General features: G+C 61.7%; 8 protein-coding genes and 1 non-coding gene across 28 annotated transcripts in view; 4 read left to right on the forward strand and 5 right to left on the reverse strand.

Moving 5' to 3' along the window:
- Positions 1-619: 619 nt before the first annotated feature.
- Positions 620-15,220, forward strand: NELFA (negative elongation factor complex member A). Of its 4 annotated transcripts, none has more exons than XM_062212747.1 (11): positions 620-907; positions 11,534-11,705; positions 11,953-12,114; positions 12,626-12,715; positions 12,991-13,121; positions 13,232-13,301; positions 13,388-13,479; positions 13,647-13,758; positions 13,837-14,117; positions 14,229-14,328; positions 14,414-15,220. In XM_062212747.1, exons 1-11 carry the CDS (start codon positions 698-700, stop codon positions 14,596-14,598), a joined length of 1,605 nt encoding a protein of 534 aa, XP_062068731.1. In that variant the 5' UTR covers positions 620-697; the 3' UTR covers positions 14,599-15,220. The 4 variants fall into 4 exon arrangements, with proteins under 4 accessions (XP_062068731.1, XP_062068732.1, XP_062068729.1 ...); XM_062212748.1 differs by having other exon boundaries at positions 13,391-13,479; XM_062212745.1 differs by having other exon boundaries at positions 13,647-14,117.
- A 278-nt stretch (positions 15,221-15,498) lies between these two features.
- Positions 15,499-114,636, reverse strand: NSD2 (nuclear receptor binding SET domain protein 2). 3 transcript variants are annotated; one of them, XM_062212723.1, is made up of 22 exons: positions 114,531-114,636; positions 85,871-86,496; positions 78,497-78,659; positions 66,750-66,916; positions 65,806-66,273; positions 57,855-57,999; positions 54,466-54,584; positions 51,890-51,971; positions 50,248-50,372; positions 40,685-40,816; positions 39,826-39,949; positions 37,597-37,797; positions 36,185-36,364; positions 35,463-35,619; positions 35,135-35,340; positions 33,868-33,971; positions 31,667-31,936; positions 30,530-30,646; positions 18,965-19,106; positions 18,680-18,786; positions 17,984-18,188; positions 15,499-17,522 (listed from the first exon to the last, which is right to left on the reverse strand). In XM_062212723.1, exons 2-22 carry the CDS (start codon positions 86,465-86,467, stop codon positions 17,269-17,271), a joined length of 4,065 nt encoding a protein of 1,354 aa, XP_062068707.1. In that variant the 5' UTR covers positions 86,468-86,496; positions 114,531-114,636; the 3' UTR covers positions 15,499-17,268. The 3 variants fall into 3 exon arrangements, with proteins under 3 accessions (XP_062068707.1, XP_062068709.1, XP_062068710.1); XM_062212725.1 differs by lacking the exons at positions 15,499-17,522; positions 17,984-18,188; positions 18,680-18,786; ... (1 more) ...; positions 30,530-30,646; positions 31,667-31,936 and having other exon boundaries at positions 33,869-33,971; positions 35,135-35,236; XM_062212726.1 differs by lacking the exons at positions 15,499-17,522; positions 17,984-18,188; positions 18,680-18,786; ... (8 more) ...; positions 39,826-39,949; positions 40,685-40,816 and adding an exon at positions 47,331-47,902.
- LOC133775513 (small Cajal body-specific RNA 23) lies at positions 19,581-19,700 on the reverse strand. Its single transcript, XR_009868256.1, has one exon. It is a non-coding gene; the product is annotated as a small Cajal body-specific RNA 23 (non-coding RNA).
- A 10,886-nt stretch (positions 114,637-125,522) lies between the features above and the next one.
- LETM1 (leucine zipper and EF-hand containing transmembrane protein 1) lies at positions 125,523-158,178 on the forward strand. Its single transcript, XM_062212743.1, is given in 16 exon segments — positions 125,523-125,640; positions 128,987-129,047; positions 136,362-136,812; positions 138,922-139,065; positions 140,129-140,216; positions 140,219-140,265; positions 143,419-143,622; positions 146,322-146,441; positions 148,088-148,151; positions 148,154-148,218; positions 148,493-148,645; positions 149,209-149,340; positions 152,569-152,700; positions 154,965-155,152; positions 155,741-155,879; positions 156,576-158,178. Coding segments are annotated over 16 exon segments (2,217 nt in total). The 5' UTR covers positions 125,523-125,561; the 3' UTR covers positions 156,726-158,178.
- A 1,497-nt stretch (positions 158,179-159,675) lies between these two features.
- FGFR3 (fibroblast growth factor receptor 3) lies at positions 159,676-172,790 on the reverse strand. 10 transcript variants are annotated; one of them, XM_062212735.1, is made up of 19 exons: positions 172,733-172,790; positions 172,197-172,403; positions 170,582-170,623; positions 168,505-168,774; positions 168,285-168,338; positions 166,984-167,153; positions 166,783-166,906; positions 166,555-166,706; positions 164,582-164,726; positions 164,105-164,295; positions 163,865-164,013; positions 163,656-163,777; positions 163,457-163,567; positions 163,156-163,346; positions 161,490-161,612; positions 161,333-161,403; positions 161,092-161,229; positions 160,902-161,007; positions 159,676-160,825 (listed from the first exon to the last, which is right to left on the reverse strand). In XM_062212735.1, the coding sequence occupies exons 2-19, from the start codon at positions 172,303-172,305 to the stop codon at positions 160,679-160,681; spliced, it is 2,415 nt and encodes an 804-aa protein (XP_062068719.1). In that variant the 5' UTR covers positions 172,306-172,403; positions 172,733-172,790; the 3' UTR covers positions 159,676-160,678. The 10 variants fall into 10 exon arrangements, with proteins under 10 accessions (XP_062068719.1, XP_062068716.1, XP_062068715.1 ...); XM_062212732.1 differs by lacking the exon at positions 164,582-164,726 and adding an exon at positions 165,357-165,507; XM_062212731.1 differs by having other exon boundaries at positions 163,865-164,010; positions 166,516-166,706.
- A 32,494-nt stretch (positions 172,791-205,284) lies between these two features.
- TACC3 (transforming acidic coiled-coil containing protein 3) lies at positions 205,285-219,883 on the reverse strand. Of its 5 annotated transcripts, none has more exons than XM_062212742.1 (16): positions 219,785-219,883; positions 214,876-215,038; positions 213,765-213,904; positions 211,938-212,729; positions 211,727-211,802; positions 211,501-211,603; positions 209,269-209,321; positions 208,835-208,944; positions 208,631-208,745; positions 208,442-208,546; positions 207,912-207,988; positions 207,776-207,819; positions 207,230-207,390; positions 205,891-205,997; positions 205,681-205,801; positions 205,285-205,433 (listed from the first exon to the last, which is right to left on the reverse strand). In XM_062212742.1, the coding sequence occupies exons 2-16, from the start codon at positions 215,035-215,037 to the stop codon at positions 205,368-205,370; spliced, it is 2,232 nt and encodes a 743-aa protein (XP_062068726.1). In that variant the 5' UTR covers position 215,038; positions 219,785-219,883; the 3' UTR covers positions 205,285-205,367. The 5 variants fall into 5 exon arrangements, with proteins under 5 accessions (XP_062068726.1, XP_062068722.1, XP_062068723.1 ...); XM_062212738.1 differs by having other exon boundaries at positions 211,501-211,606; XM_062212739.1 differs by lacking the exon at positions 219,785-219,883 and adding an exon at positions 218,873-218,957 and having other exon boundaries at positions 211,501-211,606.
- On the forward strand, positions 219,315-221,883 carry TMEM129 (transmembrane protein 129, E3 ubiquitin ligase). Its single transcript, XM_062212749.1, has 4 exons — positions 219,315-219,953; positions 220,605-221,079; positions 221,171-221,330; positions 221,415-221,883. The coding sequence occupies exons 1-4, from the start codon at positions 219,749-219,751 to the stop codon at positions 221,661-221,663; spliced, it is 1,089 nt and encodes a 362-aa protein (XP_062068733.1). The 5' UTR covers positions 219,315-219,748; the 3' UTR covers positions 221,664-221,883.
- Positions 221,884-222,747: 864 nt separating this feature from the next.
- Positions 222,748-233,037, forward strand: SLBP (stem-loop histone mRNA binding protein). Of its 2 annotated transcripts, none has more exons than XM_062212751.1 (8): positions 222,748-222,814; positions 222,917-223,033; positions 227,089-227,193; positions 228,519-228,578; positions 228,743-228,880; positions 229,232-229,381; positions 230,542-230,623; positions 232,295-233,035. In XM_062212751.1, exons 1-8 carry the CDS (start codon positions 222,786-222,788, stop codon positions 232,409-232,411), a joined length of 798 nt encoding a protein of 265 aa, XP_062068735.1. In that variant the 5' UTR covers positions 222,748-222,785; the 3' UTR covers positions 232,412-233,035. The 2 variants fall into 2 exon arrangements, with proteins under 2 accessions (XP_062068735.1, XP_062068734.1); XM_062212750.1 differs by having other exon boundaries at positions 222,751-222,844; positions 232,295-233,037.
- A 3,713-nt stretch (positions 233,038-236,750) lies between these two features.
- The window catches only part of LOC133775124 (basic proline-rich protein-like), a 41,552-nt gene continuing 4,567 nt past the window's right edge, over positions 236,751-273,735 (reverse strand). Inside the window, exons 3-8 of the mRNA XM_062213192.1 lie at positions 269,034-269,373; positions 268,802-268,965; positions 268,601-268,721; positions 242,771-242,839; positions 239,446-241,629; positions 236,751-236,804 (exon numbers count right to left, since the gene is read on the reverse strand). Coding sequence (XP_062069176.1) covers positions 236,751-236,804; positions 239,446-241,629; positions 242,771-242,839; positions 268,601-268,721; positions 268,802-268,965; positions 269,034-269,373 — 2,932 coding nt within the window. The remainder of the gene's footprint in view (positions 236,805-239,445; positions 241,630-242,770; positions 242,840-268,600; positions 268,722-268,801; positions 268,966-269,033; positions 269,374-273,735) is intronic.

Here is a 273,735-nt window from a genome sequence, read left to right on the forward strand (position 1 = left end):
CGGGCCTCTCCACGCTTAGGGGGGACACGCGCGGGCTTCTCCACGCTCTAGGGAGGACACGCGCGGGCCTCTCTCCGCTCGGCAGGAGGCTGCGGGCCACGGCGGCGGCGGTCAGCTCCGGCTGGGGCCGCGAGGACCACACGGGCATTCTGGGAGGAGAAAGCGAAGGGCCGGCTGCAGACAAGAGCAGCTGTCGCCTCCGACCAGCCACCGTGCGTGTAGCACCGCTCTCGGCAATGAGCGTTCCACGGCGGCTCCACGGCGCAGGCTGCTACGTCATCTCACGCCGCCGTGCCGAGGCCGGCGCCATGCTGCGGTACGGAAGCCGGCAGGTCTCCGCCCCTGCCTCCCGCCACCGGCTCGCTCGAGGCCCCGCCCTCCGGGACATCACAGCGCGAGCCCACGGGCGCCGCCATGCTGCGGTACGGAAACGTCAGGTCTCCGCCCCTGCTTGCCGCCTCTGCCTCGCTCGAGGCCCCGCCCTCCGGGACATCAAAAGCGCGAACCGACGGGCGCCGCCATACTGCGGTACGGAAGCCGGCAGGTCTCCGCCCCCGCCTCCCGCCACCGGCTCGCTCGAGGCCCCGCCCCCGACGTCATCGCGCGAGCCCACGGGCGCCGCCATGTTGGGGGTCCTCGCCAGGGGCGCGCAGGTGTCTGCGTAAGATGCCGGCGCGGCGGCGCGGGCTCCCCCAAGATGGCGTCCATGCGGGAGAGCGACACGGGCCTGTGGCTGCACAACAAGCTGGGGGCCACGGATGAGCTGTGGGCGCCGCCCAGCATCGCGTCCCTGCTCACGGCCGCCGTCATCGACAACATCCGCCTGTGCTTCCACGGGCTCTCGTCGGCCGTGAAGCTCAAGCTGCTGCTCGGGACGCTGCACCTCCCGCGCCGCACCGTGGACGAGGTGAGTGGGCGCGAGCCCGGCGCGGCCGCCCCCCGACGCCCTCCGTCTCCCCGACAGACCGCGCCTCGCGCCGCCCCCGCCCGCGGGCTCGTCCCCAACCCGCGGCGCTCCCGACAAACGCGCCCCAGCCGCCCCCACAGCCCCCCGCCCCAGCCCCCCCCACAGCCCCCCGCCCCAGCCCCCCGCCCCAGTCCCCCCCACAGCCCCCCGCCCCAGTCCCCCCACAGCCCCCTCACAGCCCCCCGCCCCAGCCCCCCCCACAGCCCCCCTCACAACCCCCCGCCCCAGTCCCCCTCACAGTCCCCCCCACAGCCCCCCTCACAGCCCCCCGCCCCAGTCCCCCCCACAGCCCCCCTCACAGCCCCCCGCCCCAGTCCCCCCCACAACCCCCTCACAGCCCCCCGCCCCAGTCCCCCCCACAGCCCCCGCCCCAGCCCCCCCCACAGCCCCCTCACAGCCCCCCGCCCCAGCCCCCCCCACAGCCCCCCTCACAGCCCCCCGCCCCAGCCCCCCCCACAGCCCCCCGCCCCAGCCCCCCCCACAGCCCCCTCACAGCCCCCCGCCCCAGTCCCCCCCACAGCCCCCCTCACAGCCCCCCGCCCCAGCCCCCCCCACAGCCCCCTCACAGCCCCCTCACAGCCCCCCGCCCCAGTCCCCCCCACAACCCCCTCACAGCCCCCCCACAACCCCCCGCCCCAGTCCCCCCCACAGCCCCCCGCCCCAGCCCCCCCCACAGCCCCCTCACAGCCCCCCGCCCCAGTCCCCCCCACAGCCCCCCGCCCCAGTCCCCCCACAGCCCCCTCACAGCCCCCCGCCCCAGTCCCCCCCACAGCCCCCCTCACAGCCCCCCGCCCCAGCCCCCCCCACAGCCCCCTCACAGCGCCCCGCCCCAGTCCCCCCCACAGCCCCCTCACAGCCCCCCGCCCCAGTCCCCCCACAGCCCCCCTCACAGCCCCCCGCCCCAGCCCCCCCCACAGCCCCCTCACAGCCCCCCTCACAGCCCCCCGCCCCAGTCCCCCCCACAACCCCCTCACAGCCCCCCCACAACCCCCGCCCCAGTCCCCCCCACAGCCCCCCGCCCCAGTCCCCCCCACAGCCCCCCTCACAGCTCCCCCCACAGCCCCCCTCACAGCTCCCCCTCACAGCCCCCCTCACAGCCCCCGCCCCAGTCCCCCCCACAACCCCCCTCACAGCGCCCCGCCCCAGTCCCCCCCACAACCCCCTCACAGCCCCCCGCCCCAGTCCCCCCCACAACCCCCTCACAGCCCCCCCGCCCCACGTCCCCCCTCACAGCCCCCCGCCACAGTCCTCCCTCACAGCCCCCCGCCCCACGTCCCCCCACAGCCCCCCCACCTACAGCCCCCGCCCCACAACCCCCCTCACAGCCCCCCGCCCCACAACCCCCCACAACCCCCCTCACAGCCCCCCACCTCAGCCCCCCGCCTACAGCCCCCCCACGTCCCCCCCACAGCCCCCCCACGTCCCCCCCACAGCCCCCCCGCCTCAGCCCCCCCGCCCCACGTCCCCCCTCACAGCCCCCTCACAGCCCCACAGCCCCCCTCACAGCCCCCCGCCCCACATCCCCCCCTCACAGCCCCCCCGCCCCACATCCCCCCTCACTGCCCCCCGCTGTGAAGACACACCCCCCCCTTCATGTCTCCTCCCCAACCAAGGCGAGCGGGCAGGGGTCTTCAAGGGAGTCTTCACCTGGGTCCGCTGGGCTCTGGGCCTGCGGGCGGGGTCTTCATAGGGGGCGGGGTGGGCTCTGGGCCTGCCCTCGGGCTGCGGGCGGGGTCTTCACAGGGGGCGGGGTGGGCTCTGGGCCTGCCCTCGGGCTGCGGGCTGTGGGCCTGCTCTGGGCCTGCCCGCGGGCTCTGGGCCTGCCCTCGGGCTGCGGGCTGTGGGCTCTGGGTCTGCCCTCGGGCTGCGGGGCGGCCCTGTTTCCCCCGGGACCTCGGCAGCACCTGCCTGTGCGTGTGGACAGATGGGGGCCTGCGGCCAGGATGTGGGCGGCGCCCTGCTGTCCCTGTGTCCGGCTGCTCCCGCAGTGTGGTGCGTGTGGCCGTGGTGGGTGCTGGGGTGCGCTGGGCCATGTCCGGGAGTGTGGAGGTGCCCACCAGGCCACGTGGAGTGGCCGTGACACTCAGGAGCGGCTGTGATGTGGGGTGGCCGTGTCACTCAGGAGTGGCTGTGACGTGGGTGGCCATGTCACTCAGGAGTGGCTATGACGTGGGGTGGCCGTGTCACATAGTGGCTGTGACATGGGGTGGCCGTGTCACTCAGGAGTGGCTGTGACGTGGGGTGGCCGTGTCACATAGTGGCTGTGACGTGGGGTGGCCGTGTCACACAGTGGCTGTGACGTGGGGTGGCTGTGTCACACAGTGGCTGTGACGTGGGTGGCCGTGTCACACAGTGGCTGTGACGTGGGGTGGCTGTGTCACACAGTGGCTGTGACGTGGGTGGTTGTGTCACATAGTGGCTGTGACGTGGGGTGGCCGTGTCACATAGTGGCTGTGACGTGGGGTGGTTGTGTCACATAGTGGCTGTGACGTGGGTGGCCGTGACACTCAGGAGCGGCTGTGATGTGGGGTGGCCGTGTCACTCAGTGGCTTCACGAACAGTGGCATGTCAGGAGTGGCTGTGACATGGGGTGGTCATGTCACATAGTGGCTGTGACGTGTGGTGGCCATGTCACTCAGGAGTGGCTGTGACGTGGGGTGGCCTTGTCACTCAGGAGTGGTTGTGACGTGGGGTGGCCGTGTCACTCAGTAACTGTGACATGGGGTGGCCGTGTCACTCAGGAGTGGCTGTGACGTGGGGTGGCCGTGTCACTCAGGAGTGGCTGTGACGTGGGGTGGCCGTGTCACACAGTGGCTGTGACGTGGGGTGGCCGTGTCACATAGTGGCTGTGACGTGGGGTGGCCGTGTCACTCAGGAGTGGCTGTGACGTGGGGTGGCCGTGTCAGGAGTGGCTGTGACGTGGGGTGGCCGTGTCACACAGTGGCTGTGACGTGGGTGGCCGTGTCACACAGTGGCTGTGACGTGGGGTGGCCGTGTCACATAGTGGCTGTGACGTGGGGTGGCCGTGTCACTCAGGAGTGGCTGTGACGTGGGGTGGCCGTGTCACACAGTGGCTGTGACGTGGGGTGGCCGTGTCACACAGTGGCTGTGACGTGGGTGGCCGTGTCACACAGTGGCTGTGACGTGGGGTGGCCGTGTCACATAGTGGCTGTGACGTGGGGTGGCCGTGTCACTCAGGAGTGGCTGTGACGTGGGGTGGCCGTGTCACACAGTGGCTGTGACGTGGGGTGGCCGTGTCACACAGTGGCTGTGACGTGGGTGGCCGTGTCACACAGTGGCTGTGACGTGGGGTGGCCGTGTCACATAGTGGCTGTGACGTGGGGTGGCCGTGTCAGGAGTGGCTGTGACGTGGGGTGGCCGTGTCACATAGTGGCTGTGACGTGGGGTGGCCGTGTCACATAGTGGCTGTGACGTGGGGTGGCCGTGTCACATAGTGGCTGTGACATGGGTGGCCGTGTCACATAGTGGCTGTGACGGTGGCGTGTTAGAGCGGCTGTGATGTGCAGTGGCCACGTCACTCAGGAGTGAGCATCTTTTTGCTTGCTGTTTGGTCCTTTTTTTTTTTTTTTTAAGATTTATTTTACATATTTGAAAGAGTACAGAGAGAGAGAGAGTGGTCCTCCATCCGCTGGTTCACTCCCCAGGTGGCTGCAACGGCTGGCGCTGTGCCGATCCGAAACCAGGAGCCAGGTGCTTCTGGTCTCCTATGCGGGTGCAGGGCCCAAGGACTTAGGCCACCTTCCCCTGCACTCCTGGGCCACAGCAGAGAGCTGGCCTGGAAGAGGGGCAGCCGGGACAGAATCCGGTGCCCACATGGGATGCTGGCGCTGCAGGCGGCGGCTGTAGCCTGCTGTGCCACAGCGTTAGCCGCTGGTTTTTTTGTGAGTTGGCTTTTCCGGTCTGTTTTTTTCCTCGTTTTTCGGGTCTTTGCTTGTTGTGAGTGTGATGGAAACAGTCCTTTTTAAGTGGTGTGTGTGACAAGCAGACCTGGGTGACCCTGGAATCCTGGTCGCCAGGTGTGTGCCGGGGTGGCGGCGGGCTTGACCGCCCCCAAGCTCGCAGCGCAAGGCCTTGTGTGCCAGCCTGCGCCCTGGCCTGTGCGCCCTGAGCCGGTCCTGGCCTCCGGCCGCTGTGCTCCCGAGGAGTCTGGGAGGTCGGCGCCCTGGCTCCCCTTGTCCGTGCACCGGCCGCGAAGTTGGTTCTGGGGTGGAGTGGCGCTGGCCGAGTCTGCCGGTGTTGTGGGTGGGGGCGAATCTGAGGGATTCAGCAGCTCAAGAAAAGCCCACGCGGGAGAAAAACTGGGGCGTCAGAGTTTCGGGTACTGAAGTGAGCTGGCGCTGACCTGCTGTCGCGTGGGCAGGCGGGCCCTCGGGACAAGGCTCCAGGCTCACCGTGGAGGACCGGGGAGCTCCTTGGTGCTCTGCGGTAAGCCCCCAGGAGCCCCGTTCACGAGTGGTGATTCAGGACACAGGCACGAAGAGCCGGTTCTGGGCTGAATGCAGGGGTCAGGGCCTCGACTCAGGCCTCCCCGGTGGGCGACAGGGACCCCTCAGGCCGTCACCGCCGCCCCCAGGCTCTGTGCGGGCAGGAGGCTGGATGAGGGCGGCCAGGAGTCGCGGGCATGTGACGGCTTGCCGTCTCCAGAACACGGAGTGGCAGCGGCAGACTGTCCACGCCCCGCGGTCCCCAGGGCGGCGCTCTCGGCTTGCCCACACTGCCCCCGCCCTCAGCTCAGCTCGCACAGCCGTGCTGGAAACAGGCGGAGCAGGGCCCTGCCGTGGTTCAGTCGCTGGCGCCCGGGCTGACGGCGCGGGAGCAGAGCTGTCAGTGGGGTTTTCCCCAGGGGGCTTGAGATCCTGGAGCGTGAACAGGAGATGAGACACTGCGGTACCGGTGGACGCCATGGCTGCTGTGAGCGCCAGGGCCCGGCGGAGCAGAAGTGACTGAGGCACTGGTGTCGTGCGGTGCCATGCGGTGCCGCGGGCATCCTCAGGTTGACCCTGCAGGGGCAGGGAGTGGTGACGTCTGCTGTTAGGCGAGCGCCCTGCTCGCTGCTGTCAGCACACTGGGGGCAGCCTTGTGGGCGGCTCCCACGTGAGGGGCAGGTGTAGTGGGCTCACCCCCACTTGCTACGCCCTCGTCCTGTATCGTCGCCAGCTCTGCCCCCACCCCCAGCCCCGCTCCCTGCTGGGAGAGCAGTGGAAAGTGGCCCAGGTGCTTGAGCCCCCACGCCCACATGGGAGACCCTGTGGGGCGTGAACTAGCGGATAGAGGATCTCTCTCTGCCTCTCCATCTCTTCTCTATCACTCTGCCTTTCACATAAATCTCTTTTTAAAAAAGTATTTATTTGGAAGGCAGAGTGCCAGAGAGAAACAGCCTCTTGCATCGCTGGTTCACGCCGCGGCCGGCTGCAGTGGCTGCCAGGGGCTTTCCCGGGCAGCAGCAGGGAGCGGGGTGGGAAGTGGGGCAGCCGGGACCCAGCCGGAAGTCAGCCGGTGCCTGCCGTGTGGGGCGGGCTTTACCTGCCAGCCCCAGCGCCAGCCCCAGCACGGCACCTTTAGAAACATCCTCACAGGGCGCCGTTCTCTGCTGCTGACGCAAAGACTGTGGGCTGCAGCCTTGAGGGGCCGGTGATCCGGAGGTCGGCGGGAGCCGTGAGGGCAGCCTGGGCTCCACGCCTGACTCCAGCCCCTGGGAGGCAGCCGCGATGGCGTGGGTGGCTGAGCTGCAGGCTGTGGCTGTTGTGGGCATTTGGGGAGGCGAACCAGCAGATACAGTCGCCTCCGTCTCTCCTGCTCTCAAATAAATAATGTTTCAGAAAGTATCTTGAACTTGATGGGGCTTATGTTGAGAAAGAAAGTTAAAACATTCTTTGAGTTCACTTTGAAAAAAAGTTAAAGTCATTGAGTTACACAGAGGAGAGGCAGAGAGAGGTCCTCCATCCGTTCACTCCCCAGGTGGCTGCAGCGGCTGGAGCTGTGAGGATCCGAAGCCAGGAGCATCCTCTAGGTCTCCCACGCGGGTGCAGGGGCCCAAGGACTTGGGCCATCTTCTACTGCTTTTCCAGGCCAGAGCAGAGAGCTGGATGGGAAGAGGAGCAGCCAGGACTCAAACCGGCACCCACATGGGATGCCGGCAGTGCAGGCCGCAGCTTTACCTGCTACACCACAGCACTGGCCCAAATGATTTATTTATTTGAAAGTCAGAGTTAACACAGAGAGGAGAGAGGTCTTCCATCCGCTGGTTCACTCCCCAACTGGCCATAATGGAGCCAGGAGCTTCTTCCAGGTCTCCCACACGGATGCAGGGCCCAAGGACTTGGGCCATCTTCTACTGCTTTCCCAGGCCATAGCAGAGAGCTGGATCGGAAGTGGAGCAGCCAGGACTCGAACCGGTGCCCACATGGGGTCCCAGCACTGCAGGCAGCGGCTTTAACTGCTATGCAGCGCTAGCCCCAGTACCTTTATCTAGTTAAGGAAATTCTCTGTCGGCCGGCCCGTGCCGTGCGCCTCGCTCGGGGCGCCCTGTGTGCCCGCCCTCCTTGTCCTGACAGGCTGGCAGGTTCCAAGGTCCGGTGCTGCGCCTTTCTGTCGCTGAGTGATTTTTCTGTCCTGTGGGTCTGTGCACTTGACTCATCAGTTGATGGTTGATGGACATTCGCGGTATTTGTTACAAGTGGTGTTGCCATGAAGGTTCACGGTGTTTCTGTGTGTGTGTGTGTGTGTCCCTGGCTGTGGGATTGTGGGTCACGCGGTGCTGGCTGTGGGATTGTGGGTTGTGTGGTGCTGGGCGTGGAATTGTGGGTCGTGCGGCGCTGGCTGTGGAATTGTGGGTCACACGGTGCTGGGCGTGGAATTGTGGGTCACGTGGTGCTGGGCATGGATTTGCCGGGCCCGTGGTGACTGCTCACGCTGGGCAGCACTGTTCTGCGTTTGCATGTTGAATTTTATCGAGGGCTAGCAGTGTGCTGGCTGCAAGCCCTCGCGCTGGCAGGACGGCGTCGGCCCCGCTGGTGTGGTCAGCAGTTAGGGCGCCGCTCCCACGCCAGGGTGCGGGCCTGAGCCCAGTCCTGCTCAGCTTCTGATCAGCTCCCCGCCAGTGTGCCTGGGAAGCAGCCAATAAATAACAAGTTGAAAAAATTAAACAACATGACCAGTCAGGTGTACCTCGGAATTCTCTCCAGAAGTGGACTTTTTTGAAAAGCAGGTGTCGGAGCGAGGCGGACGGAGCGTCCATCTGTTGGCTGCAGGGTCAGGCTGAGCCAGGAGCCCCGTGCCGGTGTGCACGTGGGTGTCCGAGCCATCGCCTGCTGCTCCCCGTGTGCACCCAGCAGGAGCGGGGTTGGGAGCAGAGCCGGGCCTCTGACACTGGGTGCGGGCGCCCCCCCGGGGTCACCTGGGGGCCCTCGCGCCCTGTGCGTCGGGCGAGTGTCTTGTTGTGCGCCACGCTGCCTTGGTCAGACGTGGGCAGGAGGCGATGCTGCGCTGTCTGGGAGGAGTTGTGCCTCCTGTGCGCACTTCGCGGGCGGTGGTTTCTTCCTAAACGTTGGACGGAGCTTGGGGCTGGAACCTCTTGGGCCTGGATTTTCTTTGTGGGAGAATTTTTTTTTTTTTTTTGACAGGCAGAGTGGACAGTGAGAGAGAGAGAGACAGAGATAAAGGTCTTCCTTTGCCGTTGGTTCACCCTCTAATGGCCGCCGCGGTAGCGCGCTGCGGCCGGCGCACCTCACTGTTCCGATGGCAGGAGCCAGGTGCTTCTCCTGGTCTCCCATGGGGTGCAGGGCCCAAGGACTTGGGCCATCCTCCACTGCACTCCCTGGCCACAGCAGAGAGCTGGCCTGGAAGAGGGGCAACCGGGACAGGATCAGTGCCCCGACCGGGACTAGAACCCGGTGTGCCGGCGCCACAAGGCGGAGGATTAGCCTGTTGAGCCATGGCGCCGGCTGTGGGAGAATTTTTGACTGTTGATGTTCGGCTTCATGTTTTTTAAAGAAACGCTTATTTTTATTTGAGAGACAGGGGCAGGCAGTCACGGACAGAGCAAGATCTTTGCTGGTGCAGCCGCAGCCAGGAGCTCCAGGCCGGTCTCCTTGGGGCTGCGGCCCTGGGCGCCAGCGGCACTGCCGGCCCCACATCGGCCGCTTGCCAAGTGTTGGCGTGCGTCTTGCGGGGACTGGAGCCGTGTCTGCTCGGCTCACGGGCGCCTGGGGGTGAAGTGGTTAGCAGCGCCCTCTGACCTTCTGGGGACAGCAGCCTCGGTCCCGCGGTGCCGAGCCGGAGCTGTGCGCTCGGCGTGTCCTCCACCCCCTTCTGGCGCGGTCTCGGGTTCGCAGGACGCCGCGCGGCTTCGGCCTTGTGCCCGCTGTCTCCCGAGGGGGCGTGGAGTTTCTTCTGATCACACCTCCGCTGCGCCCTCCAGTTTGATGCGCGCCGTCGGCTTTACTGAGGCACGGTATTGTCCGTGATAAGATCTTCACTCGTCCCTGTGTGCCTTACAAATGCTCCGAGCCGGCGCTGTGGCCGGGTGGGTCACCGCCCGCGACCCCCGTGGCCCTGGGTGACAGCAGCCAGACAACCACGCCACTGTCTACTCCTCTCGTCTCGAGGTGCACACTTGGGGCTGGCGTCCTGGCGCAGCAGGGGAAGCCAGCGTCCGCAGCAGAGGGTGGCCCGAGTGCGTGGGCCCTTGCCACTCGCGTGGGAGACCTGGAGGAAGCTTCTGGCTCCTGGCTTCGGCTGGCTCCGCTCAGCATTGAGACCATCGGGGGAGTGAGCCAGCGCATGGAGGAGCTGTCTGTTTTTCCCTCTCTGTAATTTTGCCTTTCAAGTAAATAAAACACATTTTGCTTAAGAAAGGTGGTTCTTGATTTGCACCATGGAAGGGGGAGGGGTAGGGTACGTTCCTATCAGTGACGTGCAGCGTGTGAGGCTCTCAGAGCACGCGGCCCCCAGGGTCTGCATGAGCGGGGGCTGGAGCTGGGCAGGCACCGAACCCCGGCACTCTTAGGCACTAGGCTAACACCCACTCCCTCGAGGTGAGAGCGAGCACGCGCGCTTCTATCCACTGGTTCACTCCTCAGATGGCCAATGAGGAGCCAGGCGCTCCTTCCGGGTCGCCCGCACGGGTGCAGGGCCCGGAGTTCAGCGCCCTCTGCTGCCTTCCCAGCTACAGTAGCAGGGAGCTGGCTCGGAAGAGGACGGCGGGCTGCAGTGGGAGCGGCCGGCTGCTTTCCTTGTCCGTGTGTGTGGAAGGCCCAGTGCCCCTGTGGGAGTCGCTGCGTGGGTGGGGCCGGGCCTCGTGCTGGTGGGGAGCCTGCCACTCCAGCTCTGCACTGGGCCATCGGCAGTGCCGCGGCTCCGGTCCGCCGGCCTTGTCAGCCTTGCTCACTTGGCTCACTTTGCATTGCTGTAGCCACTAAGAGGTTGAGCATCCTTTGTGTGTGTGTGATTTGCTGTCATAATTTTTTTTTTGTAATTATTTCTTTTTTAAAAGATTTATTTATTTGTTGGAAAGGCAGAGCTACAGGGAGAGACAGGAAGGTCTTCTATCCGCTGGTTCCCTCCCCAAATGGCTGCAACGGCCAGAGCTGGGCCGATCCGGAGCCAGGAGCCAGGGACCGCCCGGGTCTCCCAGGCACTCGGGTGGCCGAGCAGTGCCCCTCTGCCTTAGCGCTGGGCTGCTGTCCCTGGTCGCTCTGTTGGGGGTGTCAGACGCTCCCACTGTCACCTGCCCCTGCCCCTTGGGAACTGCTGGCTCGGCTGTACCTGGGAGGTTTTAGAAGTCGGGCGGGGCGGGGCCCGGTCAAGACGTGCCAGGTGCCCTCCAGGCGAGAGCTGCGGGCTCCTGGGGAGGCAGAGGCAGGGGTGTGGAGGCTTCGCTGCCCAGGGAGCTCTCCCTGGCTTGCATGGGGGGGTGGCACAGCAGGGCTCCGCCCTCAGGCCCCCAGCAAGGGGAGGAGGGTGTGTTGCCGCCCCTACCCCTGGGCTGGGCCAGCACCCCTGAGACCAGAGAGCCGAGGGGACGCCCCTGCCCGGGGTTTGCCTCCTCTCACCCCTGGCGTCCTCTTTCTCTCACCATGTTTATAAAACGGGCCAGTTGTCTTTGTAGTGGTGGGGACCGAGGGTCTGGGTTCAGGGATTTGGCTTGGGTGGTGCCTGGGCGGAGTTCCCATTTGCTGGCCTTTTTGGGCAGTCTGGGCCTGATGGGAGGGGGAGTGTCAGGCTGCTAGCTTTATGCTGATGACACTGGGTCACCCCGGGACACCTGCTAGCGGTCTCACAGGGGAAGGGGCTCCTCTGGGGGGCAGCTCTCTCCTGGTGACTGGGGGTGCCTGCGGCGTGGTTGGGGCAGCACGTGCAAGCTGACTGGCCCCAGCCAGGCCCTCGCTGGCACCTGAAGAGCAGAAGGGGCTGTCGGGCAGGTGGGGGCAGCCCCAGGGTGGCGGGCCCTCCCAGAAGTGCCGTCCGGGGTCTCCGCAGTGTGGGGAGGAGGAAGGGCACTGTTGCTGCCCGGTGCCCCCGGCGGCAGCGTCTCTTGTCCCGCAGATGAAGGGCGTGCTGATGGAGATCATCCAGCTGGCCGCCCTGGACTCGGACCCCTGGGTGCTCATGGTCGCCGACATCCTCAAGTCCTTCCCGGACACCGGCGCGCTCAACCTGGACCTGGAGGAGCAGAACCCCAACGTGCAGGACATCTTGGGGGAGCTCAGGGAGAAAGGTGCGCCGGGCCCTGGGGGGGGGGGGGCAGAAACACCTGCTAGAAACGGAGAGCCTGGAGGAGGGGCCGCACGCTCCCAGGTGACCTCCTGTTCTCTGGGCGTCTGCTGGGCTCTGACCTGAGCCAGGTGGGCTGGGGGCCGGCGCTTGGCAGGTCCCGGGGAGGCCACCAGCCAGGGGGCGGGCACAGCTCCCTGTCCTTCCATCCCGCGTGGGGCCGCCCAGGCCTGACGCCTGCTTCCTGGCAGTGGGCGAGTGCGAGGCGTCGGCCATGCTGCCGCTGGAGTGCCAGTACCTGAACAAAAACGCGCTGACCACGCTGGCCGGGCCCCTCACGCCGCCCGTGAAGCACTTCCAGCTGAAGCGCAAGCCCAAGAGCGCCACGCTGCGGGCCGAGCTGCTGCAGAAGTGTGAGTGCGGGCCGGGCCCCAGCGGCCCCAGCGTGGGTACCCCTGCACCGCAACGGGCCCGTTTGGGTTTTAATTTTTATTCATTTGAAAGGCAGAGAGACAGCGGCCGGGAACTCAGATCAGTCTCCCAGGGGCGGGGTGGGCGGAGTGGGCCGAGGAGGTTCTGACATCCGGAGTGCCCGCGCCCGCCCTGGGGTCCCCGCACTGCCCTGGGGTGCCCGTGCCCGCCCTGGGGTCCCCGCACTGCCCTGGGGTGCCCGCGCCCGCCCCGTGCCGCCCTGGGGTCCCCGCACTGCCCTGGGGTGCCCGTGCCCGCCCTGGGGTCCCCGCACTGCCCTGGGGTGCCCGCGCTGCCCTGGGGTCCCCGCGCTGCTCTGGGGTGCCCGCGCCCGCCCTGGAGTGCCCGTGCCCGCCCTGGGGTCCCCACACCGCTCTGGGGTCCCTGCGCCCGCCCTGGGGCCCCCGCGCCGGCGTCCAGCGGCCGAGTGCTGAAGCGGACGCCTTCCCACAGCCACGGAGACGGCGCAGCAGCTGAAGCGCAGCGCGGGGGTGCCGTTCCACACCAAAGGCCGCGGCCTGCTGCGCAAGATGGACACCACAAGTAAGCCCCCCATGCCCGCCGGGGCGCGCGGCGGCCTCGAGCTCCCCTCCTGGCCGCGGGGGCTGCTCTGTCCCTGCTTGCGCGGCCGCTGACCGGAAGCCCCCGCAGGCCCTGGGCCCTGAGCACGCCCACCTTAGCCAAGGCTCCGCCCACCCCCACCCCACCCGCTCTACTGAGCTGTTCGGGGTGGGCGCCGCGTGCTGGTGTGGGCGGGGCCGCAGGGTCAGGAACCCGGAAGGGAGGACGCGGCTGATGGCTGACGGCGACCCCCCCAGCCCCCCTCAAAGGCATCCCGAAGCAGGCGCCCTTCCGGAGCCCCACGGCGCCCAGCGTCTTCAGCCCCACCGGGAACCGGACCCCGATCCCGCCGTCTCGGACGCCGCTGAGGAAAGAGAGGGGCGTGAAGGTGGGCCCGCCCCGCCCCCACTCCCCGCCCCTGCCCCCAGCCCCCACTCCCCGCCCCCACTCCCCGCCCCCGCCGGCGTGTGACTGAGACGCGGGCTCTCTCTCCGGCAGCTGCTGGATATCTCCGAGCTGGACATGGTCGGCGCCGGCCGCGAGGCCAAGCGGCGGAGGAAGACCCTGGGTGGGTGGCGGCGCCCTGGGCGCGGGCCGGGGCGGGCGCGGGCGGGGGGCTCCGCTCCCGGCCGCTGACCGGGTCTGGACCGGCAGCAGATGCGGAAGCGGTGGACAAGCCCGCCAAGGAGGAGACGGTCGTTGAAAACGCCACCCCGGACTACGCGGCCGGCCTGGTGTCCACGCAGGTAGCAGCGCCTGTGCCCCTGCTGGTCGGAGCGCGAGCGTGCGTCTGTACACGCGTGCGTGTGTGTGTGCGCGCGTGCAGGCCCTGCCCGGGCGCCGGGAGCAGTGCCCGAGGGGGGGAGGGGCGGCAAGGGAAGCCCCCGCGGGCACCATGGCCTCTGTCTTCCAGAAACTTGGGTCTCTGAGCAACGAGCCGGCGCTGCCCTCCACGAGCTACCTGCCCTCCACGCCCAGCGTGGTCCCCGCGCCGTCCTACGCGCCCAGCGCCGAGACCCCCCCAGGTGCGCTTTGCAAAGTCAGAGCTGGGCCGGCTGAGCCCGGGCAGGGGAGCGGCCCCTCACCAGGCCCCTCTGCCGCAGCCCCGCCGTCCCGGGAGGCCAGCCTGCAGGCCGGCCAGCCGCCCGAGGAGCCCGGCGCCCCGAGCCCCACGCTGCCCGCGCAGTTCAAGCAGAGGGCGCCCCTGTACAGCAGCAGCCTGAGCCCCGCCACGCCGGCGCCCGCCGCGCCCTCCTCGCCCCTGACGCCCACCACGCCCCCGGCCACCACGCCCGCCACTCCGATGGCCCCCGTGGCCATGGTCCTGCAGGCACAGCCCCCCACCCAGCAGCAGCAGCAGCCTAAGAAGAAACTGTCGCTCACGGTAGGTGTGCCGGGCGGGACAGCCCCCTGTGCCTGGGGGTGCGGGACACCCACGCCGCCTCCCCCTGTGCCTGGGGGGTGCGGGACACCCACGCCGCCTCCCCCCTTGTAGAACGAGCAGATGCTGGCTGCCCAGGAGATGTTCAAGACCGCCAACAAGGTCACACGGCCCGAGAAGGCGCTCATCCTGGGCTTCATGGCCGGTTCCCGAGGTGCGTCCCCGGGTGGGCCGTGCCGGGGGGTGGGGGTGGGGGGCTCCTTGGCCAGTGGCTTACCCAGCAGCCCGTGCTCCCACAGAGAACCCGTGCCAGGAGCAGGGGGACGTGATCCAGATCAAGCTGAGCGAGCACACGGAGGACCTGCCCAAGGCGGACGGCCAGGGCAGCACCACCATGCTGGTGGACACAGTGTTCGAGATGAACTATGCCACGGGCCAGTGGACACGCTTCAAGAAGTACAAGCCCATGACCAACGCGTCCTAGGGCCGGCCGCCGTGGCCACGAGCCCTGAGAGACCCACGGCGGCCCCGGCCCGGGCCTGTTTGTTCTTAGAGCTATTTTTCTGGGGTGTGGGCTGTAACGTGGGGTACTTTTGTGTGATCTGACACTTTTTTTGGATTCAGTATACATTTCTGGATGTTGACATTAACCAGAAAGTTGTGATTTGTAACGTTAGTGACAGCTGTGCCTGTGGGAGTTTTACCTTTTTTCCTTAAAACCCACTGACGGCAGCGCGGGTCTTTCTTGGGTAGCTGAGCCCCGCTCCTCCCCCCCCGGGGCCCAGAGGGTCCACAGAGCCTCGTCTGGTAGCCGTGGGGGCCCCCCTTCACTGTAAAACCTCTGCGTAATTAAAGGCAGCTTTTCCAACAGAAGCCCCGGAGCCGTGCTTGGGGCCAGCGCTGCCCCGCCCCAGCTGCCGGCCCAGGGGGGCAGTGCTGCTGCTCGCCCGGCCGCGCCACCTTTCCTGGGGTGGAGAGCAGAGCTGTCCTGAAAGACCGGGGCCTGCTGGGAAGCTCCGTCACCCAGCGCAAACGCAGAACACGAGCCACATAAAATAAATAAGAAAAAAGCCTTTAAAAATGTTTTAATACAAAAATACTCATACACAATTTTCCAAACACAACTTTCCACTTTAAATGCTATTTCCCCCAACTGGCAATTCTCACTCAAATCTCTATTTCAATATATTTGCCCCAGAAGTGAACTTCAAGTTTTTAAGTCTAACTATGAAAACTGGTGGTAGCACCCAGGATTCCTAGGCGGAGCCTGACCGTGGTCGTGTGTAGGCACGGGGAGCTGTGAGGGGCGGGGCGCGTGCACACGGCAGTTTCTCCCCCGCTGCCCCAGCCAGGGCTGCACGACTTCCATCAAACCCGCCCACCGGCCGGAGACCGAGCAGACGCCGCAGGGGCAGAGCCCGGCCTCTCCACTGCCAGGCCTGTGGGCGTGGAGCTGCTGCCTGACCCTGTGTGGGCCTGCGTCCCGGTGCGGCTCCTGCTGGCTCCTGAGGCCAGGGGTCCCAACACACACGGGCAGCTTCCGGTCCAGGTCCCCGTTCGTGGCCAGGGATTGAAGCTGGTGTTCAGAACATACTGAATCCTCAGAACAGAACTGGGCAGGGTCAGGGCCCTGCCGTGTGCACGGCCAGCTGCGTGCCCAGATCTGTAAACCGGTTTTCTAAAGTTAGTGTTACGTGCTGGTTGGTTTAACAGTCTTTGGAGACGGGAGCCCTGTTTAAGTACATCTTTCAGGAAGATAAAATTTGAAAGTTCCAAAGTGACTGCACGGTCCTAGAATTTCACCACCATCGAACACAAGAATAAGTTAACTGTGCTCCCAGAGTGCACTGCAGGCCCGCTCCCGGTGTTCTTAGATGGGAGCCCTCGGCCGGCAGGAAGGGGTCTCAGACAAGTGACGGCACTGGCTCACCCTGCCCAGCACTGAACAACCTGGGAGCTTAGTGGGAGCACGAGTTTGGAGACAGAGGAGGCAGGCCCCAAGGGGGCGCCACCCGCCGGCGCCCAGGAGGCCGACTGCGTCCGCACTTCAGTTACTTGCTGTGGACCACAGGGACAGCCTCTGGCTGGCAAAACCGCCTCCCGCTCCCGGGGGCCAGGGCGGTGCTCGGCCCTGCCAGAACCAGAGTCCAGGGGACCCTGGTGGTTTCCAAGTTGTGTAAACTTTCCTCTGGAATGCGTGGGAGACAGGCCCGGCCTCCCCGCTTCCTCCGGGTGCTCGGCCCTGGCCAGCTCCTAGAGGAGCCTCGGGAAGTTCCGTGTGGGGTGCAGCCTTACTACAGTCTGGGGACCGCAGGGGAAGGTGCCGTAGCCGGCAATTCTAAACCCCGACCTGGCCTGGGTCCCCGGGCAGCCGTCAGGCCCTGCAGAGCCCGTCCCGGCCGGGGACCCTGGGCCGCATCAGTAAATACACATTTCAGTCGGTGGCGACTTGTGAAAAGTTTAGCAAAAATATATTGAGAACAAAGGCCAGAAATGGGTAAAGAAAAGCCAAATGAAAGAAACAGACCAAGGTCCCCGGCGGTGGTGAGAGCATGAACGCGCCCAGGAGCCAGGCCGGTGGGGAGCCCCCGCGGAGGCACAGGGAGGAACTCTGGCGCCGCCACACCGAGGGGCCAGCGTCTCACCAGCACGGGAAAGCACGCTGAGGAGAAATTCACATTAGTACACAAAACCAGACACACCTGGTCCAGAAGAGCAGACACCGGTCACAAGCGTGGCTTCCAGGAGCCCAGGTGAGCTGGCGTCCCCCGAGTGGTGACCGTGAGCGGGACCGGGCGGCGTTAGCGAGTTAACAGTGACCCTTCGGGAGGAAAGACTACTCTATACACTTCAGGTGAGATAAGAACATTTCATATGCCAATTAACTCAATCACAACTTTAACCTAAAAGACAGCGGAGGGACCCTGGCGCTGGCGGAGATTCAAGTGTCGCTGTGGCGCCGAGGGCCGGCGGCTCGGACGGTCGTCAGTGCGGACGCAGCAGCGCTGCGCGGGATGGCTCAGTGGAGGGAGGCCGATGTCTGTCCCTGCGGCTCCGGGCATGGGCCTCGGGGCCAGCGCCACAGGCCCCCTCTCCTCGCAGGCAGGGCCGGCGGCCCCGCGCTGCCTGGATTTGGCCAAGCGGCCGCCTGGCGCTACTTGCCTTCCGTGACCCTGCGCCAGCACCGCCGCCGCCGCCTCTTCCCCTTGCACTTGGCTGGCTCCGGGAAGGACGCCGGCGCCTCAGCCCCCAGGTCGTGCTCGCAGCAGTAGGCCTGCCCGTCCTGGGTGGAGCTGAACACGGCCCCGTCCTGGTGTTCCTTACAGAAGGAGTTGGGGCACAGGTGGCAGAACGACGTGGAAGGCTTGCCGCACACGTCACAGTGATGCCAGGGGCACTCCCACTTCCCTGCAACGAGACGGACGCCACTGAGTGGGCACGGCCGGCCAGGGCAGGCCGCCCGGTGTGCGGTAGCCTGGGAGCTGCGGCCGCTGGCTCCTCTGGGGCCTGATGTGCCGCCCATCACCTGTGAGGACACCTGTGTCTCCAGCCTTGCTCTGTCACCTTCTGCCACACAGAATGCTCTCCTTCGTACAAACGTCTGACTGTCCTCTTTATGGCTTTCTGGTTTCTCGGGCTCCCTGGAGACTGGGGCCCCTCCTCTCTGATGCAGGCAGTGCACGCCTTGGGCCCCCCACTTCCAGGTGTGGGGCAGCCGGCTGGTGAGCACTGACGGGGATGTTGGGGACCAAGCCTGAGCACCCCCCCCCCCGCAAGGGCTCCTGCAGGCGCCAGCATCGCCACAGAGCCAAGGGAAGAGCCCGGCCCGGGGACCTGGCCGTCGGGCAGCCCTGCGCCCGTGCACCTACCGAAGGGCCGCTTGCCCAGGCCCAGGCAGGACAGGTGGTAGGCTTTCGTGCACAGCTTGCGGTCACACAGCACCAGCTGGCCGCCGTCGCCGCAGCGGAAGCACTCGTCCTCTGACTGCCGCCGGCCGTCCCCCCTGGCTCGGCGCCTCCGGCTTTTCTTCTTGGCCTTTTTGCCCTTCTCGTCCGCAGACAGGGGCACTGACGTCTAGAAGCAGACACGGCAGTTACTGGGAGGTGAGAGCGGGGGCCGCCGACAGGAAGGTCGGCAGGCAGGCAGGCAGGCAGGCTGGCAGCCCCAGCAGGGGCGGCCACACACAGGCACGGCTCTGCCCCAAGGCCAAGCCGCTGGTGCAGTGTGGCACCCGTGAGAGCGCCAGTTTGAACCCCGGCTGCTCCACTTCCAACCCAGCTCCCGCTGATGTGCCTGGTGAGGCAGTGCTCGGCCCACACGGCTGGGGCTCCGGGCCCCTGCTTTGGCCTGGCCCAGACCTGGTGGTAGCAGTGAGTTGGGGAGTGAACCAGTAGATGGAGACTCTCTCCCTCTCTCTGCTCTTCAAATAAGTAACTACATCTTTATAAGTAACTACATCTTAAGAAAAAAAAAAGAACTTCCCTGAGTGTACTGAGCGAAGGTGGCACGGCCTCGCCTGACCACTGCCCCACCCCGGAGCCCCGAGGAGAGGGGAGGCGCGGTACCTTCGGTCTGTCCCCCAGGAAGCCACTGCAGTTGGAGGCCCCGCACCGACAGACGGTCTTCTCGTTGCCCAGGCAGTCGAGGTTGTAGTTGAAGGTGAGCTCCGTCCCTGGGGGAGGGGAGGGGAGGGGCACCACACTGGAGATGGCGCCCTCTCCTGGCTGCGCCCAGGCCTGGCACTGTGCCTACCCTCCTACCTGCACTGGCAGAATCCACAGCTGTCCACTCTGCTTCTGACTCCCACGCCACCACCCACCTCCCTCCGACCAGGTCCCCGCGTGCGGTACCTGCAGGAATGTCGCACACAGCAAACAGGCCTACGCGAGTGTCGCCATTCACCGTCCACTTGAGGGTCTCACAGTTGGGCTGGCAGCTGTGGTTCATAAAGCGCGAGTAGTTCCCCTTGGGGCCAGCGTCGATGATGCGATCCTGTAGGGAGAGGTGGTGGTGGGGCCCCCGGCTGTGACCTGGCACCCCCGTGGAGCGTGGGGTCGTGAGCCAGCCAGAGTCCTGCGAATGTGCCTGGGAGGGCAGCTCAAGATGGCCCAAGTCACCCCCTGGGAAACCCCGATGGAGCTCCTGGCTGCAGCCTGGCCCAGCCCCGGCTGTTGTGGCCATCTGGGGACCGAACCAGCAGATGGAAGACCTCTGTGCGTCACTCTGCCTTTCAAATAAATAGTAGAGAAAAGCCAAGTTATATACATCTTTACTTCAAAAAGCTCACGGACAACAGAATTAAAAGTAAGTTTATTTTGGTGCCAAAAGTTTTTGAAAACCATGCATAGGATTCCCATTACTCTCATGTGTATGATTTCAAAGACATTTCCACCGAGAGACGCCTTGGAGCCACTTCCCAGACAGGCGTGCCGCACAGTGGCACCAGGACTCGCACAGCCTACCACCACTTGTACTGAAAACCGTGGTGCCCGTGTCCACTCAGACAGGGCACCCCCAAACCAGTCCTGTCTCTTGCTCACGGACAGGTCAGGACCACAAGGAGATGACCGGAGCCCTGGTGAACACAGGACCCTGAGATGGCCCTAAAATGACAGATGACAAAGGCCACAAAGAAATGGCAGTGTGTCACGCCGAGGCCCACGTCAGCCTGTCCCAGTCAGACACCAGCACCGTGAGACCCTGCCCGAGACGCCCGTGTCCTGTGCCACACACCTGGCTCCAGCTCTGCTCCTGATCCCAGCTCCCTGGCAGTGCACCCGGGAGACAGCAAGGGTAGCTCAAGTAGCCGGGTCCCTGCTGCCCGCGTGGGAGATCTGGACGGAGCGCGATTCCTTGCTCTGGCCAGGCCCAGCCCCAGCTGCTCTGGGCATTTGGAGGTGAGTCAGCAGATGGGAGATCTGTCTGCCAGGCTCTCTCTGCTTTTCAAATTAAACAAAGTTTTTTAAAATGAGCAACAGATATAAACAAACAAGTCCGCAAAAACCAATCTAGGCCGGCGCCGCGGCTCACTAGGCTAATCCTCTACCTTGCGGCGCCGGCACACCGGGTTCTAGTCCCGGTTGGGGCACCGATCCTGTCCCGGTTGCCCCTCTTCCAGGCCAGCTCTCTGCTGTGGCCCGGGAGTGCAGTGGAGGATGGCCCAAGTCCTTGGGCCCTGCACCCCATGGGAGACCAGGAGAAGCACCTGGCTCCTGCCATCGGAACAGCGCGGTGCGCCGGCCGCAGCGCGCTACCGCGGCGGCCATTGGAGGGTGAACCAACGGCAAAAGGAAGACCTTTCTCTCTCTCTCTCTCACTGTCCACTCTGCCTGTCAAAAATTTAAAAAAAAAAAAAAAAAACCAATCTAGACAGACAGCCGTGAGGGAAGCAGTGGAAGAAAGGCCCATGAGAAGGAGCCCAACGGGCAGGTGCTGTGTGGGACCCCTGCAGGAGACCCCGGGAGGCAGCGGGGTTCCTGGAAACCCCACGGAGTTCTGACCCTGGCCTCAGCCGACCCAGCCCCAGATACTGCAGACTGAAGATCTCGCTGCCTCTACTCTCAAAGAAAATGAAAATAAGCGAAACTTTTTTTTTTTTTAAAGTATTTATTTATCTGAAAGAGTTACAGGGAGAGACAGAGAGGTCTTCCATCTGCTGATTCAGCCTCCAAATGGCTGCAAAGCTGGGGCTGGGCCAGGCCGAAGCCAGGAGCCGGGAGCCTCTTAGGTCTCCCACAGGATGGCAGGGACCCAGGCACGTGGGCCATCGTCCACCGCTTTTCCAGGGGACCGGTGCTGTGGCAAGGTAAAGTCGTGACCTGCAGTGCCAGCATCCCATTTAGGTGCCAGTTCAAGTCCCGGATGCTCCACTTCCAGGCCAGCTCTCTGCTGTGGCCCGGGAAGGCAGCAGAAGATGGCCCAAGTGCTTGGGCCCTGCACCCCATGGGAGACCAGGAGAAGCACCTGGCTCCTGGCTTCGGATCGGCACAAGCGCACAGGCCGCAGCAGCCATTTGGGGGGGTGAACCAACGGAAAAGGAAGACCTTTCTGTCTCTCTCTTCACTAACTGCCTGTCAAAAAATCAATCAATCAATCAACAAACCTTTCTTTTAAATGGGAGCTGGATTAGAAGTGGAGCAGCCAGGACACAAAGTGGCGCCAGCATCTCAGGCGTGGCTACACCAGCTGTGCCCCAGCGGCAGCCCCAGGTGAGTAAAACTTTAGAACAAGATGAGCTCGGGGGCCACACGCTGCCTGGGGCGGAGGCAGGAACGGGCTGGAGCACTGTGGCCACGGGCACGGCACCTGCAAGCGGGGCACGAGGGACGTTCCTGGCTTCTGGCAAAAACTAAGCCACGCCGCTGTCCAGCAACGAGCAAGCAGAGCCGAGCGCAGCCTGTGTGAGGGGAAGCAGCACAGACACAGCAGGCGGAGATGAGCCACACAACGCCACAGACGTGCCTAAGTCCTTGTGCCCCGCGACCCGCGTGGGAGAGCCGAGCTCCTGGGAGTGAACCAGTCGACAGAAGATCCCCTCTCTCCATTGAGCAAGTACATTTTAAAATTCTTTAAAAAGCACACAGAAAATGTCTATTATGAAAAAAGTATGTATTTCAAAACTTTGCTCCAAAACAAACGTCTTTCCATTCCATTTTCCATGCACTTTCTGAAGCCCCCACACCTGACAAAGGCCAAGGGGACGGCACTCGGCTCCGTGGCACTCCGCGGCATGGCCAGAACCCGACGCCCACTCTTCTGAGCCCCTCTGCCTGCGCGTCCACGGTCCCCTCCTGGCCTCGCCCAGTCACTCCACGGGGGGCCGGCTGCCACGCCTCCGCCCGGGCTGGGGTCCATCTCTGGCAGCCTGCAGTTCCTGGGTCTTACAGTGCGTCCACACACAGAAATGCTCACTGAGCCTGATCCAGAGCAGGTGTGGGCGGCAGGACGCCGCCGCTCTTCCTCCCAGAACACCTCCGAGCCCTTCTGTCCTTGCTCCGCGCCCCGGCACCCCGCCGTTTCCACCCTTTATCTGTGCAGGGATCCCTTCTGTGACACCACCTTCCACGTCGGCCACTTCCTCTGCGGCTGTCTTAACTCTCCTCAACCCGTCGTCGGCTAAGTTCAGCGACTATTTTCCCTGTTTTAAAACTGCTGTAAAATGTGCCTAGCATAAAATTTATAATCTTCACTTTAGATTGCAAAATGACAGCATATCACTTAGTGCACTGTCAGATGCTGCCTGCCTGCAGAACTCGGCACCTTTCATGCAAACCGAAACCCCGCCCCCAGGGCCGTGCGCCTGACCACCCCCCGGCTTCTGTCACGTAACATGACGCACCACACTGCAGAAGTGCTCGAAAAATTTCTCTTTTTTTATCTGAAAGGCAGAGTTAGAGCGAGAGAAAGAGAGCGAGCTTCCGTCCGCTGGTTCACTCCCCAGATGGCGGCAACAGCCAGAGCTGGGCCAATCAGGAGTCAGGAGCTTCCTCCGGGTCTCCCATGCAGGTGCAGGGCCCAAGGACCTGGGCCGTCCTCCACTGCTTTCCCAGGCCACAGCAGAGCTGGATGGCACGTGGAGCAGCCGGGTCTCGAAGCAGCGCCCACACGGGATGCCGGCACTGCTGGCGGCGGCCCCAGAAGCCCCTTCTCCTCAAGGCTGAGTACTATGCAACTGCAGACAGACCAAAGCTTGCTCTTCCATCCACGGCTGGTGGACACCCGCATCCCTTCCGCGTTTGGGCTGGGGTGATTGAAACTGCTGTGGCCGTGCCTTTCTCCGCGCCTCTGCCTTCCAGCCTTCAGTGGTAACCAGGGGCGGATCTGCCCGAGCCTGTGACGACGCCCCTTTGCACTCCTGTCCACTGCCCGACTCACATCACACCGACAGCCATGGCCCAGGGCTCCGGCTCCACATCCTGGCCAGCCAGCTATCTCCCAGCCAGGCTCATGGCGGGAGGGGTCTCTTGCTTCAGTCTCGATTGTGATTTCTCTATCAGCGGTGCATGCTGGTCATCTGCATACTTCTTTGAAGAGGTATCTACTCAAGTCATCAAAAAAATTTTATTTTTGTTTTATTTGAAAGGCAGACAGATGGAAAGAGATTTTCTACCCAGTGGTTCTCTCCCCCAAATGCCTGTAAGCAGCGGGGGCTGAGCCAGGCCGAAACCAGGAGACGACTCCACCCGGGTCTCCCACGGGGTGGCAGGGGTCCGTGTAGCTGGGCCGTGGCCGCGGCCTCTCAGGGTGCGTGGCACCAAGCAGCTGCATCTGAAGAGTGACTGGGCCGGGGTCCTGCGCCGTGACCCCTCTGCTCATTCTTGTATTTGGCTGTCGGCTTCCTGCGGTTGAGTCTTCGGGATTTCCTGCATCCTGGGTATTAATCCTGTACCAGCTACGTCTTTGGCACAGAATTTAACCAGGTCCATGAGGTCTGGTCTGTCTACTTTGTCTTTCGTCCCCTGCACCTTTGTGTCAAGTCTAAGAAATCACTGCCAAGCCCGGCACTGAGAAGTTTCTGTTCCGGGTTTTACTGTCTCAGGCCTGACTTGGGCCCTGATCATCTTGAACTTCGCATGTGATGTTGGGTCAGGACCCAAACGCCTGCTCCTGCACGCGGAGACCCAGCCTCTCGGCTCTCGTCCAGATCCGCGGGACCACAGGGCTCGGGGCTGGCGGCTGGGCTCGGCTGGCTCAGACCTGCGTTACAACACTCCCACGCTCCCAGCTGCAGCTCTGTGCTGTCAGACCGCTGGGGCTGCACGGTGTGGAGCCTCCCCCTTCACAGCCCTGGCCTGTGGCGTCTCAGGAGGGTTTGTGGATTTTGCTGGGTAACTGCGTCCTAAGCACTCCATTCTTCCCGAGGCTGGATCACCATTGCAGCTGTCTGCTGACCTCCCTCCCGACAGGCACAGAAACAGCTGGGTCTGTGTGTCCACCCTGCAGTCCACGGTCATCTCTTACTGCCTCTCACGGCTTCTCACGCAGTCAGCAGAGAACACTGTGCTTTTCCTCTCCAGTTTCCATGACTTTATTTCGTTTCCTGGCCTAACTGTTCTGACTAAACTTTCAGTGTTGAGTGAGTGCAAAAGCAGGCATGCTTGCCTCACCTCTCCGCAGAGGCACAGCTCAGTCCACGCCAGCTGCGAGTCGCACGGAGCTTTCTCCACACGGAGGTGGTCTCCTCCTGCCCACAGCGGCCACCTTTGCTCTCCAGCAGCTCAGAGGATCACGTGGTCCCACTGCACCAGAGAATCCCGCTGCCTGGTGTTCATTTACAGAGGCACCCCTCCATGCTGCTATGCGGCCAGACCTCTGCCTGATGGCCACGAGGGACGCGGTCTGCAGCCTTCTCTCCCGTGTCGTTGCTGGGCTTTGGTGTCAGGACACTACTGGAGAACAGAATGCATTAGGGGCCGGCACTGTGGTGCAGTGGATTAAGCCAACGCCTACAACACTGGCAATCCCATAGGAGCACCAGTTCAAGTCCTGGCTACTCCACTTTCTAAAAAAAATTTAAGGACCTATTTATTTGAAAGTTAGAGTTACAGAGAGAGGAAGAGACAGAGAAGAGAAGGATCTTCCATCCGCTGGTTCACTCCCCAGATGGCTGCAGCTGCCAGGGCTGTGCCAGGCTGAAGCCAGGAGCCAGGAGCTTCTTCCAGATCTCCCACGCGGGTGCAGGGGCCCGAGCACTTGGGCCATCTTTTGTTGCTTTCTCAGGCACGTTAGCAGAGAGCTGGATTGGAAGGGGAGCAGCCGGGACTCGAACCAGCACCCATGTAGGATGCTGGTGTCACAGGCAGGGGCTCCACCAGCTGTGCCGCGGTGCCAGCCCCCATCATTTATCTTTAAGTTTGATTGTAAGGCGTCTCTGTAGATCTCTGGGTTCCTGTTACTTGGAGCTCATTCAGCTTCTTTGGAGTTTACATTCCTGCATTTCACGAACCCTCTTCCGATGTTCTCTCTGCCCCCTCTGCTCTTCCCAGGACGCCCACAGGCACGTGCTTGTGCCGGCCCTCAGCTGCCCGCTCCTTCCATCCTCTGTCCTCGACGCCGCGATCCCCAGGCCTTTCTCAAGCTCATCCTTCCTCTGTGTTTCCGGTTTCATTCCAGGTTTGTACTTTTTGTTCAGTTTTCTGTCCACCTTCCCTCCTCATGGGAATCGTGTTCACACATGGACCCGACCGTCTGCGTTGTCTGCCTCTGGTTTCTGGCGCGTCTCGGAAGCAGCTGCTCTGAAGTCTGTCTCTAGGAGACCCCACCCCGTCTTCAGGGACAGCTCTTGTCCACTGCTGCTTTCCTTTCAACGGGCATGGGCCTCACTTTCCTGCTTCTCCACAGGTTTTGTGATTTTTTTTGTTGAAAAGTGGACTTTTTACTCTAATTAATGTGGTAGCCCCTGAAGGCCGTTTTCCCCAGGGTTTGCAGTTTTGTTACTGTTTTTATTACTTGTAGGTTTTGGGATTGATGTACACAGCGTCTGTGCCAAGGACCAGAGTGGGTGAAAGAAAGAAAAAAAGATGTGAAAGGCAGACAGAGAGAGACACTGGCTGTCCACCTGCTGTCCACTCCCCAGAACTTGCTCCTGGGCCTCCCACAGTGTTCAGGAACCTGAGCCCTCACTCTGCCTCTCGGGCACAGGGCTGGCTCAGAGCCGGAAGTCACACCCAGCAGGGACATGGGCACAAAACGCAGGCAACCCAAGCAGTGCCTCGACCACTGCCACACCTGCCCTGGGCTCGGGCCTCCGCAGGTCCTTTCTGGCCAGGTGCGGTCATTCTCGGTCTCCCCACAGGCACGCTGCTCGCAACCTCCCCAGTCTTTCATGAGTGACTCTCACAGGGGAAGAGACGAATGAAACCTGCTAAGGCAGTGGCAAGGCTCGCAACAACCGAGGGAAGGGCACCACCGCCCCCGCCTCCATGACCAGACCCTCACTCTCGGGAGGACACAGTCCTCTCTGCCCACCTTGGCTCACTCCAGACAGGGGCACGGCTGGCTGCCAAGGTGGATGGGTGGCAGCCACTGTGCCAAGAGCTGGACCTGGCAGAATGAACGCGGGGTTCCAGCCAAGCCTTCCTGTGAAGTCTGCTGTCCCTGCACAGAACCCAAGTCCCACGCAGCTCCCATAGGCAGACTGCGCCATGTGACTGCCGCCTGCCACCTTCCCAGAACCCTCTCCATGACAATCTCAACTCCCAGTCTCACTCGTTGAAGTCTGTCTGCTTTACCTCCTCATGTCTCATTTTTCCTCTGTTCTCTAAATGTCTATATGGCTTTAACCATTTCTAATTCACTTATTTTATATTCTTCTTCAGACTTAGCCCCAACACTTCAGGCTTTCACAACAGCTAGGCCCATGTGTGTGTGGGGGCAGGTGGGGGGTCTGGGGTGCACCCTGACTCAGATGCCCACTCTGCAAGCCTGGGATGGTGCAAGTGCACAGGTCCCTGGCAGCCACAGGGCAGGCCTAGACTGAGCTCCCAGAGCCTGGCTCCGGCCCTGCTCAGCCCTGGACATTCTACGTATCTGGGGAGCGAACCAGAGGCTGGAGGATCTCCCCTGGAGCTCACGCTGCACTGTGCTTTGTCAACGTTTACGTGGGACTGGTCTTTGTTTTGCAGGAATACATGTGTAGAGACTGCTTCGATGTTTCCCACAAATCACAGGTCTGTCTTTGCTCCAGCCAGACACCCGGCCTCTGTCAGACGCTGCACTGGCATTCCTTAGAACACACAAGCAGTTTAAATTTAGACTCCAAGACCTAGTGAGGCACAGGCCTAGGGCCCCTTTGCCTCTCACCCCTGACAAACGGGAGTTGAGTCACTGCCTCCTGGGGCCACCACTGCCATCCACGGGGGTCAGTACAGGAGCCGCAGCTCTGCTGACCACCAGACTCTGAGCAGGCCTTGCTGCTGGTCCCACAGGAAGGCGAGAACACAAGCCCCATCTGTTTTACGCCCATGCCTCCAGGGAGCTGGTGCTCTTGCGGCTCCCAGCTTGCCTGCTCCAACATTTGAGAGCTTTTCTGGGGGCCCGGCACTGTGGCGTAGTTGGTAAAGCCACTGCCTGCAGTGCCGGCATCCCATATGGGCATCAGTTCGTGTCCCGGCTGCTCCACTTCCCATCCAGCTCTCTGCTGTGGCCTGGGAAAGCAGTAGAGGATGGCCAAGTCCTTAGGCCTCTGCACCCACATGGGAGACCTGGAAGAAACTCCTGGCTCCTGGCTTCAGATCAGCGCAGCTCTGGCCATTGCGGGAGTGAACCAGCTGGATAGAAGGTCGGTCTCTCTCTCTCTCTGCCTGTATGTAATTCTGCCTTTCAGACGAGATCGGACGCGTTCAGGGTGGTATGGCTGTAGACGATTCTGCCTTTCAAATAAACAAATATCTTTAAAAAAAACCCAGAGAGCTTTTCTGGGAGTCCCCACTGCAGCGTGGTTAGGTCAGAACCCCTGTTCCCCTGCAAGCTGGGCACCTCTATGGCTGTGCAGGCCAGGTCCTGAGGGCTGTAGGCAGCCTTCTGCGGTGTGCCCTCAGACGCGGGACGGGAGGCTGTCCACTGCTCAGCTGCACTGACCACACCTTCTACGTAATTTCTTTATTTTATTTCTTTATTTATTTTGACAGGCAGAGTGGGCAGTGAGAGAGAGACAGGGAGAAAGGTCTTCCTTCTGCCGCTGGTTCACCCTCCAATGGCCACTGTGGCCGGCGCATCGCGCTGATCCGATGGCAGGAGCCAGGCGCTTCTCCTGGTCTCCCATGGGGTGCAGGGCCCAAGCACTTGGGCCATCCTCCACTGCACTCCCTGGCCATAGCAGAGAGCTGGCCTGGAAGAGGAGCGACCGGGACAGAATCTGGTGCCCCGACCAGGACTAGAACCTGGTGTGCTGGCGCCGCAAGGCGGAGGATTAGCCTAGTGAGCTGTGGCGCCGGCCATAATTTCTTTATTTAAAAAAATCTATTATTTTTAAATGTACTTGAAAGGCAGAGGGACAGAGATGGATCAAGATCTCCCCTCCACCGATTCCCCTTGTGCTCACACAGCAGGGACTGTGCCAGGACCCCAGCACCAGGGTGCACACAGCAGGAAGCTGGAACTGGAGGGGAACTGAGGCTCAAACCCAAGCACTGATCTGGAACGCGCATGTCTTAGGTGGCACCTTCCTCCCTGTGCCAAATGCTCACCCCTAAACACACACACACAGACGCACATGCACGCCTATACACACACTTTGTCCTTGGTTCTGAGTCTTCAGTATCAGCACAGGACCCTGCACACATCACAGGCACATGCTCCTGCACAGCTGAGAGATCGAACTTTAGCGTCCAGTCCCAATTAGCACGCCCACTGTCCCACAGCCCCGCGCCCCTCACAGCCACGTCCCTCACAGCCACGTCACGTCCCTCAAAGCCACGTCCCTCACAGCCCACGTCACGTCCCTCACAGCCATGTCCCTCACAGCCCACGTCACGTCCCTCACAGCCACGTCACGTCCCTCACAGCCACGTCACGTCCCTCACAGCCCACGTCACGTCCCTCACAGCCACGTCACGTCCCTCACAGCCACGTCACGTCCCTCACAGCCATGTCCCTCACAGCCACATCACGTCCCTCACAGCCCACGTCACGTCCCTCACAGCCCACGTCACGTCCCTCACAGCCATGTCCCTCACAGACAACGTCACGTCCCTCACAGCCACGTCACGTCCCTCACAGCCATGTCCCTCACAGCCACATCACGTCCCTCACAGCCCACGTCACGTCCCTCACAGCCCACGTCACGTCCCTCACAGCCATGTCCCTCACAGCCATGTCACGTCCCTCACAGCCATGTCACGTCCCTCACAGCCCACGTCACGTCCCTCACAGCCACGTCACGTCCCTCACAGCCACGTCACGTCCCTCACAGCCATGTCCCTCACAGCCACATCACGTCCCTCACAGCCCACGTCACGTCCCTCACAGCCCACGTCACGTCCCTCACAGCCATGTCCCTCACAGCCACGTCACGTCCCTCACAGCCACGTCACGTCCCTCACAGCCACGTCACGTCCCTCACAGCCATGTCACGTCCCTCACAGCCATGTCCCTCACAGCCACATCACGTCCCTCACAGCCCACGTCACGTCCCTCACAGCCACGTCACGTCCCTCACAGCCATGTCACGTCCCTCACAGCCATGTCCCTCACAGCCACATCACGTCCCTCACAGCCACGTCACGTCCCTCACAGCCACGTCACGTCCCTCACAGCCACGTCACGTCCCTCACAGCCACGTCACGTCCCTCACAGCCACGTCACGTCCCTCACAGCCATGTCCCTCACAGCCAATGTCACGTCCCTCACAGCCACGTCACGTCCCTCACAGCCACGTCACGTCCCTCACAGCCACGTCACGTCCCTCACAGCCAACGTCACGTCCCTCACAGCCAACGTCACGTTTCTCACAGCCATGTCCCTCACAGACAACGTCACGTCCCTCACAGCCCACATCACGTCCCTCACAGCCACGTCACGTCCCTCACAGCCACGTCACGTCCCTCACAGCCATGTCCCTCACAGCCACATCACGTCCCTCACAGCCCACGTCACGTCCCTCACAGCCCACGTCACGTCCCTCACAGCCATGTCCCTCACAGCCACGTCACGTCCCTCACAGCCACGTCACGTCCCTCACAGCCACGTCACGTCCCTCACAGCCATGTCACGTCCCTCACAGCCATGTCCCTCACAGCCACATCACGTCCCTCACAGCCCACGTCACGTCCCTCACAGCCCACGTCACGTCCCTCACAGCCACGTCACGTCCCTCACAGCCACGTCACGTCCCTCACAGCCATGTCCCTCACAGCCACGTCACGTCCCTCACAGCCACGTCACGTCCCTCACAGCCAACGTCACGTCCCTCACAGCCCACGTCACGTCCCTCACAGCCACGTCACGTCCCTCACAGCCACGTCACGTCCCTCACAGCCCACGTCCCTCACAGCCCCACATCCAATTCAGGTTCTGACCAAGCAGAACACATTACCTCTGGTCCTTTATGACCCTGTCCTCACTGAAGGGTCTGGACCCCAACCTTACAGCAACAACACCTAGCCAACAGTCACCTCTGGTGGGCTCCACTGGCCACAGGTCCCCCACCCCCAAAGGAGGGAGCACAGCTTTCTCAGGGTTCAACCGGCACGGCCCATGGACATTCCTATTTCCACACAGCTCTCTCTGGATCTCGTCAGCTTCCTGTGTTCTGTGAAAGACTGAACCCTGCAATCTTTTCACGCACTACTGTGAACCGACTACTCTCTCCACTCCGGCCTCCAGGGGGCTGCTGACAGAGGGAAAGGTGGACACGGGACATAATGTCCCCACAGGGCAGAGTTCCGGCGACATGGTGAAGATGCACCCGGCGTTACCTTGTCTATAGTGAGCATGTAGAAGTGAGTGATGTCGTTCTCGTGCGCGTGTTTGATCCTTGCCATACACTCCTCTTCGTCAATCAGCTCACCAACGTACTCGTTAACAAACTCTCCCTGGAAAGCAGAGAAGCGTGGTGAGCGCGGGCCTTCCTGTCCACGGCTCGGCATGGAGCTGCAGACGGCACGCCAGCCAGCCAGAACAGGGACTTCCGACTCACAAGACCAGGGCGGGCAGGGCCTGCACAGTTCTCATTGTGCGGCCCCTCTCCTCAGGGCTCATGACTGGAAGTCTCTGTGGAAAACCTACCCAAGCATTCGGAAAGTGGCAACATTCTCCTCTCCTAAGAGCGCTGCCTGACCTGGAGCATCCACACAGCTCCATCACCAAGAGCCTGACAGCCACCCAGCCAGAGTCCCCATGGCAGGCAGAGGAGCAAGGCTGCCTTGGGTATTTCTAAGCCGCCTTTTCCATCTGGGCTGGGACTGGCACCAGGGCTCATTCCCTGTGCTCTATCAACCCGTGGGTCTGAGACCACCCAACCTGAGGCACAGCCAAACCACAGCAGGGCCGAGCTGCGGCAAGCCGAGCGGCTCCACCTGTCTGCTTGCGTAGCGATGCCCCTCATGCGTCTGAGGCCGGAGATGGAGCTTCCTAACGAGACTGCCCTAGCCTGTGCCGAGACTGCCTCACACCTGCTGGGCAGGTGGTCTGCCCTAGCCTGTGCCGAGACTGCCTCACACCTGCTGGGCAGGTGGTCTGCCCTAGCCTGTGCCGAGACTGCCTCACACCTGCTGGGCAGGTGCAGTCTGCCCTAGCCTGTGCCGAGACTGCCTCACACCTGCTGGGCAGGTGGTTCTGCTCTGAGGAAAGCAGTCGCCATTTCACAAAACCTTTTACTTCAGAAAAGCAACCATGGAAATGGAAACCCTGACTTACTGAACGCTTTAAGGGAATTTGTATATTTTGACTTTGATAATTTTTCCTGTGACATCTTAAGATTTCATTGTAGTGAATTCAATTCAAAAATATGGTTAAAAACACCCTTCTCACATGAATGCAAAACCACAAGTAAATCGAAGTCCAGGCCACCAGAGCTATAATTTCCTGGAATGGGGGGGGGGGGGGCCACACACCTTTCTGATGTCCCTCTTGGCCACCAGGCCCCAGCCTTTGCCATCTGTCTTGATGATTTTGGTCTCTGGGTACTGGCGTTTGGTGAAGCACTGGTTCTGGCAGTGCTCGCCCGCGGGGCACACCTGCGGGTGGCACTCGAACATCAACATCCTGTTCAGGCACTCGGAATCCAGGCCACAGGGGTTCTCATCCGTAGGCTTACAGTTGCACTTGGGGATTTCAGAAATATCAGCCGTATAGATCTGCACTTTCCCATAAGGCTTATTCACCTGCAAGGGGAAAGGAAGCGTCTTGGCCCACACAGGGACAGCCTCGTGGACCCCTGTACGCCTGAGGCGCTCTGGGACACACACAGCGATCCCAGCACAGGAGGCTGACGGTCAACCCCTGACCTGGTAGCTTTAGAACAGGGCAGGGGCCAGCGCCGCAGCTCAATAGGCTCATCCTCCGCCTGTGGGGCCGGCACACCAGGTTCTAGTCCCGATTGGGGCACCGGATTCTGTCCCGGTTGCCCCTCTTCCAGTCCAGCTCTCTGCTGTGGCCCAGGAAGGCAGTGGAGGATGGCCCAAGTGCTTGGGCCCTGTACCCACATGGGAGACCAGGAGAAGCACCTGGCTCCTGGCTTCGGATCAGCGCGACGCGCCGGCCGCAGCACACCGGCCTGGCAGCCATTGGAGGGTGAACCAACGGCAAAGGAAGACCTTTCTCTCTGTCTCTCTCACACTGTCCACTCTGCCTGTCAAAAAAATAAATTAAAAAAAAAAAAAAAAACCAGGGCAGGAGGCAGCACTGCATTACGCCACTGCCTGCAACACCACCGTCCCACATTGCAGCTCAAGTCCCCGCCGCTCCACTTCCAGTCCAGCTCCCTGCTAATACACCTTAGGAAGGCAGCAGAGGATGGCCCAAGTCCTTGGGCCCCAGTCACTCATGTGGGAGGCCCGGATGGAGCTCCTCTTGGCTCCTGGTTTTGACCTGGCCCAGCCCTGGCCATTGCAGTCATTTGGGAGTGAATCAGAAGATGGAAGATCTCCCTGCCTCTCTGTCTCTCCTTCTGTCACTCTGCTTTTCAAATGAATAAATCTTTAAAGAGAGAGAGAACACGAATGTGGGACTGCTGTGTGAGGTACTCATCCCAGGACCCACTCTGTTACCTGCTTGTGCTCCTGACCTCCGAGAGCGAGCTCACCCTGACCTGGGCACGCTGCAGGGGAGAGTAAGAGAAAGCCTGTGCCCACTGCACCGTGCAGGGCAGGGGTCGCACAGAGGCCGGCGCCGGGTGCTCAGCAGCCTCACACCTCTGACCCTCCCCCACCCACAGTGGGCCACACAGGAGGCCCAAGCAACTGGGCCATCATCTGCCGCCTTCCTAGGCACATCAGCAGGAAGTGGAGCAGCCAGGACTCAACCCAGTGCTCCAACTTGGGATTCGAGTGTCCCAAGCCGTGGCTTAACCTGCTGAGCCACACACCTACTCCAGGATTCCCTTCTCACTGCTGTGAAACAGATACACCTGAGAGAACAATCTGGAAATGCTCCCCAAGATCTAAAAGTTTCACACTGTGTGACTGTTTGGGGAATCAGTTCCTAAGAAAATATTAAATACAGAGGAATAGAAATTATTTTCCTTACATACAAACACACCAAGTACAGCCAGATTTCAGAAGCAATATGGAGCACACGTGTGTGGAAAGGCGGCCAACACAGGCCACTCTGAGGAAGAGGCACAAGGTGCCCAGAGCATGTGCCTGGCCACACCTCCTCCCACCTCTGGAGATGTGTGGACACCGGCTCTGCCAGGGCCCTGGACTCCACAGTCCGCCCAGGACACACAAGAGCGCCCTGGACCGTACCCTCCCTGTGCTCTGAGGAAGGAGGGTCCTCGTGTCTCACTGGCTCCAGCCGAGGGAGCCAGGCTGGTTTCCTCCTCCCTGAGCTTGTCTGGTGTGGGTGACAGCAGGGCCCGCCCCAGCCCTGCTCGGGCTACTAGCCTGAGCGTCACACTCTAAGGCAAACAATGAGCCTGCACTGTCACCCTCGCGTGAGGGGGACACCTCGGCAGCAACCGCTTCCACTGCCGGTGGACCGACGGGCGCGGCTCTGGCTCACGCCAGTCCTCTCGGACTGTCCATGGACTTGAGGACCGTGCATTCGCGCACACACACACACACGCATGCACACATGAGCTCCTGCGTGTCACCTTGATGTGCTTGTAGGGTGGGGGCTTGCGCTCGCTCTCTTGTGTTTCTCGGGCCTCCCTCTGAAGTTTGACTTCCCGGAAACGAGCCTCAGCTTCCTGCAGAGCTACAACAGTCGGTGAAAGGCAATTCAGAGACTCTGGTCAACACATACATGCACATTTTGAGCTCTATATTTAATGGATTATTACAAACTTTCACTGGCACATGTGATCTCTAAATCCAGAGGTTATGGCAAACTATGAAAGGGCAGGTGTTTTAAAAGCTGCAGAATGTCCCAAGCAGACAATGCTTCACAGAGCTACAGATCTCGTGGCTGCCCGGGGCTGGCTCAGCAGAGAGAGCTCCAAGCTTTGCTTCTGTCTGCAGCCGAGAGCAAGCGCAGGCGCGAGGCCCAGGACTCACCGTCCGAAGACAGAAACAAACGAGAGGCTCCAGGAACAGCAGGAGCAGCACAGATCATGAAGCCAGCCAGAAGCCAACGCTCGGGTCTGCCTGAGCTGGGCCACTGGCGGTCACTGACAGGCGCGGCTGCTCAAGACCACACGTGACCATGGCGCGCCCACAGCCGCCGCACTGAGTGCGTGAGGCCACCTCCATCCTTCCTGAGACCTCCGAGGACATCGTGTGCCAAGGAGCCCAAGGACAGGGACGGCTCAGGCAGCTCAGTGCAGCCTGTGAGGTCCCTGGCAGCATTCCAAGTGTGGACCCCTGCCCACCACAGCACGGCAACACTGGCTGATGTCCAGCCTCCTCCCTCCCTGCTACCTCAAGTAAACTCCGGCTCTGCCAGCAAGGCAGCCGGGTCCCCACCTCTCTTCCCTGTGGCTGGGGCCCACACTGACTGCGCAGTGCTATGTCCACCTGCCCATCCCCGATACCATGGGGCATCCAGTGCCCAGCTGCAGGCAGACGTGAGCTGCCTGGAGAGCAGTGCACAGACCTAAGCGGAAAACGTCCCTCCCCACGTGCACGTTCACAAAGGCAAGCACACAGAGTGTGAGTTAGCACTGAAAACAATCTCCTAAAAACGGCCTGCTACCTGCTAATGGAATGCTCTAGAAAGTTATTAACTACCGCGTCTTTTCCTGTGCCTCACACACGAGTCAGTCAGAAAACTGGTTTTCTAGTGGAGAACGACAGACAGAGTGGTTAGTTCACAGTTCCACAGAGGTCAACTCCAAGCAGCAGAAATGAGTCACAGCAGACGCACAGAGAACACAAGAACACACGTGCACGAGTGCCCACCGCGCCCCCAAATCTCCGTACCGTTTTTGAAGACTCTTCCAATCCCTCTGACCCCCTGGTAGCGGCTGCCCCGGTCCCCCTCCATGTACGGGAATACTCGCGCCTGATGCGTCCAGTAATAATCTTTAGACCCAAAGAAAAACACAGGGAATTCTCCAATCTCGTGCTTCATTTTCTGAATATTTGGGGGAACATTTTTGGGATGGCAAACTTCTGCCGGCCACCATCTATTATAAATATTAAAAACAGGGTTCATAGATTCCTCAGACAGCGACAGAAACTGCAACACTGCAAGTAAAGTGAAACGCGCACGTGGGAACACAGACAGACGCGGGCTCTGTTCGCACACCTGTAGTTCCCCAGCTTAACCCAGATGATGTCCTGGAAGTGCAGCCTCTTCCCCGCCCTGCAGTCATTGCAGAACCAGCTGCCATCGGGCATGTCGATGTTCAGGCAGTCGGGGTGGAAGGCGGCCGGGCAGGACTCACAGCACAGGAGGCTGCCGCCTGCAACGGGAGGGTGGGCGGGCTCAGCTGGCGGCGGCTGCACACAGACCACCTCGACCTTCGTTTTAAAACAGCAATCCGTTCCTTATCACAGAGGTAATACGACACGTAGTGAAATGCTACGGTTCATTTATAGACACGGGGACTGGCCTTATGAGTTACAGCTAACTCAGACACACGGCTAAGCCACTGCCTGCGATGCTGGCATCCCATATCAAAGTGCCGGTTCCACTCCCAGCTGCTCTGCCTCTGACGCAGCTTCCTGCTCATGTGCTTAGCAAGCAGCAGATGAGGTCCCAGTGCTTGGGCCCTGCCAGCCGTCTGGAGATCCGGATGGAGCTCCCAGCTATCAGCCCTGACTACTGTGGCCATCTGGGGAGTGAACCAGCAGGTAGATGGAAGACCTCTCTCTTTGATGCTTTGCCTTTCAAATAAATAGATACATCTTTAAACACAAACAAACAGATATACTATGTGAAACCGTGGACCACCAAGTGTGGAAACATGGAAAACTGGTCAGTAAAGCGAGCTGGTCACCGGCCCAGGCGCCAGCCCAGGCCCTCACCTTTGGAGCACACGAAGCACCAGCTCACGTTGACGTGGGCGTGGTGCCTCTTCCCCTTCCGAGCAGTGAAGTGGCCCGTGCAGATGATGCTGTGGGAGGCGATCACCGCGCAGCCTGCTGCCAGGCAGGCGTCCCCTCCGTGATAGGCGACGGGGCAGCGCACACATCGCATCATTTTACCTGCAGACACAGACGTCCACCTGAGCACCTCAGACACTGCCGGCTCCCAGCACCAGCAACGGCTAAGCTGCACATGGCTGGGGACTCGGGGAGGAAACAAATCTGAAACGTTTTATGAAAACAGTCTTCCTCAAGGCAGAGGTGCTTCCAAACGTCTGAGAAAACGGATGAGCCCCCGACCAGTGTTGGAGCTGGGCACTCCAGGAGCAACTTCCCCAAACCTCCCAGAACTGCCCAACGCCTGGTGGAGAGCCGTCAGCGTCAGAAAGCGTCGGCCATCCTCCACCCCACACACCAGAGAGGAAGCAAGGTAGATGTAACGCCATCTTACAACGTCTTTCTCATGTGAACAGCCATTAAAACCAGAACGAATATAACCTATCAAAATGGTTCAAGGGCCAGCGCCGCGGCTCACTAGGCTAATCCTCCACCTGCGGTGCCGGCACCCCGGGTTCTAGTCCCAGTCAGGGCACCGGATTCTGTCCCGGTTGCTCCTCTTCCAGCCCAGCTCTCTGCTGTGGCCCGGGAAGGCAGTGGAAGATGGCCCAAGTGCTTGGGCCCTGCACCCGATTGGGAGACCAGGAGGAAGCACCCGGCTCCTGGCTTCGGATAGGCGCAGCGCACCGGCCGAGGCAGCCATTAGGGAGGTGAACCAATGAAAGGAAGATTTTTCTGTCTCTCTCTCTAATTCTGCCTGTCCAAAAAAAAAGGTTCAAAGGCTGTCCTTCTCTTAACACTAAGATTCTTTTTTTTTTTTTGACAGGCAGAGTGGACAGTGAGAGAGAGACAGAGAGAAAGGTCTTCCTTTTGCCGTTGGTTCACCCTCCAATGGCCGCCACGGTAGGCGCGCTGCGGCCGGCGCACCGCGCTGATCCGATGGCAGGAGCCAGGTGCTTATCCTGGTCTCCCATGGGGTGCAGAGCCCAAGCACTTGGGCCATCCTCCACTGCACTCCCTGGCCACAGCAGAGAGCTGGCCTGGAAGAGGGGCAACCAGGACAGGATCGGTGCCCCGACCAGGACTAGAACCCGGTGTGCCGGCGCCGCAAGGCGGAGGATTAGCCTAACACTAAGAATCTTTAAGGTTACATTGAGGATAGGAAAGAAGGGAGAATGAGGACAGCTCTCGCATCCAAGAAAAATCCAAACTCAACCCCATGCCAAGTCAGTGAAGGAGCGGCTGAGCGTCAGGTGACCCTGGCGGGGAGCCGGCGAGGCCGGGGCGTCCGTTACCTTTCGAGGGCCTTGGACCGGACGGGTGGGAAGCGTGGCAGCTCACACAGCTGTGTAGAGGGCAGCGAAAGCCCCGGCTCTCAAACACCGTGAGAGGGTACTTTCTCACGCAAGCTTCATGGTAGAACTTCCCACACTGGGTCACGACGCAGCGCTTGACATCCATCTGGCTCTCCTTGCACACGAAGCACGAGTGAACCCCTAACGAGCAGGCGGAGAGAGGGTGGGAGACAACTTCAAACAACAAGAACTGAACTTCCACTCCAGGCCACCAGGCTCACGCGGCCAGCTCCGCTCTGGAGGCAGCCTGTGCTCTCTTCCCAGCCTGACGCGGGCAGCGTTCTTCAGGAAGTCCAGCCAGGGGAGGCCGCCCTCACCGGTACCACCCCTCCCTCCTGAATGCAGCTTATGGTCCCAGGCAGACACACACCCAGAGCGGCGGCTGCGCCCAGCTGCTTCTGCCCCCGGGGCCCATTCTGAGAAGCCAGGAGACTGCTCAGGCCCAGAAGGTGGACGAGGGGCCGTGGCTGTGGCTATCTAGGCTCAGGGCATGTGTGAGAACAGCCAGACCTGGCAGGTGGACGTGTGTGTGCGCACGTGCGTGTGTGTGCGTGTGTGTGCGTGTGTGTGGCTGTGCAGCCCATCCGCTTATCTTGGCTCAGGGCGTGTGTGAGAACAGCCAGACCCAACAGGTGGACAAGTGTGGGGTGTGTGTGTGCACGCGTGTGTGTGGTGTGTGTGTGTGCATGTGGTGTGTGCCTGTGTGTGGCTGTGCAGCCCGTCAGCCTGTCTTGGCATCATTTTACCTGCAGACACAGACGTCCACCTGAGACACCTCAGACACTGCCGGCTCCCAGCACCAGCAACGGCTAAGCCTGCACATGACTGGGGACTGTGTGTGAGGACAGCCAGACCCAGCAGGTGGACATGTGTGTATGTGCGGCTGTGCTGCCCGTCCGCCTGTCTTGGCTCAGGGCATGTGTGAAGACAGCCAGACCCGGCTGCTGGACATGTGTGTGTTTGTGGTGTGTGTGGCTGTGCTGCCCGTCCGCCTGTCTTGGCTCAGGGCATGTGTGAGCACAGCCAGACCCGGCAGGTGGACGTGTGTGTGTGGTATGTGTGTGCGTGTGTGTGGCTGTGCTGCCCGTCCGCCTGTCTTGGCTCAGGGCATGTGTGAAGACAGCCAGACCCGGCTGCTGGACATGTGTGTGTTTGTGGTGTGTGCGTGTGTGTGTGTGTGGCTGTGCTGCCCGTCCACCTGTCTTGGCTCAGGGCATGTGAGGCCAGACCCGGCAGGTGGACGTGTGTGTGGGGTGTGTGTGTGTGACTGTGCTGCCCATCCGCCTGTCTTGGCTCAGGGCATGTGAGGCCAGACCCGTCAGGTGGACATGTGTGTGTTTGTGGTGTGTGTGGCTGTGCTGCCCGTCCGCCTGTCTTGGCTCAGGGCGTGTATGAGGACAGCCAGACCCGGCAGGTGGACGTGTGTTTGGGGTGTGTGTGTGTGTGTGTGTGGCTGTGCTGCCCGTCTGCCTGTCTTGGCTCAGGGCATGTGTGAGCACAGCCAGACCCGGCAGGTGGACGTGTGTGTGGGGTGTGTGTGTGTGGCTGTGCTGCCCGTCCGCCTGTCTTGGCTCAGGGCATGTGTGAGGCCAGACCCGGCAGGTGGACATGTGTGTGGGATGTGTGTGTGTGGCTGTGCTGCCCGTCCGCCTGTCTTGGCTCAGGGTGTGTGTGAGGACAGCCAGACCCGGCAGGTGGACGTGTGTGTGTGTGTGTGGCTGTGCTGCCCGTCCGCCTGTCTTGGCTCAGGGCGTGTGTGAGGACAGCCAGACCCGGCAGGTGGACGTGTGTGTGTGTGTGTGGCTGTGCTGCCCGTCCGCCTGTCTTGGCTCAGGGCGTGTGTGAGGACAGCCAGACCCGGCAGGTGGACGTGTGTGTGGGGTGTGTGTGTGTGTGGCTGTGCTGCCCATCCGCCTGTCTTGGCTCAGGGCGTGTGTGAGGACAGCCAGGCCCCTCGGGTCAGCTCACAGCTGTTCTTTCTGCTGGAGTGGAAGCTCACACTGACGCTGTGTCTTCTTCCTGTGAACTCCCGTGTTCAGCGGGAAGGAGCGGCAGAACTCCAGCCTGGGACGGGTCGCGGCACACTGGGTGAGCTGCGGGTGCTGGGAGGAGGGGGAGCCTGCCCTGACCCGCCCACCCCGGACCACCTGCCTCAGACGCAGCACTTGCCTGAGGCACACTCGCTGCAGGTGAACCTCCCTTCTGGTCTCCTGGAGAGCCCGAGGCAGGCCAGGTGGAATGCGCCACAGCAGGGGCCTTCGCACAGCAGCAGGCTGCCCGTCTTCTCGCACAGCTGCGACAGGGACAGAAAGGGCGGCGTCAGGAGTGCCCTGCACCTTTCCTGGGTGCAGTAACACTGACTGCTCCCAGCCGCAGAAAACCCCACTCTGTCACTCAAAGAAACAACCGTCTGTGGATAATGAACAGTGTCAGGCGGAAACCGGAGGGCAGCACAAGCTCACAGACGCCGTGAACTAGCTGTGCCGTGCACAGGCGTGCACTTCCTACAGCAAGCAAGGATTACAACCAGGGCGGGAAGGGCCGACACAGCGCCGCGGGGACAGGCGGGGCACCGGCCTGACGGGCACACCGAGGCAGAGATCAGTTGTGCCTGGCTGGTGATGGCGAGCGCTCCGCACACACCAACAGTCCCACCCAGAAGCTCCAACTTGATTGGAGTCTTGTGGGTGGGACCGGGGCTGAGCAAGGTCACTGTGCCAGTACACAGCACAGGCAGGACAGCAGCCCAGGCCCTGGCTCCCAAGTCATCACAGCTCCCACACCAGCATGGCCGCCCAGGGCCAGGCCGACGAGGTGTGCGTTCTAGCAGGGAGACGGAGACCTCAGCTCAGCTCCCGCCCTCTTCCCACACAGGCCGCACTGATCACGCGAGACGCACCCTACATGTGAGCTGGCGACGCTGCAGGCAACCTAACTCCCCCGGAGCAGGAACCATGAGTGGTGATGGGCGCGGGGAGGGGTCTGGAGGAAGGAAGGGGCGGGCAGGGCCCACGCTACCTTGCCTCACCTGACACACGTACTCCTTCTTGGCGGCCACTCCGCGTTCAGACTTTTTAGATGAGACGGACGCCTCTGTCTGTGTTTCGTCCGCACTTTCATACGGGGACTCTGAGGGCTCGTCTCCCGGACTGTCCGACACCTGGAGATGAAGGAGGTGGGCCACAGTTCACTAGTCACAGAAGACAGTGGGCAGACACGGCTGTCACACACGGGCCCCGCCCCGCCTCCTCGCCCATGGGGTGCGCTGGCTGCACATCCTCCACCCGTTGTGGCGATGAAACTTGTTGGCTGAGCGGTGCGGGGAGCTCAGAGTGGACTCTGCCCCACCTAGCACTGCATGTACATGTGCGCACGCCTATGCCTTACAGATGAGATCAGCTCGCCCTGTGGCTCGGGGCCCAAGCATCTCAGCCTTTCTTACCAATGCTCAGTCCAACTAGTCTAAGACATACACGCTCACACCGCAAGACTTTAAAGGAACCAAGGCGAGGCATTGAAGCGAAGGCTCCGTGAGGTGGCTGTGCCGTCACCATGCTGCAGGTAACAGTGGGCTCTTCCGGAAGGTGTTCCTTCACTGAGCGACTCGCACCTGCACACTGCCTGTTCTCTTCCCCCTCCTGTCGCCCGTCCCCCCATCCCTCCACCCCCAAGTACTTCACAGTTCCTCTCTCCCCCCCACCAGGAGAGCAAGGCGGGGGAGGCAAAATCCGCATGCCGTTGCTAACATTCACATCTACGTAGGAGGCCCAGGAGCAGCTGTGGAAGTCGTGTACACGCGTGACCTGCAGGTGACCACAAAGGCCACGCTAAAACCTCACCTCACACCCAGTGTTTCACCCACACCTGACAAGCATTTTTAGCAAATGTTCACATGAAAAAAAAAAAAAAAAAAGCGGGCGCCTTCTTTGTCTAGCTGCCACCTTGGGTGTCGTAAGGCGTTCGGTCTCTTCACTGTTGGGCAGGCCAGTGTTGGAAGTGGAACAGAGCCACAGCAGGAGCCACACCCCCGATCACGGGCCTGCGTGCTCCAAGTTGGCTGGCTGCCAGTGAACAAAAGCTGAAAGCTGGAACTGGGCCATATCAGAAAAGCAAAACCAAACCCCACCAGCAAATCTGACCAGTCCTGTGGCCTCATCAATGAGCCTTTTCCAGGTTTAGCTCATTGAATTAGAGGGGACAATGGAAGAAAAACATGGACAAAAAGTAAACACAGGAGTCTCTGCAGACTTAAAATCAGCGCTCGGGTGGGCAGACGTCCCCAGGGCTTTCGCCGGTGCTGGCTGCGGACTCGGCAGGGACAGGCGCACGGGCCCTGTTCCTACTCACTAGACACAGCCGGCGAAAACACGAAGTCACAGAGAAGCAGCCAGCGAGACGGTCTTCTCAGCTTTCCAGGAGGATGAACGCACATTAGAGCAGGGTCACGTTTACGGTCACTGGGACTCACACCCCTCACTCGCCAGCAGCCAGAAAGAGGCTCTGAGTGCAAACTCCAAGCACAAGCACTGATCAAACAGGGCAACAGACTGGGGGGGAGGGGCGACGCTGAGCACTTCTGAGGGGAGACTGCAGTGGGCGCTGGAGGAGCTGCTGGTCACTTGGCCTGGCCAGGGCCCTGCTTACCGAGCAGCCCCTGTGGCCAGCAGAGGCTGACCTCTAACTGACGGAGGAGCCGAGGCCCACGGAAAGGGGCCTTCATCAGCGGCTCAGCAGAGCAGAGCCCAGGGCTGTATTCAGCACAGCTCCGCTCTTCCCTTCACCTGGCTGGGACATTTAAAAGTTAACAAAAAAAAAAAAAAAAAAAAGAGTTCATGGAGAGGAAGACAGAAAACACAAACCAGTCCTGGATTAGAGGAAGGAACAGCACCTTTTATTTAAGATTTACAGAAAAAGTTAGCACGTTTCCACTTGGAGATATTCCTAAATTAACAAAGTCTGTTTGAGGAAATAAACACTGAGTACATATTTTGAAGGGAAATATAAATGTTAACGACACACAGGAGTTCCGTTTCCTGGTTGGGGTCTGAGATCCACATACAGAACACAGACCTTACAATGTCACAGTCCATGGCACAGGTTGCACAAGATTCAGACCTTGATCCCACCACAGCCCTTCCCCACGCCCGGACGGACCACTAGCCACAGTCGGGAAGGATCCGACGGCGCTCCACTCAGCAAACCACCCGCAAGAAGAGCCAGGCGCGCAGCGGCACAGCGCGCCTACTCCAGCGGGAGCTCCACCTCCACGTGCACAGGCGACACCTTTTGTGGGAGGGACACATTCACCTGTGCGGTCCCAACACAGTCCCAGAGCTCAGTCTAGGGCATCTACGAACTATTCCATATCCAATAGGATGCATTTGGAAAAAGAAAAGTGCAGTGACTCAAAGGACACAGACTGTCAAGAACTTCCCGGTGCTTCCCGCATCACCAAGGCCACGCTGGCGGCACTGATTCCCGAGTAGCTTAGTTCCTGACTTTGCAAGTTTTCTTGGGTTTGAAAACACTGCCTCCTCTCTACTCAGTGTGTGAGATACCAAGGTGCCTATTTGCCTTAGGAAGTACATTCCTTCAGGGGCAGTGGACGCAGTCTCCTTGACACACCCCAGGGACTTTTCCGGAAGATATTACCGAACATGAAATAACCTAGTGAATGCATCCCAGCCAACTGCTAGAGACAACACAGCCGTCAGGGTGACTTACGTGACCTGCACAGGGCCCACCTGCTGTGACCACAGAGCAGCCCCTACTCTGCAGGGTGGTGCCACATACAATGACAAAACAAACCCCCTCACAGGTTGAATACTACATCAGTTTTGAAATACAATTACAGACCTTGAACAGTAAATATTTCTATAAAGCAACATTATTTCATGTTTAGGTTATGCTTCTGCAAAGGAAGGAGTGGTAACTAGAAGTACTTTCACACAGTGTTTGGATTTACAATTGACCAGAATCCTGTGCTCGGCAGATTTGACAAGCTGAAAATCCAACAACTCATCTCAGGTCTTCCATGTTGACATCACAGTGAAATACCAGAGTAATGAAAATAACTTTCAAATAAGTCATTCATCTAAAGTATAATTCATAATGTAATTCTTATTAAAATGACCCTTCTAGGTAGCACAGACTAGACCCTTCCTACTGCCCCTGCACTCTAGGGTTAGGCTGGGTGTGAGTCATCACAAACACAAGCGATCTCCCTTCTCAGGACAGGCCTGTGCTTCACGTCATTTTCTAATCTGTGTGGCCAGGCAGCCCGCAAGCCAAGGGCGGCGAGAACAGAGCGACAGGCCGTGCCCTTGCCAAAGGTAAAAGGAGCTCCAAAAGGCCCTGCCGACCCAACCCCGTCCCGGCGTGTCCTCAGCAGCGGCTACCCCGGAGGGAGTGGCTGGGGCCAGGCTGGGCACGGCTGGCTGGCTGCATCTGCAGGGGACTTGGAAAGGACGACACCGCTGCCTGCTTCCGCCAGCACACTGACCGGCACACACCCTCTGGCCAGGCCAGAATCCCTGCCTCCCTTGAAAACACAGTGTGCCTGGCTGATGAGCATACCCCAAACACGTCGCCAGAGTTCACGCAGACAGCCCAGCACCACAGGGAAAACCACAAACGTGGGTCTAGCACGCGGCCTGCAGCGACAGGGTGCGGCCTGGCGGAAGCCCCTTCACCCCTGCAGTGTAAGGGAGAGGAGCACCACACCCGCAATCTCCCACCTCCTAAGGAACTCAACGTTCCGTCACTGGCAGCTAAGTCGGTGGTAATTTCTAACATTCCAGTGAAACAATACAAGCAGGGCCTAAGTGGGGGGTCAAAATAAATTTCACTGACCAAGTCTTAAAAATATAAAGAAGTTAGTGTACTTCCTTGCACAAACTTTAGAAGCTAGCGAGAAGCCAGCGACTGCTTAGCGCGCTTTCAGAGGCGCTTTCTCTCACGAGACAGTGGTATCTGTTCCTCCAGCACAAACGGAATTCAGATTTACAACCTAAAACACCAACAGCAGCCATCGCGATTGCTCCTCCTGGTCACCGGGTTCAGAACTGAGAAGACGAGGGTTTTTAAAAAGCATCAGGTGCTGACAGTCAAAGGGTGCTCACCTGGTCAAAAGTTCACTTGGACAGAATAATCTTTTAAGTAAATTAACAATGTTAAGAGGGCTGCACATGTTTGAGAAGTGTAGAACATTACAAATCAAGTGAAAAAATGAGGCCATCTTGCTCTGAGTCCCACGGCTCTCATTTTCCATCTGCGCTGCCTGGTGGAGGGAGGCCTGTGGGTGGGGGCGTCACAGAACACACCCCCTAGGAGCTGCTCTTCCCCCTCAGGAAGGTCCAGGGGACCCACGGGCGCTCCACTCACACCGGGACCAGCACCAGCCCACAGCCTGGCCCCCGCTCACAGACTCCGGGCGACAGCCTTCACAAGGGCATTTGTGAATCTCTAACGTCAGACACATACATGGGCACATTTTCTGTTTTTAGAACTAGATGCTAAATTTACCATCTGAGTTCAGAACATTTCATGACAGACTCGTGGCAGGCCCTGGACTCACATACCACCAGGCAAGCCCCTGGTCCAGCCACTCCCACACACTTCTGGGCACACATCTTGGCCAAGAGGCAGTGGGAGTAAGAACCTTGCTCCTGAGTTTAGATCTCACGCTCGGTTTTCTACTCCTCTCCTCTGATATACTCAGGGGTAACATCCCCAACCCTGGGACCGGCTGAAGTCTCCCTCAGCTTCTACATAGAGCAGCTCAACAGAAACCCGGGCCTCACACACACCTGCGGCGAGGGTCTCATGGACACCGAGGCCCCGCATCCCGGGGCAGAAGAGACGAGTCTCCAGGCTCCATGCATCCCACACAGCTACCCTCTGCCTATGGCTTCCTGCTCGTCAGAGTCTGCTTAGGTTTCTTGCTGGTTTTCAGGAACATGCTCTTAAAAGAATGAGCCATTTCAGGCTGAGAGGCACGGTATAGCGTGACACACAAAGGTGAGAACGGAGTCCTCGTGACTGAGAACACTTCACCCCTGCAGGCGAGGCAGAAACCCACCATCTGAGAGGCCGTCTCAGGGGCCCGCAAACACTGCGGCCTCACTGCTGACGTGTGCGCTCACCTGGGACGCTCTCTATTACACTGCACAACCACTACAATCTCAGCTGTCACAGATGCAGACAAGTTTCGCCTCTGAACACCTCAAGGCTTTTTTGTTTCATTTTGTTTTACTAGACAGCCACAAGCAGGGTACAGGAAAGACGGCTGGAAGCCAGTCAAACGAGATCATTAAAATGATTCGATGTATGACAAAGCAAAACTCATCTCAACAACGGAGTCCCAAAGTCTCAAGGCTAAACAGGCATAATTGCTACTTTAACATTTATAGAAATGAAAGAATTCCATGTTCAATCAGTAGCATAATGAATTTTCATGTATTGACAGACAACACCACTGCTCCCTGCTGAGTCCCCCGGGAGAGCCCTGCCCACTGCCTGCTCAGCAGAGCCTGCATGGAGCTGGGCACCCGGAGCACACCGCCTGCCTCTGCCCACCGGCCACCTTCCCCATGCTCCCAGGGAAACGAGGCCCTTGCCACAGTCTCATCTGTTCTCCTCCACGCCCTGTGTATACTGTGCAGCCGTGGTTCCTCCACAGACGGCGAGCACCCACCCCCTGGCTGATGCACCATACACTGGTTAGCAGCTAGCCACCCACAAATCATGCTGCGATTTCAAATGAAACCCCTTACTTCTCACAAAAAGCCTTCCAGGCTCGTCTCTGCTTGGAGTGATCCCTTCTTGAACCACAGCCATTTTTTTACCACTTTTGTTCATACTTCCAGAAGTAGTGATTTTTTTTTTTTTTTTGAGAATTTAGGATTTATTCAAGCTTTTCATGTCCTTTGGGAACAGTACAGTGTGGACTGCTCTTGGGCCACCCTGGAGCCACATACCCTTACATCTGAGCAGACCCAGGAGAGCAACCCTCCCCCCGCCCTCAGCCACACAGTCTAGCGCCCTCTGGTGTCACTCCAACAAAGCGTGCTCCACCATGTCTGCGATTATTGTACCCTACATGCACAATGCAGTTCATAGGGTCACTTTTCATGCCAAAGCAAAACTTACACTTTTGGATAAAACTGAGTGGCAGGGTTGTATTGTTTTACTGTATGGCTGTCACCGTCATGACAGCGAGCCACTGAGCTCCTGCAAGGCTCCAGGCACCTGGGTGCTACATGCGCAGTACTTCACGTCTAGCACAAAGCACCTCGGGGACATTCCTTACAGGGCAAATGCATCCGGGGTGTCTGCTGAGAAGAAACCGAGTGCTATCCCCGTGCTGCTGCGGGAGGCTGAAGGGCACACACATGGGGCTTTTTCCTCACCATGCAAACATGCGGGCACCCTGGGTACAGCCCCCGGCCAGTCACCCAAGATTAAGACATTCAAACGTGATGGTCGATGTTCTACAAAAGCAACTGAAGAAGTGACTGGCGTCAATAACCCCATTATGGTGCCCCCTAGGGATCAGTCAAGAGTTATGGTTCACAATGATACTGCAAATGATACTTTTTCCTAAAAATTTACTCTATCTAGTGTCATAGGAAAAATGCTTAGTAAAAAAGGACAGAATCAAAACTCTTCCTGCCTTTCATGTTGGAAATTAGTTTAATATCTACAGTATTGAATACATTTCATTGGCAATGAGAATAATTGACAAGAACTCCTTAATGTGTGCTGTCTTGTTTCTGAAGGTACAGATGCTGACATTTTTTCAATAAAAATTCCGTACATTATGAACTAGAGGAGAAAAACGACCTGGAGCAGGACCACCCTTCAATGCGGAGTCACCGTCGCGGCTCTGGGACTGGGACGGCCCCTGATTGAAGGGCCTCCTTTTCAACTGCAAATCTGCATTGATCATTGGCATATGAATGTGTTTCTACCATGAAATGAATGTGATTGATTAAATGGCCTTGATTAAGTATCTTACCTTGGTCTTAAAATTTGTTATCTGTTTTCTTCATTGTATGTGTTTATTAATACCAGTAAAAACAGATTATCACACATCTTCCATAAAATGATTGTGATAGAAATGTCACTTAGTGTGTACGATGATACACCACCTGCAGCAGACATCTTGGAATATTACATCATTTTAAGTGCAGTACAGGGCAGCTGAGTTCAAATCCAACTTGACTGATGTGGGCTCCCATAAAAGCTGTTACCAGTGAAGGCGAAAAAAATAAGAATTTGCTCTACTAAGGGAATAAGAAATGAAGTTACAAAACACTTAAATCACATTAATTCCTTCACAGGCCTTCATCATGCAAGTGTGGAATTTTAATCTAGTCTCTGCATTGGAGTGATGTAGTAGCATGTATTATAATTATTTCATATATAAATTTTATCACATACACATTTTTCAAAAAGAATTTAAACCACAACATGACCTAAAGTGTCTTGAGTAAAAACTCTAGGAAAATCCCTTATCTCAATCAAGTGCAATGAAAGGAAGGAAATAAAAACATGCAGTGCGTGTGGCCCCAGTGAGGAACCAGTCTGGCCCCTAACCGCCACCCCCAGGGCCACCTGACTCACTCCAGAGCCAGGCCTGGTGGTCTGCAGGTCTGAGTAACACTACACCTTGCTGTACACACTGCAACATCACAGAACAACCTATGAATTCACCTGAAGTGTATTTAAATTCTGTCAAAGTGAACTCTAATGAAGATTTACATAAACCACAAAGTGGCCTAATGGAGGGGGCCTAGGAATATAAATGTTTTTATAAAGGGAACATGAACATATACTACCGGATCTAGGCATCACCTTCAAAATGCAGAAACGTCTATGCATTTCATGTATTTAAGATATAATATAAATGGCTTTAATAATTGGTCAACTCTTAAGCGCTGAAGAATTAAAAATCAATTAAGTCTAGTAATTATAAAATGCTCATCCAAGCCTCCCAGGCTCAGAGCACTGTTTAACCCAGACACTGAGCTCTCCTGACCATCAGCTCGTCTAGCTCGTCCTGGTGGCCTCCCCTGGTCATGCAAGCCCTGGTCTTTCATACACAAGTCACAGTCAGAAACAGACAAGACTTCAGTAGCCTCAGAGTTTTACTTTCTTTTGTAACTGACAATAGTGTCAATGTATCAAGTGGATAAATGAACCAAAACACCATGCAAGAAACTCATCAAAAATCTAAGTAAAACTGCCGGCTTAAGCATAAGGGTCTACAGAACCAAAACTTCTTTGTTTCTAATATTATTTGGAATTGCAGACCACCTCCCAGTACTTTTCTAGGATACTAACCTGAATTTAAACAAAGAAGAAAGGGAAAAGGAGAAGGAACTTGTGTAAAACCTGCCTTTCCACGTTTCGTGTTCTGGTGGGCTCCCAGAAGCTCCCTGAGTGCTGCGTTTCCTTGAGTGTGTCCAGAGGTGAATGCTCCCTTACTACGGGTATCAAACTGGAGGCCCAGGCCCAGTGTGGGAGCAGCTCCTGACCACGGCTGAGCTGGGTCACTACAGAAACCTGCTCAGGAGAGGCCCAGACTGACGCCACCACTAGGAAGCACAACAGCGAGCCACACCTTCTAGCCCAGGAACGTCCACCCTTCCTCACACAGGAGGACACAGGAAGCCACCCCGGCCCTCCTAGAGCCCAGGGTAGAGAGCAGCACTCCGGCCCAGAAGGAGGAAGGGGCCTAACCAGCCCTGTCTCACTTCCCTGCTCCAAAAAACCCAAGGTTATCACCACCTCATGAAAAATAGAATCACTGGGAACTTAAATAATAAGAAATTAACACTTGGATGGAAAAGCTTCATGCAGGCAGTCACTAAAATCAGGAAGCCAAAACTACCTCTGGACAAAAAAGTGTCCTGTCTGTATTTTGTGGCAGTGTTCTGTTTTGTTTTTGGCAGTGGCAAAGACTTGATCTGCTGATGGCGCCTGCTTGTCATGCAGTGATGGCAGGTGATGGCCACACACAGCTCTCACGTTGCTACCACATACTGCGCAAGCCCAGAAACATGAGCTGTAGTACAATGGTGGTTCTAATTCACCTCAACAGAGAATGCCAGAATGTAAAGGGCCAAAAACATGGATCCAAAGCCATGGGATGCCTGGTCTGGAAGCAGCAGGAATCAGGTGTGGCCTGTGAGCCACCCTCCATCCCACCCAGCGCTGAGTGCAACAGGACCAGCATGTGACTAACTCAAGCTGGCCCTCGTGTGGGAAAGACAGTGTGAGGGCTATGCAGGGCACATTTTTAAGACAGATCTCAAGAACAAGCAAACTGCATCGACTGAAGTATATACATACATTTACACATACACTGTGTATCTGTATATTTGAAATGCTCAAATAAACTAAAATAGCGCACTGGTTTTTTTCCACTTCATGAATTTTATAGGTCAGAGGACCTCAAAGTCTCCTACATCTATGGAGAATACCAAGGGTATGCTTATCAGATCTGACCTTTACTCACACCACAACGTGGTTTACTCCATGGCCTCCATGGGAATGCCATGATTATCATCATTAGTATTGTTTTACCTCATTCTCAGTTAAGGATGCAGAAGGAGATGAACTTTTGCTAAACCCAAGAGCTGAAGACGCTGCCGCAGAGGCTCGATTTCGCTTCTTCAGTGGTTTGCATGCATCAGACAGATTTTTCGTTGCTGTAAATAACAAAAAAAAATGGTTATAAAGTTTGAAGTCTTACACCCTTGGTTTCTTTACTGATTTAAAAATACTCCTCAAATAAGTGAAGCTACAACACGAACCTTCCAGGCCCCTTTGCTGTACACTAAGGAGGGCTTCACACTTTTAATCATGGAAAAACCTGAATGTAGACAGAGCAGACAAACTGTACAGTGATTTCTATGTCCTCACTGTTTGGCCCCCAGATCCATCATCTGGGGCCAGTGTTGTTCCACGCACATTTGGTTCCACACTGTTCTGCCAGACTGATTATTCTGAAGCAAATCCCAGATCAATAATTTCATAAACAAGAAACCTGGTCCATCTGAGGGGCCTTCAGAAGGTACACACCATGAAAACATTATGTATTGATTTCAATGTTTTGCCCCAAAATGCATTTATCTTGCAACCCAATTTTTCTCAAAATTTTTGAAGTATACCCATATTTCTTTTTGTTTGTTATTTATTTATTTATTTATTTATTTATTTAAATTTTTGACAGGCAGAGTGGACAGTGAGAGAGAGAGAGACAGAGAGAAAGGTCTTCCTTTTGCTGTTGGTTCCCCCTCCAATGGCCGCTGCAGCCGGCGCATCTCGCTGATCTGAAGGCAGGAGCCGGGTGCTTCCCCCTGGTCTCCCATGGGGTGCAGGACCCAAGCACGTGGGCCATCCTCCACTGCACTCCTGGGCCACAGCAGAGAGCTGGCCTAGAAGAGGGGCAACCCGGACAGAATCCGGCACCCTGACTGGGACTAGAACCTGGTGTGCTGGCGCCGCAATATTGAGCCGCAGCACCGGCCAGTACACCCGTATTTCTAAAACAAAGTTTTGAATATGACCACAATTCCTCTTCCATGCTTGCACATAACAATCCCTTTACATCATCAAACATTCAGTCAGCACTGAAATGTTCTGTTGCTCACAGCTGGTTCTTTAAGACCAGTGCAGCACCTCACACGGCAGGAAAACAGCTCCTGCGGCCTTCGCGACCTCTCCTGCCCAGGGCTTCACTCCCTTTCTAGGAAGGGCTGACGCAGCAGATTCTTCAACAAACCACGAGACAGGTATTTCGCAGAGATAATGCAGGACGAGGTGCATGGAGCCCTCACCCCTCTCACTGCTCTGGCAGCGATTTTCCATGGACATTTCAAGCTAATTCAGAACCACAGAGGAGGCACATGGGGTCCACATATTGAGGACCAAGGGATTTAAGGGGCAAACTGGCCCACCGTGTAAAATGAAACAATAAAGCCAAGTGAAAAACCAGTAGGAGAGTCACTTGAATAAAATTCAACTAAATTCTTAAAACACCTTACACATTAATTTCCTTCTTCAACTGCATGAAACCCCTCCTCCTTTTTCTCGAGATTCAACTTTAACTGTCCACTGCTCCTGAGTGCTTCCACATGGACGCGCCCATCCTCACGCTGCATCAGCCCCTGGGAGCTCCCGGGGGGGCCGTCCACCCTGCCCAGCACAACCCGCGCCACATTACCTGCCTGGCTCTTGAGCGAGGAGGTCGTCTCTGTGGCCTTGTACGAGCCTGTTCTGGTTGTTTTGTCAGTGAGCACGTCCCTCTGTTAAGGAGAGAGAAGGAGAGAAAGCCACCTCCTAATATCAATGAACACAGGTTGCTGCCGACTCACTCGACACAAGCTTCTCCCTTGGTCACCTGACAGCTGCGCACCTCAGACCGTGTGCACCTGTGTGCCTCTACTCCAGTGTCTGTCAGCTCATACAGTGTGTTCTACATAATCCCTCTGCTTTCTGCTGAATCCAAAGCTGAGGATAAAGTAAATAAATTGCTTCTCTAATGCTTGCTGCTCGAGAGGCTGCCTAATCAAACGTGAAGGTCAGTGAAGCGACAGCGGAAACGCCCGTCTCCACGCACTGGGGTGGTGCTGCCTGCTGGTCAGTCCTGTCGTTCAAGGAGGCAGGGTCCCTCCTCACCCACCTACCTGACACCAGGGAAGGTCAGGGGTGCTCACAAAGACTGGGCAAGAGAACGGATGCAGAGTGGGCACTGTAGCACAGTGGGTTAAGACATCACTCGCAACGACAACAGCCCATACTGGAGTGCTGGCTACTCCACTTCCAATCCAGTTCCATACTAACACATCTGGGGAGCAGCAGATGGTGGCTCCAGTACACGAACCCCTGCCACTCCTATGAGAGACCTGGCTGGAATTCCTGGCTCTTGGTATTGGCCTGGCCCAGCACTGACTGTGGTAGCTATTTGGGGAATAAATCAGTGGATGAGAAATCTTTCTCTCTCTCCCCCTCTCCCTCCCCATCACTGTTTTAAATCGGGAAAAAGAAAAAGAAAAACAGATAATGGCCCTTGGAAAGTCAGCCACATCTCGGCCATACTCAGAACACACAGGAGTTACATGCAGTGTGGCCTGGCTGATAAAAATCAGACTAGAGGAAACACCAGAGCTTTTTATAGATGCTATTTCCAGAGCTATTAGTTAATAAAACATTTCTACTTAGCTACTTAATGTAAATTTTGGTATTTTGGATGTCCAGGGTCACACATGTTTTCGGTAGATCATTTACACAAATATTTCAAAGCAACTAATTTCAGTATGACTGCCAGTAAAGAGCTGTTTAATAACTGGTGGCCAGAGAATATAGTACGTGTGTGCTTCCTGGTAACCACAAACTCACAGCTCAAGGTGAACTCCACCGAGCCGGAGTGTAAACAACTCCACCAGACAGCAGGTGCCCAGAAGAATGTTGACAGGAAAAATGGGGCAAGGCCTGCCTGCTCCCCTAACCTGTGAGTGACTTCTACAGTGACAGATAGATGACACAGTGCCCACAAACCTACACTTCAGTAACACAGGATTCATTTTCCATTCTCCAAGACAAGATAGGACCAACACTTAATTGAGGTAAGTTAGTATCGAGCTTTATCAGTCATAAATACATAACTACTGTGTGCAATTACTGCACACATATAAATTCAAACAAAGTACAAAGCCTACTTCACCCCTCCGTTCTCAAGACCACTGGAGTGACTGCTGCCAGGAAGGGCTCAAGTCCGCACTTGCACGGCCACGGTGTGCTGGACACAACCGTCCACTCTTTCTCTGGATTTATGGACCTTGGTCAGTACACTCCCCTCCCGACACCAGCCAAACCCTGTCCCTTGACAGAAGCTGGCATCCAAGGCCCTGGAGAGCCACTATGGAGAGTGGGGCTTGTGTGTCCATCCTGCCCCTTGCCCGTTGCTCCACACAGGCCTACACTCCCACTGCTTAAAGAGTAACAAGAAATACCAGCAAAATGGTAATTTTTTTATCTGAAAGGCAGTAAAGGGGGAGGAGGAAGGATGGAGGGAGAGAGGGAGAAAGGGAAAGAGAGAGAGAGAGGTCTTTCATCCGCTGGTTCATTCCCCAAATGGCTGTTAACAGCTGAACCAGGACAAAGCCAGGAGCTTCCTCCAGGTCTCCCACGTGGGTGCAGGGACCAAGCACTTGGGCCATCCTCCACTGCCTTCCCAGGCCATTAGCAGGGAGCTGGATGGGAAGTGGAGCAGCCGGGACTCGGAACACTGTCCGTACAGGATGCAGGCACCGCAGGTGGAGGCTTAAGCCTCTACGACATAGCTCTGGCCCCCAGTTCATAACTTTATTATTGAAATATAACATACATGGACCTCTAATAGATTTTTATTTTCATGTCAATTCATTATTCACACATCAACTAATAAGCTCCACAGAAAAAGTCATTTTTGACAGTTTGTCCAATCCAAAACTCGTGCATCACTCAAGGTGTGCGGATGTTTGTTTTCTGGAACCATCAGGCACAGCAGTTCTGCTGCACGAGTGCTTATACTCTTCAGCAACCTCGCAACAGGCCTGTGAGAAAAACAGGCTTCCTGCTGCGCACTGCTGCCCACACCCTGCCTGCACCTCACCGGCTCGGCCAGCGCAAAGTGGGATTACCTCTGCTGCCCACACCCTGCCTGCACCTCACCGGCTCGGCCAGCGCAAAGTGGGATTACCTCTGCTGCCCACACCCTGCCTGCACCTCACCGGCTCGGCCAGCGCAAAGTGGGATTACCTTCCGCAGACCGGGCTTGTCCGTCCTGAGTCTCTTCCTGGGTGCATCCTCCACGTCCACTTCTTCTGGAGGGTCCGGGGTCCTCTTTGTGTGGGTTCGTTTTTTCCCATTTAAGGTACCTAGGAATGGGGGATGGGGAAACGTCCATGAAACACACACCACAAGCTGCCCAGGACGTCCAGTGTACAGACAACCTAGGTCAAATCTCTTCACAGTGAGAAACTGGGGACTGAAAGTATTAATCCTAACCTAGGAATTATGATATCCATATTTGCTACCATTTTAATGTCCTGTAGCCTTATATTTGAATATAACCCTGTATTTTAAATAATCTTTTTAGCATTAACAGCCCAGTGGAACCTAAGTTGAATTTTTAAAAATACACAGCATATTACTTTTTTATACATTTCCTTAAAGAATCATTTTACAATAACACTACATTCGTATCTTCAGATTAAGGGTTTTTCTACTGCTCAGTGCCTGTGCCAGGCACAGATGTTCCCACCAACATCAACTAACCCAAGACCAAAGGTGCCCAAACAGTATTGACCTGCAGTGATACGATGTAGGAGTGCAGCTTCTAGAGAGAGTCCATTTGAACACATCAGTGTTTATTTTACATACAAATCCAGCATTTTCATTTGCACAGTTGTTCCCCAGAGGCTCAGTGTACTGACAGACTATTCATCACACCTTGAGGGACAGCTGTCATCACCAAACCTGCTGCCTGCTGGGACGGAGCAGTGCTCAGCTCCACAGTGCCAGTGAGGCCTGAGGGAGGAGGTGCAGACACAGGCACAGGGCGCCCCCTCAGCTCTAGGCCTCGGGTTTCCACTTGAGGCCCTCACAAGCTCTGCCCCAGCCACACCTGTGGCTGGCCATCAATGTAGCATCAGGAAGGGGCCAGCAAAGTGGCGGACAGCAGGCTCTGCTCAGTCACTGGACAAACACGAGCCCCAGTGGCACAGCCTGAACCTCAGAGCTGCCAGGCTCTCCTCCATCAGTCTCCCTCCATGCTAGCAGTGCCTGTCAGCAGCATGTCCCCCTGGTGCCCGGACTTCCCACAGTGTCTTTTACACAAGTGCATCCTAAGGACTCCTTCTACAGAGTGACGCAGCAGTCATTTCTAGGATATCTGTCTGAATTTCCAGTGCTGAGACAAGGGGATATGACACATCTTTGTTATCAACATCAGGTCACCTCAAAGTCAGAGCTCAAGAGTACCCAGGAGCCGGCACGCACCTGACACACACCGGCAGAGTACCCAGGAGCCGGCACGCACCTGACACACACCGGCAGAGTACCCAGGAGCCGGCACGCACCTGACACACACCGGCAGAGTACCCAGGAGCCGGCATGCACCTGACACACACTGGGAGAAAAACTTGTCCACGAGTCCTCCTATCAAGTATTTAGGAACAGCCAGACAGCTAATGTGAGACACACAACCAGGCTCACACCTTCCAGCTTCAGGAAAACCCAGCTCATCTTTAAATAAGCCATCATCTCTACAGTAAGTGTATGATGAAGGATAAATTCTTGACTTTAAAAGAAAACATATATAAACAAGAGACAAATATACAATTCCTAAATATCCTTGCCATTCTATAGTACTTGCAATGAATACAAAGAAAAATTCAAGATTAATAACAATGAGATAGCTGATATGGAAAACTAGAAAGCCCTAAATCACGACAAGAACATCTGTGAAGAAAACAGAAAGGTGACAGGGTGCACGTGTGGTGACAGCCTTCCCCACATGGTGCCGTGCCAGGGTGTGAGCTGGCTCACGTGGGAGGCCCAGCTGCTTCTGGGCTTGGCCTCCACTTAGGTGTGTCTTCAAGCACTGCGCGTCTGGCCTCTCCAAACTCAATGCACTGACGCGGTACCCAGTCCATCACTCACCGGTACATCAAGAATATCAGCGTTCTGGGGTAGGCACTGGGCACAGCAGTCAGACACTGCTTGGGATGCCTGGATCCCATGTCAGGGTGCCTGGTTCCAGTTCCAGCTCTGCCTCACATCCAGCTTCCTGCACACTGGTACTTGTGTCCCTGCCACTCACGTGGGAGACCCAGCCTGAGTTCTAGGTACCTGGCTTTGGTTGGCCCAGCCCTGGCTGTGTGGACATTTGCAGAGTAAGCCAGAGGACAGATCTATCCCTGTCTCTGCCTTTCCAATACAATGAAAATATTCTTAAAAAAAAAAAAAGTTCTCCACGGAAAGTTTACATCCCAAGCATGCAGATCACAAATCCGACCAGTCACACCTCTTCTCAAATTTCACAGCATGAAGTCTCCCTCATCTTACTACAGCCCAAAGCAAAGTCATACTTTTTGTTTTTTTAAAGTAAACATCTAGGAAGAAGCAAAGAATACCCAAAGTCAAGGTGACTCCAGTCACCCGCCTCACCCTGCAAGTTCTCAAGCAGACACTACCACCTGCAGAGAGGGGCAGGTCCTCCATGAGGCCAGGCGGGCTGCTCCTGCTCCCCACTGGGGCACAGACTCCACACCTCTAAGACTCAGACCACAGACTGCCTCACTCCGTCCTTCTTCCTCACTCACACAACCCCGCGGGGGCAGAAGACAAAGTCCCAGGGCAGCCTCACGAGCAGTGGGAAGTGCAGGCAGCACAGGCTGTTTACCATGACCACACGCATTCTAGAAGCTGACCCAGAGGCACCGGCACACGTGTACCCCGTCCCACGGTCCACACCGCGCGCGCGTACCCCGTCCCACGGTCCACACCGCGCGCGTGCCCCGTCCCACGGTCCACACCGCGCGCGCGTGCCCCGTCCCACGGTCCACACCGCGCGCGCATGCCCCGTCCCACGGTCCACACCGCGCGCGCGTGCCCCGTCCCACAGCCCACACCGCGCGCGTGTACATTGTCCCACGGTCCACACCGCACACGTGTACATTGTCCCACGGCCCACACAGCGCACGTGTGCCCCGTCCCACGGCCCACACAGCACACGTGTGCCCCGTCCCACGGCCCACACCGCGCGCGTGTACATTGTCCCACGGCCCACACCGCGCACGTGTACATTGTCCCACGGTCCACACCGCGCGCGTGTACATTGTCCCACGGTCCACACCGCGCGCGTGTACCCCCGTCCCACGGCCCACACCGCACGCGTGCCCCGTCCCACGGTCCACACAGCGCACGTGTGCCCCGTCCCACGGTCCACACCGCGCACGTGTACATTGTCCCACGGCCCACACCGCGCGCGCGTGCCCCGTCCCACGGCCCACACCGCACGCGTGTACCCCGTCCCACGGCCCACACCGCGCGCGCGTGCCCCGTCCCACGGCCCACACCGCGCGCGTGCCCCGTCCCACGGCCCACACAGCGCACGGCCACTGCACACACAGCTTCAGACTCACCCGAGTCGTCTTCACACTGTGCAGAAGTCACAAGGGCAAACTTGGTATTGTAGCGCGCCTTCTGCTTCTCATTGAGCATGTTCCACTGGGAGCCAAGCAGCTCTTCGATCTCCTCTCCTGAGGCGTCAGGGTGCTCAGCGACAACCTGGGAACAACCAGAGGGCTGTGCTCAGAGCCTCAACACAGAAAACTCATCTGGGTTTTCATTTACACAGAATCAAACTGGCCCTTTAGAACTGAGCGCATGGTGTTTTTGTGTGTCCATAACGGCTTACTGTGATTCACCGAAAAGCCGTAAACGAACACAGTGGCAGTGACAATGATTCTATTACATTTATGTAAACACAGGAAATGATAAACAATAAGAAAAAAACATACTTTCCAAAATCACTAACTCACTTATCTACGAGTCACAGTTTTCTAGGCATCCTTGAATACTCAGGGGTAGGACAAGTTCTACAGAAATGCTACCTGGGCCCTGGCTGTGGTGCAGCTTAATCCTCTGCTTGCAGTGCCGGCATCCCATATGGGCGCCAGTTTAAGTCCTGGCTGCTCCACTTCCCATCCAACTCTCTGCTGTGGCCTGGGAAAGCAGTGGCAGATGGCCCAAGTGCTTGGGGCCCTGCACCCACGTGGGAGACCCAGAAGAAGCTCCTGGCTTCGAATCAGCTCAGCTCCAGCGGTTCTTGCCCACTTAGGGAGTAAACCAGCGGATAAAGACCTTTCTCTCTGTCTCTCCTTCTCTGTGTCTGTAACTCTACCTCTCAGTTAAATAAAAAAAATCTTAAAAAAATAAAAAATAAAAAAGGAAGAAAGAACTGCTACCTGAGAGGTGAACATCTGATGCAGTCGTTTAGGACACCACCTGGGACACCTGCATCCCATATTTGAGTTCCTGTGTTCAAGTCCCAGCTCTGCAACCAACCCAGCTTCCTACTAATGAGCACCCAGCAGCAGCAGATGGCTGAAGAGGTCCCCACCGCACACATGGGGGACCTGCTGTGAGTTCCAGGCTTCTGGCTTTGGCCTTCCCCAGCCCTGGTTGTGTGGGCATTTGGGAGTGAATCAGCAGACAGAAGATTCTCTCCATCTCTGCTCTTCAAGGTCCCTGGCCTTTCAAGTGAATAAACCTTTTTTATTTATTTATTGGAAAGGCAGTTACAGGAGGCAGAGGCAGAGAGAGAGGCCTTCCATCTGCCGTTGCACTCCCCAGAGGATCCCAACAGCAGGAGCTGCGCCGATCCGAAGCCAGGAACCAGGAGCCTTCTCCCCATCTCCCACACTGGTGCAGGGGCCCAAGGACTTGGGCCATCTTCTTCTGCTTTCTCAGGCCACAGCAGAGAGCTGGATGAGAAGTGAGGCAGCCAGGACACAAACCGGTACCCACGTGGGATGACAGCACTGAGGCGGCGGCTTTACCACTACACCATGGCGCCAGCCCCGCAGGTGAATGAATCTTTACTTTTTCTTAATTAGAAAAATAAAAAAGAAATGCTACCTGAGCACGAAGTTGCAACCTTAGCTTAAGTTTGCTCACTGCCACAGTGCCAACCCCCACCTCCCTACCTCTGGATGGGTGCCAAAGGCGCCAAGGAATACATCCTGACTTTCGCCACGGCTCAGGCCAACACCCAAGGCACGCTGCACAGCCAAGACACAGAGCTTCCCTGGCCACTGGTGCGCTGCTGTCATCAGCACCACAGACATGCTAGAAAGCTCAACTGGAGCCCTATGAACCAGGAACCTGCATTTCCACGTGATCTCCAGGAGCTAACACGCACACTCCAGGCCGGCGCTGTGGCACAGCAGGTTAAAGCCCTGGCCTGAGGCGATGGCTTCCCATATGGGTGCCAGTTCTAGTCCCGGCTGCTCCTCTTCTGATACAGCTCTCCACTATGGCCTGGGGTAGCCGAGGAAGATGGTCCAAGTCCCTGGGCCCCTGCACCCCCGTGGGAGACCTGGCTGAAGCTCCTGCCTTCATTCTGGCCCAGTATGCATTTCCCTGATGATTAGTAACACTGGGCATTTTTTTTTTTTATTTACAGATTTGTTGCCCATCTGTTTGTCTTCTTTTAAGAAATGTCAATTTAGAGGCCAGCGTTGTGACACAGGGGTTAAGCTGCTGCCTGCAGTGCGGCATCCCATGTGAGCACAAGCTCAAGTCCCAGCTGCTCCACTTCCGATCCAGCTCCCTGGTAATGTGCCTAGGAAGGCAGTGGAAGATGGCCCAGCTCCAGCCATGGTGGCCATTTGGGGAGTGAGCAGTGGATGGAAGATCTCTCTCTGTGCCTCTCAAATCAATAAAATATTTTTTAAATAAAATAATGTCAGTTTAGATTATTTGTCTATTTTTATCCGGATTCCTTGGTTTTTGCTATTGAACAGAATTCTCTATATATCCTGGATATCTGTCCCTTTGTCAGCTGAACAATTTATGAATATTGTCTTGCACTCTGTTGTCTCTTCACACACTGTTTCTTTTTCTGTATGGAAGTTTCTTTGATATAACACCAGCTGTATATTTTGCTGTTGCTGCCTGTGTTTTTGGGGTCTTATCCAAAAACCAGGTGCTTGGAGTGCTTCCTCTTTGTTTTCATCTAATAGTCTCACAGTTTCAGGTCTTAAATTTGGGTTTTTGATTCAATTTTTTAATTTATTTTTTTATTTGAAAGGCAGAGTTGCAGCGAGAGAGACAGAGATTCCCATGCACAGGTTCACTCCCCAGATGTCCACAATAGCCAGGCTAGAACTCCACAAGGTATCCCATGTGGGTGACAGAGGCCCTGGGCCATCCTTTGCTGCTTTTCCAGGTGCATTAGCAGGGACCTGGACTGAAAGTGGAGCAGCCGGGACGCGAATCAGCACCTATATGGGATGCTGGCACTGCAGGCGTTGCACCACAAAGCTGGTCCCTTTTCATCCTTTTTGAGTTGACTTTTGTATACAGTGAAGAAGGGGTCCAGATTCATTTTTCTACATACATACACCCAGTATTCCTGGCACGATTTATTGAAGAAAGCATCTTCTCTCCAGTGTATGTTATTGGTGCCTTCATAAAAAATCAGGTGGGGAACCACTGCTGCGGCATAATGGGCAGAACCACCACCTGCAATGCCAGCACCACACATGGGCACCAATTCAAGACCCAGCTGCTCCACTTCCAAACCAGCCCCTTGGTAATGGCTTGGGAAAAGCAGCAGAACATGCCCCTGAACATGTGTTCAGAACAAGTCCTTGGGCCCTGAACCCATGTGGAAGACCTGGGAGAAGCTCCTGGCTACAGTCTGGCCCAGTCCTGGCCATTACAGCCATTTGGGGAGTGAACCATTGGATGGAAGACCTCTCTCCCTCCCCGTAACCCCTATCACCCACATGGAAGACCTAGATGGAGTTCCAGGCTCCTGGCTTCAGCCTGGACCAATCCCACTGTTACGGCCTTTTGGGAGAACAACTAGCATACGGAAGAGCTCTCTCCATCCCTCTTCCTTATCACTCTGCCTTTCAAATAAATTAGGAACTTTATTTAAAAAATTAAGAGACTTGATTTGAGGCTTATTATATAGTTTATCCTGGAGAATGTTCCATGTACTGATAAGAATGTTTATTCTGCAGCTGCTGGGTGAAATTCTCTAACTGTAGCGTTCACTTCCTGTACAGCAGAGTCAGCTGCACGGTGTCTGTTCATTTTCAGTCTGGATGACCTGTCCACTGATGGAAGTGAGATTGAAGTCCCCAACTATTCTTGTATTAGCATCTCTCCCTTCAGAGCTAATAGTATTGGCTTTCCATGTTTCAGTGGATACCTGACAAATGCACTGAAGGGCTTTGGTTTATGGCACATTTCTTAGAATCTAGGAGTCCTCTGAGATCAACCTGGGTCCCAAAAAGGAAAAAAGGTGGTTTGAATTCTAAGCTGCCCACTTTCCTTTCATAGTTTCAGATGGACCATGCAGGAATAGCTCGGGAACACACCAGATGATGGCACAGAGCCTTGGTCTGCTTCCAGAGCTCAAGAGCACACAGCTCCTCACCAGCCAAGCCTAGGACTGGCTGCAAATGCTGTCAGTGCCCATTCAGAGCTGACCTCCACAGGCTCCACACAGCCCATCCAGTGCAGTGGCTGTCCACACGCTGACTGTTCTACACCTCCACCAGGTGCTAACAGCTCCAGGAATACACCTCTTGGCTCCGGAGAAGAGGCATACACCTTCACAGCTATCCACTTACTCTTTCTGGACTGGACGGACACAGGTAAAACTGAACAGGGCACTTCTCAAATTTTATACAAGTGACAGGACTTGCATATCCTTCAGCAACTGCCCTCTTCACACCCCGAGTCCTTAGAGAGACACTGCAGGAGCACACTGGTCTGTCCTTTATTTGATAACTTCTTAGTCTGAGCGGTACAGCATCTCCTTGGGTACAAAGGCAGAAACACTCTCGAGCAGATACCCAGGAACAAAACTCCGAGGCAGGTCCAGTCAACACTCCTCCCCCGGCACTGTGGGAGGACTCCCGTCTGCGCGTCTGCCCATGCCCCGCTGTTGTGAGGGTAGTGCTGGCTCACCTGGTGACTGGAGTATCCTCTCTGACTTTCACTTGCAGTTTCCTGGTTATCAGTGAAGCTGAACAGCACCTCTTCCTGTACTTATGGGCCATCCAGGCTCCTCTGTAAGTTGATATTCTCGTACTCACCCTCTCCCCAAATTTTAAAATATTTATTAATTTATTCAAAAGGCAGAGTGAGGCATAGCAGGTTAAGCCACTACCTGCAATGTCAGCATCCCATATTGGCCCTTGTTCAAGTCCCAGCTGCTCCACCCTCAATCAACTCTCTGCTATGACCTGGGAAAGCAGTGCTGGACGGCCTGAGAGCGTGGGCCCTGCACCCACAGGGGAGACCCAGATGAAGCTCCTGGCTGTGGCCTGGCCCAGCCTCAGCTGTTGCAGCCATTTGGAGAGTGAATCAGCAGATGGAAAACCTCTGTCTCTCCCTCTCTCTGTCACTCTGCCTTTCAAAAAATAAATCTTTAAAAAAGAAGAAGAAGAGAGAAAAGATAGATCCTCTAACCACTGATTCACCTCCCAAATGCCCACAAGAGCAATGCAGGGCCAGGCCGAAACCAGCAGCCTGGAACTCCACCCAGGTCTCCCATGCGGGTGGCAGGAGCCCCAGTACTTGGGCCACCATCTGCTGCCTCCCTGGATTGGAAGCCGAGCATCCAGGACTCAAACTGGTGCTCCAATATGGGACACCAGTGTCACAAGCAATAGGCTAACCCAATGCACCATAATGCTGGCACCCACCCCTTTGTTTTTTCCTTCAGGATTGTTTGGGTTCTATACATATGGCTTGTCCTTTCATTTTGCTCATGGTGTCTTTGGCACAAAATTTCCACCTTAGCATATTTCCTTTATATTCTGTGATCAGACTGGCTTATTTAAGAAATGTCCCCCAAGGGCTGGCACTGTGGCACAGGGATTAATCGCTGCCTGCAATGCCAGCATACCACGGTTCAGGTCCCAGCTGCTCCAATTCCAATCCAGCTCCCTACTAATGCACCTGGGAAAGCAGCAGAGGATGGCCCAGGTGCTTGGGCTCCTGACACCCATGTGGGAGACCCAGATGGAGTTCCAGGCTCCTGGCTTTATCCTGGCCCAGTCCCTGCGCCAGCTGTTGGGGCCATTTAGAAAGTGAGCCAGCAGATGGAAGAACTCCCCACCCCCCATTCACCCACACACACCTCTGTAGCTCTCCCTTTCAAATAAATAAAATCTTAAAGATGAAGAAGAGGAAAAGAAAAAAATAAATCCTCCCCTCTTCCAAGCTGATAAAGCTCCTATCCCACGCCAGCCAAGCTCCAGAGTCACCTGTGGCCCCAGCACCACAGGCAGTCTCCTTCCCATCCAAATGGCCTGCAGCCTTTCCCCAGCCATTGCCACATCCTCTACAGTCTGCTTCTGGTCCCTGCTCTGGGCATGGCCACCGCCCTGCATGTCCTCAGCATAAGTGTCACAGTCTTAAATATCACAACTTTTTCTAAATATATAAATTGCCTTTTTTCATATTTATTTTATTTCTTTGAAAGGTGGATTGGGGAGGGCGGGGGGGAATCTTCCATCTGCTGTTCACTCCCCAAATGGCCCCAGCAGCTCAGGCTGAGCCAAGCTGAAGCCAGGAGCCAAGAGCTTTTTTTGGGGTCTCCCACATGCGTAAGGGCCCAAACACTTGGGCCATCTTCTACTTTCCCAGTCCATTAACAAGGAGCTGGATCGGAAGTGGAGCACCAGGACATGAACTGCCACCACCCAGGATGCCAGCACGGCTTCACCAGACACACCACAACACTGGCCCCAGTGGACTCTTTGCTGCTGCACTTGAATGCTGATCACATAGCCACCAACCCTGGCGAACCCTTGAATTCTGAGGTTTTTTTCTGTATATTCTCTTCCATTTTCTACACAGTTCTCTGCAAACAACGACAGCTGTGTCTCTTCCTTTACAAGTATGTCTTTTTCTTTCCTTTTGTTATAGTATTGGTTAGTATTTGCAGTGCAATATTTATAAGCAGACAAGAGAGTGCCTTTAAAATTTCAGCAGCAGAGGTGCGCATCTGCTCTAGTGGTGAAGGCGCCTGTGTTCCATATCTGCTCTGGCTCCTGGCTCTGGCTCCAGGCTCTGGCTCCAGGCTCTGGCTCCAGGCTCTGGCTCCTGGCTCTGGCTCCAGCTAACGCAAAGCTGGGAGACAGCGGTGAAGGCTCGAGTAACTGGGTTCCTGCCACCCATGAGAGATCTGAGTGGGGCATCTGAATTGCATTCTGGCTCCCAGCTTCAGCACCCAGACGGGCCTGGGGTCACTGAGGGCATCTGGGGAGCTCTGTCTCTGTCTCAAACAAGTAAGATTCTCATTAAAAAGGAAAAAAAAAGCTTTTTAAGTTTATAAAAGTTCATCAGTAAGTAAGATCCTTGCTCAAAGTTTTTTTAAATAGATATCTTTCAAGAATGAGAGATGTTACCTTCTACTCTCGGCTCAGTAACTTTCTATAGAAAAAGGAATGAATTTTACCCAAATGCCCTTTCTCTAGCAATTGAGATGATCAGGAATCTGCTACACTTCGATTCACAACATAGCTTTTCTAACATTTAACCACCCTTGCATTCCTAAGAGCCCTGCAGTCACTCTTGAAGGCACCACTCACAAAGCTTGCCCCAGAATACTCCCCAGCTCCTTTAAGGGACAAACAAAACATCATGTCTCATGGATTTCTTAAAGACCCCACACTGTGCAATGCTACCTGCCACAAAAACAGCGGCTGCTTACGCACTCATGGAAAATTTTTATAAAATTAGTAGTAGTACTTTTAATCACTATATGGATTTAGACTGAACAGAAAATTCTGAAGATTAAAATTAAAATGGACACTATAACAAAACGGCCTATAAGCCCTAGATATAACTCATAGCTCTAAGCTGTAGTTACTAAGATTCCCTTATTTCTCTACACTGGAACCGAGCCTTCATTACACACTATCGGATCGTGCACTTTATGAAGGTGATGAAGACAATTATATAACTACTTGCATCACTGACCTACTACCATCCTTTCAAATATCACGGAGAGAAATCCTCCACCTAACTCGGTGCTGATGGGCGAGTGGTGCTGGGGCCTGCACTCAGACCCGTCTGCTGCAGACACTGCCCCAGAGCTACAGGTGGGGCCACAGCTGTGCTTCTCAGAGGGCAGTCCCGTGGGCCACGCTGCTCCTGGCATCTTCTCCCCCACACTGGGAGAACACGCGGCAGGAACCCCAAGTCAGGATCTCTGCACCCTAACAAAACTCACTCACTAGATCTAACACATGGACTCGGCCCACCACAGACCCCTGGAAACGCTGAGAAACAGGATCCGGGCTGAAGGGAGGGTCCTCAAGCAGCCAGCACAGTACTGACCTCATCCCTGTGCTTCTGACAGAAGACCAGGAACTGGGACGCTGCATCGCCCTTCCTGCCGCGTGGGGCGGAGGCCGAGGCCTTCTTCCTCCCAGCAGGAGACCCCACTCCTCTTTTGGGGTCGGCCTCCACGGTCTTCACTGAGCCAGGGTCACTCTCCCGGTTCTCAGCAGAGACACAGAGTTTGGCTCTCCGCCTCCTCTTCGTGGGAACGCCCTCCTCTCTCTCACACAGCGGGCTCTCAGCAGCCTCCTCCCTGACTCCCGAGGACGCCGCCGCTTCTCCCGGACACACCACAGCAACGCCAGCCTCCTCAGCCACTCGGGGGTTGAGATGAAGCTGGTCCCCCACATAGACGAAGGTGAACTTGGCTTTCCGCTCCTCGACCGACATGCCTGCTGCCTCTTCTGCTTGAACAATGCCCATCTGCCACTGGGCCCTCAGTTTCCCTGAAATGGGCTTCAAGAGCTGAGAAGAAAAACGTGCGACACTGTAAGCTCAAAACACAAACACAAACGAAAAGCTCTCCTTTTAAAAGGACACTTACAACATCAGATAAATTCAAAGATCAAAAACTAACTAACTTAGGTTTTGGAGAAAATTCAGTCCCACACAGAAACTCTACTGTTTCTTTAAGCTAGAAGTCAATTCCAATGGCATAACTAATTAACAATGGCATTGACTACAAATATAAAGGAAAATAAAAATAAAAATTTCAAAACAAATTATCCCTGGGAATCACCAAGAGTAAGAGAGAAGTAGGCTGTAGCACTAAAGAAACTTGTCCTACGTTATCAGAAAGCATACTTGGACAAACTAAACAATGGCAGACATACGCAGCCAGGTAATACTTCAATGAACTGCACTTTCAGAACAAGACAAATAGCAATTTATATAACAATTAAAACTTTGGTCTAAAAGTACACTGAAGGAATATGTATCACCTTAATTTTCTCAGCTTTTGTAGGTGCCTGCTTGGCACTTTCCTGGCATAATTTCTCAAACTGTTCTTCTCCTTGAAAAGCCACCAGGCTCTTCTCAAATATCCACGCCCTTTCCGGGGCGTCACCAAAGAACTGCACATGGTACTGGCGTGCACTCTTCTTCTGACCTGGTTTTTAAAATAAAATGTTAGGACAGGAAGTTAGAATTTGGGATGAACTTTGGCAAGTCTTTTACTCCTTTGAAGTTGTTTGGTGCTTTTGAACCTGTTAACCTTAAAACAAACTCTACCTTCTTACCTCCACCATGCTCCATGCCTAGGAGAGAAACACGGACAAGAGACAGTGAGGCTCAAAGCTGACCAAGCTGTGCAGTCCTTCAACTCTTCCCTGCAATCAGACAAGGAGGACGGAGGAGGGCTGCAGCAAAGGGGACATTTCAGCAGAGAGGGGAGAGGGGAAGGGGTGGGAAACTGATACACTGCCTGCCAGCTGAAAGAGCACTACCAGCCTCCAAGAGCAGCTGAGACCAGAGTGGGCCCTTGGACGTCCACTGCTGCACATGCTCAGTTACAAGGAAGAAACCACGGCCCACAGCGCAGCCAGAGGGAACCTGGAGGAGGAAAGACATGGGGACCCCATAAGCCAAGAGGATGTGCCAGATTCCGCTGAGGGCAAACAAGAGGCTGGACACAAGCACGCTGGTGGGCAGGGGAGGAGCAGACCTCCGTGGGGATCACTAGTCCACGTTCCTCACGCTAAACCACGGACCAGGGAGTCAAAGGAGACTCCGTAGAAAACTGAAGCACCCAGAAGGAAAACCTACCCACTGAGTCTTCAGGGATTCCTCCAACTAGCCGCTCATGGCCATCCAGACCCTCTAAAGTGCAGGTGGCCAGGGAACAAAGCCCTCTGCATATGGCTGTAGGCAGCCCTGAGTGTTGCCCTCTCAAACACAGCCCAGCACCAAGGAGCCCCAGGACTCAGGGAAGATCCAGCATGCATGAGCACAAAACACACAGAAAGGAACAGCGCCTGCAGGGCCACGACAGAGGAAAAGACGACAGCAACACAGAAAACCCTAGTTTGCTATGAACAGAGAAAGAGCTATTAGACATGTAAAAACATGGGGCCAGCACTGTGGCACAGCAGGTTAAGCCGCCGTCTGCAGCAACAGCATCCCATATTGGTGCTGGTTCGAGTCCCAGCTGCTCCACTTCTGATCCAGATCCCTTCTAATGCTAATGCATCTAGAAAAGCAGGAGCCTGGGAAAGCTTGGGCCCCTCCAACCACGTGGAAGACCCAGATTAAGCTCCTGGCTCCAGCCTCGCTCAGTCCTGATCATTGTAGCCTTTTGGGGAGCGAGCCAGCAAATGGAAAAATCTTTCTTCTCTGTCTCTGTCTCTCCCTCTCCCTCTCTTGCTGCAACTCTTTCAAATAAATAAATACATCTCTTTAAAAAAAAAAAAAAAAAGGAAATTTAGGGGCTGGCGTCGTGGGGTAGCAGGTTAAGCCGCCGTCTGCAGTGCCAGCATGCCATATGAGCACCAGTTTGAGTCCCGGTTGTTCTACTTCTGACCCAGCTCCCTGCCTGGAAAAGCAGAGGAAGGTGGCTCGAGTAGTTGGGCCCCTGCACCTAACGTGGGAGACTCAGAAGAAGCTCCTGGCTTCGGATCAACCCAGCTCTGGCCGTTGTGGCCATTTGAGGAGTGAACCAGCAGATGGAAGACCTCTCTTTCTGTCTCTCCCTCTCTGTAACTCTTTCAAATAAATGAATAAATCTTTTTTAAAAGGAAATTGAAAAACATAATTTTGAAAACAAAATTTTAAAAAATACCTGAAAAAAACTCCCAGAAAGACAAAGATTATGGAAAAAAGACTTATTCCCATAAGATAGCCACGTAGCAGGCCTCTCAGAGCACTGCAGCTCCCCTGGTGCTTCACCACTCCCACGGCAGGACCTACTGCAGGTGCAAAGAAGACAGCATCGGCGCAAACAGAACAAGACACATCCCGAACGGCCAAAGGACGCTCAAAGGAAAGGGAATGATATCTGCAAAATTATGAGTGGAATTATGCTCAATGTAAAATTCTAATCCAGCAAAAGCATTCATCAGTTGTGAGAAGAGAGATCGGAGTCGTGGCACGGAAGGTTAAACTGCTGCTTGTAACACCAGCATCCCACATGAGGCTGGCAGTTCAAGTCCTGCCTGCTCTGCTTCTGATTCCTGATCCAGCTCCCCACTAGTGCATCTGGGAGGCAGTGGAAACGGCCCAGCTACTTTAGGTCTCTTCTACCCACATGAGAGACCTAGTTGGAGTTCCCAGCTCCTGGCTTCAGCCTGGTCCAGACCAGGTTGTTGCAGCCATTCTGGAGTAAACCAGTGGGTGGAAGATCAGAGAGAGAGAAAGTGTGTGTGTGTGTGTGTGTGTCCCTCTCTGTTGCTCTTTCAAATAAAATCTTTAAGTACGAGGAGAGAAAAGTAGCATCCTCTGACCCCGAGGGACTCCAGTTCTGCTATATGCACACTTTCCCAGTGCGCACCAGAAGGTGGACTCCAGCAAAAAAGGAAAACTAGCCATGAAAGAGCAGAGCATGAAACTACAGAAAATAATGCAAGTAACTCAGGAAAGCGTCTTAAAGAAGTCTAAGATGACGGTGAAGAGCATCAGCAATCCGGACGGAAGAGGCATAAACAAAGATTGTAGGAGAGCCCTCGAGGAGACGAAGAATGAGAGAGTGGCCAGCACTGTGGGGCAGTGGGTAAAGCCTCCGCCTGCAGTGCCAGCATCCCATATGGGTGCCAGTTCGGGTTCTGGCTGCTCCACTTCTGATCCAGCTCCCTGCTGGTGTACCTGGGAAAGCGGCAGAGGATAGCCCAAGTATTTGGTCCCCTGCACTCATGTGGGAGACCTGGAAGAGACTCCTGGCTTCAGATCGGCCCAGCTGCAGCCATTGCAGCCATTTGGGGAATGAACCAGCAGATGGAAGATCTCTGTCTCTCCCTTTCTCTCTGTAACTCTGCCTTTCAAATAAGTCAATTAACCTTTAAAAGAAAGAATGGGGGGGCACTGTGGCGCAGGTTACTCCTCCACCTGTGGCACTGGCATCCCAAATGGGCACCGGTTCTAGTCCCGGCTGCTCCTCTTCCAATCTAGCTCTCTGCTGTGGCCTGGGAAAGCAGGAGGACATGGCCCAAGTCCGTGGGCCCCTGCACCCACATGGGAGACCGGGAAGAAGTGCCGGGCTCCTCGCTTTGGATCGGCGCAGCTCCAACTGTTGCAGCCATTTGGGCAGTGAACTAACGGACGGAAGACCTCTCTCTCTGTTTCTCCCTCTCACCACCTGTGACTCTACAGGAGGGAGGGAGGGAGGGAGGGAGGGAAAGAAAGGATGAGAGAAGGGAACTCTGACACAGGAAGAACAATCCAGGCAGCAAGGGAAGAGGAATAAAACCGGAGCTTCATCCTGCTTCCTGCTTGTGTGGCTCCTGGGAGGCAGCGTAACGGCCTGGCCCAGCCCTGGCAGTTGTGGACATTTTGGAAGTAAACCAGTAGATGGGAGGTCTCTGTCTGCCTCCCAAATAAATAAACTTTAAAGATAAGTTCCAGGGGCTGATATTATATTATATTATATATTATATTATATTATATTATATATATAATATTATTATATTATATTATTATATTATACATATATTATATTATATATAATATATAATATTATTATATTATATTATACATATATTATATTATATATATTATATTATATATATTATATAGCAGTTAAGGTGCCAGTTAGGATACTGAAATCCATACTGAGGTGCCTGGGTTCGAGTCCCAGCTCTGCTCCCAAGTCCGCTTTCCTGCTGCTGTGCACCCTGGGAGGCAGCACGTAGTGACTCAGTTAACTGGGTCCCTGCCACCACCAAGAAGCCTGGATTCAGTTCCTGGCAGCCAAGCATCTTGGGGAATTAAGCAGAAAATGGGCTTTTTCTCCCATGTGAGTGCAGGGGTGCAAGCACTTGGGCCATCTGCTGCTTCCCCAGCACATGAGCAGGGAGCTGGCTGGGAAGCAGAGCAGCTGGGACTGCAGTAGGAGATGCTAGCATCGCAGGCACCAGCTTAACCCACTACACCACAACACCAGCCAGCCCCTTTACGGGCACCTTGAATCCATACGAATTTTATTTTGGTCCAAGAGGTAAATCTCTGACAGTGTAAGTAATGTAATGAACCAGTTGTCCCAGGGCCATTTCTGAGTCTGTATGGACATGCCTGTTAGCGCCTCCTCCACCCATCGACCCTTCTGAGAGCCTGGCCTCTGCTAACAGTCCTGGTGCCTAATTCTGTGCCATGTTCCTTTCCTCCCATCACTGCTCATTAGACTACATGTGGCCCTTGACACTCTGCGCTAACTGAACTGAAATATTTCTCCAGATTCTGTGGAGTCCATTAAATTGCCAGTGGCCATTCATGCAGGCAGAATGGATCCCCCAAGAGACACAGCTGCTTCAGAGCTGCAGCTCCGGGAAGAAAGAGAAGTCATAAAGACGCAGACATGGCCAGGTGGCTACAGAAGCAAGGAGGGAGCACAGAGGCAAGGTCCCAAGGACAAGAGGCCACTCGGAGCTCCATGGGAAACCAGGAGTAGGCAGCAGCATGCTTAGATTTCTCATTGCAGTACCAGGGAGGGTGGGGATGGTGGAGGGGACCAGAGCCCAGAAACAGGCAAAGCAGACTGACAACCCCAAGTAGAGAAGGGCACACGTGCTGTTCCGTGGGAGACTTCAACACATTTCTCAGCACCCAATACAAGGAGTAATTCTGTAAACAAGGATTTGCTATCAGATAATACGAGAGAACGGCAGATGACCATAATGTTTTCAGAAAATACTGGAGGGGCCGGAGCCGTGGCATACCAGGTAAAGCCACAGCCTGCAGTGCTGGCATCCCATGTGAGCACCAGTTCAAGTCAACTGTGCTGAGTGCCTGTCACCAAGGTGGTTTTTTTTTTTTTTTTCTGAAGATTTATGTACTGGGGCCAGCGCTGTGGCACAGCGGGTTAAAGCCCTGGCCTGAAGCACCAGCATCCCATATGGGTGCCAGTTCAAGTCCCAGCCACTCCACTTCCAATCCAGCTCTCTGCTATGGCCTGGGAAAGCAGTAGAAGATGGCCCAAGTGCTTGGGCCCCTGCACCCACATGGGAGACCCGGAAGAAGCTCCTGGCTCCTGGCTTTGGATAGGTGCATTTCCAGCTACTGCAGCCCACTGGGGAGCGAACCAGCAGATGAAAGACCTCTCTCTCTGTCTCTGTCTCTGCCTCTCTAACTCTGCCTTTCAAATAAATAAATAAACCTTAAAAAAAAAAAAAAAGAAGAAGAAGAAGCCGGCGCCGCAGCTCACTAGGCTAATCCTCCACCTTGCGGCGCCGGCACACCGGGTTCTAGTCCTGGTTGCCCCTCTTCCAGGCCAGCTCTCTGCTGTGGCCAGGGAGTGCAGTGGAGGATGGCCCAAGTGCTTGGGCCCTGCACCCCATGGGAGACCAGGAGAAGCACCTGGCTCCTGCCATCGGATCAGCGCGGTGCGCCGGCTGCAGCGCGCCAACCGCAACGGTCATTGGAGGGTGAACCAACGGCAAAAGGAAGACCTTTCTCTTTGTCTCTCTCTCTCTCTCACTGTCCACTCTGCCTGTCAAAAAAAATAAAAAATAAAATAAAAATAAAAAAAGAAAAGAAAATATTGGAAATAAAGCAATGAAGGCTAACTTTTGTTTTGTTTTGTTTTGTTTTGGACAGGCAGAGTTAGACAGTGAGAGAGAGGGAGACAGAGAAAAAGGTCTTCCTTCCGTTGGTTCACCCCCAATGGCTGCTACGGCGGGCACGCTGTGCCAATCCGAAGCCAGGAGCCAGGTGCTTCCTCCTGGTCTTCCGTGCAGGTTAGGGTCCAAGCACTTGGGCCATCCTCCACTGCCCTCCCGGGCCACAGCAGAGAGCTGGACTGGAAGAGGGGCAACAGGGACAGAACTGGCACCCCAACCAGGACTAGAACCCGAAGTGCCGGCGCCGCAGGCAGAGGATTAGCCTACTGAGCCGCGGCGCCGGCCTGAGGCTCTTTTTTTAAAAAAATTATTTGAGGGGCTGGTGCCATGGCTCACTTGGCTAATCCTCCACCTGCGGCGCCGGCATCCCATATGGGCACCAGGTTCTAGTCCCGGTTGCTCTTCTTCCAGTCCAGCTCTCTGCTGTGGCCCGGGAGGGCAGTGGAGGATAGAGGATGGCCCAAGTGCTTAGGCGCCTGCACCTGTGTGGGAGACCAGGAAGAAGCACCTGGCTCCGGGCTTCAGATCAGCACAGCGCTAACCATGGTGGCCATTTGGCGGGTGAACCAATGGAAGGAAGACCTTTCTCTCTGTCTCTCTCTGTCTATCTCTGTCAAAAAAAATAAAATAAAATAAATTTATTTAAAAGGCAGAGTTACCGAGAGGGAAGCAGAGAGGGAGAGAGAAAGAGAGAGATCTTCCATCTACTGGTTCACTTCCCAAATGGCCCTGACAGTCTGGTCAGGGCCGGGTTAGGCCAAACCCAGGGAGCCAGGGACCCTATCCATGGCTACCACATGGGTAGCAGTGGCCCAAGTACTTGGGTTGTCTTCCGTTGCTTTCCCAAGCGTATCAGCAGGGAACTAGATTTAAAGCAGAGCAGCCAAGGCTCTAACCTGCTCTCATATGGGATGCTGGCATTCAGGCAGTGGCTTAATCCACCGTACTACAATGCTGCCAGCTCACCAAAGGTTAACTCTTAAGGTTCCCTTCCAGAACACTGAAAAAGTGACAACAAAAATCTTCACAACAGAACAGTACTTGACTGCAGGCCACAATCATCTACAAAAAGACAGGCGAGTCCCAGCTGCTCCACTTCTGCTCCAGCTCCCTGCTAAAGCCCCTGGGAAAGCAGCAGAGGACAGCCCAGGTCCTTGCCATCCACACGGGAGACCCAGCTGAAGCTCCTGCCTCCTGGCTTCAGCCTGGCCATTGCAGCCATTTGGGGAATGAACCAGCAAGATAGGAGATCTTTGTCTCTCCCACTCTCTAACTCTGCCTTTCAAATAAATAAGTAAATATTAAAAAAAAAAAAAAAAAAACAAAAGAGGGAGAGGCTGTCCGGGAATCCAGTACCCCAGCACGGCACACACGACTCACGGAGAGTGATGATGCTGAGCACCACGCACTCCGATGGGGTCGACTTCATCCACGGCCCTTGCCTCGCTGCCTACCTTCCCACGGCTCCTGCGGCCACACTTCTCCCTACAGGCTTTCTGGATCTTTCTGGATCTTTCTGGGTCTCCACCTTGCTGGGTCCTCTCCATCCGACCTGCTGGGCAGATGTGCACTCTCTGGCTCCTGACGCTGGTTTGCTTGTGCCCACCAACGCCCCTCCCCTGCACCACAGAGCCACCCCAAGAGCAGCAGACCGAGGGCTGCACCACTGCACCGTGGAGGGCGAGGCCGGCCGCACCCTGCCAGAGGCTGGCAGGTGACATTCGTCTGCTGCAGCCCAGCCACTCTGACCTGGGTCTAACTACAGATCACAAGCAGGTGGTGGAGGGGCTGCCTTAATCAGAAGATGCTACAGAGAAAAACAGCCAGATGCCAAGTAAGTACCCAATTCAACCCCCGAGCGCAGGGGAACCAGGCAGTTTGGGAATACTGGAGACAGTGGGGCTATCTCAGTTTCCGGAATCATGGCTGGGGCTGCTGGTTCTCACCCGTCTGCAGGCAGACAGGTCAAGTGCACGACATCCACAGCTAATGGGGCTGGCAAGGGGACCAGTGTTCACACAGAGAGGACACGTAGAACAGGTGTTCTCACCTACATGAGGGGGAGGAGTGTCCACTGTGCAGCCCTGCTTTAACCAACAGGCTTGAAAACATTTAAAAAAACAGCAACAATAAAGAATTCATTTCACACACAAACACAGCTAGAATTCACGCATAAACACTTGACATCACTGTGAAAACAGGGAAAAGCTGGTAACATAAAGACATGAGAAATGGGTAAGGAATAGCAGTGAAGACGTCTGTGTAGGGGCCGGTGCTGTGGTGCAGCAGGGTAAGCCACCATCTGCCGTGCCAGCATCCTCTATGGGCAATGCCCACAGTCCCAGCTGCGCCACTTCCGATCCAGCTCCCTAATACGCCTGGGAAAGCAGCAGAGGATGGTCCAAGTGCTTGGGTCCCTACATCCTCATGAAAGACCTGGAAGAAGCTCTAGGCTCCTGTCTTGGGCCTGGCCCAGCCCCAGCAGTTTCAACAATTTAGAGAGTGAATCAGAGGATGGAAGATCTTTCTCTCTGTCTCTAACTCTGCCTTTCAAATACATTAAAAAAAAAAAACCACATCTGTGTGCCACATCCAAGTGCCTGGGTTTGACTCCAGGCTCTGGTTCTAGCCTCAAGATTCCTGCTCACACAGTTCCTAGGCACAACAGGTGGTGGGTCAAACACCTAGGTCCTCTTACATGGGAGACTTAGACTGAGTTCCCAGCTCTTGGTTTCAGCTTGGTGGAGATATGATTGTTGTAGGCATTTGGGGAGTGAACTAACAAAAGTAGAACTGATCGACTGATCTCTCTCTCTACCTTTCAAATAAATATTTTTTAAAATAAAAATAGGACAGTAACAATCACAACATGCGTGTGGCTGAGCTTTGTCACCGTGTGCTCAGCAATCACTGTGTCATCATCGTCCTCAATTTTCACACACAGGAAAACAGAAACTTAGCAAGAGTAACAAATGCATCACCAAGACCAGCCAGCTGCTCTGGCCCCAGAAGGCTGACTCCAGCACCCACACCGGAAGGCCACAGCAGAGAGCACCAGCCCTTAGCCAGATGTCAAGGACCCAAGAGCCAAGCAAAGAATGATGATGGTGGTGATGATTAAAGAATAATGGGTGATCATTTCTAATTTTTTCTCCTCAATATCTACAAATCATGCGAAAATAAGCAATCACTTTATCATAAAATCTCAAAGTAACAGAAGGTCAAGACCACTTCTCCTCTAACACAATTCAATCAAATAAAGCATACGTCTGAGTTGGATATAAAAAGACATGGCACCATGCCACCTCCAAGTCAATGGACTGACTTTAGGTAAAGTACCAAAACTGAACTACAGTCAAAGTACTTGAGGAAGAGTTAAAAGCCATTTAAGGATTCATGTGATATTGCTATTGTCAGCAAGCGATCTAGGACTTGCTCCCTCATTTCTCTATTCTAAGCCCAACTTGTTCTTTCATTTCTCTATTCTCTTCAAGGTAGGAATCTAATTCTATTATGAAGGAATCTGTAGGACGCACAATTTAATCTTTAGACCTTATAAAAGAGATGGCTAACATCTTTCTGTAATAGCATAGCCAAAATAAGAGCTTAAATTATCATCTCATAGCTAGATTCACTTCGCCATCAGCGAAGTAAACAGTAAGTAGAAAAAACCTCCCTTTCAGACCAAAGGGAAAGAAAGTTTTTAAGTGAGAATATAATTTTCCTCATGGGCATTGTCTACCTTAGAAAAACTACTACAGAACATGCCTGTGACTATAGACTTGTAGTTCAGGCCACCGAAGATTAGAGATGGGACACGGGCACTCCCTTGACTTGCATCTTCTGGTCTGCTTTAACACAAACCAGGAGGAAAAGAAAGCTAGGCATCAGAAGCAATGGGTGGCAGGCCTATGAATGGCTGATCTGTACAGTGACCTGCCCTCAAGGAGACCCAACAGGCCAGTCCACTGCAGTGGCTTTCAATGTGGTAAGCCTGGGCTTCAGCAGAAGTCAGCTTGTGAAGAGCCCTGGCAGCTCTGCCAAGAGTTGGATCACTGGAAATGGACCTGCCCTGGAGTCGAAGGATGCCCAGGTCAGAGCCACAGATCTTATTGGCTCCAAGCTGAAAAGCCCTTCACTCAGCCCAACTTCCAAAGTGACCACTGCAGCTGAGGGGACGACCAAGTAGGGTCAGCAACATTGCAGGCAGAACTGTAAATTTCTTGTTAGAGATGCCCCCTGCCTTTACCTGGCCAGCTCTCCTCCCAGGCCAGCTAAGTAATGAAAGTCAACAGGGTGCCTTCCCCCAGGAGGTTCACACCTCCCTTAGGATGTACCCCATGTGAAGAGATAGATAGGTCTGGGCCTCTTAACTTACAAGGGCTAAAGCCCAACAGATTATTATCAAGCCCCTTCTGTCAGGTTCTATTTGCCTCTCAATCAGAAAACTTAATTGTAGCTTAGACAGCACCTTTCTTAGCTCCTCTAATAATGACTCTGTCCTTTGTTCTAGACCCTGTCTAGCGCACTTGGGCCTCATTCCTTTGTAATCATAACCTCTACTCTACCACCAGTGGCTCTACTCCCAACCTGTGTGTACTGATGGTCCTCTTCCCCACTTAATGCTGTATAATTGTTCAGACCTGGTCAATGCCACTCTTAGGATCGTTGGTTACTATCCTCACCCTGTCTTTTTTTTTTTTTTTTTTTTTTAATTTTTGACAGGCAGAGTGGACAGTGAGAGAGAGAGACAGAGAGAAAGGTCTTCCTTTTGCCGTTGGTTCACCCTCCAATGGCCGCCGCGGTAGCGCGCTGCGGCCGGTGCACCACGCTGTTCCGATGGCAGGAGCCAGGTGCTTCTCCTGGTCTCCCATGGGGTGCAGAGCCCAAGCACTTGGGCCATCCTCCACTGCACTCCCTGGCCACAGCAGAGAGCTGGCCTGGAAGAGGGGCAACCGGGACAGGATCGGTGCCCCGACCGGGACTAGAACCCGGTGTGCCGGCGCCGCAAGGCGGAGGATTAGCCTGTTGAGCCACGGCGCCGGCCTCTCACCCTGTCTTTTATGACCTTGTCTAAACATGATCAGAGTGGGCAAACTTGGAAGGCTTCCATAGCCTTGGCAACTCATGACGAGAGCCTAGGGTGGTTACTGGCGCCATAAACTAGAGTGTCAATTTGTTGGGTCAACAACAGGAGTCACTGTGCACTTGCTCCTCATGCGGGATCTCTGTCCTTAACTTGCTGTACATTGTGATTTAATGCTATAACTAGTACTCAAACAGTATGTTTCACTTTGTGTTTCTATGTGGGTGCAAACTGTTGAAATCTTTACTTAATATATACTAAATTGATCTTCTGTATATAAAGAGAATTGAAAATGAATCTTGATGTGAATGGAAGGGGAGAGGGAGCAGGAGAGGGGAGGGTTGTGGGTGAGAGGGAAGTTATGGGAGGGGGAAGCCATTGTAATCCATAAGCTGTACATTGGAAATTTATATTCATTAAATAAAAGTTAAAAAAAAAGCGCCATTTAAGGGACCAACACTGTGGCGCAGCAGGTTAACGCCCTGGCCTGCAGTGCTGACATCCCATAGGGGCGCCGGTTCAAGCCCAGGCTGCTCCACTTCCGATCCAGCTCTCTGCTAGGCCTGGGACAGCAGAAGACGGCCCAAGTCCTTGGACCCCTGCACCCACGTGGGAGACCCGAAGAAGCTCCTGGCTCTTGGCTTCAGATCAGCGCAGCTCTGGCTGTGCAGCCAATTGGGGAGTGAACCATCAGCTAGAAGACCTCTCTCTCTCTGCGCCTCTCTTCTGAGTAACTTTCAAATAAATAAATCAATCTTTTTCTAAAAAAAGCCATTTAAGCCTGGAGATCGAGATTAAGTGCAGAAGAGAAATCTGGATAAACAGCTTTAGAACACAATACCTTTAAGTTTGGTATAGTTGTGAAGCAGTGGGTCAGCAGAAACCATGCATGGCCACCAAGGGTAACCAGACACCTTGGACCACACCAAATCACCAACATTATACTTCAACAGGTGATCTTTGTCTCTGTCAGTGCTGCTACAGGGCTCTTTCTTAACTGGAACCTGAAAACGAATCACAAAAGACAAACATATATTAACACATCCAATAACCACTCCTAAATCCAGCCCTCACGGTCAAGGACTAAACACAGACCCCAAAAGGAAGAGCATGTTCTCACCTGCTGTGATTCACACCATACACTCAACACAACCTCATCAAACCTGACAGGGTCTCTCAACTTCGGCTAAAAGGTCGGCATACAGTGCCTGACACACAGCAGTCACTCCACGTCAGGGAGACCCCGACACACAGCGGTCACTCTACGTCAGGGAGACCCCGACACAGCGGTCACTCCACGTCAGGGAGACCCCGACACAGCGGTCACTCCACGTCAGGGAGACCCCGACACACAGCGGTCACTCCACATCAGGGAGACCCTGACACAGCGGTCACTCCACGTCAGGGAGACCCCGACACACAGCGGTCACTCCACGTCAGGGAGACCCCGACACACAGCGGTCACTCCACGTCAGGGAGACCCTGACACACAGCGGTCACTCCACATCAGGGAGACCCCGACACAGCGGTCACTCCATGTCAGGGAGACCCCGACACACAGCGGTCACTCCACGTCAGGGAGACCCCGACACACAGCGGTCACTCCACATCAGGGAGACCCCGATACAGCGGTCACTCCACATCAGGGAGACCCCGACACAGCGGTCACTCCACGTCAGGGAGACCCCGACACAGCGGTCACTCCACGTCAGGGAGACCCCGACACACAGCGGTCACTCCACGTCAGGGAGACCCCGACACACAGCGGTCACTCCACGTCAGGGAGACCCCGACACACAGCGGTCACTCCACGTCAGGGAGACCCCGACACACAGCGGTCACTCCACATCAGGGAGACCCCGATACAGCGGTCACTCCACATCAGGGAGACCCCGACACAGCGGTCACTCCACGTCAGGGAGACCCCGACACAACGGTCAACCACGTCAGGGAGACACAGGGCAGTCACTCCACGTCAGGGAGACCCCGACACACAGCGGTCACTCCACATCAGGGAGACCCCGACACACAGCGGTCACTCCACGTCAGGGAGACCCCGACACACAGCGGTCACTCCACGTCAGGGAGACCCCGACATACAGCGGTCACTCCACTTCAGGGAGACCCCGACATAACGGTCAACCACGTCAGGGAGACACAGGGCAGTCACTCCACGTCAGGGAGACCCTGACACACAGTGGTCACTCCACGTCAGGGAGACCCCGACACACAGCGGTCACTCCACGTCAGGGAGACCCCGACACAGCGGTCACTCCACATCAGGGAGACCCCGACACACAGCGGTCACTCCATGTCAGGGAGACCCCGACACACAGCGGTCACTCCACGTCAGGGAGACCCTGACACACAGCGGTCACTCCACGTCAGGGAGACCCCGACACACAGCGGTCATCCACATCAGGGAGACCCCGACACACAGCGGTCACTCCACGTCAGGGAGACACAGGGCAGTCACTCCACATCAGGGAGACCCCGACACAACGGTCAACCACGTCAGGGAGACACAGGGCAGTCACTCCACGTCAGGGAGACCCCGACACACAGCGGTCACTCCACATCAGGGAGACCCCGACACACAGCGGTCACTCCACGTCAGGGAGACCCCGACACACAGCGGTCACTCCACGTCAGGGAGACCCCGACATACAGCGGTCACTCCACTTCAGGGAGACCCCGACATAACGGTCAACCACGTCAGGGAGACACAGGGCAGTCACTCCACGTCAGGGAGACCCCGACACACAGCGGTCACTCCACGTCAGGGAGACCCCGACACACAGCGGTCACTCCACGTCAGGGAGACCCCGACACACAGCGGTCACTCCACGTCAGGGAGACCCCGACACACAGCGGTCACTCCACATCAGGGAGACCCCGATACAGCGGTCACTCCACATCAGGGAGACCCCGACACAGCGGTCACTCCACGTCAGGGAGACCCCGACACAACGGTCAACCACGTCAGGGAGACACAGGGCAGTCACTCCACGTCAGGGAGACCCCGACACACAGCGGTCACTCCACATCAGGGAGACCCCGACACACAGCGGTCACTCCACGTCAGGGAGACCCCGACACACAGCGGTCACTCCACGTCAGGGAGACCCCGACATACAGCGGTCACTCCACTTCAGGGAGACCCCGACATAACGGTCAACCACGTCAGGGAGACACAGGGCAGTCACTCCACGTCAGGGAGACCCTGACACACAGTGGTCACTCCACGTCAGGGAGACCCCGACACACAGCGGTCACTCCACGTCAGGGAGACCCCGACACAGCGGTCACTCCACATCAGGGAGACCCCGACACACAGCGGTCACTCCATGTCAGGGAGACCCCGACACACAGCGGTCACTCCACGTCAGGGAGACCCTGACACACAGCGGTCACTCCACGTCAGGGAGACCCCGACACACAGCGGTCATCCACATCAGGGAGACCCCGACACACAGCGGTCACTCCACGTCAGGGAGACACAGGGCAGTCACTCCACATCAGGGAGACCCCGACACAACGGTCAACCACGTCAGGGAGACACAGGGCAGTCACTCCACGTCAGGGAGACCCCGACACACAGCGGTCACTCCACATCAGGGAGACCCCGACACACAGCGGTCACTCCACGTCAGGGAGACCCCGACACACAGCGGTCACTCCACGTCAGGGAGACCCCGACATACAGCGGTCACTCCACTTCAGGGAGACCCCGACATAACGGTCAACCACGTCAGGGAGACACAGGGCAGTCACTCCACGTCAGGGAGACCCTGACACACAGTGGTCACTCCACGTCAGGGAGACCCCGACACACAGCGGTCACTCCACGTCAGGGAGACCCCGATACAGCGGTCACTCCACATCAGGGAGACCCCGACACACAGCGGTCACTCCATGTCAGGGAGACCCCGACACACAGCGGTCACTCCACGTCAGGGAGACCCTGACACAACGGTCAACCACGTCAGGGAGACACAGGGCAGTCACTCCACGTCAGGGAGACCCCGACACACAGCGGTCACTCCACATCAGGGAGACCCCGACACACAGCGGTCACTCCACGTCAGGGAGACCCCGACACACAGCGGTCACTCCACGTCAGGGAGACCCCGACATACAGCGGTCACTCCACTTCAGGGAGACCCCGACATAACGGTCAACCACGTCAGGGAGACACAGGGCAGTCACTCCATGTCAGGGAGACCCTGACACACAGTGGTCACTCCACGTCAGGGAGACCCCGACACACAGCGGTCACTCCACGTCAGGGAGACCCCGACACAGCGGTCACTCCACATCAGGGAGACCCCGACACACAGCGGTCACTCCATGTCAGGGAGACCCCGACACACAGCGGTCACTCCACGTCAGGGAGACCCTGACACACAGCGGTCACTCCACGTCAGGGAGACCCCGACACACAGCGGTCATCCACATCAGGGAGACCCCGACACACAGCGGTCACTCCACGTCAGGGAGACACAGGGCAGTCACTCCACATCAGGGAGACCCTGACACAAGCAGACAATAACATCAGTAAGATCTCCACACAAATCCATTTCCAGGGGTGCACATCTGATGCAGCCCTTAGAACACCACTTGAGATGCCTAAATCCACAACAGATGTCTGGGTTCGAATCCCAGCTCCACATCTAATTTCAGCTTCCTGCTGGTGCACATCCTGAGCAGCAGGAGGTAAGGTCAAGTAAGGGCTCCATACTTGGGTCCCCGCCACCCACAAGAGACCCAGACTGTGTTCCAGGATCGTGGCATGGCCCTGGCACAGCCCGGCTGTTGCAGGTATCTGAGGAGTCCACCACTGGATGGGAGACCACTGTCTCACGTTTCTGTCCATCTCTCTCTCTTGCCTTTTAAATAAATGAAAAAAATATTATTCTATTTCCTTAGCCTGGTGGATGGCTTTTACAGTGCTTTATCACAGAACCCAGAATCCACACTGACCCTTGTCCCCGCTGGGTGTGGGAAGGCCATTTCTCTGTAGCGGGGGCAGGACCGCAGCAGGGCTGAACATCAAGGGCAAACTCCCTTCCCAGCCGCTCTCAGTTCTCCTGTCCACGAGGGAAGCACAGCCAGTGTGGCCCCAACCTCTCAAAGGGAAGTCCCTGTTCCTCCTCCTAGGAGCCACACACTCTGGCCAGCTGTTGGATGACTCTGGACCTCAGTTCCCTCATCTGGGAACCCCACACAGCTGCACAGATCTGTGAGCATGCTGGTGGAAGCTGGCACACAGTGGTGCCTTAGATGCTCACAAAGTGCTCCCTCTCAGGGAACTGCACAGAATCCAAGTTTTATTTCATTTTTTAAGATGTATTTTATTTATCTGAAGGGCAAAGTGGCAAAAGAAACAGCTCCTCCATCTGCTGGTTCATGCCCCAAATGGCGCTCCATCCAGGTCACCCACAGAGGGGACAGGGCCCAGGCCCTCGGCCATCCTCTGCTGCTTTCCCAGGCACATTAGCAAAAGCTGGATCAGAAACCGAGTAGATGCCAGCGCTGTACACGGCACCTCTCAGCTCACTACCCCACAACTTTACATTTACTGTGTCCCCACTGCAGATGAAGTGTCAAAATCACATCATTTTCCAAAGCTTTAACAAAACCAGTGGGGGCCAGCGCTGTGGCATAGCAGGTAAAGCCAACCATCTGCAGTGCTGGCACCCCATATGGGCGCCGGTTCAAGTTCCAGCTGCTCCACTTCCAATCCAGCTCTCTGCTATGGCCTGGGAAAGCAGTGGAAGATGGCCCAAGTCCTTGGGCTCCTGCACCCCCATGGGAGACCCAGGAGAAGCTCCTGGCTTCAGATAGGTCAGCTCCAGCCATTGCAGCCAACTGAGGAGTGAACCAGCAGATGGAAGACCTCTCTCTGTCTGCCTTTCAAAAAAAAAAAAAACAACAGTGGCAGAAATGGAAATACAAGCCAGGTCTAACAACCTGCATAGACTTGTTTCCCCATGAGAACATGCACTTCAGAACATCATTCCAGGCAGGCCTGACACAGCAGGGTGAGCCAGAGGACCCATCTCCGCTGCTGATCCAGCCTCCTGCTACTGCACCACAGGCAGCAGATTACGGTTCAAGTGGTTGTGTCCCTGCCACCCACACGGGAGATGAGGAGGGAGCTCCCTGCTCCTGGCCCAGCCTGGCCCCGCTCCAGATGTTGCAGGCACTCCAAGAGTGAACTAGCAGACTGAAGATCTCAATCACTCTCTCTTTGCCTTTCCAATAAATAAATAAATCTGCTTCTAAAAAATCATTCTATCGTCCAGATTACTAAACTAGTCCTTAAAAAACTGTCACTGAGGCCGGCGCCGTGGCTTAACAGGCTAATCCTCCGCCTTGCGGCACCGGCACACAGGGTTCTAGTCCCGGTTGGGGCGCCGGATTCTATCCCGGTTGCCCCTCTGCCAGGCCAGCTCTCTGCGGTGGCCCGGGAAGGCAGTGGAGGATGGCCCAAGTGCTTGGGCCCTGCACCCGCATGGGAGACCAGGAGAAGCGCCTGGCTCCTGCCTTCGGATCAGCGAGATGTGCCGGCCGCAGCAGCCATTGGAGGGTGAACCAACGGCAAAAGGAAGACCTTTCTCTCTGTCTCTCTCTCTCTCACTATCCACTCTGCCTGTCAAAAAAAAAAGAAAAAAAAAAAAAAAAGAAAAAGAAAGAAAGAAAGAAGAAACTGTCACTGAAAATCATGTCTGCAAGAGCTAATAAATAGCCCCTGAGCGGGGCCAGCACTGTGGCGTAGCATGTAAGGTGCTGCCCGCGGTGCTGGCATCCCATATGGGCACTGGTTCGAGTCCCAGATGCTCCACTTCTGATCCAGCCTTCTGCTTTGGCCTGGGAAAACAGTAGAAGATGGCCCAAGCTCTTGGGCCCCTGCACCTATATGGGAGACTCAGAAGAAGTTCCTGGCTCCTGGCTTCAGATCAGCTCAGCTCCAGCCATTTGGCGTGTGAACCAGCAAATGGAAGACTGACTCTCTCTCTCTCTCTCTCTCTCAGTGTCTAACACTGCCTGTCAAAAAAATAAAAATAAAAATAAAAATATATAGCTCCTAAGCACGCAAGAAAACATTTCTTAAACCCTCAAGCTTCTGTAATTTTAACAGTCTCAAGGAAATTCTAGCTATTTCCTCTCCTACCTGTGGAAATCCTAAATAAAATCTCTTAATCATAATTTTAAAGTAAGTATCCCAACCTTGGTGACAACATCAACTTTGAGTAGCTCCCACATTCCTCCCAGGGGACCTGGGGCTGCAAACAGAGACCAACAAGCACCAGGTGCCATTCCGACCACCAGCCCCACAGGAACAGAGAAGGCTGCCATGCTGCCCCGGCTGCCTTCTACCAAGGCCAAGGTCTCTGGGCTGCTTTGAGTAGCTCATACTCATTTAACTGTTAGGGCCATCCTATATGACACTGTAAGACATGATGGTACAAACCATCTGGCAGGATAAAACAGAACCACTAAGTTCTTCCACCTTAAATAAAAGTTCTCCTTCCCAGCCTTGGGTGAGCTGCCAGCACTAGATGGGTCCCCACCACCTCCACTCCCCACGGCACAGTCAGCTGTGTTCAAAGTGCTGCATCCGCGTTGAGAACCACAAACATGGAAGCCTAGGCCACAGCCCCAGTCCTGGAGAAGGCAGGCCACCTCCGGGACCACCTGGTTGAGGAAATGGGTAAAGAGCAGTAGACAGTGTGGGAAGGAAGACAGGAGCCCGTGCACAGCACAGATCTGTCCAACTTACCAGATGACCAGACTCAAGCCACGTGCTAATGCCATGTGTCCACTGACCACAGCAGGACAAAGAACCTATTAGAGATGAGACCCATCAAACAGCACAGCATCAAGTTGTCCAGCAGGGCTCTGGAAGCAGCAGACCTGGGTACAGAAACTGGTTTTGCCTCTTTTTAGCCACTTTAATCTTAAACACTTAGTACACCCTAAGATCTCTCCACGAGCCCCTCAGGCAGCTACAAGGCCTACAGGAGGCAAAATCAGAGCATCCTGGAGTCTGACTCCCAGCCAAGGCTCAACGGCTATCAGCTGCACACAGCTGGGGCAAGAACAGACAAGCAGGTGGCACCAGCACGGCTGGCCCCTGCTGCCACCACCATCGTGGCACACAGAGGCACGCAGAGGTTCTACAATCCCAGACACAACTCCTCACAGATACCTTTTTATCTGAAGGGCTGGAGCTCTTGGACACCAGAGCAGCTTCAACAAGGCCCTGCTCCAGTAAGGAGTCGTATTTTATGCTCCTCTTCCTGCTCCTTCTTGCCGTGTTTTCTGACTTTTGTCCATTTTCTTCTGGCTGGGACACATCAGCAGCGCCGTCACCACAAATGGAAGATTCAAAGAGAGGCTTTCCATTCATGTATGTTTTGGTGATTTTCAGCTTAATTTCTGGAGAGCCATTTTTGATAGGGGTAGTATTAGGAGGTGTCCCAATTCCTTTCATTTCCTGGGATTCGAAACGCAACTTGGCATCATGGGCACCAGGCTCTCCATTGAACACACGGGAAGTAAGATCTTTCAGCTTCTCCGCTGGGATAAAAGGGAGCGCGTCGCGGCCGTTGAACTTCTGCATGACCCCCTCCTGGATGCCGCCGGAAAGCTGGGCTCTGCCGAGGAACACGGAGCAGTCGCGATTCACCTCACAGTTCTGGGTCTTCCCGTTCGCACCACCGAGGATTTCTGGTGCCTGCTTCATCTTTACGCACTTCACAACCTTCTGAACAGAAAGAGGACTTTTTTTGATGCTAAATTCCATCCAGCCCAGACGCTTCCGTTCTTAGAACACTACAGTATTAAAAAAGAAAACGCAACATATTACATTTAAACCCTAGGATAAATGCCAACAGTTCTACATTTCTGTGGGGTTTGGTGTCTTTTAAGACAATGTATGATGCTTTATAAAATGATTTAGATCACAAAGTACAGTTTTAATATCACAAAAATGACCCATCAACACAAAATAACAAAGTCGAAAGCAAAAACAAGGAGCTATTTTTTTTAAGTTACTTATTTATTTGACAGTCAGGGCAACAGACAGATCTTCCATCTGGTTCACTCCCCAAAAGGCTGCAACCGCCATCCAGAAGCCAGGAACTCCGTCCTGGTCTCCCACACGGACGGCAGGACTCTAAGCACTCGGGCCATCTTCTGCCTTCCCAGGCACATCAGCAGGAAGCTGGATCCGAAGTAGAACAGCTGAACCAACACACCAATATGTGATGCCGGTGTTGAGTCAGTGCTTAACCTGCTCGCCACAACCACAACACTGGCCCCAACAGGAAACCATTTAAAGGAAGAAAATCAAGGACAGACCACCACCAGCAACACTCAGTGGCCCTAAACATGTAACGATCTACGTAGCCATCCCTGAAAGGCACATTACCACCTGCCTCAGGATGGCACCCACTTAAAGGAGCCCATGTGCAAGGTACCTGCTGTGCAGGCCTGGGCGAAGGACAGCAGGGAAGGGCTTGGAGTAAAATAAACCCTCCCACCACAGCTGAGACGGACTTTGAGGCAAAGACTCAGCAGCATGCCCAAAATTACTTGGTCACAGAAACCTGAAACCAGACCTTCCAACTCCCAGCTCACTATTAGCTCCAGGCTGATGAAAGAATGAAGAAGAGAGTAAACGGGAAGAGGTAGCACACTGAATCAGCTCTGGTTTGTGCTCCATCAGGTGTTCAGCCCCATCTGCTCCCTGGCCAGGTCCACAGGAAGCGCTGCAGCACATTCGAGTGTGTGCAGCCATCCCCTGAGGATCGACCAGTCCACGGCAACGCTGTGAAGCCATGAAAACACACTGTGCCCAAGTGCAGAGGGTGCACACTGGCCCCAGTGTGGTGATGCAGGGTCTACACCGTGCAGCTGCAGCCCCCAGAGATAGCTGGTGAAGGGATCAAAGCCACAAAAGAACCAGGAATAAAGAAAAGGCAGGGGCCGGTGCTGTGGTGCAGCAGGTAAAGTCGCCACCTGCAGTGCTGGCATCCCATATGGGTGCCAGTGTGAGTTCTGGCTGTCCACTTCTGATCCAGCTCTCTGCTGTGGCCTGGGAAAGCAGTGGAAGATGGCCCAAGTGCTTGGGCCCCTGCACCCACGTGGGAGACCCGGAAGAAGCTCCAGGCTTCAGCCTGGCCCAGCTCTGGCCACTGAGGCCCTTTGGGGAGTGAACCAGCAGATTGAAGACCTCTCTCTCTCTGCCTGTCTATAACTCTGCCTTTCAAATAAATAAATAAATCTTAAAAAAAAAAAAAAAAAAAAAAAAAAAAAAAAAAAAAACAATGGGGAGGGGGAATAGGGAAAACAACTGGCAGGAAGACCTGGCTGGGAAGACATCTACCAAGGACACACCACCACAGACCCACCAAGGCCCTCTCAGAAAGCAGCAACCAGCAGCATCAGACACCAGGGGAACGAGGCGAACAGAAAGGACCACAGACGCTCAGCGAGGCAAAGCAGTCTCGGTCCTCACCTGGGAACAACGTTATTCTGCAGGGACACTGAGTCCCGCCTGGAAACATCCTCACTGTCATCACCGGGAGGCTGCCACTGACATCTGCTGGGCAGAGGTCCTAACACCCTGTGAAGGAGGGCCCACAACCACAAAGGTCTGGTTCAAATGCCCACGGTGCCAACATGGAGACAGTCTGCTGCGGTGTCTGCAGCAGCGGCCGAAGGGGAAGAAAACAGAAATGTACAACAAGCTCAAGGGCAGACACTGTGGCCACGTGAGTTAGACTGCTGCTGGGGACGCCCATACCCCATACCAGAGTGCTGGTTCAGGCCCTGGCTTCTCCACTTCTAGCCCACCTTTCTGCTAATGCATCCTGTAAGACAGCAGGTGACGGCCCAAGTATTGGGGTCCCTGCCACTCACAAGAGACCCAGATGGGCCAGCACTGCGGCTCAGTGGGTAAAGCACCACCTGCAGTGCTGACATCCCATATGGGCGCTGGTTCGAGTCCCGGCTACTCCACGTCCCATCCAGCTCTCTGCTGTGGCCTGAGAAAGCAGTAGAAGATGGCCCAAGTCCTTGGGCCCCTGCACCCACATGGAAGACCCAGGGGAAGCTCCAGGCTCCTGGCTTCGGATTGGCTCAGCTCTGGCCGTTGTGGCCATTTGAGGAGTGAACCAGAGGAATGGAAGACCTCTCTCTGTGTCTCTGGCTCTACCTCTCTCTGTAACTCTTTCCAATAAATAAAATAATTAAAAAAAAAAAAAAAAAAAAAAAAAAACAAGAGAGACCCCAGATGGAGTTCCTGGCTCCTGACTTCAGCCTGGCACAGCCCTGGATGTTGTGGGCTTGTAGGGAGTGAACCAACAGATGGAAGATGTCTCTCTCTGCCTCTCCCTTTCTGTCACATCTTCAAATAAATAAATAAATAAATCCTTAAAAAAAAAAAAAGACCCAAGTTCCAGTTTACCTGCACAGGCACCAGACAGCCTTTTTGTTTTTTCAAAGGCGTAACAGAGTATCTCCTCTTCCAGCTCCTACCAGACCAACTGTCCCACAAATAAAAACTATAATCTTGTAACAAAATACAAAAAACGACTGGAAAGCAAGGAGAGCACAAATGCAAGTCCGCTTCTCAAAGGCAGAACTGTACTGACTCAAGGCTCTGTCTCGCACCAGAGGAGCTGGGAGGCAAAGCAGCAATGAAGCAGAGGGGCGTCTCAGAAGGGGACCCCAAGCTTTCCAGACCAACTCCAGCTCTGTTCCTACTGATTGGTAAGCCCTTTCTTGGGGGCGGGGAGGGGGACTGTTGGTTTCTTTGTGAGTTTTGTCATTTTTTCCTCCCGACTGTTAAGTTGCACCTCCAGGTCTAGAATGGGTGTGCCCCTGGGGAGCACTCAGGGGACCCCACCGAACGACTTCCCTACAGGGGAAGCTAGAAACAGCACACAGCTCCTCACCAGCAGTGAGACATTCCCAAGGAGCCAGGCACAGGTGGTGCGGAAGGTCTTCTGGAGAACAAGGACAGGAAATTACTGTTTTCGTAACTTGCAGACTTGGGAAAGAAAAGCAGCTGCTGACTTGAGTACAGCAACTAGACACAGCTAAAAACAGAGTCAAAGACAAAGCTGAACACATCATCGAGAAAAAAGTTGATAGAGACGAAAAACATTCCAGAGATTAAGAGACATTACATTCGTATTTCATTCTTCCAAATATTTTTGGAGCGCCCGCTACATGCCAGACACCAAGTTTCAGGTGCTGGGTTACAGCACGGAACCCACAGGGTGACAGCACTGCCCACTCAGAACTGAGTGCAGGCTCGCTCTCGGCGCCTCCTGGCTAAGACCAAGTGTAGAACTGAGAGCAGGGACCACAGCTCCAGTTGCTGCTTGGGATCCCCAAACATCACACAGAAGTGCCTGCTGGAGCACCATTCACTCTGCCTGTGGTCCAGCTTACTGCTTATCCCTCCGGTAGACAGCAGATGATGGCTCAAGTGCTTGGGCCCCTGACACCCATGTGGGGGCCCAGATGGAACTCTGGGCTCCTGGCTTCAGCCTGGCCCTGTCCTGGACGTCGCAGACACTTGGAGAGTGAACCAGCAGATGGAAGATCTGTCTGTATCTCTCAGTATCTGTCTCTCTGTTGCTCCGCCTTTCTAGTAGGTGAAAGTGGCAATAAATACTTAAAATATACAGGCAATTTTTTTAAAAAAGAACTGCCTGAGTTCCAAGCAAGGTAACCAAAAACAAATCGATACCTGGATACACCATGCGGAAACAACAGAATACCAAGCATGAAAGACAACCTACAAATCTAAGAAACTATCAGTAACAGGTGCGCTGAGAGACATCGGCAGAACAAACAACAGCCATAGGCCTTTGTTTAGGCAACAGACAGAAGCAGATGTGTCTTTAGTGATAAGGGAAAGATAACCACCCACCAGGAAGGAGGCATCCAGCCACTTCACTGCCCACGGTGAGCAAACTACCCCCCTGAAGGGTGCTTGGTGTACAGCCCTTTCACGAAGAAATGCCAGGGTCGCTGAACAGATTAACCCAGAAAGAAAGAACAAAACACAATGGGGCAGGGGGACAGTAATTCTAAAATAATTTTCTTATTTAGAAAGAATGAAAGGCTTCTTTTTTCATGTTTATCTGCAGCACTTTCAGAAACCCAACTTAACTAACAGTAAAGAAATTATAGAAAAAATATGAACTCACCAGGACAGGGATAAAGAAGGGATGAGGGTCAAAGATGAGTCAGATTCAAATCAGAGTTACTCTGCTACCAGAGAGAGACTCATAACTTCAGAAATCACAAACGTAACAAATGATCATCACAAAATATTAAGAAAACACTGGGGGCTGGTGCTGCAGCGCAGCAGGTAAAACCAATGCCTGCAACTCCGGCATCCAGTATGGGCACTGGTTTTCGTCCTGGCTGCTCCACTTCCAATCCAGCTCCCTGATAGCCTGGGAAAAGCAGATGATGATGGGGCGAGTCTTTTGACTCATGCCACCCACATGGGAGATCTGGATGAAGCTCCAGGCTCCTGGCTTCAGCCTGGCCCAGTGCTGGCCACTGCGGCTATCTGGGGAGTGAACCAGCAGATGAAGATCTCTCTGTGTCTCCCTCTTTCTCTGCAGCTCTGATTTTCAGAAGGGAGGGAAGGAGGGAGGAAGGAAATATTGAAGCACTCCAAGTGAAACATGTAAACATGAAGGTTAATAGAAATGAACAGTTAAGAGTTATCAGTGGCAGGCTGGCGCTGTGGTGGAGCGGGTAAAGCTGCCGCCTGCAGCAACAGCATCCCATATGGGCGCCGGTTCAAGTCCCAGCTGCTCCACATCCCATCCAGCTCTCTGCTATAGCCTGGGAAAGCAGAAGATAGCCCAAGACCTTGGGCCCCTGCACCCGCATGGGAGACCAGGAGGAAACTCCTGACTCCTGGCTTTGGATCGGCACAGTTCTGGCTATTGTGGCCATTTGGAGAGTGAACCAGCGGGTGGAAGACCTCCCTCCCTCCCTCCCTTCCTCTCTCTCTGTAACTCTTTCAAATAAATAAATAAATCTTAGGGGGAAAAAAAAAATATCGTGCCATTTAAAAAAAAAAGAGTCATCAGTGGTTTTCTAAGGAGAGCAGTAATGGAAGTGGGAAGAGTTACACCTCATATCACAGTTGTTTTTTTTTTTTTTTTAAGATTTATTTTATTTATTTATTTGAAAGATAGAGTTACAGAGAGAGGTAGAGACAGGAAGAGGTCTTCCATCCTCTGGTTCACTCCCCTGATGGCTGCAACGGCCAGAGCTGTGCTGATCCGAAGCCAGAGTCAGGAGCTTCTTCGGGGTCTCCCACATGGGTGCAGGGCCCAAGGACTTGGGCCATCTTCTACTGCTGTCCCAGGCCATAGCAGAGAGCTGGATCAGAAGAGGAGCAGCCGAGACTAGAACTGGCGCCCACATGGGATGCCAGCACTGCAGGCCAGGGCTGTAACCCGCTTGTCATGTTATATTCAGTTACTGCCATCTTTTATTCAGCCATCACTGGTTTCTAAGGTAAGCGCTAGGACAGGCATTTGGAGCAGCAGTTAAAGACACTCCCTGAGACACCCACCTGTCATATCAGAGTGCATGTGTTTGAGTCTTGGCTTCACTTCCAATTCTGACTTCCTGCTAACGCACACTCTGGGAGGCATCAGGTGATGGCCCTTCTGGCCACACCCACGTGAGACCCAAATTGAGTTCTTAGTACCTAGTTTCTTTCTGTCCAATCCCTGGTGTTGCAGACATGAAGATCTCTCTGCCTCTCTGCCTTTCAAATAAATCAATTAAATAAAATTTCCAAAAATAAGTTCATTAAGTACTTAGGAATTATATAACTATTTACATTTCACAAAATACATGTAGTATGACCTGACAAAGTCTAGCTGGGGAGGACAAGCAGTTCCCACGGGACAACATGGAACAGAAGAGAAAGGGGACTGAAGGGTCAACGCAATCACTGAGTGGCAGGCTCCATTCCAGCATTCAGAAATCCAGCAGTCAGGGCCGGCGCTGTGGCGTTAGAAGGCAAAGCCACCGTCTTGCGAGCCAGCATCCGGTATGGGCAGTGGTTCAAGTCCCGGCTGATCCACTTCCCATCCAGCTCTCTGCTGTGGCCTGGGAAAGCAGTGGAAGATGGCCCAAGTGCTTGGGCCCCTGCACCCGCATGGGAGACCCAGAAGCAGCTCCTGGCTTCGGAATGGCTCAGGCTCCGGCCATTGTGGCCATTTGGGGACTGATCCAGAGGATGGAAGACCTCTCTCCTCTCTCTCTCTACCTCTCTGTAACTCTGCCTTTCAAATAAATAAATCTTTTAATAAAGAAAGAAATGCAGCAATCAACAAAATGCTCTTATTTTATGTAGCTTATATTCTAGAAGGGAGATAGAAATTAAGAAACACAGATTATGTCAGGAATAGAGAAAAATGAGGTGGAGGGTTGGAGGGAGAAGGGAGGAGGAAGACAGAGAAGTGGTCCCTTCCTGGACTGAGGCTGGAGGGTCCCAAAGCACATTTCCACTGGCTTTACCGTGTGGGCCTCACTGCCCAGCTCTCCTCACTGGCTTGGGCGTCAGCTACCGCCCGCTCCCAGTGCTCTGTGGAGCTCACCAAGCACAGTTATGGTGAGGAGCTCTCAGCGCTGGGACAGCAGGAAGGCCTGCAGGACAGTGACCACAGCCAGGCCACGAGGGGACCAAGCTCCACACCATTCCTCCATGGAAGAGACTTCAGTGGAAAACCCATGTTTGCAAATATGATTTACAACACTTAAAAATTTTGTCATTTTCTCGCATTTCACACTAATCTACCAGAAATGTGTTTTGGTCTGGCCATCACTGAATGACGGCAGAACCTTTGTTCTTGTAAAAAATAATTCTAGGGGCTGGCGCTGTGGTGTAGCAGGGAAAGCCACCCTCTGAGGACCTGGCATCCCATGTGGGCACAGGTTCAAGTCCCAGCAGCTCCACTTCCTGATTCAGCTCCCTACTAATGTGCCTGGGAAAGCAGTGGAAAATGACCCAAGTGCTTGGGTCCCAGCACCCATGTGGGAAACCTGGAAGAAGCTCCTGGCTCTGGCCTGGCAGAGCCCTGGCCACTGAGGCCACTTGGGGAGTGAACCAGCAGATGGAAGACCTGACTTTCACATAAATAAATCTTTTTTTAAAAAAGGACTCTAGGTAAGGAATAACAGAATGAGCATCGACTGCTACAGAACAGGTTCCAAGGGCTTTGACCACTGTGTTACCCAAAAATTCTCCAATAGGGTTCATCTATAAATTTAGGATTTACTCACAGTCACAGTCCTACAGCTTCTTTCTGAAGAAACCAGGTACAGATCAGGCTCAGCGCTGTGCCACTTCTCCCACCCTTGGCTCCAACCATAAACCGAAAATGACAAGTCAACTGACATATTCTGTGATCCCAATCACTTTTTTCTATTTTACCCTACATAGTAATATATCCCTGGACTCCTTGTACACTGCTGGATGGAATGTAAAGATGACGCAGCTAGGGCCAGCACCGTGACACAGCAGGTTAAGCGGCCTCCTGCAGCGCTGGCATCCCATCGGGTGCTGGTTCGTGTCCCGGCTGCTCCACTCCCGATCCAGCTCTCTGCTATGGCCTGGGAAAGCAGTAGAAGATGGCCCAAGTGTTTGGGCCCCTGCATCCTCATGGGAGATCTGAAAGAAGTTCCTGGCTTCAGCCTGGCCCAGCCCTGACCGTTATGGTCATCTGGGGAATAAATTAGAGGCTGGAAGATCTCTCTCTCTCTCTCTTTCAATAAAAAAAAAAAGAGAATAAAAAAAAGCAAAAGATAGGCCAGCGCTGCAGCTCACTTGGCTAATCCTCAGCCTGTGACGCCAGCACCCCGGGTTCTAGCCCCAGTCAGGGCACCGGATTCTGTCCCTGTTGCTCCTCTTCCAGTCCAGCTCTCTGCTGTGGCCCGGGAAGGCAGTGGAGGATGGCCCAAGTGCTTGGGCCCTGCACCCGCATGGGAGACCAGGAGGAAGCACCTGGCTCCTGGCTTTGGATCGGCGCAGCGCGCTGGCCGTAGCAACCATTGAGGGGTGAACCAACGGAAGGAAGACCTTTCTCTCTGTGTGTGTCTCTCTCTGTCTAACTCTGCCTGTCAAAAAAAAAAAAAAAAAATTTTTTTTAAAAAGGAAAAGATCTCAAGAAGTGTTGCGTCCCACACGTTAACGTAACTACCAGAAGATACATCCTCCAAATGAAGGAAACCGAAGCCACGGATCTGAGAAACAGATGAACCAGCTCACAAAGCAAGCAGCGGTCATGCTGCCGGCTGCGGAAGAGTGCAGCCCAGAGCAAGCCGACAGCGCTCAGGAAAGAGGTCCTCACAGAGAAAAACACAACTAACAGAGCTCATGCAGACGACCATTCCCAAAGGTCTTTTACACAACTGGAAATCCTTGGGCTGCACTGGAAATGGAGAACTAAACAAGCAAAAAATCATTACCACTAGGAAAACAAAAAATCATGCAAGAAAGTATTACCCATCACAGTGTATGGTTTTAGCCTAACAATATAACAATTTGTAAACATTCATTTAAACCAATATCACCATAAAGTATAGTAGATTAAAGACGCCCAAATGACCGTCACTCACCTCACTAAGAAATGAAGTCTGTTTCTCCCCTCCCTTGAGTATCCTATAACTCCACGGCTTTCACCAACAGAATATGGCAAACTGACATGGTGTTACCTCCTTCCTTACGGACCCCGCCACCCTGCTGCAAGGAAGCCCAAGTAATCTCACAGAGACCCGTGTTGGAGGTCATAAGGCCCATGGCCAACAGACCCTGCCAAGATCCTACCTACAGCCAGCACCAACAAGTCAGCTATGTGTACAACACAAGCTGACCCCAGAGAGAGCAAAAGGAGAAGCTACAACTGGCTAACAAAGTCCAAACTGCCAAAGTGGGGACTGGCACTGTGGCACAGGTTAAGCCTCCACCTGTAGTGTTGGCATCCCACATGGGCACCAGTGGAGTCCTGGCTACTCCATTTACAATCCAGCTCCCTGCTAATGTGCCTGGGAAAACAACAGAAGACGGCCCAAGTCCTTGGGCCCCTGTACCCACATGAGAGACCTGGAAGAAGCCCCTGGGCTCCACTTGGGCCAGCCCCAGTGGCTGTGGCCATTTGGGGAGTTAACCAGCAAATAGAAGATCTACCCACACCCCACCTCTGGCTCTCCTCTGTAACTCTTGACTTTCAAATAAATACATAAATATTTTTTAAAAAGCTTGTCAAAGTGGAAACAAATAAATGTAGTGTTTTCAGCCACAAAGTTATGAAATAGATAAGCAAAACTCCATCCCTAATATTCAGACTATTGGGAAGAAATAGGAAAGTGTGAGGCAAAGGGTTAAGAAAACTAACCCTCTGGGGCTGGCTCTGTGGCACAGCAGATTAAGCCACCACCTGCAGTGCCAGCATCCCATATGGGATAAATAAATAAATCTTAAAAAAAAAAAAAAAAATGGGGCCGGCCCTCTGGTGCAGTGGATTAAAGTCCCAGCCTGCAGCGCCAGCTTCCAATATGGGCGCCAGTTCAAGTCCTGGCTGCTCCTCTTCCAATTGAGCTCTCTGCTATGGCCTGGGAAAGCAGAAGAAGATGACCCAAGTCCTTGGGCCCCTGCACCCACATGAGAGACCCTGAAGAAGCTCCTGACTCCTGGCTTTGGATCAGCTCAGCTCTGGCAGTTGCAGTCATTGGGGGAGTGAACCAGCGGAATGGAAGACCTCTCTCTCTCTGGATCTACCTCTCTAACATTTTTTCTTTTTTTTTAAGATTGATTTTATTTATTTGAAAGACAGAGTTACAGAGAGAGGTAGAGACAGAGAGGTCTTCCACCCATTGGTTCACTCCCCAAATGGCCGCAACAGCCGGAGCTGCACCAATCCACAGCCAGGAGCCAGGAGCTTCCTCCGTGTCTCCCTAGTGGGTACAGGGACCCAAAAACTTGGGCCATCTTCCACTGCATTCCCAGGCCACAGCATAGAGTTAGATCAGAAACGGAGCAGCCGAGACCAGAACCGGCGCCCATATGCGATGCCGGCGCTTCAGGCCAGGGCGTTAACCCACTGCGCCACAGTGCCAGCCCGGTAACTCTGTCTTTCAAATAAATAAAGAGGGAAGGAGGGAAGGAAGGAAGGAAACTACCCCTCATTATCTTCCACTGATAACATTTAATACGTAAGTCTGGGTGCCAGCAGTGTGATCCAGCAGCTTACGCCGCCACCTGCAATGCTGGTATCCCATGCTGGAGCACCAGTTCATGTCCCAGCTGCTCAGCTTCCAGTCCAGCTCCCTCACGTGCCTGGGAAAGCAGTGAGGATGACCCAATGCTTAGGACCCTGCCCCACGCTGGAGACCTGAATAAGCTACTGGTTCCTGGCTCCTGGCTTCAGGTCAGCCCAGCCCCAGCTGTTGCCGCCATTTGGGAAGTGAACCACTATCTCTTTCTCTGTCTTATTTATGTATTTGAAAGGCAGAGCTGCAGAAGGAGGGAGACAGAGATCTCCCATCAGCGGGTTCATTCCCCAAGTGGCCTCAATGGTGAGGGTTCTGCTAGGCTGAACCCAGGAGACAGCAGTTTCTTCCAGATCTCCCATGTGGGTGCAGGGGCCCAAGGACTTGGTCCATCCTCTGTTGTTTTCCCAGGCGCATTAGCAGGGAGCTGGATCAGAAGTGGAGCAGTCAGGACTCAATTTGGAGCCCATATAGGGTACCGGGGCAATTTTACCTGCTACCCCAATAAATAAATTTAAAAAAAAAAAAAAAAAGGAAGGAAGGAAACGCACATCCTTGAGAATAAAATTTACATAAACTCTAAGGCTGGAACTCACAACCCAGTTTCTGCTACATCATTTCCTGCCATCACTCCTGTACTGGAAACTCCCAGCTAGAGAGGAGAGCGGCTAGGAAATGCCAGGGTCACCACAGGCCTCAGGAACCAGCTCAGAAATGGTTGGGCAACAGCAGAGACTAGACACAGACTGCCCGGTAGCACAGCACAGCCAAGAACAGGGCCAGGCTAGGGGCCAGAGGCCCTGCTCAGATCTCCACGTGCACCTCCATGTTCCAGCTCACACTCCGTCCCAAGGGGCCACCTGGGACTCCACCAGAGGCAGGTGGGGTGAACCAGCAATGCGGCTCTTTCCATGTTTCTCTCAAATTAAAGAATAATATTTTTTTAAACTTTCTTTTTTTTTTGACAGGCAGAGTGGACAGTGAGAGTGAGAGTGAGAGTGAGAGAGAGAGAGAGAGAGAGAGAGGAAGGTCTTCCCTTGCCGTTGGTTCACCCTCCAATGGCCGCCGCGGCCGGCGCGCTGCAGCCGGCGCACCGCGCTGATCCGATGGCAGGAGCCAGGTGCTTATCCTGGTCTCCCATGGGGTGCAGGGCCCAAGCACTTGGGCCATCCTCCACTGCACTCCCGGCCACAGCAGAGAGCTGGCCTGGAAGAGGGGCAACCGGGACAGAATCCGGCACCCCAACCGGGACTAGAACCTGGTGTGCCGGCGCCGCTAGGCGGAGGATCAGCCTAGTGAGCCGCGGTGCCAGCCATAAAGAATAATTTTTAAAGTAACTGATTAAAACCTTACACACACACACACACACACACACAGTTTCACTTGTGATAAGCAAAATTTCCTTTACCTCAAGTTTATTGTCTTACAAAAATAAGGAGTCCCCACTCCAAGGGAAACAGAGAAGGTAATGATTCGTAATTGGTTGTTACTATTTCTTCTGAACCAGCAGACAGCCCTAAACTACACTCCACCGATCCACAGGGCTCACGTGAGCTACTGGACCAACCTGACTTCTGCCGTTTACTGATCCAGCCACTACTGAGATTCCTAGTGCAGCCAAGAGCGTCCTGGTATCTGGGAAATGCAGACCAGTCCCGTCTCCCAAGGCAGACCCTTGACAAACAAGAATCACAATTAGGGCCAGGGCTGCGGCACAGCAGGTAAAACCACCGTCTGCAGCACCAGCGTCCCATATGGGCGCCAGCGCAAGTCCCAGCTGCTCCATTTCCGATCTAGCTCCCTGCTAGTGCATCTGGGAAAACTGTGGAGGATGACCCAAGTGCTTAGGCCTCTGCACCCACGTGGGAGGCCCCGAAGAAGCTCCTGGCTCCTGCCTCCTGGCTTCAGCTCAGCTCCGGCCCTTGCAGCCATTTGGGGAGCGAACCAGCTGATGAAAGACCTATCTCTGTGTGTCTCTACCTCTCTCTGTAACTTTCAAATAAAATAACTTTTTAGGGGCTGGTGCTGTGGCGCAGAGGGTTAACGCCCTGGCCTGAGGCACCGGCATCCCTTATGGGCGCTGATGCAAGTCCCGGCTGCTCCACTTCCAATCCAGCTCTCTGCTATGGCCTAGGAAAGCAGTAGAAGATGGCCCAAGTCCTTGGGCCCCTACACCCACGTGGGAGACCCAGAAGAAGCTCCTGGCTCCGGATCGGCTCAGCTCCGGCCGTTGCAGCCATTTGGGGAGTGAACCATCGGATGGAAGACCTCTCTCTCTCTCTCTCTCTCTGTGTATCTCTTTCAAATAAATAAATATATCTTTAAAAAAAATAACTTTTTACAAAGTTTATTTTACAGATTTTAGAACTCAAAAGAATCCAATAAACTGTACACAATTTATTTTAGGCAAAGAACAAATGAGAAAAACCTAACTTTTCCACATGCAACTTTCTCCGTGACCTCCATTTGTAGGCTTTCATTTTGGGTAGTGCTGCTTCTATTAAAATGTCATTTTGGGGGCCGGCGCCGTGGCTCAACAGGCTAATCCTCCGCCTTGCGGCGCTGACACACCAGGTTCTAGTCCCGGTTGGGGCGCCGGATTCTATCCTGGTTGCCCCTCTTCCAGGCCAGCTCTCTGCTATGGCCCAGGAAGGCAGTGGAGGATGGCCCAAGTCCTTGGGCCCTGCACCCACAAGGGAGACCAGGAGAAGCACCTGGCTCCTGGCTTTGGATCAGCACGATGCGCCGGCCGCAGTGGCCATTGGAGGGTGAACCAACGGCAAAAAGGAAGACCTTTCTCTCTGTCTCTCTCTCTCTCACTATCCACTCTGCCTGTCCAAAAAAAAAAAAAAAAAAAAAGTCATTTTGGGGTCGACGCTGTGGCGTAGCAGGTAAAGCCACCATCTGCAGCAACAGCATCCCATATGGGCGCCGGTTCAAGTCCCAGCTGCTCCACTTCCCATCCAGCTTTCTGCTATGGCCTGGGAAAGTGGTAGAAGATGGCCCAAGACCTTGGGCCCCTGCACCCACGTGGGAGACCAAGAAGAAACTCCTGACTCCTGGCTTCGGATCGGCACAGCTCTGGCTATTGTGGCCATTTGGGGAGTGAACCAGCGGCTGGAAGACCTCCCTCCCTCCCTCCTTCTCTCTCTGTAACTCTTTCAAATAAATAAATAAATCTTGTTTTTAAAAAATGTCATTTTTTCTCTCCCACCAAGGAAGAGCAAGTTGCCTGAAGTCAGACAAGCTTCTCTACACTCTCATGCCAAGGCAAGCCTGCATCCATCCTAGGCTGCTACACGAATAATCTGAACATCAGAGGAGCAAGGGACATCAGGAAGAAGAGCTGCAGGAGCCTCATCCCAGCACTGGGCCGTACCCAGACTAGCCCTGGGGGTTCTGAGTTCCCACCACCTGTTCTCAGTGTGCTCTCTCACCTGGGCCCCAGTGCTCAGGCCAGGAGGCAGAGCTGCGGATCCCACGTGAGGATCCTTGCTGTGGAAACAATAAGGAGCAAAGGAATCAGGAGAGCAGGTACAGGGTTCAGTGAAGGCTTCACTAAGAAACTGACTTGAGAGCAAAGCTGGCGGGTGACATTTTTCTGTTTCTTAAAGGGCTTTCTCTTTGTTCTGAACTCCAAAGCTGAAGCAAACATAAATGCTTACAGAAAGACCATCAGCACAGGGAGGCCGGTTCCATTAGACAAAAGCTTAGGTCTCAGCACTAATGTGACTTACCAATTTACAAAGAATCCTTGCTAGCTAAGCCGGTCCACTTCTCACATCCCCAAGCCCAATGCCAGCCAATCACCACGACTTGACCAGGACTCACCAGTCTCCTAACCGGCTTATGCATCAGGAGACTGGAACGTGTCAGAGTCACAGTCAGTCTGGGGGACCTGGGAATCTGCATTTCTAACAATTTCCAGTGACTGAGGACCAGGCTTCCAAACCACTGGACTAGGTTATGGTGCAGTAACAAGCCCCAAACCAGGTGCTACTTGGCTCAACCCAGAAGTTTCTTTCTGGCACACTTCCATTTGTTTCCAACAATGAGAAACAAGCAAAAGCAGAGCACATGGCTCTTCGAGTTTCCACCAAACTGGACCAACGCCATCCACACCAGACCCTGAGGAACAGGCTTTCCCGAGTAAACTCCGCGTCCTGGCCCTACCCTCACTTAACCCCTCAAGGGCCTCCCACTGCCCCTAGGTTAAGGATACTTAACAGGCCCAAGCATTTGGCCTAATGGCTGACACTGCTTGGGATGATGACTGCAGTCCGTTTCAGAGCAGCCAGCTCGAGTTCTGGCTCCACTCCCAACTCCAGCTTCCTGCTACTGCACACCTTGGGAGGAAGCAGGTGCTGGCTCAAACAGCTGGGTCCCTGCCACCCACATGGGAGACCAGGACTCAGTCCCTGGCTCTCAGCTTCAGCCTGGCCTGCCCCTAGCTATTGTAGCCATGTGGGGAGTGAACCAGTGCATGGGAGATCTCTGTCTCTCTCAATAAACAAATAATTGTTTTAAAAACTTGACAGAGCCTGAAAGAACTTGCCTGGCTCCCCTCCCCCAAGTTTCCTTCTGCTCCATCACAGGGCCTTTGCGCAGGCCCTTCCCCCACAGAGCCAAGCCTCCTCCTGCTACCCTGCATCAGCAACCATCCTGCCCAAAGGCTTTCCCGACACCTGTCAGAACACCCTCCCTGCTGAAGACACCTAGGTGTTTCCTTCAAAGTCTGCTTTTTGTTATGGGGAATTCTAAAAACACAGAAATATGACAGAACAGTGGAAACCCTCCCCCACCAACACAGGCCAGTCCTGTTCTAGCCACATGCTCACCCTCTCCCTCCCTCCTCCCTTCCACAGCGCAGCTCACCACCTCATCAGATGTCTGTGCGCAGCTCTAAAAGGCAGGGACACTTCTCTACCATTTATTCAATTTCTAATTTATTTTAAAGGCAGAACAGCAGCAGGAGAAAGAGATCTTCCATCCACTGATTCACTACCCAAATGCCTGCCACAGCCCAAAACTCCATCCCGGTCTCCGAGGGCTTGAGCCATTCCCTGCCCCTCCCAGGCTGAGCAGACAGGGCTGGGACTCTGGCACCCCCACACGAGCTGAGGGCGTCCCAGCACCTCTACCACTGTGCAAAATGCTTCCTCCTGTTTTCTCATCCATGGAACAAATGATTCAGTAACAGATCTATACCACTGATGAGCCAAAACCCACGTTCTTAGTCCCATGGAATTACAGACCTGCGAGGAGACCAAAGATCATCTCTGAAAAACCCACAAAATAGCCTTGCCAAAGTCAGTGAGCCTGAACCTGATCAAACTTCCATTTTAGCCATCAATCTGCAGGAAATACAGAGGCAAGAACACGCTAACCTCCACCACAGGGCTGCCATGAACGAAACCAGAATGTGAACCACCACATGAACAACAAGGAAAGACAGGGCAGTGGGTGACAAGAGCCTGGAGGCACAGGAGCTGAACTCAGTGCACAGGGCTCACCTGCAGCTGTCAGCCAACCGCCAGACACCACCAGCACTGCTTCTGATATCTGGGACAATCAGAATCTGGAACACTGATTGGTTATTAGGGTTTTTTGTTGTTTGTGGTTTTTGCTGTGATAGTGGGTTTTTTTACATTTAAAAAAAGTACTCCCTGGGCAAGTGTTGTGCAGCAGGTTAAGCCGCCACTTGCAACATCCACATCCCTTCCACCAGAGTGCCTGGGAGGGTGTCTCACCGCTGCCTCTGCTTCCTATCCAGCTGCCTACGACAGCACGTGGGAGGCTCAAATGCGCACGTGCCTCCACGCTGCCGGCATCTGGGCAGTGAACCAAGACCCTCCTCTGCCTCTGGTTCTGTCTTTGCAAATAAAAATAATGTTTTAAAAAATAGTGAGACGGCTCGGTGGCGTAGTAGGGTTAATCCTCTGCCTGAGGCGCTAGCATCCCATATGGGCACCAGTTCTAGTCCCGGCTGCTCCTCTTCTGATCCAGCTCTCTGCTGTGGCCTGGGAAAGCAGTGGAAGATGGCCCGAGTGCTTGGGCCCCTGTACCCGCATGGGAGACCCCAAAGAAGCTCCTGGCTCTTGGCTTCAGATCAGTGCAGCTCTGGCCGTTGCAGCCATCTGGGGAGTGAACCAATGGAAGGAAGACTTTCTCACTGTCTCTCCCTCTCATTTTCTGTAACTCTACCTCTCAAATAAATAAAAATCTTAAAAAAAAAAAAAAAAACCAGAGTCGGCACTGTGGCGCAGTAGGTTAAGCCTCTGCCTGCAGCACCGGCATCCCATATGGGCACCGGTGCAAGTCTTGACTGCTCCACTTCCGATCGATCCAGCTCCCTGCTAGTGGCCTGGGAAAGCAGCAGAAAACAGCCCAAACACTGACCTGGAAGAAGCTCCTGGCTCCTGGCTTCAGACTGGCCTAGCTCCAGCTGTTGTGGCCATCTGGGTAATGAACCAGCAGATAGAAGACCTCTCTCACTGTCTCTCCCTCTGTCTATAACTCAGCCTCTCAAATAAATATTTATTTAAAAAAAGACACAAGTACACTGCCCTGACAAAATGTAACATCCTACTTTTCTCCATGTGTACACAGCTGTATGTTAAAATGGTCTCTGACAGGCAGAATGGTAGGGCAGTACTGGGCTCCCTCTGCTCTGCTCTCCTGCTCCCCTCTCATGCTGTAACCCTGCCCCATCACTGCCACTCTCCCTCTCCTGCAGCCAACCACTCTTCCCTGTCCCCACTTCCTGTGCTTTGGAAAGGCTATGGTTTCCTAGCCCTGATAGTGGTCCTCGAGCCTCCTCTCTGACCTCTGCCTCTACACACGGCCCCCCATCCTTGCAGGGTCACTCAGGACACACATGTCCATTCATAGCACCCTTGAGGCAAATTACGCCCTCCCATATCATACAGAGGATCTGTTCATTCAAATAGTCACTAAAACCCTGACACTCGGGAACCACCCTAGGCACCAGGGATATGACAGTGTTTGAAGCCAAGAAGTCCCCACCCTCAAATACACAGAAGTAAAAATGCAAAGATTGGGCCAGTAATGTGGCGTAGCGGGTCAAGCCGCCGCCTGCAGTGTCGGCATCCCATATGGGATCCCATATGGGCTGCTCCACTTCCGATCCAGCTCTCTGCTGTGGCCTGGGAAAGCAGTGGAGGATGGCCAGGTCTGTGGGAGACCTGGAGGAGGATCCTGGCTCCTGGCTTCGGATGGGCGTGGCTCTGGCCGTTTCAGCCAATTGGGGAGTGAGCAGATGGAAGACCCCTCTCTCCCTCTCTCTCTCTGCCTCTCCTTCTCTGTGTAATTCTGGCTTTCAAATAAATAAATCTTTTTAAAAAAAATGAACAAATGCAAAAGGCCAGAAAGATGAGTGCTGAGGTGGAGAAGCTGAGGCGAATCCGACAGCAGCAAGGTGTTCAAATCAGTGATGTGGGGAGGTCTGAGCCAAGGCCTCAAGAAGAGCAAGGAGGGGCTGGCATTGTGGCACAGCAGGTTAGGCCACTGCCAGCATCCCACATGGGCACCAGTCCAAGTCTCAGCTGCTCACGTGCCCTGGAAAGCAGTGGAAGATGGCCCAAGAATCTGCCCTCCACCACCCAGATGGGAGACCCAAATAGAGCTCCAGGCTTTAGCCTGGCCCAGCCCCAGCTGTTGCAGCCATTTGGGGAATGAACCAGAGGATGGATGACCTCTCTCTCTCTCTCCTTTTCTCTCTGAAACTCTTACTTTTCAAATAAATAAATCTTAAAAAAAAAAAGTATAAGGGTGGGCATTGTGGTGCAGCAGCTGAAGCCAGCTCTTGGGACTCCTGCATTCCAGTGTGTCTGGTTCAAGTCCCGGCTACGCCACTTCTGATCCAGCTTCCTGCCTATGTGTGAGGGAGGCAGCAGGTGACAGCTTAGCACAGGAGAGCTGGAGCCTGACTTGGCCCAGCCCCGTTGTCACAGGGATCTAGGAAGAGACCCAACAGATGGAAGCTCTCTCTCATCAGTCGCTCTGCCTTTCAAACAAACAAACAAATCTTTAAAAAGAGCAAAGATCAAGTCTTGCAGTCATCTGAAAGAGGGCACCCCAGGCTGGAAATGGCTGGGAGACATCGAGCATGGAAAGTCAGCAAGGAGAGGGGAAGCATCAAGTGCGAAAGACCTACCTCTAAGGGCTTCCACAACCAGGCAGGAATCAGGACGGCGCCCCAGCACTAGGGGCCAAGATGAGACCTGAGAGAATTAATAGGAAGAGCAAGCCTAGCCCACATACACATCACATCCCTGGGGGTGGGGGGAGCAAGAGAAAGTAACAACTGACCAGGTAAAGGCCCAGGTGAAACATGGCAGACACAGAGGGATGAAAAGATGTGGCAAGGCCAAAATAAGAAACAGGTGAGAGGCCGGCACCGTGGCTCACTAGGCTAATCCTCTGCCTGCGGCGCCGGCACCCCAGGTTCTAGTCCCAGTCGGGGCGACGGATTCTGTCCCGGTTGCCCCTCTTCCAGGCCAGCTCTCTGCTGTGGCCCGGGAGTACAGTGGAGGATGGCCTAAGTGCTTGGGCCCTGCACCCGCATGGGAGACCAGGAGAAGCACCTGGCTCCTGTCTTCGGATCAGCGTGGTGCACCCGCCACAGCACGCCGGCCGCAGCGGCCATTGGAGGGTGAACCAACGGCGAAGAAAGACCTTTCTCTCTCTCTCTTTCTCACTGTCCACTCTGTCAAAAAAAGAAAAAAGAAAAGAAAGAAAGGAAGGAAGGAAGGAAGGAAGGAAGGAAGGAAGGAAGGAAGGAAGGAAGGAAGGAACAGGTGAGAGCCAGAAAATCCAGAGAGAGACTGGTCTTGAACCCCAAACGGCAATGAGACACTTGAAGGCTGGGGACTCACAGGACCACTCCAGCGTTTCAGAAAGACCAGGCAAAGTGTACACAGCTGACAGAAGGCAGTGAAACTAGTCAGAGGTGTGATTCTAAGCCGCTTGCCTGCACACAAAAGCAGCAAACACACACATGAGGGGCCAGTGCTGTGGCGCAGTGGGTTAAGCCAGGGCCTGCAATGCCAGCATGACATATGGGCGTGGTTCAAATCCCAGTTGTTCCACTTCCAACCCAGCTCCCTTGAAACACAGCTGAAGATGGCCCAAGTGTTTGGGCCCCTGCCACCCACATGGCTCCTGGCTTCAGCGTGGCCCAGCCCCAGCTGTTGAGGCCATCTGGGAGGTGAACCAGCAGATGGAAGATCTTTCTCTCTCTCCCTATCACTCTGTAACTCTGCCTTTCAAATAATCTTAAAAAAAAAAGTGCATGTGAAAATAATCGACACACAAAAACATCATTAATATACATAAACCCTCTAACAGTATAACAAATATTTTATTTATTTGACAGATAGAGTTAGACAGTGAGAGAGAGAGACAGAGAGAAAGGTCTTCCTTCAGTTGGTTCATCCCCCAAATGGCCACCACGGCTGGAGCTATGCCAATCCTGGTTCCTGGTCTCCCATGCAGGTGCAGGGGCCCAAGCACTTGGGCCATCCTCCACTGCCTTCCCGGGCCACAGCAGAGAGCTGGACTGGAAGAGGAGCAACCAGGACTAGAACTCAGTGCCCATATGGGATACCGGCACCACAGGTGGAGGATTAACCAAGTGAGCCACGGCGCCAGCCCCACAGTATAACAAATTTTTAAAAATTAATTTATTTATTTGAAAGTCAGAGTTACACAGAGAGAGAAGGAGAAGCAGAGAGAGGTCGGTCTTCCATCTGCTGGTACACTCCCCAATTGGCTGCAACGGCCAGAGCTGGGCTGATCCAAAGCCAGGAGCCAGGAGCTTCTTCCGGGTCTTCTCACATGGGTGCAGGGCCCAAGGACTTGGGCCATCTTCTACTGCTTTCCCAGGCCATAGCAGAAAGCTGGATCGGAAGTGGAGCAGCCGGGACTCAAAGTGGCGCCCATATGGGATGCCAGCAATGCAGGCAGCAGCTTTACCCGCTACGCCACAGCGCTGGCCCCAAGTATAACAAATATTATTAGCTCTTACAATGGCAACCCAGTCAACTTACAAGTTGAGGTCCTGGGGCAAGTGTCATGGTACAGCAGGTTATGCCACTGCTTGGGCACCAACATTCCTTATCAGAGGTTCTGGTTCGAATCCCAGCTGTTCCAGGCTTCGGATCCAGCTTCCTGCTAGTGCACCTGAGGATGCACCAGATGATGGCCCAGGTGTTTGGGTTTCTGCCACCCACAGGGAAGACCCAGATGGGGCCCCACCCTATTACAGGCATGTTGGGGGTGAACCAGTCTCTTTGTGTCAGTTTCAAATAAACAAATCTTCAAAAACAATTGAGGTTCCGACTCCTAGACAGAAAAATCACGGTCTCCATATCCACTAGGATTGTCTCACTCTTGGGAGTTCTTTATTTTTAAACACAGGGAGACAGAGACAGATCTTGCATCCAGTGGTTCACTCCCCAAACGCGCTCAACAGCCAGGACTCGACCAGGTTGAAGCCACGAGCCCAGAACTCTGTCCAGGTCTCCCATGTGAATGGCATGGACCCAAGTACTTGAGCCATCACCTCCTGCCTCCCAAAGCACATATAGTCAAAGCAGGAATCGCAGCCAGGACGAAAATCCAGGCACTGCAATATGGGACGTAGGCATCCCAAGCAGTGTCTAGTCACGGTGCCAAACACCCTCCCCTCTACTGGGGTGTTTAGGCCCAACCAACACTGTGCAATTTCTATTTCTATCCTTGTACACTCTGTGGAAACCACTAAGTACAGAAATTAAGACACTTTAAAAACTCCTCAGCTGCCATTTGTTTTTAGGAAGGCAGATTCAAAAACAAAACTAATTAGATGTTAATTTTTATTTTTATTTTATTTGAAAGGCAGAGACACAAAAAGATAGACCTTCCATATTCTGGTTTACTTCTCAAGTACCTGCAACAGCAGGAGCCGGGCCAGGCTGAAGCCAGGAGCCCAGAATCCAGCTGGGTCTCCTCTACCACTGCTGCAGGCATCATCACCCGGTGCCCATTAACAGGAAACTGGAGACGCGGCGCCGTCGGGAGTGGACGCAGGGGCGCAGTGGGCTAAGCTTCCATCTGCAGCGCCAGCATCCCACATGGCCACCAGTTGCAGTCCCAGCTGCTCCACTTCCCATCCAGCTCTCTGCTCTGGCCTGGGAAAGCAGTAGAAGATGGCCCAAGTGCTTGGGCCCCTGTACCCACATGGGAGACCCGGAAGCTCCTGGCTCCTGGTTTCAGATTGGCACAGCTCCAGCCGTTGCAGCCATTTGAGGACTGAACCAGCAGATGGAAGACCTCTTTCTTCCTCTCCCTCTGTCTGTAATTCTGTCAAATAAGTAAAATTTTTAAAAAATAAGGGGGGGGGGGGCAGCGCTATGGCACAGTGGGTTAATGCCCTGGCCTGAAGCACTGGCATCCCATATGGGCGCTGGTTCAAGTCCCAGCTGCTCCACTTCCGATCCAGCTCTCTGCTGCTGCCTGGGAAAGTAGTAGAAGATGGCACAAGCCCTTGGGCCCCTGCATCCACATGGGAGACCCGGAAGAAGCTCCTGGCTCCTGGCTTTGGATTGGTGCAGCTCCAGCCATTGTGGCCATTTGGGGGAGTGAACCAATGGATGGAAGACCTCTCTCTCCCTCTCTGCCTCTCCTTCTCTCTGTAACTCTGCCTTTCAAATAAATAAATCCTTAAAAAAAAAATTAAAAAATAAATAATAAAGGGGGAGGGGGCAGCACTGTGGCGTAGCGGATAAAGTCACTGCCTGCAGTGCCGGTATCCCATATGGGCACCGGTTTGAGACCCAGCTGCTCCACTTCCCATCCAGCTCTCTCTGCTATGGCCTGGGAAAGCAGTAGAAGATGGTGTAAGTCCTTGGGCTCCTGCACCCACGTGGGAAACCTGGAAGAAGTTCCTGGCTTTCAGCTTCGGATCAGCCCAGCTCAGGCTATTGCAGCCATTTGGGGAGTGAACCAGCAGATGGAAGCTCACTCTCTCTCTCTCTCTGCCTCTCTGTAACTCCATCTTTCAAATAAATTTTTTTAAAATGTTCAAATAAATAAATAAAAGTGGAGTAGTCAGGACTCAAAGGCAGGTACTCGGATAAGGAGTGCAGGTATCCCAAACAAGGTCCCTGTCCCAAGCATCACTTCCTAATTTTTTTTTTTTTTTTTTTTTTTACCTAGCAATCAAATTTCACCAAATCAATTAACTCCTTCAAAAGCTATGGAGTGGCTAGTGCTGTGGTATAGTGGGTAAGGCCACCATCTGCAGTGTTAGCATCCCATATGGGCACCGGTTCTAGTCCTGGCTGCTCCATTTGCAATCCAGCTCTCTGCTATGACCTGGAAAAGTAGCAGAAGATGGTTCAAGTGCTTGGGCCCCTGAACCTGCGTGGGAGACCTGAAAGAAGCTCCTGGCTCCTGGCTTCCAATCAGCCCAGCTCCAGCCATTGTGGCCATCTGGGGAGTGAATCAGCAGATGAAAAACCTCTCTCTCTCTCTCTCTCTCTCTCTCTGCCTCTCTGTAACTCTGCCTTTCAAAGTTTAAAAAAAAAAAAAAAAGGTTATGGATAAGTACAAAATGCTGAAGAGTCTCTGGGTAGCCAAATGTCTTTTTACCCCAAAAAAGCTTTTTATAAACAATCATTCTTTAAAAAGAAATGAACAAATCATTAAAAACAATTTTAAATATGAGCCTAATCCTCTAGGGCTTCCAAGTCACTTTTTTTTTTTTTTTTTTTTTGAGAGTTACAGAGGAGGAGACAGAGAGAAAGGTCTTCCACCCACTGGTTCACTCCCCAAATGGCTGCAAGAGCTGGAGCTGGGCTGATCCAAAGCAAGGAGCCAGGAGCTTCTTCCAGGTCTCCCACATACGTTTAGGGGCCCAAGCACTTTGGCCAACTTCTACTGCTTTCCCAGGCCATAAGCAGAGAGCTGGATCAGAAGTGGAACAGCCAGGACTCAAGAACTGGTGCACACATGGAATGTCGGCATCACAGGCAGAGGCTTAGCCTACTATGCCAAAGCGCCAGCCTCCCAAATCACCTCTTGGCGCCTATATTTTGTACACTTCATGTTCTTTTCACCTTGCCCAGTAGAGAAATCAGCTAGGACATACAGTAGGAACACTCCTGCATCTTGGCGATGGGTACAGGTCTGCTCCATGCATTTGTTGTCCTACAGTGCTTGCAGTGTTTCACAGCTGTCATTCAATATTTGAGTTCATGATGACCAGCAAAAAAAAACCCATCCTGTCTGGCAGTCTTGGCTTCCCAATTAAAGCACAGTGACCTTAACCCCACCCCTTCCTTTCCATATTCAGTTTCTTCCCCAGAGGGTTCTTTTCTGCTCCAACATCACTTACAAAAGAAAAAGAGGCAAACAGGTAAGACACCAGCATTAAAATTGATTCTTTACCCTATGCCATTCAACCATTTATTCACAACTTCCTGGGTGCCTGCCATGAAGAGACACCAAAAGGAACAAGACAGCAACAGTCCTACCTCCAAGAACTCATTCCCAGCAGAGAAAGTTCACATGTGGCCATTAAAAGGCCATGTACTGTACACAGAAAAGGACAGGCAGCAGTCTACATCCCAACAACCCATACAAAAGTCTAAAGTCAAGACAGGATAGCACATGTATGGGACTAAGACCCAAGAACACCACAGTCAAGGACAGGCACTGTGGTGTAGGATGCCACATCCCGTATCAGAGCGCCAGTTCCAATCCTGGTTACTCTGTTTCCAATCCAGCTTCCTGCTATTACCTGGGACAGAAGAAGATGGCCCACATACATGGGTCCCTACCCTCATGTGAGAGACCTGGATGGAGTCTGGGCTCCTGGCTTTGGCCTGGCCCAGCCTTGGCTGTTGCAGGCATTTGGAGAATGAAGCAGTAGATGAAAGGTTGGTCGGTCAGTATCTCTCTCTCTCATAAATAAATTTAAAAAAAAAAAAAAAAGTGATGGGGGCCAGCGCTGTGGCGTAGCAGCAGTGCCGGCATCCCATATGGGCACTGGTTTCGAGCCCTGGCTGCTCCACTTCCGATCCAGCTCCCTGCTATGGCCTGGGAAAGCAGTAGAAGATGGCCCAGTCCTTGGGCCCTGCACCCATGTGGGAGACACAGAAGAAGCTCCTGGCTCCTGGCTCTGGATCCCGCAGTTCTAGCCACTGCGGCCACCTGGGGAGAGAACCAGCGGACAGAAGACCTCTGTCTCTCTGCCTCGCCTTCTCTAGGTGTAACTCTGACTTTCAAACAAACAAAACAATCGAGAAGGAAATGAGAAAGACATGAATACTGCAGTGAGGCAAGAGAAAGTGTGGCTCAAGACGCTTAACCAAAGTTGTGTGTGTTCTAGAACAGACGTAAGCAAGCAGCTCCACAGACTCACACCCCCACCTCTACACAGAGGACAAAGCCCCAGGCTCAGTTCCCACTGATAAAATGTTTATTTGGGTTATCTGCCTGGACCAAATAAGCTTGGATTACTAACTTCGGCACCACTTTAGCATATTCTTTAATAAATGCTATTACTTGGCAAAGAAAATCTTTTTTTTTTTTTTTTTTTTTGACAGGCAGAGTGGACAGAGAGAGAGAGACAAAGAGAAAGGTCTTCCTTTTCCGTTGGTTCACCTCACAACGGCCGCTGCGGCCGACACACCACACTGATCCGAAGACAGGAGCCAGGTACTTCCTCCTGGTCTCCCATGCGGGTACAGGGCCCAAGCACTTGGGCCATCCTCCACTGTACTCCCGGGCCATAGCAGAGAGCTGGACTGGAAGAGGAGCAACCGGGACAGAATTCGGCGCCCCAACCGGGACTAGAACCCGGTGTGCCGGTGCCGCAAGGCGGAGGATTAGCCTAGTGAGCTGCGGCACCAGCCCAGCAAAGAAAATCTTACAACCTATAGAACACACGTGTGATCAGTGTTTTCTACCCTCTTACTGGTACTTCTTACTAGGTTCTAATTCCACCTGCTTTTACATATTTGACACTGATTCTTCAAACAGTAAAAAAAAAAGGAAGCAACTAATTAGTTTGCATTGAAAACACCTGAATACAGCGGGGGCTGGCCCACCCTCCTAACCAACCCTCGGGGTCTCTATTCCTGACTCCGTCAATTCTGATGTACTTCATTTGTTTGCTCACAGTTCAGCAGGTCCCAGCTTAACAACCCCACACAGAGGCGGCGCTGGTTAAGATGCTGCTTGGGACTTCTGCATTCCATAAAGGAGGGCGGAGGGCTGAGTCGCAGCTCTGCTTCCGGATTCCAGCTTCCTGCTAAAGTGTATCCTGGGAGGCAACGACTGTGGCTCAATACTTAGGCCCCTGTCACGCTTGCAGGAGGCCTAGACTGAGATCCAGGCTCCAGGTGAGGGCCTGGTGCAGCCCTGGCTGTTGTGGGGATCTGGGAAGTGAATCAGCTGATGGAAAATCTCTCTCTTCATAAAGTAATAAATCGGTTGAATGAAAATAAATATAATAGATCTGTAGCCTGTTTATCTTGTATTGCTCCATTTCCACAATTTTCATGTTTAGAAATTACACATGAATATATCACATGAGTGCATGTGTAAGAACAAACTGTCCACCATTTTTCAGAATTCATGAAGTTAATTATCTGACACTTTTTTTTTTTTTTTTGACAGGCAGAGTTAGACAGTGAGAGAGAGACAGACAGAGAGAAACACCTTCCTTCTGTTGGTTCACCCCACAAATGGCCGCCACGCCAGCGCGCTGCACGGATCCAAAGCCAGGAGCCAGGCGCTTCCTCCTGGTCTCCCATGCGAGTGCAGGGCCATCCTCCACTGCCTTCCCGGGCCACAGCAGAGAGCTGGACTGGAAGAGGAGCAACTGAGGCAGAATCCAGCGCCCCAACTGGGACTAGAACCCGGGGTGCCGGCGCCGCAGGCGGAGGATTAGCCTAGTGAGCCGCGGAGCCGGCCATCTGACACTCTTAAAAAGGAATGTTCACCACTGGACTCAGAGGTCAGCCTACTTGGTGGCAACACAGTTGGGAGGGCAGGACTGCTCTACTGAACAGATGAGAGCGCTTCACAAAAGTCTGACAAACTCGAAGCTCTGCAGTAAGTCCTCACTCTACCAGCAACTCCAAACTGAAGGGCGCTTGGCCACTGAGAAAATGGAAGGAAAGAAAAGGAAATGACTCAAAGCAATGGTGAGGCACGAGCCCTCCTCACTTCAGTCAGCAGTTCAGACTTGAACGGGCATCGGCTGTGGTGAACAGAACTCCCATCAAGTGCGTGAAGAACAGGACCCGTTTTCTCCACACTGCTTTAACTTGTGCTTTCTAAATACTGTTCCTCGTCACCTTTAAATACATAACCAGGACACTTCAAACATTTGGGGAAATACAGAGTCTCAACTTTATAACTGGGTGGCTCCTAGCTCGTTTTCTGTATCAGTGGCCTTATTTAAAATATGCACCAACTCTGTAAAGTAGGTGTAAGAACTGCTGGCTGATCGTGGTATTTAAAAGTCATTTAAAAGTCGAGGTCCTGAAAGCCTCAGAGCACGCTGGCAGCACCGAAGACCTCCTAAGCTAGCCCTGAACTCGCTCCAGGCCAAACTGGCCGCTCCTCACAGGGCCTGCGCGCGCGCGCACACACACACCAATTACCCACGCAAGAGCATCAGTTTCGATGCTGTTTTCAACCCTACCGTGGAGCACCCGGGCCCGGCGCTGCAGGGGTCCCACACAGCACGCCCGCCCACTGTCTTCCACCAAAACTCAAGACCAGCGTGTTTTGTTTTTTAATACTGAGATTTAAAACCACGTTCCTGTGAGCGGGGCCAAGCCAATGACCGGCTTCGAGGACCACCGGTCCGCATGCCGGGGGCGAGGGCGCGGCGCGCGCCGACTGCCCCCGGGCGCGGTCCCACCCCTGGCCCACCCGCGCCTCCACCTGCCAAGGCCCCGGCCGCTGCCCGGCCACCGGGGGCGCGCCCGCGCTGACCAACGGCCCGGCCGCCGCGAGTGTCCATGCAGGACACCGCCTGCAAACAAAAAGCGCGCCCCTCCGCCCGACCCCTGCCCGGGCCGGGGGTCCCGACCCGCCCCTCCCGCCGCGCTCGCCCGGGCCGGCGTCCGAGCCGCACAAAGGCCGCCCCGGCCCGCTCGGCGCCGCGGGAACAAAGGCGGCCGCCCCGCCGGCCACGGCACAGGTGCAGCCGCGGCCCGCCGGGCCCAACATGGCCGCGCCCGCCCCGTTAGCCGCGGCCGCCGCCGCCGCCCGCCGGCCCCTCCCCCGCGCCCGGCCGCCGGGTCCGCCGCCCCGCAAGCTGCCCGGGCCTCGGGCCTCGGACCCCCCGGCCCGCCTCAGGCCTCCCGGCGCCCCGGCCCCGCCGGCCCCTCAGGCCTCCCGGCGCCCCGGCCCCGCTCCCCTCAGCCCTCGGGCGCCCGCGGTGCGCGCCTCGGGCCCGGCCTCCCGGCCCCGGCCCCGGCCCCGGCCCCGGCCCCGGCCCCGGCGGCCCCACTGACCTGAGGCGCGTCGCATCCTCCGGGGCGCGGCTCCGGCGCGGCGGCTGAGGAGGGGGCCGGGCCGTGGGCAGGCGAGGCCGCGGGAGGGGAGGGGGCGGCGGCGGCGGCGGCGGGCGCAGCGCGGCCAGGCCGAGGCTCTCCGCGCGCGGCGCCGACCCCGCCCCCGCGCCTCCCGCCCGCCGCCGCCGCCGCCGGGGCCGCCGCCGCCTCGCAGAAGCCGCGGGAAAAGTGCGCGCCGCTGATTGGCTGCCGCGCTCGCGAGGCCCGCGGACCGGGCTTTTCAAATCCGCGCCGGGGCCGCGCGCGGGCGGGAGCGGCGGGGCCGCGCGGGGCGGCGCGGGCGGGGGCCGCGCGGCGGGGGCGGCGGGGGCCGGCGGCGGGCCGGGCGGGGGGCCGCGCGGCGGACCCGCGAGCCGCGCGTGGAGGACCCGGGCGCGCGCCCCGCTCCCGCTACTCGCCGGGCGCGCGCCGCTCGGCGGGGGCTCCGGACCCCGCGCGGAGGCGCCGAGCGCAGTGACGTCACGGCCGCCTGCCCAATCGCCTCCGCGAGCCGGCGCCGCGGAGCGTGGGCGCGTGGGCGCGCGGCCGCGGGCGCTGACGTCGGGCGCGCGGGGGCCGGCGCCGAGGCGCCCTGCTCGGGGGCCGCGCTCAGGGTGGTGGCCCGGCTGCCCGCGGCGCGGCCTGGCTGGGCAGGCGCCGGCCGAGTGTCCGGCCGGGGAGCGGGCCCGCGAGGCTGGACAGCAGAGGCGCCAGGGCTCCGCGCAGGCCGACCCCCGGAGCTGGACTCGGCAGAGGCCCCGGGGGCCGCGGGCATGGCGATGGGGGCAGGGCGGGGGAGTGGACACCGACCGGCGACGCGCCGCTGCCGGTGACCTGGGCCTGCTTCGGCGCGCGGAGGTGGCTGCGAGTGCGGGAAGTGCGAAGTGCCAGAAACGCGCGAGGCGCGTGGGCCCACGTGAGAAGCGGACGTCGGGCCCCCGCCCTCCACGGAGGCCGGAGCGGGCACCGAGTCCTCCCCGCCGCGGCAAGTGGCAGCACGGCCTGGGGCGCTCGGGGCTCGCAGCGGGCTGTCCAGTGCACGGCCCCGAGTGCTAGGCCTTGGACGGCCGGGACAGAGTGCGCTGCACTGGGCTGTTCAAACCTGAGACTTGGCACAGCCACCCAGCCGTGCCCTGGTATGGAGACCAGGTGCTGCGGCCCAGGGCCCGGCCAAACCCATGCTCCCGAACACGGAGGGGCCTCCCCCAGACCCTTAGGGAGTGCTCGGGGTTCAGCTCTCCACCTGGACCAAACCGGATGAGAACAGGGCTCCTGAGAGCACGCGCGGTCCATGAGAACCCAGCAGAATGGAAGGAGGCAGCGCTGAGGGCAGGAGGACAGAGCGAAGCTGCCCCTGCCTTCCAGGAGGGCCCAGAGCACGCGTGGGGCCCCAGTGCCTATGCCTCATCCAGACACCACCCCCTGAGGCCCTGCGGTGCCCTGGGGAGGGTCAGGTGGTGGCAAGCTGCCAGCACCCACCTCGGCCCACCAGGAGTTCCCTGGAGGCGTCCAGCTGAGCAGCGGCTGTGGGAAAGAGAATAGATACCTCTCCCAGCCCAAATCCATCTCGGGCACAAGCCCGTTCCCCCCACCCCTACTTGAGAGAGAAACCCACGGAGAATTGCCCATATCGTGCTCATCACTTCCCAAATGCCTGCAACAGTCAGGCCTGGACCAGGCCAAAACCAAGAGCCAGGAATTCAGTCCAGGCCTCCCAGGAGAGCGGCAAGGACCCAACTCCGTGAGCCATCGCCTGCTGCCTCCCAGGGTGCGCATCCGCAGGAAACGGAAGGGGAGGTGGGACTCGAACCCGGGCACTCGGTGTCCCCAGGCAGCAGCTTGAGCCACTGTGGCTCAAGGTGTGCCTGCCCCCAACCATTGCTGCAACCCTGATCCAGATGCCCAGCCCGGCACTCCATGAATACCGCCAGCTCTCATTCAGCTTCACAATTCTGAAATCAGGGTTACTTTTCACCCCGAAATACCTGCATTTGGAGTGGTGCAGCCCACATGTGAGCGTATTCAGAACACGCAAGTGTGCATCCGGATTTTCTTGAATCAAAATTATTTGAGGCTGGCTGACCTTTGCCTGCACAAAGCAGACGCCCCACCCCCCAGCTCGGCTGGGCTGCCTCAGGGCCAGTGGCCAGTGAGTCTGGAACTCATCCACCCTCACCCCCAGCCCTGCTCGCCCGAAGCCGCTCCCTGAAGCTGGTGCTGCAGGGGGGGTCCTGGCAAATGTGCGGGTGCTAGCGCACAGGGACCCAGGTGGTGCGTAGCCCCCAGGGTCACTGTGGGTGCACAGCCCTGCATGCCCGAAGGGTCACTGCGGGTGCAGAGCTTCGCAGTGCTGAGCTAGGCAGCCTCCCCAGCACTGCAGACAGGAAGCGAAGTTGGCCCAGGCACCTGCGAGCAGAACCTTGTCCAGGTCTCTCCGGGGCTCTTGGGCTTTTCTGAAGGAAAACCCCATCTCCTAGCTGCCTGTGACCAGTCCCCGCCTCCGCAGACCCACAGGACCCATCCACCGTCCAGCACCTCGCCGGACCTCCCTGCAAGAGCTGCTGCCAAGGGAGCCCCTGAGCCCCAGCTTGGCCTCCCCATCCCCCACCAGGGCTGGGGTCCCTGAGGGGCCAGGCCCATTGCTGTTTCCATGGGGATGTGTGCACTCTGACCCCAGGCTTTCTCCATCCCAGGCCAGATAAAGAGGGCTTCCAAGTGGAAACCCGCAGTCTCAAGCTGCCCCTCCTCCTGTGCCCCAGGTGGCCCCTGCCTCCAGAGAGGGGAGGGGAGAGGAGGGGGAGGCCGAGGGCAGAGGGGCCTCCAGCCCCCAGGTCTTGGTAATGGCGCGTTCCCAGCACTGACCCCTCTACTCTCCAGACTGGAAGCCTGTTTTCCCAAGGCCTGGCCTGGCCTCGGCTCTCACCCAAGCCGAAAACCACTTCGGTGCTTGGCACCGCAGTCGCCTGCAGACATCTCTGTGAGGCCCCAGGGCCGTGGGAGCCAGCCTCTACAGTGGAGTGGGGGAGGCGGACCCGGAGCTGATGCCCAGCTAGCTGAGAAGTCCCTCGGCCACCCAAGCTAAAGACCACCGGGCATTGCCCGCCATGGCCAGGAGCCAGAGAGAGGCAGGGGCCTGGTGGTCACAGGCGACCCAGCCTTTTCCTCGGGCATCTTGGCCTGTTTCTGCGGTCCTCCGGGGGTAGGGTCCACCCCACTGACCTGATTTTAACCTGATTACCTCTGCCGAAACCCTATTTCCGAATAAGGTCGCAGTCACAGAGACCAGGGTAGGGTTGCAGGGCCTGGAGCTTCAGCCGGCAAAGGTACCGGTGTGGGCGCCCTCCCGCCTCACCCTGGAGGGTCGGCAGGGCGCATCCTTGTGGAACACTGGCTCAGCCACGTGCTCAGCGAATGCGGGAGCTGGGCCGAGGGCCCGGGGCCGGGAGGGCCAGGCCAGCTCGCATGTTCTGGTTGAGAGGCCTCAGGAACCCTAGGACAGCCGCCCCACCTCCAGCCTCGCGGGTTAGGGACCTCAGAGCCCCGCCCCGCTCCGGCGGCCGCAGCTGCAGCCCCGCCCGGGCTGCACCCCACGACCCAGGGCCCCCGCCGGGCTGTTTGATCTTTTTGCTTCTCTGGGTCCCTCCGAAGGAAGGAAGCAATGGCCGCCTCCAGGGCGCCGTTCCCGTAGACAGGCGGCCCCAGGGTGGAGCGAGGCAGGGCCCGTGCCCAGCGCTGCCGCTTCCTGGGGCTTTGGCTGCAGAGTGTTCTGTGCTAAAGTAGTTCGTCTTCGCCGGCGCCGTGGTGTAGGAGGTTAAGCCCCTGCCTGCGGCACCAGAATCCCAATATGGACGCTGGTTCAAGTCCCAACTAATACTCTTTGGATCCAGCTCCCTGCTAATGGGCAGCAGAAGATGGCCCAGACACTTGGTGCTTGGGCCCCTGAACCCACGTGGGAGACCCAGGAGAATCCCCTAGCTTCTGGCTTCGAATGACCCGGTTGCTGCCATTTGGGGAGCGAACCAGGGGACAGAAGACCTCTCTCTGTGTCTTGCCTTTCTCTTTCTGTAACTCTGCCTCTCAAATACATAAATAAATCTCAAAAAAAAAGTAGTTCTTTTTCCTCATGACAAAAAGAGCAGGAGAGCAAGATTAAGTTCTTCCTGATTGCCATACCTGCAGGGATGGCTTTGGGAAGCGCTTTGGCCACTTCTGTACTGGACTGATGACTGTCTTGGGCAGCCTGGTTGGAGCCTGACCAGGGACTGCAAGAGCTGGCACCGTTGGGGCAACGTTGTAGGGCACAGATTAACCAAACGTTGGGCCCCTGCATCCCCATATTGGGGTATCTGGCTCAAATCCTGGCTCTTCCACTTCCAATCCAGCGTCCTGCTAACACTCCTGAGAAGCAGTGCATGATGGCTCAAACATTTAGGTCCCTGCCGCCCACGCGGGAGACCCTGGTGGAGTTCCTGGCTCCTGATTTCGCCTTTGCCCACACCCAGCTGGTTCAGCCATGTGGGGAGTGAACGAGTGGATGGAAGGTCTCTCCCGCTGTGTCACTGCCTTTCAAATAAGTAAATAAATCTTCAAAAATAAGAAAACTATTTTATTGGAATAATTTTAGACTCACGGCAGGCGCCGCGGCTTAACAGGCTAATCCTCCACCTTGCGGCACCGGCACACTGGGTTCTAGTCCCGGTTGGGGCGCCGGATTCTATCCCGGTTGCCTCTCTTCCAGGCCAGCTCTCTGCTATGGCCCGGGAAGGCAGTGGAGGATGGCCCAAGTGCTTGGGCCCTGCACCCGCATGGGAGACCAGGAGAAGCACCTGGCTCCTGGCTTTGGATCAGTGAGATGCGCCGGCTGCAGCGGCCATTGGAGGGTGAACCAGCGGCAAAAAGGAAGACCTTTCTCTCTGTCTCTCTCTCTCTCTCACTATCCACTCTGCCTGTCAAAAAAAAAATAATAATAATTTTAGACTCACTTAAAAGTTGCAAAGATGGAGCCAGTGCTGTGGCTTATCGGGTAAAGCCTCCACCTGCGATGCCGGCATCCCATGTGGATGCTGGTTCGAGTCCCAGCTACTCCACTTTCAACCCAGCTCCCTGCTAATGTGTCTGGGAAAGCAGTGGAAGATGGCTCAATCCCTAGGCCCCTGCACTCACGTGGGAGACCCAAAAGAGGCTCCTGGCTTCATCCTGGCCCAGCCCAGGTCTTTGCAGCCCTTTGGGGATTGAACCAGCAGCTGGTAGATATCCCTCTATTTTTTTTTTCTCTCTCTCTCTCCTTCTCTCTCTATGTAACTCTGCTTTCCAATAAATAAATCTCTTTTTAAAAAGTTGCCAAAATGCTCGAATTCCCCCTGATGTCCTCCGATAGTAACACTTCACATTTCCAGAAAACCAAGGCCGACAGCTGACTGAATGCCAGGCTAAGTCACAGATCACCGGCTTTCCCACAGAGGTGGGAGGAACACAAAGGCAAAGGGGGCGGAGACCTCGGCTGCAACAGAAGCCTGTCCCAGACCAGCCGCAGGCAAGGCGGGGGAGCTGAGGAGCAGAGAGCCCCGACTGCGAGCCCAGACCAGCCGCAGGCAAGGCGGGGGAGCTGAGGAGCAGAGAGCCCCAACTGCGAGCCCCAGAGAAACAGGGCAGGTGAAGCGGTCGGCACCGCTGGGAGACAGTGTGCAGCCTGGGCACCAGGTGCGGCCTCCCTGCTGAACTCAGGGGCAGAGCCCCAGTCGGACTCTGCAGGGAGGGCACTGAAGGGGGGCGGGGGGCGGGAGTGTCCCACTGTCCCGGCCAGGTCAGAGTGACACCCCTGAAGGAGGGCGGGGGCGGGAGTGTCCCACTGTCCTGCCTGGGCTCAGTAGGAGACGCCCCTGGATTTACCACGGAGCAGTCGCTATGGGAGTGTGGGCCCAGCCACTGGGGCGCCCAGCCACCGGGGCGAGCTTCATCCCAGCTCTGGACATTCCCGGCGTGTGGCCCGGATACCAGGATCCATGACCCGGTGACCCCAACGGCGTCCTGGGGCAAAACATTCTTCTTCTTTCCTTTTTTAAGAGAGCTTTTATTTAATAAATGTAAGTTTCATAGGTACAGCTTTAGGAATACAGCAGTTCTTCCCCCCATACTGGCCCTCCCACCCCCACTCCCTCTCCATCTCATTCTTCATTAAGATTCATTTTTAATTATCTTTAGATACAGAAGACCACTATTCTAAGTAAAGATTTCATCAGTTTGCACCCCACAGACACACAAAGTATAAAGTACTGTTTGAGCACTAGCTTTACCGTTAATTTGCACAGGACAACACATGAAGGACAGAGGTCCTACATGGGAAGCAAGTGCACAGTGACTCCTGTTGTTGATTTAACAATTGGCACTCTTATTTATGATGTCAGTGATCTCCTGAGGCTCTTTTCATGAGCTGCCAAGGCTCTGGAAGCCTCTTGAGTTCACAGACTCCAACCTTATTTAGATAGGGCCATAATCATAGTGGAAGTTCTCTCCTCCCTTCAGAGAAAGGTACCTCCTTCTTTGATGGCCCCTTCTTTCCACTGGGGTCTCACTCACAGAGATCTTTCATGCAGGTCATTTTTTTGCCACAGTGTCTTGGCTTTCCATGCCTGAAATGCTCTCATGGGCTTTTCAGCCAGAACAGGATGCCTTAAGGGCTGATTCCGAGGCCAGAGTGCTATTTAGGGCGGCAAAACACTCTCTAGACACAGCATGTCCTGACCGCCTGCTGCTCTGCCCCAGATTGCCCATGGCTCAGACGACAGTGGACACTGACTGCCCATGGCCTAGATGATGGTGAGCACTGACTGCCCATGGCCCAGACAACTGTGGATACTGACTGCCCATGGCCCAGACGATGGTGGACACTGACTGCCCCAGATTGCCCATGGCGCAAACGACAGCAAGCACTGACTATCACAAGCAAGTTTTTGGTCAAGAGTTCAGGAGAGAGGCCAGCGCCATGGCTCAACAGGCTAATCCTCCACCTTGTGGTGCCGGCACACCGGGTTCTAGTCCCGGTTGGGGCGCCGGATTCTATCCCGGTTGCCCCTCTTCCAGGCCAGCTCTCTGCTATGGCCCGGGAAGGCAGTGGAGGATGGCCCAAGTGCTTGGGCCCTGTACCCACATGGGAGACCAGGAGAAGCACCTGGCTCCTGGCTTCGGACCAGCACGGTGCGCCGGCCGCAGCGCACCAACTGCAGCGGCCATTGGAGGGTGAACCAATGGTAAAGGAAGACCTTTCTCTCTCTCACTGTCCACTCTGCCTGTCAAAAAAAAAAAAAAAAAGGATTAACAGACAATCTTTAACTTTTTTAAAGATTTACTTGTTTATTTGAGAGGTAGAGGTAGAGAGAGAGAGTCTTCTAAGTGTGGTCAACCACCAAATGACTTTTTTTTTTTTTTTTTTTTTTTTTTTTTTAAGATTTATTTGTTTGCGAGGCAGAGTTACAGAGAGAAAGAGAAAGCACGTGAGATCTGCCATCTGGAAGTTCACTCCCCAAATGGCTGCAACAGCCGGAGCTGGGCTGATCCAAAACCGGGAGCCAGGATCTTCTTCTGGGTCTCCCATGTGGGTGCAGGGGCCCAAGGACTTGCGCCATCTTTCTCTGCCTTCCAAGGTGCATTAGCAGGGAGCTGGATCTGAAGAGGAGTAGCAGGACTCGAACCCAAACTGGCAGCCACATGGGATGCCTGTGCCTCTAGGCCACAGCTCTAGGCCCCAGCCTGCCTGCCAGCCTGCCTGCCTGCCTGCCTTCCTTCCTCCCTCCCTCCCTCCCTCCCTTCCTTTTTTTGTTAGAAGATGTAAATGAGTCTCATTGACCTCAGGTCAGGGAGGCTGTCCCTGAATGGGAGAAGAGAACCCCATTTGCTAATACATTTGCCTACACTAAATGTAAGATCTGGTCCTCCAAGGATGCCAGGATCACCCAAACCAACCTTGAACGCAGGTGGAAGGCCAGCAGCACTGTACACCAGTACCTAAAGCCGCTCAGTCCTGCCTCAAATATAAACAAAAAGAATAGAGCCGAGTCCTGGTGCCCGCGCTGTGGCATAGCAGGTTTGCAGCCCTCTGCGGTGCCAGCATCCCGTATTGTGCCAGTTCGAGTCCCAGCTGCTTCACTTCCCACCCAGTTCTCTGCTAATGCGTCTGGGAAAGCAGAAGATGGCCCAGGTAGTTGGGCCCCTGCACCCCTGTGGGAGACCTGGAGGAAGCTCCTGGCTCCTAGCCTCAGATCGGCTCAGCTCCCGCTGTTGCGGCCATTCGGGGAGTGAACCAGCGGATGGACGATCTCTCTCTCTGCCTCACAAGTTAAGTGGAGTCCCGTGCATCTGTGGCCACGGGATTTTTGCATTGTGACTTAAGTGCCACTGTAATCCAGTGAGGCCAGGTGTTCCCCAGGTGTTTCTCCTGGGCCTGCACCTAGCTGTCCACACCCTGTGGGGGGCACCCCTCTTTTGTTGCTCTGGTAGCTGGCTCCAACTCCCCTTGGCCCAGACAAGTGACCACGCCTTCCTCTCTTCCCTGGGCGAATTCCCCGAGGAGCCTTGCAGCCACTTCCGCACCACCTGGATGTGCACTGCCTCCCCTCCTTCCTCACACTGCCCGGCAGACCCAGAGCCTAGGGCTCTGCAGACAGGGCCTTAAGGAGTCCTCCTCCAGCAGCTGACCCCCGGCCCCCCCCACCTGACCCCTGACCCTCCCTACACAGCCACTAACCCCCTCCTCCCTAACTCCTAACCCTTCCCTACATGGCCACTAACCCCCTCCCTCCCTAACTCCTAACCCCTCCCTACACGGCCACTAACCCCTCCCTCCCTAACTCCTAACCCCTCCCTACCTGACCCCTGACCCCTCCCCACCTGATCTCCAGCTCCCACTGATCCCCGGCCTAATCCCTAACCACCTGGACGCCCCCCCCTTCTCCTCTCAGAGTGGAGGTGAGAAGCTGATGAAGAGCTCCCGATGGCCAGACATAGCCCACTGCCCTGCACTCGGGCCTCAGGGTCCCCAGCAAGCTTGCAGGATGCCGGATTTATTTTTATTATCCTTTAAGAAAGAAGAGAGGGAGGGAGGGGTGAAAGAGAGAGAGAGAGAGAGAGAGAGATCTTCCATCGGCTAGTTCACTTCCCAAATGCCTGCAACACCCAAGGCTGGGCCAAGCTAAAGCCAGGAGGCCTGGACTCCAGCCGGATCTGCCATGCGGGTGGCAGGAACCCAAGCACCTGGACCACTACCCACTGCACCCCAGGCGCACCAGCGGGAAGCAGCCAGCACATGGACCAGGCACTCCGATACGGAATCCAGGCATCCCAGGCACCACAAGGCCTGCCCCCAGACTTCCATTTCTACAAACATGAAGTGGCCACACTGAAGGCAATCAGAGAAGCAATAAAGCCACTGTGACCGACTGGTGAGAACTGAATCCCTCTAACACCTCACACTGCTCAGGCTGCGGGTGGCCAGGCGCTGGGGCCTGCTCCCTCCGCTGCTCCTGGCTGGACGCCGGCCAGCCCCAGGGCAGCTGCGATTCTTCACACCCGGCACCCTGGGCAGGGCGGGGGTCTGCAGAGCTTGATTTCTGTCCCTGTCCAGCCTCCTTCCAAGCCCTGCAAGCCAACTCTTGCACGGAGGTGGTGGTTCCCACCCCCAGGTCCCCAAAGCCAGCCGGCACCCTGCAGATTCTAGACTGGTCCTGTCCCACTCCGTGCACCTGTCCACTCTGGCTCAGGCCTCAACCCCTTTGCTTCCTTTATGGTTCGGAGCCTGCCTGTACTTAGGTTAACTCCGCATCCGATGTCCGCGTGGGCACAGGAACGCTAAGCACCCTCACCCAGCCACAGGTGCTGACCGAGACCACCCGGACGCGCTACTCCCGCCCGAGGGGCAGCTGTGGAGAGAGCAGTGCCACCAGACTCACACGGGGCGTAAGCGGCCGGACCCCTGCCCAGGACTTCAGGGAACAGGAGAGAAGGGGCAGACCTCCCAGGCAAAGGGCCCGAGAAGGGCAAAGGCCGGCAGGCGGGTCTGCGGGAGGGGGCTGCTGGAGAGACCCCAGCCTGAGGAAAGAAAGGCGGCGAGCGGGGGCGGGGGCCGCCCCGCGTCTTCCCGGAAGCCAGCGCGGGAGCGGTCCGCGGGCCCAGCTCAGCCCCCGAGCCCGGCTCTGGGAGGCCTTGGCTCTTCCAGCCTAGTGTGGGAGCCGGGCCCGTGCCCGGGGTGCGGCCGCCGGCTCTGTGCACCCCTCGAGGGGGCGGCCCGGCTGTGCGCTCCGGTGCAGGACCCCGGAGGTGGCCGGGCTGCCCCTGGGAGGGAGCCCACCGCGGGGGCACAGACGCCGTCCAGGAGCCCAGACACCAGCGCGGCCCCGGCCCTGCCCGTGGAAGGCGTCCAGTCCCGACCCGGGACCTGCCCCCAGGCGTCCCGGGAGCCGTTCATGACGCTGCGGCGCAGGGTCTCGATCTGGCTGAGCTTGGCGATCAGCCCCTGCCGCTGCCGCCGTTCGCGGGACACACACGGAAGGCGCGCAGCCAGCCCCTAGGGTCCCGGGGTGACAAGCACCGGAAGGCGGCGCGCGCGGAGCCGCAGACGGCCCCCGCTGCACGCCGGGACCTGTAGTCCGCGGGCCAGGCCGCCCGGTGCACGCCGGGACCTGTAGTCCGCGGGCCAGGCCGCCCGGTGCACGCCGGGACCGGTAGTCGCCGCGGCGCGGGCCCGCCCCTCACCGGGCGGCCGCGGACGCCCGAGGGGTCCAATGGGAGTGGCCGCCCGGCCGGCAGGCCCCGCCCCGCGGCTCCGGACGTCCGCGCCGGTGCATGGCCGCTGCCGGTGCCGAGTCGTGGAGCTGAGAGCCGCCGCTCGGGGCCCACCGCCGCCGTCCGCTGTCCGCTCGGGCCGGGCCCGCAGCGCCGCCGGCACGGCGAGGAGCCGCGGCCGCCGAGCAGGAGGAGGAGGCAGCAGCCGCGGCCGGGCGCATGGCGTCCATCTTGCTGAGGGGCTGTCGCGGCCGGGCGCCTGCCCGCCTGCCGCCGCCGCGCGCCGCCGCCCCGAGGGGTAAGCTGGCGAGCTGCGGGGCTCGCGCGGGCCGGGCCGGGGCGCCGGGAGTCGGGCGCGGCCGGGCCGGCGGTGTCCCGTGACCGGCCTGGCCTCGTGCCGTGGGTGACCTAGCGGCCGCGCGGTGCGGCCTGCGGCGGAGGAAGCGCTCGGGGGCCTGGCACGGCGGCGGGGTCCGCCCGGGGCGCGGGCCGAGCTGCCCTTCCTGGGGGGTGCTGCAGCGGGGGCAGCCCGCGCCCCGCCGGGATGCTGGCGGGACTTCCCCGAGTTGTGGCTGGCAGGTGCGTGTTCCGCGCGGGGGCCCAGTCCCGACGCCCCGTTTCTGGGCCGGGACCCGGCTCTGCGCTGCCGTCGGGGCCACGGCGACCTTGCCAGCCGAGGCGGGGAGGAGGAGGACCACCCAGGCGGAGTGTCTTCTCACTCAGGTGTGTCGACCTTGACCGCCAGGCAGCGGGGCGTGTGTGAACCCAGAGCGGGCTGGGCCTGGGTGGGGCCCTCGGGCGTGTGTCACGTGCCCTGGGTCGGGGCAGAGGCGGAGGGCGGCTGCGAGGGGGGTGGGGTGGCTAGGAGAGGGTGTGTGTGATAGATGCAAGGGTTCCGTCTTTGTCCCTGGCGGCACAGAGGCCCTGAGCCCTTTGGATTTCTGGGTGGGAGTGTCTCGTTATTCCTGGGCAAATGAGACCAGGTGGGCCTGAGGTAGTGGAGGAGGGGCCGACCTGGCGGAGCGCAGAGGCTGAGCCCTCCAGCCAGCCGGCAGAGAAGAGAGAGGACCCGGAGTGCAGCCCTGCCTCTTGGCGAAGCCGGCAGGCCTCTGTGGGCCCAGGGGCCGGCGCCTGCAGCTGGCCAGTCAGCTGGCCCACTCCGGAGGGCAGGGCACGCTGCGGAGCCTTAGAGTTCCTCCAGCCGTTATCAAAACCAGGGCAGTTGTGGGAATCCCCAGATATTTTAAGATAAGGCAGAGTTACAGAGAGAGAAGAGAGAGGTCTTCCATCTACTGGTTCATTCTCCAGATGGGCGCAAGGGTCAGCACTGGGCCAGGCTAAGGCCAGGAGCTTCTTCCAGGTCTCCCACATGGGTGCAGGGCCCAAGCACTTGGACCATCCTCCACTGCTCTCCCAGGCACGTTAGCAGGGAGCTGGATGGGAAGTGGAGCAGCCGGGACTCAAACTGGTGCCCACAAGGGGTGCTGGCATCGCTGGCACTGGCTTAACCTGCTGTGCCACAACACCGGCCCTGGCCCCCCCAGATTTGTAAGTGGCCTGAGCAACCAGAGTGGGGGCAGTCTCGTGGGGCGGGTCTGCCATGGCTGGTGGTGTCCACAGTGAAGTAAGTTCTTGGACCCAGTCAGTGTTGGGAAAAGCGGAACAGAAGGAAGCAATGGCCCACAGACCGCGGGTGGGGTGGGGTGGGGCCGTGCGCTCTGGGTGGCCTTAGCCTGAGGTGTCTATGGGAGCCTTCAGAGTAGTTTGGGGAGTCCTCGGGATGGGAGCTGATGGGACTGGGGGGCGTTGTCACTGGGGCGGAGGTGGGAGCAGGCCGTGGAGCAATGGGGAGTTTCACAGCCTGTCTGCTGTGAAGGGGGGGGGGTGCACATTTTTTTTTTTTTTTTTAAGATTTATTTCATTTATTTGAAAGACAGAGTTACAGAGAGAGGCAGAGACAGAGAGAGCGGTCTTCATCCGCTGGTTCACTCCCCAAATGGCTGGAGCTACGCCGATCCAAAGCCAGGAGCCAGGAGTTTCTTCTGGGTCTCCCACGTGGGTACAGGGGCCCAAGGACCTGGGCCATCTTCCACTACTTTCCCAGGCCATAGCAGAGAGCTGGATAGGAAGAGGAGCAGCTGGGACTAGAACCAACGCCCGTATAGGATGCCGGCACTGTAGGCGTGGGCTTTAACCCGCTGTGTCACAGCACTGGCCCTGGTGGGGGTGCATTTCTGAGCTGAATCCTTGGGGAGTGGGAGCTGGCTCAGTGCCCAAGATAGGCAGGGTCGGGGGTCTGTGCCGGGGTAGAGGGGCCTGCCCTCGGCTGGGGTTAGAAGGGTGAGCTCTCTTCCTGTGCTTTTAACTTTAACTTAAATGTAACTAGACGCTGTAAGACTGTAGCTAACAGGTGACCTTGCTGAACCTGGCGCCTTTTGCCCCAGCTGGGTTGCAGGTGTCAAGTGTGATGCGACTCTTTTTCCCCACAGAAGCAAGTGGTCTGCCTCCTGTCACTCAGCTGTCCTCACCGCCACTCCTGTCCCCTCCCGGGGATGGTGCCTTGTCCCCTGACAGAGACTGAGCACAGTGGTCTGAATAAATGTTCACAGGAATTGAGAGACTTAGGGAAGGCATTGAAAACACCCAGGATCCTAAAAGTGTGCTGCGCCCTTATCACTTGCTTATCCAAGAAATCGTTTCCTTTTTTTTTTTTTTTTAAAGATGTATTTATTTATTTGAAAGGCAGAGTTACAAAGAAGCAGAGGCAGAAAGAGGTCCTCCATCCGCTGGTTCACTCCCCAGTTGGCCACAGTGGCCGGAGCTGCACTGATCTGAAGCCAGGAGCCTCTTCTAGGTCTCCCAAGTGGGTTGCAGGGGCCCAAGGACCTGGGCCATCTTCTGCTTTCCCAGGCCATAGCAGAGAGCCGAATGGGAAGTGGAGCAGCTGGGACTCGAACCAGTGCCCATATGGGATGCCGGCTCTGCAGGTGGCAGCTTTACCTGCTACGCCACAGCACCGGCCTTGGTTTGCGCTTAACATTTGTGTTTCCAGTGCTCACCAGCCATCGCCCCTCAGGATCCGTGTTTGCTCTGTGTCTGCAGCGGGATCGTGTGCGCCCTGAATGCTGCCCACCAGAGCCAGCTGAAATAAATGGGGTGTGGGAGCCCCAGGGGCCCGGCCTGCCCCACTTCCCACTCAGGGTGCATGGACCCAAGGGCTGTGTGAGGCTCCCCGTCTCTCCCTGGGGCCACCCTGACACTACTTTCCTGAGTTGGGCAATCCTTCCTTGGCAGTGCTCTGAAACCTTGCTCCGTGGGGCACACGGCCAGAGACATGGCCATACAGGTTCTGCAAAAGCAGAGTGGTGCTCTGTCGGACTTCACTTAAAGATGTGTTTTATTTAAAAGGTAGAGGAACAGAGTCTGTCGCTTCACTCTCGTGCCTGCACCAGCCAGGGCTGGGAGCTCCGTCCTGGTCTCCCACGCGGGTGCAGGGGCCCAGGGACGTGGGCCATCCTCTGCTGCTTTCCCAGGCCCAGCAGGGAGCAGCTGGGACTCACGCTAGTGTGGAATGGGATGTGGGTGTTGCACGGTGCAGGACCGGACCGGAGACTGATGCTGACTGTGCCTTCGCTCTGTCGCAGGTGGCCTGGGGGATCGTGCCTGCCTCCGCTGTGCCAGCACCGTGGGGCTCCTGAGCCGCGTGTAAGTAAACCGTGCGGAGAGCGCGGCACCTGTGTGTCGTGCGCTCGGCTCCCGCGTTGCTGCTTTTGTGTTGAAAGCTGTAGCTTCGTACATTAGTGAGTCTCTAGGAGAGAAATCCCTGTGTTCCCAGTGCGCAGTGAGCAGTGTGTCAGCGTTTGATGCATTTTATTTTGACCATTTTTCTTAAGCATCTTTTTTTTGAAAGGCAGAGAGGGAGAGAGAGAGAGAGAGATCTTCCACGTGCTGGTTCACTCCCCAGATGCCCATAGCAGCCAGGACTGGGCCAAGCTGAAGTCAGGAACCTGGAACATCGTCTAGGTTTTCCTCGTGGGTGGCAGGGACCAAAGCACTTGAGCCTTCACCCGCTGCCGCAGGAAGCTGGAGTTGGGAGCGGAGCTGAGACTTGAACCCAGCAGTCGGACGTCGGAGGAGGGTTCAGGAGCAGCATCTGAACCTCCGTGCCCAGCGCCTGCCCCGTATTTCTGACTTCTAGCACACACAGCCGAGGTCTCGGGCGACCTGCTTTCGCAGTGTTGGAGATCCGGCTTGACCACTGTCCACTCTTTGTGGTGGCTGTCCCTGGTCACAGCCACAGTGTCTGTGTGTGCCTGACCGTGTCGCCGCGGGGCCTGACCACTCTGTCCACTCTTTGTGGTGGCTGTCCGTGGTCACAGCCAGAGTATCTGTGTGTGCCTGGCCGTGTCGCTGCGGGGCCGTGTCTGCAGACGCATGGCAGAGCCTCCTGAGGAGCTGGCCCAGGGCCGGCCAGCCCGGGGAATGTCCTGCGTCTGATTCTTTGGAGGCATCTTGGGTGTGGCGGGCCTGGTCCTTGCCCTTGGCACCTGCAGTCCAGCTGTCCCCTGTGCCCAGCACACCCCTCAGCTTAGCCTCCGTCCCCTGCCTCTGAGCAGAACACAAAGGCCCGCCTCCTCCCCGGGCCCCCTCTCTCCGGTCCCTGAGCGCTGCCCCCCCCCCCCCTTTCCTGTCCATGTAAGATTGTAACGTTGTGCTCTCAGCTGGAAACCTCTGGCTGGTGCTTCTGCGGCGGACTAGTAACGGGCAGGGCCGGCATTGCGGTGCAGTGGTTCAGCCGCGACCTGCAGTGCCATTATTCCATCTCAGAGCCTCAGTTCAAATCCCGGCTCCCTGCTAATGGCCTGGGAGAGCAGTGGAAGATGGCCCGAGGGCTTGGGCCCCTGCACCCACGTGGGAGACCTAGATGGAGTTTCTGGCTCCTGGCTTCTTGCAGCCATTTATAGAGTTAACCAGCAGATAGAAGGTTTCTTTCCCTGTCTCTCCCTCTGTGTGGCTCTGCCTTTCAAGTAAGTAAAATAAATCTTACAAAAGGCAAACAAACCAAAGAGCTGTATGTGAGAACTTGGTATCGCTAAAGCAGAATCATGCTTAAGCCTATTTTTAGTTTCATGACTTTGGAAAGCACTGGGCTGAACAGCCGGCCTGCGTGACTGTAGCATGTGGGAGGGCTGCTGTGGCCAAAGTGCCAGGTGCTTGCGTGGCCGCGTTTCCTGTCTCCAACCCCGGGTCCTGTCCAGGAACATTCTCCAGCCTGCGCCCGCCCCCACAGCCCCCGCCTGCTGCCACAGTGCTCCCCCCAGCTAGGATGGGCTTTAGTCAGAGTTCGCTTTAGATAGTCACACACTCCTGTCAGAAAAGACTTTTAAAGATTTATTTATTTGAAAGTTAGAGTTACACAGAGAGAGAAGGAGAGGCAGAGAGAGAGAGAGGTCTTCCATCAGCTGGTTCACTCCCCAGTTGGCCGCAGTGGCCGGAGCTGTGCTGATCCAAAGCCAGGAGCGAGGAGCTTCTTCCAGGTCTCCCACACGGGTGCAGGAGCCCAAGCACTTGGGCCAAATTCTACTGCTTCCCCAGGCCATAGCAGAGAGCTGGATCGGAAATGGAACAGCCAGGACTAGAACTGGTGCCCATATGGGATGTCTGTGCTGCAGGTGGCAGCTTTTCCTGTTACGCCACAGCGCCGGCCCCAAAAGATGTTTTATGATGATGAATTAATAATTAATGTGGCCGGTGCCATGGCTCAACAGGCTAATCCTCTGCCTGCTGCGCTGGCACTCCGGGTTCTAGTCCCAGTCGGGGCGCCAGATTCTGTCCCGGTTGTTCTCTTCCAGGCCAGCTCTCTGCTATGGCCCGGGAGTGCAGTGGAGGATGGCTCAAGTGCTTGGGCCCTGCACCCGCATGGGAGACCAGGAGAAGCACCTGGCTCCTGGCTTTGGATCAGCGCAGTGCACTGGCTGCAGCGCGGCGGCCATTGGAGGGTAAATCAACGGCAACGGAAGACCTTTCTCTCTGTCTCTCTCTCTCACTGTCCACTCTGCCTGTCAAAAATAATAATAATAATAATAATTAATGTATAAGCAGCTTCAGAAAAATCATGAAAAGTTCACATCTGTTTTTTTTTTTAGAAATTAATTTTTCTGGCCAGTGCCACGGCTCACTTGGCTAATCCTCTGCCTATGGCACCGGCACCCCAGGTTCTAGTCCCAGTCGGGGTGCCAGGTTCTAGTCGCGGTTGCTCCTCTTCCAGTCCAGCTCTCTGCTGTGGCCCGGGGAGGCAGTGGAAGATGGCCCAGGTGCTTGGGCCCTGCATCCGCATGGGAGACCAGGAGGAACTTGGCTCCTGGCTTTGGATCGGCACAGCGCGCCAGCCGTAGCAGCCATTTAGGGGGTGAACTAACGGAAAAAGGAAGACCTTTCTCTCTGTCTCTCTCTCTCACTGTCTTAACTCTGCCTGTCAAAAAAAATTTTTAATTTTTCTATTTTTTTAAAGTTATAGAAAGAGGTAGAGACAGAGAGAGGGGTCTTCCATCCTCTGGTTCACTCCCCAGATGATTGCAACGGCCAGAACTGCGCTCTATTTAAATTTTTTTTTAAAGAATTACTCATTTGGGCCCGGCGCCGCGGCTCAATAGGCTAATCCTCCGCCTTGCGGCACCTGCACCCCGGATTCTAGTCCCGGTCGGGGTGCTGGATTCTGTCTCGGTTGCCCTTCTTCCAGGCCAGCTCTCTGCTATGGCCCTGGAGTGCAGTGGAGGATGGCCCAAGTGCTTGGGCCCTGCACCCGCATGGGAGACCAGGAAAAGCACCTGGCTCCTGGCTTTGGATCAGCGCAATGTGCCAGCCGCAGTGCACCGGTTGCAGCGGCCATTGGAGGGTGAACCAATGGCAAAAGGAAGACTTTTCTCTCTGTCTCTCTCTCTCTCTCTCACTGTCCACTCTGCCTGTCCAAAAAAAAAAAAAAAAAAAAAAATTATTTATTTGAAAGGCAGTGTTACAGAGAGGCAGAGAGAGACAGAGGTCTTCCATCTGCTGGTTCAGTCCCCAGATGGCCACAACGGCCAGAGCTGGGCAGATTGGAAGCCAAGAACTTCTTACCAAGACGGGTGCAGGGTCCCAAGCACTTGGGCCATCTTCCATTGCTTTCCCAGGCCACAGCAGAGAGCTGGATCAGAAGTGGAGCAGCTGAGATTTAAATCGGCACCCATATGGGATGCCAGCACTGCAGACATCAGCTTTACCCACTGAGCCACAGTGCCAGGCCCTAGATAAACTTTTTTTTTTTTTTTTTTTTTTTTGACAGAGTTAGCCAGTGAGAGAGAGAGACAGAGAAAAAGGTCTTCCCTTCATTGGTTCACCCCCCAAATGGCTGCTACAGCTGGCGCACTGCGCTGATCCAAAGCCAGGAGCCAGGTGCTTCTCCTGGTCTCCCATGCGGGTGCAGGGCCCAAGCACTTGGGCCATCCTCCACTGCCCTCCCGGGCCATAGCAGAGAGCTGGACTGGAAGAGGAGCAACCGGGACAGAATCCGGCGCCCCAACCGGGACTAGAACCTGGGGTGCTGGCACCACAGGTGGAGGATCAGCCAAGTGATCCATGGTGCCGGCCCTAAACTTTTGAACTGTTTTAATTCTAAAACAGTTTGAATTATACCTGAAATATCATTAGACCCAACAAACCACTTAGAACTTTTTTAAGATTTATTTATTTACTTGAAAGAGTTACACAGAGAGAGAGAGGTTTCATCTGCAGGTTCACTCCTTAGATGGCCTTAACGGCCAGAGCTGTGCTGATCTGAAGCCAGGAGTCTGGAGCCTCTTCCAGGTCTCCCATGTGGGTGCAGGGACCCAAGGACTTGGGCCATTTTCTGCTGCTTTCCCTAGGCCATAGCAGAGAGCTGGATGGGAAGAGGAGCAGCCGGGACTCGAACCGGCACCCATATGGGATGCCAGCACTGCAGGCAGCAACTTTACCCACTGAGCCACATCACCAGCCCCCATTTAGAACTTTAAAAGTAACATGTTGTCTTTTCAGGTGGTACTTGTTCACCTTGTTAAGGCTTTTTCCCCTTGTTTCAGGGGAAAACAAATTTTTTTTTAAGATTTCTTTATTTGTTTGAAAATCAGTTAGAGATCTTCCATCTGCCGGTTCACTCCCCAGATGGCCAGGCCTGGGGCAGGCTGAAGCCAGGAGCACCATCTGGGTAGGTCCCATGTGGGTGACAGGGACCTGGCTACATGAGCCATTCATCACCTCCTGCATCCGTGGGTGTGTGTTAGTAGGGAGTTGAGATTTGAACCCAGGGATGCTGATATGAGGTGTGGGCATTTTAACCACAGCACCAAATGCTTGCCCCATGAAATGGTCTTTATTAAGAATGGATATTCGATTCATCGAGCATCTTTTTAGTGTTTAATATCCGTTTTAGAACATAAAAGCTGAACTTCCTTAAGTTCTCAATTTTTTTTAATTTTTTTTAAATTTTTTATTTTTTTGACAGGCAGAGTGGACAGTGAGAGAGAGACAGAGAGAAAGGTCTTCCTTTTTGCCGTTGGTTCACCCTCCAATGGCCGCCGCGGCTGGCGCGCTGCGGCCAGCGCACCGCGCTGATCCGATAGCAGGAGCCAGGTGCTTATCCTGGTCTCCCATGGGGTGCAGGGCCCAAGCACTTGGGCCATCATCCTCCACTGCACTCCCTGGCCACAGCAGAGAGCTGGCCTGGAAGAGGGGCAACCGGGACAGAATCGGTGCCCCGACCGGGACTAGAACCCGGTGTGCCGGCGCCGCAAGGCGGAGGATTAGCCTAGTGAGCCGCGGCGCCGGCCAAGTTCTCAATTTTTTTTAAAGACTTAGTTACTCATTTGAAAGGTGGAGTTATAGAGAGGCAGAGGCAGAGAGAGACAGAGGTCTTCATCCACTGGTTCACTCCCCAAATGGCCTCAATGGCCAGAACTGGACCAGTCTCAAGCCAGGAGCCAGGAGCTTCTTCCGGGTCTCCCATGTGGGTGCAGGGGCCCAAGCACTCGGGCCATCTTCCACTGCTTTCCCAGGCCACAGCAGAGAGCTGGATTGGAAGAGGAGCAGCCGGGACTTGAACTGGTGCCCATAGGGGATGTCGGCACCACAGGTGGAGGCCTAGCCCGCCGCACCAAAGTGCCGGCCCCACTGCCAACCTCTTTACCATAGAAATAGAGGCAGAGGAGCAGCACCGGGACCCGGCGTGAGCAGGCAGGCTGTGCTGCAGCAGTTCTGAAGCCCCGCCAGGGACAAGCCTCCTCACCGGGAAAGCCGGAGCCGAAGTGAGGCTGTTACCTAGTGTGAGTGCTGGTGAGGTTTGCTGGCAGCATGGCTGTGGCCTGGGTGGTGGTGGTGGCGGGTTCACTGGCTCGCGGCTCTGAATCGTGCAGCCTCGAGGGCTGGCCTGGGTGTGTCCCGGGACCTAGTCGTCTGTACGTCCTCCAGTCCCCGCCGTGGGGCGAGGTGGGGTCTCTGGGTACAGTTCCTCCATGGCTGGGGTTCTCGTCGTAGGGGTACTGCTGCCTTCTTCCTTCCTTCTTGTTGCCGGGGGGACTCCCCCCTGCTGGCATCGTCTCTGCAGAACGGGGGGTAGCGTGTCCTCCCTGCTGGGGCCTCTGGTCATGCCCATCTCCGCACAGCCCGCGGGAGGTCCTGGGGTGCCTCCCTGGGGCTGTCCCGCAGGCATTTGTTCCTGCGGCCAGATGTCGGTCCAGGGCTCAGGCCAGGTGCGTGGTGACGACTGGCAAGAAAGAGCTGGGCTGTGTTGGTTTCCACGGCAGTCCTCCCGAGTGGGGCCTGTGGGTTTGTACAAGGAAAAGTTTCTAATATGAGCCTATACAGGCAACTGCAGGGAAGTCGGTTCAACATTGGATTATAAATGGTGTCCTGGTTCAGTGCTGTGGTCAGAGAGGGCTCCAAGCAGGGCTTGGTCCGGGCTGCAGGGGCCCTCGTCGTGTGCCTGTTCCGTGTGTGGACACCGGTGGGCAGCTGTGTGGGGCTTAGCGGTGGACTGGCTTGCTCTGGCTGCCAGCAGGTTGGCTCCCTGGGGCATTATTGTGGACAGAGAAGGGTTTGAAGCATTTATGTATTTACCTGCTGACCGACTGAGTGATTTGAGAGGCAGAGAGATGGAGAGCGAGGTGCCATCTGCTGTTTGACTCCGCGGGGCTGCGGTGGCCTGGCCTGTGCTGGGCCGGGAACTGGGGATGCGGTCCAGGCCTCCCACGTGGGTGGCAGAGACCCAGGGCTGGAGTCAGGAGCGGGCACTCAGATGGGGGCCGGGGCCGCTGAGCTGCAGTCTTCAATCCCTGAGGCTTTTCACCGGCCCAGCCCAGCCTCTGAGAGCCTGCGTCCCGTGGAGAGGGAGCGGGCGTGATGGCCGCTGGGTCTCACCTCTCAGATGGCAGGTGTCTGGCAGGGCGCAGAACCACGGGTCAGAGTGGGGCAGGGTGTGAATGAGGGGCAGTGGACAGGCTCTGGGCTCTGGGCTCGGGCTCGGGCTGGCTGTGCCGTGCCCGAGCAGGAGGAGGTGGGTCCTGGGCTCCGTTCTGTGAATTTTCTTTTTCCCCAGCTGCCTTCCATCCGCCAGCGCCCGTACGGCTGCCTGGGTGCTGTCCTCCCTGACTTGTAGGCCTGTGCCTACGAGCTGTGCTTGAGGGAGAGGAGCTCTGAACGGAACATTCCTGTGCACACTCCCCTTCCCCAGACTCCCCCGGCCAGGAGGGTGGACCTGCAGACCGCTCAGAGGGCAAGGCTTGGCCGTTGTGTCCGTATCTTCCTCCCATGCAGCCGTCTGGCCTCTGGTCCTCCTGGGCCAGCCCTGCACTGGAGTCCCACACACGCCGTCTCCCTCTCGGGGTCCCGGGAGTCCTGCAGGCATAAGGAAGTGGCTGTGTGTGGCTGTAACAGGCCGTGGCACCGCTGGTGTCCGGTGCCGAGCGGGGAGATGAGTGTCGGCTCCTCATCGCTGTTTCCCTTCTTCAGGAATGTTCCGTTTGGCTGCTGTGCGCTGGCCACTCCTGCACACCTTTCCTTCCGAGGTGACCACCTCAGCTACTGGACTCGGAGGCTCAAGCCGCCAGGCTTGGTGGCCAGAGTGCCATGGACCCCTGCTCCGGCAGGCGTGGTTGTCATGGGACCAGGGCACCTTGCGGTGCGCGGCTGGCACTCTTCACGCGCCCTGGCCGAGGACTCCGTGGTGGAGAAGTCCCTCAAGTCCCTCAAGGACAAGAACAAGAAGCTGGAGGAGGGCGGCCCCGTGTACAGCCCCCCGGCGCAGGCGCTGCAGAGGAAGTCCATCGGGCAGAAGGTTCTGGACGAGCTGAAGCACTACTACCACGGCTTCCGCCTGCTCTGGATCGACACCAAGATCGCCGCGCGCACGCTCTGGCGCATCCTCAACGGCCACACCCTCACCCGCCGGGAGCGCAGGCAGGTAATGGGGACACGCCAGGGCGGCCGCACCTGCTCCTAGGGAAGAAAGGAGAACGCGAGCAGTGAGCTCCTGGAGACCGGGCGGGGTCTGTGGTGCAGGGCTGTGCCTTTCCCTCCCGTGCCTTGAGGCCTGGCCTGGGCTGGTGTGTGTCCCTTTGTGTGACCTGCTTTTATTTATTTGAGATACATTTACCTGACCGTTTGCTTGGTCTGTTTTTTTTTTTTTTTTTTAGTTTTATTTATTTATTTGAAAGGCAGAGCAACAGCAAGAGAGAAGGGGAGAGAGAGAGAGAGAGCGCGCGCTCATCTCTGATGTACTCCCCAGATGGCAGCAGTAGTGAAGTCTGGGCCAGGCAGAGAGACCAGGCACCAAGAACTCCACCCTGGTCTCCCGTGTGGGTGGCGGGACGCGCTGCCCAACCCAAGTTGTTGTCGTTCTCCATTGCCTTCCCAGGCACTAGCAGCAAGCTGGATTGGAAGCAGGGTCTCTCTGGGACTCAGATAGGCACCTCCACCAGGGGCAGCAGTGGACGCCACGTTGGACGAGGGTCCTGTGGCCCAGGCAGCTCCGGCAGTGTCCTCCCTGGGAGCACGTCCGGTCTCGTGGCTCCGTGCAGCCCTTCACTGAGGCCTTTGCCCGGAGCTCCAGTTGCCACCCGCATCCTGCCGTTTTTGCTCAGAGTGTGCCTTTTCCTTTTTGTTATTTTAAAGATTTACTTATCAGAATGGCAGAGTTACAGGGAGGGAGGGAGAGAGTCAGAGGTCTTCCGTCTGCTGGTCCACTCCACAAATGACCGCAACAGCCAAGTCTGGGCCACGCCAAAGCCAGGAGCTTCATCTGGGTCTCCCACGCGGGTGCAGGGGCCCAAGCACTTGGGCCATCCTCTGCTGCTTTCCCAGGCCACAGCAGGGAGCTGGATCGGAAATGGAGCCGCTGGGACTTGGTCCTGCACTCATGTGGAATGCCAGGGTCACAGGTGCTACCCGCTGTGCCACACCAGCGTGCACACTACACCAAGCTCCTGGGCATCTCCTTTGACTGTGCCACCCTTCCCCGGGCACTCGGGCTGGAAGTCTTGGAGACACCCAACACTCAGTGTCTCCCACAGCTTGGAGCTGATGCCCAGGCTGACGATGCATCTAAGACTGGGCGGGGATGTGACAGGGCCTCCGCCATCTGTGCCGGCACTGCAGGCAGCATGGGTGCGTGGCCTAGGGTCGCGACTCCAGGGGGGATTCCCGGCTCCTGTGTTGGAGAGCCTGGACCCAGTCTGTCTCTAGCTCCTGACTCGGGGCTTATTTACGTGTGTGGAAGTCAGAGTTAGCCCGGGGTGGGAGAGGTCTCCCGTCCACCGCTTCACTCCCCAGATGGCTGCTACACCGGTGCTGCTGCTTTTTTTTTTTTTTTTACAGGCAGAGTTAGTGAGAGAGAGATTTTTCCATTGGTTCACCCCCCAATGGCCGCCACGATCCGAAGCCAGGAGCCAGGTGCTTCCTCCTGGTCTCCCATGCGGGTACAGGGCCCAAGGACCTGGGCCATCCTCCACTGCACTCCTGGGCCACAGCAGAGAGCTGGCCTGGAAGAGGAGCAACCGGGACAGAATCCAGCGCCCCGACCCGGACTAGAACCCCATGTGCCGGGGCCGCAGGCGGAGGATTAGCCTAGTGAGCCATGGTGCCGGCCTTTTTTTTTTTTTTTTTTTTTTTTAATTTATTTGGGGCTGGTGTTGTGGCATAGCAGGTAAAGCTGTCACATCTGATACCGGCATCCCATACAAGTGCAAGTTCAAGTCCCGGCTGCTCCACTTCCTGCCCAGCTCCCTGCTAGTGCACCTGAGAAAAGAAGCAGAAGATGGCCCAGGTCCTTGGGTCCCTGCACCCTCATGGGAGACCTGGAAGAAGCTCCTGGCTCCTGGCTTGGGCCTGGCCCAGCACCGGCCAGTATGGCCATCTGGGGAGTGAACCAGCCTTTCAAATAAATAAATAAAATCTTCAAAAGGGGGCGGGGGGTTGGTGTGAGTCTCTGCCTGTCTGCCTCTGGGCAGTGCAGGCGGAGTGTGAGGCCCCCGCCCTCGCCCGGCCCGCCCCTGACGCCCGCCCGCCTCTCCAGTTCCTCCGCATCTGTGCTGACCTCTTCCGCCTGGTCCCCTTCCTCGTCTTCGTGGTGGTGCCCTTCATGGAGTTCCTGCTGCCCGTGGCCGTGAAGCTCTTCCCCAACATGTTGCCGTCCACGTTTGAGACGCAGTCCATCAAGGTGAGCTCGTCGTGGCCAGCCGTGTGCGCCTTGGCTGTGCTGCTCGGGGCTGAGTGTTCTAGAAGCTTCCTTCTCCAGTGGCCATGGGTTCAGCTTCGCTAGCTCTTATCTGCAGCTGATCAGGAAGACGTTTCTAAAAACGATAGCACTCTTTCAGAGAGCCAATCCTGCCGCATGTGCCGTCAGTAAACGTGGGGCTCTCGCCAGGGCCCCTGGGTGCTCTTGACGCCCAGCAGGGGGCGGCGGTGGGCTTCAGTCCCGAGGCCCAGGGCGTTGCTGTCTGCCCGGAGAGGGACAGATCGCCAGGGTCACAGGTGTTACCTGCTGTGCCGCACCGGCCTGCACACTAAACCAAGCTGGCCTGGCTGGGAGGGCGCATTGTTGGGTGGCGTGCCTGTGTGTGTGACTGGGGGAGGGGCCAGCTGACTGAGCTGCCCTGTGGTGAGGGCCGAGCCGGGAGTGCGGCGCTCTACCCCCTGTGGTGAGGGCCGGGCCAGGAGTGCAGCACTCTGTCCCCTGTGGTGAGGGCTGGCCAGGAGTGCAGCGCTCTGCCCCCTGTGGTGAGGGCCGGGAGTGCGGCGCTCTGCCCCCTGTGGTGAGGGCCGGGAGTGCGGCGCTCTGCCCCCTGTGGTGAGGGCCGGGAGTGTGGCGCTCTGCCCCCTGTGGTGAGGGCCAGGAGTGGAGTGCAGCGCTCTGCCCCCTGTGGTGAGGGCCAGGAGTGCCGCGCTCTGCCCCCTGTGGTGAGGGCCAGGAGTGGAGTGCAGCGCTCTGCCCCTGTGGTGAGGGCCGGGAGTGCAGCGCTCTGCCCCTGTGGTGAGGGCCGGGAGTGCAGCGCTCTGCCCCCTGTGGTGAGGGCCGGGAGTGCAGCTCTCTGCCCCCTGTGGTGAGGGCCAGGAGTGCTGCGCTCTGCCCACTGTGGTGAGGGCCGGGAGTGTGGCACTCTGCCCCTGTGGTGAGGGCCGGGAGTGTGGCGCTCTGCCCCCTGTGGTGAGGGCCGGGAGTGTGGCGCTCTGCCCCCTGTGGTGAGGGCCGGGAGTGCAGCACACTCTGCCCGCATAGACAGGAGGAGAGGCTGAAGAAGCAGCTGCGGGTCAAGCTGGAGCTGGCCAAGTTCCTCCAGGACACCATCGAGGAGATGGCGCTCAAGAACAAGGCGCCAAGGGCAGCGCCGCCAAGGACTTCTCCGCCTTCTTCCAGAAGGTGCTGTGCTGCCGCGGGCGGTGTGTGTCGGGATGCGCCCTCGTGAGGGGAGCCTGAGGGTGCTGGGCAGGTGTGGAGCCCTCTGGGGATGAGGAGGGCTGGGCAGGTGTGGGGCCCCCTGGGGATGAGGGAGGGCTGGGCAGGTATGGGGCCCCCTGGGGATGGGAGGAGGCCTGGGCAGGTGTGGGGCCCTCTGGGGATGGGAGGAGGGCTGGGCAGGTGTGGGGCCCCCTGGGGATGGGAGGAGGCTGGGCAGGTGTGGGGCCCCCTGCGGATGGGGGGAGGGCTGGGCAGGTGTGGGGCCCCCTGGCATGAGGAGGGCTGGGCAGGTATGGGGCCCCCTGGGGATGGGAGGAGGCCTGGGCAGGTGTGGGGCCCTCTGGGGATGGAGGAGGGCTGGGCAGGTGTGGGGCCCCCTGGGGATAGGAGGAGGCCTGAGCAAGTGTGGGGCCCTCTGGGGATGAGGAGGCTGGGCAGGTGTGGGGCCCTCTGGGGATGGGAGGAGGGCTGGGCAGGTGTGGGGCCTCTCTGGGGATGGGAGGAGGGCTGGGCAGGTGTGGGGCCCCTCTGGGCATGAGGGGCCTGGGCAGGTGTGGGGCCCTCTGGGGATGGGAGGAGGGCTGGGCAGGTGTGGGCCCCCTGGGATGGGAGAGGGCTGGCAGGTGTGGGGCCCTCTGGGCATGAGGAGGCCTGGGCAGGTGTGGAGCCCTCTGGGGATGAGGAGGCCTGGGCAGGTGTGGGGGCCTCTGGGGATGAGGAGCGCTGGGCAGGTGTGGGGCCCCCTGGGGATGGGGGGGAGGGCTGGGCAGGTGTGGGGCCCTCTGGGCATGAGGAGGCCTGGGCAGTGTGGGGCCCTCTGGGGATGAGGAGGGCTGGGCAGGTGTGGGGCCCCCTGGGGATGAGGAGGGCTGGGCAGGTGTGGGGCCCTCTGGGGATGGGAGGAGGGCTGGGCAGGTGTGGGGCCCCCTGGGGATGGGAGGAGGGCTGGGCAGGTGTGGGGCCCCCTGGGGATGGGAGGAGGGGCTGGGCAGGTGTGGGCCCCCTGGGGATGAGGAGGGCTGGGCAGGTGTGGGGCCCCCTGGGATGGGAGGAGGGCTGGGCAGGTGTGGGGCCCTCTGGGGATGGGAGGAGGGCTGGGCAGGTGTGGGGCCCCCTGGGGATGGGAGGAGGGCTGGCAGGTGTGGGGCCCTCTGGGCATGAGGAGGCCTGGGCAGGTGTGGAGCCCTCTGGGGATGAGGAGCGCTGGGCAGGTGTGGGGCCCCCTGGGGATGGGGGGAGGGCTGGGCAGGTGTGGGGCCCTCTGGGCATGAGGAGGCCTGGGCAGGTGTGGGGCCCTCTGGGGATGAGGAGGGCTGGGTAGGTGTGGGGCCCCCTGGGGATGAGGAGGGCTGGGCAGGTGTGGGGCCCCCTGGGGATGGGAGGAGGGCTGGGCAGGGTGTGGGGCCCCCTGCGGATGGGAGGAGGGCTGGGCAGGTGTGGGGCCCCTGGGGATGAGCTGGAGGAGCTGGGCAGGTGTGGGGCCCCCTGGGGATGGGAGGAGGGCTGGGCAGGTGTGGGGCCCTCTGGGGGATGGAGGAGGGCTGGGCAGGTGTGGGGCCCTCTGGGCTGTAGGTAGGCCTGGTAGGTTGGGGCCCCCTGGGATGGGAGGAGGGCTGGGCAGGTGTGGGCCCCTGGGGATGGGAGGAGGGCTGGGCAGGTGTGGGGCCCTCCGGGGATGAGGAGGGCTGGGCAGGTGTGGGGCCCCCTGGGGATGGGAGGAGGCCTGGGCAGGTGTGGGGCCCCCTGGGGATGGGAGAGGCCTGGGCAGGTGTAGAGGCCTCTGGGGATGGGAGAAGGGCGCCCCTCTCTGGAGCCAGAGGCAGACCCGAGGTCTTTCAGGTGCTGTCTGTGGGGCTTTCGGCTGAAAGGGAGTCATTTGCACGGGCACAGAGCCAAGAGCATCTGCCGCCTGGCCCTTTAGGGAAGCGTGGAGACGCTGTCCGTGGCTGCGGGTGGGCGCACAGTGCGTCTGCAGGGGAGCAGCCTTTTCCTGCTGCTGTGGGTGCTGTCTCCGAGAAGGACCAGCTCACGGCCCACTGGGTGCAGCACCCCTGGCCCCGCTGACACACCTGGACCTGTGCTAGCTGGTGGTGTCCACAGCGTGGGCTGACCTCCTGGGGATGGACGGGTGCTCCCTCCCCTGTCCTCCACAGAGGACCGTCCCAGCCCAGCTTGTCCATGCGGCCTGAGCTGAGGGGCTCCACCCCTTCCTGGGGGCCAAGAAAGGTGGCAGCCGGCCAGGAGCTTGACATGGCCTGCACTTGGTGGTCCCCTGCCATCTTGCAGGTGGGAGGTGCAGAGCGCAGAGGTGCCCACTTCCCACCGCTGACCGGGCACACCACACCACAGGGTGCCCGCTTCCCGACCGCTGACCAGGCACACCACACCGCAGGGTGCCCGCTTCCCACCGCTGACCAGGCACACCACACCGCAGGGTGCCCGCTTCCCACCGCTGACCGGGCACACCACACCGCAGGGTGCCCGCTTCCCACCGCTGACCGAACCACACCACACCGCAGGGTGCCCGCTTCCCACCGCTGACCGAACACACCACAACACCGCAGGGTGCCCGCTTCCCACCGCTGACCGGGCACACCACACCGCAGGTGCCCGCTTCCCACCGCTGACCGGGCACACCACACCGCAGGGTGCCCGCTTCACACCGCTGACCGGGCACACCACACCGCAGGGTGCCCGCTTCCCACCGCTGACCGGACACACCACACCGCAGGGTGCCCGCTTCCCACCGCTGACCGGACACACCACACCGCAGGGTGCCCGCTTCCCACCGCTGACCGGACACACCACACCGCAGGGTGCCCGCCCGCTTCCCACCGCTGACCGGACACACCACAACCGCAGGGTGCCCGCTTCCCACCGCTGACCGGACGGGGCCCAGACACAGCGCACAGCAGCTTTCGTTGGGGCCGGGGCTTGTGCCCGCAGCTAGTATTGAAGGGCAACCTGGGTCTGATGCGGGGCAGGTGGGGTCCGGAGCCTCTGAACCTGGTGCTGCTCTGATTCTTGGCTTCAGGTGTGGGACCCGAGGCTATGGGGGGATTCTGGGGGCGCTCACCAGGGGCACCATGGTTGACCCTATGATCGCTCCTGTAGATCCGAGAAACAGGGGAGAGACCCAGCAACGAGGAAATCATGCGTTTTTCCAAATTGTTTGAGGATGAGCTGACCCTGGACAACCTCACGCGGCCACAGCTGGTGGCGCTGTGCAAGCTGCTGGAGCTGCAGTCCATCGGCACCAACAACTTCCTGCGCTTCCAGCTCACCATGAGGCTGCGGTCCATCAAGGCCGACGACAAGGTGAGCACCCAGGCGCCTGCCTTTGCCTGTTACAGAGCACCATGTCCTGGTTACAAGAATTCCGGTCTTGTCGTTGCTGGGGCCGGACGTGGGAGGAGCGTGCAGGTGTGTGTGTCTACGGTAGTTGGCGTGGCCTCAGTGTCTGCATGCAGTGGCTGCTTAGTGGGCCATCGGGTACGTGGTTTAACGTAGGTTATTGCCCTAAGCCCTTAAAGTGGTGGCCTAAGGGCAGGCGTTGGCATCGTGGTGAAGGCCCCCGGCTGCATCCTGTTTTGCAGTGTCTGGGTTTCAGTCCTGCAGGGGCCAGCTCGGGGCTGAGCGCACCTGGATTGGGGGCCCCCGAGGCCGATCCCTGTCGGCCCCCTCTCCGTGCCGTGCAACAGAGGACTGAGGTGCAGCAGGTCACGGGATGACGGTGTGCTCTTCTGAAGGAGGGGCCCGCTGGCGCACCCTGAGGCTGCCTGTGGGGCCTCGTTGGCCTTTGTCACAGCAGCATGCCTGTCTACAGTTGTCTCAGGCTGCTTTCCCAGAAAGATTGATTTACTTGAAAGAGAGTTGCAGAGAGAGAGAGAGAGAGTTACAGAGAGAGAGAGAGACACAGTTACAGAGAGGGAGAGAGAGCACTCTTCCATCCGCTGGTTCACTCCCCAGATGGCCGCAACGGCCAGAGCTGTGCCAGTCCAAAGCCAGGAGCCAGGAGCTTCTTCCAGGTCTCCCACGCGGGTGCAGGGGCCCAAGCACTTGGGCCGTCTTCCACTGCTTTCCCAGGCCAGAGAGCTGGATTGGAACTTGAGCATCTAGAACTTGAACTGGCACCCATACGGGATGCTGGTGCTACAGGCAATGGCTTTACCCACTATGACACAGTGCTGGCCCTGGAAAATCTAATTTTTAAATTTTTTTGTTTTTATTATTTTTTTTGACAGGCAGAGTGGACAGTGAGAGAGAGAGACAGAGAGAAAGGTCTTCCTTTGCCATTGGTTCACCCTCCAATGGCCGTCGCGACTGGTGTGCTGCAGCCGGCGCACCGCGCTGATCCGATGGCAGGAGCCAGGTGCTTCTCCTGGTCTCCCATGGGATGCAGGGCCCAAGCACTTGGGCCATCCTCCACTGCACTCCAGGGCCACAGCAGAGAGCTGGCCTGGAAGAGGAGCAACCGGGACAGAATCCGGCGCCCCGACCAGGACTAGAACCCGGTGTGCCGGCGCCGCAAGGCAGAGGATTAGCCTAGTGAGCCGCGGCACCGGCCAGAAAATCTAATTTTTAAAATGGGGTTGGTGTAGGGGTGGCACTGTAGTGTAGTGGGTTAGCCTACCGCCTGTGGTGCCTGCATCCCATATGGGTTCTAGTTTGAGTCCTGGCTGCTCCACTTCCCATCCAGCTCTCTGCTGTGGCCTGGGAAATCCATGGAGGATGGCCTAAGTCCTTGGGCCCCTGCACCCACGTGGGAGACCCAGAAGAAGCTCCCGGCTCCTGGCTTCGGATCAGCATAGCTCCGGCCTTTGCGGCCATTTTGGGAATGAACTAGTGGATAGAAGACCTCTCTCTCTCTCCCTCTCTCTGCAACTGCCTTTCAAGTAAGTAAATAAATCTTTAATAATAATCATAATAAAAAATAAAACAGGACTGGGGATGCCACCTGTGTCCCAGGCTGGTGAGGAGGCTCGCGGGGTGGGAGGGCTGTGGAGCTGCCTGGCCCAGACCAGCGGGCCTCTCCGTGTCTACTCTCTCCTCACTGTCGCTGTCTGTGGGTGTCTTGTATTCTGCCTTTTCAAATTGGGGTCGCCCTGACCTTGGGCAGAGGTGGGGGAGAGGAGGTCCCCTGAGGGTATGGGGCCGAGACACCTTTAGAACGTCAGGACCAGATGGAGCGCCGTTGTGTCTCAGAGCCGTCCCTGGCCCTCTGCACCTCCCAAGGCCCTGAGCCTGCCCGTGGTTCTGGTGCCGCGCGCCCAGAGCGGACCCTGTGGGGCCTTGTCTTGGACTTGCAAAGCCCGTTGGGAAAATCACTTCTGATGGGGCCCTCCTTTCTGTTCCGTCAGCCGGGCGACGCACCCAGCGGCCTTGCCCAGTGACGTCTGGTGCTGTCCCGTCAGCCGCGGCGACGCACCCCGCGGCCTTGCCCAGTGACGTCTGGTGCTGTCCCGTCAGCCGCGGCGACGCACCCAGCGGCCTTGCCCAGTGACGTCTGGTGCTGTCCCGTCAGCCGCGGCGACGCCCCCCGCGGCCTTGCCCAGTGACGTCTGGTGCTGTCCCGTCAGCCGCGGCGACGCCCCCCGCGGCCTTGCCCAGTGACGTCTGGTGCTGTCCCGTCAGCCGCGGCGACGCCCCCCGCGGCCTTGCCCAGTGACGTCTGGTGCTGTCCCGTCAGCCGCGGCGACGCCCCCCGCGGCCTTGCCCAGTGACGTCTGGTGCTGTCCCGTCAGCCGCGGCGACGCCCCCCGCGGCCTTGCCCAGTGACGTCTGGTGCTGTCCCGTCAGCCGCGGCGACGCCCCCCGCGGCCTTGCCCAGTGACGTCTGGTGCTGTCCCGTCAGCCGCGGCGACGCCCCCCGCGGCCTTGCCCAGTGACGTCTGGTGCTGTCCCGTCAGCCGCGGCGACGCACCCCGCGGCCTTGCCCAGTGACGTCTGGTGCTGTCCCGTCAGCCGCGGCGACGCCCCCCGCGGCCTTGCCCAGTGACGTCTGGTCTCTTTTGCAGCTGATTGCCGAGGAGGGGGTGGACAGCCTGAACGTCAAGGAGCTGCAGGCGGCATGCCGGGCACGGGGCATGCGGGCCCTCGGCGTCACGGAAGACCGGCTGCGGGAGCAGCTGAAGCAGGTGCGTGGCCAAGCGCTGAAGGCGTGTGGGCGGTTGCCTCCAGCTTCAGGTGGGCCAGGCCGGCCCTTGGTCCGCAGGCCCAGGTGCCCCGTGCCCTTGCCTGCCAGTAGCTGGGCACTGCTCTGCCCCCCTCCATCTGCTTGTGGGTGGCTGTGCTTCCCGTTTGCTTTGGGTTTGGTTGGTTTTAGAGCTTCGTTTGCTCCTCCTGCCTGCTGCGACGCGGTGGGATTGGTTGGGGTCCTTCAGGTCCCAGGCAGGGTTACAATCGGACCGTCTGAGGTCTGCGTGCTGTGGCCCTGAGCAGTCCTCCCGGCGCCCATGGGCTCAGGCTCAGCACGTGCTGTCTTCGTCGGCAGCTCGAGTGCCAGGTGTGTGGCGCCCGTGTTGCAGTGGGCAGGTTGTCTGGCGTCTGTGCCTCGCATCGGAGGTGCAGGGTTTCAGCCCTGCCACAGCCCGTGCCCTCCTGCAGCTGCCCCCTCTTCCCAGCCTCGCCCCCGTGCTGCACGGGCCGTGACAGAGCCCAGGCAGCGCCTTCTCTGGCGGTGCGTCCCTGCGCTTCTCCTGGCCTTCAGCAGGCGCTGTGGGGTGTGAGCAGCTTTGCACAGCTGTGAGCGAGGTTCCCTACCCAGACTGCTGGGCATCGGCCGTGGGAGGCTGTGTCAGGTGGGGCCCACAGGGGGCGCTCCTGTGCTCCTGCTGCCACTCGGCCTTCCGCCTGTTCTTGGGTTTCTTCTCGTTTCCCCCATGTTCAGTCTGAGTCCAAGCGTCGGCCCCATCTCTTTTCTCCATTTGAAGAGTGCCTTGGTGTCACTAGAGTGCCTTGCGACACCGCGTGGCCTGTGGGAGGCCTGCACGTGGTGGATATAGAAGGAACCCTCCCTGCCGGCGCCATGGCTCAACAGGCTAATCCTCTGCTTAGCGACGCGGGCACACCGGGTTCTAGTCCTGGTTGGGGCGCCGGATTCTGTCCCGGTTGCCCCTCTTCCAGGCCAGCTCTCTGCTGTGGCCCTGGAGTGCAGTGGAGGATGGCCCAAGTAAGTGCTTGGGCCCTGCACCCACATGGGAGACCAGGAGAAGCACCTGGCTGCTGCCTTCGGATCAGCACGATACGCCAGCCGCAGTGCACCGGCCGCGGCGGCCATTGGAGGGTGAACCAATGGCAAAGGAAGACCTTTCTCTCTGTCTCTCTCTCTCTCTCTCACTGTCCACTCTGCCTGTCAAAAATTAAAAAAAAAAAAAAAAGAAGAAGAAGAAGAAGAAGGAACCCTCCCCGACCCCCTAGTCGTCGGTTTCCTGGGCTGTTGCTGAGTGCAGGGCGTGGTTGTCGCCTGCCTTGGAGGTGTGAGGCGACCCAGGCAGACCAGCACCAGGCCCTGCCGGCCTCAGGGCGTTTGTCACAGCTGCTCACTCTATGCTGGCAGCGCCCCTCTTCTCCCCAGCCAAACCAAGCAGCAGAAGAAAGCTCCAGGCGAAAAAACTGGGTCCCCCTCCGGACGACGTGGGCGGGCCGTGGGGTGAGCGTCACAGGACACGCTGTGTTGGGTTCTAGCGGCTGGACCTTCACAGGCGAAAAAACTGGGTCCCCCTCCGGGCGACGTGGGTGGGCCGTGGGTGAGCATCACAGGACACGCTGTGTTGGGTTCTAGTGGCTGGACCTTCACTTGCATCAAGAGATCCCCACGTCGCTGCTCATCCTGTCCCGAGCCATGTACTCCCGGACACCCTGTCGCCTGCCGACCAGCTCAAGTCCACGCTGCAGACCCTCCCAGAGATTGTGGTACGTGCGGGCAGCCCTGGCAGCACCCCCGGGGCCCATGCGTGCACCCACTCTGCCGGCCCTCACGTGGCAGCCGCTCAGCACCCGGGCAGGTGGGAGACGCGGCGTGGTCAGCATCTTGCCAGCAGTGCCTGTGCCCGTCCTTTCTGAGCTCCCGGGGGTCTGGGCACAGAAGGTGACCCTGGAGTGCATTTCAGCGCGTTCCTGCAATGCGGGCCGGGGGGCGCGGGGCGGCGCCTCGGGGGCTCGCTCACGGCCTCGCTTCTCTTGGCAGGCCAAGGAAGCCCAGGTGAAGGCAGCGGAGGTGGAAGGCGAGCAGGTGGACAACAAGGCCAAGCTGGAGGCCACGCTGCAGGAGGAGGCGGCCATCCGGCAGGAGCACCGGGAGAGGGAGCTGCGGGAGGCAGCCCAGGCGGCAGAGGCGGTGGTGAGCGGCTGGCCGGGGCCCGAGCCGTCCTGGCGCGGCTCCCTGGAATCTGCCTGTGTCCGTGCTGTAGGACCCCCACCTCTGCTTCACTTGTGTCGTCCTTCCGAGTGGAGAGTGGGGTAGGAGTGCCGGGGGCCGGGAGCTGTGGCTCAGGAAGGGCTCCCCAGGGAGAGCGCGGCAGAGGACGTCACTGGGCTGTCGCCTTCACTCTTCGTGCCAGTCGGCACCTGGATTGAGGGTTACCGTGGGGGCCTGCCGACTCCTCAAGCCCTTCGTCCTGGGCTCCCCCAGAGGTGGGCTGCACCTTGCTCCCTGAGCACAGAGGCCCTCGTGGCTCATAGGCTCCCTGCGCTATGCTGGCCCCGAGTGACTGGGTCCATGGTGGACCTAGCCAGTGGTGCTCTGCTGTCAGCCCCCAGGCCCTCAGCGTTGGCCAGCAGCACGCATGCTGCGTGGAGCCCGCAGCCAGGCTGCCGAGTGACCTTGGCCAGCAGCATGCACGCTGCATGTGGGGCCCGCAGCTAGGCTGCCGAGTGACTGCAGGTGTGCCTCCGGCCTTTCAGAAGGACGTCGAGCCAGAAGGAGCGGAAGCTGCCCCCGGGAGGCCGGGGGCCAAGCTGCAGCCAGAGGCCCCGGATGTGATCCTGCCGTCCGAGGTTCTGAAGGACACTGCACCTGTGCTGGACGGCCTGAAGGTGAGCCGCACCGTCCGGGGAGGAGGCCTGGGCTCCTGGCAGCAGGCTCCCGAGCAAAGTGCCGGGTGGGGCCAAGGACAGGCCAGGGGCGTCCCTGGGCAGCTGGAGCCCTATGAGTGGGGGCCGGAACAGGCAGCTCCAAGCTTTGGGCACCAGGTCCTGGCGATGAAGCCACTACAGCTTTGGTGCCAGCCCACAGAGGCCCACCTGGTGTCACCTGCCGGGCACCTGTGGCATGCATCGCATCCCGTGGGCACACACCTGTGGTGCCTCAGCTCCCATCCAGAACCCCCAGCAGGCTCCAGAGACGCAGCCCTCGGGGTGCCGTGGGCACAGGAAGAAGGCGGAGACCTGGCAGCGGAGTGGGAGACACACCTGAGCCAGAGGCCACATGGGGCCCAGACAGGAGTGGCCAGCGCGGGGAGGCAGGGGCACGGCTGAGGGCTCCTGGGCAGCGTGGGTGGGCGGTGCCCTTGTAGGAGCAGTGGCGGGAGGGGTGGGGGGGACCTGTCACAGGGACCTTAGAGGACTGGGGGAGGGCCCAGGTGAGGGCTGCAGGAGGAGCGTCCTCAGGACAGCACCAGGCCTGAGCCCTGTGACGAGCGCAGCGGAGGAAGCCCCACAGCTCCCGGGGAGGCCGAGGCCTCGCGCAGCTCCTTTGGAACACAGCCCCTTGTGGGAGGTGGGATTCCTGTGCCAAGGGCCCGGAGAAGGCGGTGCCCACCTGCTGAGGGTCCTCAGCCCCACGACAGCCGTGTGGCGTGGTCAAGGCTGGAAGAAGGCCAGTGCGGGGCGGCAGTTCTGGGGATCCTGGCCAAGCTGTCCTTAGCCCCACCCGGCACTTTGCTCACCAAGGGTGGCCCGGAGATGATGGGGGCCGAGCACTCCTCCAGAAGGGGGGTGCTGGGCTGCCAGGGCTCAGACGTAAGGGGTACAAGGTTGGGGGGCGGCAGCACAGAGAGAGGGAAGGATCCGCGCGGCTGGCCAGCACGGAGGACAGCCTGTCTGCCGGCTCCGGGAGGCAGCTGAGTCCTTCCTCCCGCGAGTCCAGCTGGGCTGCGAGCGGAGTTCGGAATCCGCAGGGGGGCTCCTCACTTGTAAAGACTTTGTGTATTTGAAAAGCCGAGTGCCAGAGAGGGGCGATCTTTCCCGCTGGTTCCCTCCCCAGATGGCCACAGCCAGGGGTCCTGCTCTCACACGTGCATGGCAGGGGCCAGCACTTGGCCGCCTTCCTCTGCCTTCCCAGGCGCATGAGCAGGGGGCTGGATCGGACTGATACGGGCTGGCGCCATGACACTCGGCTCTGAGGGGTCCAGAAGCAAGCCTTTCAGAGTCACGATAGATGTGGTTCGTGGGAAAGACGGGCTCCTGCTCCCGGAGCGAGTGCAGCCGGGTGTTCCCAGTGGGACCCGCCCTGCTCAGGAGGTCCCGCGGGTGCTGAGTTTGTGTGAGACCAGCATCGAGGGACAAAGTTTGTGACGGGCAGGAAAGTGCATGGAGACACCGCTGCCCACGGGTCCTGTGGACGGGCGTGGCCTGCACACATGGATTTGTTTAAGAATCGGCTGCAGGGGCTGGTGCAGTGGCAGCATCATACGGGCACCGGTTCAGATCCCGGCTGCTCCACTTCCGATCCAGCTCTCTGCTGTGGCCTGGGAAAGCGGTAGAGGATGGCCCAAGTCCTTGGGCTCCTGCACTCATGTGGAAAACCAGGAGGAAGCTCCTGGCTTTGGATTAGCCCAGTGGCCATTGTGGCCATTTGGGGAGTGAACCAGCAGCAGGAAGATATTTCCCTCTGTCAACTCTGCGTTTCAAATAATAAGTAAATCTCTTTTTTAACAATGAATTTTGGAATTTTTAAAAGAAATTTATTTATTTAAAAGTCACAGACAGAGAGGGAGAGAGGGACAGAGGAAGAGAGAGGGAGAGGAGAGAGAGAGAGAAGGAGAGGGAGAGAGAGAGGAGAGAGAGAGAGGGAGAGAGAAGGAGAGGGAGGGAGAGAAGGAGAGAGAGAGAGAGGAAGGGAGTGAGAGAGCAAAGAAGGAGAGAGAGAAAGGAAGGGAGAGAGAGGTCTTCCATTTGCTGGTTTAGTCCCCAGATGGCCACAGCAGCTGGAGCGAGCTGATCCAAAGTCAGAAGCCAGGAGCTTCTTCCAGGTCTCCCATGTGGATGCCTAGGACTTGGGCCATCTTCCACTGCTTTCCCAGGCCCATCAGCGGAGAGCTGGATCGGAAGTGGAGCAGGTGGGACTTGAGCTGGCAGCCATATGGGATGCTGGTGCTGCTGCAGGCTGGAACTTTAGCCCACAGCACCACAACGCTGGTCCCCCAATAAGTAAATCCTAAAAAGAAAGGAAGTAGAGCAGCCAAGAATTGAACTGGTGCCTGTGTGGGACGCCGGCGTGGCAGGCGGTGGCTTCACCCCTTACAATAAAACACCAGCCCCGGGACCAGCGCCATGGCTCACTTGGCTAGTCCTGGCTAGTCCCAGTTCTAGTCCCCGGCTGCTCCTCTTCCAGTCCAGCTCTCTGCTGTGGCCCGGGAAGGCAGTGGAGGATGGCCCAGGTCCTTGGGCCCTGCACCCGCGTGGGAGACCATGAGAAGCACCTGGCTCCTGGCTTCAGATCGGCACAGCGCTGGCCATGGTGGCCATTTGGGGAGTGAACCAACGGAAGGAAGACCTTTCTCTCTGTCTCTCCCTCTCACTGTCTATAACTCTACCTGTCTCAAAAAAACAAAAACAAAACAAAAAAACAGCTCCTATTTGTTTTAAAGGTTATTTTATTTATTTGAAAGGCAGAGTTACAGAGAGAGCGATCTTCACTTGCTGGTTCACTTCTCAAATGGCGTCAGGATGGGGCTTGAGCCAGGCCAAAGCCGGGAGCCAGAAACTCCATCCAGCTCGCCCATGCGGGTGGCAGCGGCCCAGGCGCTTGGGCCGTCTTCTGTGTCCCAAGCACGTTAGAGGGGCTGGACCGAAGTGGTGCTCGTGTAGGGTGTGGTGCCTCAGCGCCGGCCCTCATAGCAGCTCCATTGCACGTGTGTGTCGGTAGTTGTCTGACCGCTCTGTCCAGCAGGCCCAGTACATGGCCGTGAGCTGTCTGAGAATGTGTGAGAGGGAATCAGACCCAAGGAGGGAGGGAGGGAGGGAGGTGTCCCTGCTCTGGGCTCCTCGGCCGATTGGGAGGAGCCAGCCACTCCCTCTGCTCACGCCACCTCTCCTTCCCAGGAAGAGATCACCAAGGAGGAGATCGACCTCCTGAGCGACGCCTGCTCGAAGCTGCAGGGGCAGCAGAAGCCCCTGACCCGGGAGAGGGAGGAGCTGGAGCTGCTGAAGGGCGACGTCCAGGACTACAGCGAGGTGGGCACGGCCGCGGGCACTGCGGGGAGCAACCAGCTCTGAGCATGGGGCTCACCAGGGCTCACCGGGGCTCCCCAGGGTGGGGGAGCACCAGCTGTGAGCACGGGGCTCAGCCAGGGTGGGCGGAGAACCAGCTGTGAGCACGGGGCTCAGCCGGGGCAGGGGGAGAACCAGCTGTGAGCACGGGGCTCCCCAGGGCGGGGGGAGCACCAGCTGTGAGCACGGGGCTCAGCCGGGGCGGGCGGAGCACCAGCTGTGAGCACGGGGCTCAGCCGGGGTGGGCGGAGAACCAGCTGTGAGCTCAGAGCTCGGCCGGGGCGGGGGGGAACCAGCTGTGAGTACGGGGCTCCCCAGGGTGGGGGGAGCACCAGCTGTGAGCACGGGGCTCCCCAGGGCGGGGGGAGCACCAGCTGTGAGCACGGGGCTCCCCAGGGCGGGGGGAGCACCAGCTGTGAGCACGGGGCTCCCCAGGGCGGGGGAGCACCAGCTGTGAGCACGGGGCTCCCCAGGGCGGGGGGAGCACCAGCTGTGAGCACGGGGCTCCCCGGGGGTGGGTGGAGAACCAGCTGTGAGCACGGGGCTCAGCCGGGGTGGGCGGAGAAACCAGCTGTGAGCTCAGAGCTCGGCCGGGGCGGGGGGGAACCAGCTGTGAGCACGGGGCTCACCGGGACGGGGGGAGCACCAGCTGTGAGCACGGGGCTCCCCAGGGTGGGGGGGAGCACCAGCTGTGAGCACGGGGCTCCCCAGGGCGGGGGGAGCACCAGCTGTGAGCACGGGGCTCCCCGGGGTGGGTGGAGAACCAGCTGTGAGCACGGGGCTCAGCCGGGGTGGGCAGAGAACCAGCTGTGAGCTCAGAGCTCGGCCGGGGCGGGGGGGAACCAGCTGTGAGCACGGGGCTCACCGGACGGGGGGAGCACCAGCTGTGAGCACGGGGCTCCCCAGGGCGGGGGGAGCACCAGCTGTGAGCACGGGGCTCCCCGGGGCGGGGGGAGCACCAGCTGTGAGCACGGGGCTCCCCGGGGCGGGGGGAGCACCAGCTGTGAGCACGGGGCTCCCCGGGGTGGGGGGGGGGGAGAACCAGCTGTGAGCACAGGGCTCAGCCGGGGTGGGGGGGGGAGAACCAGCTGTGAGCACGGGGCTCAGCCGGGGTGGGCGGAGAACCAGCTGTGAGCACGGGGCTCCCCAGGGCGGGGGGAGCACCAGCTGTGAGCACGGGGCTCCCCGGGACGGGGGGAGCACCAGCTGTGAGCACGGGGCTCCCCAGGGCGGGGGGAGCACCAGCTGTGAGTACGGGGCTCCCCAGGGCGGGGGGAGCACCAGCTGTGAGCACGGGGGCTCCCCGGGGTGGGTGGAGAACCAGCTGTGAGCACGGGGCTCAGCCGGGGTGGGCGGAGAACCAGCTGTGAGCTCAGAGCTCGGCCGGGGCGGGGGGGAACCAGCTGTGAGCACGGGGCTCACCGGGACGGGGGGGAGCACCAGCTGTGAGCACGGGGCTCCCCAGGGCGGGGGGAGCACCAGCTGTGAGCACGGGGCTCCCCGGGGCGGGGGGGAGCACCAGCTGTGAGCACGGGGCTCCCCGGGGTGGGGGGGGGGAGAACCAGCTGTGAGCACAGGGCTCAGCCGGGGTGGGGGGGGGAGAACCAGCTGTGAGCACGGGGCTCAGCCGGGGTGGGCGGAGAACCAGCTGTGAGCACGGGGCTCCCCAGGGCGGGGGGAGCACCAGCTGTGAGCACGGGGCTCCCCGGGTGGGGGGGGGGAGAACCAGCTGTGAGCACAGGGCTCAGCTGGGGCTCAGCCGGGGGAGGGGGGGGGAACCAGCTATGAGCTCGGGGCTCAGCCGGGGTGCGCGTGTATTGACTCAGTCGGGAGACAGAGCGAGCTCCCACTGATGCCCCCGGTTTTTCACGAATGCTTTCTGGTGGTTTTCCGCGGCCGCTCTGGCTGGGCCTGTCTGCTCGGGGGTCCACACCCTGCTGAGGGCGGGGGCTGGAGGCTCGCTCTCGCTCATGAGCCCGCGTGTCGAACCGCTGGGTGAATGTCTGAATGTCTCCACGGCTCCCTCGGGAAGGCGACTGAGGTGGAGACGGGAGGGTGACCGGCCGCGGGGCTGCCGATTCAGGATGAGGCCAGTGTCAGGACTAGTGAGGTCAGGGTGACTTAGAAGCAGGGGTGAGGCTTCGCGGCTCTGCGCGCCCGCCGGGGCGGCCGCACTCCGTACCTGTGCGGGCCGACGGCTCAGCAGCCCCCTCTGTCGGTCGCGTTAGGACCTGCAGGAGATCAGGAAGGAGCTCTCCAAGACCGGCGAGGAGAAGTACGTGGAGGAGTCGAAAGCCAGCCAGCGCCTGACCAAGAGGGTGCGGCACATGATCGGGCAGATCGACGGCCTGATCGCGCAGCTGGAGGCGGGGCCGCAGGCTGGCTCGCCGGGCCCCGCCTCGGCCACCTCCCCGGGGTGAGTGTTGGCGGCACTAGCGCCCACCTCCAGGCGCTTTGCCGGGACCTGAGCTCGGGCCTTTCCGACCCGGTTTCCGTGTGGCCACTGGGCTTGGGTGCCATCTGCCTGCGGCCCAGGCTCCTTCACTCGCACCTCCTTGGGGTCCTTGTGGTGGCCCTGATGACCTCGTCCACGCCCACTCCTGCTGTGCTCTCCCATGCACACCCCACCGGGCCTCCCAGCACGGAGCCAAGCGCCAGCTCTGCCCTAGGGCAAGCGGCCTGGCTGCCGGAGTCCTGCTTCTGCCCCAGGCCCCTGCTCCCATCACCTCCCTGAGCTTGAGGAAGCAGTGGCCAGGGCCACCACAAGGGGGCTCCCCCCATCCTGCGGCGCCTGGGCTTAGGGGGCCACGGCACTTGCAGCCGGGGGGGGGGGGGGGGGGGGGCAGCCAGACCTGCACAGGAGGCCCTGGGCCCAGTGTGTTGCTCATCACAAGGGAGGGGGCAGGTGAGGGCGGCATGGGAGCTCTGGGTGGTGGGGCCGCGGGCAGGGACCCCGGCGTCACGCAGGCTATGCCTCGACCCCCCACCCCCACCCCCCGTGCAGGGAGAACGTCATCAGTGTCACGGAGCTCATCAGCGCCATGAAGCAAATCAAGGACATTCCGGAGAGCAAACTGCTCAGCCTGGCCTCGGCCCTGGGGGAACACAAGGACGGCAAGGTCAACATCGACGACCTGGTCAAGGTGGGTGTGGGCGGCAGCACTGTTCCGGAGGCCTTGGCTGCAAGTGAGAAACCAGCCAGCCAGGTCCCCCATGCTTCTCCGGGGTCCCCCAGCCACAGGGGCGCCAGCTCTGCTCCCACAGTGCGTGGCAGCAGTCAGGAGACTACCAGGGCTGTCCCTCGGGTCCTGGCTCCAGCACAGCTCCGGGCCCTGGCCAGCCTGCGAGGTGGCAGGCACAGGCGGCTTCCAGCAGAGTCCTGGGGAAGCTCTGGCCCCCAGCCCCTCCCCAGCAGGGGCAGGGCTGAGCCTGGGGTGTGCACACCTGCTGCGGTCTCCAGCCGGGGCCTGGGAGGGCAGCCCAGGAGAGCTGGGGCAGCGGCTGCGTGGGAAGCAGTGTCCTGGGCTGGGCTGGCCCGCCTTCCCTGTCTGCTCTGAGAGGCTGCCCTCCTGGCTCCCGGGGAGCCCGGCAGCCGCGTGCTTTTCCTGATGTGTGTGCACCGTCTTCCAACACAGCGTCGGGCGCACACGCCGAGCCCAGTCCCTCCTCAGCGTGCGCAGGGGCGTGAGTGTCCCAGAGGTGTGCTGTGCTGGCCAGGGCCCTCCCCGGGTGTGTAGAACCAGGCCTGGCCTCCGGGGGACCGGGGGGCACGGTGCGGAGGACAGCCTGGTGCTGGGCCGGAGCCACGCTGAGTCCCTCTGTCCCTTGCTGCGTGGCAGGTGATCGAGTTGGTGGACAAAGAAGACGTGCAGGTCTCCCCCAGCCAGGTGGCTGAGATTGTGGCGACGCTGGAGAAGGAGGAGAAGGTGGAGGAGAAGGAGAAGGCCAAGGAGAAGGCGGAGAAGGAGGCGGCCGAAGCAAAGAACTAGGCTGCCCCCGGCTCGGCCACGGCCGCCCACTCCTGCCCGTCCCGCACTGGCCCGCGAGAGTGGCACATCTAGGATTTTGTCTGGAATAAATCAGAAACTTCCGTAATCAAGTCATTTTTAATTTTCATCATTCCATGAAGATCGAGTCAGTGTGGAATCCCCGAGCCCTTCCAGGGAGCCGTGTCTGGACGCACACTGGCTCGGGCCAGGCTGGACAGGAGGCCACCTCCCTGAGTGTGCCCTCTGTCCCGCAGGAGAGCCCAGGCGGGCACACTCGGCCGCCCCGCCCTGGACGCCGGTGCAGAGTCTGCGAGCAGTCACATCCGTCCTGCCAGCCCCGTGCCAGCCGCGTGCCAGCCCCGGTGTGTGTTGGTTGACCTTTGATTTTCACCCGGTCCTGTAGCCAATCAGCTGCGATGTCAGTGGTGGCCAGACGCCAGCAAGTGCTTCTGTCCGGTGCCCGGCGGGGCTTCCTGCGGCTTCTCTCGCAGTCCCCAGCCAGCACCTCAGGCAGGAACGAGGCCGAGGCTGTGCGGCGCTGGGCGGGACCCTCGGCCCCTGTCCCACGTGGTGGCCGTGGAGAGCAGCCTCCCCACCCTCTCTCCCCACTGCAACCCACTCATCCTTACAGAGCAGCCCAGGGGAACGGTGGCTTCGCGGGACGTGAGGCTTTTCTTCGAAACCTGGCGGAACAGGCGTCGGAGGCGCCCTCGGCCTGGAGCCCCGCTCTGAGTCGTTGGGAAGGAGCAGGTGTGGGGCCTGGTGTTTGAGTCCCTCCCTCCGCACGTGCCCTCTCCGCGCTGGTTGGTTTCCCCAAGTTGCTTTATTTATTGCAGCAGAGAGAGCGTGTCCAGGGACAGGCCCGAGACGCGCCCCAGAAACGAGGGGCGTGTGATGGGTTTCTGTTGAAGGCGCTGCCTTGGAGGGCTTTGCAGGCCGGGCCGGCCGTGCCTCTCGAGTCCCCCACGCGCCCACTGCCCACGTGATCGTGAGCCCGGCCTGTGGCCTGCAGAGCCGTGTGGGTCTGTCTGGACTCCACACATCCAGGGCACCATCTGTGATAGACGACCCGGCAGGGGTTCTCCCGGGGGTCTTGGGGGCCGGCAGGAGGCAGCCCCTGTACTGTGTGCCAGGCCGCATGAGGACACAGGGACCTGGGGGTCTGCTTTGGTGATGGTGGTGTGGGCCGGGACTGCTGCCGCACCAGCCCCTCAGCCTGGGTCCAGCAGCCCGGCCTTGCCTTTGGCCTCCTTCGATGGTGGCCGCCTTACGTAGCTTCAGGCCCGTCCAGGCCTCCTGCCCCTGCCCCTGCCCTGCCTGGTGGGCTGCAGGAGGCCTCTCCAGCCGGTCATTACAGTCTGTGCCTCACTGGCCTGGGCCCTGTGCTAGCAGCCAGCGTGTGGTGGTGTTTTCTAGACTTTGATGTAGGAATGATTTAATAAAAAGTGCCGTCTCATTGTCTGCCTGGTGTCAGTTTGTCCAAGCTGTGGCCGCACTGCCTGGTCGTTCTCCAGGGCTCCCCGCGCCCCACTCGACTGCTGCCCAGGGACCTCGGGGTGGGTGCTGCAGGCCTCAGACAGACCCCAGGCTTCTGGTGGACCCGTGCTGCCCAGGGACCCAGCTGGGAGGTGTTAAGACACCTGAGAGACCTGTTGAGGGCTAGGCCCCGTCTGTGGGTGCCTGGGAGGGCAAGGGGAGGGTCCCAGCAGCAGGGCAGGCATGGCATCTGCCTCCCGACTCCCTGTCCCGTCTGTGGCAGACTGCCACCCCAGCCCAGGACAGCCCCTCCCCACTGCCAGAGACGCCTGTGGGCTTTGTCCCTGGTTCCCTGGACTGGGTGTGTTCATGCCCACGGGTCCACCCTTGGAGCCAGGCCTGGCCCTGGCTGTAGCAGAAAGCGCTTGTGCACCTGCTGGCCACAGCAAGGGCAGTGGACGTCCAGGCCAGAGGAAGCTGGCTGTGAGCAGTGAACAGAAACCCAGCAGCCATGGCGAGTCTGGAGACCGCTGTGGGAATAGTGGAGGACGGCCCTGCCTCCCCGGGCATGCTGGGACGTGGGGGCACACGTTGGGTAGTACAGGATGCAGCTGCCCAATGCAGCACTAGGGGGAGCCCGAGCCACATCCTGAGCCCCGCCTCTGCCTGCCCAAGGGGGTCACAGTCCAGGGGCTGAGGGGCCTGTCTCCACCCCACCTCCCTCCCCTGCCTCCAGGTGAGGCCTGTGCTGCTCAGGTCCGCCTGGCCCGGCAGTGTTAGCACAGCCAGGCCGGCCCCTGGGTCTCTGGGCAGGCTGGAGGGGAGGGGGTGAGGCCTGTACAGGGCTGAGGGTGTGGGGGCTAAGAAGCCCCTTGTGAGTGCCCCCCCACCAAGCTTGTAGCTGCCCCCAGACCACAGACTTCCCGGGGGGGTTGGTGGGATCGAGACCCAGAACCAAGACCCTGACAGCCTCCCCTGAGAGGTGAGTAGACAGTAGAGGGCACCCCCTGCCCCTGCCCACCACAGGCGGCCCTGCTGCCTACCCCCACCCCGGCCCTCAGCTCCCCGTTGGCCCAGGCAGGGCCCACCCAGCAGCATCTGCCCAGACAGGCCTGGGAGGGCGAGGGGAGCCGGCTGCTCCGGTCCTGCTCTGGAGCAGCCGTCACCCTCCCAGGGGCGTGGCCAGAGTCAGTGGGGCCAAGCAAGGGCTCAGAGCGGCTCCCGAAGCCACCCCGCCCCTGAGTGAACCCGCAGCTGGGCTGCTGAGCTGGGGGCAGCCACAGGGCTTCACGGCCCACCCCCCGGGGACACTGCTCCTGCCGTCCCCAGCCTCGGTTCTGTCTGCCAGCAGCGGGGGCCTGGAGTGTCCTCACCCTCACTGCCCCTCTCATGGGGACACCTGACAGGCAGCGGGAGGGGACAGGGACTGCCCAGGGTCCCGAGACAACAGAAGCGAGGAGGCACCAGGCAGAGCTCGGAACCGGTCATCTTTATGTTCTGGTTAACACAGCCACACCCACCACCGGGGCCTGGCAACCCTGCCCACTGGGCCACTGGCCCCGCCCCGCTGGCTGCTGCTGGCCGTGCAGGGACAGCCGGCCACCCAAACAGTACAAAAAGGGAGAAACTCGACTGGCAGCTTTCACTCCCAAGCTTTGAAAGGTAGCAGCCCAGGCTGTAAAAGTCTAGAAGCGTTGCGCAAGAAGTGTTAAGTCTACGGCAAATGCACCTTGTAAAAACGCAATAAATTATAGATATAGATAGATATAAACTTGTAACATCTGACAACATCGGAGCCTGCACGCAGGGCCGGCCCTCCCCGCCCGGAACAGGCAGCAATTAGAAGCAGGGTTGGTGTGGAAATACCAGCTCGCCTTGAAGTCAAAAAACCAAATCCCCTCCAGAAATCTCATTTCCCCGCCAGAGACGGCCGAGGGGAACGAGCCGTCCGCACGGACCACCTCCGCGGCGAGCGCCGGGCTCGGCCGGCTCGGCTGTGAATAAGTTAAAAGGGGCCGGGGCGGGGCCGGGGCTCTGGGGTCGATAAATATCCAGGTCCAGGTACAATTTTTAGAACAAAACTGCAGTGCCAGGAAATCCCTCGCGCCCCGCGGGTCTCTGCGTGGGCGGCGCCAGCGGCCCCCTCCTCCCGGACGCGGAGGTCCACACTCGCGCTTCTGGAAGAAGCCTGCGGGGCAGAGGCCACGGCTCCCGCCTTCAGGTACCCGTAATCTGTCTCGGAGCCCCCGGGCAGGGCAGGCTCCGCTCAGCCCGGCCGCTCGCTCTCCCTCCCGGGGGTCTGGCGGTGGGGGGGGGGCGTCCCCTACATTCTACTTCTGGTCCCCTCCGTGCTGCTGTCCTTGTCCGGGGCCTCGGGACAGAGCCACACACGCACACACGCGCGCACACACGCACACGCGCGCGCACCCAAGGCCAGGGCACTGGGCAGCGGCGGCAGGGTGGGCTCTCACAGCCCTTCAAGTCCGCGGGCCCCCGCTGCTGGGGGGCGCGGGGGGCAGCAGGTCGTGGGTGAACACGGAGTCGTCCCCGGAGGAGCTGGCGCTGGGGCTGTCCTGGCCGCCCGGGGAGTACTGCTCGAAGGGCGCCGACAGGTCCAGGTACTCCTGCGGGCGCGGGCGGGCCGGGGTCAGCGCCGCCAAGCCGCCCCGCCCCGCCCCCGCCCGGGCGGCCGGCACTCACGTCAGTGGACGTCACGGTGAGGACGCGGTCCAGGTCCTCCACGAGCTGCTTGAAGGTGGGCCTCTGCGAGGGCGCCGCATGCCAGCACTCGCGCATGACCATGTACCTGCGGGCGGGCGGGCGGGGGCGCTCAGGCGTGCGGGGCGGGGCGGGGCGGGGAGGGGGGGGGGCGGCGCGGGGCGGCGCTCACAGGTCGTGCGTGCAGTTGGCCGGCTTGTCCATGCGGTGGCCCTCTCTCAGCAGCTTGAACAGTTCCTCCACAGGGATGCCGGGGTACGGCGAGCCCCCCAGCGTGAAGATCTCCCAGAGCAGCACCCCAAAGGACCAGCTGGGGGGCAGGGCGGAGGTCAGCCGCCCAGCCCAGGCCAGCTCCGGCTCTGCCCCCACCCGCCACCCCGGGCCAGCTCCGGCGCCACCCCGCAGACACCTACACGTCGCTCTGGTGGGTGTAGACGCGGTCAAACAGTGCCTCGGGCGCCATCCATTTCACGGGCAGCCTGCCCTGTGAGGGGAGGGAGGGGGAAGGGGCGAGGCTGTTGGCGGGGGCACGCGGCGGGCAACAGGCCCCCCACCCCGGGCCGGGCTCACATTGGTGGTCTTCTTGTAGTAGTCGAGGTTGTGCACATCGCGGGCCAGGCCGAAGTCCGCGATCTTCATCACGTTGTCCTCGGTCACCAGCACGTTGCGGGCGGCCAGGTCCCTGTGGATGCACTGGGGCAGGGGCGGGGAGGGTGAGCACCCCGCGGCCAGGTCCCTGTGGCTGCACTGGGGGTGGGGGCGGGGGAGGCTGAGCACCCCGCGGCCAGGTCCCTGTGGCTGCACTGGGGGTGGGGGCAGGGGCAGGTGAGCACCCCGCGGCCAGGTCCCTGTGGATGCACTGGGGCGGGGGAGAGTGAGCACCCCGCGGCCAGGTCCCTGTGGCTGCACTGGGGGTGGGGGCGGGGGAGGGTGAGCACCCCGCGGCCCAGGTCCCTGTGGCTGCACTGGGGGTGGGGGCGGGGAGGGTGAGCACCCCGCGGCCAGGTCCCTGTGGCTGCACTGGGGGTGGGGGCGGGGAGGGTGAGCACCCCGCGGCCAGGTCCCTGTGGATGCACTGGGGCAGGGGTGGGGAGAGTGAGCACCCCGCGGCCAGGTCCCTGTGGCTGCACTGGGGCAGGGGCGGGGAGGGTGAGCACCCCGCGGCCAGGTCCCTGTGGCTGCACTGGGGCAGGGGCGGGGAGGGTGAGCACCCCGCGGCCAGGTCCCTGTGGCTGCACTGGGGGTGGGGGCGGGGGAGACTGAGCACCCCGCGGCCAGGTCCCTGTGGCTGCACTGGGGGTGGGGGCGGGGAGGGTGAGCACCCCGCGGCCAGGTCCCTGTGGCTGCACTGGGGCAGGGGCGGGGAGGGTGAGCACCCCGCGGCCAGGTCCCTGTGGCTGCACTGGGGCAGGGGCGGGGAGGGTGAGCACCCCATGGCCAGGTCCCTGTGGCTGCACTGGGGCAGGGGCAGGGAGGGTGAGCACCCCGCGGCCAGGTCCCTGTGGCTGCACTGGGGCGGGGGGAGAGTGAGCACCCCGCGGCCAGGTCCCTGTGGCTGCACTGGGGGTGGGGGCGGGGGAGACTGAGCACCCCGCAGCCAGGTCCCTGTGGCTGCACTGGGGGTAGGGGCGGGGAGGGTGAGCACCCCATGGCCAGGTCCCTGTGGATACACTGGGGCGGGGGAGAGTGAGCACCCCGCGGCCAGGTCCCTGTGGCTGCACTGGGGGTGGGGGGCGGGGGAGACTGAGCACCCCGCAGCCAGGTCCCTGTGGCTGCACTGGGCGGGGGCGGGGGAGACTGAGCACCCCGCAGCCAGGTCCCTGTGGCTGCACTGGGGGTGGGGGCGGGGGAGACTGAGCACCCCGCAGCCAGGTCCCTGTGGCTGCACTGGGGGGTGGGGGGCGGGGGAGGGTGAGCACCCCATGGCCAGGTCCCTGTGGCTGCACTGGGCGGGGGCGGGGGAGGGTGAGCACCCCACGGCCAGGTCCCTGTGGATGCACTGGGGCAGGGGCAGGGAGGGTGAGCACCCCGCGGCCAGGTCCCTGTGGCTGCACTGGGGCGGGGGAGAGTGAGCACCCCGCGGCCAGGTCCCTGTGGATGCACTGGGCTGGGGGGGGGTTCAGGGTCAGCACCCGGCAGCGCGCCCTCTAGGGGGCCAGGTCGCCGTGGATCTGCTGGGCTGGGGGTGGGGTCAGGGCTCAGCGCACACACACACCCGGCCCCGCCCGCCACGCACCTTCTGTGAGGCCAGGTACTCCATGCCCCGGGCCACCTGGTAGGCGCAGGACACCAGGTCCTTGAAGGTGAGCTGCTCCTCGGGCAGCCTACAGGTGTCGAACGAGTAGTCCATGCCCGGAGGCCGGCGCGCCCGCAGGTACTCCCGCAGGTTGCCCTTGGCCGCGAACTCCACCAGCACGTACAGGGGCCCTGCGAGCACGGGCGCAGCGCTCAGCCGAGCTGACGCGGGGGGCCCACTCCCCGCGGCCCCCGCGGCCCTCTGCGCAGCCCCTGCCCGCCCCTGCGCCCGCAGCTCCTACCGCCCTGCGTGCAGGCGCCCAGCAGGTTGATGATATTCTTGTGCTTCCCAATCATCTTCATCATCTCCATCTCCGACACCAGGTCCGACAGGTCCTTGTCGGTGGCGTCGTCTGCGGGCGGGGGGCGGCGTCAGGCGGCGTCAGGCGGCCCCCCCCCCCGCCCCCGGCCCGGCCCCTCCCGGGCGCCCCTCCCTCTCACCTTTCAGCATCTTCACAGCCACGGTGACAGGCTTGGCGGCCCGGTCCTTGTCGATGCCGATGGCCTCGGCCATGACCACCTGGCCGAAGCAGCCCTCTCCCAGGGGCTTCCCCAGGGTCAGCCTGGCGGCAGAGAGAGACTCCATGCAGCAGGGCCCGAGCCCCGCGGCCCGCCCCCGCGGCCCGCCCCGCCCCGCCGCCGCCACTGACCTGGCCCGGGACAGCTCCCACTGTGGGTCGGCGGGCAGCTCCAGCTCGGACACGTTGGCCAGCGTGGGCCCCTCGGCGGAGGACAGCCGTGCGACGCGCACCAGCGGCGTCGTGGAGTTCATGGACGAGCTGGACTCCAAGGACACCTGCTTGGGTCGGCAGGGGCAGGTTGGGGCCGCACGGCGGGGGCGGGGCGGGGCGGGGCGGCCGGCGCTGGAACCTCTAGCTACTTTCTGTTACCTGGCGCTTCAGCGGAAAGCGGGACACCTTGTGCACCGTCGGGGAGCCCAGCCCCTTCTTGGGGGGGCTGCGCAGGCGGCAGAGCGTCACGGCGCCCACCACCAGGATGAAGAGGAAGAAGCCCGCGCCGTAGCTGAGGACGCCCGCGTACACGCTGCCCGCCTCGCCGGCCGCCGCCAGCTCCTCCTCGGCTACAAAGACACGGGCGTTGGGACCCCAGCGTGGGGGGGGGGGCCTGTCATCCGGAGGCCGCTGCTGCGGTCACGGTGGCCTGGGAGTCAGGAGGGGGCAGGCCCAGGAGCAGAGAGCCCAGCAGAGCCAGCGCGGCCGCACCACCACCCAGGCGCAGGGGAGACGCGGGAGCGGCCGCTGCGCGGGGGTGCGAGCCCCCGACCGTGCCGGCGGCTCCCGCGTGCCCAAGCCAGCGGCCCCAAGAGCACAGCAGAGCAGCGCAGGCAGCAGCAGCGAGAAGAGTACCTGGCAGCACCACCAGCCACGCAGAGTGATGGGAAAACCCGATAGAATTGCCCGCCAGGCACGTGTACTCCCCCGCGTCCTCAAAGGTGACATTGCGCAAAGACAGAACCTCTAGCTCCTTGTCGGTGGTGTTAGCGCCCGCCGTCTACGAGAGAGAACAGAGCGGATAGGCCAGGGCCAGCACCGCCCCACGGGCCCGCGCCAGAGTCCACGACGATCCAGCCAGGCTGCAAGGAAAACGCGCCACCGCCACCTCGGCCGCCGCCACCTCGGCCGCCGCCACGGCCACGGCCCCGGCCCCTAGGGCCCTCCGCCTCGTGCGTCCGCTCCGAGCCCGAAGCCAGTCCCTCCACCGGAGTCCTCTGTCCCAGGGGAGCGTCAGGCGGGCGCGCAGCGCGGCGCTGCGCGGAGCCGGCATGCAGGGTTAGCGCGGGCTGGGGGTGCCGGGGTGGGTTGGCAGGCGCAGGCAGGCGCAGGGCACACACAAGCAGGTGGCCGGCAGGGCCAGGGGAGCAGGTGGCGGGAGGGCCTGCCGGGGATGCTGGGGGGCGTGGGTGGGGTCGGCACGGGCCGAGGGGCGGGGCTCGAAGCAGGTGGTGTCGGCACAGGCAGGCTGGCGCTTCTGCTGGTGTTGTGGGCAGAGCGAGCGGGCGAGGACGGACGCGGGGCAGGGAGCGAGCGGGACGGGGGACGTGCGGGGCGTGCAGGCAGGCGACGGCCAGGGCGCTGGAGCTGGAGCTCCGCGTGCCAGGCAGGCGTGGGACAGAGTCGTTACCTGCTTGGGGCCCGTGAACACGCAGCCAAAAGGCCTTCTCGGCCACGCCTATGAAATTGGTGGCTCTACAGAGGTACTCGCCCCCGTCCCGCTCCGACACATTGGCCAGACGCAGGCGCGCATCGGCCTCCACATTCTCACTGATCCAGGACTGCGGGGGACAAGAGACCCGGCTCAGGCACGCCCCCTGGCGGGGGGGCAGCCCCTGCGAACGAGCCGGGAGGACCGCCTGGAGGAGGTGTGGAGGCGCCCCAAGGCAGCAGCGGGCTGTGCTTTCGCAAGACGGGACTGGGCCGGGCTCCCCACCCCGGCAGACCGTCATCTCACGGAACAGATGTTTCTCTTTGGGCTCTGAGTGTCGCAAGCTCCCAACTCGGGTGGCCCCCACCCCTGTGGCCGCGGGAACAAAGCAATGGGGGGAGTGCCAGGGGAGGCCCGCGGCGGCAACTGCCAGTTAGGGCCAGCTCCGCTCCGTGGCGCCACCCTGCCGTCCCCCCGGACAGGCTCAGGCTGCGCAGCACGGCGAGGTTCGCAGGCCTCGGCTTTGCCTCCCCACCGTCAGCACCGCGACCTAGGGCGTGCCGTCGGGGCCTCGCCCCCCACCCCCGGCCCACCTGCCCCTTGCAGCCACCAGTGGCACCTACGGCCAGCACAGTTACCTAGGGCGTGCCGTCGGGGCCTCGCCCCTCACCCTCAGCCCACCTGCCCCTTGCAGCCACCAGTGGCACCTACGGCCAGCACGGTGACCTAGGGTGTGCTGTCGGGGCCTCTCCCCCGCCCAGCCTCCAGCAGCGCCCACCATCAGCACCGCGACCTAGGGCGTGCCGTAGGGGTCTCGCCCCCCCACCCCTGGCCCACCTGCCCCTAGCGGCCGCCAGCAGCACCTACGGCCAGCACGGTGACCTAGGGCGGGCCGTCGGGGCCTCTCCCCTGCCTCAGCGGTGCCCACCATCAGCACGGTGACCTAGGGCATGCCGTCGGGGCCTCTCCCCTGCCTCAGCGGTGCCCACCATCGGCACGGTGACCTAGGGCATGCCGTCGAGGCCTCGCCCCCCAACCTCAGCGGCGCCCACCGTCAGCACGGTGACTAGGGCATGCAGTCAGGGCCTCAGCTGCCCCCCCCATCCGCCCGCCCCTCACGGCTGCCAGCGGCGCCCACCTTTAGCACGGTGACGTAGGGCGTGCCGTCGGGGCCCACCTTGCTGCCGTTCACCTCCACGTGCTTCAGCCACTGGATGTGCGGCTGCGCGTCGCTGTACACCTTGCAGTGGAACTCCACGTCGCTGCCCAGCACGGCCGTCTGGTTGGCGGGCAGCCCGGCCTGCAGGATGGGCCGGTGCGGGGAGCGCTCTGCGGGGCAGGCGGGGCTCAGCGGCGGCGCCGGGACGCGCCCCCCCCCCCCCCCGGCCCCGCGCCCCCGGCTCACCCAGCACGTCCAGCGTGTACGTCTGCCGGATGCTGCCGAACTTGTTCTCCACCACGCACGTGTAGTTGCCGCGGTCCGACGGCACCACGCTCTCCATCACCAGGCTCCACTGCTGGTGCCGCAGCTGCGGGCGCACGCGCAGGCGCGGTGAGCGCCCGGCCCCGCCCCCGGCCGCAGGCCCCGCCCCGAGGCCCCGCCCACCTTGATGCCGCCGATGCGGTGCTCCGCGCGAAACTCTTTGCCGTTCTTCAGCCAGGAGATGGAGGGCGTCGGGTTGCCGGCGGCCGGGCAGCGGAAGCGGACGGTGTTGGCGGCCGGCACCGCCAGCAGCTTCTTGTCCATCCGCTCGGGCCGAGTCCAGTAAGGGGCCCCTGCGGGTGGGGGGGCCCGAGGACAGCTATGGCGGGGCCCGGCCCGACGCCGCTCCCCCAGCCTCAGGCTCCCACCAGCAGCACCCACACCCGTGTGGTCAGAGCTTGCCCGCGTCCCCTCTCCCCAAGCAGCTGAGGTCCCGGGGGGCCACCCTGGCCTAGGAGCCTTCCGCGTGCAAGCTGACTCCCAGCGGAGCTCACACCCCACGCCCGGGAGGCACAGGCAGGCAGGGAGGCCCGCCCCCAGCGCAGGCTCAGCCAAGTGGCAAGCCGGGACCCGCCCTACCAGCAGCTTGGGGAGGGGAGCCCCAGGGGCAGCCAGGCGGGCAGCACCAGCCCCTGGAGCCCGGGAGCCCAGCCACTCCCTCCATCCCGGGCACCTCTGGAGGCCCCGGCCACCCCCACCCTCACCACCAACTGGTTCTCTCCCTTCCTCGGGGTGGGAGTGGGGGGCTGCTTTCCCGTGCAGGACCTCACTGCCACGCACTGCCACGGACTCACAGTCTCTGAGGACACAGGCACACGTGGGGAGCAGCCCGGGCAGCCGCCAGAAAGCAGCCTGCCGGGCCGGGTGACCCAACAGTGCCACTGCCAGGCGGTGCATGGCAGCCCTCCCTTAAGGACCCCAGCAAGCGCCAGCCCGGGACGGCCGGGGGGCAGAGCCAGGGGCTGGGGTACAGCTGAGCCAGAATTCGGCCCTGAACATCCTGGCAGTCAAGGGAAGGTAGACAGGGGAAGCCCAGCGGCCCCTCAGGATGTGAGCTGCCCACACGGCGGCTCGCCACCCCTGGCCGGTTCCTCGCCTCCCTGCTCCCAGAGGTCCCAGGCCCTGTGCACACTGTGACTGTCGCCAGCATCCACCCCACCACGTCCCGTCTCTCAGCATCTCAAATCCAGCTGCTCCAAGCCCAGAAGCCCCATGGACCCAGACTGGCCCCTCCCTGCTGGGCAGAGGCCACAATCCCCGACTGTCACCCACCACCCATCGGTGGGTGGGCTGGCTGGCTGGTGGCAGTCGCCCCCGGCAGCAGCCACCTGAGCCCCGTGCCCTGCGGCACACACACCGGCGGCTGCCCCTCCCCTCCACCTCCGGGTGACCCCAGGCGCCAGCAGGTGGGGTGCAGGCCTCACCTGTGTCTTCGGCCTCATCCTCGCTGTCTTCGTCATCTCCCGAGGATGGAGCCTCTGCGGCAAAGGGGCACGAGAGGGCGCTGGCCGTCTCTCTCCCTGACCTGCCCCAGGCCCCTCGTCCTTCGGGGGACCCTCCCCTCAGGGCTGGGGTGCTGCGGCCACACAGCCCAGGACCCCCCAGTGGCCTCCCGCTGCCTGGCGCAGCCCAGCAGGCACTCACCGGTCAGCCGCACGACGAAGTGGCACAGCACGCGCTGCGTGAGCCGCTGCCGGCAGCTGTAGGCCCCCGCGTCCTCCTGGGAGGCGTTCAGCACCTGCAGCCGTTGAGGCCCGACCAGGATGCGGTCCGAGGACGCCAGCCCCTTGCCGTCCTTGACCCAGACGGTGGGCCCCAGGGGGCCACCACCAGGAAGGTGGCAGCTCAGCTCCACGGTGTCCCCACTGCCAAAGACCACCTGCTCCTGTTGGCTTGGCTCCAACCCGGGCACCCCTGCAGGGGAGATGGGACCGTGAGGCAGGGGCCCTGAAGCAACCCAGCACCTCCTGACGCACGCGGCGGCCCTGAGCGAGGTGCGCTGGCCAGGTCCCCTGACGCCACAGCCCCTCGCACACCCGGCCTGGACCCCAAAGGGCACCGCTGCACTCCAGGAGCCACCAAGGAAGGGTCCTTTAGCAAAGGGACACCTGGTCCTGAGCTCACACACAGCACCGAGCACCAGGATGGGCTGCACGTCGCTGGCGACTCCGAGGGTCCCCCAGCACCCCACGCCAAGCGGGGCGGGCAACCCCGCGGCGCCCAGCAGCGGAAGCAGAGCGCGAACAGGGGGTCTCGGGTCACACAGTCCTCGCCCACAGGGCGGTCAGAGACAACACGCCGGAGGAAAGGCGGAAATGCAAAGGGCACCCCGGGGCCAGCCAGCTCAGCCTCGCCTGTGGGGTGAGAGGACCCAGGTGTGGGCGCCTGCCTGCGTGGGCCTGGGGCCGCCCCCCTGAGGACAGAGGCTCGGGGGAGCCAGTGGGATAGGGCTGGAGCCAGAGCAGGTGAGGAGCTCGGGCTGCCTGGGCCTGCAGCTGACAGTGCCGGACGGCCCCGGGGCCTGCTCCTCCCCGGGCCCAGGGGGGCAGGAGGGCCGGAGCCCCAAGGACGCACCAGGGCCACAGTGACTATTACCCCCAGGCCTCCCTTGCCAGGGCCACACAATTCCCCATCAGGCGGCTGGCCTGGGCTTGGGGCCCGGGACAGGGGTGGGTGGTCCCAGGGGCCAGGCCCAGCTGGGCCAGTTGCGCCATCACTTGTCATTCTGCCGACGTATGGCCTAGATTCGAGGGCCCAGCTGCCCACTCTGGCCACAGTAGTGCCCGGCTCCCTGGCCAGGCCCGATTCGGCCCATCCCTCCACGCGCCCCCCACGCGCCCCAGCCTCCGTCAGGATCCTCCAGCGAGGAAGGCTCACTGCCATCCTGTGCAGTCTCTACAGGAGCTCCCATCCCACAGGGACCTGCAGCTCAGGGCCAGACCTCGAGGGGGCCCTGTGGCTGGGGGAGGCTCCTGGCCGCAGTGTCCTGTGGGGACCACCCAGCACCAGGAGCTGCCTGAGGCCCCCCAGAAGGCTGAGGCCAGGCCCTGGCCCAAGGGCAACAGCCGGCTGATTCCGGTTTGGTCTGGAGCGCGACGACAGGTCACGCAGTCCACACAAGGATTCCCTTCAACCTGGTCCAGAGCGGCCCCCGGGGCCAGCCACGCCCGAGACCCCCACCAGTGCCGGCTGGAGAGGAGCGAGGCCCCGACCTGTCCACCCACCCTGCCCGCCAGGTGTCTCAGGGGCTGGGGACCCTGGGGTCTCATCTCCGCCTCCTGCACCCAGGGGAGGCCAGCCAGGCGGCCCGGGGAGGGCTCTCTCTTGTCCACTCACCCGGGCACTTGGGCCCAGAGTCAGCAGGTCCCCCCACTCCTGCTCCTCCTGCAGCCCCAGTGTCAAGCCCCAGGGTGCTACCTGTGCCCCACAGAGGGCCTTGCAACCTGGAGAGGCCACAGAGCTCCCCGACTGTGCCTCAGTTTCCCCAACTGCAGCGCAAGGTGGGGACTCCCACCCTGCAGTCCGAGCGTGCCCTGATGTGGGTCAGGTCACAGCCAGGCCAGGAGTCGAGGCCCCCAGCATGCAGGGGGCACAGGGCGGGGGTGGCAGCAGAGCCACACCCCCTCACCAGGTGGCTGCTCCCCGGGGAGGGGGGACATGGGTCCAGGGGTGGGGTCAGCGGCCGAGAGAAGGGAGCGTCCTAAGGGGTCCTGAGGCTCACCTGCCCACCTCAGTCTCCACCCAGACACATTCCACAGAGCTCCTGAACAAGGAGAAGAGGGCTAATGAGAGCTTATCAGGATTATCCGGCCTAATCCTCCCAACAACCCTGCCATTATCCGTCCTCCCACACAGGTGAGGAAACCAAGCCCAGCAGGGCAGCGGCCCGGCGGGACCCCCTTGGGAGGGCCCCCGACCCCAGCCCCAGCCCGGATCCGGCCGCTGACCCGAGGCCTGGGGAGGCGGTGCCGAGGGGCTCCTGGGCACAGAGGCCAGACGATCAGGCCAGGTTAATGAACCACCAGGAGGCCTGCTGGGCTCAAAGTCCAGCCCTGCCAGGAGGGGGTGGGGAGGCAGCAGCTGCCTTCTGGAGAGAGGTCCGCACCAACCCCACCCCGCCAGGGACCCTCCTGGCTCCCGTGGACCCAGCCTCCCAGCACCCGAGAGCCACTCCCAGGCCCCCACGTGGAGGACACAGCCCCCCGTGGAGACGGAGGCTGGCATGGGCAGTCGGCGCCCTTGACCCCAGCAGGCGGACTCCGGGAGAAAGCGCCCTGGCCCTGCCCTTCACGCGGTCTTAGTGTTTTACTGCCCGGCCCATCTCGTTAAGGAGCCGGATTAAGTTTATGGTCCCATCAACTCACTACCTGTTCCTCCAGCCCGGGTGTGCGGGGGCGGAGCCCCCCCTCCAGGCAGGCCTCCCAGGCGCCGCCCCGGCCGGCCGACGTTCCCCGACCGTGGGGAGTAATATCTTCATCTGAATGCGAATGCTAATGCGCCCCCCGCGGCCGCCCCCTCGGCGCCCCCGGCCTCCGGGCCGTCGGAGCAGGCGCTCAAAGCGCGCGCTGACCTCGCGCCGGCCTCTGTCACGCCGTGAATGACACGCGCATTCAAGCGCCCGACCACTCTCATTCATAAAAAAATGACATTGTTCGCGCGGCTGCAGCCGCTGCGGCGACGGGGGCTCGGGGCGGGGGCCGCCATCTGCCTCGGTGCCGCGCGCACCTCCCGACGTACAAAGCGGCGGCCGTCCGGGGAGAGCGGCCCTCCGCGGGGCCGGGGAGCGCACCCTGGTCCTCGCGCGGGCCGAGGGGCCACGGCGGGGGGCTGCCCGCCCGGCTCCGCGCCGCCCGCGTCCTGCTCCCGGGCACCTGGGGGCTGCGGCGGGGCGCGCGCTCCTCCCGGCACCGGACGCCCCGCTGGACTGTGACCCGCGCCCTCGCAGTCGCGGCGCCCACCCCGGGAGGGAGGTGTCACCTCGCCACGCAGTCGCTCCCACCCTCCAAAGTCCAGTCTCGCGTTGGCCCAGGCTGGCCGGGGACCCGGGCCAGGGTGGGGGGTTGGGGGCACGGGCAGCAGGAACTTTCCGTCAGCGAAAAACCCGAGGGATGACGGGGGTCGCGCGAACCGACCGCTTCTAGGGCGGCAGCCGCGCCCCGGGCGGCGGCTCCCCACGAGCCGCGGTGTCCAGAGAGAGGGCAGCAGAACCCGGCACCGGCGACCCCTCCCCACCTCGGAGCCGGCTGCCCGCGGCCGACCGACTCCTCTTCCAGCCCCGACCCCGGCCCTCCCGAGTCCCCGGGGTGGGGGTGGGGTGGGGGGCCTTTCGTCCTCACCTGCGGCTCTCCGCACCACACGCCGCTCCGGACCCGCAGGCTCCCAGACCACGCCGGCCACGACCACCACGGCCACGCAGAGTGCCAGCGCGCGGGCCGGGGCGCCCATGGCGGGGACCGGGCCGGCGTCCTCAGGCGGCGCGCGCGGGCATGCTGCCCCCCACGGCCCGGCCGGGGCCCGCGAGGGAGGAGGGCGCACGCCGGAGTCTGCGGGAGGAGGAGGAGGGCGGCACCTCGTCACCGGCCCCGGGGCGCGCGTCCTGCGCCCCGAGCCCTCCGGCCCCCGGCCGCCCCGCCCGCCGCCGCCGCCGCCGCCGCCGCCGCCGCCCAGGGCTCCCGGGCCGCCTGGCGCCGACCGCCTCCTCTCCGCCGCGGTCCCTCCCTCCCCCTTCCCTCCCAGGGCGGCGGCGGCGGCAAACTTCCCAGGGCGGGAAGCTGCCACAGCGGCCGCTCGGGACCCGCGCCCGCCGCGCGCCCCGGCCCCGCCGGGCGCCCCCGCGACCCCTCCGAGAGCCCGCCCGGCCCCGCGCACCCACCTGGCGCCTCTGGAACCCGGCTCGCCACGCGCGGCTCCCACGCCCCCGGCTCGCAGTCCGCCCCTGCCGCCGCCCGCCCCTGCCGCCGCCGGTGCGTCCGTGCGCCCGAACGGGACCGCGCGGCGCCAGCTGCCCGCGCCGCCGCCGCCGCCGCCGCCGCCGCCGAGCTCTGAGCAGGGGCTGCCCGGCGCGCGGCGGCCGAGGGGGGACGGCCCGCGCCCGGCCCGCCCCCGCCCCGCCCAGGCCACGCCCGCGCCGCGCGCTGCGGGGCGGTCCGGGGCGAGGAGGCGTGGCCGGCGGCGGCGGCCCCGGGTCCCCGAGGGCGTGGGAGCCCCGGCAGGGCGGTCGCGCGGGAGGCCCGGCGCAGCCTGTCCGTGCGGGGCTGGGGCAGCTCGGGGCCGCGGGATTGTGCGCGAGGGCTCGGGGGCGTGGGCTCAGGGGACCGGAGGCCCGGGAGGCTTCGCGGGGAGCCGCGGCAGCAGAACCCCGCGGCGGGGGACCGGCCGACCTCCGGCGGCGGAGAGCAGGGCGCCTCCGGTCCGAGCCTCGCTGCGCGTGGAGGCTGCGCCTGTGCGGGGGGGGGGGGGCTCCGTCCCGCGCGGCCGCAGGAAGGGGGCGGAAGGTTGGTGCTTGCCAGGCCTCGGAACGGCCGGTGGTGAGCTGGTGACAGAGCACAGTGGGGCAAGGTTCTGGGAGATTTGGGCCGGGAAGGCTGAGCGGGCAGCTCCAGGGCCTGCCTGCAGACCCCCATGCGACAGGCCAGCCCAGAGAGGTCGAGGGCTTGCGGAGCTGGAGGGCCGCAGGTGCTGGCCGGATCACCAGGAGAGTGGGCCACAAACCGGCTCTGTGTTTCCCCAGGCCTCTGTGTGCGGCAGGTGCTGGGGGGGGGGGGTGCTGGCCGGGAGGCCACCCCTCTGCTCAGTGGGCAGCTCAGCACCTCCGCCCTGTGCCTCCCTTGTGGGCTGCTCAGGCCAAGTCCGTGTCCTTGAGGCCCACTGACCCCTAGGTGAGCTGGCCTGCGTCTATGCAGTGCGCAGCCGCAGCCGCTCCACTCAGCCCCTGCACTCACTGGGTTTTTGTTCTTTTTTGAGATTCATTTATTTGAAAGGCGGACAGTGAGCAGGGGAGAGATGGAGACCTTCCGTCCACTGCACACTCCCCAAATGCCCACGACAGCCAGGGCTGGGCCGGGGCGGAGCCGGGAGCGCCAGGCCAGTCTCCCGTGTGGGTGGCAGGGACTCATGTGGTTGGAGCCATCCTCTGCTGCCCCCTGGGTGCACATCGGGAGGAGCTGGGACCCCCATACCAGGCTGCAGCGTGGAGCCCCCACCCCCCGCCCTAACGTGCCAGCCAGTCGGTTCGTCCGTCCTGCACCAGGACGAGGGGGGCCTGGGTGCTCTGGGCCCCTCGGCAGCAGTCTGCGTCCTTGCCGCTTTGAGGGAAGGAGCTGGTGGATTGAGCTGGTGGCAGCTGGGCCCGGGCAGGGAGGACTGGCCAGCCGAGTGCCCACAGCCCCTCCCCGGTGCCCAGGAAGGGCCAGCTCCCTCTGTCTAGCAGGTCAGCGGTCTTTGTGCACCAGGCACTTGCTGCTTCATGCCCGTCAGGAGCTCCTCCTCAGCAGAGATGCCCTCTTGGGCAGCCTGGGGCTGTGCCTGCTGCCCCATCCCTGTCCCCACGCGTCCCCCAAGCCTGCCCCCACAGACCACACATCCGGGTCCCCTCGCTGTCCAGCCTCGAGGGGAGCCAGAGACTCCCCATCCTGCTCTCCTCTGCCCCTTTCCTGCCCAGGACCAGCCTGGGGTGCGCCCAGGGCGCGTCCCAACCCGCGTCGCCCAGGGCCCACCTTCTCCCCCCCTGAGCCTAGGCGTGGGCAGGGCCAGGCTCCCTCCCAATCTCTGCAGAGGGGGCTGGGGAGCTTCCTGACCCAGCTCTGGCGGCTCCGGGGGCCCCGTGTGGCCCATGTCTGCCTCTGTGTCTCTCCCTCACTGAACTTAGGGCCTGCCTGGCTGGGATTGCCTCTTGCTTGCCAGTGTGGTCCCGGCTCAGGTGTGCGTTCCCACCACGTGCCGCGGTGGCGCCGTCCACGCCCTGATGTGACTGCTCCCCTGGCTTCTCTCCTGCTCACTGCCCCGCCCCCACCTCGCAGGGAGGGCGTCCTTATTCTTCTATTTCTGAGGCAGAGATCTGGCCTTGCACGGCCCCACTCAAATGCTCGCAACAGCGGGGGCTGGGCCGGGGCGGAGCCGGGAGCCGGGAGCCCCATCAGGTCTCCCCTGTGGGTGGCGGGTGTGGGGGGGGGCCCAACCACTTGAGCCATCGCTGCTGCTTCCTGGGAGGCGCTGTAGCTGGAAGCTGGAATTGGGAGCAGGGCCCAGACTCGAACCCGTTACAAACGTGCCACACGGGCCGGCCGTTGACCCCTGTGCCAAAGCCCACCCAGGCGACTCCATCTTTTCAGATCATCGCTTCCTAGTCAACGCGTCCAGCCAACACCCTGCCTTTCCCGGGCGCTCCTGGGCACTCCCTCGAGGCTCTGCCCCACCCCCACCCATGCCTCGGTCTGTGTCCTACGTTCTCCATGCCGGTGATGCTACCTCAGTTAGCCACCCGGGCTGGCCGCCACCACCGCCACCGGCATCCCATCTGGGCGCCTTTTCAAGTCCCGGCTGCTCCGGTGCTACTGCGTCTGGGAGAGCAGTGGAAGATGGCCCAGGCGCTGGGACCCCTGCACCCACGAGGGAGACCTGGAAGAGGTTCTGGGTCCTGGCTTCAGCCCGGCTCAGCCCTGGTTACTGTGGCCATCTGGGGGGTGAGCTAGCAGATGGAAGACACCTCTCTCTCTCTCTCTCTCTCCTTTCAAATAAATAAGTCTAAAAACATACTGAGTTAGTGCATCATGGCCTCTTGACAGCACTTCCCCTCGGGCCCTGGGCTGCATCCCTGCTGTGCCCCCCCTGACCCTTTGGGCGCACGGCTCAGGTGAGGCAGCCGGGGCAGGTGGAGAGGCGGCCCCCAGTGGGAGGTGCGGGTGGGCAGGGGTCCCAGTGAAGATGAGTGGGATGCCCCGCAGGCAGGGAGAGGGGCCAGTGGCCCGGCCCAGCCCTGCCGGGTGACTCAGAGCCGGCGGCCCGGCTTGCTGGGACCTGTGTCGATGAGCAGCGCTGAGGGTGCCGAGGCTGGCTCTGCCCCAGGGGATACAGCGCAGGCCCTGGGGAGACAGTGAGGCTGCAGCGTGGGGCTTGGGGAGCCCTGTGAGGAGGGCCGGCCCGGGAACGGGGCTGCTGACCGCAGCTTCTCTCGCCCTGGCCTGTGGAGGGGCCGCAAATCTCTGCTTCCCTCTGGAGAGCCGGGGGGGGGGGGGGCACCACCTCCCAGTGTGCACCCCACCTTCCCTGGGAAGCACGGGGCCAGGCACGCCCAGAGGAGGGGCAGGAGCCCCGGCAGCCCCAGCTCCCCTCCCCCCAAGAGAAGCCAGCAGCTCCGAGTGCGGCTGGGGCGCTGACGGGTTGGGAGTAATTTCTCCTAAATTTATTCTCGGAGGAGCTGGCGCTGTGGCATAGCAGGTAACACCGCCACCTGCTGCGCCGGCATCCGGTTTGGGCACTGGTTTCTGTCCTGGTGGCCTCACATCCACTCCGGCTCCCTGCTGATGGCTTGGGAGAGCAGTGGAAAGTGGTCCAGGCGCTTGGGCCCCTGCCACCTATGTGGGAGACCAGGAAGAAGCTCCTGGCTCCTGGCTTCAGCCTGGCTCAGCCCTGACCAGCGTGGCCATCTGGGGAGTGACCCAGCGGATGGAAGACCTCTCTTTCTCTGTGTCTCCCTCTCTCTCTGTAATTCAGATTTTCAAATACATAAATCAATAAATATTTTTTAAAATAAATAAATAAAAATTTATTCCCATAGAATTCGAGGGGGATTAAAACTAAAAAGCACATATGATTTGCTCATTATAACAGAAAAGGAATCTTTTTAAAGATTTGTTTTATTTGAAAGGCAGAGTTAGAGAGAGAGAGACTCTTCCATCTGCTGGTTCACTCCTCAAATGGCCGCAGCAGCTGGAACTGGACCAGACTGAAGCCAGGAGCCAGGAGCTTCTTCTGGGTCTCCCACGCAGGTGCAGGGGCCCAAACACTTGGGCCATCTTCTATTGCTTTCCCAGGCCATAGCAGAGAGCTGGATGGGAAGTGGAGCAGCTGGGACTCGAACCAGCGCCCATGTGGGATGCCAGAACTGCAAGAGGCAGCTTTACTTTCTATGTCACAGTGCTGGCCCCAGAAATGGAAATTTAAAGAAAAAGAGAAGAAGAGAAAATATTCCATAGTCCCTCAGCAAACACTAGGGACTGCGTAAGATCCTTAATGTTAGCTCCGAGCTTCCTGGCAGGCTGAGCGAAAAAGGCAACACGGTGAGTCACGCTTTGCTGGTCCAGACCTGCGGCGACGTCCTGGTTCACGGGCTGCGGTGACGTCCCCGGTTCACTGACACCACTGGGCCTCAAATCCCAATTTTTGGTTTGGAAAACGTCAGTGCTCCCAGATGAGCTAAGAAAGGAGACCAGGGCGCCCGGCAGGCGTGGGGGGGAGGAGGGGGCGCCCCACTGCCTGCCGGGAGCCTGGTGCACAGAGCTGCTGAGCCGGGGCAGGGGGCGGGACCGGCGGTGCCGCGGCCACCGAGGGGTTAAGGCCTCAGGGCTGCCGGTAGCCACGGAGCCGCTCAGAAATCTGTTTTCCTGAGCACTTGCCATTTGCCTGAAGCCTCAAGTGTTTCCCTGAGTTTTATTTTTTCTTTGACCCCAAACTCTGGGAAATTTAATTATGGTGTTTTGGGTCCATTTACACTTCAACCCTCTCAGCGTTTTTTCCGGGACCCTTCTGGAGTTCAGTGCACCTTGGGAGCCTTCTAAATGAACGTTTTTATGATTATTATTTTTTGGAGAGCCCCTCCCCCACGGCCCGCCCCTGCCAAGAACAAACAAGCCCTCAACTCGGCTCCGGGCGGCAGGCTGCGTGAGGGATCCAGGCCCCAAAGCGCCAAGCACACGTCACACCCGCCTCGGGACACTCTTCCCCTGGGGCCGCCACCTGCCTCACCCCCGCCCAGGGCCCTGGTCCCAGCTCCGCGTGCCACCCCCCACAGGAGCCCCTGGGGGCAGCTGGGTCCGGAGCAGAGTGGGGGTGGAGGGGCAGGCTGCCGGGGTGTGGTGACCCAGTGGGGGTCTGTCCCAGCTGCCTGCTGAGGGTGCGGTGCGGGCACAGAGCTCCCCCTGGGGGCGTGGGGACCCCAGGAGAGCCAAGAGTGTTGGGAGAACAGCGCAGCCCCCAGCTCCCCCTAACCCTCGCTGGCCGCCGCTGGCCAGACCCATCTCGGGTCGCCATTTCTCCTCTGCCATGGGCCCAGTGAGCAGCGAGCCCTGCGCGCTCTGAGCCTGCGGCCCTCAGGCCAGGGCAGCCCTGGCAGCCCCTAATAGAGATGTCGGGGCCTCCCGAGGCCGCCCACCCCGCCACGCCCGTCCGCCTGCCCGCCGCAGGCCAATGACAGCTTCATTGTCCACTGGCCTGGGCTGGTGAGGGACCGAGGGCGTGGGGGTGCCGACCACGGTCCAGGCAGGTGGCGGGAAGCAGGGACTGGGCAGTGGGCAGCTGCTCCACGCTCACTGGCCTCCAGCCCTGGACCAGCTGGGCCTAAGGAGTAGCCGTCCCAGGGACCCCCAGGCGCAGGGAAGGGCTGGGAGCTGACTGGGGTTGGGGGGGGGAGGGAGGGGCCTGAGGGCCAGGTGAGGACCAGGCCTGTGGGGGTGGCGCACAAGGAGCCCCTGCTGAATTCAGACTGGCTCCTGGGTGGGGGGGCTCAGCACGTGCCCCACTCCCCCCACCAGTTCAAGCTGAGCCGGTCCTGAGGACCCAACCAGTCTGGGCCGGGGTCTGCCCAGAGCCAGAGAGGGTGGGGGTGGGGCGTCCCAGGTAGGGCAGCCTGGGCTGGGGCCCGGCAGCTCAGCTCGCAGGCCCGGGTTATCTCAGGATGAGGGTCTGGGTTGCCTCAGCGTGGATCAAAGGGGCTTCTCTCGGGCTGGCGTCCCACGGCCACGCCTCCCAGAAACGCTCGCTCCCACAGCCTCTGGCTCACAGCGACCCTGCCACCGCCCTGGGACGCCTTCCGGGACTGGCTCACCCCATCCCCAAGTCCCCCTACCCTGTCCCCCCCCAGCCATCCTGGTCTCGGCTAGCCCATGACCGGCTGCCGGGAACACCAGCCGAGGCCACGGCACTCGACCTGTGGACGATCCGTGGACGATCCGTGGGTTGGTGAGGAAGCGGAAGGCGGGGAGGTTGGGGCAGACCCAGCGGCGGCTGGCTGGAGGGTAGAATGCAGGTGGGCTTTTGGGGTTCAAGCCCTGCCCACAGAGCCAGCCAGTGCCCCCACGTGCTCCCACCGCCCGTGCTGCCGCCCTTCCAGCTCCAGGGGCTGGGCCGGGCCCGAAAACTGGGTCAGAGCAAGGCCGGGCAGGCTCTCCTGCGCCGGCGCCATGGCCGCACCCGTACCCAGCAGCGCTCAGGTCTCAGCGAGGGCCCTGGGCGCGGGCCCTGGCGTGCCGCGCCTGCACAGCCTATCAGAGGGGCTTGCCGTGGCTCAGGGCTCCCCAAGCCCCACATGCCCCTGACCTGGCTCTGGTCTGGGCAGTGCACAGGCTAGCCCACAAAAATGGCAGAACGCGAGCACCCTGGCCAGCCCTGGCCGGCTCGGGAAAAGGAGCCCTGAGCCCCAGGACACACAACACCTCCCCTCCCAGGCCCCAGCTGCTGTACTTGGACCCCCCCACCTCAAGACCCCTGCCGTCCCCCCTCCCCGTCCAGTGCCTCCCAAGGCTTCGGGGCGGCCGGGTGGGGGCTCTGTGAAGCACATCCACTTCCCCACACAGCGCAGGTGCCCGTGACGGAGCAGGCACACACGCAGGCACACGGGAGGCAGGCGCCGTGCTCCCCTGGTAGAGAGCTTACAGGGTTGCGCCTGTTTGCCACTGTCGAGCTCACAGAACTGGTCGTGCCAGAAGCCACACTGGCTGTCTGGGCAGGTGGAGACTAGGGGGGCTCCTCCCAGGCCTCCCTGATCAGCCACCCCACCCCCAGGCCACCTGCCCTGCACCTCTTGCCCCCCCAAAACAGAGAGGACCCCACCCGCCTCATTGTCCACAGAAGACAGGCGATGTAGGCAGGTGCCCGGGGGCGCCTGTCACCTATCAGCCCCGCAGCCTCACTGCCACCACGGTGCCCAGGCCCCTTCCACACCTCACTGACCTCCCGAGCCGCGCCTCGCTGCGTGCAGGCCTGGCCTGGAAGGCACAGGTGTGGACATGCCTGCCCGAGCTGTCGTCTGTAAGACAGGGCAAAGGCGCGTGGTGTGGGGTGAGGGCTCAGTGACCGGACACCTGTCGGCCCTTGCCTTAGGTGGCCCCAGTCCCTGCTGACACAGCCGGCCAGCCGGGCACTCCCGGAGGGCTGCAGGCTCCGTGAGGCTCAGGACCCACTGGATTGTGGGGTGGGCAGGCAGGGCCGGCAGCAGGGACCCAGGAAAGTCTGGACCTCTCCTGGCCATGCAGCAGAAACCTGGCCCCAAGCCAGAGGGGCTCCATGGGCACCTGTGCCTGGGACGTGCAGGTGAGGGCTGGACCTGGGCCCCTGCCAACCCCCCACCCCCTCCACAGACCCCCAAGCATGGCTGCAGACACTAGGCTGGGTAGGGGCTCGGCCCCCAGCACTCTGATACCCTCTGTGCAAGGACGCCCCTGGTCACAGCCCGTGGGGGCGGCACTGGGGACCCAGGGGCAGAAGCTCCTCCCGGCGGCCATGTGCACTGTCAGTGCTAACCTGAGCTGACCTCAGGGTCCCTGTGAGGGCCAGGGTGGCCAGAGCCCTCCAGACCTGAAGGGACACCCCCCCCCCAGCTCTCTCAGCCGTGGCCAGCTTGCCCAGAGCCAGGCAGGTCAGTGGGCCGCTGGGGACCCTGGGAGGAGGGGGCCTTGCAGGGCAAGGAAGACTCAGGAGTGTGCATTTGTGACCCTGGAAGGCCAGAGGCGGGGTGGCGGGGCCCCCGCGGGAGGCCACTGCCCCCGCGCCCCGTGCCCTCGGCCACCCCTGCCCTGCACAGGGACCCTGAGGTCGGCTCAGGCCTGCACCTCCAGCGTGCCAGAGCCCCCGACAACAGCTTCTGCGTGGCGCTCCACAGCCAGGGCCTGCCGTGCTACCCCCACAGCTCCAACTCCTCCCAGCCCACATAGCAGCCGCGCTCTGGGGTCAGTGGGCTTTCCAGTGGGCATGCGGCCCAGGCCCCTGAGAGCCGGGTGACGCCACATAGGCAGGGGACGATGGAGCCCCTGCCTGCGCGCATGCCACCCGGCCACCAGTGTGCCCTCCCGGACAACCGGCAGGGAGCAGGGAGCACGCAGCGTGGGTGTCCCCCGGAGCCCCCAGGACGTGCACCACGGCCAGGCTGTGTGCGGCGGCCAGCTGCTGCCAGCTGGACCCGGGGCCCACCAGCCAGGACGGATCTGTCTCCCGCAGGGGCGGGCTCAGAGGGCCTTGAGGAGCACAAGGGCCCATTGACAGCGGCCTGGACGCGCTGTCCTCGTGGAGTGTCCAGGCCCCCCAGCTCCCCAGACCTCGCTCCACTCCTGGGCCGCCGGGCATCCTGGCCTTGTGTCTGGCGCCCCCCAGCACCTGCCTTCGAGGAGGGTCGGCCGTGCCCACTCTGGGGACAGAGCCGAGCCTTACTCTGACACCCTCCCCGCCAGGAGGCAGCTCAGGGAAGGCCCCGCCCCTGACAAGGGAGGCGACCTGTGTAGGCAGGTGAACCGTGGGTGCCCGCGCTGATGTCCTGGGGACCACGGGTGCGGGGCTCAGCCCAGAGCCAGGCTGCGGGTCTGGGCAGCGCCTCCTGGCGAGAAAGCCCACCTGCCCGCAGGTTCGAGCTTCCGCACAACAGTTTTTTTTTTTTTTTTTTGACAGGCAGAGTGGACAGTGAGAGAGAGAGACAGAGAGAAAGGTCTTCCTTTTGCTGTTGGTTCACCCTCCAATGGCCGCCGCGGTAGCGCGCTGCGGCCGGCGCACCGCGCTGTTCCGATGGCAGGAGCCAGGTGCTTCTCCTGGTCTCCCATGGGGTGCAGGGCCCAAGGACTTGGGCCATCCTCCACTGCACTCCCTAGCCACAGCAGAGAGCTGGCCTGGAAGAGGGGCAACCGGGACAGGATCGGTGCCCCAACCGGGACTAGAACCCGGTGTGCCGGCGCCGCAAGGCGGAGGATTAGCCTGTTGAGCCACGGCGCCGGCCCGCACAACAGTTTTATGTCAGCCAAGAGAGCACGCGGTGGGCCGCTGGTGTACTGGCCAGGTCGCCGCCAGGAACCCCAGCCTCCTGCTGATGGGCACCTGGGGCAGCAGGGACGGCTCAGATCCTCGGGCCCCTGACCCCAGGCGAGAGATCTGGATGGTGTTCCCCGTGCTGGCTGTGTTCGGGGAGTGAACCAGTGGATGCGCGATCTCTGTCTCTCAAACAAAACAATTTTTAGAAGAAAACATGAACATTGTCGATCTGAAGAGGAAGACCTGCTTGGCTAGGTCCTGAGCTCCCTGGCAGCCGCGGCAAAGACAGAGGATGCTTCCTGGTCATCCTCTGGGAGCCTGGGCCTCCTAACTGGGCTCAGCCTGCAGGAGGGCCCAGGGGCGGCTCATGGGGCTGGGAGCACCCGGGGTGGGGAGGGGCAGCCCGCGCGGAGCCACCCGCAGCCACCCGCAGCCTGCTGACAGCGAGGCCTGAAGAGGTGCAGGGGATGGAGTCCGGCCGGCTCCTGGCAGCAGCTCCGGGGCCCAGCCCCCTGGGCTCCACACCCCCACTCTGCCGGCCCAGCTGGCACGTGGGTAGGTGAGGTGTCCCAGGAAGGGCGAGGGGGCTGGGCTGGGGCCCCCGCTGTGGGCCCCTCCCTTCCTGGCCCACTGCTCACGGCCCTGGGGGCTCAGCGGGGCAACCCAGGCCCAGGCCCTGCCGCTGTGGCCAGCAGCTGCCGGCCAGCACAGGGCACCTCCCATGAGGGGTGACAGAGGCCACACCCTCCCACTGCCGGGGGGCCTGGCCCTCAACCCATCAGGTTTCAATGAGGGGTGCGGGTGCGCTGACACACAGGGTGAGGGGTCCCAGTCCAAGGCCAGCAAGGGCTCCATCTGGGCAGAGGAAAGCAGCGGGACTGGGGAGGGGGGGGGCTCGGGCTGGCCGCTGCCTCTGATGCCTGTTTCCAGTCCCAGCAGGGGACCTGCGGGCTCTGAGGACCTGGTCACCAGGGCCTGGCTCCTCCCGACACGCGGGCACAGGTGCGGGGCAGCCCTGACCGCTGCTGGGCTTGCCAGAGGCCTCTGTGACCGGCTGGCCGGAGGGGGCAGAGGGTGCGCCGGGGACCCAGCCGCGGCAGGGAGCCGCCGACGTCAGAGATGCTAGGGGCGGGGTCCGGAGGAGGGGGCGCTGACGGCTCAATCCCGCCCGTCAGCGCTCAATGGGCCCTTGTCCCCAGCCATTGAGCGCCGAATTCCCGGCCCCCTGGCGACGGCCCCGGCCACGGCCATCTCCGGGGAGGCAGGAATGCGGCGGGCGGGGCCTGGGCTGGGGGTGGGACTCCCGTTCTCACGCCCGCCCGCGGCCACTCAGGCCGACTCGATTGGAATTTAAATGCTGGTCATTGTTGTCACAGAATGGCCAGGAGTCAGTGCTGCCTGGGGGCTTGGCGGGGCATGGACCAGAGTGGCCGGCAGCTCCTGGGCTTGGGCTTCTCTCCTGTAGGCCTCCGCCCAGCCCTCTCCTCCAGGCAGTCCTCCCGGATCACCCCAGCCCTTTCCACTGGCTGCCCGGCTCCAGTTCCGGTTCTGTCTGTGGGTTCCCTCCTGCCAGGGCTGGGGCTGGGGCCTGCCTATGGGATCCCAGACAGCGGAGCCAGGCCCTGACACCCCCCCCCTGCTGTGCGACAAGCTGGGGGGCGCCCTAAAGGGAGGCAGGGGAGGGACCGGCCCACCCCCAGGTAGGCCCAGGCTGGGGCCCGACCCAGCAGGAGCTGGGAACAGACCAGGTCCCCACAGGCCACCCTCCCTGGAAGGCAGCTCCTGCCTGCCCCGGAGTGGGAGCTGAGGGCTGAGCCGGGGGCGGCAGGGACCTGGAGGGGCCCCCGGGGAGCCTCGTGCAGCTGCCCCTGGCAGAGCCCACCGCCACCCTCGCTGAGCTGTGCCCAGGGCGCGGCCCCCCACCCCGCGCTCCCCAGCACCCTGACATGGCCTCCCCCACACTCTGCAGCACCCTGACATGGCTTCCCCCCATGCTCCCCAGCACCCTGATGTGGCCTCCCCCTGTGCTCCCCAGCACCCCGTGGCCCCCGCGCTCCCCAGCACCCCGTGGCCCCCGCGCTCCCCAGCACCCCGGCGTGGCCTCCCCCGCGCTCCCCAGCACCCCGATGTGGCCCCCCATGCTCCCCAGCACCCTGATGTGGCCTCCCCCTGCACTCCCCAGCACCCTGATGTGGCCTCCCCCTGCACTCCCCAGCACCCTGATGTGGCCTCCCCCTGTGCTCCTCAGCACCCCGTGGCCCCCGCGCTCCCCAGCACCCCGGCATGGCCTCCCCCCGCGCTCCCCAGCACCCCGGCGTGGCCTCCCCCCCGCGCTCCCCAGCACCCCAACTTGGCCTCCCCCCCGCGCTCCCCAGCACCCCGGTGTGGCCTCCCCCTGTGCTCCCCAGCATCCCGTGGCCCCCGCGCTCCCCAGCACCCCGACATGGCTTCCCCCCACGCTCCCCAGCACCCCGACATGGCTTCCCCCCACGCTCCCCAGCACCCCGACATGGCTTCCCCCCACGCTCCCCAGCACCCCAACTTGGCCTCCCCCCGCGCTCCCCAGCACCCCGGCGTGGCCTCCCCCCACGCTCCCCAGCACCCCGACCCTCCTCACCACCTCTTCCTCTGCCGACTTCATTCATTTATTTATTTGGTGAACCTCTGGCGCCCCTGAAAGGGGCCTTTGTCCACACAGACAATCAGTGGGGCAAAGGAAAGGGAGTCGTGTTTGAGGAGTCTGGGGGGTGCCGGTGCCAGGGGCCGGCCCAGAGGGTCCTCAGAGTGCTCCTGGTGCCTGGCCCACGGAGGAGGCCCTCTAGGAGCCACAGGGACGGTGGCCGTGACCTCAGATGGCCCTGCCCCCCACTGGGGTGAGAGGGAGCCCCGGGGCTATCGCGAGAGAGGGAGTGCAGGGTCCCGGCTAGGAGGGGGCCGGGAGGGTCAGGCGAGGCAGCTGGACCTGCTGCGGGGTTCCCTGTGGCTGAGAGAGCAGGCTGGGTGCTCACTGGAAGGGGACACCTCGGGGGCAGACCGAATGCCCCCGCCCACCACGACCCATGGAGTAGAATCCTCGGGGGCCACACACACACACGGCTGACGTCAGATGAGCCCGTACCCGGAGCTCTGCCTTGCTTGGGGCTTCGAGGCCATTGCGGCTGGATGGGACAGAGCTGGTACACGGAGGGCTTCCTGGTGGAGGTGTGCCGTGCTGAGGGCCTGCAGCCCAGTCAGGGGGCCAGGGCACGTGGCATGTCCCCTCCCTGCTGCATCCCGGGCGCCGCCTGCCCCAGGGGCTGAGCGGTGCTGACACAGCACTGCTGACCCAGCACCAGCCGCTGTGTGCCAGGCGCAGCCGCTCGGCTCTAGGCACGAGGCAGCTGCCCACAGGCAGCAGGGACGGAGCTGAGGGCCGCTTCGGTGCCCGGCACACCTGGCAGGTGCACGTGAACCAGAACCATCTCCCCAGAGTCGGACGGGCCGTGCTGGGTGCCCAGTGGGGCCTTGGCCACAGTGACCAAGTTCAGTGCTGGGAGGGGGCTCCTGGGAGGTGAGGGCTGGCGGCCCAGGGCCCAGCTCTACGGCCGGGGGTCGTCTCTCGGGAGGTGTCGACGTCCTGGCAGGGGCCGAGCTCGGGCTGTGGAGGCCCCTTGGAGCGGCCAGTGTGGGTGGACCCAGGCTCCCCCAGTGAAGCCACCCACCCGAGACCCCAGGAGTGAGCCCTGGGAAGGCGGGGGTCGCCCACGAGCCCGTGCCCCCCACTGTGTGAGGTGCCCTCTCAGTCTGGGCTCGAAGGTGAGGGGGCTGCTTCTGCCCAGACCTGCACCCCCTGGGCCCTCCGCGCCCTCACATCTGGGCCACGCCCACCACGGTCCACCCACTGTTGCCCAGCCACGGGCCCGCCCAGGACCCCGGGGCCGTGGCCTCCCCGGCCGTAGCCGCACCTTCTGACCACAGGCGCCTCCATGAGACCAAAGCTGTGTGGCTTGGAAGAGCTCAGGCCAGGGCCCGGGGGGATGCCGTCCTCTGGTGGGCGGCCTGCCTGTCCCTCCTCTGGGGCCTGGAAAAGGCCCACCGTAGCCAGGGGGCCTGCAGCCCAGGATCTGGGCCACGCAGCTGCCTTGGGCCAGGAGCAGGTGTGGGACCAGGACCAGCTCCGAGTTGGCGCCCTTGGTCAACCCCAGGGAGCACAGGAGCTGGGCCTGTGGCCGGACCCACGCCGAGGCTGAGCCCGCTCTCCATCTGCAGGGCCTGGGCTGGGCGCTTGGGGCGGGAAGCGGGCTTCCCAGGGCAGGGCATAGCCCGGCTGGGGTCCGGGAGAGCAGAATGGCGAGTGAGGGGGGCGCAGGGGCAGGGGGCTGGGCACATGACACTGTCCAGCCCGGGCAGGGGCACGGCTGGGAGGCCCGGCAGCCGTCTGTGAGTTGGCCCACGCAGGCAGCCCCTGGGGACCCTTGGGCCCACGATGCCCAAGGGAGGCAGGTGTGAGACAGGTAAGCCAACACCGGCACACCTCTGTCCCCGTCCCGTCCGCCCCTCCCTGTGCTGACCCAGATCTGCTGTCATCCGAGCAGGAAGGGAGCTGGGATCTGAGATTGGGCCCCCCAGGCTCGGATGCTGAGGGCGGGCACACGAGGACCTGTGGGACCCTCCGGGGTCCCCCTGGCTGTAGAAGCGGCTCCAGGCCCCCGTCCGTATCTGGGGCAGATCGGATCTGGAGCGAGAGGGACAAGGGTGGCACTAATCTCTGTGTCCCCAGGGACGGTCTTGGTGGGGACGGGGGCAGGAGGCGGTTGGATGTCACCTTGGCCCCCTCCCAGGCGCCGACACCTGCTCGGGTTTCGCGTCCATCCTGCGGCTGTCACAGATAACACCTTGGGCGCTCACCGGCTGTCCAGGGAACAAGGGCTGGCACCATTCGGCGGCAGAGGTGGCCCCGGGGCTGGGCTCAGGGGAGGGCGGCTGGAAGGGAGAAGCTGCCCTCCCCGTCTCCCGTCAGCTCCTCTCCGTGGTTCCGGCTGCTCCTGTCTCACGGGGCAGGCAGGCACAAGGACCTCCCCAAGCTCCAAGGCACCACAGCCCAGTGCCCTGGGGGTGCAGGTGGCCCCTCACCCCATGGTGGGATGGAGGCCAAGCCTGGGACCCCAGGCTGTCAGCTGCCCCGGAGGGCCCACGGGCACCCCTCGGTGACTGGGGCACCTTCTGTGGCCCGGGCTGTCGGCTGCCCCGGAGGGCCCACGGGCACCCCTCGGTGACTGGGGCACCTTCTGTGGCCCGGGCTGTCGGCTGCCCCGGAGGGCCCACGGGCACCCCTCGGTGACGGGCACCTTCTGTGGCCTAGGATTTTTTGGCAGTTCAAGAAAGATTGATCTGAAAGGCAGCGTGACAGAGGAGGAGGGAGACGGAGATTTTCTGTCCGCTGGTTCACTCCCCAAATGCCTGCAACAGTCGGAGCTGACGCCAGGAGCCAGGGTGCCCACCCCGTCTCCCACGTGGGTGGCCAGGTCGCCCCTGCACCCTGGGAGCCCATCCCCCTGGGCTCTCCCAGCAAACTGGATCAGCATGTGCTGAGTCCCAACCCTGCCGGGGCCAGGTCTCCATCTGTGTGCACGCATGGCCACACGCGTGTGTACACGCCCATGCCTGCAGTCTGACAGCACGGAGGACCAGGCCACATGGAAGCAGTGACGTCAGCAACGTCGGGGGTCACAACAGGCAGTGCTGGTACCAGGAGGGAGCCCCCCACGGCCTGCCTGCGCCCTGCGGCCGCCTCTGCCTGCCAAGGCCCGTTCACCCCCCTTCGAAGCCTGGGGCCCCCAAGCTGCGGTGCATAACCGGAGGGGCTGTCGGGGGACGGCACCACAAGCCAGACCTGCAGGCCCCAGCAAAACCGCAAGGCCCCAGCACTGGGCAGGCGGGGGTGGAGCAGGAGGGCCCCCTCCCCGCCTGTTGTGCCAGCCCCCCCCCCCGCCCCCGTCCCGCACAGCTGGCCCAGGCCATGCAGCCGGCAGCCGAGTAAGCAGAGAGGGGTGCTCGCAGCAGGCATGCCCTCCCCCCAGCACCCAGCCGGCGTCCTTCCTGACCCTCTGAGCCCCCTGCCCAGCTTCCTACTCAGGCTGGGGGAGGTGTGCAAAGCCCCTAGAGCCCCCAGCACCCGAGAAGCTGCTGCAAAGCCCTCGTCCTGCCCCTACCCCTGTCCTAAAGCCTCCCAGAGCTGCAGAGTCTGGGACCCTCTCTGCCTTGCTCCCTAGGCTGTACCTGAGAGAAATGGGAGGAGCACCCCCCACCCCCATCTCCCTGCCCCTGAGGGTATTCAAGCCCAGCTGGGAGCCAGGCCAGGCTGCGCTGGTAGTCTCTGTCCCCTGGGTCCCCGGGACAGCTGCCGACCACTTCTGTTCAGGTGAGAAGACCTTGGCCGGGCTCTGACACCCCCCCCCAACCCCCTGGCCCTCACCCGGCCCCTGCCCTCCATGGGGGTGGCTGCACTGGGCAGGGGGCTTCCCCAGCCAGGTGTGTGTGTCTCCTAAGGAGGAGCTGCAGAGCCCGGCGTGGCAGGTGGGCACAGAGCTGGAGTCCTGCGGGCCTGTCCCCGGGAACGGTCCCAAGTCTCCCCCCCAGCCCACTCCTCCCCCGCCCCTGCCCCCTGGCGTGGAGCCCGGCAGCCCGCAGAGCTCATTAGCGCCGCGGCAGCCCCGCCGAGCTCGCTTTAATTGGGGCCGGCGGGACGTGAGAACCCGGGGACCCCGTGCCCGGGCCGCAGGGGGAGGGGGCGCCTGCCTGAGCTGCCCGCGGAGGCCCCAGATTAGCGCGAGCCTCAATGGGCCCAGCGAGCGGTAATTAAAGCTGCCCGCCCGGCCCCCGCGGGCCGAGGGAGGCCCTGGCGCTAGCCCCAGTCCCACCCCAGAGCCTGCCGGCCTGGCTTGTGCCATGCGTGCCCCCATGCCCACTGGCCCCAGCAGTCCCCACCCACCGGCGCCTGCCTCAGTTTCCCCTCTGAAAGCTGGGCTGACCCGGCCCAGACAGGGAGTGTCTGGGGGGATGGCCTGAGCACTGGTGGGCATGTGGGCATGACCAGCGGCTCCAGGACCCTGGGGACACCCCTGCCCTGGGCTGGGCCTCTGAGGCCTGCAAGGGTCCTGCCCGGGCCCTGGAGCTCTAGCCGAGGAGGGGCAGGCAGCCTCGCTGGGGCGCTGAGGCTGGCCGGGCACGGCAGCGGAGTCGATGGCGGCAGGAGCCTGTGCCTTTCCGCTTCCCCCACTCCTCCGCTGAGCGCTGGGTGGCCGGGCACTGAGGCAGGGCGCCCCGGGCCTGCCGCCAGCCCTGAGGTCCACTCGGAAGAGCAGGCCTGGCTGACCCAACGCTCCAGGAACTTCCTGGAGGGGGAGCTGGGATGGGCCGATGGGCCAAGCGGGGGGGGGGGGGGTGAGAGGCGGGGGGCAGGGGTGGCTCGGGAGACCTGGGGGCCTGGCCCCACGAGGGCGGGGTGGCTCCCGCCCCAGCGGTCACCCCCGTGCCCACCCTGTCATTATTTGATCAGGTTGCAAACCTCAGGTTCCTTGTGGCTTCTTCCAGTCAGAGATTGGCTGGGCCGTCCTTGTCCTGGCCAGAAGGGTGGGGGCCCGCGGGGGGCTCTGCTCCTCCAGCTACCCAGGAAGGACCCCGGGACAGAGGGAATTCCCACCTCAGGCCAGGGGAGGCCCGCGGTGGGGACGTGGGTCCTGGCACAGTAGGGGGGCTTTCAGGCCCCGTGGGCCCCACGCCGACCCAGGGCATGGGGCAGGGGCCCCAGGAGTCCCTGGCAGAGTGGAAGGCACACGGGATGGGGGGGCTGTGGGTGGGGCAGCCCAGTCTTTTCCCAGGAGGATGCCAGGGGTGAGGGGAAGGCACAGTGCAGCCCCAGGCACCTGCAGATGCTGCCCACGGGACTCCAGGCCCCGGGGGTGGGGGTGGGGCACTGTCAATATTTTACCACTAAGCTGGAGAGGCCACGCGGCTCTGGGTGGCAGCAGGCGTGGGGCTGCCGGGGGCAGCCGGCTCCACACAGCCCGCCTGGGTCAGGTTTGGCCACATTTTTTCTCCTGTTTCCTCCAGTGAAGATGTTTAATGTTTACTCCTGGGGCGGGGGCCTGCACGCCCATGTGCATGTGGGTGCATGCGTGTGCGTGTGCCCAGGCTGCTAGGGCGGGGGGTCCAGTCAGCCCCTGGCGGGACCTGAGGGGGACACCCAGCCCAGGACGCCCCAAAGATGTGTGGGGTCCTGGAGGAGACCCCCACCTGGGTTCAGGGCACTAGGGCCGGCACCTGGAGGGAGGGAGGAAGACCCTGGTGTGGGGGTGGGGCTCCAGTGCCTTGCACCTGCGCGCCTGCGGGCAGTGTGGCCCCCTCTGCAAATGTTGTATCTCCCCCGAGTCAGGCCTGACGACCAAGGAGCCCAGTGGTCGCTTCGAGAGAAGGGCATGGCTGGGGTCCCACGAGGAGAGGCCTGGCGCTGAGCCTGGGAGAATCCAGGAGGGCTGCTCGGAGGAGGAGCTGCGGGTGGAGCAGGGTCCGCAGGAGGGCACCGAGGGCCAGCAGCGCCCAGGACGCAGCCCGGGTCTCCCCACAGCACCTCTGGCAGCCCTGGGGCCCGCCCCCCACGCTGCCCCAGCGCTGCCCCCGAGCGCGCGCCCTGGGGGCGGCGGCGGGGTCCCGAGAGAGGCCCGCCGCTGGGACGCCGTCAAAGGCCGCTAATGTTCGCTAATCCCGGCCTTTCAGGCGGCCGCGGCCCGGGCTGTTGGCCCAACAACCGGCGGCTGACAAGGGGCGCGCGGGCGGGGGGCCCTGCCCTGCCCCGCGGCCCCGCCTCCGACCCCGGCGGCCTCCCCGCCCCCGCGCCCCGCCGGGACCCGGGGCCGGAGCCGAGCCGCTCCGCCGCCCGGAGGGAGGGGCGAGGGGAGGGGGCGTGGAGAGGGCAGAGGGCGTGGGGAGGGGGCATGGGGCGGGCAGGGCTTGAGGGCAGGGCAGGGGAAGGGCAGGGGTCCCAGGGCGAGCGGCGCGGGGGGCGCGGGGATGCCCGGGCGCGCGGCTGTTCCCAGGCCCGGGCGTGCGCAGTGCGCTCACGTCGCGGACCGGCCGGGGCCCCTCCGGATCGTGACCCCGGCTTTCAGCGCCGCCTCTGGCCCGGCCCCAGCGCCTCGTTAGGGATTTAATTAAGGAGCCTCCGGGGATTTGCATAATCTCCGGGCCGCGGCTGGGAAGCCCCGGGAGGAGCCGGCGGGCGGCGGGCGGGGGTGCTGGGGGCGGGAGCCTGGCCACGCGGGCGCAGGGGTGGCCTGGAGGAGGCCGGGGTGCAGGGGGGGCGGGAAGCTCCCCAGGCTGGAGGGCCCTTCCCCCAGGCAGGCAGCCAGGAGGCAAACAGCCCTGGGGTCCCTCCTGGGGGAGGCGCTGACTGTGCCCAGGCTGGGCACCCTGTTTCCGCGGGCGCTGTGCTGACCGCTCAGTAGTGGGCGACTCCCATGCCGGCCCTGTCTGTGGGGGCTGGGGAGGGGCCTGGCTCTGGGGCCCACGGTTGGACACTGCGGGGAAGTACCAGGGGCTTCCGCCCTCACATTCCCAGAGCCGTGGGGGCCCAGGTGGGGCAGGCAGCGGCGTGGGGGGGTCGAGAAGGGTGGTAACCCCTCCCCCTCGCTGGCATCTGACGTGGCAGAGTGACAGTGTGGCCTTGGGAGGCTGTGCAGGCCTGGGCAGCTCTCAGGGCCCCAGCCCTGGCCCCGCCCTTCCCTGTGCTGGGCACCCGCCTCCCCTGGGTTCCCACAGCCTTCAAAGGGCCCCATGGAGCCCGGCTCTCACCTCCTGGCGGCGGGCAGGGAGGGGCCTGGATGCTGGGGGCACAGCCACCACCCAGCTCCCGGCCGGCCTGGGGTCTGTCCGCATCAGGGGGGCTCCTGGCACAGGCCACAGCACCTGGGGCCCACCTTCCCCGACGCAGACCCTGGCGCCAACGCTCCGGCACCACTCCCACCTGCAGCGGCTCTTGTGGTGCCCATGAGACTGGGGGGTCCTGGCCCTGTACCCCTGACCAACCCCTACCCCCTCCCGGCGGCTGGAGCCCCGTGTGCTTTGTCAGGGCTGGCTCCTCTTTGCTTGGATCTCAACCCAGGAATCCCCTCCTCTGGGAAGCCCTCCCTGCCACCCGGCTCCCACACTCGTGTCACACTACCAGCATTGCGGGCGGGTGCCGTCCCACACACATCTCTGAGGGGCACTGGCCTATCTCGGTCTCAGCACCACTGCTGGGCCCCACGCCAGAGCAGGGGCAGGCCCTTGTGCCATAGCGGGCTGTCATTCATAACCATGTGAGCTCCAGAGCCCACTTCTTCACCTTTATCCAAAAAAATTGTATTTTGAAATTTTATTTTAATTTTATTTGAAAGGCGGGGGGGGGGGGCTTCCGTCTGCTGGCTCGCTCCCCAGACGCCCTCAGCAGCCGGGGCTGGAACTCCATCCGGGTCTCCCACGTGGGTGGCAGCTGCCGGAGCACTTGGGCCGTCACTGGCTGCTTGCCGGAGTGTTGGCAGAGAGCTGGATGGGAAGCAGAGGCCGGACTCGAACCCAGGCCCTCTGCCGAGGGGCGCGATGTCTCCACCTTCCCAAGCTGTGTTTCCGCACCCCTGTACCTGTACCGGGAGGGACATGGCCCCGGACCAGCTGGTTCTGCAGGGCGGTCTGGACAGGGGCTGCGGGTGGCGCCTGCCCGCTTCTGTCTCCCAGATCACAGGGGCAAAGCAGAGGGAGGCCTCAGGGCCACATGAGCAGGGCGGCCCCTCTGGCCGGCCGCTGCAGGGCTGAGCGGGAGCTGGCCGGGCTGGCCGGGGGGGTGGGGGTGGGCATGGCCGGGCAGTCCCTGGGCCCTGGGCCTCAGGGTGCTTCCTGGAGCTTGTCCCAGAGACCTCGGGGACAGGAAGCAGCCTGGACGCCGTGGGTCCCTAGGCCTCTCCTCGCATCAGGCCCTGACCCCTGCCCTCCGATGCCCTGGGGACATCCTTGAGCCCTAGGCCTGGGGAGAAGGGGCTGCAGGCGGCCAGGGGTGACCAGGGACAGGTCGCTGTGGCCGCGAGAGGGTCGTCTCCAGCACAGGAAGCTCCTGCCACAGAAACCAGGTGTCCTGCCGGCCTGGGCTCCCTGCCCCTGCCTCTATCTGTCCATGACCCTCGCTTGGTCCGGAGGGTGACTGCGGATGGACGCCAGTAGCCTGTGTGACCCCCCCAGGCCCAGGGGGCAGGGACGGGCCCCAGGGACTCTGGGGGCGTGAGGGCAGAGGGCGAGTGCTGTGCGGGGCTGTGGGCTACCAGGGGCTCCTATAGGGGCGAGCGGGCAGCTGAAAGCCACAAGGTCCCAGCCAAGCCGCGGGGGCTCACAGCCCCGCAACCGGGCAGGCCCAGAATGGCCGTGGCCGCGCGGCTGCGTGGCCACAGGAGGAGGGGGGAGAAACTGCCTGGCTTCGGCTCATTCCCACTTGCATCGCCTGGGCAGCTCCCAACCCCCGGTCTCCCCTGACCCCTTAGAGGGCGCCGGCTAGGGCCCGGGGGGACCTTCCCTGGACCCCCGCTCTGGCCCTGACCTTCAGCCTGGAGGCCGCTGGGCAGGCCCGCAGCAGCAAGCCCCCGACCTGCCGCCCCAGTGGCCTGAGCCAGCCGCTCCTGAAGGGGCCTTTCTCTGAGCCCCCGCCTGCCCGGTGCCCAGCCCCGCTGCTGGCGCCTCCCAGCTCGGCAGCCACAGCCCCGATGTTGCTTTAATAAAACAAAGTTTTTCTTTCGTGCGCGGCCTCCAGCGGTGAAAGGGCCGATTTACGGAGCCGGCGCCCGGGCCGCCCCACCCGCCCTGCGGTGGCGCTGGCCCGGGCGCGGGTAATTTATAGCTTCAACTTCGCGCACTCGCGCTGGGCCGGCCCCCGGCATGACTGGGCCCTTTATCCCGGCCCGGCCGCCAGGACGCTCACAGGATGCTTTCAGAGAGCTCTCGCTGCCGCCTGGCCCCGTTCCCTGCGCACACCTCCGAGCCCGCGGCACCCGGGCCGCCAGCACACCGGGCTGTTTGTCCTTGGTGGCAGGCCCCTGGGCCACCGAGCCACAGGGGAGGAGATCTGGGCCGGCCCCAGCAGGGGCAGTTTCAGTCCTTTCCTGCCAGGACACTGGGGACTTGGGGCGGGCGCCAGCCGGCACAGCCTGCGGGAGCCCCTGTGCCCACAGCCGGCAGTGGTGCCCGTTCCCGGGGGATCTGTGAGCAGCCAGTGGGGGTCCCGCCCCTGCCAGCGGCCCCACCCCAGAGCAGAATGGGGTTGGGGGGGCTCCTGGGAGAAGCTCAGAAGAAATCAGCTACAACATCAGCCATGTGGCACTTACCCGTGAGACCAGCCCTGGTGTGAGCCACAGGCCCACGGCACCGTGTGGCCACACGTGCACAGGCACACACACCAGCACGCCGGGGTGCACGCGCACGTGGGTGTGGCCTGTCCTCAGCGGGGCTTCCTGACCTGGACAGATGCCCTGCCACTCGGCTCTGACCCCCAGCCACTGGGGTAGGCTCCCCAGGACACAGAAGCCCCGCTCCTGCCCAGGCCAACGGAGTGGGGGTCAGAGCGCCCCCCCTTTCCCAGAGCATGTGTGTCCCTGCCCCCCAGCCCTGAGGGCCCCTGACCAGGGCCCGGCAACTCAGGCCTCAGCCTCTGTGTCTCGTGCTGACCTTGGTGGCTGCTGGGTCAGTCCCGGGGCTTGTGGTCTCCAAGGGCCCTTTCTCTCACCCCCTCCTCATCCCTGCCCCGCGTCCACCTGCTGCCCCTGGTGTCTTGCACCATCCAGTGTGGCTCTGACTGGAGCCTCTGTCTGCTCCCCTCTCACACCAGGACCCCCCAGGAAATGAGGCTCCCCGCACCCAGAGCACCGCTAGGCCAGAGCCCAGCCCAGGTGTCTGAGAACCGGAGGGGCTGAGGGGGAGGAGCCGGGGCGGCAGGCGGGGCTGTGGGGGTCACCTGGCTCCGTCCCCCCATCCCTTCACCAAGGAGCCTCAGAGGTGCCCCCAGCCCACGTCCATCCTGGAGCCAGGGAGGAGGGAGAGGAAGCTGGCTCCAGGCTGCCTCATCTGCCAGCAGTGCCCTGGGAAGGCAGATCGCTGCGAGGTACTGGGGGGTGCAGAGGCCCACCCAGCGGGCACCCGGGGCTCCCCACCCGGCCGAGGGCGACACCCCAGGCTGGGGTTCAGGTTCTCTTCCAGGGTCAGGAAAAGAAATGGCAAGTGTCCAGGGAGAGAGACCGGGCAGGGGGTGCTGCAGGCCCTCTGCCTCGCCCGCAGCCCCAGCAGGTCACCCAGGGGCCCCCGGCCCTGTCTGTCTTCACATGGTTCCCAGGGTCTCTCGTGGGAGGCCGGGAGGGGCCTAGTGCGAGGGCCCGACAGGGTTAACACTACTTGCTGCCACCGTTGTGTTGGCCGTCATTAAAACCCCATCTCCTGCCCTGGGGCCTCCCGGGGGCCTTTGTCTCACTTTCTAAGGCTCTGACAGGATCGGCTGGGTGGGGGCCCCAGGAAGAGCGGGGACTGCGGCATACAGGCCCCCCCACCCCCCAGTGCTGGCGCCTCCTCTGCCAGGATGCCAGCCCAGAGCCCCGCCCAGCACGCCCTGGCACGGGCCAGGCTGGGCGGGAGTCTCCTAAGCCCAGCCCAGGACAGATCCGCCCCAGCCGCACCCCGCGGCCACCCCCGTGTGGCTCCCGGGAGTGGGGCAGAGCCCCCCCACATTTGCCCACGCTCCGGTGCAGGTTGCTAGGAGCTGGGGTGGGGGGTGCCGGCTGCGGATGGCGGTGGAGGATGCCGGCAGGGGGCGGAGTGCGGGGGACAAAGCCCGCCTATGATTAAGTCGTCTGCCCAGCGGCGCCACGCACACACTGCCCCTGCCCACACTCCTGTCCCCCGGATGCCTGTCCCAACCAGGTCCCCCAAGGCCGGGGCTGTCCCCAACCCCGTGGCCTCCACTGCCTAGGCCCTCATCCTCTTGTCCCTCCAGCTCTGCCACTGGCCTGGAGGTGACCATGGATGCAGCCCTATCCCCCCGCCCCCGAGCCCGCCAGGGCCCAGCTGCTCGTCATGGCGAGGGCCGAGGTCTGCTGTCCCTCCATCCCCTCCGTCCGGGAGCGGGGGCTCTGCAGCCTCCCTGCTGCCCCCCCCCCCCCTTCTGCAGGAGCCTGGCCTGGGCCTCTCAGTCCTCTCAGCCCTGAGGTGGGGGCGTGACCCCAGTGGCTGGCGGGATGGGGCGGGGACTTCCTGGGATTTGCGGGGGGGGGGGGGGGAGGCAGCCCCTATCTCTGAGCCTGTGCTCTGGGCAGAGTCCTGGGAGGCAGGGACAAGGTGCCCGCCCCGCAGTGGGCAGTGTGATGGATGGGGGGGGGGGCCCAGGCAGGACGGCGGCCAGTGGCCAGCTCCCCGGGAGGCCTCGTGGGAGGAGCCTAGCCTGCCTCCCAGGGTTCCCGGCACCCCCTGCCCCGTGTCTGCTCTGTGATCTTGGGCAGGCGGGCACAGACTGGACGCACACAGAGAGCAGCGTCCTGTCCCCCGACCCCCACCCCATGAGCTGGGACAGGGAGGACTTGGCCACAGCCCCTGCTCAGGAAGGAGGCACCCTGGAGTCACCCCAGCTTTCCTGCCTTTCCCCTGCGGGCCTGGGGCCTACAGGACAGCCTGCACTGGGCCCCCATGGCCAGCCAGCCCACCAGCACTTCCAGCCTAGGTGTGCGTGCCCTGCCGGCCCCTCCCTCAGAGCCCGCCCCCCGCCCCCGTGGCATGGGCCGAGGTCAGCTGCCCCCAGCGGACAGTAGGTGGGGCCTGGTATCTCTATGAAAGGGGTCAGCCCACCTGGGCAGGGCAGGAGGCCAGGCCCTACCCAGCCCAGGACACCCCCACTGGGCCTGCGGGGTCTGTGGCTCCCCCAGTGCCCCTGACCTCCCGGCTGGGGGTAGCCTGGGGGTGGCCGCGCCCATGGGTGGAGACTGTCCCACCCAGCTGGGCCTTCTGTGGCCTGTGTGCAGCTCTGGGCTCCCTCCTGGGCCGGTGGCTGTGGGACCCTGCCCCACTCACCGAGGCCCTGGGTGTGCCTGCCGCCTGCCAGGCCCCCTCCCCCCAGGCCCGGCTGCCCCAAGGTGGAGCATAGAGCGGGAGCTGGCGCCCTGTGCTGGGAGGGCTGGTCTCACAGAGCTGCCTCCTGCCTGCTGCCCCTGCCGGCTCCTCTTCATGCCCCCCCCCACCACACCCACCAGAGGTTACGGGGACACACTGATCGGCAGTCTCCCCCTGCAGGTGGAGGCTCCTGGCCCTGGGCTCGTCCCCAGCAGCGCAGGGACAATGCCTGTGGTCAGTGTTTGCCAGATGGACAGAGGGGTGGGCGGGCAGTTCCGTGGGTGTAAGCTTGCATGTTGGGCTCCTGGTCGGTTTGGGGTCCCAAGGTGACTGTGTGGGCTACACAGCTGCAGGAAGAGGGGTGGGGCCGTGGGGGGCAGAGTGGGAGAAGGGAGAGTTGTCTCCCCAAATCCTGGGAGCACCCAGAAGTGTGTGAGGGGAAACCCAAGGGCAGGTGTGGCACCCACAGGCTGACCCCTCGTAGCTGGGTGCTCCTGGTACTAGCACTGTGGGACCCCAGAGTGCAGCCCAGGGTCAGCCCCATGGGGGTGGAGCCTGGCATTGTGGGGCCAGGGAGTTGGGCGTTAGCACCTCGGGGAGCCTGGCGTGCACCCCCATCCCTGCTGCTTCCAGTGGGCGCGAGGCCTAAGGATGAGGTCACGTCTGCTGTGGGTGCCCTGGGCCTCCAGGGGAGCCACAGGTGGGCACTGGGCCCGGGGTCTTGACCCTGCAAGCCCCCCCACCATCCACCCGCTCAGGGCATCCCAGGGGTGCCCCCTATACCCCGCGGTCAGCATGGCTGGATCTTCACGGGTCTCTCCCCTCAGACACCTGCGGGTCTCTGGCTGTGGGGGGAGGAGGCAGGGTGGAGCCCCCCAGGAGCAGAGCCGGGAAGCAGAGAGAGCCGTCACCTGGGCGGGCAGCCGGGACGAGGTGTGCTGGCCGCCCGGGCGCTGCCGCCTGAGGGCACTCCCATTTGCTCTGTCCTCTGCCCGCTCTGCAGGTGGACACTGAGGCCAGTGTCTGCAGGCCAGGGCCAGGGGTCTCCGGCCGAGCCAGGGCAGCACCAGGGGCCCGGCTGCCGGCCCCGGGGCGGTGGGCTTGCTGCGGCCTGTCCTGCCCTGGGCAGGGGGAGCTGGGGAGCCCAGGCGGGCGCAGAGCCGGGGATGGCCCCGTGCCCGCCGCACCCCTTGCCTGCACGGGGCCCGCGCCCCACCTCACCGCTCCCACGGCTGCGTGGCAGGAGTAGGCGGGTGTCGGGCAGACATCAGGCCGCCGCCTCCGCAGGAAAGGCCGGGAAGCCAGAGGGGCAAATCTTGTTAGCAGGCGGACTTCCGAGCCCACGCCACTGACCGCCCGGCGACCTTCCTCCTGCCCAGCCGGGGGCGGCCGCTGAGGCCCCCTCCACCTGCCCCTCCCCGTGCTGCCGCCACCACGCCTCCCTGTGCATCTCGGGGGCCCACCTCTCCACGGCCGTCCCTGTCCGGAATGGTGCCCATTGGCCGAGCAGGCTCCTTGGGATCTGGCTGAAGGGGGACGTGGCGGTCCTGTCCCCTCCCAGCTCCACTCGCAGCCTGACCCGGGGGCCTCTGGGCCAGGCCCTGGGCTTCCCTTGAGCTGGACGGTGTCATGCTCGCTCCTTCGCAGCCAGCGGTTCTGTGTCCCGTGCTGCAGGCAAGGACCTGCCGGCCCGCACAGGAGGCTCCCAGCCTGCAGGGCCCTTGGGTGGGGCCGTCGCGGCCGAGCCTCAGCCTTCAGGTCTGTAAAATGGAGAAGTGTGAGATCAGCAGCCTCCCCCGCGGGGCGCCACCTCCTTGGCCGCGCGCCTGTGCCCGCACCCACGGTTGGCCTCGAGTGGGCCGTGGTCTGTGTGCCTGGCCCAGGCTCCGTGGGCAGCCTGCCCGCCAGCGGGGCCCCATCTGGAAACGATCGCGCTCGGCCCTGAAAGATATAATTAAAATACACTGGGCTGGAGGCTCCCGTGGCTGGGGCACGAAGCTCGCTGGTGAAGAAATCGGATCACGCGGGCTGGCGGGCGGCGGTGGGGGTGGGGGTGCTGTCTTCGCGGCTTCAGGGCCCCAGGGCTCCGCGGTGTCACTGCCCCTTGTCCCCAAGTGATCCCGTTCTCAGGGGTGGGGGTGGGGAGGGGCAAGGAGCGATGCCCAGGGCAGCCACGCAGGCAGCCGCATGCCTGGGGTGCCCGGGCCTGCGGTCCGGGGCTCGCACCTGGGCGGTCGGCAGGGAGACCCCGGCATCACCCTGCTTGGCTGGGTGTCCCCGCCAACTTCAGCCCTGGGGTGCCAGTGAGATCCAACCTGGGCCGGGGGAGCCTCCGAACCTGGGGAGCCCGGGGGCTGGGACGGGGCCCGGCCAGCAGTGGTCACCTCTCCTTGCCCGGGGGTGTCCACACTTGTCCTGCGCACCTCTCTGCACAGCACCTCATCCTCCAGGAAGCCCTCTTACCTCTCACCCCATCCTAGGGTCAGGCTCCAAGGAGCCGCGATCCCTTCCCTGTGAAAAACAGCGGCCTCCACCCTGCCCAGGACTGTCAGCCTCCCCTGGGGAGTAAGTGGGGACATCCCGCCCCAGGAGCCGTCCCGAGGGCCTCCCGACACGCTGTTCTGGGGCCCGAGTGCCTGCTGTGACAGGCACCTGCTGTCCGCCCGCCTGAGTGCCCCCCCATGTCCTGGCAGCCTGGTCAGGACCCCCAGAGCAGGCTCTACGGCCTGTGCCACCTCGAAGTTGGTGACAGCCTCGCCGGCCGTGTCCACTGGGCCCCTGGTGCCAGGCTGTCCCGGGGCTGGCCAGCCGCCACCCGAGGACCGATGGGTGATCAGGACTGGACTTAGCCCAGGGTTCAGAGCTCAGAAGTCACACTCCGGGGCCATGGCAGTGGCTGGGTCCCCACCACACCTCGCCCACGTGGCACGCGTGAGCCCTGGTCCCCAGCCCAGGCTCGCCCTGGCCGAGGCCACTGCTTCTCTGGACTTGGGTCCACAGGCCAGGGTGCCCACCCCAAAGTGGACCCACATCCCGACAGGTGGCCGGCCCGAGAGCCTGGCTCTGGGTTCTGCTGTGGAGAGGGAGCTGGGCCTGACCTGGGCTGCTGGGGGTCCCCTGGGTTCGTGAACAGGAAGTGATTGGATGGGCATGGGGGCACTGGGCCAGACAAGCAGGCTGGGGCGCAGGCACTTCCCGGCCCCCCAAGGGCCCCTGGCCCTCATCAAATGAGGCCCCAGCCTGGCTCGCCAGGGCCTGCTGGGTGGCCTGAGGCAGGGCTGGGCCCCAGAGCTGTTGTCCCTGTAGTACTGGTGGTGGTCCCCTGGGGAGCAGGGGTGCTGGGCTAGGGGCTGTGTCCTACAGGTGGAGGTCAAGGGCCTGGGCCTTGGGTGTGGAACTTCGTGGGAAGTTGGGGCGGGGGCAGCGCCTGGCCTACAGCTGGTGGCAGGGGCAGGGCGGGGTACCCTCGGCCTGGGGCCCTGTCTCTCATCCTCTCCTTTGCCTGTGCTCAGCCCCTGCCCGGCGCCCTCACCCAGCGGCCCCCCCATCCCCACCCCCACAGCCCCGGGCCCTACTTCCTCCTCCAGGAAGCCTTTTCCAGTCTGGGCGGCTCTGGCCTCACCCAGCTGTCCCCGGCCCAGCAGAGGCGCGTCAGGCCGGGCCGGTGGGGCACCCGGGCCCGACAAGCCTGGGCTGGGAGAAGGCACATTCCTGCACGCTGGTGTGTGGGGAGGGGGTTCCTGGGAGCACAGAGAGCCTCTGGCACTTCCTGATTGGAGAAACAGGACAACAGCAGACATTGCGATTGCCCTGGGCCCGGGGGCCACCCTGGGCCCGGCCACCGAGGCCATGGGCTCCCCACCCAGGGATGCTGATGTGTGCTGGCACCCTGGCTGCCCTCAGCCCCGCTGTTCCTGGTGTGGCTGTTCCATCAGAGCCAGGTGGGGGTATGGCCATGCAGGCCAGAGGCCCGGGGGGGATGGGTGAGCTGGGCGCCATGGCTGCGTGACCCCCAGGCAGATCTTGGTGCTATGGGGCGGGGGCTGGGAGCGGCCCACCCCGCCCTGCCCGAGGGGTGAAGTGAGCTCATGTTCCTGGCAGAGCACCCCGGGTTGGAGGGAGCCGGCGGCTCAGTGGGCACGTCGGGGCAGCACGCATCCCGCCCCAGCCCACCTGGCCGGGTGGGGCCTCTGTGGACCCCCTCGGCAGGGGAGAGGTCAGGCAGTCTAGCCGAGGGCCCCCTCCCCCCGCTCAGAGAAGCCGCTCAGGGCACGGCACGATGGCCAGAGAGCGGGGTGAGCAGCAGGGCCCGGTCCCCAGCGCTCTGGCTGCGCCTAATCTTGGGGGGCGGGCAGTGAGGGAAAGTGGCTGTGAGTCAGGTCATGGGGGGAGGGGGCCTTGCCTGTGAGCAGCCCTCACCTGGTGGGTGCATGGTGCAGGGGCTGTCCCTGGCAGACTGCGGGGCAGGGCCTCCCTGGCATCTGGGTCGCCCCGGCTGCCTGGACTGGTGCAGGACCCCATGTGGCCTCTGTCCCAGCAGGGGTCCTGCTCAGCTGCTGACCTCTCTGGAGGGTCGTGTGTCCCCTGAGCTCTAAGCTTTGGGCGGATGCTGGCACACGGGAGGCCCTGAGCTCTCCAGCCCAGTGGCACAGCAGTGGGGGCTGGGCCTCCCAGGGGGGCGTGCAGATAGGGGTGAGCGGCCTCCGAGGGCACGAGACCCACACAGGATGCCCCCAGCCCTCCTCCCCTCGCCAAGCCCCAGGCCTGCTCTGTGCCACCCCAGTAGATGGCCTGTCCACAGCCACACCCCAGGGGTCTTCACGCCTCTGGGTCCTGTCCTTCACTGAGTGGCGGGAACCCTGGGCACCGGGCTGGGCTGGTGGGGGCTCTGGGCCCTGGGTGTGGCCTCAGCGTGGGGGCCTGGCCCAGGGCTGGGGCATAGGGAGGAGGGGTGCAGGGCTCTGGACAGGGGCAGGCAGCTCCAAGGTCACTGGACACCCCAGGCAGAAATGCTGGGGCTTGCCAGGCTCCGGGAGACCCTCTGGTTCCAGCTCGGGGCGATGTCCAGTGCAGGCCCCCAGCTGTGCTGGCCGAGGGCCCATGTGCCCCACACTCCGTGAGCAGCCCTGTTCTCGCCCAAACACAAGGGGGCCCTGCACGAGCCTGGCTGCACCCCAGCTCCCTCTTCCGTTGTGTGCGGGTCTCTGGAGTTCCCTGGGACCACAGCCAGGGGTCAGCAGCAGGGGGTACAGGGTGGACAGACAGCAAGGGCCGCAGAGGGGACGTGGGTAGGGAATGCTGGCCCAGCTGCCCCGACACTGCACTCTCCCCTCACCCCTGCTGGCCTGGAGGAAGCCGCGGTGGGGGGGCTCCGGTGCATGTACACCACTCATTCGCTCACTCCAGCAGGCGGCCAGCGGGAGGCTGAGGGTGGACAGGGCTGGCCGTTCAAGGCATGCGATGCAGCACCCCCGTTCCCCTGGCAGGGCTGGCAGGGAGAGGCCAAGTCTTGCACCGACCCCTTGCAGATCCCCACCCCCAGGCCGGCCTCGCTGGGGCGGTGAGTGGTGTGACCACGTGGCCGTGGAGGATGGCTGGGGCGGTGAAGCTGTGTGGGGACAGACATGGGCGCCAGTCAGGGCCTCAGACGGCCCCTCAGCACCCCAGGGCGTGTCCTGCAAACCTGGGTGAGGACCTGGGGTTGGCCATCCCAGTCAGGCCAGCAGGAGGGGTTCGCTGTTCCAATGGCGCCCCCTGCGGGCCACCTGTCTCAACAGCTCGGGTGCAGCAGCCTGGCTGGGCCAGGGCGACAGCAGGGAGCACACCCCTCAGCGCACCCAGCAGAGGTCTGGGCTCGGGCGGAAGCCCCTGCTCGGCCTTGCCCGGCTGTCCCCAGGCACACCTATTTCTTGGGGGGCTGCCCGCTGGGCCCCCTGAGGCTCCAGTGATGGGGGTCAGCCTGGGCTGGGGGCAGCACCTGATGGCTGGGAAGGGAGAGGTGCCCAGAGCTGGGCCTGCAGGTGAGGGAGCACTAGAGCTGTGGCCAGCCACGTGGCCCCTGGTGTCCACTCACCCCCAGCTGGTGGACCCTCAGAGGGGTATGGGTGGGCTTCTTTGAACGCGGCTGCAGCTGCCTGTCCAAGCTGTGGGGGCTGGGGACTGGGTCAGGGGGTCGAGTCCCAGGAGGCCCCTCCTGGTATCACTCCACAGCACGGCCCTGGGGTCTTTTTTTTAAAGATGTTTTTATTGTATCCATTTGTAAGGCAGAGTGAGCCCCTCAGTGCACTGGTTCACTTTCCGAGGGGCGGCAGCCATGGAGCCAGGCCAGGCCAGGCCAGAGATGCGCGCCAGGAGGGGCCAAGCACTTGGGCCGCTCTCTGCTGCCTCCCAGAGGAATTAGCAGGGAGCCGCAGCTGGCGCTCACCCTAGCCAGCCACCGGGCCCCCACCCCGGGGAAATCAGACAGGGCAGGCTGGCAAGGCCCGACGCCGGGCCCACGACTCCACGGCACAGGGTGGGTGGTTCAGGGACCCTGTCTCTGGCCCGCGGGCAGGGGCTGCCCTCCAGCACCCAGGCCCCGCGGCTGTGTGCCTCCAGGATAAACATCCACTCAGCCACACAAGGCCCTTCTGTCCAGGAGGTCGCTGTGTGGCCAGCGTCCTCGGTGCGGCTCAGGCCAGGATGCTGCCCGGGCATGTCCGCCATCCAGCCGCCCCACGGGGCCTTCCGAGTGGACTCCAGGCTTGGCTCAGGAGGCCCTGGCACCTCAGGGCGGGGCGGGAGGAGGTCCAGCCCTGCCCGAGCCCTGCCCACCGGCTGGACAGGTGAGGGTGCTGAGGACCCACCGGCTGCCCGAAGCTCTCGAGCTACGGGGGCCTCAGGTCCCCCCAGCTTCTCGTCCAGGCACTCCGACTGCAACAGCAGATACAGCCTACCTATGGCGGCTCCGGCCTCTCCCCAGCTAGTAGCCACTGGTTGCTCACCCGTGAAGTGGGCGCCCAGCTCCTCAGCGCCTCCTGGTGGGGCTGAGCAGAGGGTGAGGGCTCCCAGCAGGCCAGCTGGGAGGTGCTGGGTTGGGACCCAGGGCCTGAGAGGGGAAGGAGAGAGGCCTGAGGCCTGGGCAGTGTCCTCCCGGCATAGCTGCCAACAGCTTGGTTTCCTGTCCCCACTCAGGCCAAGCACCTGCCCGCCGTGTGGCCAACACCTGCTGCTGGCGGCTCGGTTGTCCCGAGCTCCTGGCCCACTCCTGCCTCCTGGCAGCCACCAGATGACCCCGTCCCCACGCCATGGCCTCCGATGGCAGCAAGGTTGCCATGGGGCTGTGAGGCAGGTCCAGGGCCCCTCCCAGTGCGGGCCCTCACCACGGCCATCAGAAAGCCCGTTGTGGCCCACGGTCCCTCTCTGGGCTGTGTGTGGACAGTGAAGCCCCCGCTGGCCTTGCCCATTTCACTGGCCGGTGCCTTTGCCTGCTTCTTGGGGATGTGAGGTCCAGGCCGGCAGCACCAGCCCCCAGCACGGGGTGAAGGGTCCATTCTCAGCCCTGCCCTGGCTGAGGGGAGTCGGGGCTGAGCCGCCACCTGCTGGGAAGGGCTCCTGGGGCCGCCTAGCCCCCTGCACCTGTCCCTGGGGCTCAGCGGAACCCCCCTCAGTGCCCCCAGGCCAGCGGGGCTGCTCCAGGGGGTGAGGCACGAGCGGGGGCCTTGTCTGCAGCCAGTCCACTTGCACTCAGAGACGCTGCTGTCTGCACTGGGCTTTGGGCAGCAGTTCCACCTCCTGCTTCCCTGGGGACAGCAGACAGAGGCGGACCGCGCTGGGGGCAGGGGTGGCCACAGGGCTGCTTCTGCAGGGAGACACACTGCTCTGGATCCTTCCCGCCATCCAAGTGCCGCACGCGCAGGCCGCAGGGTGGCGTGGCCACACCCGTGTCCGGCATCTGGGGCTCCACCGTGTAAGCTGGGCTCCCCTGGCCTCCCGGGGCCACCAGCTTGTCCCTGGCCGTCCGTGATGTCTGCCACCTGCCCGCCCAGCGGTGCCCTCACTGCTGGGGACACTGTGCACAATCCAGACGGCGACAGCCCACAGCAACCTAAGGGGAACTTTATTCAGCAACTACAGAAACCGGCTAAAAGCAGCAGCGGGGCTCAGATCTTCTCCATCTTGGAGATGAGGTCGTCACAGATCCGGGTCAGCTCCTCATTCTCCTTCACCTGGGAGGGAAGTGGCCGTGGTCTGCGGGGGGGCTGGGGGGCGGGCCCGCGGTGGCCGGCTCAGGGGTGGCCGGGGGCGGTCTTGGGGGTGTGGGGGGGGTGTGTGTGGCGGGGTGGTGGGGGCGGGGAGGGCCCGCGGTGGCCGGCTCAGGGGTGGCCGGGGGCGGTCTTGGGGGTGGTGGGGGGGTGTGTGTGGCGGGGTGGTGGGGGCGGGGAGGGCTGGCCGGGGGCGGGCCCTGGGCCGCACCTTCTGTTCCACAGTCTTCTCCAGCGACTGGATCTGCATCTGTGCCTTCCTCAGGCTCGCCTGGAAGGCCAAGGCCTCCGCCTGGGCCTTGCTGCGGACCTGGGCGATCTCCTCGCTCGCCCTGGGCGGACAGAGGGCAGAGGCTGAGCCCCACCAGTCCCGCCCGGCCCCACCAGGCCCCGCCCGGCCCCGCCACGGCACGGCACTCACAGCTTGAGCTTCTCCTCGGCGTGGGCCTTCAGCGCCTGGTACCTCTGGGCTTCCTTCTCCACCCGCGCCACGTAGTCCTCCACGCACTTCTTCAGCGACTCCTCGTTCTGGGGAGGAGCACCCACATGCTGCCCCCTCACGCCACCCAGGCCTGCAGCTCGGGGGCCCTGCACAGGCCACCCCTGTGAGCTGACCGGGGGTGACGGCAAGGACCGCCTGGCGCCTGGACACGGTAGAGGGGAGGGGCTGCAGGCTGGCAGCTGACACCAGCGTGGTGGCCCCGGCGTGGGGGCCGCCTCCCCCAGGCTCAACAGGGCCCAGCGCCTGCCGCCCGTGTTCCCCTGGCTGCCCCGCGCGCCACACCGACACTGACACGCTCGCCTCTGCACAGGTGCTGCCCCCTGCTGGCTGGGAGGTCGTCACTGTGTGCAGCGGGCGTCCCCGCGGGTCCCCTCCCCGCCACCTGCTGCCTGTAGCCATGGGCAGCACCCGGTTCCATGCCCCCACTTCCCGGGGGACTTCGCGGCCCCTGACCTGAGCTCCTCCCTGCCCCCGGCGTCCAGCCCAGCGCTGCCTCTGCACACAGGCCAGTGGAGCTCCCCCGACATGGACCCGGACCTGGACCCGGGCCTGGGCCGAGGCGAGAGAGGTAGTGGGGGCCGCGCGGCAGCGTCTCCGGGGCAGGCGGCCCTGTCTAAGGAGCCCTGTCTCCACGGCCTTGTCGAAGGGGCCCCGTCTCCACGGCCCTGTCGAAGGGGCCCCGTCTCCAGCCCCCGCCAGGACGGCCGATAGCGCCGTCACGTGCCAACAGGGCTGGGGGCTGCTGCGGCCGAGGCCCCCTGGGGGTGTCTCCTTCCCGGCTCTGTGCTCACAACCCTTCCCCTACTCACTCTGCAAAACTGCCTGTGGCGGTACTTCCACGTGGGCGGCTGGGGACCGGCCACTGGCCTGGATGAAGACAGGCGGCTCACCCTGATCCCCAGGCCCCCACCGAGGCCCCCAGGCCAGCGGTCAGCCTTGCTGTCCTTGCAGCCAGCAGAGCCGCCCCCGCCTCTGACCCCACGGCTCCAGGCACCCTGGGCCGCCCTCGGACGACTGCACAGCAGGGGCCAGGCCAGCTTCCCCGGCCGTGCCCTGGGCCCAGGCTCGTCCTCACTGCCCGAGGCCCGGCCCGGCCCGGCCCTGGTTCACCGTGTTCCACGCTGAGCAGTCCTTCCCCAACCCCCACCTCGACGGACACAGCCCCGCTGTCCACTCCAGGCTGCGCTTAGCAAGGCCCCAGGCCGCGGCCTCCCGGGCACGGCTGCCCCGGGCCGGGGCGAGGAGCGGGCAGCCCTACCTTGCGGTAGCCGCTGATCACCTCCTTCTGCTTCTCGAAGCGCTTGAAGAGGTCGGAGAAGGACTTCTCCGTGGAGCTCAGGTCCGCGGCGAGCTGGTCCCTCTCCTTCAGAACCTTCTGGACTTCCGCTCTGGCAGCGTCCTTCTGCTTCTGGACCTCCTCTGCAGAGCGAGCGGCCGGGGTCGGGGGCCGGCACGCCGGGCGCCAGGGCGCTGGCAGCGTGGGCCCCGCTGGATGGCCCTCCCACCCTGACAGGCCAGGCCGGACCCGGGGCCCAGGAGACCGCTCCCTCCTCCTCAGCCCGGGGCCGGGGCCCAGCAGACGCCCGTCCTCACCCAGTCCCACAGGGGCGTGTGCAGCGGCCCGAGCCCTGCCCCGGGGAGGCCCGGGCTCTCAGCCACAGAGGCTGCTGGACGCACTCAGCCGGTGGGAACAGGATGGGGACAGGGACGGCGGTGCTCCCCGGGGCCCAGCACAGCTCTGCACAGAGCCCCAGCTGCACAGGCCCCCGCGGCCGTGGGCGCACGAGGCACGCGGGACACTTACCCATGGCCTGGTACACGATCCCCTCAAACCCGTCCATGATCTTCCTGCGGGGGAGGGCGGTCAGTGCCGCGCCGTGGCGGCCCGGGCCCCGCCGGCCCCGCCGGCCCCGCCAGCCCCGCCGGCCCCGCGGCCTTACCCCATCTCCAGGTTCTTGGTGTGGAGCTCCTCACACCGGCTCCTCAGCTCCAGGTTCTCCTCCTGCGCCGCCTGCACCTGGGAATCACACACACGCCGGAGCTGCACGCCCTGCCCCTCCCCCAGTGATGTCAGGAGTCACGGGGCCCCACGGGGCTTGGGGGGGGGCCCGGGGGCCCTGGCCAGGCCGAGGCCATCCGCCTCACACGCTGGCTCGGGACACCCACCACGGCACAGCCCAGCAGAGGCCCCTCAGCGCCCGTCCTCCCGTTGTGCCCATCAGCCCCACGTGACCCTAGCCGGGCACACCAGGTGCTAACGGCCGAGGCCCTGCGTGTCTGAGGGCAGAGGCCGGGGTCCTAACCCAGAGGACGTGCAGATGGACTTTGGCTTGGAGGAGGCTCTGATTGGCAGAGGGCAGGGCGGTAAAGGACATAGCTGCCCTCCACGCCCCACACGAACACCAGGCCCTGTTGTCACCTGCTCAGGTGTGCCCGCCCCCGCCGAGCCCCAGGCCGGCCTGCCCCTTACTGCGGCGTCCAGGTCTCGCTGGCTGTACTGCAGCATGTCCACGATGGGCCCCACGGGCAGGGGTGGACAGCTGGGCTCCAGGACACACGGGGGTGGGGCCGGCACCTGCAGGGGTGAGAGACGCGTCACAAGGCTCTCAGCCTCACCTCCTCCCGCCCAGCACCAGCGAGCAGCCCCACCGTCAGTGACCTGTGGCTCCAGGGGGACCGACGCGCTCACAGGGACAGGCAGGGCTCCCCCGAGGTCCAGGTCCACGAGCAGCGCGTTCAGCGGGCCCCCTGGGGGCTCAGCGGCAACCTGCGTGCTGGGGGCAGAGGAGCGAGGCGGCTGGGTCAGCCCACACGCGTCTGCTCGAACGGGGCCCGTGCTGCTGCCCGCTCGCCCTGCCCGCACCTGTCCGCCTCCGCGGCCGTGGCCAGCGGCACGGGCCGCACAGGGCTGTCTCTCAGGAGAGGATCGAACTTCAGGTACAAGGACTGCTTCCTCAGGGCCGACTCCTTGAACTGGGGGAGGCAGGGGGCACTCAGCGGCTTCCACGTGGCCCGGGGACGCCCCGGCGTGCCCTCCACCCTGACCGCTGGACACCACCGGCAGCACAGGGAGGGCTGGAGCAGGCCAGCCACGGCGTGCAGGCCCCTTGTGGATGGGACACGGCGTGCGGGCCCCGTGCGGCTGGGACACGGTGTGCGGGCCCCGTGTGGATGGGACATGGGCACGGCCAGGGTGTTGGTAGGACATGGGTGCGGGCCCCGTGCAGCTGGGACACAGGCGTGGCCAGGGTGTCGTGGGACACAGGCTGGGGGGCGTGGCCGGCGCCCAGCACTCACCGAGGAGGTCCCGAACTGCTCCAGGTAATCGATCTCCGCCCCGGTACCTAGGACTGAGGGGCAGCGGTCAGGGAGCCCGGCTGGGCCCTGGGAGCCAACCGTCCTCCCGACCCCCGCCCGGCCCGGCCCCGGGGCCTAGGACTGAGGGGCAGCGGTCAGGGAGCCCGGCTGGGCCCTGGGAGCCAACCGTCCTCCCGACCCCCGCCCGGCCCGGCCCCGGGGCCTAGGACTGAGGGGCAGCGGTCAGGGAGCCCGGCTGGGCCCTGGGAGCCAACCGTCCTCCCGACCCCCGCCCGGCCCGGCCCCGGGGCCTAGGACTGAGGGGCAGCGGTCAGGGAGCCCGGCTGGGCCCTGGGAGCCAACCGTCCTCCCGACCCCCGCCCGGCCCGGCCCCAGGGCCTTTGCTCAAGGCTCAGGCCTCTGCCACTTGGGACCTGACTGCTCTCACGGGGCGGGGGGCATTCTGCACACAGGGGGCACCCAGCGCAGCACCCGAGGCACTGCTGGGGTGAGCACCCGTTTACAGCTGTTCTAGAATAAACACCTGCCGGGGGCCGGGGTGCAGACCGCTCGCTTTCTAGTGATGGCACCGCGCCTCCCCGTGTGCCGCCCCGGCCGTCAGGGACTGACGAGGGCATCGTGTGCACACGTTCTGTGCGAGCGCCGCTCTCCCCGGGTATTCAGGCCGTGATGGCACTCAGCCAGCAAGCGACGACCACGGAGAAACCCACACCCACATCGCTCTGCACAGCATGCACAGATGGCCCCGGGACAGCAGACACAGCTCTGCACACACACACACACACACAGACACGGCTCTGCACACACAACACACACAGCTCTGCACACACTGACACGGCTCTGCACACACACACACAGACACGGCTCTGCACACACACACAGACACAGCTCTGCACACACACACAGACACACACAGACACAGCTCTGCACACACACACAGACACGGCTCTGCACACACTGACACGGCTCTGCACACACACATACAGCTCTGTACACACACAGACATGGCCCTGCACATACACACAGACACAGCTCTGCACACACACACACACACAGACACGGCTCTGCACACATAACACACACAGCTCTGCACACACTGACACGGCTCTGCACACACAACACACACAGCTCTGCACACACTGACACGGCTCTGCACACACACACACACACACAGACACGGCTCTGCACACACACATACACAGACACGGCTCTGCACACACACAGAGACAGACACAGCTCTGCACACACACACAGACACACACAGACACAGCTCTGCACACACACAAACACACACATACACAGACACGGCTCTGCACACACAACACACGCACACAGCTCTGCACACTGACACAGCTCTGCACACACAGAAACGGCTCTGCACACACACACGCATACACAGACACGGCTCTGCACACACAGACATGGCTCTGCACACACACACAGACACGGCTCTGCGCACACACACACAGACACGGCTCTGCGCACACACACACACAGACACGGCTCTGCACACACACAGACACACAGACACGGCTCTGCGCACACACACACACACACACGGTTCTGCACGCGCACACACACACACGGCTCTGCACACGCACACACACACGCACACACACAGACACAGCTCTGCACACGCATACACAGACGGCCCCTGGAGCACTTGACGCTCACGTGTGTCAGGGATGGGCAGCTGGACCACAGGCAGCCCCGTCACACCACTGGGCCGGTGCAGGGACGTGGGGACGCCGCACTGTGAAAGCCCGCAGCCCTCGGCAGTCGGCTCCGGCCCGGGTGCACAGCCCGGAGAAACTTAAGCAGGCCTGGTCCAGGACAGGCAGGGCGCGGGGCCACCCAGGGCCCCATGGGGCGTGGGGGGCCCTCCGTTCCACTCCCAGCCTTCGACGACCGAGTTTCCAAGTGACCAAAACCGAGGTGGCTGCTTCTCAGCCCCAAAGCTCACTGCTCGCCTGTGGCTTCTGGAGCAGCCTTCCCAGACCTCAGTGTCCGCACCGCCACCACCTGCACCCGGGCCGAGGCCCCTCTCGTCCCGGCGAGCTGTGCGCTCTGCACGCCCCCCGCCACCAGGGTCCCCGCTTCCTCCACTCCTGCCCGCGACACTGTGGCCGCAGCGTCAGCCCGTGTGCGCGGTCACTCTCGGGAACAGGCCATCAAGCCGCTCAGACACCCCGAGCACGGCCCAGGACGTACCCTCGGCGGGGTCTCTGAAGCTCTCCTCCTCCAGCTCCAGGGCTGCGGGCCCCCCGCCTGGACAGCTCCCGGACGTCGGCGTGCTGGGGGACTCCCGGGTTCCCTGCTGAAGAGGAAGTTGGAGTCGGCGGTGTGCCCCGGCCGCCACGCGACAGCGCCGGTGGCCTCTCCCGCCCCGCTCCCCCACACAGGGCACTCGGCAGGTGGCACGGGGCGGGCGCCACACCTCATCTCCTGCTCCCGGGGTCTCGGCTGCCGTCTGTACCTCAGGTGTGTCGCCCACCGAAGCCGCACATGGCTGCCTGGAAAGGGTCAGCAGAGGGCTCCGGCACGGCCGCCACCTGCCAGGCCGAGCCAGCTCCCGGGAGGCGGCCGGGGAGGTGACCCGAGGAAGCCCCCGGGGAGCGGCTGCCCCCGCCCGGCTGCCCCACACTTACTGGCTCGGGGGCGAGGGCTCGGCAGCCACAGGCCCCATATCCGGCCGTCCAGCCTCAGGGCTCTCTTGGGGCAGGGCCTCTGTGCCATCAGCCTCGGGGCTGAGGTTCGGGCCAGGCGGCTCCTCCCGGCCGAGGTGGGGAGAGCCCGGGGGTGCAGGCTCGGCCTGCACCTGCCTCCCCTCGGGCCTCTCTCCTTGCAAGGGCGCCATGCTGCTGCTGGCCTCGCCAGGGAGGTCCTGTCCCAGTGTGCCGAGTGCAGTCCCAGGGGCCTGTCCCTTGTGAGGACTTGGGGCTGTGGCCCCGCCGGCCTGCAGGGGGTCCACCGGTGTGGTGCCCGCAGGGGGAGGGGCTCTGTCGTCACGGTGAGCCGGGTTCCCCCCAGGCAGGCCTGTGAGGGAGACGAGCGGCACCCCGTGTGGTTCTCTAGGACCTGTGCTGAGAGGCGAGGCAGACGTGGGCCACGGCATGCAGAGAGCATCGTGGGAGCCTCCCTGTGAGGCCCTGGGCGGGGTCTCTGGCGCGGGTCGGGCCGCCATCCCCGGAGGCTGGCCTGGGACGCTAGTGCTGGCGGCCATGCGTTCCTCTGAGCAGTGCCGCCCAGGGCTGCTGGGTCCCGGCCCTGGGGACACCGTCTGGCTTGCTGAACGTCCCGGGCTGCAGGGGGGGCTCGAGGCACTGCCCCGCAGGACGGCTGAGCTCACGTGCCCCGCAGGAGCGGCTGTCGTGGCCACTGCTGGCCTCTGGAGAGGTCCGCTGGCTGCGCCGGGGCCCGCTTCCTTGGGGAGCTGCTGGCTGCTCAGAAACAGACGTGGTCACCACTCGGGAGCCTGGCAGCCCCCCCCACACCCCTGAGAACAGCCTGCCGCCGGGCTCCCCTCCGAGCCAGGGTCGACAGCGTGTGCTCCAACTGTGTGCAGAGGACACGGGGGCCAAAGCTGTCCCTGGCCGCTGCGCCCACCCGATCGCCCTGGGGTGAGAGCGGAGTGGACAGGGGGGCCCAGCAGGACAGCCGCGGGGCAGAGGCCGGCGACAGCCACGCACACCACCCTGCTCTGCCGACTGCGCCGAGTCTGAGCGTGGCAGGGGAGGGGCTCTGTGCTCAAGCTCAAGCGCTCTGCTCCCCCTTGGCCAACACCCGGCCACACGCTCCACCGCAGGGACACACGTGTCTCACAGGGTGACACTCAGGGCCCCCCCGCCCCAGGGCAGGTGCCACGCAGGCAGGAGGTCGGCCCACAGCCCCTGGGAGTCTCCTTCCCCGAGCGCCCCCACGCCCCCAGCTCCTGGGCTGTCGTAAACAGCGGTCGCCTCTGCTCCCTTGGCCAAAGTTCTCCCCAGAGAACAAGGAGGCTGCAGGGCAGCAGGCGGGGGGCGGGTGCTGGGGGGGGGGCGCTTCCCTCTGCACGCCCCAGATCTGCTCAAGAGAAACCTCTGAACCCTTGGGCCAGCCACAGCCGGCACGAGCCAGGCCAGGGAGACCCGTCCTGGGCCCTGGTGTCTACACAGGACACGCCAGCACAGAGCCCCAGTGGCCAACGTCCGGGCCAGCCCCACCCCCCCACCGGTCACATGCCAGCCGCCCTCCGCCTGCACCTGCTCAGAGCACGGCGGGCGGGGCGCAGACACAGGAGCCAAGAGAGCCTGGGAGACAGGAAGGCCCAGAGCCGGGGCCGGGACAGCCCGCCACGCAGGGAACGAGGGCTGAGGTGGCCAGGGCACGGCCGCCCAGCCAGAAACTGCCATGGACCAGCGTCCACGCACGCTAGACCACGCTGGGCAGGGGCCACGCAAAGCAGGCAGGGCCGCGTGGACGGCGCCCACACTCACTTCTCTTTCTGCGTCCCGCTGAGAGGGTTTTCAGGTCCAGCGCCGCCATCCAGGGCAGAAGGGGCCTCCAGCTTACTGGTCACACTAGGCGTCAGGACCCTGTGCGTCTGTGGGTCCCGCGCAGGTGTCTGGAAGGTCACCTGGGGGAGCGGGCAGTGAGGAGAGGCCCCCAGCCCAGAGAAGAGAGAGCAGGCCCCCGGGCGACCCCCAGCCCAGAGAACAGGCCCCCGGCTGGCCCCCAGCCCAGAGAGCAGGCCCCCGGCTGGCCCCCAGCCCAGAGAGCAGAGAGTAGGCCCCCGGGTGGCCCCCAGCCCAGAGAGCAGAGAACAGGCCCCCGGGTGGCCCCGAGCCCAGAGAGCAGGCCCCTGGGGTGACCCCCAGCCCAGAGAACAGAGAGCAGACCCCCGGGTAGCCCCCAGCCCAGAGAGCAGAGAGCAGGCCCCCGGCTGGCCCCCAGCCCAGAGAGCAGAGAGCAGGCCCCCAGGTGGCCCCCAGCCCAGAGAAGAGAGAGCAGGCCCCCGGGTGGCCCCCAGCCCAGAGAGCAGAGAGCAGACCCCCGGGTGGCCCCCAGCCCAGAGAGCAGAGAGCAGAGAGCAGGCCCCCGGGTGGCCCCCAGCCCAGAGAGCAGAGAGCAGGCCCCCGGGTGGCCCCCAGCCCAGAGAGCAGAGAGCAGGCCCCCGGGTGGCCCCCAGCCCAGGGTCAGCAGAGAGCAGGCCCCCGGGTGGCCCCCAGCCCAGGGTCAGCAGAGAGCAGGCCCCCGGGTGGCCCCCAGCCCAGGGTCAGCAGAGAGCAGGCCCCCGGGTGGCCCCCAGCCCAGAGAACAGAGAGCAGGCCCCCGGGTGGCCCCCAGCCCAGGGTCAGCAGAGAGCAGGCCCCCGGGTGGCCCCCAGCCCAGAGAGCAGAGAGCAGGCCCCCGGGTGGCCCCCAGCCCAGGGTCAGCAGAGAGCAGGCCCCCGGGTGGCCCCCAGCCCAGAGAGCAGAGAGCAGGCCCCCGGGTGGCCCCCAGCCCAGGGTCAGCAGAGAGCAGGCCCCCGGGTGGCCCCCAGCCCAGGGTCAGCAGAGAGCAGACTCCCAGCGACCCCCAGCCTTGCATGCCAGTGCCCGCCCCGACCTTCGTGGCCTTGGCCAGGTTCTTGGGCGGTACATTTTCCTTCTGGGACAGGCGGAGAACAGACGACCTTCCGGTAACTTCCGGTGGTGAAAACAGGAAGTCGCAGTTTTGTGGGCTTTTGTCGCTGCCGACGTTCTCGTCCGTTAAGATCTGCAGACTCATTCTGGAAAAGCAGCGCCCGCGTCGGTGAGGACAACGCACGGCGCGGGCAGGCACGGGCCTGGCGCCCCTGCTGCACAGGTGTGCCCACGGCCCAGCGGCCCCTTCCAGGGAGCTCCGGGCCCGGGGTGGGGACACAGCAGCTCCGCCTCCCCCAGGACAGCTGCTGCCAGAGGCCAGGGTCCCGGGCAAAGCTGACCCAGCTGCTGAGAGGGTGTCCCGGCGTTCACACACACGAGGACCTTCAGAGAGGTCCAGAAGGTTCTAGAAGACTCCGCTCCTACCAGCTCCATGCGGGTCACTAAGAGGACACACTTTTTACTTTTTTTTTTTTAAAGATTTATTTGTTTGAAAGTCAGAGTTACACAGAGAGAGAGAGAGAGAGGGAGAGAGAAAAAGAGGGAGGGAGAGAGAGAGATGGCTGCAATGGCCGGAGCTGTGCCGATCCAAAGCCAAGAGCCAGGAGCTTCCTCTGGGTCTCCCATGTGGGTGCAGGGGTCCAAGGACCTGGGCCACCTTCCACTGCCTTCCCAGGCCATAGCAGAGAGCTGGATCAGAAGTGGAGCAGCCAGAACTCGAACCAGAACCCATATGGGATGCCGGTACTGCAGGTGGGGGCTTTACCCGCTGTGCCACAGCTCCAGCCCCTTTCCATCTAAAGCAGTCCTGAGCTCTCACTTCTACTTCCTTAAGGGCAGAGCTACCAGGAGAGGATGAGGGGGAACAGAGAAAGATCTTCTAAACGCTGCTCACTCCCCAGCGGCTGACACCAGGAGCCTGGAACTCGATCCCGTCTCCCCCGTGGATGGCAGGGCCATGTGCTTGGGCCTCTGCCACCACCTTCCCGGGCCCATCAGCAGGGAGCTGGATCAGAAGTGGAGCAGCTGCACCTGAACTGGTTGCCATGAGGGTTGCTGGCGTTGTAGCGAGGCTGCCAGAGACCAGGGCATCACCGGCTCGCAGGCCCGGACACCTGGGACGGGGTGGGGGCGGGGCCGGCAGCAGGAGCTCACGGTGGTGCTGAGTGGACAGCTGGGGCCGCTGGACCTGGCCTGACCAGCGGGCTCCAGTAGGCACAGAGCAGCTGGGAGCCCAGCCTGTGTGGGGGGCCATGGGACGGGCACTACGTTTTTAAAAGATGTACTTGGGGACAGGGTGAAGTCACAGCCCACATGGAGTCCCTGCTGATGGCCTGGAGTGCAGTGGAAGATGGCCCAAGTGCTCGGCCCCGTGCCCACCTGGGAGCCCCCGACGGAGTTCCTGGCTTCAGCCCCGCGGGTTATGGTCCCCTGGGGAGTGAAGCCGCGCAGACGACCCCCCTCTCTCTCTGCCCAGATCATCTGCTGGCTCACCCCAGATGCCCGCAGTGGCCAGGGCAGGCACAGGGCAAGGCCAGAAGCTCCAGCCTGGTCTCCCACGGTGGGGGGGGGGGGGTGCCGAGCACTGAGGCGCGTTAGCAAGCAGCTGAGCCGCGGGGCCTGCACGCTGACCAGCTTCTCCGTGGGAGCGCCGCGGCAGGCAGGTCGGCACGGGTGGGGCAGGGCTGGGGGAGACATCTCAACCGGGGGCTGGCCGTGGCTGGGGGCTCCGTTTTACCCAGTGGCCCTCCTGCCCATGTGGCCACAGCGCAGCCACCTTGGAGTCAGGGCGCAGCTCCCGGAGGGAGACCAGGATGCAGCGCCTGGGGAGAGACCAGGCACAGCTCCCAGGGGAGACCAGGGCACAGCTCCTGGGGGAGACCAGGGTGTAGCCCCCGGGGGGAGACCAGGATGCAGCGCCTGGGGAGAGACCAGGCACAGCTCCCGGGGGAGACCAGGACGCAGCCCCCGGGGGGAGACCAGGGCGCAGCCCCCGGGGGGAGACCAGGGTGCAGGCATGGGAGACCAGTGTGCAGCCCCCGGAGGGAGACCAGGGCGCAGCCCCTTGGGGGAGACCAGGGCGCAGCCCCTTGGGGGAGACCAGGGCGCAGACCCCCCGGGGGAGACCAGGGCGCAGCCCCTTGGGGGAGACCAGGGCGCAGCCCCCCCGGGGGAGACCAGGGCACAGACCCCCCGGGGGAGACCAGGGCGCAGGCCTCCGGGGGGAGACCAGGGCGCAGCCCCTTGGGGGAGACCAGGGCACAGCTCCCAGGGGAGACCGGGCACAGCTCCCGGAGGGGAGACCAGGGCGCAGCTCCCGGAGGGAGACCAGGATGCAACTCCCGGAGGAGACCAGGGCACAGCCCCCCAGGAGGAGACCAGGGCACAGCCCCCCAGGAGGAGACCAGGGCGCAGCCCCCCGGAGGAGACCAGGGCGCAGCCCCCCGGGGGAGACCAGGGCACAGCCCCCCCGGGGGAGACCAGGGCACAGCTCCCAGAGACCAGTCACAGCTCCCGGGGAGAGACCAGGGCGCAGCCCCTTGGGGGAGACCAGGGCACAGCCCCCCGGGGGAGACCAGGGCACAGGCCTCCGGGGGGAGACCAGGGCACAGCTCCCAGGGGAGACCAGGGCGCAGCCCCCCAGGGGGAGACCAGGGCGCAGCCCCCCGGAGGAGACCAGGGCGCAGCCCCCCGGGGGAGACCAGGGCGCAGCCCCCGGAGGAGACCAGGGCGCAGCCCCCCAGGAGGAGACCAGGGCACAGCCCCCCGGGGGAGACCAGGGCGCAGCCCCCCGGGGGAGACCAGGGCGCAGCCCCCCGGAGGAGACCAGGGCGCAGCCCCCCAGGGGGAGACCAGGGCACAGCTCCCGGGGGAGACCAGGGCGCAGCCCCCGGGGGAGACCAGGAAGCAGCTCCCGGGGGGAGACCAGGGCACAGCCCCCGGAGGAGACAAGGGCGCAGCCCCCCAGGAGGAGACCAGGGCACAGCCCCCCGGGGGAGACCAGGGCGCAGCCCCCCAGGAGGAGACCAGGGCGCAGCCCCCGGGGGGAGACCAGGGCACAGCTCCCGGGGGAGACCAGGGCGCAGCCCCCCGGGGGAGACCAGGGCGCAGCCCCCCGGAGGAGACCAGGGCACAGCTCCCGGGGGAGACCAGGGCGCAGCCCCCCGGGGGAGACCAGGGCGCAGCCCCCCGGGGGAGACCAGGGCGCAGCCCCCCGGGGGAGACCAGGGCACAGCCCCCCGGAGGAGACCAGGGCGCAGCCCCCCGGGGGAGACCAGGGCGCAGCCCCCCGGGGGAGACCAGGGCACAGCCCCCCGGAGGAGACCAGGGCACAGCTCCCGGGGGAGACCAGGGCGCAGCCCCCCAGGAGGAGACCAGGGCGCAGCCCCCCGGGGGAGACCAGGGCACAGCCCCCCGGAGGAGACCAGGGCACAGCTCCCGGGGGAGACCAGGGCGCAGCCCCCCGGGGGAGACCAGGGCACAGCCCCCCGGAGGAGACCAGGGCGCAGCCCCCCGGGGGAGACCAGGGCGCAGCCCCCCGGGGGAGACCAGGGCACAGCCCCCCGGAGGAGACCAGGGCACAGCTCCCGGGGGAGACCAGGGCGCAGCCCCCGGAGGAGACCAGGGCACAGCTCCCGGGGGAGACCAGGGCGCAGCCCCCGGGGGAGACCAGGGCGCAGCCCCCAGCCCCCGCCGGGCTGCTCTGGCCGTCGGAGGGCGCCCCGGCTGTCGGGGGCCCTGTCTCCAACCCAGCCCGAGACACCCGGGCGCCAGGCGCGTCGCCCTGCGCGGGCGCGGAGCCGAGAACACGGCCCGCGGGAAGCGACATTCGGGAAGGCGTCTCGGAGGCGGAGGCGCAGGACGCGGCGGGAGGAGCGAGGCTGCGGGAGCGCGCGCCCCGCCCCCAGCCCGCCCGCGCAGGGCCCACGGCCCCCTCAGCCCGGCCCCACGCCGTGCGGGGCCCGGCAGCCGCCACCTACCTGCCCGCTCGCTGCCGGGCGCCAGGCCCGCGCCGCCGCCGCTCGCTCCGCGCCGAGGAATCGGATCAGACGCCGCGGCCGCCGCGCTCCCCGCCCGCCGCGCCGGCGGATTCAAATACTGACGGTTGGCTCCACGCGGCCAATCAGCGCGCGGCCGGGGGCGGGACCTAGGGCCCCGGCGGCCAATGGGAGGCCCCGGCGCACGCCCCGCCCCCCGAGCGGCGGCGGTTCCGCTGTGGGCGCGGTTCGCGGGGCTCTGGGGCCGTGGGGCGCTGACGAGGCTGGGCAGGCCTAGGGTCACCTTCGAGGGGACAGTGACTGTGGGGCCCGCCATCGCCCTGGCGTCCCCGGGCTCGGTCGCGGGCGACGCCTGCGAAGCCGCCTGGGCCTAGGTTCCTCCAGCGGTACAGCGGGACCAGGAGCAGCCACGCCCGGGGTCTGTGGTTGAACGTGGCCGCACCCCGGGGCGCCGTCGCTGCGGCTCCCCACTTCCGGCTGGGCGCGGGGCGCCGAGAGTCTGCTTCCCAGGGTGCCCCGCGAGAGAGCTGAGTGAGGACTGCATCTCCCATAGTGCCCCGCGGGCAGCCCGATTGGGGCTCCATCTCCCAGAGTGCCTCGCGGGCAGGCCTGGCCGCGGACTCCATCCCCCAAAGGGCCTTGCGGGAGACCAGGCCTGGGACTCCATCTCCCAGACTGCCCCGCAGGCGGCCTGGCTACGGACTCCACTTCCCAGAGGGCCGTGCGGGCGATCCAGTCTGGGACTCCATCTCCCAGGGGCCGCCGCGGACGTCCGGCTTGTGTTGGCCACGACCGAGTGGCCGGGTTACCGGGCTCGGCGGCGGCGCCCGTCCGTGGCCGCTGCGCGCCGGCGGCACGATGGACAGCCCCGAGGTGACCTTCACGCTGGCCTACCTGGTCTTCGCCGTGTGTTTCGTGTTCACGCCCAACGAGTTCCACTCGGCCGGGCTCACAGTGCAGAACCTGCTGTCCGGCTGGCTGGGCAGCGAGGACGCCGCCTTCGTGCCCTATCACCTGCGCCGCACGGCCGCCACGCTGCTGTGCCACTCGCTGCTGCCGCTGGGTGAGCGCCCCGCCCCGGCCAGGCCGAGCCCGGACCCAGGGGCCCGCGGGGGGCCCGGCCCCAGCCCCGCCCCGGCCCCTGCCCAGTCCAGCCCAGCCCAGCCCGGGGCCGCTTGCGGAGCGCGCTCGGCTGGCACCGGGATGCCGGCTGGACGGGATGGGCAGCGGTTAGCGCGCGTGGAGACGGCGGCCTTGCCGCGGCCCCTGAAGGCAGGCGTGGGGTGCACGGTGGGCACTGGGGGAGGGGAGGCCGTGGGCCCCGGGCGGGTGGCGGGCAGGTGCGCGTGTCCTCCCAGCCCAGGCCTGCGCCTCGGACACCTGTAGGCTTGCGAACCTGCCCGCTGCTGGAGCGCGCTGCGCAGGCCCTGCGGTGCTGGCCAACCAGAGGCCTTTAGCCACCGCTTTGCTGACCGGAACCTGCCCGTGCGGCCCATCCAGGACTCACGTGTGTTTCCCTTTCGTGAGAGCGACAAAGCCTCGTTTGCTGGTTCGCCCACGCAGCGGCCCCGCCGTCCGCTCCCGGTCCGGTCAGTCTCAGCTCTATGGCCAGGGCCGCGAGACCGGGGGTCAGCGCCGTGCCTGCAAAGGTGACCAGGGTGCAGGGCCAGGCCGAGCCGCGCGGCTCCCCTACCTGAGCGCGTCCCCCCTGCAGGCTACTACGTGGGCATGTGCTTCGCGGCCTGGGACAAGCGGCTGCACTTCCCGAGCCAGGCCCCCGAGGCCTGGCGGCTCTTCCTGCTGCTGGCCGTTGCCCTGCCCTCCGCCGCCTGCGCCGTGGTGTGCTACTGGTCCCGGGACCGCTGGGCGCGCCACCCCCTGGCCCGCACCTTGGCGCGGTACGCGCTCCCGCGCTCTGGCTGGGGCGCCGTCGCCGCCTCCGTCGACACCGAGTTCCGGCGCATCGACAAGTTCGCCACCGGGGCGCCGGGCGCGCGCGTGATCGTGACGGACACGTGGGTGATGAAGGTGACCACGTACCGCGTGCACGTGGCGCGGCAGCAGGACGTGCACCTGACGGTGACCGAGTCCCGGCAGCACGAGCTGTCCCCGGACTCAAACCTGCCGGTGCAGCTGCTCACCATCCGCGTGGCCAGCGCCAGCCCCGCCGTGCCACCCTTCGACATCCGGTAAGCGCGCGGGGCCCCGGGGTCCCCGCCCTGCCCCTCCTCGGGCCCGCTCTGCCGCCGCCCCCGGCCCAGCAGGCCTGGCCTCCCGCAGGCTGAACTCGGCCGAGTACGGGGAGCTGTGCGAGAAGCTGCGCGCGCCCATCCGCAGCGCCGCGCACGTGGTCATCCGCCAGAGCCTGGGCGACCTGTTCCTGGAGACCTTCGCCTCGCTGGTGGAGGTGAACCCGGCCTACGCGGTGCCCAGCAGCCAGGTGGGCGGCGGGCGGCTGGCGGGCGGGCGGGCGGGGCTGGGGCGGCGCGGCGGCCCGGGCTCCCTGCCACCCCCGTGTCCCCAGGAGCTGGAGGCCTGCATCGGCTGCATGCAGGCGCGCGCGGCCGTGAAGCTGGTGAAGACGTGCCAGGACGCGGCGGCCGGCGAGTGCCAGCAGTGCTACTGCCGCCCCATGTGGTGCGTCACCTGCATGGGCAAGTGGTTCGCCAGCCGCCAGGACCCGCAGCGCCCCGACACCTGGCTGGCCAGCCGCGCGCCCTGCCCCACCTGCCGCGCGCGCTTCTGCATCCTGGACGTGTGCTGCGTGCGCTGAGCGCCGCCGGGGGCCGCGAGGCCGCTTCTGGGGCGCTGGGCCCCGGCAGCGAGTGGGGGGGCGGCGCTGCGGCCGCAGGGCCTGGGACCCTCACAGCCCGGCCCCTGGTCCGGCTCCAGCGGGGCGAGCTCGGGACCGGGACGCGGCTGCCCGGGGGCACTCTTTCTAGAGTTCGCTGGTTGTACGCGGCAGGGCACGGCGTAATAAACCCTTAGCGGAGGCGGCCTGCTCGTCTCTCTTCCACGGAACGCGGCTCGGGGACCCCGCCCACCGGTGCGCCCGGCGAGGGCGGGGGGCGCGGGGACACTGCCCCGGGCTAGGGTCGGGGAGGGGCCCCCGGGGCCCAGCGCTGCGTGCCGAGGCGGCCTGCTCGTCTCTTCCACGGAACGCGGCTCGGGGACCCCGCCCACCGGGGCGCCCGGCGAGGGCGGGGGGCGCGGGGACACCGGGCCCACGGGAGGGCGTCAGAGGTGACCGCCGGGCGGTCGACGGTCGCCGCTCCGAGACGACCCGTTAAGACACCCGACACCGCGCCGAGAGGGCACCGTCCGTGCCTTCCGGGTCACCGGTTCCCGCCGGTGCCGCGACACGCCCCCCGCGAAGACAAGCCAATCGGCAACACGCCTCGCCCGGGTCCGGACCAATCAAAGGGGCGTCCACGCCCAGGGAGGGACCAATAGGAAGCGCGTTCTGCCCCCCTTTCCAAGGGGGGGGCCCTCGTCGCGCGCGACTGAATCTCCCGCCAATAACACTGCGCCCGCGAAGGCGCGACCAATCGACGCCCGAGGGGGCCGCGGCGGCCGGCCGCCTCCACGTCGTGGCGGGGCAAGCTGCTCCTCAGGGTTCTCAGCGGCCGCGCCGACGCGTCTGTCCAGGTGGCGGTGCCCAGCCGCGACGTCCCCAGGCTCCCCGCTGTCCGGGGTCCGCAGCCCAAGCAGTGGGCCCGCGAGGCTCCCCCGCCGGCGGGCCCTATGGTTTCGCCCGTCCGGCGCGCGCGGGAGCGCCGAGGGGCGGGGCCAGCGGCCCCTTAAAGGCGGTTGGGGGCGGGGCGCGCGCAGTCTGTCAGCGCCGCCGCCGCCGGGGGAGCCCGGCCGTGCCGTTCCCGCCGCCGCCGCCGCCGCCATGGCCTGCCAGCCGCGAACGCCCCCCAGGTACGGCGGCCGCTGCGACGGAGGCGCCAGGTGAGGCGGCCGCGGGGCGGGGGCGGGGGCCGGGCCGGGGCCCTGCGTGCTGACCGCAGCCTGTGTCCGCAGCCCGCCGTCCCCCGCGAGGTGGAGCCTCGGGCGGAAGCGCAGAGCCGACGGGAGGCGCCGGAGGCCCGAGGACGCCGACGAGGGCGAGCGCCGGGGCGCCGACCGCAGGCCCGAGAGGTGCGGGCTGGGGGGCGGGGGCCGCACCGGGGGCCCCTGGGAGGCCGGGGAGGGGGCGCCGGAAGCCGGGGGAGTCACGCCCCTGCCCGGGGAGCGGGGCCCGGGGCCGGCCAGGGCAGGGCGGCTTTAGCTTCCGTCCCCTGAAAGGCGGAGGGCGCGGCGCCCCGCGAGTGGCCGGGGCGGCCCTCGGGCGGCTGCGGCTGCTCTCCCAGGCCCGCGGCGGGGCAGCCGGGTCGCAGGAGGCGCCGCCCCGCCGTGGTGCGCCCGCAGGAGGCTCCCGTGGCGCCGTTGGACTCCGGACGTTGGGGGTCGTGGCTGGAAGACCCGGACGGAGCCTGTGCACACGGCAGCGGGGATGCGTGTGTGCCGCTTCCCGCATCGTGCCCGCGACGGACTTCACTTCCGGCCCTTCCTGCAGTGCTCTATGTCAAGGGGAGCGGGTGGCAGGCGGTGGCACCTCATGGGGGCGCCGCCTGAGTCCCGGCTGCCCCTCTGCTGTGGCCGGGAAGGCGGTGGAGGACGGCCCACGTGGGAGACCCAGAAAAGCTCCTGGCTTTGGCCTGGCCCAGCCCTGGCTGCTGTGGCCGTTGGGAGAGCGAGCTGGACAGGAGTCAGTCAGTCGAGGGCTGGGTGCTGTGGCGTGGTGGGGTGGCTTCCGCCTCAGCACCGCCGTCCCCTGTCGTGCCGGTTTGAGTGCCGGCCGCTCCACTTCTGACCCAGCTCCCTGCCGTGGCCTGGGAGAGCAGCAGAGGATCCAGGTGCTCGGGCCCTGCATTTGCCTGGGAGGCCGGAAGAAGCCCTGGCTCCAGATAGCCAGCTGTGGCAGCCAGCTGGGGGAGTGACCCAGCGGGTGGAAGGCCTGTCTGTAGCTCCCCTCTCCAGTAAATGAGCAAGTCTAATAAAAAGGGGGGAATAAAAGAAGCAGAGAGAAGTTTTCACCCCCAGATGCCTGCGACAGCCCTGCGTGGGTCAGGCCAGAGCCAGGTCCCCGCGTGGACGGCAGGGACTCTCAAGCATGCAGCCCTGTGCTGCCTCCTAGAGTCCACGTCGTGGGCGTTTGGATCGGGAGTGGCCAGGCCCTCTGACGCGGGGACGCGGGCTCCTGAGCGCCCGGCTGGGCGCGTCCCCAGTTCTGACGTCAGTAAACACCGAATTTGATGTCAGGCCTCCCCCGCCATGTTAGGATCTGGAGTTTTCCTTCTAGAAACCCGGTTTCGGTTAGTGGTGAGGGAGGAGACGGTACCTGCTTAAAGGGGCCGCTCCTTGTTGTTGAGCCGACATTCTGGAGGTCCGCCGTTTGATTCGAAGCTTGAAAGGCACAGCAGCGGAGACGGGAGGCTTCCTAGGTCAGTCCCGAAATGGCCTCAGCAGCCAGGTCTGGCCAGGCTGAAGCCTGGGGCTCCGTCCCGGACACAGGCAGAATGACAGAAAGATCTCCTGTCCGCCGGGTCTCGCCCCAGATGCCCGCAGGAGCCGGGACTGGGCCCGACTGGTCTCCCCATGTGGTGGCAGGAACCCAAACACTTGGCTGCTGTCTGCTCCTGGGCGTGTTAGCAGGAGGCTGGGGACGCAGGGCTGGGGCTCGGTCCTGGGCTCCCAGGCAGCACTGACCCACGGTGCCCCGTGCCCACCCGTGGCGGCAGGTGTTGCGAATCACTAGTGGCTTAGAAGAAAGAGGAGGAAAACAGAAGTGTGTGGTTACCCCTGCTCTGTGAGGACACACGTGGCAATTCCACCTGCCACGACTTTACCCGTCGAGTCTTTTTTTTTTTCTTTTTTAAGATTTATTTATTTATTTGAGAGGCAGGGAGAGAGAGGTCTTCCATGCACTGGTTCACTCCCCAATTGGCCACAACAGCCGGAGCTGGGCCAATCCGGAGCCAGGAGCCTCTTCCAGATCTCCCACGCGGGTGCAGGGGCCCAAACACTTGGGCCATCTTCTGCTTTCCCAGGCCACAGCAGAGAGCTGGATTGGAAGTGGAGCAGCCAGCACTCGAACCGGCCCCATATGGGATGCCGGCCCTGCAGGTGGCGGCTTTCCCCGCTCCGCCACAGCGCCGGCCCCTCCCAAGTCTTGTTTTCGATTGACCTCGACTAAATCTTTTCTTGAGGTCGGGGTAAACCTGAGCTCCTGGGGGAGGCTGAGCGCCTCTTGCAGGGGAGTGAGGCAGACCGTGCGGCGCATCCCCGCGCTGCCCCTCATGCCCTGCGATGCATCTGATCCCCGCTTCCAGGTGGGAGCTCTGCACACACGGGGCCTCAGGAGTCACACATGCGTATCGTGGAAAACTGCCTGAGTGTCTGTCACGATATGTTGCATGATACGGAACTTAGTCTTTTTTTTTTTTTTTTTTCCTGAAGTATCATTTGAAAGGGAAAGTTACAGTGAGAGGCAGAGAGAGGTCTTCCATCCGCTGGTTCACTCCCCAAATGGCTTCAGCCAGAGCTGAGCCAATCAGGAGCCAGGAGCTGCTTCTGGGTCTCCCATGTGTATGCAGGGCCCAAGCTCATGAGCCGTCTTGTGCGGCTTTGCCGGGCGCGTTAATTAGCAGGGAACCAGGTCAGAAGTGGGACCGCTGGGGCTCGTGGATGCTGGTGCTGCAGGCAGCAGCTTAACCTGCAGTGCCACAGTGCCAAACCCCACATCCTTACCGTGCTGCCAAGCGTGGATTGTCTGAAAAAAATTTTAATTTTTATTTATTTGAAAGAGTTCCAAAGAGAGAGAAAAATCTTCCATTCACTGGTTCACTCCCCAGATGCTGCAACAGCTGGGGCTGGGCAGAAGTCAGGAGCTTCATCCAGGTCTCTGACATGGGTGCAGGGACCCAAGCACGTGGGCCATCTTCTGCTGCTTTACCCAGGCCATTAGAAGGGAACTGGATCAGAACTGGAGCAGGCTGGCGCTGTAGCTCAACAGACTAAGCCTCCGCCTAGCGGCACCGGCACACTGGGTTCTAGTCCCGGTTGGGGCGCCCGATTCTGTCCCGGTTGCCCCTCTTCCAGGCCAGCTCTCTGCTATGGCCCGGGAGTACAGTGGAGGATGGCCCAAGTGCTTGGGCCCTGCACCCGCATGGGAGACCAGGAGAAGCTCCTGGCTTCAGATCAGCGCGGTGCGCTGGCCGCATTGGAAGGTGAACCAATGGCAAAGGAAGACCTTTCTCTCTGTCTCTCTCATTGTCCACTCTGCCTGTCAAAAAACTTTGTAAGAGAACGAGTGGTGTTGGTGCTGACAGCGCGGTTGCTGTCGTGGGCAGAGGCTGTGAGTCAGGGAGCAGAGATTCCCTCAAATCGGGTTCGTCTCAAAGTCTTCCCTGGACCTCTGCCGAGCAGCCTCTGCGTGAGTCCTGACGTTGATTCTGAAGGCAAGGAGGGCCCTGTTTCCGTTATTTTTTTTAAAGCGTGTTTCTCTTTTAAAGATTTATTTATTCAGGAGACAGAGTCGGAGAGAGAGAGAGAGAGAGAGAGAGGTTTTCCACCCTCTGGTTCACTCCCCAGATGGCCCCCATGGCCCCCATGGCCAGAGCTGTGCTGATCCCGAGCCAGGAGCTTCTTCCGGGTCTCCCACACGGGTTCAGGAGCCCAATGACTTGTCCCGTCTTCCACTGCTTTCCCAGGCCATAGCAGAGAGCTGGATCGGAAGAGGGGCAGCCAGGACTCTAACCAGTGCCCATATGGGATGCCGGCACCAAAGGCTGTGGCTTTACCCCCTGTCCCACAGTGTCGCACCCCTCCCCCCCTTTAAGTTCTGTTTGAGAGGCAGAGTTACAGGCAGAGAGAAGGGTCTCCTGTCTGCTGGTTCACTCCCTAAATGGCTGGATCTGGGCTGATCCAGAGCCAGGAGCTTCACCCAGGTCTCCCACATGGGTGCAGGGCCCCAGGCACTGGGGCCGTCCTCCACTGCTTTCCCAGGCCATTAGCGGGGAGCTGGATTGGAAGTGCAGCAGCCGGGACCCAAGCTGGCCCGTTTGGGATGTGGGTGCCGCAGGTGAGGCCTAACCTGCGCCATGGCGCCGGCCCGTGAGCCCCGCTTGAACTGCGTTCTCGTTGGCTTGCAGCTTTACTACCCCTGAAGGCCCCAAACCCCACCCTAGATGCTCGGACTGGGCAGACGCAGTCGAAGAGGATGAAATGAGGACCAGAGTCAACAGAGAGATGGCAAGGTACACCTGCGGGTCTGCCCTGGGAGCGTGTGGGGGCCAGCCGTGCCGCAGGCAGCCCTGGGGGAGTCTCCCCTGTGCCGCAGGAGCCTTGTCCTGGGCGGTCCTTGGGTATGGGAGGGGCCGTCAGGCGGGCAGCGTGTGCAGAGCTGAACTTGAGCCGTGTGACCCGTTACCAGGCAGACCAGTCGTCTTGTCTGCTTGCCCCGTCGGCGTCTGGGTCCCTTCCCCGCACTGAGACGCGGCTGGGTGAGCTCTGAGATCAGCTGAAGTGCATTGAGCCACGAGGATGTGAGCTGACAAGTGGCTGGTGGACAGTGAGGGTCTTAGCCAGGTTCTCACTTTGGGGAACGTGTCCTGTGCTCCTGTTGTCACCTGGCTGCTGATGGCCGGAGAGCTGGGACTTGGTCACGGGACCTACAGGGGCCACTCTCCTAAGTGTCGGCACGTGGGCGTGGCCGGGGGGACAGAGTTGTTCTGTTGGTGCAGGGCTCCGCTGCACAGTTCGGCTGTCTGCGGGTTCTGTGTTCTCACGGGGAGCTGTCCTCACGGCCCCACCCCCGCCGCTGGGGGCTGTCTGCAGCCTCTCCCGTGACTGATGGAGTTGAAAGACAGAACTTCCACCTGCTCCTTCACGCCAGATGACTGCAGCAGCCTGGGCTGAGTCCAAGCCAGGAGCCATGGAAACTTTATTTCGGGGGCCAGCCCCGTGGCACAGTTGGTAAAGCCGCTGCCTGTGGCGCCGGCATCCCATGTGGGCATTGGTTCAAGTCCCTGCTGCTCCACTTCCAATCCAGCTTCCTGCTAATGCACCTGGGAAAGCAGTAGAGGATGGCCCAGGTGCTTGGGCCCCCGCACCCACGGGAGACCTGGGAGAAGCTCCTGGCTTTGGATTGACCCAGCTCTGGCCACTGTGTGGCCATCCGGGGAGTGACCAGCGGGTGGAGGTTCTGTGTCGTCTCTCTCTCTGCCTTTTTCAAGATTGATTTGAAAGGAAGGATGACAAGGAGAGAGATTTCTTCACCTGCTGGCTCACTCCCCAGAGGGCCAGTCGCTGGGCCTGGGCCAGGCTGAAGCCAGGAGCCAGGAACTCATCCTGGTCTCCCACGTGGGTACAGGGACCAGGTCTGCTGCTTTCCCGGACGGGTCAGCAGGGAGCCGGGCTGGAAGTGGAGCAGTCGGGGCCACAGTGTGGGATGCGGGTGTGGGACGTGGCAGCGTAACCCGCCCGCTGTGCCGCGGTGCAGCTGCCGGGCTGCGCGGCCTACAGAAGTTCTCTGCTGAGGACTTGTTGTGCCGTTGGAAACAGCAGCGTTTACTCTTCTCAGATATAAGAGGAAACTCCTCATAAACGACTTCGGAAGAGAGAGAAAGTCGTCCTCCGGGAGGTGAGTGCTGTGTCTGCTGCTCTGGTGGGCGGAGGCAGCCGGGGCAGCGGTGGCGGTGGGGGTGGCACCGGGCACGGCCCGTTCTCGCTGCCGTGAGGCTGGGGTGGGGGGAATCCTGCATTGCCGCGCGCCAGTCCCAACAGCGAGGCTTCCTCTGGTCTCAGCTCTGACTCGAAGGAGTCCGTGTCTGCGGTCCCGGCCGACCTGGAAACCGACGAGAGCGTCCTCATGAGGAGACAGAAGCAGATCAACTACGGGAAGAACACGATCGCTTACGACCGCTACGTGAAAGAGGTGCCGAGGTAGGAGCCGGCGCCGCCTCGCCCTGCAGCTGCTTAGACAGAGCCCCTGCTGGGGAGGGCGAGGGGCTCGAGGTGGTGCAGGCGACGGAGGGCTGTGAGCTCAAGTTTGGCACCGCAGAGGTCTGGCTAGAGAGCGACATCACCACCTTGTCCACGCAGCTGGTCTCGCCGCCCCTGCCCTGCAGGCACGGGAGGTCCAAGGAGAGCGCGCGCTCTTGGTGGGTTGGGGTGAGAAAGTGAGATTGAGACAGACCGTGCTTTTCCTGTGCATCGCTTCTCGGGCTGTAGGTGTGTCCGTCCCCATGTGCCGCCGCGATCGGCAGGTCCTGGCACACGCTCTCTTTCCTGCAGACACCTGCGGCAGCCTGGCATTCATCCCAAGACCCCCAACAAGTTCAAGAAGTACAGCCGACGGTCCTGGGACCAGCAGATCAGACTCTGGAAGGTGGCGCTGCATTTTTGGGACCCCCCAGCTGAAGAAGGCTGTGACCTGCAGGAAATGTGTGTGTCCATTGCCTTGTCCGGGGCGGCTCAGTGCCTCGCTGGGGTCCTGGGAGTTCTCAGGGTGGAAGCCTGGGGTCGGGCTCACGTCGTGGAGCTAGAATAGAGCAGTTGGCGTGTCTAGGAATGTGTGGCCGCTCTGGTTTCTGCTTTGTGTTCTTAAGATTTTATTTATTTATTTATTTGAGAGGTAAGAGTTACAGACAGAGGGAGAGACAGAGAAAGGTCTTCATCGGCTGGTTCACTCCCCAAATGGCCGTAACCGCTGGCTGACCCGAAGCCAGGAGCCAGGCGCTTCTTCCCGGTCTCACATGCAAGCGCAGGGGCCAGCCATTTGGGGCCTCCTCCACTGCCCTCCCAGGCCACAGCAAGGAGTGGAATGGGGAGGGGGCAGCCAGGACTTGAACCGGCGCCCTATGGAATGCCAGTGCTTTAGTGTATTTTTGTTTAGGTGACTGCCGAATGCCTGACACAGCAGGGGTTGGGCTGGGTCAGGTCCGAAGCCCAGAACTCAGTGCAGGTCTCGGGTGGGCGGCAGGGACCTAGGTTCCAGCTGTCTGCTGCAGGACGCTGGGTCAGGAGAGGAGCAGGGAGTGGAGGCCGGGCCTCTGACCCAGGACGCGGCCCCAGCACTCGCTCCGCGGCTGCTCCAGAGGGCCCGCTTGACGTGATTTTCCCAATTAGAAAAACGTTCGTATGATGTGTTTGAACTTTGATTGATTGACGTGAAAGGCAGAGCTGCAGAGCGAGGGAGGCGGAGAGAATGGCTTGTGCTCGCTGCCCTCCGGTCTCCTCGCTCGTGCAGCAAAGTGCGAGTTGTCTGCCGGGAGCTTGAAGCTGTTTCTGATGGATGGGGCTGGTGTGGCGCCGTGGGCTAGGCTGCCAGTGTCGCAGTGGCGACTCCTGCTGTGCCACAGCTGGCCCTGGCCTCCCAGCTTGAGCTCACGGGTGTTGGGTTCTTGCCGGTTCCTCAGCGGCTGCCCGCGGAACTGGGATTCCCATCATGGCGTGCTCCACTGGAGGCCGCGTGGTGCCGCCACGACTCAGGCGGGTTCTGGCGTGCCGGGTCGCTGGAGCCGGCCCCTTGGGACGCGTGATGGCACAGATGCACCGGTCTCGTCGGACGGCAACTGACATGCCTGTTGGATTTCTCTTCGCAGACACCCCGTAGACCTCGGGGACATGGAGACCGAATCTGCAGAGAGCAGCTCCGGGTCCCAGACGAGCTCCCAGGCTGACTCTGTACGTATGTCCTGGCTCTGGCCGCAGCCCGGGTGAACTGATAAGGCCGCTCTACCGGCTGAGGCTGGGCGCTCCCCATCTCCCACCAGAGTCGGCAGATTGCATTGTAGGGTTCAGCTCTTACGTGGTAGCCTTTGTAGGCTTTGGTTTCCAATCTGTTCTGTTGTCATGGGGGGGGGGGCGGTGTCACTGGGCTGTGTCCCCGGCCTGCAGCTGGTGCTCCGGAGCCGCCTGCAGGTCCCTAACAGAGGGACGTTTGTGCCTGGGATTTTCCCTGCATTTGTCAGGTTTTTTTTAAAAAACATTTTATTTACTTGAGAGGTAGAGTTACAGAGAGAGAGGTCTTCCACCCATTTGCTGACTCCCCAGATGGCCACAGCGGTCAGGGCTGAGCCGATCAGGAGCCAGGAGCTTCTGGGTCTCCCATGTGGGTGCAGGGCCTAAGGGCGCGGGCCGCCATCTGCTTTGCCAGGCCGTAGCAGCTCTGCCGGTGCCCGTGTGGGATGCCGGCGCTGCAGGCGGCAGCTGTCCCTGCTCCGCCGCAGCTCTCGTGCCTGTTGAAGGGACAGATGCCTTGCTGCTCCCGTGGGACGGGGTAGGGTGAGCAGAGGCCCGCAGAGGCCTGGGTGCAGTGGACGCTTGGACAGAGTGCTCCCGCAGAAATGTCCCGAGAGGTCTGTGGTCTGCTGTGTGTCCGAGTGTGCGCCCGCGGCCACTGGACGGCGTGGAGCTTCGGTGCTGCTGTCTCCTGGGCTAAGGATGCTCTCTGTCAGGGGTCCTGGGCGCTGTGGTCTGGCTCAGTCGGGGACCGCGTGTGACTTCTCTCCAGGCCGGTTCTGTAGAGCAGAGAGTGAGGCCTTGGAGCCGCGGGGCTGAGCGACAGCGTGTTTCAGCCTGCTGTTAGCGGTGGGGGAGGTGGTAGCTTTCTGGTGGTTCCACCAGGTTTCTCTCATGCGAAACAGAAACTTTTTTTTTTTTTTTTTTGCATTCATAGTGAAACCTTGGTTTTAGTTGGCAAAACATTGAGCTTCAAAATTATCTAGAACCCCCTGCTTGTAAACCTTCATGTTTGCATATGTGGCTTTTTAGGGTTTTCAGTTAGATGAGCAGAGGTCTGTTCAGGGAAACAGTGCAGATAGTTCAGTTGAAAAGTCGCGACCCGAGGGAGCTGTTCATGGTTTCCTGGCCCTGTGGGATTCCGCATCCAGGAACTGTGTGCACCCGAACTTTGTCTTGGATCCAAGGTTGTGTGCGTGGTGGGTGTGGCCCCCAGTGTCAGCTCAGCGGGAGCACGCTGGACGCTGGCCTCCTCGGTGTCCGCGGGGTGTGAGGTGTTGAGAAGGCACCAGAGCTGGCCTGGTCCCCTGGGCTGAGCCCGCTTGGGGTTCTGCCTCCCGACCCCTGGCGGTGTCTTGTCGCACCCTCACGTTGGCCCCTGCTGGGTGAAGTGGCTGTGGCTCAGTGAGGGGTGGCCCCTGGGAGGAGGGGAGGGGAGGGGAGGGGTGGCCTCTGGGGGGAGGTGGCTGAGCGAGGTGAGGGGTGGCCCCTGGGGGGAGGTGGCTGAGCGAGGGGAGGGGTGGCCCCTGGGGGGAGGGGAGGTGGGCTGCAGTGGGGTTGCGTTTTCCACTCTGCTCCGCCCTGGCACGGCCGTGACCGCGCTCTGTCTTCTAGGACACGTACTGCGGCACGCCCACCAAGGTCCGGCACGTGGACTGCCAGCTGGAAGACGAGTTTGATCTGGAGGCGTGCTTGACGGAGCCCCTGAGAGACTTCTCCGCCATGAGCTAAGAGCGCCAGCCCGCGCCGCGCGCTCGCCCCGGGACCCTGTGTTTCTAGTTCGCTCCCATGAGTTGCTCTTCATTTTCTTAGGCCACATCCATTGTGTGTGTAGTGCGTCCTGCATGGTGGGCTCTGCGGCGGAGCAGGGCCGGGAGGGGGGACCTGGGCAGTCTTGTCTCAAACGGAACTGCTTACTTTCTGCTCCCCCAAGCCGAGCTGGCGAGTGTGGCTTCACCGGTGTCCACGGCTGGTGGCCGCGGCTGCTGCCCGTCGGGCGGGTGGGGGGCAGCGCTGTTGCCGTGCTCACAGGACCAGCCGATAGCCAGCTGTCCGCCCCGGTATCTGGCGGTGCAGACGCCGCGGGCATCTCCTTGGCACCGCGCGTCAGCGAGTCCGGCGACCAGGCCTGAGGGGCGGGTCTCTGAGCTGCAGTCTTAGCTTGGTACTGGTACACAGTGCTCGGGTACTGGTACTAAAGTTGCTGTAAATGATAATGTGTACAGGTTTTCTGTTCAGATACTCAGTTGTAAACTTGCTGTTCAGATGTTATGTTTCTGTTGCTTTTGTATGGAATGATATTGCAGAAATAAAAGAGCCTTCGTTGCCTCGCTGGTGCCGCGCCTTGTCGGAGCACCCGCTGCCTGCTCCCCACCTGGGGTCACAGAGCCTGTCTGGATCCCGAGGCCACCTTGCCACACCCGGAGCCCCAGGTCCTGGCCGCTGCCCGCGGACGTGGCCCCCAGCCCAGGGGTCCCTGGGACTCGCGGGGCTTGTCACAGTGTGGGGGAGACGGGGGTCGGGTTAAGGTACATGAGTGAGGGTGGACAGTGGGGTGTGGTGTGCTGGCTGTCCTGAGCGCACAGGAGGGAGCTGCGGGAGGGGCACGTGGGGCCGGCTGCTGGTCCCCGAAGCTGCAGTTACAGCTGTGACCCCTCCGCCAGGGATCTGTGGGGTGGCTTCTGATGAGCCGAGCCGGCACGATTCCCGGGCGTCTCAGCTTTTTATTTATTTTTAAGATTTATTTATTTGGGCCGGCGCCGCGTATCACTAGGCTAATCCTCCGCCTTGCAGCGCCGGCACACCAGGTTCTAGTCCCGGTCGGGGCACCGATCCTGTCCCAGTTGCCCCTCTTCCAGGCCAGCTCTCTGCTGTGGCCAGGGAGTGCAGTGGAGGATGGCCCAAGTCCTTGGGCCCTGCACCCCATGGGAGACCAGGAGAAGCACCTGGCTCCTGCCTTCGGATCAGCGTGGTGCGCCGGCCACAGCGTGCCTACCGCGGCGGCCATTGGAGGGTGAACCAACGGCAAAGGAGGACCTTTCTCTCTGTCTCTCTCTCTGTCCACTCTGCCTGTCAAAAAAAAAAAAAAGATTTATTTATTTGAAAGGTGAGGTGAAGGGGGACACAGCTCTTCCATCTGCTGGTTCACTCCACAAGTGGCTCTTCCTGGTTTCCCAGGCACACGAACAGGGGCTGGATCGGAAGTGGAGCAGCCGGGACCCAAGCTGGTGCCCATGTGGGATGCCGGCATCCCATGGGGTGAGGCAGCCGAGGGGGCTGGAGCAGGGTGTGATAGAGGAGGGGTGGAGGAGGGGCATCTGTTTTGGTCCAGATGAAGTGGGCGGCCAGGGAGGTCTTAGGAAGCACATGAACCGGGGGCTGGGGGCCGGCGCTGTGGTGTAGAAGGTTAAGTCTCTGCCTCCAGTGCCGGCATCCCATAGGGGCGCCGGTTCAAGTCCTGGCTGCCCCACTTCTATCCAGCTCCCTGCTAATGGCCTGGGAAAGCAGTGGAAGATGGCCCCACCGCTGTGGCCATTTTGAGAGTGAACCAATAGTTGGATGATCTCTGCTATTTCTGCTTGTGTGGCCAGCGTCCCATATCGGTGCTGGGTTCAAGTCTCGGCTGCTCCACTTCTCCAGTCCAGCTCCCTGGGAAGGCAGCAGAAGGTGGCCCCTGCACCCACGAAGGAGCGCCTGGCCTCGGCCTGGCCCCACCCTGGCCATTGCGGCTGTTTGGGGAGTCGATCAGCGGGCGGAAAATGTCTCTGCTGACCTCTCTCCCTGCCTCTCCCCTGTCACTCTGCCTTTCAAATAAAAGATACAAATCTTTAAAAAAAAATTGAAACAAGACAGCGATCTGGTATTCTTCCAGCAAGACCGTGGAAATCTCTACAGACAGACACCTTTATTACATCCACGGGCGATAAAGTCCTAGGGTTGCTGTTAGCACATAAATACAGGCCCTAAATATCTCACACGGGAGGCCCGTGGGCCCTGAACAGGGGCCTGTCCATTCCAGCAGCAGCTTTGCCTTCAGGGAATTCAATTTTCTGTTTATTTTTAATTTTTCAAAGCTTTATTTAGATGCCAGCGCTGTGGTATAGCAAGTTACGCTGGCGCCTGCAGTGCCGCCATCCCATATGGGCACCAGGTTGAGTCCCAGCTGCTTGACTTCCGATCCAGCTCTCTGCTGCGGCCTGGGAAAGCATCAGCAGATGGCCCAAGTGCTTGGGCCTCTGTACCACGTGGGAGACCCGGAGGAAGCTCCTGGCTGCCCATTTTGGCCTGGCCATTGCAGCCATGTGGAGAGTGAGCCAGCCGATAGATCTCTCCGTCTCTCTTGTAACTGCCTTTCAAATAAAAATCTTTTTAATTTTAAAATTTATTTATTTGAAAGAGACAGGAGAGACGGAGAGATCCCGACCTCAGCCTCCCAGCCAGGCCCACAGGGGAACCCCCAGAAATGTCTTCGGGGTGGGCAGCTGCCCAGCCCTGGTGTGCCCAGCACTCTGCGCCATGTCCCAGGGTCTCAGTAGGGGGCACGCGTGTCCCTTCAAGACTGGGTGGCAAGGCGCTCTCCGGGCTCACTGCCGGCTGTCACAGAGAATACCCACTGAGCCAGAGGCCGGAGGCGGGCACGGTGGTCAAGTCTCGTGCCTCACGCCTCGGCAAATGCAGGCACCGGCGGGCTGATTGCCAGAGTGGACGAGATGCGCGCACACCGGGGGTGCAGCAGGCAGGGCCACACGCGAGAGTCCGGGGGACGAGGCGGCGGCACACAGTATCCGTTACCTAAATTTACCTGGAAACGTTTCTTTCCAAAGGTACTACATCCAAAACCTTGGAAGCAGTGGAAGATGGCTCAAATCCTTGGGTCCCCGCACCCGCGTGGGAGACCAGGATGAAGGTCCCCTCGCCATCTCTCTAACTCTGCTTTTCAAATAATACTTTTCTAAAGATTTATTTATTTATTTGAAAGGCAGTTACAAAGAGAAGGAGAGGCAGAGAGAGGTCTTCCATCCACTGGTTCACTCCCTAAACGGCCGCGACAGCCGGAGCTGCGCCCATCCAAAGCCAGGAGCTTCCTCCAGGTCTCCCACATGGGTGCAGGGGCCCCAGGACCTGGGCCATCTGCTGCTGCTTTCCCAGGCCACAGCAGAGAGCTGGATCCAAAGTGGAGCAGCTGGGACTCGAACCAGCGCCCATATAGGATACAGGCGGTGGCTTTACTCGCTACGCCACAGCACTGCCCCCATAATTTCTTAAATATTTGAAAGGCAGAATTAGATCTTCCATCCACTGGCTCATTCCCCAATGGCCACAACAGCTGGGGCTGTCCCAGGAGGCCTCGGGGAGACGCCGCGCACACACAGACGACCTGCTGTGTCCCAGGGCAGCAGCAGCAGATGGTGGGCTCTGCTGAGGGCTGTGGCCAGGCCCAGGCGCCATCTCTGGGGGCGCTCTTGTGAGGGCTCTGCTCCCAGGACCTGTCCCCCAAGGCCCACCGTGCCTGCTGCAGGTCTCCGTGGGCAGCGGCCCTACTCCAGCCCGGTCTTGGGCGAGGATTCCGGGTCCGAGCCAGCGCACCCCCAGGGCACCACCACTGCCCACAGCTGGCCTGCGGGACGGGGGCTTCGCTCAGCTTCCCTGGGGGGGTGGCCGTCACACCTGCCACTCCTTAATCCCACCCATGCCGATAGCCGTGGCGGGGGCATCTGGGAATTCACAGCATCACATGGGGCCCACAGAGAATCCAAAACTGAAAAACCTGCCTGATGCACACTTGCGATGCCGCCTGCCGCTGCCTCCCCGGGGTTTCGTGGCCTCACGCCACGTTCCCTGCCCCTGCCCCTGCCCGCCCTGGGGTCTGCGAGGAGCTCGCAGGAGCCTCCTGGACCACACACAGCAGCCCCGGAGAGGCAGCCACAGCACAACCCGACCTGGAGAAAGCCCCGACTCCAGGGGCACCTCCGGGGTGGGGGTCTGTGCCGGGTGACTTGCCAGGGCCCGGACGGCAGAGGGAACGCTGGCGCTGAGAGCCCCCATTCGGGGCCAGGCCTGGGACGCCGGTTCAGTCCCGGCGGCTCTGCTTCCGGTCCGGCTCCCTGAGCACGCGCTGGGAAGGCTGCAGAGGACGGTTCAGGTTCATGGCCCCGCACCCAAGCAGGAGATCCTGGCGGGCCCCACAGTGGGGGCCGCCCCCACGCGGGGGGCCGCTGATGGGAGCTGGGACCCCACCCCCTACCTGAGCACGGCCGGGGGCAGTGTCTTACCCAGGGAGCCCCGCCCTGGCCACAGCCCTGGCCCCGGGGACCCCAGTGTGCCTGGGCAGGGCCAGGTGGTTTTGTTCAAGGATGGAGGGGGCCTCGCGGCCCAGCGCGCCCCGTTTGCTCCCCGGACTGGGCGAGGGGCAGCCGTCTGCTGCCAGTTCACGCATGTCGGCCAGCTGGGGGCCAGCCCAGACCCAGGCACGGAAGCAGAGAGGAGGTCTAGGAGATGGGGTCCCGCAGAGTGACCCCCGGCAGAGGTCCGGGGTAAGGGCATCCCTGGCTGGATGCGGTGGGGGCCGTCCAGGGCTGGGTGGAGGTGGGAGGGGTGACCCTCACCTGTCACCAGGAAGCCACAGGGGACTCGTGTCGGTCCTGCGGGCCCCCTCCTCCTTGTGGCCCAGGGACCTGGGCCTGTGCAGGCAGGGAGCTGGCCAGGTCCCGCGTGAGGGCGCCTTCCTGGGTCTTCTGTCCTGGGCCCTCTGGGAGGCTACCACGTGTGTGGCGGCTACTGTGGGCATTTGGGGAGAAGCGCCAGGCGGAAGATGTTTCTCTCTGCCTTTCACATACATTTAAAATGAATTTTAAAATTTAAAAAAGAGGAGAGATTTCTTTCTATTTCAAAGGCAGTTAGAGACCAAGAGGTCTTCCATCCACTGGTTCACCTCCCAAACGACCACTGCTTTCCCAGGCCACAGCAGGGAGCTGGGAGGAAGTGGAGCAGCCGGGGCACGTCTGGCACCCATGGGAGATGCAGCGTTGCAGGCGGAGCCAAGAATTTGAAATCTTAGAAACAAAGATTGAGGGCCAGCGCCGTGGCTCAACAGGCTAATCCTCTGCCTTGCAGCGCCGGCACACCGGGTTCTAGTCCCGGTCGGGGCTCCGGATTCTATCCCGGTTGCCCCTCTTCCAGGCCAGCTCTCTGCTATGGCCCTGGAAGGCAGTGGAGGATGGCCCAAGTCCTTGGGCCCTGCACCCGCATGGGAGACCAAGAGAAGCACCTGGCTCCTGGCTTCGGATCAGCGAGATGTGCCGGCTGCGGCGGCCATTGGAGGGTGAACCAATGGCAAAAAGGAAGACCTTTCTCTCTCTCTCTGTCTCTCTCACTGTCCACTCTGCCTGAAAAAAATGAAAAAGAAAAAAAGAAAGAAAGAAAAAAAAAAGGTTGATACAACAGACAGTTCGATCTGCAGACTTCCCACCGCGAAGAGCGATCCACGGAGGAGGCACCCAGAGCCCTGGCAGCCACCGGGGAACAGCGCTGGCTGGAGCCCGTGGGGGAGGCGGGATGGCACACACACGGAGGGACAGGCCACGAGCTCATGGTGACATCTCGGGTGGGATGTGGGTGACAACCATCCCCTCCCTTTGCTGATCGGTGCTAAGACTTTCACAAGAAAAAACTGCTGGTGACCGACACGCTTGGGGTCCACACGGATGCTGCCAATCAGCAGACACTGGGGCCCTGGCGCTGACCATGACCGCCGGGACCCCGTGCACCCCAGGGAGAATGGCTGTCCTCGGAGAGCCCCTGTGGGCCTGACCACCGAGGCGTCTGCTGCCCCCACGGCCCAGCTGCCACCCCACAGCCGTCCCTACTCAGGGAAGACAGCAGGTGGCAGAGGCCTACCGCTGTGACGGACGGGACAGAGCAGGCCCTCCCGGGGTGTCAGGGAGGCCAGTGTCGCTGGCAACGCAGCACCACACGCACACGCGTGCACAGGTACCGGCAGGCCAGAAGGCGGCGGGCATGGCCAACAGCCCGGGGTGGCACTGCAGACACCCAGTGCCGAGAACGGGGTCTGAACGCTCGCACGGGGCCTCCACGGCATCACTCAAGTCAGAAGGTAGAGGCGGACGAGGGCTCCCAACGGAGCAGACAGCAGGGCGTGGTCTAGGGGCTGGCGCCATGGCACAGTGGGTAAAGACGCCACCTGTGACCCCGGCACCCCCGCACAAGTGCTGGTTCCTGTCCTGGCTGCTCCACTCCCGATCCAGCTCCCTGCTGTGGCCTGGGAAAGCAGCGGAAGATGGCCCAAGTGTTTGGGGCTCTGCCCCTACATGGGAGACCCGGAAGAAGCTCCTGGCTTCAGCCTGGCCCATTTGTGGGGGTCCCCCTGTGGGCTGGAGGCTGAGGTCGGGGGTCCCCCTGTGGGCTGTACTGGAGGCTGAGGTTGGGGTCCCCCTGTGGGCTGGAGGCTGAGGTCGGGGGTCCCCCTGTGGGCTGGAGGCTGAGGTCGGGGGTCCCCCTGTGGGCTGTGCTGGAGGCTGAGGTTGGGGTCCCCCTGTGGGCTGGAGGCTGAGGTCGGGGTCCCCCTGTGGGCTGGAGGCTGAAGTCAGGGGTCCCCCTGTGGGCTGTGCTGGGGGCTGAGGTTGGGGTCCCCCGTGGGCTGTGCTGGAGGCTGAGGTTGGGGGTCCCCCTGTGGGCTGTGCTGGGGGCTGAGGTTGGGGTCCCCCTGTGGGCTGGAGGCTGAGGTTGGGGTCCCCCGTGGGCTGTACTGGAGGCTGAGGTTGGGGTCCCCCGTGGGCTGTACTGGAGGCTGAGGTTGGGGTCCCCCTGTGGGCTGGAGGCTGAGGTTGGGGTCCCCCTGTGGGCTGGAGGCTGAGGTTGGGGTCCCCCTGTGGGCTGGAGGCTGAGGTCGGGGCCCCCGTAGGTTGGAGGCTGAGGTTGGGGTCCCCCTGTGGGCTGGAGGCTGAGGTCGGGGGTCCCCCTGTGGGCTGTGCTGGAGGCTGAGGTTGGGGTCCCCCGTGGGCTGTGCTGGAGGCTGAGGTTGGGGTCCCCCGTGGGCTGTGCTGGAGGCTGAGGTTGGGGTCCCCCGTGGGATGTGCTGGAGGCTGAGGTTGGGGTCCCCCTGTGGGCTGGAGGCTGAGGTCGGGGTCCCCCGTAGGTTGGAGGCTGAGGTTGGGGGTCCCCCGTGGGCTGTGCTGGAGGCTGAGGTCGGGGTCCCCCGTGGGCTGTGCTGGAGGCTGAGGTTGGGGTCCCCCGTGGGCTGTGCTGGAGGCTGAGGTCGGGGTCCCCCGTAGGTTGGAGGCTGAGGTTGGGGTCCCCCGTGGGCTGTGCTGGAGGCTGAGGTTGGGGTCCCCCGTGGGCTGTGCTGGAGGCTGAGGTTGGGGTCCCCCGTGGGCTGTGCTGGAGGCTGAGGTTGGGGTCCCCCGTGGGCTGTGCTGGAGGCTGAGGTTGGGGTCCCCCGTGGGCTGTACTGGAGGCTGAGGTTGGGGTCCCCCTGTGGGCTGGAGGCTGAGGTTGGGGTCCCCCTGTGGGCTGGAGGCTGAGGTTGGGGTCCCCCTGTGGGCTGGAGGCTGAGGTCGGGGCCCCCGTAGGTTGGAGGCTGAGGTTGGGGTCCCCCTGTGGGCTGGAGGCTGAGGTCGGGGGTCCCCCTGTGGGCTGTGCTGGAGGCTGAGGTTGGGGTCCCCCGTGGGCTGTGCTGGAGGCTGAGGTTGGGGTCCCCCGTGGGCTGTGCTGGAGGCTGAGGTTGGGGTCCCCCGTGGGCTGTGCTGGAGGCTGAGGTTGGGGTCCCCCTGTGGGCTGGAGGCTGCGGTCGGGGTCCCCCGTAGGTTGGAGGCTGAGGTTGGGGGTCCCCCGTGGGCTGTGCTGGAGGCTGAGGTCGGGGTCCCCCGTGGGCTGTGCTGGAGGCTGAGGTCGGGGTCCCCCGTGGGCTGTGCTGGAGGCTGAGGTCGGGGTCCCCCGTAGGTTGGAGGCTGAGGTTGGGGTCCCCCTGTGGGCTGGAGGCTGAGGTCGGGGGTCCCCCTGTGGGCTGTGCTGGAGGCTGAGGTTGGGGTCCCCCGTGGGCTGTGCTGGAGGCTGAGGTTGGGGTCCCCCTGTGGGCTGGAGGCTGAGGTCGGGGTCCCCCTGTGGGCTGTGCTGGAGGCTGAGGTTGGGGTCCCCCTGTGGGCTGGAGGCTGAGGTTGGGGTCCCCCGTGGGCTGTGCTGGAGGCTGAGGTTGGGGTCCCCCGTGGGATGTGCTGGAGGCTGAGGTTGGGGTCCCCCGTGGGATGTGCTGGAGGCTGAGGTTGGGGTCCCCCTGTGGGCTGGAGGCTGCGGTCGGGGTCCCCCGTAGGTTGGAGGCTGAGGTTGGGGGTCCCCCGTGGGCTGTGCTGGAGGCTGAGGTCGGGGTCCCCCGTGGGCTGTGCTGGAGGCTGAGGTCGGGGTCCCCCGTGGGCTGTGCTGGAGGCTGAGGTCGGGGTCCCCCGTAGGTTGGAGGCTGAGGTTGGGGTCCCCCGTGGGCTGTGCTGGAGGCTGAGGTTGGGGTCCCCCGTGGGCTGTGCTGGAGGCTGAGGTTGGGGTCCCCCTGTGGGCTGGAGGCTGAAGTCGGGGTCCCCCATGGGCTGTGCTGGAGGCTGAGGTTGGGGTCCCCCTGTGGGCTGGAGGCTGAGGTCGGGGTCCCCCGTAGGTTGGAGGCTGAGGTTGGGGGTCCCCCGTGGGCTGTGCTGGAGGCTGAGGTTGGGGTCCCCCGTGGGCTGTGCTGGAGGCTGAGGTTGGGGTCCCCCTGTGGGCTGGAGGCTGAAGTTGGGGTCCCCCATGGGCTGTGCTGGAGGCTGAGGTCGGGGTCCCCCTGTGGGCTGGAGGCTGAAGTCGGGGTCCCCCGTAGGTTGGAGGCTGAGGTTGGGGTCCCCCGTGGGCTGTAGGCTGAGCCTGTCCCCCAGGGGCCCCCAGTTGGTGAGGGGCACTCTGGGAATAGGAGGCTGTGATGAGAAACGGAGAGCCGTCAGCACCCCAGCTCTGCCCGCCTGGCCCTGCCCATGCTGTGCCCGGCGGCCACTGGGTGGCAGCAAAGATCGCCGTGTGGCCATGGCTGCGGCAGGGCCTGCCTGAGGGGGACCTGCGGCCCAGCAAGGAGCCCCTGGGCCTGAGGGGTGGAGGGCAGGGGACTCCTCCCACTTCCCCGCCCAGCGCCGCTCAGAGGGGCGACGTGGGGGAGAGACCGCGCCATCGAGGGGACCCGCCGTGGGGGTAGTGGGGGAGTTCCCTCAAGGGCCGTCTGGAGCCAGCGGGCAGTGGCTGGGGTCTCTGTACCCGTGCGGTGGCCTTGCCTGGGCCACCCTCTGCTGCCCAGGCGGGACCCCAGGGCCACTGGTGGACACACAAGCACGGAGAGGTGGGTGCTTGTCCCAGCCTCACAGCTCCAGCACGCCGGGCTCTCCAGGGGTCCTCGGGTGGACAATGGGGAGCCCTGAGGTTGCAGCCCAAGCCCTGACTGGCCAAGTGAGGGCTGCCCCACTGTCCCCTAGGCTGGCCTCGGCTCCCGGCTGTGGGGCCCTCTGGACACGGGGGACAGTCTCTGGCCTCGCAAAGGGTCCAGGTGTTGAGAGAACAAGGTCAGGACCACTCCAGCTCCTGGGGAGGGCAGGCTGCCTGGCTGGACCCCGGGCATCTGTGATGGGCGCTGCAGGGGTGGGGGCACTGCAGGGGTGGGGCTGGGCCAGCCCTCGGAGGCCACGGCTGGGGGAGGAGGGGCCGTGGCACATGTCTGCCTGAGCAGCTCACGGTGGCAGCCGGGCCACCCTCAGGGACTGGCAGGACCAGGCCCCTTGCGTCGCAGGGTGCTGGGCCTGTCCTGTCCCCCGCTGAGCCTGGGGACCAGAATTAGAGGCCCTGGTACGGAGTCCACGGACAGGTTTGCCCTGTGCCCGCTGGCCACTCAGCCGCACAAGACAGGCGGGGGCGGGGCAGAGTACCAGGGTCCGTGTGCAGCCACAGCAGCGGCCGCCCTCCCATACCCCCCACCCCACCCCCATCAGCTCTGTCTGCCCATCAAATGCCACCCCCAGCTCTCTCCACCCAGTCTGTCACTGGGACGCAGCCAGTCCCCGGCCGCACCCCTACCTGTTCACTGCTCCCGCAGCTAACCTGAGTCGTGATGGAGAGTTGGGGCTTGACCTGGGGGCCGCAGGACTGGGGCGGAGAGGGGGGGATCGTGGCCCCTGGGGCCCCTCCTGGGCCTGCATCCTGCCCTCTGGTGGCTGCTCCCTGTCCTGCAGCCCCTGCCCTCCTGGAGGCCTGAGGCTGGCGGCTGGGCCCCTCATGTCCAGTGGGGACCTGAGCCCTGCCCAGCGGGGGGTGGGAGGGCTCAGCTTGACTTGGACGAGGTTGTGACTGGTGGTGGGGGCCCATGGTCGGCCCTGCTCACGCCACGGCCCCCAGCGCCCGAGCCGGAGGGCCAGGCGTGGTCAGCGGGTGAGCTCCCTGCAGGACGAGGGCCCAGGGCCTCCTGGTGCACACCAGGCTCTCCTGGGCACCAGGCGGGACCCCCGGCTCCCCCTGCCCCGCCCGGCCACACGGGCCTCTGTGCTCACCTGGCCTGCTCCCGGGCAGCCCCCAGCAGGGGACAGGTCTCACTGCTCCTGCGGAGGCAAGACGGCCCCGGGGGGCCCTGGGGTGGGAATCTGGGCCTCCCCCCACTGCCTGGATTCCTGTCTCTTTCCGCGGCCGCTGGTGACCGGGACGGTGTGTCCTGGGCCTCCGTGTCTGTGTCGTGACGTGGGGACACTCGAGGACAGCTCCATGCACTCCTGGTCGGCTGGGGGCCGTGGACGCGTCCCCTGGTGGGAGCAGCCCCGTAGCCGTCACAGACACTCTGCCTGCTGCGGCTGCCATGTGGGGACCCCAGGGTGGGGAGCACCCCGCCAGGGGAGGGGCTCAGCAGGAGCTCAGCTGCCCCTCTGGGTGGAGAGGCCGAGTCTGGGGGCCCCTTCCTGGCCGGCGCACCGGGATCCCCGGGGAGGGGGCTACTCCCTCAGGGCCTGGGGGCTGTGCCCGGCCGGGCCGAGCGCCTCCTTGCCTGCCGGAGCGGGAGCCCATCAGCGCCGCCCTCCTCAACTTTTTTCTCCTCCCCAATTAATTAATTTAAATTGACCATTAAGTCAGCCGCGTTTTTGATTGATATTTTCATTAGCGGCCCTGTCCGACGCCCCAGGAATGTATGGCAGTGTCCAATCTGCGGCGCCCGCGCCTCCGCGCGCGCTGACTTATGGCTGGCACCGTGGCGCGCTCGGGGTAATTTGAATTCAGATGAGCTGCCGCAGTGTTCCGGAGCCGGGCGGCCGGCCGCTGACGGATGGCACTCGGGTTACCACAAGGTCACGGTGCAGCCGCCGCCCGCGGGGGAGGGGGGCTCACAGCTTCCTCTGCCGAGAGGCAGGGCCGGGGGCCGCCGGGCAGCCCTGCTCTCCAGGGAGCCGCCTGTCGCTGGTGCCCCCAGACCCTGTGGTGGCCAAGGCAGGGCACGGGCCTCCCCTAGCCTCCAACTGGAGGCCCTATCGCCCAGCTGCATGCGTGCCTCAGTTTCCCCACCTGGTTTGGGTAAGGAACAAATGGAGCCACGTGGCCGGGGACCTGCAGGAGGCGGCAGCAGCCCCGGCCTGCTGTGGGCACAGCAGAGGGAAGTAGGGGCTCCTGCCCTGTCCTGCCCCTGGCTCCGGGCCCCTCATTGCCAACTTCAGGGGCTTCTGGGAACCCTGGGGTCCTTGGACGTGGGAAGCCCACCATGGAGAGCCAGGGCACCTGGCTGGGAGTCCCCAGGGAGGTGCCAAGCAGGCCAGGGATGTGTCCGGCTCAGGGGGTGGTGCCCCGTTGCCCCTGGCCCTGCTCTTGTGCCCACCTGGGGCAGTCTGGGCTCTGAGTGTGACCCCGGGTGGACAGTGTGACCCCGGGTGGACAGTGTGACCCCGGGGGCTGTTCTGGTCCCTCTGTGTGGCTGTGCCAGATGTCATGGGACAGGGACCGTGTGCCGTCGCCCCCTTACCCACTGTGGTTCCAGTCACCAATGGTGAACCACAGTCAGGGAACGTTGCGTGGAAAGTTCCAGAAGCAAGCAACTCAGAGGTTTGAAGTCCAAGCCGTTCTGAGCAGCGTGACTCTCGTGTGACACGAGTCATCCCTTTGTCCAGCGGATCGGTGCCGTCTGGCTGTGGGGGGAAGAGAGAGCTCCCCCCTGACTGGCTCACTCCCCAACTGCTCGGGATGGCCGGGGCTGGGCCAGTGCCGAAGCGGGGTGCGGGACCCCAGTCCACGTCTCCCCGCTGAGAGGCAGAAACCCACGGGTGGGGGCGTCAGCAGAAAGCTGGAGCCTGGAGCCAGAGTGAGGATGACCCCAGGCACGCCGGGCGGGGGGGCCCAGGTGGAGGCTCAGCTGCCCTCCTGGGCCACCGTCCACCCAGGCCAGCGGGACCAGGCTGGCCCTGACCACAGATCCTGTTCCCGGGCCTGGGGCCTGGCCCCTTCTGCTGGGGGGCCTCCCGTGTCCCCTCCAGCCCTGCCGTGGGCTGTGGCCCTGTGACCACGTTCTGGCCGGGCAGCGCAGTGGACAGGAAAGCCTGCCCTGCCCTGTGTGCCACTTCTGTCCTGCGTCCTGGGACAGAGGTGTGAGTGCTGGAGCCCCGGCAGCTGTTCACGAGGAGACTTGGAGGCAGGAAGCCGTGTGCGAGGCCACAAGGGAGCTGCCCGGTGTCCGGTGGACACCTGGCCGGCCAGCTCCTCTCACTTCTGGCTGCCGCGTGGCGGCGCAGGAGCCGCTGCTGTTTTCCGTGGTGTTGGGTCGCTGTGGCTCTCTGGTGTTGTCGTTGTTGAGGGTGTTGATGTTTTAAAGTTTATTTGTTTGAAAGGCAGAGCGACAGCAACAGAGAGGCCAGAGGCAGAAAGAGACTCTTTTTTTTTTTAAAGATTTATTTATTTATTTATTTATTTGTAAGTCAGAATTAGAGAGATCTTAATCCGCTCGTTCACTCCCCAAATGCCACAACAGCCAAGGCTGGGCTGGACCAAAGCCGGGCGCTTCTTCCCATGTGGGTGCGGGGCCCGAGGACCTGGGTCGTCCTCCACTGCTTTCCCAGATAAATCAGCAGAGAGCTGGATCGGAGGTGGGGCAGCCGGGACTTGAACTGGCGCCCATATGGGGGTGCCGGCGCTGCAGGCTGGGGCTTTACCCACTACACCACAGCCCTGGTCCTAAGAGGAACTCTCAACTGCTGGTTCACTCCCCAGATGACGGCAAAGCCAGGGCTGCGAGAGCCAGGAGCCAAGAACTCCATCCAGGTCTCCCACGTGGGTAGCAGGGCCGAGCACGGCTGCTTCCGGGGTGCACGTTAGCCAGCGCCGGGTGCAGGAGCGGGACGGCTTCCCTTCACCGCCGCCCCGGGCGCCAGCCCCAGGAGCGTCCTGGTGGCCCTGGTGTTTCTGGTGTTGGTCTCGTTGCTGGTGGTGGTGTGGAGTCTGCGTATGGCCGGAACCCCGGGCAATCCACTGCGCGTGGGAGCCGTTCCCTGAGAGGCTTCCTCTGTCCCAGGATGAGGTGAGCGGAGCTCGGGTGGGGCCCGGAGCAGTGGCCGTGCCGGGAGAGCTGTGCCGTGGGAACAGGAGACGTGTTACAGAGCAGCGACTTGGCTGTGACGGCGGGCGGGGGGCACGGGCCCGCCTCGCCCCAGGTCGTCCCCAGCCCAAAGGCCCTGCCAGGCGGCCGTCGTCACGCAGGCGCCATCCCCACCTGGCACCACGCGTGCAGGGGCCCGGAGAGGGAGCAGCAGGAGCTGTGTCTCCAGCCAAGCACAAAGCCCCAGGCCCGGGCCCTGGAGCCGGGGATCCGGCACGGCCGAGACGAAGCTGTGGCGGGGCCTGGCCGAGGCGGCGGCAGTGCCAGGGCCCGCGAGCTGGGCTGGGCTCCTGCTGTGCTGTGCTGGTGGCCCGGCTGGTGAGCCAGAGCAGGAGCGCCGTGGGCCCTGGGAGGAGGAGCTCCCGGGGGGAGTAGCCCCTCCTGGTTGTCAGCTTGGTGCAGGCACCCCCCTTTTGTAGTGCTGGCCACAGCTGCCGCAGGCCCACCCCATGGAGACCACTCCTTCCCCTCAGCCCCGCCCAGCCCCGCCCGGTGAGGCCCCTGCTGGGAGGGACCCCAGGGCCAAACGCTTCGCTCTGGGCTCCATCACCAAGCACGCTCCAGGCCTCGCGCCCTGTCCACACCAGGCTGCCCAGGAGGCCAGCAACGCGAAGTCACTCCCTGCCCCTCCCCAGCACCAGCCCTCCCCCCTCGGCCACTGCCCCCTTGCTCTGTCACTGTGTGCAGTGAGCCCCTGCCCCTCACGGCACAGCCCCTGGCCCAGACCCCTGGCTGTGGCGCAGCAGGGCGGGGGGACGCTAGCCTCCTGCCTGGCCCGTGTCTGGGCCGCCCTGTTTCGCCCTGGTTTTCCTCTGGATTCTGGCCCCGCCCAACAGGGCTCCCTCAGCTGTCGGCCCAGCAGGTGCCACACCCTGACACCGCTCCCTCCACGCCTCCCCAGTCTCTCCGGGGAGGGTGGCCCAAGTGCTTGGGAGACCCGGACGGAGGCCCAGGCTCCTGGCTTTGGCCTGGCGCAGCCCTGTGGGGAGTGAACCTGTGGGTGGAATCTCTCTCTCCCTCTCAAACACAGAAAATAAACCGTTCAGAAGTCTGGGTATGGAAGACGATCCTCCCCGGTGTGGGAACACTGGTAACCTGTGCAGTCCATCCTGTCCTTGGCCACGCCACTGAGGCCGCCGTGGCTCCGTGGCTCTGAGCCAGCCCCGGGGCGGGGGTGTGGGTCCTCAGGTCCCCTTGGCAGTCACAGCCGCCCCGGAGTCGGTGCCGGCCGAGCAGGAGTTCGAGGTGCAAAGCCGGCCTGGGGGTCTTCTCAGGGCTGCCTGGTCTCCCACGCCGACACCCATGCATCTGTGTCCCGTGTCCTGTGTCCCGTGCGCCCACCGCCCCCTCTTGGCTGTCAGTCGGAGCTGTGCCCAGGGTTTCTTCAATGCACTCCCAGGCCTCTTGGTCCCATCCTTGAAGGAGCTGATGGAATTTGTGTGCTGTGTTGCATGTCCCGTGTCTGTGTTCTGTGTCTGTGTACCATGTCCCGTGTCTGTGTCTGGTCCTGTGTCTGTGTCCGTGTCCTATGTCAGTGTACCATGTCCCGTGTCTGTGTCTGGTCCTGTGTCTGTGTCCGTGTCCTATGTCAGTGTACCATGTCCCGTGTCTGTGTCGGTGTACCATGTCCCGTATTGCATGTCCCATGTCTGTGTCCGGTGTCCGTGTACCATGTCCCGTATTGCATGTCCCGTGTCTGTGTCCGGTGTCCGTGTACCATGTCCCGTATTGCATGTCCCGTGTCTGTGTCCAGTGTCCATGTACCATGTCCCGTATTGCATGTCCCGTGTCTGTGTCCGGTGTCCGTGTACCATGTCCTGTGTCTGTGTGTTCTGTGTCTGTGTCCGGTGTCCATGTACCATGTCCCGTGTCTGCGTTCTGTGTACGTGTACCATGGCCCATGTCTGTCTGTGTCCATGTACCATGTCCCGTGTCTGTGCATTCTGTGTCTGTGTCCTGTGTCTGTGTACCATGGCCCATGTCTGTGCGTTCTGTGTCTGTGTTCTGTGTCCGTGTACCATGGCCCGGGTCTGTCTGTGTCCGTGTACCATGTCCCATGTCTGTGTCTGTGTCCATGTCTGTGTCCTGTGCTGTGTTCCATGGCCCGTGTCCCATGTCCATTCCTCTGTCCCATGTCGTCTGTGTGTTCTGTGTCTGTGTTTTGTGTCCGTGTACCATGGCCCATGTCTGTGTCTGTGTCTGTGTCCTGTGCTGTGTTCCATGGCCCGTGTCCCATGTCCATTCCTCTGTCCCATGTCCTGTGTCTGTGTGTTCTGTGTCTGTGTTCTGTGTCCGTGTACCATGGCCCGGGTCTGTGTGTTCTGTGTCTGTGTCCGTGTACCATGTCCCATGTCTGTGTCTGTGTCCATGTCTGTGTCCTGTGCTGTGTTCCATGGCCCGTGTCCCATGTCCATTCCTCTGTCCCATGTCGTCTGTGTGTTCTGTGTCTGTGTTCTATGTCCGTGTACCATGGCCCATGTCTGTGTGTTCTGTGTCTGTGTTCTATGTCTGTGTACCATGGCCCATGTCTGTGTGTTCTGTGTCTGTGTCCGGTGTCCATGTCCCATGTCCCGTGTCTGTGTGTTCTGTGTCTGTGTTCTGTGTCCGTGTACCATGTCCCGTGTCTGTCTGTGTCCGTGTACCATGTCCCATGTCTGTGTCTGTGTCCGTGTCTGTGTCCTGTGCTGTGTTCCATGGCCCGTGTCCCATGTCCATTCCTCTGTCCCATGTCCCGTGTCTGTGTGTTCTGTGTCCATGTACCATGTCCCGTGTCTGTGTTCTGTGTCTGTGTCCTGTGTTCGTGTACCATGTCCCATGTCTGTGTGTTCTGTGTCTGTGTTCTATGTTCGTGTACCATGGCCCGTGTCTGTGTGTTCTGTGTCTGTGTCCGGTGTCTATGTACCATGGCCCATGTCTGTCTGTGTCCGTGTACCATGGCCCATGTCTGTCTGTGTCCGTGTACCATGGCCCATGTCTGTCTGTGTCCGTGTCTGTGTCCTGTGCTGGTGTTCCATGGCCCGTGTCCCATGTCCATTCCTCTGTCCCATGTCCTGTGTCTGTGTGTTCTGTGTCTGTGTTCTGTGTCCGTGTACCATGTCCCATGTCTGTGTGTTCTGTGTCTGTGTTCTGTGTCCGTGTACCATGGCCCGGGTCTGTCTGTGTCCGTGTACCATGTCCCATGTCTGTGTCTGTGTCCATGTCTGTGTCCTGTGCTGGTGTTCCATGGCCCGTGTCCCATGTCCATTCCTCTGTCCCATGTCGTCTGTGTGTTCTGTGTCTGTGTTCTATGTCCGTGTACCATGGCCCGTGTCTGTGTGTTCTGTGTCTGTGTCCAGTGTCCATGTCCCATGTCCCATGTCTGTGTGTTCTGTGTCTGTGTTCTGTGTCCGTGTACCATGGCCCGTGTCTGTCTGTGTCCGTGTACCATGTCCCATGTCTGTGTCTGTGTCCATGTCTGTGTCCTGTGCTGTGTTCCATGGCCCGTGTCCCATGTCCATTCCTCTGTCCCATGTCCCATGTCCGTGCTTGTGCGTGTGTCCATGTCTGCTGCCTCCCACTCCACCCCAGAGCTGTTGGCTGAGAACTGGCCTAGGGGGCTCCGGCCAATGCTGTGGTCTCATCGGATGGACGGGCGTCCCTGGCCATGTCAGCAGCCTGGAGAGGAGGGGCAGGGGCCACAGGGCTGGCAGGGGGGAGGCAGACACAGGCATCACGTAGCGACAGCAAGGCCTCGACTGCAGTGGGCATGGAGGGCTGGGGCAGGGTGGCCAGTGTTTCCCGGGAACACGTGTGAGCATGGTGCTCAGCCGATGTCTGCTGCTCTCTGTGACCTGTGGGCGTGTCTGATGCATTGGTCACCCCGCTCCCTCGTGCAGCCCTGCCCCTGCCCCTGCCCCCAGCCTCATGTGTGCCTCCCATGGCCTCCCCTCCCTCACACGCGTGTGCCTCCCATGGCCACCCCCAGCCTTGCTCCCTCTCTGTACCTAGGCCCCTGCTGCCCCTCTGATCTCTGGCTCCGCCCACCTTGCCCCACATCTGACCACACATGTGGGAGCCACTCTGCATCTCCATGGGCGGGGGTGGTTAGGCTGGGGAGGACCTGGGCTGTGTGGGGAGGGGCCCCCCAGACCTGGCACAGGCCCCTGGGGGCAGGGAGGCTGGGGAGGACCTGGGCTGTGTGGGGAGGGCCCTCCAGACCTGGCACGGTCCCCTGGGGGCGGGGAGACTGGGGAGGACATGGGCTGTGTGGGGAGGGCCCTCCAGGCCTGGCACGGGCCCCTGGGGGCGGGGAGGCTGGGGAGGGCCCTCCAGACCTGGCACGGGCCCCTGGGGGCGGGGAGCCTGGGGAGGACCTGGGCTGTGTGGGGAGGGGCCCCCCAGACCTGGCACGGACCCCTGGGGGCGGGGAGGCTGGGGAGGGCCCTCCAGACCTGGCACGGGCCCCTGGGGGCGGGGAGCCTGGGGAGGACCTGGGCTGTGTGGGGAGGGGCCCCCCAGACCTGGCAGGGGCCCCTGGGGGCGGGGAGGCTGGGGAGGACCCCCCTCACCCGGCACGGGCCCCTGGGGGCGGGGAGGCTGGGGAGGACCCCCCTCACCTGGCACGGGCCCCTGGGGTGGAGGAGCCACCTGTGCCGTGGGGACTGCAGCCTCCAGGAAGCAGCCCCCGGGGGGCAGGGGCGGCCGGTGCTCCAGGCCTCCAGGCAGGGTACTAATCCTGCGGGCAGGTGAGCGAGGCCCAGCCCTGGCGAGCACCTCCCTCTGCAGCCTCGTCTCTAGCTCTCCCGTGATGCCCCTGCGGCCCACGCAGCTGGTGGAAGATGGGCCCCGTGGCACAGGGTGGGCTGTGGCCGTGGGGCTGTGCTGGGGCATCTGGGGTGTTGGCTCTGCCCTGCGTGAGTGGCCACACGTGCCCGCCGCCCAACCTGGGCTGCCGTGCCTCCTCAGGACTCTGTGGAGTGGCTCCCCCTGCAGGACGGCCCGGGTGCAGGCTGGTGGGGGTGCCTCCCTTGCACTGCGGCCGGGCGGGCGCCGAGGGCCGCTGCTCTGCTGCAGCTGGGATGCAGCCTGTGCGTGTTGCACCGCGTGTGCGCGCCGCCTGAGCGCCTGCCAGGGAGCGTGTGTGTGTGTGCGTGTGCGTGTGTGTGTGCGTGTGTGTGTGCGTGTGCAGTCTTGTGCTGGCAAGTTTGTGCAGAGGCGGCGTGTGTGCGTCTGGCCATCTACTGTGTGTTTGCCATGTGTGTTATTGCATGTGGGTGCTGTGTGCTCACATGTGCGGGTCTGTGAACCCACTGGACGTACATGTGTGCATGCGATGCACGTGCGTGAGAGCAGGTGCAGGAGTGTCTGCGGGTGTGTGTGCATGGGAGAGCAGCTGTACCCGTGTACCCGGGGAGGGCTGGGTGAGGACACTGGGGTGCCTGGGCTCAGCTTCCCCTCGCCTGCCCCGCGCCTGGCCAGCGGGACCTCAGTGCTCGCCACTTTAACCTTCACTGCCCAGCGCCATCAGGGGCTCCCACGACCCGGTGTAAATACAGCAATCTGCACTGGAGATAAATACAAGATGCATCGGAAGATTTAAAGCACCTGTTGTGTATTTAAAAGAATTATATCTTGTTTATGGTTTGGTATAAAACACACAGCTGATTTATACGGTGGCTGGCCCCTCGCGCAGGAAACCTCATTTCAATCATAAATGGCACGGTTTGATTTAAGAATTCATTCTTTAATGGGTCTGCAATGTTCAAATTTAAACCCATTCAATCCATCAGCCAAATATTCAATATGGGCGCAGGGAACTCATTTAGGCAAACAGAGACTTTTAATATAAATTTTCCGGGAGATTTCTCCATCGATTCCGCAGTTTAGTGCAAAATGATTTGTGCGATACATTCTTGGGGATCAATGCCGCCGGTCAATGGCCCCATAAAACCAGCCCCCCTGCCCGGCGCGGGTCAAGGCACGGGGCTCCCTGCTGCCCGCTGTCCACGACGAGGAGCTCGGCCCGGCCGGGGCCTGCGGCCACCGAACAGACCGGGGCTGTGGACACAGACCAGGCCTTTGCAGGGGCCCCAGCTCAGGGCTGCCCTGGGCTGCGTGGCCCACGGGCTGGTCTCTGGAGGATCTCGGCTGCAGGGACCAGAGGCCTCCTGGGGGCGGGGCAGGATGAGCCAAGCAGGGGAGCCAGAGGCCGTGGCCAGGCCAGCAAGGCGCCACCACGGCCAGGGAAGAGGCCACGACCTGCCTCGTGGTTCCCGCGTGCCCAGCGGGGCTGAGCGACGGAGACTCTGTCCTCAGGGGGCCAGGGGCCTGGAGGGGTCCCAGTTTCCAGACAAGGTCCTGGGGACGGGATCTTGGGGGACTGGGCTGTCCCCAGGGGGCTCAGGGGGACAGCCCCACAGCCCCTCCTCCCCACAGACCCGGGAGCAGGGCAGTTGGCTGAGGGGGCGGCAGCAGGGCAGCCCCAGCCCCCAACAGGCTGGGTGGGGTGGGTGTGGTCAGGCTGCTCTGTGCCCACCGTGGGGGTGCGGGCAACGTGGGGGCCTCTCTGGCCGGCCCCACCTCCCTGCCCCGCTTACTCTGGGTGCCTCCCCCCAGCCCCTCCCCTGCCGCCTGCCCTGTGCCCCCGAGAACTTCCAGTCAGGTGCCTGGTCTGAGTCTTTGTTCGCCCCTCCACTGCCTCCTTGCTTCATTCCTTCATCGGTGATGGGCTGGGCGGGTCACGGGTGACCACTCAGGGCAGCCGCAGGGGGCGTGGCTGAGCCCAGGGCGGGAAGGTGGCCAGGTAGCACCTGCGGGCTGGGCTGGGGGCCCCCATGCGGGGCGGACGGCCAAGCCAAGTCTACAGTCCACATGGCCTGCACCTGCCTCCAGGGGAGGAGTGGCCAGGCCCAGCCAGGGGTGGGGTGCACCCCACCCAGCTCCCGTGTCCCCCTCCCACAGGCCAGCCGTCCCCTCGGGCCGCCCGGCGCAGCCCCACGGGAGTGAGAAGCAGAGCCCTTATTGATTTCATTTCCGATTATTAATCAACCTCACGGCGCAGCAGGAGGATGGCCTCGTTCAGCCTGGGTGGGCCTGAGGGCCCCTCGGCAGCGAGTGGGCGCTGGTGATGGACGGGTGACGGGCGGGGCACCCTGGGGAGCGGGGGCCCAGGTGCCCCACCAGGCCACGTGGCGTGGGGGCCAGCTGAGCTGCAGCCGGAGGGGCACCGAATGCTGCCCCCTCCCCTGCCCGCCGCCCCCACCCACTGCCCCTCCCCTGCCCACCATCCCCCGCCCACTGCCTGCTGCTCCCTCCCCTGCCTGCCCCCTCCCCCGCCCACTGCCCGCCTGCCCTCCCCGAGGGCTCCCGGTGCCTGAGGACAGGAAGCGCTGGGCTGGGTGTGTTGGGGGTTCTCATCTCCTGCGGTCGCTCCAAGCTGCAGTCAAAGCCCCTGGATTCCCAGCCGCGGTGACCCCTCAGGTGCAGAAGCCTTCGGGGCGACGTGGCCTTGATTGAGCACCTGCTGTATGCAGTGAGCGTCTCCTGCTCGGCCTCCCTGGGGGTGGACGCCCCCTCAGCTGCCGAGCCCCCATCCCTGAGCCAGGAAGGGGAAGTGGCACTGCGGGGTGCTGAGTGACTAGGGGGCCTGTGGGATGAGACCCCCCGGGCTCAGGGCTGGGGGCAGAGGTCCCGGGGGCAGGCACCCAGGCCCTGGATGCACAGGAGTGGGCACCAGGAGAGGCCTGGGTGGGGACCTGGTGGCCAGGGCATGGCAGACCCCTTCGTAAGCCCCCTGGGCTCTTGGGAGCGAGTCCGGGGGTCTGCAGGCAGAGCCGGCGAGTCCTGCCCTGGTGTCCAGAGCAAGGCCTCCCTGTTTTCCGGGATGCCTGAATGTCCCCAGAACAACTCGGATAAAACGCAGGTAGGGGAGGCAGCCGCCCCAATGCCCCACCCAGGACCTCGAAACCCGCAGGCACCATGGAGAGGACGCCGGGTGCAGGGGCTGGGGGCACGATGGCGGCGTCCACCCATGCCCAGTTGGACCCTGCAGGCCCCCAGTGTCCGTGGGTGTGCCGGTGGCGTGGCGGGCAGGCGTTCCTGGCGGGGGTCTTCCTCAAGGGAACGGAGGCAGGAGAGGCTCCTGGCTGGTGCTGGGCCCCAGCTGATGCCCACAGCTGGACATCTGGAGGCCCTGTCCTGTGACAGCTGGGAACCCAGCGTCCAGGCACTGCTCACCGTGCTGCCCAGCTCTTGCCCTCGCCTCTGCCCGGGCCCCTCCTCCCCGGCGGGGCTGAGACCCCCGGGGCTGCAGGGAGGAGGCGGCGCCAGGCGCCCTACACGTGGGGTCTCCTCACCCAGGCTGGCCTGGCGCTCCCGGCGCAGGAGGGGGCGGGCTGATGGCTCGGACCGGTGGCCCGAAATAATTCAGTCTGGCCGCGCGGCACGGAGGCGAGTCCATCTCTCCCGAGCACGTTTGTGCGCTTATTGTTTATTTTCGGGCGGCAGCAGCAATTTTCGAGGCCGCTGCCGATCCCTGCGGCAGATCCCGCGCGGGTCACCTGTCATTCCCCAGGGGTCAGCGACTCATTTAAAGTTTCATCACTCTTCCCGCAAGCAGGCAGACACCGTTTCATTTGCCGCTGCCTTGCGCGGGCCAAGACCCATCCACCGCGCCCCTGGCCGCAGCCACCTAAACACACTTCCATTTGGAGGCCATTCCCGAGGTGGGGGCTCGGCCCCAGCAGGCCCTCCTGGACCTGGGCTCTTAAGACGGAATTATCCAATTACTTGACCCCTGCCCTGCCTCCCCCCCAGCACCTGCCACAGCCCGCCCGGGCTCTGCAGACCCCGCCGTGTCCCCCCAGCCTCTCAGGAGCCGGCCTGTGGGGCATCTTGGAGCAGGTGGCCCCTGCCCGGCCCTGCCAGAGCCCTTGCTGCCCAGAGCAGGGCGGGCAGTGAGCAGCCGGTGCCCCACGGTGGGTTCTGTGGAGTTCCCAGGACGGCCTGGACAGGTCTGGAGCATGGACGGGAGCCCGGCCACCCCGGGGTGCTGGAAACGGCCTGCAGGGTCATCAGGTAGACGGGACCCTGGGAAGCAGCACCCAGGAAGGGCAGTGCCGGGGGGCAGGGAATGCCCGAGGTCCCGGATGTCATGGGAGGCTGACATAGGAGGGGGCTGGGGCCAGGGTGCGCCCCCACCCCAGCACTCTGGCAGCTAGGGCACAGCAGAGGAGGGAGGGGCCTCAGGTCCCGCTGGACAAAGGCCCAGAGCGGCCCCCCAACCCAGAGACCCGGAAGGCCTTTGGCCCATGCCGGGCCTGGTGCTGGGGCCTGGAGCCTGAGTCCCCTCTGCTCCTAGCTCAGGGGCAGGAAGGGGCCTGGGGCCCTGGGGCCGGCCCCACCCCCGCACGGCAGCCCTCCTGACTCTGCAGGGGTGCAGGCCTGGGGAGGGGGGGCTGAGGAGGGGGGCGCAGCAGCAGCCCAGTGAGCCCACCCTCCTGGGCTCCACTCCCAGTGGCTCTGGCCTCAGAAGGCCGAGGGCCTGAGAGCAGGTGCATGTCTCCATGCGTGTGGTGAACGTGTGCATGTGTGTGTGTGTCTGAGAGGACACAGCTTCCCAAGTGAGGCCGGGGGGCGGGGCAGAGGCAGCAGTGGGGCGGGGCTGAGGGAGGAGTCTCTCTGATTGGCTCTGCCCCAAGGGGAGGGGCCTGGGTCACTCGGCCTCCATGTGCCCCCTCCTCTCCGTGCAGCTCGTGGGGCCTCTCTCTGCCCCAGCCACCATACTTCACCCCCCGGGGACTCAGGGGTGGAGCTTCCAGAATATTCCAGTCTCTGCCGTGTCCAGGGGAGTGCCGAGGCCAGCTGCTCCCTTGTCCCCTTCCTCTGCCACTGTCCAGCTGACCCTCCACCACCCTTCCCTGTAAAGGCGACCCAGAGCCCTGGCCCCTCCCTGAGTCCCCCACCCCTGCCAGGCCCTGTCCAGTCCTCATGGGGTCCCCTCTTCACTGCTGGAGGCTCCAAGGGTCTGCACGGAGCCCAAGCCCTGACCCCAGCAAGACAGGAGGGGCCGGAGGACAGGCTGGGTTGAGAGCCCCAGAAGGGGAGTGGCCCCCGGGGAGAGAAGGCCCCTCCTGTCCTGGGCTGAATCCGGAGTCGCCTGCAGCCCTCCCCACATCCACACAGAAGCCAAACCAGCCTGTTGCTCAAGGCCGAGCCCCGCACATCTACCCATTCATCCACCCACCCACTCATCCACCCATCCATCCCCCCAGCCATACATCCACCCACCCACCCACCTATCTACCCACCCACCCATCCACCTATCTATCTACCCACCCACCCACCCACCCACCCATGTGTATCCACCATCCACTCACCCATTGATCATCCTTCTATCCACCCATATCGCTCACTCAGCCCATCCATCATCCTTCTATCAATGTCTATACACACAGCCATCCACCCATCCATCCATCGACTCACCCATCATCCATCCACCCATCATTCCATCTGTCATCTTTCCATCCATGTATCCATCAGCCAGCCAGCCACTCCTCTGTCCATCCCCTCACCTACCAGTCCATCCGTCATCATTCTATCCATGTGTCCATCCATCACCCTTCTATCCGTGTACATACCCACCCATCCGTCTACCCACCCACGCACCTCTCAGCTGTCCATCATCGTCACCCACCATCCATCCATCATCCTTCTGTCCACTATCCGGCCCTCCAGCCACTCACCCATTGGCTCATCTATCTCCCTCCCTCCCATCCTCCCCCCTCCCTCCCTCCCTCCCTCCCTCCACTCACCCATTGGCTCATCTATCTCCCTCCCTCCCATCCTCCCCCCTCCCTCCCTCCACTCACCCATTGGCTCGTCTATCTCCCTCCCTCCCATCCTCCCCCTCCCTCCCTCCCTCCCTCCCTCCACTCACCCATTGGCTCATCTATCTCCCTCCCTCCCATCCTCCCCCTCCCTCCCTCCCTCCACTCACCCATTGGCTCCTCTATCTCCCTCCCTCCCATCCTCCCCCTCCCTCCCTCCCTCCCTCCACTCACCCATTGGCTCATCTATCTCCCTCCCTCCCATCCTCCCCCCTCCCTCCCTCCCTCCCTCCCTCCACTCACCCATTGGCTCATCTATCTCCCTCCCTCCCATCCTCCCCCTCCCTCCCTCCCTCCCTCCCTCCACTCACCCATTGGCTCATCTATCTCCCTCCCTCCCATCCTCCCCCTCCCTCCCTCCACTCACCCATTGGCTCCTCTATCTCCCTCCCTCCCATCCTCCCCCTCCCTCCCTCCCTCCCTCCACTCACCCATTGGCTCATCTATCTCCCTCCTTCCCATCCTCCCCCCTCCCTCCCTCCCTCCCTCCCTCCACTCACCCATTGGCTCATCTATCTCCCTCCCTCCCATCCTCCCCCCTCCCTCCCTCCCTCCCTCCCTCCCTCCCTCCACTCACCCATTGGCTCATCTATCTCCCTCCCTCCCATCCTCCCCCCTCCCTCCCTCCCTCCCTCCACTCACCCATTGGCTCATCTATCTCCCTCCCTCCCATCCTCCCCCCTCCCTCCCTCCCTCCCTCCCTCCACTCATCCATTGGCTCATCTATCTCCCTCCCTCCCATCCTCCCCCTCCCTCCCTCCCTCCACTCACCCATTGGCTCATCTATCTCCCTCCCTCCCATCCTCCCCCCTCCCTCCCTCCCTCCCTCCTTCCACTCACCCATTGGCTCATCTATCTCCCTCCCTCCCATCCTCCCCCTCCCTCCCTCCCTCCACTCACCCATTGGCTCATCTATCTCCCTCCCTCCCATCCTCCCCCCTCCCTCCCTCCCTCCCTCCTTCCACTCACCCATTGGCTCATCTATCTCCCTCCCTCCCCCCTCCCTCCCTCCCCCCTCCCCCCCTCCCCCCCCCCGTGAGTCTGCGGACGTGAGCCAGACTCTGCTGGGTGCCCAGCAGTGGGCACGGCAGATTAGCGCAGCGCTGGTCTGGTGGCCTCGTCCTGAGGTCTCGGGTCCCGGCTGAGCCCTCACTGCCTGCCGTTGGTGCTGTCCCGTCTGCCATGGCCACGGCCCACCCCTTGCTGTCACTGCTTCATCCCTCTTCCTGCTGGACAGGTGCCCCCAGGACAGACGTGGCGGCTGCCCCCAGCCCTCTCCCAAGACCACATGGGGCAGGAGCGAGGTCACCGCCCACCCCTTCCCACCCTTGGCGTCCCCTGGGGAGCGTGCCCAGCTCCCTGCCTTCCAGGTCACCAGGGCTGTGCCAGGCAGGGACCGGTGGGCAGCAGGGGGCACCACGCCCGCCGTGCACACCCCTGGGCCCGCCGCCGCGGAGCGCAGAGAGGGAGATAACTGATGGGCAGTATTTTAAGGCATATTAACCCAATTACAAGTATATTTTTACAATCGCGGCTCCGGCATTTATCACACGGCGTTTATTAGCCTGGTGCTGGGCTGTGTCACACGCAGCCTGGGGAACCGGAGCGCTCCATCACGCACTGCCCGCGCCCGCTCCATCCCCCGACTTAAACCGCACGATTTTATCAAAATCTTCGGAAATTGAAGCAATCACTAAAAGGTGTCGGGGAATTAAAATGTTCTGTCTCGGTGAGAGAGATACACTCCTTGTAACATACATCAGCGCTCCTTCTTTAAAAGACACATTACCGTGCCCAGACGGCCGCACGGGAGGGGCCGCGCCGCGGGGGCTGCCACGCGCCGGCACGCGTGAACACCACTGGCCGCTCACAGGAGGCTGGTGGGGCCCCCCCGCCGCGTTTCTCCCGTTCTCTCCCCCTCCCTCTCCTTTCTCCCTCTCTCTCTTCCCCCTTCTCTCCCTCCTCTCCCGCCCCCCCCCCCCGTCTCTCCCTCCCTCCCTCCCCCCACCCTGCATCACCCACCGGGAAAGGAAGCTTGGGGAAGGTGAGTCTGGAACCTTCTGCCTTCACTGGGCTCCTCTGCCTGGGGGCTGCTTCCTGGATCCTGAGCTGATCCTGCACCCTGGTGGAGGGAGCCGCAGGACAGGGCCCCTTCCGGGTCTTTCTGTGGGAGGGGTCGTCCCCGGTCCCCCCTCCTACATGCCTGCCTGCCCAGGGGGTGTTGCCCAGGTCCCTCAGAATGTTCAGAACAAAAGGTCTTGGAATTCCCAGGCCGAGTCCGTAGCCCCGCAAGGCACCGCTGGTGGACGCGGTGGACAGAGCCTCTGGGGAGCGAAGGCCCTGGGCTGGGGGCTCGCAGGGCTCTGTGTAGTGGGTGCAGGGGCCAGGGCGGCCGGGCAGGGCCTGTGGCCAGTGCTGTCCGTGCCCCTCCTGCCTGACCGCGGTCCCACTGTGCTCCGTGGGGCTGCCGGGGCTGAGCCAGAGTCTACAGCACTCGGACCAGGGGCTCCCACCCTGGCGGAAGTCCCTGAGAGTGGCTCAGGTCCCTCCCACCCCGCTGGCAGGCGCTGGGACCTCTATTGGAGCCCGGGCCAGGGTGGGTGGGCCATAGTCGGCTGCTCCTGACCAGGACCGGGGCTGGCCCTGGCCAGCTGTCACCAGTTTACAGCATGGGGACAGCGCACAGCCTCCCGGAGCTGGGCCCACCTCAGCTCCTCAGTAGGCGGCCCCCAGAGTGCACCCCATCCCACCTGGGAAACCCCCAGAGCTGCCCACCCTGCCCCACCCCTGGCAGGGTCTCAGGGTTCCTGGGGGGCTGCTGCAGTGCAGGAGATAGCCCCCCCATGGCAGGCTCCTGCCCCGCCTACCTCTTTCTCAGCCCTGATGGACAGAAGCTGCAGCCTATCCCGGCCAGGGGAGGGGCATTAGGGCAGCCCTGGAGCTCCGGCCTCCCAAGTGTCTTGTCCATCCCCAGCCTTGGGGGACCCTGCAGGAGTGCCCCTCTCTTTCCTGCTCGACGAGGGGGTGCAGGTGGCATCTCCCGGGTGGCCACTGGCAGAGGGACTGGACCCTGCCCTGGAGACCTAGTGCCCTGGCCTGGCGTGGGTGCGCGTTTGTGAAGAACTCTCTAGAACGGGGACTTGGGTGAGTCTGGGAGGCAAGGGCCCAATGACAGGAATGCGGCCGCCAGCCACCCTCGCCCGGCTGTCTGCGCCCCCCGCCCCGTCCAGGCTGGCCTGCCCAACTCCCCCTCCAGGAAGCCCTCCAGGCTGTGGGTTTGGGGGCCGCTCCCCCAACGGGGGCTGGCCTGGGGGGCCCCGGACCCCGGGTGAGTGCCGGGCCGGCTTCTGGCTATGGCCGTCTTGCCCGGGCCGTATTTCCTGTTGTTGGTGTCACCGACTTTGCCACGTGGGGTCAAGAGTTATCCCGCGGCGTCTTTTGTGTTCTAAATTTAATTGTCGGCGCCGCTGCTCCCCTAAAAAGATCAGTAAAAACTGTTAATTTGATCAATACTTAATTTTTCCTGCGGAGCGTGTCTCTCCTGCTGGCCCGTGATAAGCGGGCGTCGGGGCAGGGGACAAGGGAGTTGTCAGGCATCTCTCCGCCGGCCTGGCCACTGCGCCACTTAGAGCCGTGTAATTTATACCCCAGCAGCCGCTCCGCAATTACCCTGTCTCTCGCTGTCGACACTATCGTGCTATCTCTAAATAGATCCGGCCGGCTGGGCCGCGCGGGCCCACAGGACAAATGACGCCATCCCTCATCCGCAGTCTCGGGGAGATAAAGTCCCTTAAACAGGGGGCCATTTTTCAGCTGATACGAGCCGGCTGCGCACCAGCCACTTCTTTGTTTGGGCTCTTTGCGGATTTCCGGAGCTATTGATCCCCGGCGGGCGGGTGGACGTGGCAGGTGCGCAGGGGCGGCCCCAGGGCGCGGCAGGTGCGGGCGTGGGCGGGGCGGGCGCTGCTGCTGACCCCAGCCCCTACGAAGCCGGCACAGGTCCTGAAGGTGGGCGCTGGGCTGGGGGCCGGGTCGCAGGGGGGCTCCCATGCCAGGGCAGAGTGGGGTCAAGGGCGCCCACAGCGGCCGGGGGAGGGTGTGGATGAACCACCCCCTCCCCACGTCTGACTTGCCCACCGCCGGGGCACCCTCTTGGACAGGTGGCACCAAAGCCCTGTGCTGCGCCGTGGGCTGGGGGGTCTGGGGGGAGGTCTGTGTGGACCCTGCTGGCTGCGGGGAGGGAGAAGGGGGCCCTGTCCCCTTAAAGGCCCCCCCACAGCTGCTTTTTTGAGGCACAGGGAGGTCTGAGACCTTGGAGCTGGGCAGGAGGCAGAGTGGGCGCCCGTGGGCAGTGCCCAGGCCTGGTCCAGGGAGGAGCCTGCTGGCAGCTGGGCCAGGCCAGGCCCCCGCCCAGCCCCTCTTTGCACCCGGCCTCTCCTGGCACACAGAGGGGACGGATGTGGGGGTGGCACTGACCACTGGCACCTGAACGGCCAGCCCTCAAGGATGGCAGGGCTGGGGCGGGGCCCCTCAGCTGCTGGCCAGAGGCTCGGGCTGGAGTCTCCCCCCCTCCCCGACATGGCCCTGTAGGAGGCTGGAGGAGGGGCTGCTGGGCCGAACACGAGAGTGGGCAGTGCTGGGGCGGGGGTGTTGGGGTCCTGGGCACCCAGGGGAACAGCATGGGTATGGGGGAGGGCCTTTCCCTCCAACCCCGGGGCCTGCTGGGAGCTGGGCTGGGCTGGGCGTGTCCGGTGTCCCTCCGTGGTGGGGTGGTCTCGGCCCCCTGCCCTGGCTCCCTCTGGCGTCCCTGGCCCCTCCCTCCCCTCCCTCGTCCTCGGTTGCCGCGGCGCCGATGCTATCAGAGTTCAGGTTTATCTCCTGGGAGTCCGGGCGATGCGCAGGCCGGGCGCCCGCCCAGACCTGCAAAACAAATAGGACCGATCCCGGCGTCGCCTCTTCTGCGAGCAGCGCCCATTTGTCAGCCGCCTGGGCCGGGCAGCGGGGAGGCCCCTGGCCAACTCCGGGGCTCTGGCTCCTCCCACGGTGCGGCCCAGGGCCCTGCTAGTGCCCAGGGAAGCCCCAGAGGGCGGAGCTCCCGGCCCTGGCTTCAGCCCCGCCCAGCCCTGGCCCTGCGGCCACCTGGGGCGTGACCTCTCTGTCTGTCTCTCCCTGTCATTCTGCCTTCCAAGTAGATCAAAACAAATAAGCATTTTAAAAAAGAAATCAAAACAGATGCTTGAACGTCTGAGTTCGAGTCCTGCTCCCTGCTGGGGCACCCTGGGAGACAGCAGTGAGGGCTCCAGTCCTTGGGTCCCTGCACCCGCAGGGGAGACCAGGACGGGGCTCCGGGCTTCTGGCTGTGGCCTGGCCCAGCACCATCTGTCCTGTGCATGAGGGGAGGAACCAGCATCTGGGAGGCCTCTCTCTGTCTCTCTCTCCATCGCTGCCTCTCGCTCTCCATCTCTGTCTCTCTCTCTCTCCGTCTCTGTCTCTCTCTCCATCTCTGTCTCTCTCCATCTCTCTGTCTGTCTCTCTCTCCATCTCTGTCTCTCTCCATCTCTCTGTCTGTCTGTCTCTCTTTCTGTCTCCGTCTCTCTCTCCGTCTCCATCCCTCTCTCTCTCCATCGCTGTTTCTCTCTCTCCATCTCTGTCTCTCTCTCCGTGTCTGTCTCTCTCTCTCCATCTCTGTCTCTCTCTCCATCACTGTCTCTCTCTCCATCTCTGTCTCTCTCCATCTCTCTCTCTCTGTCTCTCTTTCTGTCTCCGTCTCTCTCTCCATCTCTGTCTCTCTCTGTCTCTCTCTCCGTGTCTGTCTCTCTCCATCTCTGTCTCTCTCTCCATCTCTGTCTCTCTCCATCTCTGTCTCTCTCTCTCTCTGTCGCTGTCTCTCTCTCCATCTCTGTCTCTCTCTGTCGCTGTCTCTCTCTCCATCTCTCTCTCTCTCCATCTCTGTCTCTCTCTCCGTCGCTGTCTCTCTCTCTCCATCTCTGTCTCTCTCTCCGTCGCTGTCTCTCTCTCTCCATCTCTCTCTCTCTCCGTCGCTGTCTCTCTCCGCGTCTGTCTCTCTCTGTCTCTGTCTCTCCATGTCTGTCTCTCTCTCCGTGTCTCTCTCTCTCCGTCGCTCTCTCTCTCTCCATCTCTGTCTCTCTCTCCATCTCTCTCTCTCTCCGTCTCTGTCTCTCTCTCCATGTCTGTCTCTCTCTCTCCGTCACTCTCTCTCTCTCCATCTCTGTCTCTCTCTCCATGTCTGTCTCTCTCTCCGTGTCTGTCTCTCTCCGTGTCTGTCTCTCTCTCCATCTCTGTCTCTCTCTCCATGTCTGTCTCTCTCTCCATCTCTCTCTCTCTCCGTCTCTGTCTCTCTCTCCGTGTCTGTCTCTCTCTCCATCTCTGTCTCTCTCTCCATCGCTGTCTCTCTCTCCATCTCTCTCTCTCTCCGTCGCTCTCTCTCTCTCCATCTCTGTCTCTCTCTCCATCTCTGTCTCTCTCTGTCTCTCCATCTCTCTCTCCGTCTCTGTCTCTATCCGTCTCCGTCTCTCTCTCCATCTCTGTCTCTCTCTCCATGTCTGTCTCTCTCTCTCCGTCGCTCTCTCTCTCTCCATCTCTGTCTCTCTCTCCATGTCTGTCTCTCTCTCCGTGTCTGTCTCTCTCCGTGTCTGTCTCTCTCTCTCCATCTCTGTCTCTCTCTCCATCTCTGTCTCTCTCTCCATCTCTCTCTCTCTCCGTCTCTGTCTCTCTCTCCGTGTCTGTCTCTCTCTCCATCTCTGTCTCTCTCTCCATCTCTCTCTCTCCATCTCTGTCTCTCCATCTCTCTCTCTCCATCTCTGTCTCTCTCTCCATCTCTGTCTCTCTCTCCGTCGCTGTCTCTCTCTCCATCTCTCTCTCTCTCCGTCGCTCTCTCTCTCTCCATCTCTGTCTCTCTCTCCATCTCTGTCTCTCTCTGTCTCTCCATCTCTCTCTCCGTCTCTGTCTCTATCCGTCTCCGTCTCTCTCTCCATCTCTGTCTCTCTCTCCATCTCTGTCTCTCTCTGTCTCTGTCTCTCTCTCCATCTCTCTCTCCGTCTCTGTCTCTCTCCATCTCCGTCTCTCTCCATCTCTGTCTCTCTCTCCGTCTCCGTCTCTCTCTCTCCGTCTCCATCTCTGTCTGCACAGCAGAGGAAGGGAACAGGGAAGGCATGGGCGGGGCACACGCATGCTCAGGCGCTCACACCCCCGACACGAGTGACGCAGCAGCAGGAGAGCACAGGCTCAAGACCTGCACACAAGCGTGTGCAAATGCCAGCCTTCCAAGCCGGACGCCTGGGCGGACGTGAGCGACAGACACCTGCTGGACAGGATGGGGCTGGAGCCCCTGGCCCTGCCGCATGGCCTGGGCGCCACCACCGGTGAGTGGACGCTGGCCGGGCGCCGGGAGGACAGCCTCCGTTCTCATGTGAGGCTCTGAGCGCATCTCTGTGTCTCCCCCTCTCTGCAACTCTGTCGAATAAATAGAATAAAATGAAGTCTGAAGTCCATGCCATTTCACACAGTGTGCATTTTTTTAAAGATTTATTTATTTATTTGAAAGAGTCACACACAGAGAGAAGGAGAGAGAGAGAGCAGAGGCAGAGAGAGAGAGAGAGAGAGAGGTCTTCCATCCGCTGGTTCACTCCCCAGATGGCAGCAATGACTGGAGCTGCGCTGATCCAAAGCCAGGAGCCTGGAGCTTCTTCTGGGTCTCCCACGTGGGTGCAGGGGCCCAAGGACCTGGGCCATCTTCTACTGCTTTCCCAGGCCACAGCAGAGAGCTGGATGGGAAGTGGAGCCGCCGGGACTGGAACCAATGCCCATATGGGATGCCGGCGCTGCAGGCAGTGGCCTAACCTGCTACACCACAGCGCCGACCCCAACAATTTGCATTTTTAGTAACATTTTGAAGATGCTCTGAAAGTTTTGTTCCAAAATAAACTCTGTGTGTGTCTTTAAAATTCTATATATTCGTGGATCTGGGGGCGGGGACAGAGAGAGCCCCAGCTGTGGGGCAGTCAGGCCCGCCCAGCTCCCACCCCCAGCCCCCATTCCCAGCCTCCCCAGCCCCCACCCCTCAGTCCCCCACAGCTCCTGCCCCCAGCCCCAGCCCCAGCCCCCTCCCAGCGCAGCGTCCGAGGAGACCCTGGAGTCAGAGTTGGACTGAGCGGGGCTGCAGGTGCCGCACCCCTGCCCCAGCCCCTTCTAGAATGCCACCGCCCGGCCTCTCTGAGGGACCGGGACACAGCGGCAGAGACACGAGAACATTCTGGATGAGCACGGGACACTGTGTCCAGCCACACGTGTGCAGCTCCTGGGAGTGGCTCAGCGCAGCAGGGAGTGGGGCTCCTGGGGCTGGGGTCACGAGGGTGGCCATGCCACACGCTGGGAGCCAGAGTGGTGACCATGTGTAATTGACCTCATATGTGGTCTTGCCTGTGTGATTACCATGTGGTGAGAGCACACGTGTGTGACTTCCCATGCATGTGAGGTCGCATGTGAAATGTATTGTGCACACGGGGTCATGTGAGTGGTCTGCCATGTATGTGAGAACACCGTGTATGATTTACTGGGTACAGAGGTCACACGTGTGTGGTTTGCCATGCATGTGAGAGCACACGTGTGTAACTGCCTTGCTCAGCCATTCCAAACCATTACGCCGTCCACGACGAGCAGTGTCGCGCTTCCCTCGGTTATAAAAATCAAAACCTAAGGAGGAGGTGAGCGTGAGCCCTGGCCCTGTGGCCTGCAGCACGAGGTGGGGGAGGGGCTGCAGAATTCCGAGGCCTGGCCCTGGGGACACCAGGCACAGAGCAGGAGGCCACATCTGTGTCCCCCAGCCCAGCCGACACCGACGGCAGGTGAGCGACCAAGTGGGCGTGCAGCTGGTGTGACCCTGGCCCAGCCCACGGAGAGTGACCCCGTGTCTGGCCCAGCCAGAGGCAGCCGTTGCTGAGCACCCCAGGCCCCGGATGCTCCAGTGGGGGACGGCATCCCTGGTGGAAGCTCCAGTTGGGGAGCCGGGCTTGCTGCACAGAGGGAGGCACGCAGGGTCCTGGCCACACGCCACACGCAACACGCCACACACCAGAGGCAGAGGTCCCCATGGAAATGGGGAGGAGGAGAGAGCCGGGCACAGGCTGAGCAGTGCACAGACGCGTGACAGGATGGCGCTGGCAACTGTGACGCCACGAGGGACGGACAGACTGCCGGAGAGTGGCACCTGCCACCAGGAGGATGGCACCTGTCAGTCACCAGAGGACGGGCACCTGTCACCGTGACCTCCCGGGTCACCTCGGCAGAACACTCACAGGGACCCCGCCCCGAGTCCACCTCATGTGCCGAGGCAGCCTGCTGGCCCCACTCCCCTGGCCTCCCCCCAGGAATCCTGGAGGTCCCCCTGGCTTCAGCTCAGCTGTCAGGACCCTGGACACACGGTTAGGGCGGCCGGCTGTCCTGCTCCGGCCTCTGATGGCAACAACTCCTAGCGCTGTCCAGCAGCCGTGTGGCCCAGGGGGAGGCCGTGACCTCTGACCCACAGGAGGTCATGCTCCCCAGAGGGAGGTCCAGGCCGCTGTCACCCGGGCTGCCTGTGAGGACCATGTTGAAGACAGAAAGGGTTGGGGTCTCCCACAGAGGAGGGGGTGCCCCATCCGCGTTCCTGGAGACCTGAGCCCTTCTCTCTCCCCGTATTTCTTCCTTCTCCAAGTCCTTCGCGGGGGCCTCCCGTGCCCAGCCCCTGCCTGGCCCAGCCAGCTGCCTGGCCCCCTGCCCATCCACTGCCCAGCCCCTGCCTGGCCCAGCCACTGCCCGGGCACAGGACAAGCTGCCCACGGGTCCGCCCTCAGAGGGGCCTTCTCTGTCCAGGGCCCTGTGCGTCAGCCTGAGGGCTGCTGTGGCCACTTGCCCCATCTTGGACACTGTGCAGGCCAAGGGCCAGGGGGCTGCAGGTCACACGGAGCCCATGGAGGCCGTGGGGACACAGGAGGCCTGGTCCCCGTCACTCAAGCGTGCCCCTTGTACCCGCCCACTGCCTCTCCGGTGTGCATCTGTGCCGGCTCCCCTGCAGCGTGGGGTCAGGCACCAGCATCCACTGCTCCAGGCCAGGGCCCCCCGGAAGCAGCTCCTCAACAGGAATCAGCAGGTGCACAGGGCACAACCCCTGCCCATCCACAGCACTTCTGAGGGCACCCAGAGGGGCAGGCCCCCCACTGTGCCAGCCCCGCCGGCTCCTGTCCACCGTAGAGCCCACTGCCCAGCTGAGGGTGGCACGGGCACTCCTGCCTGGCCCTCCACACCCAGGGTGACCACGTGGGCCCGAGGCTCAGGGTGGGCCCTGACAGACCCCACCCAGGCCTGGCCTCTGATCACCTGCCCCTCGGGCGGGAGCTGTCACAGGTCAGCTTTGCTGGACATGGGGGGGTCTTTGTTGTCGGTGGGACCTGAGCGAGTCGTCCGCCTGCAGTGGCCGTGTGGCCCCTGTCTTCTCCGGGGTGGGGGGAGGGGACCTCCATTTTTTCCGGCAGCCTGGGGGCACCCCCATGTCCACCACGCCCGACACCCTGATGGGCCAGCACTGGGGGCTGTGGCCCTAGGCCAGGGCGGCCGGCCCTGCGCGGAGTCCCGGGCAGCAGAACGCCCGGGCCAGCGCCAGCGGCCTGTGCCGGCCCGCGCTCCCCGCACAGTTTTCAAGGGCTGGGGGGAGGGGGAGAAGAGCGACAGGTTTGGGGGCGGAGCCGTGGGGGAGGCAGGGGAGGCGCGGCGGGAGCCCCCCTCAGCCGGGCCTGACCCCACCCCCTTGCCGCCAAGCCCAGCCGCACCCCGCACGGTAGGCGTCTCCCCGGGCGCACGGGGAGTGGGGCTGAGGTTCTGGAAGCTTCTCCGCCCGCGGGGGGCGCGGGGCGGGGGCGCCGGGCAGGGCCGAGCTGGGCCCGCGCCGCTCGCGCTGCCCGCGGCTGCAGGCTGCGTCCCGGCGCACTCCATCATCTCCGGATGACAGCGCGAACCGTGGGAGTTCATTACAGGGGCCGTGAATTGTTGGAGGTAATTTAGATTACAATTTAAAGTTTAATTTAAAAATCTATCAACAAATGTGGAAGTACTCGGGGAACGTTTTAAAATGCACTTTAATCTCCGCAGCACAAATAGGTTTCGGGCTCTAAACAGCGTCACCTGGAAAAACAGTAAAACTTTACTGCAGCTTTAATTAAATTACAAACACAAAGGATAATTAACTTTTTTATTTTTATTTTATTCCTGCCATTGTTTCTCCCCAGTCAATATCTTCCGGCTGCAGGAGCAGCTGTTGCGGGGGCGGACCTCAGCGAGACAAGGGCGCCCCCGGGGGTCGGCGGTCCCGGCCCAGCCGCTGTGGGCGGCCCAGGGTGGACCGGGCGACCCCGCCCCAGCTCTCACGCCCACCTGCAGCGCGACTGGGACCGGCGGGTGAGGGGCTCGGGAGCGCGCCCTGTACCCGCAGCGCAGGTGCGGCGCGGGGAGCGCGCCCTGTACCCGCAGGGCAGGTGTGGCTCGGGAGCGCGCCCTGTACCCGCAGCGCAGGTGTGGCGCGGGAGCGCGTCCTATACCCGCAGCGCAGGTGTGGCGCGGGAGCGCGCCCCATACCTGAAGTCCAGTTGAGGCACAGGGGGCGCGCCCTGGACCGGCGGCTCAGGTGCGGCGCGGGAGCGCGCACCAGCACTGTCCTGGGCGCCCTGCCCCGGACGCCGGGGCACGGAGACGCGCGCGTCGGGAGTGCGCACCGACCTCACCTTCGCGCCGGTGAGGGGCTGTGTGCACGGGGAGGTGAGGGGCGCGCAGCGGGAGCGAGGTGGGCGCTTGGCTCTTCAGCGGGGACATCGGGTCTCGGCCGCGGCGTGGGCGCGCGCAGGGCCCGGCAGTGGCCGCCAGGGGGCGCCCTGCAGACGCGGGTGCGCGTAGGCGCCTCGGGCTGGGGGCGGGGCCTGGGGTGCCCGGCGGCGGCCGCGGCGGGGACCCGGCTCAGGAGGGCGGGCAGGGGGACCCGCTGCGGTGGCGAGGGGCTGGGGATGCGCAGCCGCTGGCTCCGGGGTCGCCGCACCAGCGGTGTCCGGACCGTGGGGGGGGGGGTGCGGGCGTCGCAGCGGCCCCTCCGCCCCCCGCCCCGCCGTGGCTCCTCTGGGAGCCGGACTTGGGGAAGGGGTGTCTTTGGCGCGCTCCTGGCGGGGCGGGGGTGGGGGTGAGGGAGGTGGCGGCCTCCTAGGGCGGGCGTCGTGGCCGAGCGCCCCCACCCCCCGCATCTGGCAAGTTTGTCACTGTGCGGGCCGTCTAACGCCCTGTCCCCGCCGCTGTGTCCCCAGGCCCGGTTCGCCGGGCCCGGCCGTGGCTCTCACAGCCGGGTCACCTGTCCGGCCCAGTCCGGGCGCCCGGAGGCAGAGGAGCCTGCCGGCCACAGCCACACCCGTGTTCAGTTTTAGTGCGGTGGCTGCTTAATTATTGGTTAATCTAGCAATTTAGCATGCTTCATTTAATTCTAATTAGGAGAATTAATAGGCAGGGCAGAGCGATTTCAACACAGTGCAGAAAACAAAACGCGCCCTGGACAGGGCGCCCACTGGAGGGCCGCGGCCGGGGCGCGGCGGGGGTGGCCCTGGGGGTGTCCAGCGCGGAGATCTGGGCGGGCGAGGTCCCCGAGGGTGGCGCTGGAGTGGCTCCCGCGGCTGCCGGCCCCGGTGTCCCCCGCGGCGGCGGGGTCCCGGGCAGCCCGGCTGAGCCCCCGCGGCCCCCGCACCCCGGCGTCTCTGCTCACCAGGCCGGCTCCCTGACAAGGTCCCCGACCGCACGAAGCTGTTCTCTAATTACGGCGCTAATTGAATTAAATGGCTGCGGCAATGAGCGGAGGCGCGGCATAAAAAGTAAAGAGGCAGATAGGCCAATTAACAGCGCGGCGCATAATTACAACACGCCTGCTAATTGTTACCGCGGGATTTATGGTGATGCGGCCCACAACAGGCAGGCCAGACCTGCTCGCGCTGCTAATTAAAAAATGATATTCTGCGCCGTGCCAGGCGCACTAATTAGCCTTGAGTTACATCAAGGCGGGCGCGGCCCTGCCAGCCGCCCTCCCCCGGTGGCACCGAGTCCGGCCCGGGACGCAGCGCGGAGTGGCCGCGCTGCAGAGCGAGCCGGACCCCGCGAGCCGGCCAGCGCCGCCTGGGGTCAGGCTGAGGCCCCGGGGGCCCTGGGCCGCCCCACTGTGGGCTCCCCGCTCCCCGCGGGGGCGTGGCCGCCCGTCCTGGCCGCAGGGCCCCCTCCTCTCCTGCACACTTCTTGCTCAGAGTCCCCTGGGGCTGTGCCTGGGCTGGGGCCTCTCGCAGAGGACGGGGCTGCCGCGGGCCCATTGTACAGACGGGGAAGTCGAGGCCCAGGCCCGCGGAGCTGGCTCGGCTCTGGTTCCGTCCCGGCCGTCCCCGCCCCCAGCCCCCGGAGAGGCAGCGTCTCCGCAGCTCTCGCCCCGCTCCCGCAGGGGACCCTGCCTCATTTGCAAGTGTAATTCGGCTCCCGCAGTCCGCGTGAGTCCCGCGCTGATGGCGTGATTAGCAGGCCGGGCGGCGGGCAGCCAGGCGCGGCCGTAAATTGGGGAGGATGTTTTATCAGGCGGCGGCCGGCGGCCGGGGTGCCGCGCGCTGTCCCCTCAAATCACGGTTATGGAATAATTTAGCCGCGAAGCCCGGGATTACGGCCGTCACCGATCATGCTGTCACGGCGCGCATGCACGCCGGGGACGCCGGCGCGTAATGAGCACTCATTGCCCCCCGCGCGGGGAGGGGCCGTGATCGATGGGCGCGAGATGAAATGGGAGGTTTATGGCTCCTGCAGCCATCAGTTCTGACTGTGTGATAAGAACGGGCGCCGCTGCCTTCGCTCTTTATTGGAGCCCATATTAGCATGCGCGCGCGGAGCACCGGCCCATCAAACCCATTTAAGGTGGAGCTGCCGGGGGGCCGCCCCAGCCCCCGCTAGCGCACCCTGGCCCGTAGGCAGCACTCAGGGGTGGGGACAGGCCACTGACCCCCACGGCCTCCCCTCCCCCAGGTCCAGCCGCCTCGGATCACCCCTGGTCCACCACAGGCCGCCAGGGGTCCTCAGGGACCACCCCCCCAGGCCCCAGGCCCTGCCCCACCCAGCTCAGCATGCTGTCCAAGGGGCCCGTGGTCGGGGCAGTGCCATGTCCACTCAGTGTCCAGCCCTGTGGCCACAAGTGTCTGAGGGGCCAGCCAACCCCAAGTACCTGTGTGGTCGGGGCGGGGCATCCCTGAGAGCCCCAGGTGCGCAGTGGGAGCTGGGGCGAGCGGTGGGGGCTGGGGCGAGCGGTGGGGGCTGGGATGAGTGGTGGGGGCTGGGGTGAATGGTGGGGGCTGGGGTGAGTGGTGGGGGCTGGGGTGAGTGGTGGGATCTGGGGTGAGTGGTGGGGGCTGGGTTGAGTGGTGGGGGCTGAGGTGAGTGGTGGGATCTGGGGCGAATGGTGGGGGCTGGGTTGAGTGGTGGGGGCTGGGGTGAGTGGTGGGGGCTGGGGTGAGTGGTGGGGGCCGGGGCGAGTTGCAGGGATGGGGTGAGTGTCAAGGGTGGGGGTAGGTAGCTGGGGCAGGGGCTGGGGTGAATGGCTGGGTCTGGGGGGTGGCAGGAGCTGGGTGGGCGGTCCCCATGGGCTCCAGGTCTCAGCTGCCCCCTGGGGACCCAGAGGCAGCCTTTGGGAGGCCAGCCTGTCTCTGCTCTGTGTCATGTGTACTGACCCCAAGGGAGGGCGGGAGGGAGGCACAATGCCCCCACCCCGGGCAGCTGGAGGCCCAGGCAGCCTGTGCTGTCCGTCAACACACCCTCCCCCCCACAGGTCCAGGCCTGCCCCGCCCACCCCAGCCCTGCCCACCAGGCTCTGCTGCACAGCACACAGCTGACGCCTGCGGCCCGAGGGCAGGGTGGGCACCTGCCCATCTCAGAGAACCCCAGGAAATGCGCCAGGGCTCCCAGGAGGGGGCTCAACCCCCCAAGCAGTGACAGACGCACAGCGGGGTGCACAACACACACGACACATGTAGCACACACAACACATGTGACAGGCACGAGACAGACATGACACACGTGACATGGCATGAGACACATGCGAGAGACATGACACCCAAGGCACATGTGAGACATGACACACAACACATGTGACAGACGTAACAGGACACACGTGTGACACGGGACTGTGACACATGTGGCCAAGATGAGGCTTGGGGAGACCTGGGCTGGAGCCTGGGGACTCCCCGCACTGCCTTGGAAACTTTGTGTAAATCTGAACTGAGTGCCAAATTAGCAGTTTTATTAAAAAATTATCTCTGTGGCTTAGTGGGTAGAGCTGCCGCCTGTGATGCCAGCATCCCCTATGGGCAGGAGCTTCTCCCGGGTCTCCGCCGTGGGTGCAGGGACCCAAGGACCTGGGCCATCCTCTACTGCTCTCCCAGGCCATAGCAGAGAGCTGGATCGGAAGAGGAGCAGCCGGGACTAGAACTGGCGCCCATATGGGATGCCGGCGCTTCAGGCCAGGGCTTTAACCTGCTGCGCCACAGTGCCGGCCCCTCCCTTAAATCTTAAATGTCATTGCCAGCCAGGGCACTCCTGGGAGAGAGATGCTGGGACCCCCTCCCCCGTTGGACAAGCTGGGGTGGCCGGGGCGGGGCAGAGTGCGCAGGGCGCCTGTCCATCTCGGGCACGTCCAGCCCTGTGTCTCCATGTGTCCCGTGTTGTTCAGCAGTGGGCAGGGAGCACGGACAGGCCAGAGCCCTGTGCCCCACCTGGTACCCCAGCCCTGGGGCCGGGGGCTCCACAGGCAGCAGGACACCCCCCCCACGACAGGCGCCAGCTCCCACTCCCAGGGGACACAGGTGAGAGCCTGCTCTGAGCCAGGCCAGGAGGAAGCGGGCAGGGCTCCAGGTGGCCAAGCTCACCAGCCCTAGAGAAAGCCTTGCCCTGGGCCGCTGTCCTGCAGACCCTGTCCCCACACCCCTTCCTTGGCAGCTGGGGTGAGGGTCCAGGCCCGGCCCCCTGCCCCACAACACCGGGGAAGTGCATGGCTGCTGCAGACTCCTTCCCTGGGTGCCCTTGGACCACATGGTCACTGCTGCACCTGTCCACCTGCCCCCTGGCAAGCCCCCGGGCAGGTCTGGTCACTCCCCAGGCCCCCTGGCCAGGTCTGGTCACTCCCCAGGGCCCCCCAGCAGGTCTGGTCACTTCCCAGGCCCCTGGGCAGGTCAGGTCACTCCCCAGGCCCCACAGGCAGGTCTGGTTACTCCCCAGGCCCCTGGGCAGGTCTGGTCACTCCCCAGGCTCCCAGGCAGGTCTGGTCACTCCCCAGGCCCTCCGGGCAGGTCTGGTCACTCCCCAGGGCCCCCCAGCAGGTCTTGTCACCCCCCAGGCTCCCAGGCAGGTCTGGTCACTCCCCAGGCTCCCCGGGCAGGTCAGGTCACTCCCCAGGCCCCACAGGCAGGTCTGGTTACTCCCCAGGCCCCTGGGCAGGTCTGGTCACTCCCCAAGCCCCCGGG

This window comes from Lepus europaeus, chromosome 16 (genome assembly GCF_033115175.1).
Source record: "Lepus europaeus isolate LE1 chromosome 16, mLepTim1.pri, whole genome shotgun sequence".
NCBI classification, from domain to species: domain Eukaryota; kingdom Metazoa; phylum Chordata; class Mammalia; order Lagomorpha; family Leporidae; genus Lepus; species Lepus europaeus.

Bases quoted from the DNA above. Each gene is read 5' to 3' on its own strand.
- SLBP (XM_062212750.1), top strand. From the start codon at position 222,786: ATGGCCTGCCAGCCGCGAACGCCCCCCAGGTACGGCGGCCGCTGCGAC. The intron at 229,382-230,541 runs GTGTGTGTCCAT...TTCTCTTCGCAG, and splicing joins GGCTGTGACCTGCAGGAAAT to ACACCCCGTAGACCTCGGGG. The intron at 230,624-232,294 runs GTACGTATGTCC...TCTGTCTTCTAG, and splicing joins CGAGCTCCCAGGCTGACTCT to GACACGTACTGCGGCACGCC.
- TMEM129 (XM_062212749.1), top strand. From the start codon at position 219,749: ATGGACAGCCCCGAGGTGACCTTCACGCTGGCCTACCTGGTCTTCGCC. The intron at 221,080-221,170 runs GTAAGCGCGCGG...GGCCTCCCGCAG, and splicing joins GTGCCACCCTTCGACATCCG to GCTGAACTCGGCCGAGTACG. The intron at 221,331-221,414 runs GTGGGCGGCGGG...CCGTGTCCCCAG, and splicing joins ACGCGGTGCCCAGCAGCCAG to GAGCTGGAGGCCTGCATCGG.
- TACC3 (XM_062212738.1), bottom strand. From the start codon at position 215,037: ATGAGTCTGCAGATCTTAACGGACGAGAACGTCGGCAGCGACAAAAGC. The intron at 208,945-209,268 runs GTGAGTGCTGGG...TGCCTCCCCCAG, and splicing joins AGCAGTTCGGGACCTCCTCG to TTCAAGGAGTCGGCCCTGAG. The intron at 208,746-208,834 runs GTGCGGGCAGGG...CTCTGCCCCCAG, and splicing joins ACGGCCGCGGAGGCGGACAG to CACGCAGGTTGCCGCTGAGC.
- NSD2 (XM_062212723.1), bottom strand. From the start codon at position 86,467: ATGGAATTTAGCATCAAAAAAAGTCCTCTTTCTGTTCAGAAGGTTGTG. The intron at 66,274-66,749 runs GTGATACATATT...TTTTCTTCTCAG, and splicing joins CAAAAGCTGAGAAAATTAAG to CTCTTGAAGCCCATTTCAGG. The intron at 18,189-18,679 runs GTACCGCGCCTC...GTCTGCTTCTAG, and splicing joins TCCTGGGGGACAGACCGAAG to ACGTCAGTGCCCCTGTCTGC.
- NELFA (XM_062212745.1), top strand. From the start codon at position 698: ATGGCGTCCATGCGGGAGAGCGACACGGGCCTGTGGCTGCACAACAAG. The intron at 12,716-12,990 runs GTAAGCCCCCCA...CGACCCCCCCAG, and splicing joins GCGCAAGATGGACACCACAA to CCCCCCTCAAAGGCATCCCG. The intron at 13,122-13,231 runs GTGGGCCCGCCC...TCTCTCCGGCAG, and splicing joins GGAAAGAGAGGGGCGTGAAG to CTGCTGGATATCTCCGAGCT.
- FGFR3 (XM_062212727.1), bottom strand. From the start codon at position 172,305: ATGGGCGCCCCGGCCCGCGCGCTGGCACTCTGCGTGGCCGTGGTGGTC. The intron at 168,775-170,581 runs GTGAGCCTCAGG...TCTCCCCTGCAG, and splicing joins GTGGAGACTGAGGTGGGCAG to GGGTGCCCGGGTTGGAGCCA. The intron at 166,907-166,983 runs GTGGGCGGGGCC...GTGCGCCCGCAG, and splicing joins ACCGCATCGGCGGCATCAAG to CTGCGGCACCAGCAGTGGAG.